Source organism: Mustela putorius, unplaced genomic scaffold, assembly GCF_011764305.1.
Source record: "Mustela putorius furo isolate JIRA1106 unplaced genomic scaffold, ASM1176430v1.1 tig00000145_pilon_pilon_pilon, whole genome shotgun sequence".
NCBI lineage: Eukaryota > Metazoa > Chordata > Mammalia > Carnivora > Mustelidae > Mustela > Mustela putorius.
Window position 1 is genome coordinate 28,796,520 of NW_025421294.1, and position 288,358 is coordinate 29,084,877.

The window sequence follows — 288,358 nt, forward strand, 5'->3', positions numbered from 1 at the left end:
TCACCTTCTTATGCATTCTTAATATAATTTAGCTTTGCCTGCTTTTAAACATTAAATGAATGGAGTGGAGCTGTTTCTAGTCTTTACCATAAATCTGTTATGAATATTATCCTGGTGCACGTGCACATATATTTATTAGAATAGATAACCCCCATCACCACCACTGCCAAGATATCCATGCCCTAATCCCTGGAACCTGTGTATTTGTTACCTTTCTTTTGCAGAGATGATTAAGGATTTTGAGATGGGAAGATTATCCTGGATTATCTGGGTAGGCTCATTGGAATCACAAGGGTTAAGAGAGGGATTCAGGAGGGTAAGATCCAGAGAAGGAGGTGGGATATTGGAAGCAGAGGTCAGAGAAAGAGAGAGGGATTTCAAAAGCCTACACCAAGAGCCTTAAAGATGGAGAAAGAAATTTCGGGCAAGGAATGCGGGAGGCTTCTAGAAGCTGGAAAATGTTGAAGAAACAGATTATTCCAGAAAGAACACAACTCTATAATACATTGATTTTAAGACTTCTCACTTTAGAAGTGTCAAATAATAAAATCCATGTAATTTTAAGCCACAAAGTTTGTGGTTATAAGTGTGTATACATACACCTAAGAGTTGGAATTGCTGGGTCTTGAAATACATTCAACTTCACCAGATAGTGATAAATAATTTCACAATGTTGTTCAATTTACATTCCCACCGGCAGTATTTGAATATTCCTGCTGCTCCACAGCCTTGCCAACATGTGATATTGTTTGAAATTGTCAGGCTTTTAAAATTTATACCAATCTGAGAGGCATAAATAACCTTTCACAGTGGTTTAAATTTGCCTTGTCTGGATTCTAATAAGGGTGAGAACCATTTCATGGTTTTTGACCTTTTGGATTCCTTGTTTTATGAAGTGCCTATTCAGCATTTTGCCCATTTTTCCCCCTGGTATTTTCTGCAATTTTCTTATTTGCAGTATTTCTTTAAATATTCTGGATACCAGTGTTTGTGGATTATACATGTTGCAAATACTGTTTCTTATCTCGTCACTCTATGGTATCTTTTGAGGAACCAAAGTTCTTTGTTTTAATATACATATCTTCCTCAACCTACAGTGGAGTTATATGGGTTTCATAAGAAGTCAAAAATACCATAAGTTGGGGTGCCTGGGTGGCTCAGTGGGTTAAAGCCTCTGCCTTCAGCTCAGGTCATGATCCCAGGGTCCTGGGATAGAGCCCCGCATTGGGCTCCCTGCTCAGCAGTGAACCTGCTTCCTCCTCTCTCTCTCTCTGCCTGCCTCTCTGCCTACCTCTGTCTGTCAAATAAATTTAAAAAAAAGAAACTATTATAAGTTTATTATAAGAAAATGCATTTTATAAACCTAACCTACTAAACGTTGTAGCTTTGCCTAGCCTACCTTAAACATGGTCAAAACACTTACGTTAGCCTACGGTTAGGCAAAATCATCTAACAAAAGGCCTATTTTATAATAAAGTATTGAATATCTCATGTAATTTATGGAATACTGTACTGAAAGTGAAAAACAAAATGGCAGTATGTATACTGGTTGTTCACCCTTGTGATGGGGTAGCTGAATGGGAGCTGCCCCCTCCCAGTGTCAGGAGAGAGTATCCTACTATACATCACTATCCCTGGAAAAGATAAGAAGTCAAAATTTGAAGTATGGTTTCTCCTAAAGGTGTATCACTTCCCACCATCAGAATGTAGAGAAAGCCTATGTCAAACTATTGTATATTGGGGACTGTCTATAGTCAGATATTTTCTTTATGGGTCGAGCTTTTTGCATTTTCTTTAAATGTTCCTCCTTTCCTACCTCAAAGCCCTGAGATTTTCTTGCATACTAGGCAAGAACTTTAACTTTTGGTTTCCACATTGTTATCTTTAACTGACCTGGGATTGCCTGAAGTAGGGCTCTGATTTGATTGTTTCCATATTAGTGCTCATTTGTCCCAGCACCGTTTTCCATTTTTTTAAGAAGAATGGCCTTTCCCTGTTGATTTGTATCACTATCTCTATCATTTTTCAAGGGAATATATATATATATATAGGTGTGGGTCTCATCTTAGGTGCTTTATTCCATTGGTCTGTTTCCTCCTGAACCAATATCACACTGTCTTAAATATTGTAACTTTATAATACATCTTGGTATCTGGTAGAGCAAGTTCTCTCCCTTGTCCTTTTCCTTAAGAGTGTCTTGGATATTCTATCCACATCAATTTTAAATTGGCTTGTCAATTCCATACCCCCCCCCACTCAGAAATGCTGGGACTTGGGGTTGCATTGATTCTATAAATCAACTTAATTAAAATGGTATCCTTAAAAATATAGAGACTTATAATCCGTGAATACAATGTACCTATTTTTTATTTCTTCACTTTCAGTAAATTTTAAAATTTTGTCAGCAGAAAACATATATAACTTTAGTTAAATTTAGTCCTAGGGGGGCGCCTGGGTGGCTCAGTGGGTTAAGCCGCTGCCTTCGGCTCAGGTCATGATCTCAGGGTCCTGGGATCGAGCCCCACATCGGGCTCTCTGCTCAGCAGGGAGCCTGCTTCCCTCTCTCTATCTCTCTGCCTGCCTCTTTGCCTACTTGTGATCTCTGTCTGTCAAATAAATAAATAAAATCTTAAAAAAAAAAATTTAGTCCTAGGAATTTGGTATTTTGGTATAGCATTAAAAATAATATCTTTTTAAAAGTTCATAATAATAAATGTCATTTTCTTGTATAGAGAAATATGATTGATTTTTATAGATTGATTTTTGTCCCTAGAAAATCTGTAAACTCTCTTATCAATATTAAAACTGCATTTATAGCTCTTGCTGGATTTTATATATATACAAGTTTATCATCTGTGAATAGGGACTTTTGTTGCTACTTTTCTTATTTTTATGCCTTTTATTTTTCTTTGTTTTCTATGCAGGCTAGGACATTCTGTACAATGTCAAATAAAAGCAGTGATAGGCATCATTGTGTTGTTACAGATATGAAAGGGAAAGATACCATCTTTCTACCATTGAGTATGTAGTTTCCTTTCAGTATACAGCAGATATCCTTATCAGATTAAGCAAGTTCCTTTGTATTCCTAGGTTTGCTGAGAGTTTTTATCATGAATGGAAGTGGATTTTATCAAATAAAATTTTCCATGTATTTTGAGATGGTCATTTGTATTTTTCTCTTTTAATCTATGTGGTGAAGCACATTAATTTACCTTCTAATTTTAAAATAATTCATATTCCAGACAAACCCAACATGGTCATCATATATTCTTACCATTTTTGTATTTTGCTAGCTTATGTATCCTTTTTTTTTTTTTTTTTTAATGATTTTTGCATCTGTGTTTAAGAGTGAGATTTACGGAAATGTATGTCCTGATTTGCCTGGGATAACTCCTGTTTATACTTGTCTTACTGGCATCATTATTAATAGTATTGCCTTTCACTCTTAAAAGTGCCCTGTTTTGGATGATAAAGGAAATAATCAGTCTGGTAAGAATGACTCTGATTCCGCCTTTTCATATTGTCTCTTTGGTTTTGGTATCACAACAGTGTTTCCTCATTTTATATTTTCTGTAAGAGATTGGAACTATGTCTTCTTTGAATGTTTGGTAGAATTCACTGCTAAAGCCATTTGGGGTCAGAGATTTCTTATGGCATCTATTATTTTATTCTTTTTTAAGATTTTTATTTATTTATTTGAGAGAGAGAGAGAGAACAAGCAGGGGGAGAGACAATGAGGGGGGGTAGGGAAGCAGACTCCCGGCTGAGTGGGGAGCTCTAAGCAGGGCTTGATCCCAGGACCTTGAGATCATGACCTGAGCCGAAGTCAGACCCTTAACCAACTGAGCCACCTGGGTGCCCTTGAATTTGTTATTTTATAGGTTATAACGGATTGTTCATATTTTCTATTTCTCTGTGTCAACTTTGAGGTTATAATTTTATACTAATTTGTCAACTTTTTCTAAGTTTTCTGGCTTTTTAAAATATGCTCTTATCTTTTTAAGGTTTGCAGCGTCAGTGGTGACGGCCCTGATATTGGTTATTAATTCTTCTCTCTTTATTATTTCACTAGATGTTTGTGAATTGTTTTAGTCCTTACAGAAAACCAGCTTTAAAATTTGTTAATCCTTCTATTATATGCTCATTTTCTATTTCATTACTGTTTGCTCTCTATTATTTTGTTTCATGCATTTTCTTCAGGTTTATTTTGCCATTCTTTGTTGAAGTTCTTGAGATGGATGCTTCAATAATTATTTTTCACTCTTTAATCTTTTCTAATATATGTACATAAGGCCCTAAACCAAAACTTTTTTTCTGTAAAAAAAACAAATAGTAAGTATAGTTGACTTGGCAGATTTCTTTCAGAACAACTCAATTCTGCCATTATAGTTCAAAAGCTGTGACAGACAATAAATAAATACATGGAAGTGACTGTGTTCCAATAAAACTTTATTTACAGTATTGGGTTTTGGGCTGGTTTTGGTTTATGGGCTGGATTTTGTCAACCCCTCCTTTAAACTTTTCTCCATATACTGCTTTAGCAACATCTCACAGATTTTGATAAGATATTTTGTTATTTAGTTCAGGTATTTTATTTATTCTGAATTCTTTGACATGTGGATTATTTTTGAAGTGTATTTCTTAATGTTCAAGTATTTAGGGATTTCTAGTTTTCTTTTTTCTCTTTCTTTTTTTGTGCTACTGATTTCCTTTTAATTGTAGTCAGAGAATATGCTCCCTAACAGTGCTGTGCAATAGAAATATAATGCAAGCCACAAATGTAATTTAAAATTTTCAGGAAATCACATTATAAGAAGTAAAAAGAAGCAATTGGAAATTAATTTTAATAAAGTGTTCTAATTAAAAAATAAAATGTTTTATTTAGCCTTATATATCCAAAATAGTATCCTTTTAACATGTAATCAATATAAAAATTATTATGCCATATTTTAGATTTTTTGTACAAAGTCTTCAAAACACAGTGTGTATTTACATGAATAGCACATCTTAATTAGGCCTGGCCATACATCAGGTGCTCAGCATTTGTCCAGTGGCTACCATAATAGGCAGTGTACCTTTGGATGATGTCATCCTTAGAAATTGGTGAAGACTTACTTTAGGGGGGCGCCTGGGTGGCTCAGTGAGTTAGAGCCTCTGCTTTCAGCTCAGGTCATGATCCCAGGGTTCTAGGATTGAGCCCCCCATTGGGCTCTCTGCTCCGCAGGGAGTCTGCTTCCTCATCCTACTCTGCCTGCCTGTCTGCCTACTTGTGATCTCTGTCAAATAAATAAATAAAATCTTTAAAAAAAAAAAAAAGACTTACTTTAGGATCTAGTATGTGGTCAGTTTTTATAAATGTTCTATGTATATTTGAAAATAATCTGTACTCTAGTTATTGGATACAGCATTTTATACAAAATGCATTTATCAAAATATCTGTCAGGTTTCTTACTGTGTTGTTCAAATCTGTATCCTTACTGAATTTTTTGAATTCTTCATACGCTATTCAGTCACAGAGTATATGTGCAGATTTTCCACCGTCTCTGTGAATCGGTCTGATTATCCTTGCAGGTCTGTCAGTTTCTCTTTACATACTTTGAGATAATGCATATAATACTTAATTCTGTCTTCTTGAACTGAATAGGCCATTTTTCTAAAATGATGAGTGTTAAAAATTATTTTGTCGCCAAAAGGATGTTTGCCTTAAAGTCTATTTTGTCTTACTTGACTTTCTTTTGGTAATTGCTTGCATGGTGTGTCTTTCTCCAGTCTTTTACTTTCAGCTTGTCTCAGGCTTTAGGAGTGTTTCTCATTCTGTTTTTAAATTCAGCCTGACAATCTTTATCTTTTGCCTGGAGTACTGTTTTTAATTTGAATGTGGTAGTACTGTTGTATTTTGGATAAACTTACTATTTTATAGAATGCCTTCTAGTTTTCCTGCCTATTCTATTTCTGTGTTGTTGTTGTTGTTTCAGATTAGTTAATTTTTTGCAACTTTTTGTTTGTTTAATAATTTTTTCCTCTTTTTCTAGTTTGGAAGACTCTAGCTAAACCCGAAAAGGTTTCTGTACTAAGGATTCTGTACTAAGAATCCTTAAGTCCTTCTGGCCAAATCCAAGGTAGGGATAGAACTTTAGCTCCCATTTTCCTAAGGATCCTCACTCTCCCCTTGGCTGATCCTACCCCAAACACACACTCCCACCTGTGAGTGAACCTTCATCGAGTTGGACAACAGGTCTGATCCTAAGTCACTTCCGGTGTCCTGAATCCCTTAAGTGTCTAGGCTTTTGAAAGCTTCCCAAACAGCCTTTTCTCTGTTTCTGATTTAACATCCCTCCCTGGAAGTCCTATATGCTTCATATTCCAGCTGGAGGAATTGGGGAAGCTTTATGAGGCAACGGAATCTGCCAGGAAAGCACAACTGGATTAGTATTTCCCAACATTCTCCTTTTATGTAATTGTCATCTGATCTTATTTCCTTGGCTTCTGGGTAATTAAGGAAAGTTGATAAGGACAGCAATGGCCCAGGGACCACAAGTGACAAGGAAGGTGGTTGAGGTCTGGGTGGTAGTTCTATTCTCTCCCCACTGTCTTCTCTCCTTCCCTGCCCCACCCCCCGCCCCCTAACCCTGGCTCCAGTGTGGGCTGCCTGAAGGGGACTTCCCTGGAGGCCTTGATCTAGTTGAAGCACATGGACATTCAGTTTTAGGGGCATCTGTCCCCAGGGTCTCAGTGCATGTGTTCAGAATCCATAGCCTGTCACAGCCACATCGCTGGTCATTAACCTCCCAGGGCCAGGCTTCCCAGTTACCCTTGAGACAACTTTTTCTAGCCATACAGCCTGTTCCTGTGCCTCTGCCTGCCCCTAAAATAGCCTTCCTTGGGCTTAGTCTTGGAACTCCACTCCTTAGACGAGGGTGGCCACCATCTCACAAGCTTCTTTACCCTCTAGCTCAGTGTTTCCCCTTGGATGCTCCACAGGAACCTGAAGCTTATCTCATTATAAGCTAGATCATTGTCCTATATCTGAGCCTTCTTTTTCCAGTGTTTCCATCTCAGGTGACTGGCCAGTATCCCCATCCACCCAGACCCCCAAGCTAGGCAGGCATCCTCACCTCCCCATGCTCCTCACCTGCACATTGCCCACTCCTGTCACTTCTATGTCCTAGCTTGCCCTTGGTCCTATAGGGGAAATTCTTCCTGCCCCTGCCCCTGCTCCTTTCCTGTGACCTCTCACCTGACATTTGCTAGCTCTGTCCTGAGAGTCCTGTCTTCCAGTCCTGCCCTGCCAACTACTCCCCCACCCAGAGACCAGGTGGTGTCTTTCTAAAATTTAAATCTAGTCATTTCAGCCTCCTGACTCCTCAAACTTGTTCAGAGTTTCTCTATGGTCTGGTGTTCAAAGCCTAGCTCCTCATTCCTGCAGCCTCATCATCAGTCACCCCCCATGCCCCTGCACCCTAGGTTCACCCAGACCCAACAGCTCAACCCTTTCTGTCCCTTCCAGGCCTCTACACAAGTTGTTCTTTCACTCTGGAATGCTGGCGTCCTCCCCTTCCACTCCCACAACCTCCTTCTCTTTCTCTGAAGGCTTCAGCTCAGACATCTTCCTGTGGAAAGCCTCTGTAGCAGTCAGACACCTGCTACGGGCTCACACAGTCCCTGTGCTGCTTCAGTGGACTGAAAACTTTCTCCTTGTCTTTTAATTGTGTTTTAATTGCTGTTCTCCCACCTTTTTCACTATACCATGAGGACTGTGTCTTATATCCTTTTATAATCTCAGCACCTAGCCCAATGCCTAGATGATAGCAGGCCCCTCATAAATGCTTGTTGAATGACTAAATGATTGAATATCGCTTTCATTTCTCTCTCTGTCCTTCCTCCCTCCCTCCCTTCCTTTCTTCTCCTGTGACTCATTCAGTCATGTCCTTTGCTCATTTTTCCATTAAGGTCTCAAGTGTTTTCCTTACAAGAGTCTTCCATACATTAAGGTTAGTAGCATTTGGTCATATTTGTGGAAAGTGTTTTCTCCAGCACATTACTTGTTATTATAATTCATGATGATTTTCTCACAGAGAAGTTTTAAATTTGAATGCTAATGAATCTACTTGACCTATTCCAGGTTACTTTTAGTGGGATAATGAATAGGAGAGGATATGAGGGAACCTTCTGGAGTACTGAAAATGTTCCAGATCCTGATCTGAGCATTCTTTACAAAATATATGCATATATAAAGAGTCATTCAATTGTACACATATTTGTGCATGTTATTGTATATAAGATATACCTATGTAAAAAGTTTTTTAAAATCCCTTTTCATTTGTCTTTTCTTTCACCAATTTTTAAAAAGTTTTCTTGAGATGTGACTGAGGTATAATAAACAGCACATTTTAAAATTGTACAATTTGATAACTTTTAACACATGTACACAAGCATAAGACCATTACCACAATCAAGATAGTGAACTTACGCATCACCGCCCAAAATTTCCTCAGACTCCTCTGCAATCACTTCCTCCCACCCCTTTCCCACTATGCTTTACATTTCCTCGAATTTCATATAAATGGAATTGTACAGTTCATACTCTTTTTTTATCTAGCTTATTTTAGTATAATAATTTTGAGATTCATCAAAATATTTTGGTGCATGTTTCAGTAGTTGATTCTTTTTATTGCTGAGTAGTATTCTATCATGTGGCTAGTCCTCAGTTGGCTTAACCATTTGTCTGTCAATGGAAATGTGGTATGTTTCCATTTTGGGGTTACTACAAGTAAATCTGTTTATTGAGTACAATTCTTTATACGGACATACACTTTGATTTCTTTCGGATAAATTCTTTCACTGATTTTTATTCTTAGAAAATCCTCTTTTATGTAATGAAAGAAAAGTGTTTAAATTTTTCTTCTTTTTTCACACTTAACTTTTAATTAGCTAGAATTAATTTTGTTGTGTAGCATGAGGCGGGACTTTAAGTTATTTTCTCCATAAATTGCCATTTAATGAATAATTGGTCCCCTCCTCATTGGTTTGTAATCCCCCTCCCCTGCTGCTGTTCTAGGAATTGGGACCATTGGGACCATTGCAGGAAATCCCCCTTATTCACAAAGACCCAGGTTCCAACAATATCCTGCAACTATTTCCAAGTACCTCCAGAGCCGTGTCCTGTGGTCACACACAATTCAAGTTGATGCCCACACAACTTACTTGGATGTTAGAATCACTCACACTTAAATACAATTGTCCACTGATAGTTGGCAGGTGATTTTGGCAGTATCTGTCCCATTCATGCAATGATCCAGGCATAAACAGAGTAGATAGCCAGGAGTCACCCACAGTGAGGAGGGCAAAGCCAACCCAGGTGCCATATTTTCAGCCAAAACCTCTTCCCACCCTATTTTATTGAATAAGCCTGGCAAGAAAGCTTAGTTGTAGACGGCAGGAGCCTTCAGTGCCAGGCCAAGGGCTATAACTTATTGATGTCTGCTCTGTATAAAATCCTACCCTGAATACTGACTATACTCAGGTCATTTAAAGGTGATTTATTTTCAGACCCTGCCCTCAAGAAGCTCACCAAAAAGTAAACAAACAACTGTTATTCGTTCATTCATGCACATACTCATTTCTTCATTGAACTAATGTTAATCCCCCACTAATTGCCAAACACTGTTCTAAGGGCTTAGGATACATAAGTGAAAAAACCCTGCAGATTGTGGGATTTTCCAGAACGTGGAGCTGGAGTGATAGCATGCTCTGCCCTGCCCTTAACAAGTGGAGGTCTGTCCAGAGCTGTCTCGTCCGTCCAGAGCCAGGTCTGTGCCTCCCCAGGACAGCAAACTGTTAAGCATGTCTTCAGATGATAAGAGCCCCCATCTTGGGAGAGCCTGGGAGTGGGGACAGGGCACCTAGCCCTGTGTCTCTGAAGCCAAGGCTAGTTTGGCAAGGCTGTCACTAAGACAGTGACTGTGGCTTTAGATCTCAGCAGGAGGCAGGAAGCTGTGGCCAAGGCCTCAGCAACAACATTTGCTCATCTAAAAGGAGAAAGGAAGTGTGTGCCAGGAAATGTGTACAGTACCCCCTCCCCAGCTTGGGCCTGAGTGGCCTCAGTCCAGCAGAGTCCTGGACCTGACCCGAGGCCCATGGTGACAGCAGTGCCCACTCTCTCCCAGATGGTATCTTCTGCCCATGAAGCTGCAGGGGTCAATGTGGTTGCTGGTGCCAGGACCTCTAGGGCCCCCCCGTCCCCACACATGTGGAATCTATGACCAAAGACCTCAGAGTGACTTGAGACCTCCCCACACACACCTCACCCCACAACTTCTCTGCTTGGGGCTTCCCATGACTGCGGCCACAGAGGTTTCTTGGGCTCTTTTTCTCTGACGCTTTTTCCATAGCGCAGCTGGGAACTGATGTGAACTACCCTCGGAAGTCCCGGTTCCTGAAAGCTTCACAGATTGTCCTCCGCACTCTCTCCTCTGCCTCTGTACCCTGCTCTGTCCAGATGCCTGACAGAGAACACTGGCTTCTACTGCCGTGGGACCGAGCATTTCATGTGAGTGAGGCTTGGCCACCTTCTGCTTCTGTGTGGTGGCCACACATATTGCTGGGATTCATGTTCTGTCCAAACACAATGAATGTTCAGTCTTAGGATCCAGCAATGAACAAGAAAGACTGGTCTGCCCTTAAGGAGCTCCCAGGAGAGGAACCAACCATAAAGATGTGAATACAAAGAGGATAATTGCAGATAGTGATAAGTGTTATTAGTAAAATAAAACAAGGAACTATGATCAAGGTTGTGTGGGCGCCATGAGACTGGGTCCTCAAACAAGGCGTCCTTGAAAGAGAGCATGAGTTCAGACATGAGGGACGAGAGACAAGCAACCATAGGAAAAATAGGGGTATAGAAGATCGGGGCCAAGTCCTATCATGGGTTTCAGGGAGTCCTTGAGGAAAAGGAGACCAGTATAGATGGGGAGGGGGCAGTGGAAGGGAATGAGTCCAAAGGGTGGGCAGGGCTAGATCACAGATAGCCTTGGACCTGGATTCTAGTCCTAAGTTGAAGGATTTTATGACAATCTAATGATAGGATCTAAGTTAGGTTTTTCAAAAATTAGTCTGGCTGCTGTGACAGAGTGGACAGCAATGGGTCAAGGTTAGGCATGAATGGGCTCCATTTACATGTTGAAAGTAGAGCCAAGTGAAGCTGAGAGACAGGATATGGGGCATGAGAGTATAAAAGGAGTCAGAGATGAGTTGACAGGTTTTGATTAAGCCACTGAATGGAATGGGCTGCCAACGAGATGGGGAAGATCACAAAAAAGCAGGTTGATGGGGTAGTGGGAATACCCACTTTTTTTGTTCTTTTATGGATCATGATTCTCCAATTGCTAAATAATAGAATGTATGAGTGAAACTGGCCTGAACATCAAGGGAAAGGTATTGACTCTGACAACTGAAAAGTCCAGAATTTAGGCCTGGTTTGATCAGAGCTTCTCCATGGGTCCTCCAATCTTACTTTGTCCTCAATCTGGCTTCCCTTGTTGGAGCAGAATGGCTGTATGGGTTTCAGGCCTATCACCCAGTAGAAAAAGCTTCTACTGCCCAACGATTAAGCAAAAGCCCTGAACTTTTGTTCAGTTTGATGGAACCAATTTAAATCACCAATCACTGTGGCAAATAGGGATGGGGTTATCCTAACTTTCTTCACCAGAGGCTACCCCTGCAGCTGCGGGTGGGAGGATCTGCTTACCAAAACGGGGATGGAATGGATGCCGGGAAGGCAGCCCTCATGTCCACACAGGTGTGGCTCCCTGGTGATGCCATTCGGACATCCAGTGGGAACTATGAGGCGGGAGGCTGGATGGAGGAGTCTGAAGCCCAGGAGAGGGACTGGGTAATGAATGTTGAGTTGTCACTAGTGACTGGTAGTACTCACAACATGAGGCCCAGAAGAGGATGCCTGAGGAGTCAGTGTAAATGGCGATCTGCAGACTCAGCCCCGGGGCCCGGCAATATTTGGAGGTAGGACTGCCCCTGAGGAGAAGCCAGCAAAGGGGGAGGCGAAGGAGCAACGAGGGGGAAGGAAAGCCTAGGGAGCGTGTTGTCATGGAAGTGAAAGAGAAAATTGTTTCCCTTCAGCTACATTGAAAACCGGTGGGTAAGAAAAGCACGATGACAACAAGGAAGTGAATCCTGGATGGGGCAACACACTGCAACTGCCTGCACCTGCCTCTGGTCTACAGCCCCAGCTGGCCCAGGGAAGGACGCAGCACGAAGAAGAGGGAGAGGCCCACTCCTTATGGGATCAGTACAGACGGGAAGTCCTGTGCACTGACCAAGTGACTGGTTGGGGAATGGGCAGCATGGGTTTGGGGCTAGACAGGAGTGGACATGAAAGATAAGAGACAGTAGAGTTCCAACAACTGGCATGGTGAAAAGAACAGCATGAGTGCCAGAAAGTTACGTGTTTGTGTGAGATGTGTGAGGATAAGGGTGATGGAAGAGGAGTCTCAGAAGTGACTGACTGGAAAGAGAGGGCTGGAACAGGGTCCCAGCAGTCCCGATCACCCTTGGAGACTGCCCTGGGGTGAGGGTAGGACCTGGCCTGGGAAAAGCCCAATAATAAGCTGGGACTGAGCCACTGTACGTGTTATGATTATATTTTGAAGGATTAACCTCCTTCTGAGCTGTCTTGTTTTCTAGCTCATGCCACGAGGAGAGAACACCCAACTCCAGCCCAGAGCTCGGTCCACAACAGTGAAAGTAACCACATGAAGGATGGTCAGCATGGAAAGACCATGTCTATAATTCCAGGGGTCAAGATCCATCCGTGACTGACTCTAAGACCTTAGGTCTCTGTGGAAGAGAGACTTGGCTTGGACTTGGCTGCACTGATTGTTGAGTGTGGGATGAGGGGATCTCTAACAACTCAGGTATGGAAAAGGATCTCAGTCACCCACTGACTGGAGGGGGCCCAAGGACAACATTTGATGAATAAAAGTGAACAAGTGATGGAATAATTAGTGATCAAATCTAAAAGCCAATTTCCAAAAAGGGAGTAGAGGTTTAAAAAAAGAAAAAGAAAGTTAGGAAGGATTGAGTCAAGGCAGTGAGCCACCTGTCTGTGTGTTCTGGCTGCTCTGGGGAAGCCTGGGCCTCAACCGTTCATAGTGATGAGAGGGTACTGACTCATGGGAAAGAAGCTGTGATCAGGATCAGTATGATTCTGTAGGAGGATATTAGAGAAAGACTTTTAAGATGTTCCTTGGCCTGGACTTTTCTTTCCTCCCACTGCTCATCCTGTGTTATCTGGATTTTACATGCATTTCTGCTGATGATGCCCTTCCCCACCACCCCTTACCTCCATACCCACCCCAGCCTATCTTCTCCATAGCCGGGGTGATGTGTTTATAACTAGTCTTTGTTTTGTTTTTTTAAAAATGTTTATTTATTTATTTGTCTGGGAGAGAGAGAGCAAGCAGGGGGAGCAGCAGAGGCAGAGGGAGAGGCAGGCTGCCCGCTGAGTAGGGAGCCCAATGTGGGACTAGATCCCAAGACCCTGGAACCATGATCTGTGCCAAAGGTAGACACTTAACAAGCTAAGCCACCTAGGTGCCCCAAATCCCTGTTTTGAAAAGCCACCTACTTCATAGGTCTCCACTTGCATTCTTTGAAAAAAAAAAAAAATGACATTTCAGTTTTGTTGTTTCTTTTTTTTTTTTTTTTTGCTACAAGTGTGATGTATGTTCATTACAAAAAGTTTGGAAAACTCAGACAAGCACCAAGAAAGAGCACAAAAACCACCCTCAGTCCCAAATTCAGAGGCAATCCCTTACTTTTGACACATGGGTCTCTGACTTTCCTGACATCCTTCCAACCACATCTTTCTGTTAATTGGAACCATACCTTATCTTCCAGTTTATAGATTTTAGAAGGGAATGAAAGCTCTATGAGAGTATGAGTTTTATCTACTTTGTTCACTGGTATATGGTAGCCATGCCATAAGTATTTGTCATTAGAATATCATAACTTGTTTTCACTTAATGCAATGTCAACATTTTCTGGCATCATTATGTATTCTCTTATGCCATTATGTTTAATGGCTGCAAAATATTTTGTGCTATGTGTATACACTAATTGTTTTATCCAACCCACCTAGATACTGACATTGTCTTGAACTTTTTATCCTATAGGTAACACCATGATAAACATCTTTGAATATTCATCTATAGCTATTTCTGTACATTATCTCCTGAAGATAAATTCCTAGGGCCAAGGAATTGTATGTATTAGAAGTGAAATTGTGGACTGAATGTGCTTTACTTCAAATTTCTATACATTTTGCCAAATTGCCCTCCCACCCAAAACAGGCTTATCCAAACCCTTGTCCTAAACTCCTTCCAGAGGAATCTATGGCCATGTTTTAAACCTTGATAATTGATTAAAAAAAAAAAAAAAAAAAAGATGTACCTGATTGCTATTGAGTTTTCTTTGATTACTTGTGGGACTAATTTTTATATTTTTAGTAGCCTTTTGTATTTTCTTTTCTTCACTACTTAGTCATCTTCTCGCCCGATTCTTTCCAACGTGTTTTTTCTCATTGATTTATATGAGCCCCTCATATAGTCAATACTTGGGGATTGTGAAATTTTTAAAATTTCATGTAATATTTTGATTTTGTATTTGATCTTTCTAGCAGTTGGTCTGATTTCTGCACTGGTGTCATGGACTTAATGTTTGTGCTGTCCATTACATTACCTATTTCGGCCTTTTAGTTTTTAGTATTACTCTCCTTTCAAAGACGACTCTTGGCCAGTATTGCATAGGTATGTTCTTTTTTTTTTTTTTTTTTTTTTAAGATTTTATTTATGTATTTGACAGAGAGAGATCACAAGTAAGCAGAGAGGCAGGCAGAGAGAGAGGGGAGGAAGCAGGCTCCCCACTGAGTAGAGAGCCGAATGTGGAGCTCTATCCCAGGACCCTGGGATTATGACCTGAGCTGAAGGCAGAAGCTTAACCCACTGGGCCACCCAGGCGCCCCTATAGGTATGTTCTTTAAATTAAATTCAAATCCATTTGTTGAGTTGAAATTGAAGCTGCATTAAACATAGACCGATCTGTGGAGTGAATTGACATTTTTGTAATCTAGTATTTTCATTCAGGAAATAAGTTTCTCTATTCACTGAAGTCTTCTTTTATGTCATTCTACAAAGTTCTATAACATCCTTCACCTATGTCCCATACATATCTTGTCCCACTATTTTAAATAGTCCCACTATTTTCTTACTTATTTATTTATTTTTAAGTTATTTATGTTTTTTTCTTTTTTATTTTATTTTTTTTTAAAGATTTTATTTATTTATTTGACAGAGATCACAAGTAGGCAGAGAGGCAGGCAGAGAGAGAGGAGGAAGCAGGCTCCCTGCTGAGCAGAGAGCCCGATGTGGGACTCGATCCCAGGACTCCGAGATCATGACCCGAGCCGAAGGCAGCGGCTTAACCCACTGAGCCACCCAGGCGCCCCAATGTTTTTTTTCTTTTTTAGAGAGAGAAGGAACACAAGTAGGGGAAGGGGCAGAGGGAGAGAATATCCAAGAGACTCCTGCTGAGCATGGAGCCCAAAGTGGGGCTCGATTCCACAACCCTATGACCCTGAGATCATGACCTGAGCTGAAACGGAGAGTCAGGCAATTAACCAACTGAGCCACCCAGGTGCCCACCCACCACCCAGTTATTTTCTGGGGTTTTTTTTGTTGCTTTTGTGAATGTACTATTTTTTTCTGTATCTTTTCTGTTATATTTTCATAACAAATATTCAGACATCTTATATAAACATTTCTATTTAGTACCACCATTTTTAGTTGCTTCTCTTGGAGTTTCTACCCTCTACACACTCACTTTCTTTCCTCTTTGAATCTTCCATCCACATATGGAGGCAGAACTCAGTTTGAAGGCCCCAAAACAGTAGTACAGATCAGCATGCCTTCCTGTCCTCAGAGTAATATGAATGATCTTCCCCAGTGAGGTCATTTGTGCTTGTGTTGGAAAGACAGTCTACTCTGGATGCATAGATATTTGGGTGCAACAAGAGAAACATGATCCTCCCAGCCAAGGAACCACGGAAACAGGTGTCTTGGGAAAAGCACAAGCCCAGTGGAACAGAGAGCATGTGGAGGGAGTTGGGGTTAATAAAGCAGGAGGTTCAGCAGAGACAGGCCTTGGGCGCTTATGGCTGGCTAGAGCCCCTGAACTATCCCCAAGGAACACAGTGATGGGAATGGTAGGACCCGAGGAAGAGGAGGAGGAGGAGGGGCTGAATGTGTGTGCATGTTGTGGGGCGGGGTCCTGGGAAGGGGTCCAGAGGGCGCAGAGGTACTTGGAAGGAGGACCTGTCTCCCCAGTGCTTTGTCTTCCTTCAGCTGCCCCCTCCCACCTGAAGAAATCCTTCCTGAGCTTTCTTAAGGGCAGAGTTTAGAGGTCCATCCTCCCTGCTACCAAAAGGCTCCAGCTGACTCAAGCACAAATCCTGCGTGGTACATTTTTTCTAATTCTCCACCAGGATGAATCCTATGGGTGTTTATATCTGCTTAATGATTTCTCTGTCATTCTAAAATTCTACAACACCAAACTGTCATTGAGTGTCTCCTGAATGCCAGAAGGCTCAGTACGGGATGAAGGCAGCCCAAGTGCTGACTGGAGGGGGTGACACCCACCTGGCTGGAGGGGGTGGCAGTGTTTCAGTCTGACTCTCCACAGGTGTTGGCAGCTGAATCCCCTACCTCACTCTTTACCCCGAGGTCTGTGGCAATTCACCTTGTGAAACTCATCTCTTCATCACATACTTGGCCCAGCAGCTCCATCTTTGGTATTTCACATCCCATAATTTTTTCCTCGTTTGGGAACTTTCAATCTATAGATTTAGATTTTTTTTTTTTTTTAGATGTAGAATGTTTTTTGAGGGGTACCTGGGTGGCTCAGTCATTAAGCAGCTGGCTTCAACTCAAGTCATGATCCCAGGGTCCTGGAATCCAGCCCTGCATCAGGCTCCCTGCTCAGCAGGAAGCCTGCTTTGTCCTCTCCCACTCCTCCTGCTTGTATTCTTCTCTCATTGTGTCTCTCTGTCATATAAAGAAATAAAGTTTATATATATATATATATATATATATATATATATATATATATATATATATAAATATATATATTTCATTTGTTTTTGAGGGGTGCCTGTGTGGCTCAGTCAGTTAAGTGTCTGCCTTCAACTCAGGTCCTGATCTCAGAGTCTGGGATTGAGCCCTGTGTTGGGCTCCCTGCTCAGCGGGTAGCCTGCTTCTCCCTCTCCCTCTTTCCCTCCCCACCGCCCACAGGGGCACACAGGTACGTGCTCTCTCTCTCAAATAAATAAATAAAATCTTTGAAATAAATAAAAAATGTGTTTTTTAAATTATTTTGGATGGAGTTGGGATTACGTGGCATATGTATGCAGGATGCCCTGGTATTTTGGGTGAATTCCCTGCTGCTGTGTCATCACTGAGAGCTCGTGGTTGGCCTTGATATTTCTACGATGCAAGGGATGTTCTCTTTCCTTCCATCTGGGGTTTGCCCACACATAAACCACATCACAGCTTTGGGGAAGAGAGCAATGCCTATGATTACTGGGGGAGCTGAGGTTAAACTTGCCATCTTTTCCCACTGAAAGATATACTGACTCCCAAATTTTAATGTCCTCTTCCTAAGAAATTAACTCTTTTTCCGCTTCTTTTACATAAAAAAAAATCCCTATTCCTAGTTTTCAGAGGTTTTATTAAGAAGAGATGTGGGGTTCTTGTGGATTCCTCTTTAAGTGACTTTTGCCAATTTCCCTGTCTGTAGGTATAATGGAAAGAACACAATTCGGGGAACTGAACAGCTCTGGATTCAGATCTCAGGCTGCCTTGGGATCTGGGTAAGTTACTTCGGCTCTCTAAGCTTTGATATCTTCAGCTGCAAAATTAGGTATTATTAGCACAAAGAACTGCAATGATCCCTGGAAAGTACCTCGCATGTTCCAAATGCAGGGATGTAGTAGGTGGGCTCACCAGATGCCCTGATGTCAGGGATGTGGGCACAGCCAGAAATGAGGGTCCCTGAAAACTCCAGTTCCTTTATAGATGGGCTGAAAATCTTGCCCTGGGATTTGTTTTGAGATGCAGCAGAGTTGGGTCTGATGGCTTTTCTGGTCTGCTGTTATATACTGACTTTCCCCACCCCTCAATGACCATGTAGAGAACCTGACCGTGAATTCCTTTCTGTTTCTCATCTCTGCTGTTCTGGGCACATTTGCTTCATTTTTCACATTCTTTGCCAATGTATGCTCTCTGCAGAAAAGGACTAAAATCCCAATCCCAAATTCCCAGGAAAGAACAACGATGGGTCCAGCTATTGGACCAGTTACCAATGACCAGGGGACAGAGTCACCCTGTGTGAACTTGGTAGCCCCTTTTGTAAAGTTGTGGATGGAACTAAAGGGGATAGTAAGAGCAGTGTTTGCTATAGAAGTTGGTGCAGAGAGAATCCTAACACCCTTGTATCTTAGGATGGGAGCAGAACTGGAGCTCACCATGCATTTGCCCCTGGTTGACGCTCCGTACGTCTGTGGGTACAACCCCTGGCTGCTTGTTCCGCATCAGCCGGGCACCCTACAGCTAGGGTCTCTTTTATTTCAGTGAAAATTCAATTTACATATTTAATCTGCCTGTTAAGATTTCATCGAGGATTTTTGTGCCTATATTTATATCTGACATTGGTTTGTCTATTTTTAGTTTTTTAAAAATTGAGTTTTGGAATTCTGTCTGTATTTACCTCCTAAATTGAATTGGATGACAAACCATGCATTCATATAGTTACAGATAATTTTTATCATAAAGGGATTACTTATGTTATCAAATTCAAAAAAAAATTCTCCCTATGGAGTAGTGGATGATACATTAGGCTGGGAGTTAGAATGTCTAAGGTCTGGTTTGATCCTTATCTCAGTTTTCTTGTGTGACCAAAATCAAGTCCCTTAGCCTCCCTGGGCCTCTAGGATTAGGGAGGACAAGACAGCTGGCCCAGATGTCCTGAGCCCCCGCCCAGCTGGCCTTTCTGGGTGATCAGCCCCGGGTACTTGGGGTTGTTTTTTTTTTGGCAGGACCCATTGTCACCTTTCTGGCACCCTCTAGCCAATTTCTAGTGGTTTTCCTCCCACCTTTGAAGTGCTCTGTGTTGTGTTCTTGGTTTTCTCCTGAACCTAAGAGAGCAGCCCCCTCTGCTGCCCCCCACCACTGCCTCGCCAAAGCAGGTTTTGTTCTCCCTGGGTCTGAGTCATGTGGTCAATGACTTAGGCATTGAATTTTTGGTTCCCTATAATGAGCTCTGAGATGGGAACATTCTGCCTGCCTCCAGGAATGCATCATCCTCTTCTGGAAATTCATATCTCCTTGGCCTTCACTGGTACCTGGCCCTTCCCTGAGATCTCCTTCCAAAGAGTCTGCCTCTGTCTGCCTCCCCTCCTTCTGTAACATCTTCCTGGGCTGACATGTGCCGCTCTAAAGGTCCTCAGGGCCACCTCCAACCCTCCTCTCCCTCCCTAGCCCCAGGTCAGTGAGGACTTCTAATGGCTGCCAGAGAAAAGGAAGCCTGGGGCAAAGAGTCTGGAAGTAAGGAGTCTTGTAGCACTGACCCTCTCCTCACACCCTGCCTTTGCTGCCATTTGGGAGGAATATCCTTCTGAATTCTCTAAAAATCTTCCCATGGCCTGCTTTCACTCTTGGATACGCCAGCCCTTTCTGAATGGAGAGAGGGTTCTGGGCAATGGCTTCTTCTCATATTAGATTTCTCCTTGTTACAAAAATGTCTATTCATTGTAGAAAATTTGGAAAATACGGTTGAATTCAAAGAAGAGAAAAGACCTTATAATCCCATCACTCAGTGATAAAAGCTATTCATCGTTTGTCCATTTTTTCCAATGAATATACAAATGATTTCAAACATAATTGGAATTGTACTGAATATACTGTTTCCATAAGCTGCATTTTTCAGCTGGCTGCCTGCCCTGAGCATCTCTCTGAGTTGTTGTGCAGTGATCTGCAACATTGTGTTTCGGGCAGAAGTGCATATACCATCTTAGAGATGCACAAAAACAAATTCAGTTTTGTGATTGAATATTTGGGCAGTTTCCAGTCTGGCCCTGTTGTAAGATATTGCAGGGGCAATCCTTGTGAACAAATACTTCTTAATGTTTCCCCTGTGTGCTCATTCCTGAGAAAACCCACTGGTAGTAGTTAAAGTTAAGAATTTTGGAGGGTTTGTGATACACCTTGCTATACTGCATTTCAAAAGGGGTTTGCAAAATGTCAGACCTTCAGATGCCAATACTTTTTCCTGATCTCTACCTTCCTTTTCTTGAGATCATCTGGTGTGGCCATTGGGCTGAGTTGCCTAGGTGGTTGCGAGGAAGAAGGGTCTGAATTCTTGTGCGATGGAAGTAGTGAAGGGGGCCAGGGAGATCCTTCCAGATGGGTGAGGTGGAGCTTTTGGAATGGTGGTCCTCTGAGTGCCCTTGTGACATATCTGGGAGAGGGGACCCCACCAGTTGTTGGTGGAAGGAGACAGGAAAAGGGATGGTGACCTTCAGGCAGTAGTTTCATTGTTCACTTCCATGGTCGGCTATACAGAGAAGGGCAGTATTTCTTCTTTCTTCAGTTCCCTGTCCATGTCCTTTGCTTATTTGTCTTTTTCTTCTTGATTTGGGTAACATGTCAAAGCCTTTTCCTGTTTTCTGTGGTGTAAATATTTTTTGCAAGTTATCTATTAGATTCTCTTAATGGTGGTTTTTAAGATGCAGACATTTAAAATTTGCATGCAGTCAGATCTTCCAATCTACCAGTGTTTTCCTTTGTGGTTACTGCCTTCATGTTGTACTTCAAGATTTTCCCTACCTCTAGATGGTATACACATTCATCTATATTTTCTTCAATTATTTTTGTTTGCTTCGTTTTTCAAAGTCTTGAAAATGCGATTTATTTCCCATCAAATCCTGACCTTGTGTGAGTGGGAGACCCAGGGGTCTCCTTGGGATCTGGTGCTGGTGGCTTGATTAACCCTAACTTCAAGGCCTGTGGACCCAGGACAAATTCCAAGGCACTCATCTTTGTCCTTCTATGACTCTGAAGAAATACCAAGAGCCTTTGAGTCATTTAATTGGCCTTTTCAAAAGTAGAGAATCTGGTAGCTTGTGTCTATCTGGTTGGCTCATCATAAAAGTTTCAATCAAAAGAAACCTTCCCAAATGCATGGGTCAGTCCATGTCTGACAATTAGGCAATGGGATTTCTATGGTGCAAACACACTGTATGTGGGCAGGGACTTTCCATTTGTTTCTTCACTGCCACATCCCCAGTACCTACACAATGCCTTGCACATAGCAGGGACTTAGCATATACTTGTTAACTGAATAAATGCATGAATGATTATCACATATCCACTTTTTAAATTTAAAGAGGTAATAACATGGAGAAAATACTTATGTGGTTAGGTTTTAAAAAAGAAGCATATGGTACTGAATAAACTGTATCCATCATTCATTCATTTAACAAATATTTATTGAACTCTTATGAACGGGGGAAAGACAGGACTGATATAAAGATTAAATGACTTAACATATTATATCAGTCTTCTAGAGATTCCATAACAAAATACCACAAACTGGGTGGCTTAAACAACAGAAATTTATTTTCTTACAGCTCTGGAGGCTGGAAGTCCAAGATTATGATGTCGGCAGGGTTGGTATCTGGTGAGACCTCTCTACTTGGCTTGCAGATGGCTGTCTTCTTACCGCATCCTCAACACAGTCTTTCTCTGTGTGTGTGCCCTCCTGGTGTCTCTTCCTCTTCTTATAAGGATGCTAGATCTATTAGATCAGGACTCCACCCTAATGACCTCATTTAACCTGAATTATCTCCTTAAAGTCCCTGTCTCCAAATACAATCACATTGGAGGTTAGGGCTTCAACATATGAATTTTTGGGGTGGGGGGAGGACATAATTCAGTCTGTAACACATATGTAAAATACTTATAAATAATGCCTGGCTAATAATGCTCATTATAAATAATGAGCCTGGCTGGCCTATTCAGTAGAACATGGGACTCTTGATCTCGGGGTTGTGAGTTTGAACCCCATTTGTGTGTAGAGATTACTTAAAAATAAAATGTTTTTAAAAAGAGAAAAAAGAAAGAATGCCTGGTACATACTAAGCACTATATGAATGTTTAATATTATGACTACTATTATTATTGTTAGAAAATATACAAAACCACATTGGTCATTATCCTTGGGGAATGAAATTACAAATGCCTGTAGTTTATTCTTTCCCATATTTTCTAACATTTCTATGTTGAACAATTGTATTAATCTGGGGGGAAAATACTACTATTCAATAAAAGACATGGGTTGACACTTGTTTGCAGATCTATACCCATTTCATCACATATTCCCAGCCTTTGCTCTGGATAGGGTTTCAGGTTCTGGCTCAGCTCTTCATATTTGTGGTTGTCAAAGTGGAGAGAAACAAAAACGGGGCTCAGCTCCCACAGGCCCACCAGCTAGAGCTTCCATTTCCTCATGGATGCAAGGCTGTGGGTGTGGGAGCGTCACGCTGTAAGGGCTAGAAAGACCTTTAACAGTGGGACAGTGAGTAAGTCAGTCTGAATTCTTCACTGCAAGCAATAAAATCCATATTGACTATTTTAAGCAGAAAAGGAGCACATTAAAGAATGTTAAGTAGCTCACAGAATTTGTGGAAAGGCTCAAGAAAAAGGGTCAGTTCTCAGCTTCTAGGAACAACTCCACAAAACATCCTTTATACATTGTTTTTGCCCCCAGCCTGTGCCAGTAAGATGGAGACCACACATATGACTTCCTCTTGCTTATTGATGGATTTTGAATCAAAGGTTTACGAGGGTGTATCTCTCACTGGCATGGTCTAAGTCACTTATCCACCCCCTTCCTGCCTAGGAGCCTATAAAAGAGACTTCTCTGGATTCTATCTAACTTCAGGAAAACCTGAGCCCAGAGTGGCTGAGCCCATCCTTGTCTGGCTTTTAGGGCCATGGTCAGGCTGGACACAGAGTGTTGGACACTGGGCCTCAAAGACCAGAGGATGGCCATCTGTGATGATAAAGAGGCAGCAGAGTCATGACCAGTTAATCCTGATGCTCAGAAACCTTGATTTAGCCCCTCCTTGTACCAATGGACACAAAGAGGGACAAAAGCTTGCCCAAGGCTGCACAGCATAGCAGAACTGTAGCCAGGACTGGGAGTGGTGCCCCACTTTGATGCCTGGCAAGTTTTAAGGCCCCACTAGAATATTTCCTCCTTCAGGATGTCTTGCCTGGGTGAGGCCAGGACCAAATGTTTGTCTTCACACTCACCACCTGAACTGTTCATTACTGCTGTTTCCTATTTGCCTTTTTCCCCTCCTTGGTTCCAATCAGGGGGCCAAAACATGTGTTAATGAACATTAGTTGAATGAGTGAATGAATGAATGAAGGGGAGTCTGCCATATGACCTAAGGCAGATGTTCTGCTCCTTAGACACTGGTCTCCTACTCTGTTGAAGAAAATAATCTCTGCATTCTCTGAACCACAGTCTGAAAACATGATCAGGATCCTACCTGCCTGCTCTCTCAGAGGTGCTGAGCTGGGAGGAGATGGATGTGAAAAGAGCTGGCCACTACTGTGGCTGACCTTGCTGATTAAGAGAGAAGTCCAAGGGCCCTCCAGCCTCGACTAAGTATCTCTGGGTCCTGGGTCTCCTCCTCCTGGGTCCCATGCAGTCTGGATGCCTCAGAGTCACAATTGTTGAGGCCCACAGAAGGTCCATAGATGGACACCCACAGAAGGGGAAAGAGACCTCTGGAACCAAGGACAGAAAATAACAAGTCCCTATAGCCAGTGGTAGGAACAGGCCTAAAGTGGAAAGCTACCTGGCCCATGATTCCACAGCTAGGCCCATAGTCTTCCAATCCCCACCCCTCAGGGAGTAGGGGGAGGCAAGCCACTCTTAAAGAAGACAGAAAAATACTCAGTTAAGCTGTAATCTGTCACTGCTCCAGCTCATCTTTTCGAATCAGATTATTCACAAGTAGCAGAGACATCTGTAGGGAGAGTAACTGGATGCGACATCCTGCAGGAGGCCAGGCTAAATGTGTCCCATGACATCACTCTGGAGAGGAGGCTGCCAGGAGCCACGGAAGGGCCTGGAGCATATCTGCACCTGACTGCTGTAGAGGAAAGCTGGACCTGAGGCTAGTAGCATGGCTTCTGGGCCCTCTGTTCCACAAAGAAATTCTTTGTTGCCCCTCCTGTCCTGTGGAGAAATTGCCTGCCCATCTCTATAGACTAATCTGATCTGGAGAGATACCTTCTTTCTACCCAGCCTTCTGGTTCCCCCGGGGTCTCCTTTGGGCACCAGTAAGTCTTCAGTTAATCTGCTGCCAGAGGGAGTTTGGTGGGGGAGGTATTCTGACAGACATGTGACACCCTTTTGGAGCCTTCCAAGCCTGGAGCATGAGAGATTCCATCAAAGTCCCTGCCAGGCTGTGCCTGGGTTCCAGCAGGAGCATTTCTCCCAGAGTCCAGATCCTGCGGTGGGAAAGAAGGTGGAAGGTCCTATTGTAAACATGGGAAGTGTCTCAGAGGCACACATCTGCACATTTACACCTACAGGGTGTATATGTTTGGGGCTGGGTACACATATGCCGTATACTAGTACTACAGGCAGAGGCTGCTGCACAAACTCACACCCTAAATGCTAAGTTGTTGAGCACATGTGCACATAGTGCAGGTGGTCACTGGTGAGTCTGAAGAGACCTCTGGCTCTTCCACTGTATGCCACTTGACCTCTAACCTCCGGTGTCCTACCCTTTTCTTACTGTGTTCTGGGTTGGGCTGCTTGAGCGCTGTCCTCGGTGCTGGATGCCTGGTAGGACAGGCATATTTGAGAACAGGCAAGAGTGTTGGGAGGAGGTGACCTTGAAATCCAGGTGTAAGTGTAGGACCCAGCAGGATATCTACATTTATTTTACACTTATTCTTTTGGAAGAATGTACAGCTGGGGTTTCTCCCTCCATCCCAGACACTGAAACAACCCCTCTGCCAATATTGTGGCCATAAGCGCCTGTGGGTGGCCATATAGACATTCACTGTAGCTATGAGGGGCTTCTTGAGGCCTCCTGTGCCACAAATAGCTATGTATGAAGACCATGATCGCCTGTGTCCTCAAGAAACACCTGTGATTCCATGTGGCTTCCTGTGACCCCATGTGGCAGGCTGTGACTACATGGAGCCTCCTGTGACCTTGATGGCCTCAGATCCAACCTTCCCAGAAGGGAAGATCTGAGGTCTCGGGGTCCCCAGGGAATCTGGGCACTAATCTGGCCTCCTAATCCCTTCGCCAGATCCTATACAGACACACCACCTCTCTCCTCACTGGCTTGCGGACTTGGCACTCAGAGGCTCCTGGTATCTGCAAACTTGGGTCCTAGGGGGCGTCCGCGTTAGCGGAAATTGGCCCACAGGTACGTGTGCCTCTTAGAACAGGTGACTGCAACCCCTCTGCCACCAGAGCCTGCCCAGCAATCACGCGGGGTAAGGGTCGCGCAGCAGTGGGGTGGGCGCGGCGTCACGGTCCCGCGCTCTTCTCCCGTGCGCCCCTCTCCTGCCCGTTTTCCCAGAACGCCTGGTCCTGACGTTGGGGGCGGGGGCGCAGAAGGCTGGTTGGCCCTGAGGCCGGCCCCTCCCCCGCCCGGTCTCGGCGGTTCCGACGCGGCTTGGAGCGCTGGAGGCGCCCCGAACTCCGCAGGCTGCGGGGCTGGCAGGGGGCTCAGGTGCGGAGCGCGCGCCTCGCCCTCCCACTCCTGCCAGGACTCCGCAGCGGCGCGGAGAGGGGGGGCGCTGCGGAGCCGGGGGGCGGGGGCTAAAAATACCCGGCGGCGGCGGCGGCGGCGCGGCGACTGCTGGGGCTGCGGGGCTGCGGGCCAGGGAGGCCGTGCGGGGCCAGGCCGGGCCCCGCTTACCGACATGCTGACCTTCTTCCTCGTCTCCGGGGGATCCCTCTGGCTGTTCGCGGGTAAGTCCCCATTCTGTCCTCTTCCCAGACCCCCATCCCCAGCGCGCTATAGGGTCTTGGCCCCGGGTGGAAGTGCGGCCCGCCCCCCCACCCCCCCACCCCCCCCCACCCCCGTCCCCGCTGCTGAGCGATCCCTTCAAGCCTCTTCCCCCCAACCCTGGCCTCCCAGCTCGTTCCCCCAACCTCCCAAATTCTGGCGGGCTCTGGCTCCGGTTTGAGAAGCTGCTAGGTGTGTGGACATGAGGGGCCTTGCTCTCAGGACCGCACAACAACATCATTCCAGTTCTAGCACCCTCTCCCCTTATAGCGAGCACCATCCGTGGTCGGACTAGGCCGAGCTCACCCGTCACCCAAGGGACAGATGCGGTGCACCCGTGTCCATCCCCTGTATCCTAGAAACCTAGGGTGTTGGTCCCCGACGTTTTACTGCAGGTGGGAGACGTAACCAGCACTGACTTGGGCTTCCTGATCCTGGGCAAGGGTCTCCTCAAGACCCCTCACTGCCCACCCTTGAGCCAGAAATCTTCGCAAGATTTCTGTAGAAGGGTGTTCACCTGACTCCTCAGTTCTGGCCAGTGCTTGTGTCCCCACTGCTCCCAGCCTTCTCCCCTCCCCCCCTTATAGGAGTCAGCTCCTCGCCCCTGCATTCTTTTAAAAGGCTGTGAGGACCCGCTCTGAATTCCTGCCCAGCACTCCTCCCTCCTCCTTCCCCACCACACACACACCTGGGGTCTCACCACAGGCCCGTTCATCCACCAGTTCTGCTGCCTGCACCAGCCAGTCCCCTCTGAGAGCCTCCTGTTCCTCCAGGGTATAATACCACTACAGGGTCTCCACTTCCGGCTGCCCATTTGCAGATTTAAGCCTGATAAGGTATGTGAAGTTTGGAACCTTAAACTGGCCTTGAAAGGGACCTAGTCCAGAGCAAATACTCTTTGAATGTTAATGTAAATAATAAATATTATTATTTCACATGCAGACTACAGCATCAGAGGAGGTAATAAGGTTCTTTTTGAGCCAAAGAAGGGGAAGCCAACCCTTTTGAAAAGCTTACCTGCAGTTTTACATGTATTATTTAAAATTCACAACAAATACTAGGAGTTTGATGGTGCCTTCCCTTTCTCACTGAGGTTCAGAGGTTAATTGACTTGCTCAATGTCACATGGGTAATATCTGGCAGAGTGGGATTTGATGTGAGGTTTCAAGTGAGCAATCGTTGCTAAATGCATGGTGATATCAGGCTTGAACCTTGAGGGTTGGGGGGCCAGGTAATCACCACCCCCCCTAACCCCATTGCCCTGAGTTGGGCCACAGGGATACTTCCCCTGAGCTGGGGAGTGAGTGAGGCCTCTCTAATCCCTTCAGCTCCCTAAGCTCCTTCTGTCTGCCAGTGTCTGAGGACAGGCTGTGCAGGGCCATTCTGGGCCTGATATGCTCATCTAGCAGGCAAGGTCTGGGCTAGAGCTGGGGTCACAGGTAAGGGAGATGGTCTCAGAGCCTTTCCCTAGTGCCAGGACCCTTTGCTCTATCCTTAGTAGGCCCTCACCCAGTGGTGGATCCAAGGGCAACTCTCTGGAACCTTGGTCTGCAAACATAGGGAGAGGTCTGGGGACCACAGAGCCACATGTGCCAGGAGTAATCAGCAACCTTTGAGAAAAAGCTTCTCATAGGATTGGGTACTTGGTCTGAAATTGGGGTTCAGCATAGTTTTGGGTACTTGGTCTGAAATTGGGGTTCAGCGGGCACTGACTCAAACTGGACTTCTGTCTGCTTCATTATGGAGCATTTCCCAAAGTGGTCACATGCCTCCTTGAATGGGAAAACTGCCTCACTGAGGGACTGTACAGAGGCCTTGGAGTGGTCAGGGAGGAAGATTCTTGGCGCAGGTGGCAGCTGCTTCTGTACAGGGCAAGCTGCTCAGTGCAAATAGGAAATTTCTCAAAGATACCACACTTGATATTAGAGTAAGAGACTGAGTAGCAGGCATTGGATGGAATACTCCCTGCACCTGTAGGGGCTCCCAGATTCTCTGTCCACCTTGCTTGGGACTTTGCCTGGACCCCAGCCTTTCTCTGGGGAGAGAGAGAACTCCTAAGCTAAGATTGACCACACATTTGGCCTTGTAATCCCCAGGGTCCCTGGGCAGCTGTCAGATACCTTTGGCGCAGCTAGACACAGGAGATGACCCTCAAGGTGATGTCACTCTTTAGTAAGGTTATGTACTTTTGCCACCCATTCTGGCCCTAAGGAGACAAGGGTTGCCTTCAGAGGACTGCAGGGAGAGGATGATGTGAAGGGTAAGAGGAAGCCCCCCTGGAGGAAGAACTGTCTGTCTAGGGGAGGCAGCCACTTGCTCTGAACCCTAGGAGAACCAGAGATGCATCTGTTGTCTTCCCCACAGAGAAGGCCATCTCTGAGTCCCAGGCCAGCCCATATCTCACCTGTGTGTTAAGCAGTAAATGAGGAAACAAATAAAATAGATCCAGCCTGAGTCAGATGCTGCACCTGGCCCCAGGAAAACATGGTTGGTCTCTGTGCGGTGAGCACTCAGAGGACTGTGGAAGCAATGGATGGGCACTTCTGCCTGGCCATATGGCACCCTTGGGCAAAGTAGAAAGAGACACCCCTCGGAGAGGTGAATTTCTGAAAGGGCATCCTTCCTTCTAGGTTGCTGCAGCCCCATGCCCTTGGACAAGGTCCATTCTGTTCAACCACATACCTGACCACTGGTGGCATCTTAATAGGCTTCTGCAGCAAACAGGGATGTTTGTCAGAGGCAGAGAGGCCAAACTGGGTAGAGAGAGTCAGGCCAGCCAAGGGGTGCAAGAAGAACTGTGGGGGAGTGGGTCTTTATGGTCTTGTGCCCAGGAGCCTTGGTTGTGGGAGGAGGGGATTCTGGAGGAAAGGTTTTTTTAGGTGGCAGAGACCAGGCTGCAGTGGCCAGGCTGAGCCAACAGGGGGAGGCTGGTAGAGCACACAGAGGCTGTTGATGTTTCAGACAAGATTAGATGGCGGCTCAGGTCACTTCTGGGCTCCTGGAAGGGGAAAGTAGGAGACCCAAGCTGTGGCCCTGGGGAATGGGGTTGGCCCAGGTGGCAGAGACAGCTGTGGCAGCCATCTGGCTGTAAGTGTCTGGGGCAGGTGCAGATGTGCACATCTTACGGAGTTCAGCCCTATCAGATCTTCACCTGATTCCAGGCTTCCATTAGGGTGGAGGAGGAGTGTGAGATCTGGAGCCATTACAGGGGTCCCAAGTAGGCACTTGGGGTCCTTACAGATTGTGGAGCTCCAGAAAGAACAGCTGAGGGTATGCCTCACAAAAGAAAATTGTGATTTGCACACAGTGCGCTGCCCTGCGGGAAAGTTCGGACCTCAGCTGGCCCAGCGTGTGGTAAGATACAAGGATCCGGCCAGTGACAGCATACTGACACCAGAGGGCGTCAGAACCTGGCCATTCTGTTCTCTGCCTGGTTTTCTGTCCCACGTGAAAGTAAGGGCTCTTAGGTTGACCTTCAGAAGCCTGACTTTAGCTTGGCTACAGGCCCAGATGGGACCCAGGGCTGTCCCATACATGTAGCAAGCAGGATAAGGAAGCAGGAGGCTCAGGCTTGTTTGCAAAAGGAGGCAATATTTATAGGCATTTGTCTAACATAGACTGCACTTTGTCATTAGCCATGTAATTAGCCTGGTATGTAGTAGGCACTCAAATATCCATTCAGTGAAGTACTGTGGGAGGAGGGTTGTTTTTATGGGGGTGGGAGGAAGTGTTGTTGCAAATGTACTGATTTGACTGCTGTTTCCCTGAGCACCTACCATGTATCAAGCACCGTGCTCTGTAATTCCCTAGCTTCTCATGTAATCTTTCCCACAGCACTGTAGTGCTGTTATCCCCATTTAACAGGTGAGTCAGTGAGACTCAGGGAGGTTCAGAGGGGAAGCAACTCCTAAGAACTGGGAGCCAGAGCATCCTCTCAGATTTGTAGTCCAGGGAGGGACCACCAGGTGTGAGCAGCCAGGACCTGAGCCCTCCAGCAGGCTCTGTGGTGGGCACAAGCAAGGGAGCCGTCCTTGGAAGGAGGAGGGTTTAAAGAGAGGACTGGCATCAACTGTCAAGAGCAGGGCCAGCACATAGAAGGGTCCCCTTAAATGTTAACTCGAGCTAGGCCTTCCTCAAAACAGGGACAGGGTTCTGACCTGCAGAGAGGGAGTTAGGGAAATAAGGCATTCCTGGCAGAAGGACCAGTATGAGGAAAGACCAGGAAGGCCATAGGAGTGAAGGAAATCTAGGGACAAACTCTCCTTGGCCAGTGAGGTCACGAGGGCTGGGGGTCTGCAGGCTCTGGGGTACCAGCCCAGGCACTGGGCTTTGTTCTGTGTATGTAGTGGCAGCGTCAGAGAAACATAGCCCAAGCTGGTCATGTGAGTGCCCACGGTGACACTACCCTGCATTTCACATGCCGTGTGCATCGCCTAGGGGCACCTGTTCCACTGACCTGCAGTCTTTGGCCTCATACATTATGATCTCCTGGAGGGCAAGGCCAGAGTGTCTCCTCTGTGAGCCCCAATCCAGGGCCAGGCAGAGCATGTACCAGTGCTGGTTACCTTAATGAAGGATAGAAAGAATTTATTGGCTGTTTTCTTACCACACATCAGTTAGCTAATAACAGAATTTGACTGTGCTCCTACTAGGTGCCAGTCTCCATGCCCACCTCGGGATGGGGGTGGGGTGATGATAGTGTAGTAGAAGCAGTGGGGGGGGGGGTGGAGCAGGTGTGAACTCACTTCAGGCAGGACAGCTCAGCCTTTCTGGGAGAACCCTTAGTGTTAACCCAGAACAGAAGGAGGTGCTCCAAAAGTATTTGTGGAAGGAAGGAAGGAAGGGAGGAAGTAGGCCGGTCGGTAGGTCAATCTAATCCCTAGCTGCAAGTGATTGGTTTGGTAGAGAATATATTCTTCTCTGAGGGCAAGGTCCTTTTGTCTCCTTAGAGCTCCAGTAGGCTGGGAGCTCTGGCCAAGCAGAGCAGAAAGCAAGCAGGCCCTAGTGCTGGCCCCATTTCCTGCCTTTGCCTGGCCAGTGTCCTCACTAGTCACCCATTAGGCCTCAGGGATACTACTTTGGGGTATCCTTCAGGATGCCCAGGCACATCTCCCACCATTGTTTCGCTGCTCTGGGAGCTCATGGTGGGTGGAGTCATTCCCAGACCTGGTTCCTTTTTACGGCTTCTGATTCATGCAGGCTTGATCTTGATCATCTGATTCTGTGACAGGCAGAAGTGGCAAGCTGGGAAATGGGTCGGTATAAATTCTGGATCAAGCTGAGTGATCAGTTCTGAGGCCCAGCCTGTAATCTCAGAACGTGAAAGACATCAAATCCCAAGAAGTCCCATGGGTGCCTACTCCCCTGCTTTGCCTGGAGACATCTTTCTTCTTCAGACAGCTAGTCCAGGCATTTGGATGTCAGTGTCCGTGGAGAACTGGGGGAAGCTCGCTTCTGATTTCCTCTCTGCCCATTCAGTCCTATGTTCTAAGACAGCTGTCTCCTGGGGACTTTAGAGCAGGAAGCCAGGCCAGGATGGTGCTAGTGAGGGAATAATCAGCATCTCCATCTTTAGAGCCTGGGAGAAGCAAATCCAGAATGAGACCTGTTGGGAGTCAGGAAGAGACCCAGCAATTGATGGCTATTAGAGGAAGGAGAGAGGGAACAGGCAGGCCCAGGTCAGAAGGGCTGCTCTGGGCCCAAGGCCACTAACCATCACCAGGAACCCTTTCCTGTTCCCAGAACACTGCACCTGCCTGGACCAATAGCTTGGCAGGTGGATCCCAAGGAACCAGGCAGAACTTAGCCCTGCTACAAAGCCCTGTGTCTCCCTCTAGTGTGCAGATTGTTGTGGGGGCTAAGTGTCTCCAGTCTGGCTCCTGACCAGCAACCCCTGGCCCAGCCTTGGCTATAGACCAAGTGACTGCAAATCATGTCAAGTAGGTAGAAGAGTCACTGGGACGGACAGTGAGGTCAGTTAGAGATTGGACAGCAAACCTGCATAGCAAGGACAATCAGAGGAGGGGGAGGGTTGTTGGAGCTGAGACTGAGTGGCAGGATGGAATAAGGGCCTGTTCAGTGAGCTTGGACAGGGAGGTTGGCCAAAGGCTGGATGGCAATCCTCCAGAGGCCAGCGAGAGGAAGGCAATTACCAGCATGGAGATGGGAGACTCACTGGGACCCATCCAGGCCTGCAGTGACCCCTGAAGTTTGGAAACTGGGGTGTGCATGAAACCACTTAAAGCCCAGGACCTTGCTTACTTCTGGCAGACTTCAGTGTTAACGGTGATATTCCCTTCCAGCAGATGTGTTGGATGTGGTTCTGTAGGGGACATCATCAACTCCCACACTTAGCCCCCCTTCCTGCCTGCAGGCTCTCTCCACAAGCCTGGCTCTGCCTGGAATGGTGGAGAGAAGGGGAGGGTGGGCCTTCTTCTGGCCAGTGGGCTGGTGGGAGATGGGGTATTTATGTCCCCAACCTTCTTGCCCAGGTCAGATATCAGGGAATATTGTGACCCGGGAAGCACCCTTTCCATCTGTATTGAAGTGTCCTTTTTTCCTCCTCCTCCTCCTCCTCCTCCTCCTCCTCCTCCTCCTCTTCCCCTGCTGCCTCCTGTCCCTCCCAGGGCTGCTCTCTGAACACTCACAGACATGCCTGGCTTCTTGGCTCTGTGGGTATACTATGTGGCCCCAGCCTCTAGAAGGAAGACCCGTGGGGCAAGCAGTAGTGGACACTCATCCAGGAAGGGCATCTTCGTTGGGCTGAGAAGCTGACCAGGGCAGTTTCCCTCAGATCGCAGGGAATCTACAGAGCGTCCTCTAGGCCTCCTCTTGGTTTCTAATCAGTTTAAGTGGTTTTGTTCTAGATTGTTCCTCGGGCTCACCCATGTGTATCTTTGAGGGCTCCCTGTGTCACTGTCTCCTGCTCATGGGAGTCTGAGGAGCACCCTCACTTAGAGTGCAAGATTTGTACTGTGGAGATAGGCTTAGGTGGCCCTTAGGGATGTCAGAAAAGTAGCATTGGCCTCTGGAAGTCTGAACAAAAGTAAAGTCTGACCTTGTCATGGGGCCTCTGTGGAGGATGGAATCCAAGCCCTGGAGTGTCCCAGAAGCTTGTGATCTTGCACACTGGGCCTTAGGTTACCAGAAGCCCTGGCCCCAGCTGGAGGGCTCCTGTGCCAGTGGCCTCGGGCGAGGCAGGCGGAGGATGCCCATGGCCTCCATTCTTAAAAAGTCCTCACTGTGCACTGCAGGGTCTTTTGTTTACTGTCATTTCTCTTTCCTTTTCTTTCTGCATGTTTAACTGTCAACACCCTGAGAAGTACCAGCATTTCCCCCTGCATAAAAGGTGGTGACCTGAGAGCCAGCCATTTCTATGTCTGCAAGGGACAAACCCCTGGGGCCTCCAAATGAACTAGTCCCACTCCTTGGTGTCACCCACCAGACCTGACACAGGGCTTTCCTCAGAGACCCCAGAGGCCTTCGGCTCCCTCTGGAACGGTGGTGGGTTTAATAGGAATCTAAGGGATGGGTGCTCTCGGTGGGTCAGTGTGAACAACGTCCAACAGCCTTCCCCCAGCCAGCCAGGGCCTCGTTTTGCTTGGGTCTGAAAGAGATTTTTGTTTTCTGGTGAGAACAGCCCCAGTCTGGCGCCAGAGCCAGCAGCAGGAATACAAACCCTTTCATGTGACAGGCCCAGAGTGGAAAGATACAGCAGCAGGCCCTCCCCTGCACTCCTGGGGAGGTGGGTATTTGCATATTCCCCATTCATCCTGGCCTTGAAAAAGAGGCCCGAGTTCTCAATGCTCCCTGCCCAGCTGAGGGCTGGGCTGCTAGAGCCTGGCATTAACCCTGAGGACGCCAAGGGCCCCTGCTGGCAGAGCAGGACCAGGCAACCGGAGGGCAGTGAGAGACCGGAGGGCAGTGAGAGACCATGCCCCTGGCCTCCAGAGGGATGGTTTGGGAGGTGACCGGGTCCCACCAGTAGGCAGAGCCTTCGGCTGAACTGAGTGGAACTCGGATTTGTTACTTTTGTGGCATTCAGAGGAGGAACATTGTCAAAGTATGGGGGAGCCAGGAAGTTAAACTATTTATCAAATTTTCCAGAAAATTTACCTCTAACTGAAGGCAAAAAAAAAAAACAACAAAAAAAAACAACTTTCTTTCTTGCTCAGTCTCTTCTGTGACAAACCCAGCGACCCTTGGAACAGCCGGGACAGAGACTGGGTAGCTCATGGCTGTGGCAGCAGCCCCTTCATGAGGGAGCTGGGGCACAGCTTGCCTGGGGGCACTTGGGCATCTTAAAACCCTGGGGCTATTAGGAGCTGTTGGGTTCTGTCAGCTCCTGGCTGTGACACCGAAGGCGAGACAGTACCACGATGTAGACAGTACCACAATGATCTTTTCTCTTCTGCAGCTACTTACTGGCCTCCCAGCCTCGGCTTCCTACCCCTTTTCTCAATGCAGCCAGACTCCTGCCTCTTTCCTGGGACCCTCCACATCTTACAGTGTCTCCCTGCGACTTACCAACCCACTTCCGTCCCTCAGTCCACTTCTCAGAACACTGCTTCCCATCTGCTCCTGAGTCCCTCCTTGCTTCCTGTCCCTGACTAAGAATGTGACCCAGGTTCCTCTTTTGTGCATTTTTTCCTGAGCTGGGTACCAGTGAGAGAATACCCCCACCTCAGCGACCACAACTTTGTCTTAGCAGGACCCTCCTGGAGAAGGTCGCATCCCGTGCCACGGCCACCGCAGGGGACTCTGAGACCCTGGCCCTGCCAGGAGCAGCCTCTGGTCCCTTGAGCTGGAACCTGCTAGGTTCTCAGTATGTCCTCAGTTTGGTCAGGTGACGGAAATGGATCACAGCTCCTGAGGCTAGGAAACAGGCAGTCCTAACGCGGACTGGCTGGGAAGGGAAAGGATCGTGTTGCAGTGACAGGATTTGGCTTCCTGCACAGTTGGGTCTGGCCAGGGGGTGTCCCTCTGGTCTTGTGGTGCTCATGGCCCTCAGTGGCATCCCTGAATTCTGCCTGCTGTCCTGGGGGGCTTGGTATGTTAGGGAGGACAGTGAGACTCGGGCTCACCCACACCGTCGGCCCCGGTTATTGTGCTCTGCAAATATTGCCAAAGGGCCTACTGCCAGTTTGAGCCTCTGATGCCCCTTTTTGCTCGGAATTTTTAGTTGGGCCCGATTCATGGTGAGGACAACATTTATCTCCCAGCTTGTGAAAGACACTCTGTTTCTCTTTGCTCCTCTGTCCTCAAGGTTGTTTGTATTTTTTAAGTTCCCGAAAGTGTCGTTTGAGCCTGGCTGCCCAGTGTTATCGTCAGGAATGTGGGCCCATGTTCCCTGACCCGGGCTTTGGGTGAGTGGGATTCTTTCGAGGTGCTGGCGTGGTGAGAGGAGAGGAGGGCAGTGAAGGCAGCTTCCTGGATGCTAAATGAATTGCTAAAGGGAGACATGACCAAGGTGAGTCGGGGCCTGTTGGCAGGGGTGGCCGGCCCCATGCTGTTCTCAGGTCCAGCCTGCCAGACGTGGGCTTTCCCACACTGAAGAGGCTTAACTGAACCTTCAGAGCTAGAATCAGGCTTCTTGGGGAAGCTTGGCAGGTGAGTCACTGCGTAACCCAGCAACCTGCGTCCCAGCCTCTCGGGGATGTGCGGCAGGTCCCCCGTCGGGGAGGCCCTGGGCCCCATCTCTGCCCCAATTGTCTGTGGTTCTGTGACTAATTAAAACCCAAGAGGAAGATGGAAATAAAGCCTCTCGCGCATGATAGAGCCAAGCATGAGTATCTGTGCGCACGGGGTGGAGAGTGGGCCAAGGGTAGGCTGCTGGGTTTGTGTGTCTGCCTGTCAGAGTCATACAGGTGTGGTGGTGAGATCCCTGCTTTTCTTACCCTAGTGGCTGGGTCACACCCTTACTGGGACAGAACTACTGCCGGGCTCTTCCTCCCCGGCACCCGGGGGCGGTGGGGGGGGGAGGGTCCATCAGCCAAGACCTGGGTTGTGGCTGCTGAATTTCCTGCTCCAGAAGCCGTCCCAGGAAGCATTAAACAGAGATTTTGTCTTATTTTTAAAACCTCCCTGAAGATGTCTAGAGGAAAGTAAGGGTCCTGCCGAGAAGGAAGAGATAGGAGCTTTGAGAGCAGAAGGTGGGTCCTCAGGCATTTGTGTATATTAAAGCTTCCTCGGGGTGGATTGGAGGAGGCTATGGCCTGGGGGCCTAGATAGGCTCCTATCAAATTCCAGGAGAGGGCAGCTGAAGCAGGAAACTCTCCTCTGGGCGGCTCCAGCTCCAGGGTGGTGGGCTGAGCCGTGAAGACCACATCAACCTCAGGGAAGTGTTGCAAGGTCTGTGGGCTCCAGACTGGTTGTGCCCGCAGTCCCTTAGGAACGAGCTCAGAGCCTTGGACCGTGGCGTGGGACCGCCCTGCTGCTGAGGAGGTAGGTCGGACTTGGATAGACAGTGGCCACATTTTGGCAGACTGGGAAGCACCAGGTGTGGGTAGGGCCTGGAGGGCGGTGAGCTAATTACTGTGGCCTCGATTTGCATTTTACTCTTAAGCAGTGGTGACCATCTTCCTCCTGTGTGTTCAGCCATGGAAGTGGGAGCCTCATCCCCACCCCTCATCCTATAGAGACAGACCTTGGAGAAGTGGGGCCCTGGGAGTCCCTGGGACCTCTGGTTCCAGTCTGTCTTCCAAGGGTGCTGAGAGAGTTCAGAGTTCACCTCTGGTTCCACCGGGCCAGGGTGTAGATTCTGGCTTGGGATGGCCGTATCTCTAAGGACAGGCATTGAGAAAGGGCTGATGTGCTGGCCTGGGGTCTTGCAGAGGACAAGCCAGTATCTTCTATCTGCTGACCCTAATCCCTATTGGAGAGCACCCAGGGCATCTCTGAGCAGATGTTTTATCTGGGACTGTGCTCAGTTTCCTTCTTCTCCCCAAGTAGACAGGTTGTGACCTTTGGGGTGGCGGGGGAGGAGAGGCAGCCCCTGGAACTCTGAGAGGGCCTGGAGGTGGAGTCTCCTGGGCTTCCAGATGTCTCACTCAGCCAGAGATCTGGCATCTGCACCCCCACGCCCGACTACTTCCTACCACTTCCGCCACTCATGCAGACAGCAAGTCTCCAGCCCCCAGCTGAAGCTCTTGCCCCTAATCAGTGTCATAGATGGGTGTGTAAAGAGCCTTTGTCCTTAAGCAACCCATTTGACCAACTCTGTCCAAAACTGAAGACAGAGTGGGGGAGAGGGCAGAAGCCGTGAGCCAAGCTCTGGCCACCCGGCAGAGTGGGGGTTAAGGCGAGTTGCTTGGCTCTAAGCTGATCTGAGCCAGTGCTGCCCAGTGTGCAGATGGGGGGGGGGGGCGGCAGCTCCTCATAGAGCTGTTCTGTGCTCAGGTCCCTGCCAGACCTGCTCCCGCGGCCGCCAGGGAGCCGCTGCCACCTCTGCTAACGCCGCCGCTGCCACCCGGCTTCTCAGAGCGGGCGGCTGTTGCCATCCGCTGTCCCCAGGAGGGCAGACTCGGGGCAGGGCCTTCGCCACTTTTGTGCTTTGCTCAAGATGTGGTAAGCTCTCTCCCTGAGCCCCACACACCCTTTATAAAGGGAGGCTGGTACTAGTGGGACCAGTTCATCCGCCTCCCCAGTGCCAGGAGCCCTCTGGAAAGGTAGGGTGTAAATGCATGTCCTTTTGCAAGTTATCTTTGAGCCCTTCTGGCTGGCAAAGAGACAGAGTAACTGCTTTAGCTAACTACTGTCTATGAGTGTTTCACTTACTCTGTGATTGGCACCACATTCTCTGACCCTGAGCTTCTTTGAGAAGAAGCCCTGAGGGGTCAAGTGACTTATCCAAGGTCATACGGCTATCAAGAGTGTGAGTCGATTTGGACCAGGTCAGTGCAGCACCAGAACTCGCCTTGGAACCTTTTCCCTGCCTTGTTTGCTGGAGACCCCGGTCCCTGGGAGAGGTTGTGATTTTCTTTTTGAAGCTTTTCATTGGGAGGTAAGGGTGTTCTTTAATAATCCGGTGGCTTGCCTTGCGCTGCCTACCATTTCCGAATTCCTCAGAGGTTTTCAGAAACTCAACCCTGCTGCAAGGGCCCTCACCCCACTCCAGTTTGATACAGAAGGAACATGGGTGATTCTAAAAGAAGGGAAGAATCTGAGGGTCAGGTTGTTCTTCAGCACTGGGCATGATGAGTTGGACTTTTATCCTAAAGTAGTAGTAGGGAGCCAAATAAGGTCTTTGAGTAGTAGCATGACATAGTCATGTCTGTGTGTCGGGAAAATACACTTGGTATCAATGTAGGCACCAGTCAGAGCAGGGACGCCTGTGAGGAGGCTGGTGTGGGAGTCTGGACTATGCTTGCTGGTGGCTGGACCAGGCCAGGAGCTGTGGGGTGAAGAGGGGTAGTCACCTTTGAGGGGTGTTGAGGAGGTGGCCCTGACAGAGCCACCTAGCCAAGTTGCCAAGGTCTAGAGTGCTGGGGCTAGGAGGCCAGTTCAGTAGAGGGTCCTTGGTGCCAAGCCATGGGACTCAGGACCATCTCTACAGGGACTGTGCCCTGAGCTCTGCCTCAACCACCTGGTCACCATGGCACCAGCATGCCTCCCACCAGGGTCTCTTTCCTCCCATCCTCTCCCTTCCTGCACAGCTCTGTCTCTTACCACCTACCTTCCCTGTGCCCCAGTGAGTGCAGGGCCTACTATGGTGGGGGTAGTCCCAGGTCCTTAACCTGTGCCAACAGCTGTATCCTGAACTGTTCTGTGCCAGAGGAGAAGAAGGCATAGGATACGCCGGAGGAGAGGAGACTGGTTTGAGCTGAGGGCGGGGTCCTCCTTCAAGGTGAATATTTACAAACACAGCAGCTCACTTGGCAACAGGGCACCACTGATTCCCTTGGGTGCTGCCCACCCCCCCATCCCTGTCCCATGCTACTGAAACCAGGAGAGGCTCCTGGGGCCTGGGAGGAGGCAGCTACTGCTAGCACCCCAGGGACCACCAAACCCTACCCTAGTCCAACGGAGAGGGAGTGAAGGTCAGAGGAGGCCAAGGCCCTGTGAAATAAGGAAAGGAGACCAGACTCCCAGACCTAGGCTCTACCCTGCCCCCATGCCAAGTGTTTGGTGGCATGGGTTGGCTCTTAGGCTCGTGTCCTCAGAAGACCTGAATTTGCAGCTCTGCCCTGCAATGGCTCCCAGTTCTCTGGGTAGATGCATACAGCCCTGACTGTCAGAGAAGGCTGACGAGCCTAGAAGCATGATAGGGTGCCCAGCTGATTGCCTTGTTGCTGCCCACCAGGCAGGGGTGCAGGCCCAACCTGAGGAGAAGTGGGGAGTCCAGCCCTTCCTCCAGTACCTCCCATTGCCCCAGGCAAGTGGGCTTCCTGGAGAGAAGTGCCCATCCTGGAGAAGCTGGTGAGAGGAAGGGCACCCATGCCTAGTGTGTGCATGGTGGAGAAACAGCCATGGGCCTGACTGGCAGCTGCCACTTCCCGGGCTCTGGCGGCCTCATGCTGCCTCCCACCCCTGTGGTCTTGGCCTGGGCTCTTCTGAGCAGGTCTGGAGCTGGTTCTGTGGGAGCTTGACACCCTTGGACATAGAAGTGTGGGTAAGGGTGGTCCAGTGCTGGCAGGGGTGGGGTGGTGATACCACATGAGGTCGTGGTTTGGGAGGCTGTAGTCTGAGGCCTGGATTGGGCTCCTCCTCTTGCTCCCTGTGTACCTGCAGACAGCAGCTACCTTCAGAGGCACCTCTGTGCTCCCATCTCAGTTGAGGGCTTCTGCTTCCCAGACACAAGCAATTCAGGAAGGTTAGACAAGTTCTGTTTTTCCCTATCCTGGGGACTCTGATACTTTGGTGACTTCTGAGAGTGCACGTACCTAGGAGGCCAGCCTCTCAGACTGGTGGCAGTGACCTTTGTACAACATTTCCAGAGCTCAGACTTAATATCCTGAGCAGGATATTCAGCTGGCTCAGTGTTCCCCACTCTGTCAGCTCCAGCCTTTGTGTGTTGGCTTCCCTCTGCTCAGGACACCCTTTCCTCTTTGTCTGTCTGTCTCAGCATCAGTACAACTCCCTGCCAGAAGCAGGTCCTGACTCCCCTGAGTCGGGCACCTTCTCTGGCTCCCTATGTCTGATCACGGCCCAGACTCTGCTGCACGGCACCGCCCCCTCCCTCATGTGTCTCTTTCATGGGACTGAGGGCAGACCCACATGTGACTTGTCCCAGGGCCCAGCCCTGAGCCAGAGGAGAGTAGGGAGGGTTTGCTCTGCGATTGGGGGTTGGTTGGGTGGATGGATGACTTGGCCATTCTGGGCTGTGCTCTGCGAAAACCCCAGCATGGCAGCAGAGACTGCAAATGCCACGTTCTCCTGCAGCTCAGCGCCCGGCAGTAACTGCCGAGGGCTAAGGACTGCTGATAGTGGGCTATCTTTGCAGGGTTCTTGCTGACATTTTTGGGACCACACAGCTGAGCTCTTGAGCTTGTCCAAGGCTTTTCAGCCCATTGACTCAGTTCAGCCCCATTAGAAGAAACATTAGGCAGCTTGGAGCCTACCCCAAGAGCTGATGAGCATATCTGGATTTTCTATATGTGGACTAAGTCACTTACCTGCTAGGCATGGCCATGACTCAGTCACCTCGTCTGCAGCTTAGGGAAACAAATGTCCTGAGGAAGCTAGCTGATCACCTGCCCAGGGTTTTCCCCAGAATGGTTTTCCTTGGTGAATTCACTGGGGTCCATAGCCAGGTCTCTCCTCTGCTGGTGTGGCACCTTCTTGTGATTGATATGCCAGGAGTGGTTTGTTCCTGTGGGATAGCCTGTTGGCTGATCTGACTTGAGGAGACTGCCAGGAAAATTGGGTTTCCAGCTCAGGAAACTCAGTGGGAATGACCATGGTGCCTGGGGGTTTACATTCTCTGCTCCCCAGGGAGCCCCCAGAGTCTGTGGGTGGCTCACGAGTGTTTCCAGGACTCAGACCGCCTGTTGTGCCATGCACAGAGCATCGGCTCCTGAGGGGCTGCAGCTGGAGTCCAGCCACCTCTGTCAGGTGCTTGGACCTGCTTGGACTGGGCAGCCTCCCTGGTCTCGCATGGCGTGCCTCTATGAGTATGTGGCTGAGTGATGCTGTCCCCATTCTAAAGATGGGCAAGAGGAGGTCCACAAAGCCGGGGTTATGTGAAACCTTGTGTGGCTTGTGAGTGAAGGAGAGGGGATTTGAAACAAGATTTGCCTGCTTTCTTGGCAATGATTTTGCACATCACTGACCTCATCTCTGGTGTGGTGATGTTACAGTTTAGTACAAATATTATTTGTCAGCATCTCAGCAGATCTCTCCTCTCTCAGGGGTCAGGCAATTCCAGCTTGGCTCATATCCTGTGGCGGTAGAGTGGCTATTGTTGGATTTCTCATTGTTTCCCAAGAAGCGAAACCATAGCCATGCTTCCAGCGGTAGAGGGCCAGCAAGGAGAGTGGCTGCAGATGGGGAAGTGGTGCCTGGAGCCTATCCAGCCCTCAGCAGGCTAGTAGACCTGTAGGTGTTTTGTGGCATTACTAGTCTAGATATTCCTAGGCAGTGACTCCAAGGAGGCCCCCATGGGGATAAGAGCATCCAGTGCCTGGTCCATCCTTGCTCCTTCTCTCAGTCCTAAGCTTAGATCCCTGAGCCCAGCTGGCCATGTCCGCTCTGCCAGCACGGTTCACTTAGGGGCCATTGGGAGGACGTGGTAGCTTCTGGGACTGCTCTCTTTGAACCGTTAGTCAGTAATGCTTCCCACAGAAATGTTTCCCCTGTCCACCCCAAGGCATCCACTCTGTCCCCAGGTAAGCTCACTCTGTCCTCTCAGGCTGGGGTGGGCAAGCATGGTACCCTGACCACCATATCACAGGAAATGCTGATTACCCCCAGGAGAACACACAGCACCTTGCTGAGCCCTTTCTCTCTGGGCTTTGCTTCCTTTCCCTTCCCACCAGTTTAACATGTGCTTCCTGGGCCACTCCCGTTTCCTTTACACATTAGCGGATGGGATATCCAGTTAATGGTGGGTCACCTGTGCCTCTTGGTGCTTGGTCAGGGGCAGTGTGGAACCCCAGCGCATAGTGGTCAGCGGTCTGGGGCCAGGGAGTGATGCCTTGACCCTTCCCTGGCTGCTCTTGGTAATGCTACTATTCCTCAGAAAGTTGGCCACAGCATCACCTCTGACCTTGGCAAGACTTTGGCTCCAAGTTTTCTTAAGGAGCACCTATGAGGGTGTGGACCTGGGGGAACCCTGCTGTGTCACTCCTTGGAACCTTGCCAGATAGAGTGATGCCCTCATGTCATGAAGGCCAGAAGTGTCTGTCCGGATGGGTCTGTGGGTTCTGCTCCCCTTGCCTTCTCTATTTCCCTCAGGGTCAGGGCCTGGGACTGGGAGCTTGGGGTAGAGTGGGAGGAGCCTGCATCAGCCCATTCATTCTGGCCATTGTGTTCCTCATACTCCAGGAGCAGAGGTAAGGACACTGGTCTGACCATACTGGTCTGTACCCAGATTTGGGGGCCCAGAAGGCTTTACTTCCAGAGCTGTCAGAGCACGTGCTGGCCTCCAGAGAATATGGAAGCATCTGTCAGTCATGGCCCAGGATCTGAGCATGTGGTTCTCAGAACTGGGCTGGATGTGCAAGTGTCAGGGGTGACTCCTCAGGGTTCTGGCCTGTCACCTAGAAAGGTCCTTCTAGAAAGCCAGCTTCTGGGATATGCAGTGTTACACCAGGCAACTACACACCCAGCTAGCCCAGGGCCCGCCATACAGTGTATTTGGCCGGGATCTGGCTGAGGTCACTGTGCCGCTTGTGACCCAAGACAGATGGAAGGACAGACCCAGGACTCCTCCCTGGCCTGCCATCCACTCTCCTCTCTCACCGCCTATTGTTTCCTGCAGAGTTCATCCTCTCGCTTCTGGAGAAGATGCAGACACAGGAGATCCTGAGGTTGCTGCGGCTTCCCGAGCTGGGGGACTTGGGCCAGTTTTTCCGCAGCCTCTCAGCTACCACCCTCGTGAGTGTGGGTGCTCTGGCTGCTGTCCTCGCCTACTGGTTCACGCACCGGCCAAAGGCCTTGCAACCACCATGCAACCTCCTGATGCAGTCAGAGGAAGTGGAGGTGAGCAGAGTGCAAGCAGCTGGTCTGTGGCAAGTAGCAGGTAGAGGCGTTTTGAAGGTAGAAGCCCCACTTGCAGCTGATTTGACCCAAAATGGTACAGAGAATCTTGTTTTCCCCTGGCAGTGAGCCAGTAAGACCCCCAGGGGCCTCGAACAGGGTCTCCGACACAATGCTCCTCTGCCTTTTCTAGGAACTGAGCATGAGCCCTGGGCAGAGCCCAACTGTGGCCTTGCACTGGATCTCTAGTTTATCTGCTTCTTGGGTGGGAAGCCTTGGCTCCCTGGTGCTTCAGTAGAAAGCCTAAGGTTCTCAAGGGGCCACCAGGTAACTTCCCTCTTGGTCTCCCCGTGTCAGCCCCTGGTCTAGAGCTGGGACTCAGAACAGCCCACCCCATGGCCCTGTCTTCCCAGGGCACATGGGCCCCCAGGAGGGCCACCAAGGAGAGGAAGGGCAGTGGTCCGGCCTGGACAAGGGTATTCCAGGCTCAATCTAAAAGGACTGGTGAGAGTTCTTTCTTTCTTAAGCTTATGAAATTTATTTTGCCTTTTAAAAAATTGTCTTTTTCCTATTTATTCATTTTGACTAGTTAACATATTCACACTTCCAAAGAGGAGAAGTTGTAGACTGAAGATCTACTTTCTTCCCCTCGCCTGCAAGTTCTTCTCCCCAAGGAACATTCCATGAGCAAATGGATAGTTATCTGCCCTCTTTTTTTTTTTTTTTAAGATTTTATTTATTTATTTTAGAAAGAGAGAGTGAGAGAGGAGAGGAGGTAGAGAAGGAGAGGGAGAGAGAATCTTGAGCAGACTCTGTGCTGAGCATGAAGCCTGGGAGGAGAGGGTGCTTAATCTCACGATCTGAACCGAAATCAAGAGTCAGATTCTTAATTAATCCTCTGAGCCACCCCAGCACCCTGCCCCTCTTTCTGAATACTAACTTGCTGCACACACAGTTCAGTGTCTTGCTGTTTTGCTCTTAAGGGTGCATCTTGGCAACCATGAGCATAGCAGAGTTTTGTGTGGTCAGAGAAGATGCAGGTCTAGATAGGACAGGGATCTTTCAGGGCACTTTTCCAGCAGGAGGCATGATGTGTGCAAAGGTGTGGATATGTGATCTTGCACCTGGTGGCTTTGGGAAATTATAATTCACATGGAATGGCTGGACAGTGGAGGGGGTAACCCTGGACTAGCAGAGTGGTGACCAGAACGGCCTCTGGTGACCCACAGCCCCAAAAGGTTGGCCATGCTTCTTACTAGCTATATGGTCCTTGGCAGTTTCTTAACTCTCTGAGCCTCAGTGTCCTCAACTGCCAAGTGGGTAATAAAAAGAATGCCCACTTCCTAAGATTGTGGTAAAGACTTGGTAAGATGACACAGAGAAAGCACTAGACTAACTGTTTTGGTAGGCTTGTAATTACAACTTGTTTGGAGAGGCCAGTAAGGACAAAGCCCGATGGTCTAGGAGCCTGGAGGCAGGCAGCATGGATTTGCTTTGGGTTTTCAGTAGTAAAGAGCCACAGGTCCAATTTGTGATGTAGAAGGATTGAGAGTCCTGGACAGGAGTGTTCCCAGGCAGGTACCTTCAGCCAGTACACAAACTAATTCATACTACTATGTGAATGATGGATGGCACCTAAATGATTCTTAACATAGGGATGCAGCAGTAGCTGGTGATGAGGACCATCCCGATGCCAGAGGATGACCTGACACCTACTGGCACTCCCCACGGAGTGACCCATAGCTGTATATGAACCGTAACTGGAATTCTGGATGTTTTGTGGGTGTTGCGTGCACCTATGGGAGACCAGCATACTGGGCCTATGTGCATGAGCCAACTGCGTTGGAGTGAGGGGGCGTACAGGTCAAGTGTGGAGGTCGTGTGTGTGCCATCCAGGTGTTCTATCTAGGCCCCATGTGTGAATGCGTACAGCATGTCACAGTCCCACCTGTGTGGCCCTGGTGGGCGTCCACGCTGTGTACAGCCTGGTGCGTCCTGGTGCCCTCTCCTGATACCTCTGCCTGCCTCAGTCAGCTTCCCTGGCCTGTGCTTGGCTCGTAGGACAGTGGTGGGGCCCGGCGATCTGTGATCGGGGATGGCCCTCAGTTGCTCACCCACTATTATGATGATGCCAGGACCATGTACCAGGTGTTCCGCCGTGGGCTCAGCATCTCAGGTAAGAGGGGGCATAGGGGTGTGCAGGAGCTGTGGTGGGAATGAGCAGGTACAAATGTGGGGAGGGGCAAGCCAGGTACTGGGGGCCTGGGAGGAGAGCGGTACTGGGGTTCAGAGGAGAAAAACCACTGTTAGCCCTTCTCCTGCCCAACTGGAGAAGTAGCTGCAGTATGTGGCCAAAGGGCTGATCTCAGCTTTGTTCTAGCACTTAGGACTTCCTGACCTTAAGCTGGCTCTTAGCCCATACTTTATACTCCCATAGGCAGCCCCTCATAAGCTTCATACTGCCAGAGCACTGGCTGGCACGGTTCAGAACCTGGGCCTCTGCGATGTCTAGGTGGGCCAGGGTAGGGGGCAAAAGGAGATGGTCCAACAGAGGCAACTTTCCATGGCTAGGTCTGCCCCATGGCTAGGTCTCTGTGTCCTCCTGGGGCTGCATCAGACAGGTCATGGTGGGAACTGGCATTGTGTCATTCCCCATTCCTGGGCCTCCCTGATCCCTGAGGACACATCATGCTGTGCACTTTAGGCCTTCTTGGGCTTCAGCAGGTTAGACAGGGAGCTAAGGGGCAGTTCGCCTGACTCCTAAATTAGCCACCCCACGGCCTGGGATGGCCATTCAGGCATCTGATGAGAAGCTGCAGGTGACAGCCCACCCTACCATCCTCCCTGGCACAAGACCCGCTTATCTCCCTGCAGGGAATGGACCCTGTCTTGGCTTCAGGAAGCCGAAGCAACCTTATCAGTGGCTGTCCTACCAGGAGGTGAGTGACAGAGGACAGGCCCCACCCTGTCAACCCATGTAGACCTGGCATTGGGGGGTACATGGGCACCCTGCAAGGTCTCAGAGGGTCATTGTTTCCTTGTCTGGCCTGTTTGCCAGACTCCTGGCAGCTACCTCACAGGGCTTCCAGCCGATCTGTGTAGGGATTTGGGAAGGTCTCAGACCTGTAAGAATCCCCACCTGGGGATCTCTCTTCCCTGATGAACATTGCTTTCCATCGCTTCCCCATGTCTGTGTGCAGGTGGCTGACAGAGCTGAATTTCTAGGGTCTGGACTTCTCCAACATAATTGTAAACCAAGTACAGATCAGTTTATTGGCGTTTTTGCTCAAAATCGGCCAGAGGTAAGCATCTGCCTTGAATGGTTTTAGAGGTATCAGTGGAGTAGGGGTTTGAGTATCATACACAGCCCTGCTCCCATCTGGGACAAGAGTTAAAATGGATATCCTTGGTGTATGCCACCTCTCAGTCTCTTGGGTTTGCCTCTAACCATGAGTGGACAACCCAGACAAGCTCGGTCTATCCACATCAGCCAGCCCCACAAATAGCTGTTCCCTGAGCCATGTGGGAAGAAGGACCCAAGGAAGAAGGCCATGCAAGCCCTTTAAGTAGACTTGGGGCTGTTTGGAGTCTCAGAATTCCCTGGGGCATGCATGATCCCGAAGGCTGTGTGTAAGTGGGCACAACCAACTGGCTTCATAGATGCCTTGCCACATGGAGAGGGCCAGAACAGAACCTTCTCAGTAGGACCCAGAACAAGTCCTCCAGTTGTCTGGGCATAAGGGCCGTATAGCCCTCCTATGTGCTCTGAGCTCCTCCAACCCCAGACCCATGTGTTTCCACAGTGGATCATCGCAGAGCTTGCCTGCTACACATATTCTATGGTGGTGGTCCCGCTCTATGACACCCTGGGCCCTGGTGCTATCCGCTACATCATCAGGACAGGTGAGCCCCTACATCCCCTTCTTGTCACTGGCAGCCAGCCCTCCAAATCCCCAACTCTCATGTTATACTACTTGTCTGACACTGATAAGCTCTTTGCTTCCATTCTCAAAGAACATTTTCCATTTTGGCCCTTGAGTTGGCTTTCCCCACTTGGACTTCACCTAAAGGCACCTTCCATGGGGCCTGGCTATCATGAAGGAACCTCTGCACCAGCCCCCACACAGGCTTCCAGTTCCCTGAGGGTTAGTATAGCTTGGGGCAGATGCCCAGGGGCAGGGGTGGGGGTGGCAAATAGTTCATGCAGACCTGAGATTATGGAGCCTGAGCCTGTAGTGAAGGAATGCTTGGAATCTGCTCTAGGAGATTCCCTGGCCTTTTGTCCTTGGCTTTTCCCTAGCTCCCTGCGTTTTCCTTTCTGTATAGCACACAGCCCCACGTGCCTATCTTTTTTTTTTTTTTTTTTAAGATTTATTTATTTATTTGACACAGAATGAGAGAGAGAGAGAGATCACAAGGCACACACAGGCAGAGAAGGGGGAAGCCGGCTCCCTGCTGAGCAGAGAGCCCGATGCAGGGCTGGATCCCAGGACCCGGAGATCATGACCTGAGCTGAAGGCAGCGGCTTAACCACTGAGCCACCCAGGCACCCCCGTGTTGTGCCTATCTTAATGCATTTATTTACACGCAAGCTCGGGCACACCCAGACTGTGGTTCTGTGGCTTGGCCCATGTACCCATGGTCACAGCCTATGCCCACACAGCATGACTTTCCCTTCAGCTGACATCAGCACCGTAGTTGTGGACAAACCTCAGAAGGCTGTGCTGCTGCTGGAACATGTGGAGAGGAAGGAGACTCCAGGGCTCAAGCTCATCATCATCATGGAACCGTTTGAGGAAGCTCTGAAAGACAGAGGGCAGGAGTGCGGGGTGGTCATTAAGTCCATGCAGGCTGTGGAGGTGAGGCTCTGCTCCTGGGCTGTTCTTGGGCCACAGCTGGCCGGCTACCCAGCCAGAGCAGCTGGTTATCTGCCCCTCTCATGCCCTGGGGTGGGTGTCTTAGGTCATAAGGACATGTCAGGGTTGAAACAGGGCAGGCTTCATGAGGGCTGATGGTGGGGGCTGGGACCAGGGTGCCTATGGGCATCCTCTAGGCAGCAGGCTCCGTTGGCTGGCACAGTTAATGACATAGGCACCAACAGGGGATGGGGGTCCCAGCCTGCCCAGAATTACTCATGTAGCCTCTGGGGCTGCCTTTTCTCCAGCCCATCTGAACCCGAGGACTATAAACAGACATTACAGGAGTCTTTGAGGTTCTTTAAATGTGCAGAGACTCCCAGCGGCCAGCGGAACTAGTTTTTCTGTGTGTGACCTTCCTCGAGGTGTTGGTTTAGTGGCAGCTTATGGCCTGCTAGCGTGACACAGGCCATTCTGGCCTCCAGGGCCTCATGCCCTGCTCAGTAGCAGCTGACCTCCACCGTACCTTCCTGGACATCAGCTCCTGGGCTCCCCCCTTCTCTTCCTGCATGCTTGTCTATTCTGGACAATGCTTGTAATAGCTGTGCACTTGTACCCTTCCATGGCTTTTGGGGGCCACATTTACACTGGCAGCCCCCATCTGCCCCTCCAGCCCTGACCCTTTATCTGGAAGTCCCAGCCACCTAGCCCCTCTGTCCTGAGCACTTGTCCAGATGGGCACCTCAAGCCATTTCCCACTGTGCATGGACACAGTGCCTCACCTTTCCCTGGGCCTCAGCCCCTTGTCTATAATGTGTGGGGTGGCCCAGGCCTGGATGCGTATTTGAGGAGAGACTGCTCAGGTGGTTTCTCCACATGGGCTACATCTGGACAGGGAATCCTGAACTCTAGACTCAGCACAAGAGCAAGGCATACTAGGCTGAGTTTGTTTTGATTTTTTGTTTCCTCGTTTGATTTGATGGATGAGAACTTTTGAGCATTTAAAAATGGTACCTTTCTCTTCCAGGAGTGTGGCCAACAGAATCATCAGGCTCCTGTGGTAAGCTCCTCTGCCAGCAGGTCTTTCTTGAGCAAGATGCTGTGCAGAGCTGATCCTCACAGACACCCCCCTCCCCAGGAGCTTGATAAGAGGTCAGAGTAGCACCCCTGTGCTGATTAACAACTACACTAAGCAGCTTGTGAAATGCATGCTCAAAGTGCCAGGACTTCTGTGGGTGAGGATTTAGAAAGTGACCTGGAACAGGAGTCAGGTGTTGAGGAAGGAGGGAAAAAGGGCAGCCAATCCTGGCCTCTCTTAGTTCTCCAGGAGGATTTTCTTTGGGACAGTGCATGGTTTTCTTTGACGGTAGTGAACTCTGTAAAGACGGGGAGAGCAGAAGCTGTCTTTCTTCATTTTTGCTTTGTGATTTTTTTTCTGTGTTGCCCTCAAGTGATACTGCCTGGGGTTGAGTCACCAGTGACAGTCACTGGCCCTGGGAGGGCCCTGTAGGGCTTCTCAGCTTGCTTACAAGGCCTCTTGCCTTCACTCCTCCCTCTAGCTTAGCCCTTCCCCTCTTCTTGCAAGGCCCTGAGTTTTCTCATACATGGGCTGGCCATCACAGGTGGCTCTGGGAGGTGCCCACCTCCCACACACAAAACACCAGCCTTAGACTGCTGTTCTCCGACCCCGTGGCATGCCCTTGCTTCTACCAGGCCAGTTCTCTCCCAGAGCCCATCCTCTGTTCCATTTGTCTGAAGGGATCTGGCTTGTCCCTCATTCTGAACTTGTGTCACGTCCTCTGCATGTGATCAGATGTGCTCAGCTCTTCTGGTGACCCCAGGACCGTGTATCCTGTGTCAAGGACAAGGGCCTGACGCAGAGCAGTCATGGTGACACATGGGTGACCCAGTGGTCACCCAGTGGGAAGCTCAGTTCCTGCGCCACATGTTCTGCTCCCAAGCCTAACCACAGACATTTGGGAGAAAGTGGGAAGGAAGGACCACTGGATCACATGCCTCAGGCCTAGATGTGGCCACTGCAGCCCAGTCCCATCTAGAATTGAACTCTGATTCAAGTCAGGGAGGCAGCAGATGCTGGTGAGAGCTTTGTGGGACAGATGGACTTCCAAGCTCCTATTAGGGTTCCTCAGCCTCTCCTCCCCTTTCCCAGGGACATGCCAGCCTGCCCTTCTGACTTCAGTGTGCAGGGCATGCGCCTGGACCCACATGGCCCCATACCCACACATGGTGGGTGGGGGCGCAAAAAAGGGCCGGCTGGTAGAGAGGCCTGGAGATCCTGGGCCCTGGTTGGCCACACTGGGTACCTTGAACTCACGCCTCTTCTCCACCCTGCAGCCCCCGAAGCCCAGCGACCTCTCCATTGTGTGTTTCACAAGCGGCACAACAGGTGAGCAGAGGTGCCCAGATCACCATCCGGGGCCACGGGCAACCTTCTCCAGCAGCCTTGGTGGGGCGGATTCAGGGCTCTCTGGTGTCCTGGGCGGCATGGGCTGAGCCTTGTCCTATGGCTGGCTCCAGACACTGGGCCCTTCCTGCCACTCCCAGTGCCCAGTAGGAGGCAGCCCAGGTGGCTGGACGTGAATGGACAGTGTAGTCTGAGAGGCGTGGGGTCGGGGCTCACCAGTACCTAAACTGGGGTCAGAGGAGGACTGGGTAGCCGAGTCACTTCATCCCTCCCTGAGAAGCAGCTCTCACCCCGCTGCTTCCTGCCCCTGGCTGGCCTTTGTGTCAGAGATGGGGAAGAAGTGTGGGGTTTGGTGTCTGAGAGCCTCAGTTTGAATCCCACTTCCCCTACTTGCTGGGGGGTCTGAGCCAGTCACGTAAACTTGCTGCCACCACTCTGCGCAGCTTCTCACCTGGGATGGGGGCTCTTGAAAGTGCCAAAGAAGAGAGGGGATATAATGTGAAAAGGTGGTGCAAAGGCTCTGTGGTGGGGTGGGGTGGGGCTGGTGTGCTGTGGGCATGGCTGTGGGGACAAGGACAAGCAGAAGTGACACCCACATGCCTGGCGCTGACAGAGGAGGGCACACAGCTGCATAGCAGGGACAGCCAAGGCAGGCTGCGTGGGGGTGGGGTCAGGATGCACACGGTCATGCGCACAGCACGTCATAGTCTGCAGTGCCCTGTGGACCCAGGGACTGAGCTGCTGGGGCTTCTGCACAGCCTGTGAGGCCAGCAGGTGTTGGGGGTTGGCCAGGGGGCCTCCACTAGCAAGTGGAGGTGGGGGACTGGGGCCCTACTCCTGTGATCCCCAGGCCAGCGCTCTTCCCCTTTGCTGCTCCATCTCATCTATGGACTTGGGAAGTTGCTTGTCTTTTCTCCGAATGGGCAACGAGTTTCTAGCCTTCTTTTTCCAGACTGAGGACTGGCCTGCCTTGGTGATAGCTCTTGGTGGGGTGGGCAGTGAATCTGGGGCTTCTGACGCTTTCCACACACACAGCCTCTAAGTCCGACCAGCCCCATGAGCAGGACTCTCCATGAAGACGGATCACCATAAACTTGGCTTTGTTGGATCAAGATGGATCTTTGCCATTAACTCGGGTTTGAGGGTTTCTACCACATTGCTAATTTTTGTCAGACAAGAAGTAATGTAGCATTTGCTCTCCAGGGGCTGACATCTAGATTCAAGCCAGAATTCAGAAACGCCCTTCAGGTTTATATTGTTCTTTGTCATGAGGTTCAGGACATAAACTTTTAGTGACCTGTCTTTCCAGCCTGGTCTGGGGAGCACGTGACCACTGTGGCCTTTAGCTTTGGATCCTTGCCCTTCAAGCGTGCAGCTAGGCTTTTCCTGAATCACTTGATGTTGCCGTGTTTCTGGAAAAGAACCTCACAACACAGAAATGTACTGTCACCTGGCTGGAAAGGGCAGGCCTCCTGTCTAGCACTTTTGCAGACCATGAAGTCACTGCAGGAAGCTAAGCTGTCCTGCCAAGGCTCTGGGTGGTGGCAGTGGGACATACAGAGCTTGGCCAACAAGTGGTGATTTAGTGCCCAAGCCTCCTACTCCCGCTAGTGCTGGGGGCAGAGCTGGAGGATGGAGCACAGCTCTCATTGCCCTGCCTGGCAGTACCTGGATTTCCTTGGCCCTCGCCTGAACTTGCTGTGCCCCAGTAGCCTTCCTGTTGTTGAGCACATCAGCAAGGTGTGTCACAGCCCCAAACAAGCTTCCCTTCCATACCAATCATCCTGGCTCCCAGCTTCATCAAGAGCCACACTGTTCTTTCAGTGGGGAAAGATAGAAAATATAATCTAAACCTGACATTTGGTGATTCTGGTGAAATCATTCTAGGAAGATTTTCTTCTTGGTATGTGATGGAAACCTGTGGAAATTTGTAGAATAAGCCGTGCTTTGGAGCCCATAGTCAGGCCAAGAGGGTGCTGGAGGCGGTGAGAGCTTGGAATTCATCCGTCCTCAGGGGTGGCTACTGGCTGGGTGTGTGGGTTGGTTGTTTATAATTCATAAAATGACTATTAGCTGGACAGGAATCTGACACCCCCTTCTCCCCAAGAAAAGAAGATTTGTGGTATAACATGGCCCAGTTTGGGAAATTGGGCCCCATGAATAATTAAGATGTATTCTATGAGGACATGTACCCTCTCCTCCCAGAGAAGAAAACATACCTTTCTTAACTGGTATGCTTTTAGCATTCTTTTCCTACTTTATGTAGATTGACTCAGCACATTTGTGGAGCACCCAGTATGCATCAGACCAGTGCTGGGGGCTGAGGTCACAGGGATGGCTAAGCCAGAGCCCTGTCTCCATGGGCTCACAGCTCATGTCACCTAGCCGTTTGGTACCATGTGGTCACTGCCCCAAGGGTCCGCATCCTAGCGTGCCTGCAGCACTCGGCCACTGCGGGACGGGAAGAGCACGACAGAAAGTTTTCCCAGAGGAAGTGCATCTGTGGAGTCCCAGAACATTGGTAACTGGAGGAGAACAGGAGGAAGGGCGTTCTCGGGAGGGGGATCAGCATGTGCTGAGGATCAGCGGCAAAGAAGAAAATGTTGCTTTGAGGGAGAGCTGAATGAAGGAATAGCAGTCTCAGGCCAGATCCTGGAAGCACTGGCAGGAAATGAGTGACAGGGGCTGGGGTTTCAAACAGAGGCTAAGCGGGTGCAGCTGGAGACGCTGGAGGAGAACAGACTCTGTCAGTGTTGTCTGGTGGCTGCGCCATACAGAGGATGCCACTGCAGAAACACTTGCTGGTGCTCTTGGCAAAGGCTAATCGTGGAGTGGAGGCTGGATGTAGACGCTGATGGTAGGGGAATGCGGAGTGAACGGGAGGTGAGGATGTCACTTCAACAGGTATGGATAATTCCTTCAAGAAGCTTGGCCACGTCACCAAAAGGCCTGCTCCAGAACATTCATGACCTCGCTGTGTGGAGAGTCAGAATCTGGAAACAAGTCCAGTGCCCATCAGTGATGGAATGGTATACCCCAGTAGAACATCCACCTCACCGTATGCTGAATGAAAGAATCCAGGCACAAAAGAGTGCATGATTTCTTTGACTTAAAGTTACAAACATAATCCACTAGTCTACGCTTTTAGAAGTCAGGCTAACGGTTGCCTTCCAGGATAAGGGGGCCCTGGATTACCGATGGTGTTCTATGTCTTGACCTGGTGCTGGTTGCACAGGTACGTTCACTTTGAGAAAAAAAAAAAAAATCTGTTGAACCATATACTGATTTGGGCACTTTACTATATATGTATGTTGTGCTGTAAGAGAGATCTGTAGGAAAAAACATACATTGGCTCTGAAGGAACAACAGAGCAAGAGTAGAGCTGGCAGAGGCTGGGAGGGGGTGGGTTCTTGTTATTTTCTTGGAAACCCCTGCAAGTGTTTCTTGGTATCGAGAAAGAGCCACTAGAGACAGAGAAAGGGAGGTGCTGCTCAGTGCAGCCGAGCCCCCGTAGCTTTGGTTTGGACTGGAGGAGAGAGGAGGCTTCCAGGTGCCACCAGGAAAGAGATGTGCCCTGCCTAGAGAAGGGAGGAAGAGTGGGTAGAGGCATCTCCTCTGTTCTAATTGGGGACACCCAGGAAAGCTCACTCATATGCAGTCCTTTAGCTGAGCATGAAGATGCCCCAAAGCCTTACGTCTGTGGCAGCTCAGAGATAGGAGCTCGGGAAAATATTCTCCTTGGCCTATTTATTTTACACCATTCAGTTCAAGACTTAGGTGACTATATGCATGAAACTACATCTCAGCACTCCTGCTCTGCAGCTTTAGGAGAATTTCTTTACCAGTCTTAAGCCCCCACTTCTTTGGATATAAATGAAGCCATTCATGGGGCGCCTGAGTGGCTCAGTTGGTTTAGCATCTACCTTCAGCTCAGGTCATGATCCCATGATGGAGCCTGAGTGGGGCTTCCTGCTCATTGGGGTGTCTGCTTCCCCATTTCCCTGCTCCTTCTCTCTCTCTCAAATGAAAAAAAAAAAAATCTTTAAAAGAAGTAAATGAGGCCATTTGATATTTGCAGCATAGACTGTTTTTAGAAATAACCGAGTTACCATGTATGAGATGCCCACCTAGCACAGTTCCCACAATGGTGGGTGTTCAGTAACTGGCTGCTATTACTACTTGTATTCCTACCAGCTCTCAAGTCTGATTGTTTACAAATAAAAAACTTTAAAAGTAGTGGGTATGGGGCTGTGAGGCTCAATCCTAAAGAAGGTGTGGGAGCCTCAAGCAGGGAGAATACTCTGCATTATAAATCTTCCCAAGCATTTCTGTTATCAGCCTCTTTTGTAACCCACCTTTGCATGAAAGCAGAAACAAGCAGCCAGAGGAACCTCTAGCTAGATGGCCCAGCACTACTCTCAATCCTGCTCCCACCCACCCCTGTAGAAGAGACCTGGAGCTCCTCCCACCCCCCCACCAACACCATAACTGCTCTCACTTGGAGCCAGTGTCCATCCAGGGCAGACCTTCAGTCAGTGAAATGCCTTTCTGCATATCAGCCATGGATGGCCAGCCAAAGAATACTGACTAAAATCCAAATGACTTTTGCAGAATCTGCAAAGAAGAGTTCTTTAACTTCAGCAGCTGGAGAGAAAATAAATGGGAGGATGGCCAGGCTGTGAGTAGAAGGTTGGAAAGGGACAGTTGGTCTCATGTTGCTGAGATGTTGGAGCCCAGGCAGCACCTCCACTGATGTTGGAACAGAAAAGGAGAGAACCAGAGCAAACACTGGTTCTTTAACTTTGCTAGAGGTCTAGTGAGGAAAGCTTCCCTGTTCCTCCATAACACATTTGAAGGAAATACTACCAGAAGCAAGCATTTGTCCTGAATCAGAGAAGCAAGCAGAACTTTCCAAAGCCTTACCTCCCACTTCCCAGCTCGGACCTTGAGTCCTGTCCCAGGATTTGTTGTCAACATGTGCTTCTCCTTCTTCCTTTGGGACCACATGGAGGCACGACTTGAAGACATGATTTGAACATCTCTGGGAATATTTTAAAACTCTGTAACTCATTAGAAGTTTATAAAACCTCACTCATATCTGCAAGAGAGTTGGAGGAGGAGGAGAAACGCCAGAGCAAGAGAGGAGAGGCAGACCACCGAGCCGGCAGCCAGCCCTAGTTGGGGAGGGAAGAAGTGGAAGTAAAGTGGTCCAATTCGCACTTTGGATAGACACCTGCAGTTCTGCATTCAGTCCATCAGTGACTTACAACACCCCTGAAACTGACCTGACAATAACCAGAAAAAGCATGAGGTGCCTGTGTTTTCATCAAGGGGCAGAAGTACAATTCCCCACCACCCCCGCTGAGTAAAGGCCTAGATGGAGCCAAAGGTTTGTTTCTAAAGGGTACAAACTTTTTCTCTCAGTGTTGGAGAGGAAAAAGGTTTGTCTAAGCAGAACTGAGTAACTGCTAACATTATGTGTGTTGTGGACTGAACCGAATGGAGGCTTCAAACAATTTTCATGAATGAAGACAACTTGCTCTTGAGATTCTCAGTCAACCACCTTGAGGTTGCATTAGGCATGGGCAGGTCAGCCAGCTTAACAGATCTAAAGTTCTATAGCATTGGATAGTATTTCGTGGGAGTTCTGAGTTCATACCTAGTATTTTGGGGGTATTCCTTAGAAAATTCCAGAACTTGGGGATCCACAGGTGAAAATTTCCCAGAATAGTCTATGGATCCAGAGATCCTGTGGGATTTGTACATAGGAGATGATTCAGGAACAGTTCCTAATATGGGCTTGGGTTTGAGGAAAGATGCTGGGATGAAAGAAAGACCACCAGATGTAAAACAGATCCCATGGGTCTTCATTTGAAAAAAAGAAAGATATTTTGGCAGCTACATATTAAAGCCCTGTAACCTTCTGCATCTCCCCACCCCCCAAAACCCTCTGTGATTTGCAGAATGGGTGTTTGTGCCAGAGCACTTGTTAAAACCCCACCCACCATGCGTCTTGGTCAGACTGAGACACTCCTGTGTCTGACAGATGGAGTGCCAGTTAAGGTGAGCACACAGACCACACAAGATAGAATTATGAGAGTAACTTGACTTTTGACTCCATCTATGCCTTTAAAGTTACTCAGTGGGAACTTTTTCTGCCGTAGGGTGAAAACAGGCACCTCTTGTGTTTTTTGGTCACTGTCATGTCAATTTCATAGGTGTCGTAAGTCACCAACGGTCTGAATTCATAACTGCAGGTGTCCATCCAAAGTGCGAATCTGATCACTTTGCTGCCATGTTTTCCCTCCCCAGCTGGGGCTGGCTGCTGGCCTGGTGGCCTGTCTCTCTCCTCTCACTCAGGTGTTTCTCCTCCTCCTCCCACTTGCTAATGAAGCTTTGGGCCCTCTCCCACCACGTGAAAATGGGGAGGGAGAAAAAGGAAGTGGGAAAGGGAAGTGGAGAGGCAGTTTGGGGCAGGCCTTTAAAACTTGCTCTTTGTATCATGACCACTTGTGGGAGTTGTCCTGATTGCTGGCAGTGTTCTCTGGGTTGTCTGCTCCCTCCTCCACTCCACCTTTGGCCTGTGGCCTACGACAGCTTCCTTCTGAGTCGGAGGAAACTGGCCAGTGGACAAGACTTCTTAACCCCCCATTCCCAGTACCCCCTAAGACTAATGTTCTTTCTGCAAACTCCATAACCAGTCCCTGGGATTTATTTGTTTGCAGACACGCTTTTTACACTTCTCACCGGGACCCTCAGCTACAGGGAACATGATCAAGTTCTGAGTTATCGTGGATTTGGGGTTGGGAAAGAAGACACCCCCCACCCCCGCATTCTTCCCTACTTTGATGGGCTATGGAACTATGTAGTTCTTTCCGAAGAAATTCTCACAGATCCATTCCTCCATTTCTCCCCCTCCTCCCTCTCCTCACCTCCACTTCCTCCTCTCTCCCTTCATTCCCCCTCCTTCTGTCCCCCTCCTCCCCCTTCCTCTTTTCCCTCTTCTTTTTCTTGTTCCTTTTCTCCTCCTTCGCCTTCTTCTCCTCTTTTTTCTTCCCCTCCTCTTCCTCCTCCTCCCATCCTCCTCCTCCTTCCCCTTGTTCTTCTTTCTTCTTCTTTCCCCTCCCCCTCCTCCTTCCCCCCTCCCCCTCTTTCCCCTCCCCCTCCCCCTCCTGGTCCTCCTCCTTCTCCCCCCCATCCTCCTCCTCCTCCTCCCTCTCCCCCCCTCCCCTCCCCTCTCTCCTCTTCCTCCCTCCTCCCTCCTCCTCCTTCCTCCTCTTCCTCTTCTTCTTCTCCTCATCTTCCTCCCCCTCCTCCTCTTCCTCCTCTCATCCCCTCACTGAAGTAAATTTCATACAGCATAAAATTAAACATTTCAGTGTGAGCAATGTGGTGGCATATACTACAATACTCTTTTTATCTCGGGTCACTTAGTCCTTTTATGACCTCTTTCTAGGTGAGGGTTGCAAATTTAACATACTGGTTTATTTAATATTTCCTGGGTAAATTCTGCCCAGGGTCTGGTCTTTCACTTTTGGAGTTTCATGGTTATTGTAACTGCTGCCATAGTGGAAACTTTTAATTTAACATTTTTTGCACAAAGATTATATTCTTAGAACTTCTGAAAGCCCTGGGAGGTGGGCATTGTCTCTGTTTTACAGGTAAGCAAACAGAGAGGAGAAATGGCTTCCCTGTGTTCTGCTGGCGGTGACAGGCAAGGCCAGGAGTCAAGAGGCTGGTTAGATGTGTGTCCTATTCACCCTGATATGAAATGGTGACTAGCTGGCCTTCCTCCCCAGCCTATGGTGCCCTGGGTCCCCACCTAGCCCCTGTCTTCTGAGTAGAATTACCAGACCTGGGTTTCACTACAAGCAGTCCTGAAAGGTCTTATCAAGACAAAGTGAGAATATCCTCCTCCTGTCCTATCTCTGCCAGCAAGGGAGGGGCTGACCCCGTGCTCTGCTCCTCTAGGCTGGCTTGAGCCTGGGGCCTTCACAAGGGCTGCATGCTTCAAGGAAGTCCTCTGTCAGCACAGTGGGCTGCTGGATTCTGGAGACAGACCCGCTCAGCCCAGAAAGGAGCACAGGGTACTGAGTGTATGTGAGGAGACTGGGGGATGACAGTTTGTGCTCCCCCATGGAGGCAGAAGGAGGAAGGCACAGGTCATAAGTCAGGCCTTAAGGCACCCTGCCTGTGGGACTGTGTCACCTGTGTTCTGGTCCCAAGCTGCTGGGAGCCTCAGGGTGAGAGTCTCCGACATAGCACCCATCAGCCTAGGACTCTGAAGTGGCTGCAGATGAAGGCCAGAGGCTCGGGTGCTGAGTGTCTGGGACTGTCACCGTCCCAGTGGCCCTTGAGCTTCTAGCTGATTTGCCTTTTTGCTTTCTCTTTTTAGGAAACCCAAAAGGTGCGATGCTCACCCATGGGAACGTGGTGGCTGATTTCTCAGGCTTTCTGAAAGTGACAGAGGTGAATAAAGTAGATTCACTACACAGGTGTCTCTTGAGGACACCCTCAAGCCTCAGAGGTTTTTTGTTTGTTTTCTTTTCTTTTTTTTCCCCCTGATGTAATCTGAGCTGCCTTTCTTATGAAAGGCAGGATTTTCTCTTGTCATTTAGAGCAATCTGATTTTTATAAACACTTTAGCTCCCAAACCCTGAAATGACCCATGCCTGATAAATAGCCAGATTGATTTCTGAGAGTGCTAAGATCCCAGAAAGAGAAACATGTAAACCTGTTTTTCATTTTTAACTGTGAAAATTGAAATATGTGTGGTTTTGCATGTACCTTTATTTAGAAAGTAATCCTTAATAACTTGTCTTTCACATAGGTCAGGGTTTAATTCAGTCATTTTGTGTTTAAGGACTGCTAGAGTCTGAGAAATAACAGCAACTGCTAATTTGTAAGACTGTACTTGGAAAGGTAAATCTAAAGTTAAAAAAAAAAAAAGAAAAAGCTTGACATCTTGGCCTGACCAAGGCATGTTAGCATTTTATAACCAACTAAGAGAAGGATGTTTTTCCACAAGTGGTGAGTATCTGTTTTTCCTGCAAGTTTCCTCAAGGAGAAAGGAATGTTCCTTTTCACGGAAGTCAGGCTTTTTCTCCACTGTGGAGAAAAACCTCTCTTCTGCATTCATGCCACGTGGCGGCATGGAGCATATGCCCCCCAGACACTGATAGATTTTAGTAGAATGGTGAGAGACTGTTGGAGGCTGAACCCATGTCAGGAGCCATAAGCCAGGCTCCCAGGGCTTGTCCAGACTGGTTCAGAAGCCAGCCCCGGGGAACGGGGAACGAAGGGCCTGTGAAAGGGTGGGGGTCAGGGCAGTCCACCGAAGGAGAGCTCCCAAGGACCTGGCCCACCCCCTGAGCACAGGCCTTGTGCAGCCCCTGTCACTGTGGTCAGTCCCATGTGCTTGTCAGGGGCAGGGGGGCAGAGCAGGGCTCCCTCTCAGCCTCCTCTACAGGCCCTGTCCCCAGGCTGTGGCATGCAGTGTCTGGTTCAGCCATCTGTCTGCCTGGGGCTTCTACCCCAGCCACAGCTGGTGCAGAGCTAGGGCGCCCCCAGGTCCCTTTTCTGGAAGGAGGACTTAGAAAGTGCCGACAAGGCAAGCCTCTCGGACTCCGCGCCCAGGTGCCGCAGGGAGATGGTGAAGGGGGCCTGGCCCCAGAGGAGACTTCCCTGCGGAGCTGGACTCTGCTGGTTTATGTGTGCTTCACTGGGCTTTTTGCTTCTGCAGATAACCTAGACCCACTGGCTGCGCCCTAACACTCCGCCTCCTACGCTGCCCTGTCTCTCTCTCCCTCTCTCCTTCCTGCGCCTTCCATCTTCCTCTCTCTCTCACACCGTTTCTCTCTCTCTCTCTCTCTCTCTCTCTCATATCTTGCCTTTCTCTCTCTCCCTCCCCCTACCACTCCATCCCTCCATTCCCCTTCCCCTCTTCCTGTTTGCCCCTCCAGGACCATTTTCTCTGTATTGTTTTATGACTCTCTCGTCGTCTTCCTGTCAGTGTTTCTTTCCTTTCTGTCTCCCATGCCCGTCACCTGCAGAAAGTGATCTTTCCGAGACAGGACGATGTGCTCATCTCCTTCCTGCCTCTGGCTCACATGTTTGAGAGAGTGATCCAGGTAAGACGCCCACCTGACTGACCGGGCCTTGCCTGGGCTCCTTCTGTTTTCTTACAGAGTCAGTGGGCTCCCACTTGTGCGGATGTGCACATTTCCTATTTGCCTTTAGCACACATGTTTGAGCGAATGGTGCAGGTAAGGCCCTGGTTCCAGAGAGGCACAGTCTGTGCCCAGAACCCAGAACCCTAGCAGAGTGTCACTTTGTCACTGGTGCCGTGAAGTAGAACTAAACTGCCCTGTCCTCAGAAGCTACCAAGGGGTCGGAGGACCTTGGCTTCCTGACTTCTCCCTCCTGGGGAGCCTCCAGTGCCTACCCCAGGCCTGCCTTGTCTTACTTGTGGTTATACCTCGGCTGAGAGAGGCCCCAGCTGTTGGCCCATGCTCAGAGAGGATCATAGCTTTGCAGAAGTATTTTGCATTCACACTCTGTACACTGTGGCTCCACGACACTTATGTACCATAACTTCCAGAACTCATGAACTCCTGGAAAGGAAAACAAGACAGTAAGGGTGGGGAATCAAACTGCCATGACCCCTTACTCCAGAGATGGGACCGGCATAATGATTAGTCCTGAGAACAGCCTTGCAGGGGTACAGAGGGAGTTGGAGGAGTCCACACAAGACTGTGGGAACAAAGAATTTTCCAGGCATGCGTCACTCAGGGAACCAGCTTGTGAATAATCTGTGTATTTTTTTTAATTAATTTACTTATTGGAGAGAGAAAGAGCACAAGCAAGGGTGGCAGAGGGAGAGGGAGAACAGACTCACCGCTGATCAGGGAGTCTGATGTGGGGCTCGATCCCAGGACCTGGGATCATGACCCGAGCTGAAGGCAGACGCTTAACCAACAGAGCCACCCAGGCTCTCCTAAGCTGTATCTACTAAGCCTCTCCCATCTTGCTTAGAGGAAAGCTGGTATTTTAGGGCATGCTTTCCAGCTTTTCAGGTCTGGATTAGAGTGCCATAGGTCATCACTATTAATTAGTTTTGTGACTCTAAGCAAATGGCTTTACCTTTCTGAGTTTTGCATTCCTCGCCTATAAAATAGAGATATAAATGCTGCCTCACTTGTAGGGTTGCAACAAGCATTAAATAAGGGAGCATGTATTAAGCCCCATGCATATTCCTAAACCCATTAAGAACCAACCAGTCCCCCTGCCCTGCCTTGGTCCCCCACACCAAACAACACCCACAGCCAACATTACTCATGGGTGCTACACACCTTTCCAGAGTTGCTGAGGTGTCCTTGGGGGAAATCCATAGACCTGGGACAGACCTGTTGATAGGGTGCAGTACAGCTCAGAGACCTGAGTCCTCAGGAAGGCCCTTGCCCAGGGCTTGGGAGTTGAGCATGAGGGAGTAGGCACCAGTGAGACTGGCTGCTCTGCCATCTCCCAAAGGCCCAGGATCCCCCTCCATCTCTTGCTGCTTCACCCCATGCCTAAGTGGGACTTAATGGGAAGGGGGGCACCTCATATGATATTCTTGAGTGTCTCATGGCAGCAGCCAGAACTGGGTTAGGGGGTCATGGATGCTCTCCATGTGGGGCAGAGCTTTGGACTGCAGTCAGGAATGACCACCCTGAGGAACTCCTCCCTTCCTGTCCTCTCCCTCCAGTCTGTTGTCTACTGCCATGGGGGACGCGTCGGCTTCTTTCAGGGAGACATCCGTCTCCTCTCAGATGACATGAAGGCTCTGCACCCCACCATTTTCCCTGTGGTTCCTAGATTGCTGAACCGGATGTATGACAAGGTAAGTCCCCTAGGGAGTCTCTGACCAGACTGAGGTGCTGTGTATCTGCTTGTCTGGACAGGGTCTGGAGCCCCCGGCGAGCTTGCCATGCTGCCTCCCTCAGGTCCTCCCTTATGCCGCCTCCCCTTTTAAATTCCTTTGCTCTCACCTTCCTTCTCCTCTTTTCTTCCAATTCTCTAACACCTTGTTTAAGGAGATTTTTTTCTTCAGGAATTTCTGTCCCCACAGTGTGACCAGGTGCTGGTTAGCCTTTAGCTGGGTGTCACATATCCACTGACCTCCTGCAGAGGCAACATGGAGCATGGCTTCTCTGTTGGTCAGGCTGGGGCAGGGGTCTGCAGTGGTGTCTGTCTAGAGGTAGTGCACACAGGCCTGACAGCTGTCTTCCAACTTCTGTTCCTCAGATCTTCAGCCAGGCAGACACACCATTAAAGCGCTGGCTCTTGGAGTTTGCAGCAAAACGTAAACAAGCTGAGGTCCGGAGCGGAATCATCAGGAATGATAGTATCTGGGACGAACTCTTCTTTAATAAGATTCAGGTAAGAAAATGAACAAGTGGCCTTAGAGTAGAATTTGACAAGCTCATTCCAGTGGCCTGTAATCTTTTATAAATAACTCATTTGCTCATGAAATCAAAACTTAAGCTACCACAGAAATATTAAAGGACTCATTTTTATTATTTGGGTGTGTGTGATATTTGCCAAAAGGCAACCAGCAAGAAGGACTCCTGGACATCAGGTCCCTTGGCCTCCACAAGCATTGGGGTGCCTTTGCCCTCAGGCGCTCCTGTGGCCTTAAGTTTCTCTTGCTCCTCCCTTTAGCCTTGGCCATGCTGGCTTTCCAGCAGCACTAGGTTCTAGCCATGAGGCCAAGAATCTTCCTTTCCCCTCCTATTTCCTAATCCTTCAACCTCTCCTAGACTGAGTGGATCATAAATTACTCACTTCTGTATTCCCACATAAATTTTCAAGCTCTGCATTACCCAAGGAATTTGTAGCTAATTAGTAGCAGTACTTTTTTTTTACTACTCTATTTTTAGCTAAGACAATTAATATTTAAACTCTCTTGGCTCAACTTACAGAAACAAAGTGCTTAAAGAATCCAGTTGTCCTCAGCTGTGCATAGTAAAATAGAGCAGCACACGGAATCAATTTATAAATGAGAGAAGACTATGCCATTACCATGGGAGTGGGAAGAAATTGTCCTAAGTAATTGTTTTGGCTGCATGCAACTGATGGGAGAGTGAGGGAAGAGTGGTGTATTTTAAGGGAAAGCCAAAAGTATGGAATAGCACACTTACCTCCAAAGACGCAGAGAAGTTGACCATATTGTGGGTCAAATTGAAAAACTGATTGGGTTGACTCATTTGAAAGGAGAAGGGACTTCTTCAGCCTTAGGCTATCTCTTTTATCCCTCCCCTATGGCCAGGTAGGGTCCAACTCTTGAGTGGTGACCCTGGATGAGACCCCCGCGGGCTAGATGCCATCTCTGGCAGCACAAACTTTGGCAGGTTCTTGTCTCTTCCCATAGGCCAGTCTTGGTGGTTGTGTGCGGATGATCGTCACTGGAGCAGCCCCCGCGTCCCCAACGGTGCTGGGATTCCTCCGGGCAGCTCTAGGGTGCCAGGTACAGCCTTTCTTTCCACCGCTTTCCCTAGAGTCAATGGGACCTGTGTCAGGGCAGAGGAGGAAACCCACTGCACTCTCTACTGGAGAGAAAAAGATCCTCGGGGCAGGATTTTAGTGGGACAAAGGCTCCCTCCTCTGAGGATGAAATAGGTTGAGAGTCAGTGAAAGCCAAGATTATCTTGTCACATTCTGCGACATCTAGGCGTACCCACTCTGGGAAGAGGGGTCCATTAAACTGTATGGGTCATCGTTGTGCTAGAGAACCCATCCCATACCTGTGCCAGCATCTCTGCATTCTCCATTCTGCAAAATATCTCCCCACCCACAAAAGGAGCACTAGAGAGGGGGATGCAAGCCCACTGCTGTTTTGTTATTTGATTCAACAGGTTTTGTCATCTCTTAAAATACTCATTCCTTCATTTATCTATTCGGTTAATATTTATTAAGTTCCTGCATCTGCAGGGCTGTGACTCATGTATTTTGTGTAAAGTAGGCACAACTGTTTCATAAATGTCCATGCTTAAGTTTTTATACTTTAGAAGCCAGTGCTCCCTTCACTATCCTGTTCTGTACCAGCATGGCCTGGGCACTCCTAGGGCAGACTATCTCACATGTTCTATTCCTGCAAACATGTGGGGCTCTGAGGGGGGAAAATATCTTACAGAGTAAAAGTAAAATGCATAGTAGGTTTTAAAGTATTTGTCTCTCATACCTATCATCCAAATGAAAAATAAAGTCAGTAGTTGAAAATAGGTCAGAAATCTTCACCCCAAATCACATAACTTTATCTCCTAAGTGTCTGCAGTATAAAAATAGCACCTCTTCTAAGCCAAGGAGCTACGCCTGTTGTTTTCACCTGGAGTAGCCTACCTCCCCTCCTACTGCCCCCAGCATGGAACAGCCAGATGTTCAGTGGGAGGTTAGCTGGCTGAAAAGGGCAATCAGTCAGCTGTAGTAACATGTAACTTACAACGTGGTTTTGTTTTTCATTTGAAGGTTTATGAAGGTTACGGCCAAACTGAGTGTACAGCTGGGTGTACCTTCACTACACCCGGGGACTGGACCTCAGGTAGGATGGAGTGGAGATGTGGGAATGATTCATGGGGTACCACTGATCTAAAACGTCTTTATGGAAAACAAATTTATGGGTCATTTAGGAAAAAGGGGACAGAAAAAGAAGAAAAACACTGATGGTGGTTATGTCTGGGTTGTAGCACAATGGATAGTGTTCTCTTTGCTACATATTTTTGTGATTTTCAAATATGTTTTGTCTTTTCCCATTTCTTTCATGGGTACCTAGAAGTCATATATATATAAAGAAGCGGTAGATCACAGACTGTAGTTCTAGGTGGAACTATCAGTAAACATCAGTAAACAACATCAGTAAATGTCAGTATGTTGGATTTTGTGGGTTAGAACCTAATATTTTAGAATGAAGGAAGCAGGGTGTGAATTAGGTATGATTTAGGAAAGAAGGGAAAGTTCATAGTGACCAGAGCACTATTTCTTAAACCATTTCTGAGACCCTTTGGGACCTGGGGTCTCCTGTGATGTTAATGTCTAGAAGGCAACAGCATCCTCCAGAAGAAGCAGCTCCTTTCCATGCCTTCATTCTGAAGAGACTCCTCTTTCAGAGCAAGGAGGGTGCAGTAGGTAGCCCATGTATTTATTGCCTACCACAGAATTTAAACCAGACACCAGAAGAATCTGAAAAACACTGAGCAAAAGAATCCTTCAGGATACCAACTTCCTATGTCAGCCAGGGGCCATTCTTTCAGTGCAGGTTTACTCAGCTACACACTAGAAAATTCAGGGTGATACACATGAAAAAGAGAGACGCACAGTAGTGCCATGCTCTTTTCAGAACACCTTGAGGCAGTCAGCTGAAACATGATAGGTGTGTTCCATATTGAAGTCATATTTGACCACATCAAGGACAGAAGCATTTTTGTCTGAGTTTTATCTCTTAAAAGTCTAGGTGAATAAAGTCTATCTTGTGTATAGATTCTTTGCTGTCTCTACCCCTGGAAAACTTACTGTAAGGACTGTTCTTCCAAAACCCTGGATCAGTAACTTTTCTCTTATTCTGTCATCATATTTACTGATCACTCACATGGATCCCCTTCTTTCTGGACACTCTCTTTCCTCCTAATGGCATCCTCTATATTTTCCTATGTAAGATTTTTGAGATTTTGCCTTTTTAAGTCGTCCTTACCACAAAAACTTGCCAAGGCTATTCAGTATAAGAGGATAGATATCTTTAGACAATATTGTAAAAGTTGGCAGCCTCTTTAAAAGAGAAACCAGACTGTTGCAACCTGTTTTCGTCTACATGGCGCACTTTTCTTTCAGGACCTTGGCCAGCACCCACTCAAACCCCCCTCCACCTTGCCAGGGTATTGTGCTAACAACCATAATTACTAGAAAAATGACTTCCATGTAATTGTGCAGTTGGAGTATATATGAGCAAGAACATTTGAAGTCTTATTTTTCAGGGAAGAATGATCTCATCCTTGTCTTCTATTCCTTTGTTACTCTAAGTGTATTATGTGGACCAGAAGCACCAGCGTCCCTTGGGTGTCCGTGAGACTTGGAGGCTTTCAGGGCTCATCAAAATCTAAATTTTAAAAACATTTCTGGATGGTTTGCGCATGAATCATAGTCTGCTGACTGGTGGAAAAGTAATGATGACAGTTCCAAAACCAGGGGTCTGACAATGGGGGGAAATGTTTAATATGGGCCCTATTGGAAAAATACTGATGGTATGGTTGATGTGGGTAGAAGGTCCCCTATAGACCCTGTGCAGGTTGGTACTGGGCCAGGTGTGCCTGTTTAGCTTTTTAAAGAATCAGATGTAAAACAAAGGCCCAGCAGAGGTTGGCCTGTTTTTTCCCCAGAATTTTTTTTGATCATCAGTGCTTACCTGTGACAAATGCCCGTTTTAAGGTGTATTGCTCTCCTGTAATTCCCCACTTCAACACTGGAGGGATTTTTATGTGGCCCAGAGCATCTTCAGTGCTGAAATTGATCTAGACACTGACAAATGCCATATTGCTTTGGTGTTCTAGGGCATGTAGGGGCACCTCTCCCCTGCAATCATATCAAGCTCATCGATGTCGAGGAACTGAACTATTGGACCTCCAAAGGAGAGGGAGAGGTAAAGTTAGGACCTTAGCCATTTATGTCTCTGCATGCCACATACTGTAAGTAAAAGAAAAACAATGGAATTGTTTTATTTTCACCCTCCCTATAAAGTCACTTTAAATTACTGATTAATTTCACTCTACTGAATTCAGCATTTCCTCTCTTGCTTATGAAGCAACCGGCCCCCAAGGTTGGGACCAGGCTGGTCTAAATCAAGACTTGAAATTCGCAAACTTGGGGTACCTGAGTGGCTCAGTGGGTTAAGCTGCTGCCTTTGGCTCAGGTCATGATCTCAGGGTCCTGGGATCGAGTCCCGCATCGGGCTCTCTGCTCAGTGGGGAGCCTGCTTCCTCCTCTCTCTTTCTCTGCCTGCCTCTGCCTACTTGTGATCTCTCTCTGTCAAATAAATAAATAAAATCTTTAAAAAAAAATCCTTCGAAATTCGCAAACTTTTGCGGCACCTGGGTAGCTCAGTCAGTTAAGCATCCAACTCCTGATTGTGGCTCAGGTCTTATTCTCAATCTGGGATTGAGCACTCAGCAGGGTGTCTGCTTGAGATTCTCTCTCTACCTCTTAATCTCCACGCCCCCCCCACTCATGCTCTCTCTCTAAAATAAATAAATCTTAAAACAAAAAATGAAATTCCTAAACTTAAAAAAAAAAATCCATTTTTTTCTTCTAACTGACATGGCCTGCTTCTATGTATGTGTCCCAGCAGAAGCCATACCCTTGCAACTAGACCAGAAGAAGGGGATAGAGCTGGCCTATACTTTTTCACTCCATGGGAGCAGATGACCCCATCATGTCACAGAGAGCTCAAATCTCCAGTGGAATCAGGCATCCCTCAGTATCTGAGGAGACCCTTTCAGTGTCACAAAGCAGCACTTACTGAAGGGAGGGAGGGCAGGAGGCCTGAGAGTAGGGTAGGGGACCAGGACAGGGAAGAAACATGGCCAGGACAGAACATACTGTTGGAGAGAAGCAGAAGACTGTTCAGTCTGCTGGTGGCCATTCCTATACTCTGTCTCCATCCCTGCTGTTTCCACAGCAAATTTCTGGAAGGATAAGATACATTCTCCTACACAAGCCTCCTGACAGCCCCACATCGGGGTTCCTCATGCTGTGGGCTGACAGAAACCTGGTGTTTGTCCCTACAGATATGCGTGAGAGGACCAAATGTGTTCAAAGGTTACTTGAAAGATCCAGACAGGACAAAGGAAGCCCTGGACAGCGATGGCTGGCTGCACACTGGGGACATTGGGAAGTGGCTGCCGGTGCGTAAGTTTCCAGTCACCACATGCTCACGGTTGGAGGGTGTATATTCCAACTCACTTCTGAAGCAAAATTCTTCTCCATATCTTCCCTGATAATTAGCCATTTAGAAACAACTGCAGGGTGGGGGGAGTGCGGGGATAAGGAGGTTCTTCCTTATCTTGCCCCCAGAGCTTTCTTGTCTGTCCATCCTTCTGATAAAGGTGATAGAGATCTTTATAGGAGGGCACAGCTGGAGTTTGAGACCACTCCCTACCTTATCTCTTTCCTGTCAGTGCTGTGGAATCTGACCTGTGGGGTACAAGGGGCCGGAAGCTCATAGCTCTGGGGGGTCTGAGAAAGGCAGGGCCTAGGGACCCACAGACATTGGCACCTGGCTAGAGGTGGCACTGAGCAGTGGGAAAAGTTGGAGCCAGGTAGAAGGGTGTCCGAGTTCCTTTGGCTCTGCCAGCAGTTGCTCTGAGATTGAAGCCCAAAGCCTCATCCCTCTCTGGGGCTCCTTGTTGACTTTCTTGTGGAGTAAGAGAAGAAAGCTATGTGATATTCTTTGGCTGCGGCCCCTGACTTTTAACCAGACCTGGTTATTGTGCCTCACTCAGTCATTTGTAAAATGGGGGCTAATATCACTGATTACCTCTATGGTGGTTTTGAGGAATAAAAGAAGTTACACCTGTAAATCGGTTGACACAATGCCTGGCACACAGGATATGCTTAGATTAAAAATTATGACCAGAAAACGGCTTTGTTGCTGGAACTGAGATCCCCTGGCCTGATACAGCCCACCTCAGGAATGTCTCCTGTGTCTTTGTGAAGTTGCTAACGTTTAGGGTAGACGCTGTAAAATGTAGTGTTTCTCAGGCATGTGAATGGTGCTGAACCGTCTGGTGGCTCTGTAGGCTGGTGAGCTGATTCACCCTGGCCTTGAATCTGTGTCCTTTCCTGAGAAGCCCTTTTCCATAGCAGACACAGATGCACCCCACAGTGTGTGCCCAGGGCCAGGGACTCTGCTCAGGAGAGAGATGCCAGTATGGTGTGTAATGTGATGGGCATAAGTGAAGGGTCACGGGAGAGGCAGGGGAGGACGGGCGCCTATGGGAGTCTCAGGATGTGAGTCCTGTTCCAAGGAGAGAGGAGAGGGTGGAGAGGATGGTCAGGGTAGGAGTGATAGCACATGCTAAGTAGAGAGACACGAGAGATGTGAGGAAGGCGGTTCTCCCTGAGGCCCCCTAGGTGTGGAGGGGAGAGGCTGGGGAAGCAACAGGACCTGCTGGCTGGCAGAGCGTGCATCGTTCCCTCTGCTGAGGAAGCCTAGGCTCAGAGCCCCTCACTTGCACAGGCACTGTCCAAGCCCCAGCACTTCATTTTATATCATTTTTCTTAAAGAGGGAGGGCCTCAAAATTGGTAAAAGCTTGAAGTTCCACAGAACCCTGATTCTAGTACTAATTCCCAGTAAGTTGGATGCAACCACCCACCTTGCAGGATGTTAGGAGAAGCAAGTAAAGTAATTCATGTGGAGACCTAGAGCCGCGTATACACTAGGAGCCCAGGACAGTGGACAGGCAGTCTGTAGGTGTCCATTTCTTTAAATTATTAATCTTTTGAAAGAGTATTACGTAGATTAAGGACAAAGTACAAACTTCTGATCCAGAAAGACCTAATTCAAATCCTGGTTCCCCTGCGTCCTAGCTGTGTGGCTTTTGAGAAATCAGCCAAATTCTCTAATCTTCATTTTCCTCACCTGTGGAATGAGGTGACGATGCCCCACTTAGGGGGTACCATGAGGGTCAAAGAAGCCAGTGTACAGAAAGCACCTAAGGTGCAGCCTGGCTTTTGAATGAAACAGGGCCTGCTCATTTTTCCTTTCTGGAGACTTTGCTCTGCTTTAGCCAATTAAACAGATGGAGGAGGGACAGAGGATATGCAGAAATCCAGTCAGGAAGGGGTTTTGATGGGTGAAGGAGGTGGGTGTGGGAGGGATTTGTGCTTGAGGACAACGAGCCTGATGGCCAGCAGTTCTAGGAGAGGCAAACAGAGAGGCCATCTCCAAGTATGGGGCTTGGAGGGAGGGACAGGCATGAGGAGGACAATGATGGGCTTCCTACTGTGTCCTGCAGGGCGAACAATCTGGTTTCTGAAGCCTCCTGAGTGTTAGGTCCTGGGTTTGGAATTCGGTGAAGAGGTTTGGCTGGACACTTAGGCGGTTGTGGGAGTGGCCAATGAAGAAACAAATGGCAGTTATTTCAAGGAGTGTTGTCAGTGAAGGTGAAGAAAGTACAACATTCAAGGGTTGAGCCAAAGGAAGGAGATACACCAGTTCCCCTGAGAAACTCAGAAAGGTCAGAGGGAGTTAGGGAAGTCTGTGGCCAGGAGCACAAGTACTCACTGCTCAAGGGGTGGCCTGCCTGCTGCCGAGGTCCTGGAGAGGTGACAACTCTGCATACCATCTGGTCTGTCAGGAAGAGTCCCCGGGGGACCTCTGCCAAGGTTTGCTGTTTGCTGAGGGACGGAGAGGCCACTTTTTGGGAGCAGAGGCAGTAGCTGGGCAGAAAGGCCTAAGCATCATTCAAGGGAGTGAATTTGAAGATGGTGGTGAGAAAAGAGGCAGCTTGGGTGAGAGGGGAAGGTAGGCAGGCCTTCTGAGGAGGAGGACACCCGTTTGCTGGGCATGAGGGTGGGGAGTGGGAGGCGGGGTAAGTGCTGAGGGGAAAGGACAGTGGGCACTCAGTGTCTTAGCAGATTTCGTTTGTGGTTTGTGTTGGCCCTCTCTAGCCACAAGGGGGCTGTGTAATGGCAGAGGCCTCAGGCGGAGGCCCAGATCCAGTGGGGTTTGCAGGGGGGGACAAGGCAGGGGTGAGGGGCTATGGCACTGATGAGTGAGGGGTTTAGATTCAAGAATGCTATCTTTTCCTGAAGCAGTTTGTCCAATTCCACAGGCAGGGACTCTTAAAGTTATTGATCGGAAGAAGCACATATTTAAACTTGCTCAGGGAGAGTATGTGGCGCCTGAGAAGATTGAGAACATCTATATCCGGAGTGAGCCTGTGGCACAAATCTATGTCCACGGGGACAGCTTAAAGGTGAGTCTCCTGTGCTTCAGCCCTCTCACGCATACTGGGCCTGCTAAAAAATCTGGAGTTATTTGGGAATAACTTCCTGAGTATTTGGTATTTGGCTGTTGTAATAAACATTGTTTTCCAATCAGACACTGGTATTCTGCATATTAGATTGTGAGAGAAAATTCCTTTTGAAGGAGAAATCTCACTTGTAGAGTTTGATAAACTGTGATTAGGTGAAAAAGTTGCTTGAAGTAGTGGTAATGAACATTCCCACTGCTTTTAACTTGGGCTCCACCTACTTCCAAGAGGGATATTGAGATAAGATGCTAAAGCCAGATTCAGGGTTTCTTCTGCTCTTTAATCTTAAAAATGCAGATGAGGTCTACAGATAAATGGATACAGTATTGCAAATAATAGTACTGTTTCTAATATAGCTCTCCCTCTCTGTATATATGGCTAATATGTTAAGATAGTTAGGATTAAATTATTAGAGAGGATTTATATTTATTCTGCTTTCAACATCATTTAGACTCAGAAAGGTTACTGTGAATGTATTTTGTGCTGTCATTGGATTCATTAGGCAAATTCTGCTTTTAACATCATTTAGACTCAGAAAGGTTACTGTGAATGTATTTTGTGCTGTCATTGGATTCATTAGGCAAATATTATTAAATTATTTTAAAGAAAATCCTTTCAAAGCTTAAAATGGAGTTCTTCATGAATGGGGGCCATATTAATAAAACAATTTCCAAATGATTTGGGAAACCTTGAGAAATATATGTGTTTGGGTTCATAGAATTGTTTGACTGACATCTTAAAGGTGTACTCATGGGATTGGCATGAGAATTAAACTTTACTGATTCTTAATATCCTTAAGTTTACCCTTTATTAATTCTTGTTAACAAAGTTAAGGAAATATGTCAGAAAATAAACAGTCAAGAATGTGTGCCATATTGGTGGAAATGTTTCATAACATAAGCATATACTTATTTTTAGAAGAAGGTGGAATCTGAGAATAACAGGAGATTATTTTTAATGCTGGACCACAAATAACCACTTGGAAAGCTTTTGTCTTGACTATGTTTTCCTTTGGTTGGGATTGCAGGCCTTTTTGGTGGGTATTGTCGTGCCTGACCCTGAAGTCATGCCCTGTTGGGCCCAGAAGAGAGGAATTGAAGGGTCATACGCAGAGCTCTGTGCAAATAAGGTCTGTACCTTGGTTGCTGGACCTTCCGATGCTACTGGGTAACAGGAAGGCAGAAACGCAGTAGACCAGTGGAATTTGAACCTATAGGGACATTTCTAACTTTATTTTATAAGTGGTAGAAATCTTAAACCAGAGGTTTGTCTTTTTGTTACTGTGGTTGGAGGAATGCAGATTTCTTCTTAGAAAGTTTGATAGACTATTGAACTATTGGAGAAAGATGTCACAGAAAGCTTGTCCAGCCCTGCTGTCCGGCAGCTCGAAGTTGGGTCTAGAGAGGGAGGGAGGTAGCTGACCCAAGGCTGCACAGCTGACACTGCTGGTTAGAGCAGTGTCAGGTGTGAGTATCGGCCTTCTGACTCACTGGCCTTGCTCTTTCCAAATGTGAAGTGGCTTGTGTATGTACTGGACTCAGACAGTCATGGAGCTGACTAAAAAAATAAATAAATAAACTCCTTTCTTCCTGCTTAGAGCTTTAGCCATTGCCATCTGCCCAAAACTTCTCAGGCACGGGTAGAGTCCTCTGGAAGAGATTGCTGTTCTGGCTCAACATCACCTCGTCCAGGCACATGGTCCATGTTCAGCAGCACCCATGGTCCCGAGCACTCCCACTGGATCCTGGGCCCTTCTGGGAGAGACAGGGTTCCTGGGACTCACCGGGCTGACCAGAGAACCACTTTAAAAAATGGAGTGGTCCCTTAGCCTGTTCCTGGTCACTCATTTGGTCATGCCTGGCACTTGCTTGCCTGATGAGAGGTGGTGACTGGGTGCCGCCTGGGAGTGTCAGCCCCAGAAGAGAGGGGCAGAGGTGGGGGTTGGTCGTACTTTGCTGAAGACTCACTGTTTCCTCTACCTCCATTTTGAAGTGTGTTTTTGCCTTGTCATTTTTTTCTCTATGGTCCAATTCAGGAGCTGAAAAAAGCCATTTTGGAAGATATGGTGAGGTTAGGAAAACAGAGTGGACTCCATTCATTCGAACAGGTAAATATTACCTTCCCCATACTTGTTACAACCCTTCATGCAATGCTGAAAATTAAACTCAGCCATGGTGACCCTGACCTAGATTCTCCACCCCCGTATGCTGCTGCCGTAAGACAGGCTGTGTACTGACAAGACCCCTGAAGTCCTGTTCCAAGCCAACTTTGTAGCAGCCTTCGTTCTGCACTAAAATAGGTCATATGTCAAGTGAGACCGTGCTTGCTGTCCTCATAATCACAGACGTTCCTAACGCTGAAATATTACCTTGCTGTCACACAGCAGAGCATGTGTGCACATGGTTGGTCTGTCTCCAGCCTGACTGCAGTACTCAAGACCAGAGTCCTCTCTTATTTTTATTTTTATGGGGACTGTCTTCTTGGCTGCAGCAGACAAGATGACTTGCTAGGACATCGGAAAGGTCATGTTCCTCGGGCCAGTGATCTCTCCGCCCCGCGTGTCTACCACAAAGAGGAAGAAACACAGAATGTGTTAGGAGATGACACAGCAAGTGGTCCTCTCAGACCCTTTCTCTTTGCAAGTTTGGGGTTCTTACTGTAACTGAGTTCAGAAGTGCCCTTGATCCTACTTATCTACACCATTTATACATCCCTTTTAGTCAAAAATTCAAAAAGAAAAATTATTCAAATAGAGAAATAGACACACTCTGATTTTTAAAAAAATTTCCTGCCTGTCTTTAACATAATCGTTTGTAATAAAATTGTGTTTCTCCAGTAGGGCTCCCAAATATAGTGTTAGTGTTAAGGATCTGCAGGGTTTATGAGAATTTTAAATTTTGTATGTTTATTTTGATGATAACCTAAAAACATTTTTAAACCAGTTTCAAATGTAAAAACTCTTATTGCAGGTACTTGTGATTAGAAACCACGTCCACAGAGTCAGACTTTAATTTCTTAAGTTTCAAACTGATGGAATCTAAACACAGTTTCAGAATTATTTTCCTTGAAATAGATCTTTATATGAATCTAGTTTGAGAAACAGGGCTTTACCCTCATCAGTCCGCATCTAAGGCAAAAAAAAAAAAAAAAAAAAAAAAAAGGCTTGGATGAATTAAATCTTCATTTTAAAAAATTTTATAAAGTCAGAGGGAGGGTGCCTGGGTGGCTCAGTGGGTTGGGCCGCTGCCTTCGGCTCAGGTCATGATCTCAGAGTCCTGGGATCGAGTCCCGCATCGGGCTCCTCGGGCTCTCTGCTCGGCGGAGAGCCTGCTTCCCTCTCTCTCTCTGCCTGCTTCTCTATCTACTTGTGATTTCTCTCTGTCAAATAAATAAATAAAATCTTAAAAAAAAAAAAAGTCAGAGGGATTCAGTCAAGTTATATTTCTCTTTCTAAATGAAAGTTCATTTCTGGCATCATTATTTAAATTTCTAAATTTGCTAGAACTGATTTCATTGCCCTTCCATTAATGGTTTCTATGTGACTGGATCACATGATGACGTAGAGCAGGGAACACAGATGGGTGGTCCAAGACCCCTTTGTTCTGGGCCTGGGTCTTCCTCTGAATGGAGAGCTACAGGGGCTCTGAGGGCATTGCTGAAGCTGATTGGTTCCTGCCACTACCTTGCGATTCCCGAGGCTGGCACGCCCCCTGCTGGGTTTGGGCAGCATAACCTGCCCCAGCACATGGAGAATCTTAGCATTTCCATGCTAAGCAAAAGACCACCCATGACCTCTAAAGATTACCCTGAAAGGGGACCTTTGGTGAAGTTTCCGGTGTTAACCATTGCTCAGATTAGACCCTTACTGCGAGGAGAGGTAGTCTTTTTTTTTTTTTTAAGATTTTATTTATTAATTTGACAGAGAGATCAGAAGTAGGCAGAGAGGCAGGCAGAGAGAGAGACGCAGCAGGCTCCCTGCTGAGCAGAGCCTGATGCAGGGATGCAGGGCTCCATTCCAGGACCCTGAGATCATGACCTGAGCCGAAGGCAGAGGCTTAACCCACCCAGGCAACCTGAGAAGAGAGATATTCTTGTCTTCCCATACCACTTAAGTAGTTTCTGTTCTTAATCTGACTTCACCATGGTAACCTCAAATACAGGGAAGTCATGTGGGGATCCCAAAGATCCCAAAGACCTGAGCTTTATCGCCAAGGGTGTCACCACTTCATTTTCTCTGTTCTCCTTTTCCTTTTTGTTGGTCTGTGCATCCTGTACCAACAAGCAGCGCATGCCCTCAGCCGACCACTGGAGAGTGAAAACCGGGCCTCCTGCCCGAGGATGGTGTGCTCCCAGTTGTGTTCCAGAGATCAATATAAATCATTTAAGTTAACCCACAGTCCACTGTCAGCTTGTCCTTTTCCCTTTTCCTCAAAAATGAGTCATCATTTAAGGTTTAATACTAGTTTTTTTTTTAAACCACACAAACACAAATAGATATACAAGCCTACAAGGCTTAAATCATTCACCAAAAGCTATAAGAGTTCAGGCTCACTGGGCAGGGTTGATCTGAATTAACATTTGAATTAGATAAAAAATTAATGTAATTTAATTTCCGGAAACAGACAATTTCTTAGAATGAGGCCAATCATTATTTCTTTTTTTTTTTTTTTTTTTTTTTTTTTTTTTTTTTAAAGATTTTATTTATTTATCAGAGAGAGAGACGGGGAGAGAGCGAGCACAGGCAGACAGAATGGCAGGCAGAGGCAGAGGGAGAAGCAGGCTCCCCGCTGAGCAAGGAGCCCGATGCGGGACTCGATCCCAGGACGCTGGGATCATGACCTGAGCCGAAGGCAGCTGCTTAACCAACTGAGCCACCCAGGCGTCCCAATCATTATTTCTTTATGGAGATCTTTGGAAGATCTATTTTAAGGAATATATAGGAAGCATTTAAAATCACTCTATCGATAATTAAAATGTTTAGGTACCCAGGAAGTTTTTGAGCATACTTAGCGATGATTTAACCATTTTCTTGACATTTATATGCTTTATTAGTTTGTGGAGACAATAACAAGTGAACTTTGACACTTGATAGATTTTTCATATTCTGATGTGAAACTCTCACCAAAATATGTTATTGTGTTTCCTGTCACTAAGTGGAATGCTTACCTAACCAATTTACCTTTAAATCAGAAATGAAAAAAAAAAAAAAAAAGAATGACATGAATAGAGCATTTGCCTAATTAGAGTGGGTTTTGTTTTTACTTTATCTCTTCAGTCCTAAATTATTCACTCTGTGTTTATTATCTCCAAGCAACATTATGGGTTTGATTCAGTAATACCATTGAAAATTTAAAATACCATGTTTCTTCAGAATTATGAAAAGTTTTGTGCTTTAGTGAGTTAGCATAAATTACACTTTTGAGGTATTTTAACTCAATACAATATATAAAAGTTACAGTATTTCTAAACTAAAAAAAAAAAAAAAAAAAACCCTTTGGAATCACTTTTCAGTGGCAAGAGTGTAGTTTCAGAAAGGAAGCTAACATTAGCATTTCCTTCCTTAACAAAAATTTTGCTTATTGGGGCGCCTGGGTGGCTCAGGCAGTTGAGCAGCTGACTCTTGATTTTGGCCCAAGTCATGATCTCAGGGTCCTGGGATCAAGCCCTGCACTCAGCAGGAGTCTGGTTGGGGTTCTCTCCCTTGCTCTGTGACCCTCCCCCCACTCATGTGTGTATGCATGCGCACACACTCTATCAAATAAATTGATAAATCTTTAAAAAATTGCTTTGCTTATTAAAAATTGGAAAATGAGTTTCACATGGTGTTAGGCCTGAAGGGAGAATAAAGATTCTCATTCCTTTTTTTTCCCCCACAAATCTATAGTTTGGTTTTATTAGAAAATACGTAATTATAGAAAATTAAAATTGGTTTTAACATTGGTTTCCTTCTTTAAAAAAAAAAAACAACTAAGTACTGGTTTGATCCATTTTTTTCCCCTACTTACTGACTGGACTTTTATTCACTCAGGCAGTTTGTATAGGTATTTTCTTTCTTTCTTTCTTTCTTTCTTTCTTTTTTTTTTTTTTTAATTAACAGATAATGTATTATTTGCTTCAGGAGTACAGGTCTGTGAATCGTCAGTCTTACACAATTCACAGCACTCATTGTAGCACATACCCTCTCCAATGTCCATCATCCAGCCACCCCATCCCTCCCCCTCTACCCCCAGCAACCCTCAGTTTGTTTCCTGAGAGTAAGAGTCTCTTATGGTTTGTCTGCCTCCCCTGTCCCATCGTGTTTCATTTTTTTCCCTCCCTGTCTCCCATGACTCCCCTGCCCTGCCTCTCAAATTCCTCATATCAGAGAGTGTATAGGTATTTTCATGGAAGAATTCAAACAGACCCAGAGCTGTAGGTCAGCCTGATACAGGGCCTGACAGACAGGCCACAAAGCCACTCTCAGCCACTCACTAAGGGAGTTAAAGGCACCCTATGCCTTGGCTTCCTGCAAGGCTGTATTTAGTGCTGCTCCCTATCTGCAAGCAGAAACTATTTTGTAGTGAGCCACACTGAACTGCTGATGCCCCAGTCAGCCCTTAGGCTTGCTGTGACATCTACCTGCTGTTTCAGTCTTTTGTTCCTAAGATCATAACATTTTCTTTTCTAGTCTACTGAGCATCTAAATAGCATTCTATAGCTCTCCCTATGAAATTCATCTTCCCTGTACTTTATCGTTTGTAGCTTCTGTGTGTCACTGCTAGATTTTTCAAAGGTGCTCACCCCAAGCCCTGCACTGAACATACACTCTAGTTCCAATTTCACTGTGTTCTCCACAGGCTGTGAGGGGCTTAGATGAGCTGAAACCCAGGCTGCAGATATTATATCTTGGCTTCTGCTTCTCCTTTTAAAATTACATTATTCATTTCATTTACAAAAAAAGTTTGGCTTTTGCACTTACCAGAAGTCTTTATGTGGTACCATTTCTATCAGAAGAGAACTTTAGGGGAAAAAAAGTTAAGGAAATTAGCACTACTTTCAGCTTTTCATTTTATGACCTTACGTAAACATGAAATAATAAATTAATTTGCAGAATCGAAGATTAAGTTTGACTCAGATTGTGTTCATGTCTTCTTCAGGCTAATTACTTTTGTTGTCTAATGGTGATTTCCAAACTTCTTTAAGCACCAGAGCTTAGATGGAATCTTTTTTTTTTTTTAAAGATTTTATTTATTTATTTGACAGAGAGAGATTACAAGTAGGCAGAGAGAGAGAGGAGGAAGCAGGCTCCCTGCTGAGCAGAGAGCCGGATGCGGGACTCGATCCCAGGACCCCGAGATCATGACCTGAGCGGAAGGCAGCGGCTTAACCCACTGAGCCACCCAGGCGCCCCGCTTAGATGGAATCTTATCTGAAAAGTCGAGCTGTACCAAACAATGGAACAGTGCTACCCTGGTGGGGTTGGGGCTGGAACCAGAACCTCTCTCCCCCTGCTCCCCAACCCAAGCACCTCACTTTATCCCTCCTCCACCCCACCTCCACACACCTCTGCTTCTCACCAACCTCACCACACCCCCACTTATCTATACCTGCCTCCCCCACCACAGCACCCCCAGCAGGGGCCTCCGCAGAACCCCAGCTTTTCAGTGCACTCTGTCTGAAAATATCACCCTTGGGACCTATTTCCAGTGAATTTTGGGTCCTCTAGAATGGTTAATGTTTAATAAAGAAAAATTTAAAAATATTCCAGAGGGTACAAAAATGGCAGCCTATTCCTTACCAAATCCTTGCTTATTTGAACATCAAGAACAGTGAGGGAGTTTCCAAGCAAGACATTTTTTACAAGAACCTTACCTAATTTTGAAACATTTGACAATACACCTTTTAGCTAAGAACCTCAGATTTCCATCTATTTATATCAGTTATCCAAGCAGAAATCCTTTGTAAAGTTGAGGCAGCTAACTATAATGCTAGCTCTGGTTTTAGCCTAATGTTCTCTCTTCACCTCTCCCCTACAAACTCGAATCCTTAAAATGCTGTTTTTTCTGTAGCAAAAGTGAATCCTTCATTTGAACAAATGTCTAAGAGACAAAGTGAATCTGATTTATTAATGTGTGCTCATTTGAAAGATTTCACATTTTTAAATTACAAGCATAGGTTTAAAATTTTTTAGAATTTTAAGAATTGGTTAGGATTTTTCCTTTTGGACTTTTAGGAAGTTGGGAATATAGTTAGCTGTTTTAGGGATCTTCTTTGTATATTGTTTTTTTTATCTGAATAATGCTGAGTTTTCAGAGCAAAGAATTCTTGGCCATCTCAAAAGGCCCACCTACCAGGACACAAGACTGTTAACATCAGAGGTTTTGAAGACAATCACTGACATGCTGGACATTTTGCAACTAATTTGCATACACTAATTTTTTTCTCATTTTTTTATTGTGGTGATATGCACATAACATAAAATTTACCATCTTAACCGTTTTTAAGTGTACAGTCTAGTAGCATTAGATGTGTTTGTGATGTTGTGCAATCATCACCACCCTCCATCTCCATAAGTCTTCTCATCTTGTAAATGTGAAACTCCATCCCCATTAAACAGTAACTCCCAGCCCCCCACCCCACCCCCAGCCTCTGGCAACCACCAGTTTACTCTCTGTCTCTATGACTGGTTACTCTAAGTACTTCATATCAGTAGAATCATGCCATATTTATCTTTTTGTGAGTGGCTTATTTCACTTAGCATAATGTCCTCAATCAAGCTTCATCCATGTTGTAGCACATGTCAGAACTTCCTTCCCTTTTATAGCGAGTAATATTCCACTGTATGTATATAAGCACATTTTGCTTATCCATCTGTCAAGTGGACATTTGATTGCTTCCATGTCTTGACTACTATGAACCATGTTGCTATGAACATGATTGTACAAGTGTCTTTTCTCCAGATCTTGCTTTCGGTTCTTTTGGCTATCAACCCAGAAGTGCAATTGTTGGGTCATGTGGTAGTTCTATTTTTAATTTTTTGAGGAACTGCTGTATTGTTTTCCACAATGACTGCACCATTGTACATTCCTGCCAACAGTGCCCAAGGGTTTAGCTTTCTCCACATCCTCACCAATGCTTGTTGTTTTCTGTTTTTTTGGATAATAGTCATCCTAAATATGTGTGAGGTGGTACAAATATTGATTTTTGAAATAAGTCATTTCCTGATTGTTTCCATTGATTTTATGAACAGTTCTTCTATGACAGTAGCATCTGACAGAGTGACCTCTCATTCTTGTCCTCCTGGTGTTTGTAACCCACACTCCAGTACCTTTCTACTCATCAAGTCACTCCTCTATCTCAAGCCCAGGCTATTGCTCTGTCCTGCATACTGATACTAATATATCCAGTAGTAACCCCTTGGTTGTCTCAGAATCATTTTGGACTTTAACACAAATACTTGATCTTCCCTCCTCCAAAGAATCTTCCTGCTCCTCCAGTTTTTCTTCTCAAACAGAAACCTAGAACCATTCTTAATATCTCTCTTTCTCTACCACTTACCCAAGCAAATTATAAGTCCTATTCTTTCTATCCCCCAGTCTATTTCTATCTCCAGAGCCAACTTTTAGAGTCCAGGTCACCCTCGGTCTTGTCTCTTGGTTGGTCTTGCCATTTCCACTTTTTTGTTTGTTTGTTTGTTTACTATTTTTTTTAAAGATTTTATTTATTTGACAGAGAGAGAGAGGGAGAGAGTGAGCACAGGCAGACGGAATGGCAGCAGGGGCAGAGGGAGAAGCAGGCTCCCTGCTGAGCAAGGAGCCCGATGTGGGACTCGATCCCAGGACGCTGGGATCATGACCTGAGCCGAAGGCAGCTGCTTAACCAACTGAGCCACCCAGGCGTCCTGCCATTTCCACTTTAACCTCACTTCAGTACATCCTTAGCACAGTGGTTTTTCCAAAGAGCCTTTCTGTCTCTCACTGCTTAAGAATTATTGAAAGAATTATGTCCAGACTCTGCTTTGGCATCTTAATCCTTTATAACTTGCTCCCAGGGTATCTCTCCAGCCCCAAATAGCTTTATTCTCCAGTGATACCATATGCTTCAGCCTACACATACAGTGATCCAAATGTGCTTTGGCACATATTACTTCTACCTAGAGCACCCTCCTCTCCTTGGGCCATCTAGCAACCACTGCTCCTTCCCCTTGCTATCTTCATTGGGCTAAAGCTGACTTATCCTTCATGGTCCACTGTAGCATCTCTTTTCAATGAACCCTCCCCAAGCCTGGGATGGGTGCTGTATCAGAACTGCATTCAGCTCTAACAGAAAAGCCACAATGTCTTAAACACTTGGATGTGTTTTGTTTTTTCTCGCATAAGAAGTGTGATGATAGGCAGTCCAAGGAAGGTACTGGTCCTCAAAGACCTAGACTCTGCCGGTCTTTCCACTCTCCATTCTTAGTATGTTGGCTTATCACAAGGTGGCCACTACAACTTTGGACATTGTCCATATTCAAAGAAGGAAAAAAGAGAGTGGGTGGAGATAGCTATGTCTGAACCATTTACTACAAAAGCAAAAACTTTTCCCTTCTCACTAGCCAAAAATAGATCTCATGACTGTCCCCTAGCTGCAGTGGCTGGGAAACCAGGAAAGGTGATTTGTCATGGTTGGCATAGAACATTTTGGCCCCAAACCAAATCAAGGTTTTATCAGTATGGAAGGAGTCAGGACTGGGTATTGTGAAAGCAACTGATTCTGCCTGAGAATGGTGACCTTCCTTGTGCTTTGTCCCTGTAGTAACAATATAATACTGTCACTACAAAGTAATATAGCAGCATCTGTCATTAGATTATAAATTGATGTGGGCAGGGACTGTGTCCTGTTATTCTTTGTATCCCTAATGCCTGACACATATCTGATACAAAGGAGTTGCTCAATAAATATCAATTACACAAAACAACAAATGAATGTATATGTGTATTTAACACACTTTGAGTTAATTTTCCAAGTGTCTGTGACAGTTGACTATTAAACAATGCAAATTTGAACTGAAGGGGTCACTTAGACGTGGCTTTTTTCCCTTCCAATAAATACAATATAGTACTGTAAATATATTTTCTCTTCCTTATGATGTTCTTTTTTTCCTTAAGATTTTCTAACATTTTCTTTTCTCTAGCTTTCTTTATTATAAGAATACAGTATATCATACGTATAACATACTAATTATGTATTAATCAACTAGCTATGTTATTAGTAAAGCTTCCAGTCAACTGTTGGCTATTGATAGTTAAGTTCTGGGGGAATCAAAATTTACGCACAAATCTTCACTTGCTCTGCACAACTCCATTGTTGTTCAAAGGTCACCTGTACATACCTAGGGAGTAGTTAGGATTTGCTGCACTTCTTACTGCTGCTACTTAGACTTTTCTGCCAGAAGATTCTGAGAAAAGGTTTGTTGTTTCAGTTTCAAAATTGCATTTTGGACTTTGGATAATATACATGTAAAGACAAATGACATTTATGTTTAGCAAATGGTATTTGTAGTCACATTGTGATTTTTATTTTTCTGTGACTTTTATTTTTCAGATGTGCAATAGAAATTGTTATTAAAATGTCTATTGCAACAATTCATATTGTTTTCTATTTAATGATCCGGGTCTATTATCTCAATAAAATCATTTAATTTAGATCCAGCTGTTAGGACACAATTTCTAGGAGGCAGTATCACTCAAGAATTAAACTCAAGCCCAGATCATAAGATTCTCAATCTTGTCAATGACCTTTTCAAATGGAGCCCCATATGGAGGAGTCTGCCCAGGCCCTCCTAGTTAATTTCTATCTCTGGTCCTCATTTCAGCATTTTGCAAAGGGACTTTGCATGAGGGAGCCTAAGATCTGTCTCATAGAAATAGGAAGTGTGTACTGCTACACCTGATCCCTTCATGCCTCCTCCAAGTAGCTCTGATAAAAGCTATGGCAGGGCCTTTTTTTTTTTTAAACAGACTCATCATGTCCCACCAAGATTTTATATTCCTCTCATGAATTGCAGTACCATCCATATATCCATCCAGATCAGAAACCCGGGAGTCCTGGAGTCTGCCCCCACTCTTTATTACCTCTTGCCCACTGAATGGTTCTTAGAACTGCTTACTGTGTCTGTCTGTGCCATTGCTCTAAGTATAGGTAGGTCCTTATCTTGTCTCCCATGGATTGGCCAGAGTCTTCCAATTGGTTTCCCTGTATCTTTTTTTTTTTTTAAGATTTTATTTATTTATTCGACAGACAGAGATCACAAATAGGCAGAGAGGCAGTCAGAGAGGAGGAAGCAGGCTCCCCGCTGAGCAGAGAGCCTGATGTGGGGCTTGATCCCAGGACACTGAGATCATGACCTGAGCTGAAGGTAGAGGCTTTAACCCACTAAGTCATCCAGGCGCCCCGGTTTCCTTCTATCTTATCGTAATGTTTTCAAAATCCGTTCTCACATTTCACATTTCTCTTGGACAGATCTTTCTAAAATGTATATCTTTCTGAAATGTCCATGTCACTGCCCTGTATAAGAACTTTCAGTGCCTTCCCACTGACTCCAGACCAAAGTTGGAGCTCCTCTGTCAATGGTCACATCACAACCACTTCAGCTCTATCCCTTACCCCCTTTCCCTCCTACTTCATGTAACTACAACCAGAAACCCCCTTGATTTCCTTTCTTACTCCCATAGCTTTGTTCTTGTGGTTGCCTCCGCCTAGAATGCCCTATACCACCCACCTCTCCCCCCTTTACTGGTTAACTTTTACTCATTCTTTAACACTCACTGAATTTGGGAAGGCTTCTCCACTGCTCCTTCTTCTCCTCTACCATAACTGTGTTCAGCATCTGTCACTCTATGCATACCTCACTGATCACTGTTCTATGCCCGCTCTGCTGGGTGCCAGTAGGCACCCCCTGTGAGCAAGGGCACTCATGACTCTTCTCTGCATACTCAGTGCCTGGCACAGAAAAAGCAGCCGGTTCATTTCTGTCAACTGGTTAAATGAAGAAATAGGAAGAGGAAAAGTTGGCTTGCAGACATGTTAAATAGGCCGAAATGTTTATTTAATGTAATTTTGACTTTTAAATGAGTACAGTGTTTCTGTATCAATATATCCTTATATGTCTTGTTTACTTTTATCATGTGTGCTATAAATGCTATGTTGTATTCCTGATAAAGACATATTCTGCATTTGGTTTTTAGGTTAAAGCCATTCACATCCACTCTGACATGTTCTCAGTTCAGAATGGCTTGCTGACACCAACACTAAAGGCTAAGAGACCTGAGCTGAGAGAGTACTTCAAAAAACAAATAGAAGAGCTTTATTCAATCTCCATGTGAAGTTCCAGGAAAGTTCTTCTCAGTATAATGGACTGTGTAGCAATACTGTAGTTACTCTTGAAAGTAATGAATCAGAATGATGCAGCTGAAAATGAATAAGCACGTGAGCTTATGATTGAGCCTTTTCCTGTCCCAAGAGGTCTTTAACAATATTTTCTCTATCATCACTGAGTACACTTTATTTTTATTAAAATGATATTGTAACAAGCTGCTAAAAAATATCACAGATGGCAATGTAAAAATCAAGACTTTTCTCAAGGACTGTGTATCACTAAAAGTAATATATTCTCAATGTTCACAGAACTATTAAACATAAAGGAAAAACATAACTGATATACTGTACTTAATTATTTGTGGAATAGTAATCAGATAGTAACCAGACACAGCGAATTTCTAACAATGTGGACTACCTCATTCAATAACTGATTGTCAAAATCACAGTTAAATCAGACTTAAAACATTAAAACTATGTGTACAGAATCATGCTAAAACAAAACATAATGCACATTCTGCATAACTTCACATGACAGTTCTTACTGATGTAATCAAGATTTCCCTCTCATTTTTACTTTTATTCATGAAAAATACAAATTCAGATATTCTTGAAACAAATGTTATATTTATATAACATTTTACAAAGATCTTTCAATACATTTTCTCATTAAGCTCATTAAAATTTCAGGAACTACCTAGAAAAAAAATGTACAAAGACTTCAAGGATAATATGTGTATATCTGTGGACTTCCTACAAGTGAATTCTAAAAGATGTCGGTTGACTGACTGCACAATGAATGGACCTTTGGGGAAGACTTGGGAAAAGAAACCCAGAATTATTTCTCAGGATAGATAGCAATTAATGTCCCTATGTTCCTTGCTGGGTTCTTCAGGCCTTCCATTCTCAATATGTCCATGCCAGGCCTGGGAAACCCATTATGGCTATGATCCTGAACAAGGGGAGGAGGGAATGTTATTTCCAAAGAAAACAGGTTTCAACAACTTAATTTTGAAGAACTTCTTCAAAATACCCGTAGAAAACTTTTAAGTCCATCATAGATGAATATCTCATAGGTCATAATTCCATTCATAAAATCCTTAAATGCTTCTAAGCTTAACCGTGGAAACCTCCTTTCTTGCATCATGTGTTTAGATACTTCTTGCACCTGAGTGCTGACATTCTCGTATAATTAAAGCCAGCATGGATAGCAGTTAAGTTCCAAGCTACAGACTGCATCTGTTCAAGGAATCATCCCTAGGCAAGTGTTTTCTTCTGTAGAGGCAGGACTTTGCAAGCAGACATGGAGGTGTAGTGCTCACAGTCCAGAAGTTCTCTCTGCTGGAGCAAATCCAAGCTGTAAATAAATGCTATTGGTTAAAAAAAAAAAAAAAGCATTATCGCACAGGCCTACTGGATCAATCTGTATCAGTGATTATAACATATTTCAGTCTTGGCAAAAGTGGATCACACCTTTATTTGATGCATTTACCCAATTTTTACATATTCCTTTGGTAGATTTTTTTTTTTGCAGACCCTTTACTTACACTTACAAACCTGACTTTTAGTATATGAGCTAGTTCAATGCATACTGACTTTTCAAAGCAGTTCTGAAAAAACAAATTCTTAAAATGTCCCAGGCTACATCCATATAGCATTAATTTTTTATATTTAATATGTTCAATTGAAAGAGAAAAATCATTACCTGAATTAGATAGTCATACTATTTAAAACAAGTTGCTTCACATCTGAAGAAAAAGAAGCTGCTTCCCATTGTCTTTCCACTCAACCAAAATTTCATAGTTGTCTTTTTGTTTCCAAAAAGATTTTTTGACAATGTAACATAAGCAAATAATTTAAAACTTATACTGATTCTATTTATATCTCACTGTAGTTAGATATGATTGATTATGGACAGCTTAAGCATTTCTTCTTTTTCTGGCGCCTTTGCTTTGTCCTCAGCCAGCCTCCTGCTCCTTCACTTCATGTATCTTCTGGTCTTCCTGATCTGTGTGAAAGGCATCACACTTGGGCCAATAAATAGGTTACAGCAGATATGCTGAGAAAAGTAAACTTTTGGCGCTAAATATACTGCAGGTACATTTATCTATACCTCTGTTTAAGTCCACTTAATTTTTTAATAAAGGAGAAATGAAACAATACATGTTAATGGAAAAAAATCCCTCTTGTTTCAGATTTCCCAACTTAATGTTGGAAAATTTTGTATTTCTCTTTAACAAATATGGGAAAAGGCTATGTACTCAGGACATTCACATTTGTAGTGGACATCAGATCGGATATAAATCTAGAGGTTTAACAGAGATCAATTATAGAAAACATGTTCCTAAACGTTTGGCCTTTTATCAAGTTTCCATTCAAATGTAAATTAGTAACGTAATTAGGAATATAAATTAGTAATTTCCACATTTTGCAAACTAATCCTGTATATATTTTAAAATAAGATATACACCAATTTTTTTTTCCTTTTGTCATGAAAGAGATCTTTATATTGCATTGTGATTCCCCTCCAGGCAGGAGAGAAATTGAGGTGTTGGTGTGGAGGCCTACTTCCATATTTAGGAATTCACAAACTCACAAGTCCAAGGAATAAACATATCATGTCTCCCTCATATGTGCAAGTCAAAATTTCATTATAAATTTAAGTAAACCTGCAAGCATGAGAAAAAAAATAGGACTTTGCATTGCAATTTTTATAGTCAGGTAATGTTTCAGTGACTTGAAGGTACCACTTAATTTGGCTGTATTACCCATCAACGAACTGATCATCTTCTATTTTTTCTGCAGTAAAGAAAAGGAATTATTCTCTATTTTCTAAATGTACAAAGCACAAAGGTGATAGTTATTTAGAATACAAAATACTATGAAATGAATGTAAACAATGGACAAATGTATTTTTTGCATGAAAACAGACTACTTACAAACTTGCTTCATATCTCAGGAAAAAAAAAAGAATGAATAATCATATATAAAATTGATAAATTATATGTTGAATTAAGTTGCTGTATTTTCTTGCCTGTTTTTATTTTAAGGAAGCATAAACATGAAAAGAAAACAAACCTGATAGTCTGAATTTTTTTTCTCAAGTATGCACACAGTCCTTTCTGTGATTCTAACTGCTATAAGAATGAGATTAGCATTCAAGCGAGGACAAAGCCCTAAAGGAGGAACTCTCGACTTAGAACAATGAATGGTCATAACCCAGAGGCAATAGATAAATACCTGGAATACAAGCATTTCTAAACCTTGTCCCAAACTGAAAAGGTTCTGTTGAGGTGACAGTGGCTTTTAGACATTCATTTGACTGATTAATTTTCCTTGTTAACTCACTGCAACAATTGCATGGGGCAGGAGGAAATGGATATTTTTTGAAGAATTGCTTATTCTACATTCAATTTTTTAAAATTGAGATTAAAAATTACTTTTTAAATATGCATAGAAGTATCTTAACTGTAATTATATTTTTAGTTGCTTTGTTATAATAGCATGCCTATCAAATATAAAATGCATTTATGAAAACTTTTGTAAAAAATAAAGATTTTTTCATTTCTCAAAGCTGCTTATAATTACTATTTTATATATTTATATAACATAATCCCTGTAGTTAGCATATTAATAGTCATTGATAACTGTAAACATTGTATAGAGCTTTATCACACTAGTCAGGATACTCTGCATTCTTTTTAAGGATCCTCAGACTTCAGATTACAGTCCCCACCCAGAGACTCTCTTCTTTGCTTTGCACATTTCCTTTTACCAAATGTGTCCTGGATTTTTATGTGTCCTGAATTTTAATAATTTTTATACTTTTAAAAGAACAAATACCTGTATTCAAATTTTCCATTGTAATATCTCTTAAACAACATTTCTACAATTTCTTTTACCCATATGCAAACTAATGGTTACAATTTCTTACTGTGTGCCTCAGTTATGCAGATTATGCCTTCTCTACAGATTTGCTATTGCCTACCCCTCCATTCTCAAAGCTGTTAGTATAGTTGGGGCCATTCTCATCTCATCTGGAATATTACTGCTCTTTCTTTCTTTCTTTTTTTTTTTTTTAAGATTTTATTTATCTGACAAAGAGATCACAAGCAGGCAGAGAGGCAGGCAGAGAGAGGAAGGGAAGCAGGCTCCCTGCTGAGCAGAGAGCCGGATGTGATGCGGGGCTCCAGGACCCTGGTGATGAAGTTCTAGAACCTAGGTGAGGTTTGGTGGGCTGAGGTCCGGAGCCGATGACCAAGAAAGAATTCTTGAGACATCTTTGGTGCAAAATGGTGGTTTATTAGAGCACGGGGACAGGGCCCGTGGGCAGGCAGAGATGCGGCCGCCCCGGGTTGTGAGGGGTGGTTGGTTATATACGCAGGAGTTGGGTAGGTGAGGACAAAGGGTTATTCAGAAGGGCTATTGGGGCAAAGAATACTATCAGGATATTGAAGGCTTAGTTACTATTAAGTAAAGACAATTGAGAGTCTCCTGGTGGAATGTTACATTCCTGCCATCAAACATCCTTGTTAATGAGATTTAGGTTTAGAAGAAATTTAACTTTATTTGCTTTTCCTTCTACCTCCGCCTCCTTCGGTTTTTATGGAGGGGAGGATGACATTAGGCTTGAGAAACGGAGTTCTGTGTCTTTGGAATTTGGGCTATTGATAAGGTAACTTCTTTGTTTGTAAATCTCAAGGATATTTGCAAACCAAGGGAGACTCCTGTCTTGTAGGATTGTGATCTCAGCAAGTTAACTATTTATCATTTTATGGCAGTCAGGGGTGCCTGAGGAATGCTACACCTATGGAGGGGAGCGGATGAAGGGGGGGGGTGCAAGGCGCCAGCTTTTGCTTTGTCCTCAGCCAGCCTCCTGTTCCCTCATCACTGGGATCATGACCTGAGCTGAAGGCAGACACTTTAACCCACTGAGCCACCCAGGCGCCCCCATTACTGCTCTTTCTTAATTAGTCTTCCGGTTTCCACCCCAGCTTCCATAAATTTCACCACCCACATTTCAGTCAGTGTGATCTTTCTAAATTGAAAATCTGGTCACGCCACTCTCCTGATTAATATTCCTTTGATGACTTCCCATAGTTTCCAGGATAAAGTTCCAACTCTGTTCCAGCACACAAGACCTCGCATCTCTTCTGTTGCCCTTCTCCCATGGAGCCTGGGCTCCAGTCATTCTAGCTAGCTACTTCATGTAGTGTCCTAAAAGCTTCATCTGAAAAATGGCTTTTCTGTGCCTCCATGTGGCACATAAGAGTCCCCTTTTCATAGAATGCCATAGCCTTTAATCCCCCTGCTAACTTCCACCATACATCTCTTAATACAGTTCAACTATTCTTTTATCTTAGAAGATTCCCTTTGCTCCACTCCCACTCCCACTGTGAGTTACTTCAAGTTGTAGCCCCAATACAGAGGTCTGGTCCATAGCGGATGCTCAAGAAATATCCATGTAGGGGCACCTGGGTGGCTCAAGTTAGTTAATTGTCTGCCTTTGGCCCTGGTCATGATCTCAGGGTCCTGGGATCAAGCCCCATGTAGGGCTCCCTACTCAGCTGGGAGTCAGCTTCTCCCTCTCCTCCCTGCTTGTACTCTCTCTTGCGATCTCTGTCTCTCTCCCTGAAATAAATAAATCTTTTTTAAAAATAAAATTTAAAAAATATCCATTTATGAAAAATCCCCTTGGTTCTTTTTCATACATTCATGCATAATGTTCATATGCATTAAGATTGCAATCCCTTGAGGATATGTTTCTTCTATCACTGTGGTTTTGTTCATTCTTGTCAAGTAAAGAAAAATAAAAATAAACTGGTTGTCAGTTGCACCTTGAAACCTATGGATAGTACCACAAACAAAACTACTCAGTGGGTCAGTCACGCCATAAAAAATACAGAAAGATTTCCTCTGAGCTTCCGGGAATCCTAAAGCCACAGACAGGCTATTTAAAAAACAAAAACAAAAACAAAAATATTTCTTTTGAAATCTCTTCAAAATTTGGAATTTGTTTTCCCATGGAAGTTTGCCACTCCACAACTGCTCCAAACCTAGTCAAACCCGTAACATAACTGAACTGAAACAGAGAGCAGAATCCTGAGTCTAGATACGGAAGGCATGCAAAGGGAAATGGGAGAAGTTCAGTTTAACACTCAAAGATGAATGCTTGCACTGGCATTTGTGTATTTGGGGTAGAATGGGGGAGACAGACAGATAATTGAATTAAGATGTGTCTGCCCTATCTCATCCTTTTGTATGGGACACATCTCCTTCCCTTTTATAGCCTGGTTCTGCGCGAAGCTTTAAAAAGACCAAGTCTGTCTGTAGTCTCTTTAATCCCCTTGCTACCCAGGGCTTCAAACTCCTTTCCTTGCTCCCTCTACCCCCTGCCCAACCATATGTTAGGAAGAATGGGGTCATGACAAACACACTAGGCAAATGCCAGCAGACTCACGCCACCTATGCCAATCATCAGTCACAACGAGCCTCTATCGGCTGTAGTTTACTCAGCTGCAGAATGAGGAGGCAACTAATTATCTCCAAGGACCTCTTTTGGCTCAAGAAATCATTCGTAAGTTTATTTCCAGTTTTGAAACCCTATGTATGAACTCCTATGACTCTTTACTTGATGGCATTTCAGTAAATGCAGACCAGTGAGTGAGACAGACCTCTATAGGGCCACCAAAGCACAGATCAGCTTTTGCTTTAAGCTGCTTTCCTTTTTCATTGTTTCTTCCATTTCTAGGTATAGGGCATGGAAGAACCCAGACCTCCCACAGGTCATTTCAGAACTCCAAGTTTTTTTCACAACAGTCCCCAAAGGGAGAGAGGAGAGCCTGGAGACCCGACTTGTAAACTAGAGACTGCCTGTCAGCATATTATGGATATAACTAAAGAAAGGAGGTTGAAATATGAGAATTGCTTTGTACTGCAAAAACACTATGAGATCCTAGACTGAAGGACACCTCTGTATCCCCAGGACCTACCACCATGTCTAACACAGACTAAGGTGCTGAGTAAGTATTGATTCAGGGACTCAAAGCACTGTATCTAATTAGGTAAGACTACCCACATTCTGTTCTTGAAAGCTAAGTTTTAATGATTACTTATATATTGAATCAACTGTCGTGACTTTCTATGAGCTTATTTTAAATTTTAAAAAATTCAGAGTGATTTCATTATGAAAATATTGTGGCTGTATGTGTGCTATAGTCACACATACACACTATTGGAGCATCACCAAAAAAGTCTGGAGTTTTTGTAATTTTATATCTACAAATGCATTTTTAATGTTGTGAAATGTCATTTTTAAAAATAGGAAGATGGTTATTGTGTGCACAATATGTTCATCAGCTGCAGCCAGATGGTTCAACCACAGTGTACGGAGAGAGGGAGGACATTCCCACGTTCCTGCAATGATGCCCAGCAAACGCGCCGAGCCCCAAGTCAGCAGGAGGTAAGAAATTCTCTACCTTGACCATAAGGCTGCCCAGATGTCCAGGATGGACAGGGGCTAAGGGATTCCACTATCCTTAAGAAGAAATATCCTGGAAACAAGATCTTCGAATGCTCAAATACCATGGCCCGGTGACTGAAGCTTATTGCTCAGGAGGCTATTCTCTACTGGTTTAATGTACTTTTGTTCCCGTCTGATCTTCCTGCACTGAGTCAGGTAACGCCCCCCCACCGCCCCTGTCCCCCTCCGCCCCCACCCCCGCTAGATTCCCTGTGTTCAGACCCCAACACTGTTATTACGAGGGCTTTAACACAATGTTACAAGGAGACAAGCTGAGCCATCCGTAGCATCACGTGACAGGCTCATCACACCAAGTAAAAAATGAAACGCAGAGGAGCAACCTCCTGGACGACGAAAAGCCTTTTCCCCGTAAGCTTCCCTTCAGGCGAGAAAGGGGTGAGTCTGTACCACCAGTTGGCAACCCTGCGGGCCCACTGCCAAATACCCCAACGCTACGCCCCCGGGCGTAGGGGAGGCGGGGCCGTCTTCAGGGGGCGGAGTCTCCTCCTCGTTACTCCGCTTCCCAGAAGCTATCGCGCGGCTTGGTCAAGATAAAAAAGGGCGGGAGGGCAGTGGGAGGCTCCAGCCAGTCAGGCGTTGGTGCTGTCGGCTTTTATCTCCTCGTCCAGCTCCTGTCGTTCTATTCCGCAGGCAGCTACGTTGCCCGGACGGTGGTTCACTCAGACTGTAGATTGTTTCCTCTGGAAGGCTGAGAGACAGGCTGTGAAGGGCCGAGGCCTTGGGAGTGGGGTGGCAATGTGGTCAATACGGGTGTATACCCGCAAGAAGCGGGTCGGCCAGAGGCTCAACCTAACCCCGACGCTGGACCTAGGCCCCACCGCGAAAGTAGAGGCCCCCCCAGGTCCAGGCAGAAGGCACTCTGCGCACCGTAAGCCCCAGCTGACAGGGCCTGTGGAGCAGGGCCCAGGGTGGGCGAGCACAAGGGCGGGGGTGACTAGTCCTCACCCCAGGGACACCCGAGGGCAGCAAGCCGGCTTCCAGGGCTTTGCCCTGAAATATGTCGTCCTCTCTTAGGCTTGAAAGGGAAAGCACATCGTTTGCAGAAGATCTCAGAGAAAGCAGAGTGCGGTGGGCAGGGAGTTAGCGGTTCTAGGCCACCGAGGTGCGTAAGCCACTAGTGCCAAACCTGTGCCCTCTGTCTCCGCAGAACTTTAGTCTCCTTTTCCGCCTCTAGGCCCTCATTCTAAGTGTCAAGGAAGAAATAACTGTAATACTATTTACTTTGGCTGCTGTTGCAACATAGACCCAGAAATTTGACTTTAGGAAGATTTTTATTTGAGAGAGAGGGAGAGAGAGCAGACAGAGACGACTCCCTGGGAAGCGAGAAGCCCCAGGAGTTTGATCTCAGGACCCAGGAGATTATGACCTCAGCCTAAATCTTCAGTGGAAGCTCAACTGACTGAGTCACCAGGTGCCCCTGGAAATACTTATTTAAGAAATTTTTTTTTAAAGAGCAGTTTTGCCAACTTACCTAAAAGCAAGTGAGATAAAACCTTCCGGAAAGCATTTGTAGCGCCAGCAAATATTGGTACAATTAACCCACTGGAGTCTTTACTTTTTCCTAATGACGTCTAAACAGCCTTTAAGATTCTGAACAGTGTGAACTGTGAACAGAGAAGGGGAGAGCCAAGTCAGACCATGCAAATTAATTGTGTTATTTGTTTGTTAGCGGTCAGTTAAGAGTTACAGGACAGAAAAGCCTGCAAGAAAATAGCACTAATGAAGAGCCCCCGGATGAGAAAGTTGCTGCATTGAGTGTATGTATATTTCTCTTACGGACCTTGGATATACTTAAAGCAGAGGCCAATGGTAACTGATGTGCCTTCAGATTAAAGTGTAGTAAGAATTTTGTTCAATAGTGACTGCATATCTTCCTAGCGTTTTTGTAAACATTGGTGTTTTCTCTTTAGACAGGCCCTTGAATTTCTAATTCTGGTTGAAGATTCATGGGCGTATCTTTTTTGTTTTTAATTTCCAATTGACACAGATTTGAGAAATGCCCATTACTCACTAATTTTCTATAAAACAGCTATCTGTAAGTTTTTCTTAGTAACTCCCTTATGTTTAGTAGCAGTTAAACCATTTTAAAGCCATTTTCATTCTCATTTGAATTTCCTTTGATGGCTAGTAAACAGTGTTCATTACCATTAGAATATATAACTTCTTGATTTACAGTATTTAATATGGATTCTGTACAATATTTTAAGGATATGTAGTAATTTGGAGAGATACAGAATTTTAAAATTGCTTGTGACTCATTTACCATTAACATTAAATAGTCATGTTCCAGAGCTTTAGCTTATATATCTCTCTAAAACATGTGTTTTGGGGGTGGGCAGTTTCAACAAATGGCACTTTTTTTTTTTTTTTAAAAACAAATGGCATTTTTTTAAAGGGCCCTTACCCTAGATTTTAAGTGTTAAGTGTTCCTTGCAGATGTTTCAGATTATGCAAAAAAAAAAGTGCTTTAAAAATTCCCTCTAATTTTTATGTATTTCCTTACATTCCTTTTTCTGTTTTTTTTTACAATCTCTTTTTTCAATTTAGAAATTGTTATCCTACTGTATATTCCTCTAACACTAAATGGCCTTCAAAAATATGATTTTCAGTGTCTAAATAGTGCTTTGTCTTAGAGATAAATATACTGTAATTTATATAACTATTTTCCGGTGGTTGGAGGATTGAGGTTTTACCATTTTAGGTATCAGTGGACGTTGTACCACGGAAGTTTTTTGTGTACCTTAAAATTGTTATCCTAAGACAAATAACTTTGCAGTGAGTCAAGGGTTGGATCATGTTTAAAGTTTGATTCATGTCGGCCACTTGGTACCATTTTACCTGATACTTAAAAAGTACATATATTTTATTGAACATGACATCTAAAACTAATGATGTACTATATGTTGGCTAATTTAATTTAATATTTTAATAAAAAGGAAAAAGGAAAAAAATGCATATATGATAGATGAAAAGTAGCATGTTATTTGATACTGCATTTCTCTGAATGCAGTATCTCTGAATGTAAAGTTTACACTTTTTCCCCCTCCTTTTATTGGCCATTTGTGTTTCTTTTTTGTGAAATGCTTATTGATATATACATTGAAGATAGTTACACTTTATACACACATAACAAATAGTTTTATATTTTTTTGTTTGCTTTTAATCATATTTCTGGTATTTTAACTTATCACTCTTTTCATTTATTTTGCTTTCATATTTAGAGAAAGAAAAGCCCTTCCAGCCTAGGGGGTCATAAAAATATTCACCTTTAATGTCTAGTTGCTGTTTTATCCAGTAGTTAGTTGACTAATATATTGCTGAGTCTGTAGATATGTCCATGTCATTATATTTTAGTATTTATTTTTAGATTTAATATTATCAGATTACATCTGTGATCAGTAGGCTGAAAGAATCAATTACATATGAAACTGATACACAATGTTGATACTAGTTTTTCATTTTCAAAGTAACCAAACTAGTGTGATATAATATTATAATATGAAAATATTCAGTCTCATAATTTGTGCTATATTTTCATTCTCATTTCCCTTAGGAATCAGTGACTGATGACCTCCAGGTTGACTGTAGTTCATCCAATAGTGAGCTAGTATCAGGTAAGATTATCAGATGTGAACTCTCTCAGCTTTGTTTCTTACACATAGAAGCATCCATTTGTATTTTTGCCTCATCTTCCCATCTCAGTGGAAGAAGTGTCTTTCTCCTAGTCCGGGTGAATCCTGCATGTACAATGGACCTCATCCTCATCCTTCAAACACACTCCAGTCAATTAAAATTGAGATCAATACTACAAAAGAGATTGACTTGAGGGTAACTAATTGAGTTTATTTAGAAAGTTTAGGGAACAGCATGTGCAAAGACCCTAATATGGCACTAAGCCTTGTGAGTTCTATGAACTGAAAGAAAGCCAGTGTGACTGTAGTACAGAGAGAAGGGGGGAATGCAGTAATAAGCCAAGGTTCAACAGAAAGAGGCCTTGCATAACATTGTAGGCTATGTCAAAGATTTTGGTGTTTGTATTTGTAGCAGCAAGAAGCCACTGAAGTCTTACTTAGGAAAATATATGATCACCTTGGCTGTGGTATGGAAATAAGCAGAATGGATGCAAATAGATCAGATAGGGGGTTATACAGTAGTTTAGAGGGAAATGATGGCACTTTGTACTAAAAGATGACATTGGAAATGGAACAAAGTGGGCATAACTCGTGACTATTTTAGGAAATGAAACTGACGGAGTTTGGCAAATGAGGAATGAAGTAGATGGACGTATCAAAGATGACATCTGTTTCTGGCTTGCATAACTGAATATAAGGTGGTGCCATTTACTGAAAAAAAAATCTTGTTTGAGGGAAGGTTCATAAATTATGTTTTTAATATAAGTTATGAGTACTTTTAAGATGATTAAGTAGAATGCCATATGGGCAGTTGGATATGGAGGGAAGCTGATAGAAAATTTGTGAGCCATCTACATATTGGTGTAATCAAAGTTATTTTAAAAAATAAGAAAGGATGCCATCAGCACACCAGAAATACTGAGGAATTCTTAAAAGCAGATGAAATCAGATTGCTGAATATTTGAAGAACAGAGAAAAACTGCTGCTGTGGTAAGAACAGCTCTAGAGACATTTGAAACAGTTGGTCAATAAATGCAAAAAAAAAAAAAGTAATAGAAAGGACTCTGAAGGAATTGTCAAGGTGATGGATTAAACACTACATTATGTAACTATGTGGCCTGGTTCTTCTTCTTCATCCCTTTCTTACATTGGAAACATTGGCAGTTACAATGCTGGCTGCCAGGATAAACCATGGAAACTCTCCTAAGCAAAGAGAACTAAGGGTTTGGATTCTAAGTGTCAATTTTGAGGCTGGAATGAGAAGCAGAAGAGAGTCTGAAGTAACTGCAGAATGCCACAAAGATCACAGAGGGATAAAAAAGTGAAAGAGATAGATTATGCTTATGCTTATTAACCCCAGGGTACAGATGTAGTATAACTCTCTGAAGTGGAATTTCTTTTTTTTTTTAAGACATTTTATGTATTTATTTTAGAGAGCAGAATGAACATGGCCATGTGAGAGAGAAGGAGCAGGAAGAGGGGCAGAAGCAGATTCCCTGCTGAGCAGGGAGCCCAGTATAGGGCTCTGTCCCAGGACTCTGGGATTATGAGCTGAGCTGATGGCAGACGCTTATCCAACTGAGCCACCCAGGCACCTCTGAAGTGGAATTTCTTTTCTTTTCTTTTTTTTAAGATTTTATTTATTTATTTGACAGACAGAGATCACAAGTAGGCAGAGAGCCAGGCAGAGAGAAGAGGAGGAAGCAGGCTCCCCACAGAGCAGAGAGCCTGATGCGGGGCTCCATCCCAGGACCCTGGGATCATGACCTGAGCGGAAGGCAGAGGCTTTAATCCACTGAGCCACCCAGGTGCCCCTGAAGTGGAATTTCTGATAATGGAACCTTGTAGTATGTACACTATCCGGACAATTAGGACAGTGCTCCATGTAACCTACAATACCCAGAAAATACAGGAGGACATCACCATGCAGAACCCAGGTTCTCAGAATGTCTTATCACTCATAAGTCTCCAGAAGTAGGCTGCTGTTTCAGAGTGTATATGCACTGCTATACAAGCAAAGATTTTCAAGTAGAGATATAAACAGACAACCAAGAGCAGCCAAAACTTTGAATAAAATCAGTGGCATGGAAGAGAGGCAACAAATTGAGCAAACAGAGTAACCTTAACAGCTGAGAAATAGCAAAAAACTTTAAATATCTCTTTGAAGACAAGAAGCTGGGGCACCTGGGTAGCTCAATGCGTTAAGCATCTGCCTTCAGCTCAGGTCATGATCCCAGCGTCCTGGGGTGGAGCTTCACATCAGGCTCCTTGATCTGTGGGGAGTCTGCTTCTCCCTCTGCCTGTCCCCCTGCTCGTGTTCCCTCTCCCTCAAATAAATAAATAAAATATTGGAAAAAAATAAAGACAAGAGACCACTGGATCCATAATATAACAATCTGTTTTAACAGAAATTATAGTCCCTAGAAACTAAAAAATCATCAAATTTTAAAGCTCAGAAAATGATCGGAATATTGAAATGAATTCAGCTCAAAATCAAATTAGCTGGCTAGAAAGTAGAATAGAGAAATATTTCCTAGAATATAGTACAAAAGAACATGGAAGGTGCTCAACAAATGCATTTCCTTCCTTCTCTTCTCTTTTTATGTTTAACTTATACTTGTTCTTCAAGGAAAAAAAAAATCAGGTGCTGTCTCTACTGGGAACTCTCTTGACCCATCTTCTCTCTTCCTACATGAGTTGTTCTTCCCTGGGAATTCTGTGGTACTCTTTGTATACTTCTTTTAGGACTCAAAACAGTAGTATTTTTGCTTTTGTTACTTTTGGCGCTAAAGCCATTGAGAATAAGCCCTACATTTTATGTTCCTATCTCGTGTTTGGGACCTTATATAATTGCAAATCCTTGTTGAATGAGTTTTATACTCTGTTTAGAGAAAATAAACTATTTAATCATAATTATTATTTTCTTAAATTGTAGTTTAAATACATAATATATGTCATTGGTTACTAGATTTATCAAGTTGATGGGTAAAAGATAGAAGGAAATAGAGACTAGACTGTCTCTAATTTGCAGACTGGTTGTATTCTAAGACATCTTTGTCAACTGATATTTGAAACCTAGAATACTTTTTCCCATAATAAAATGTAAATGGTTAGGTTTGAACAACCTACAGAATTCTATTTAATACTTAAGTAACCATTTTAATTCTGTCTTGGAATGTAGTTAATTTTGCAACATGATGAAAATTAATTCAAGACTTTATATTTAGTATAGAAGATTGAACATAGACATTTACTTCTCCCTTTCCTGAGAGAGAAGGAAAAAATAATTGAGAGCTAGCTGCCTAAAGTAAGGACAAATGAAGAAACAAACTGATCCAAGCTATAGTTTCAGGAATTAGAGGCATCACATATTCCTGAAGAAATGTGTACAGATAGTGTTGAAAATAGGAGGATTTTTAGAAATCTTTAAAAGTAATGGTTAAATGCTTTGCTCCCTTCCCTAACAGTGTGGTCAGACAATTACTCTTTTTCCTACCTTGGCAGTCCAGATACATTGAAGCACAGGATCTGGACTCAGGGATGCCCTATTGAAAAGTAGTAGGGGTACAGGGAGGAGGGAAGGGAATTAACTAAAGTTTGTATTCTTAGTGGTGTAACTTTTGGGCCCATTATCCCACCTTACCCCACTCAGGAAAATACTCCTTTTTTTTTTTTTTTTTTTTCAAAAAATACTGGAGGATTCTGCTTTTAGAATCTTCTCTGACCAGAAGGAGACCTATATTCTAGCAGTAATGACCTGGTCCCTATCTTAAGTACTCTTCTGTGAAGCCCACTACTTCCTAAATCCCACTCATGGAACTAGAATTTCCAATTAATGTTTTAGAGCATCATTCTTGCACATTCAAGAATTAAAAGGCATTTAATGAAAGCATTTCAAATAAATGGTACCAAATGAAAAGAAGCTTGAAGGATACAGTGCAAAGTAAAGAAAAATTTTAAAAGCCATGTTTTCATTATCCTCAGGAGAATGAAAATATGTATCCAAGGTAAAAGTATGGACTACCATGAAAAGGAGCAGTTGGAAAACAAAAAGTATTCTTAAAAAATAAAAATACAAAATTAAAAATAAATACATTATTTTCATACAAATACAAAACACAATCATAGTACAATTTTTTGTACAAATTTTATACAAATATTTTCACAAATTTTGTATGTTTTTTATACAAATTTATACAATATAATACAAATACAAAATTAAAAATAAAACATTCTGGGCACCTGGGTGGCTCAGTCATTAAGTGTCTGCCTTCGGCTCAGGTCATGATCCCAGGGTCCTGGGATCAAGCCCCACATCAGGCTCCTTGCTCTGCAGGAGGCCTGCTTCTTCCTCGACCACTCCCCCCTGCTTGTGTTTCCTCTCTCACTGTGTCTCTCTCTGTCAAATAAATAAATTAAATCTTAAAAAAAAAGAAGAAGGAAGAAAAAGAAAACATTCTGTGAAGGATTGGATGATAAATTTAAGGAAATACTCCAAAAGTCTCTCTCTGTCAAATAAATTAAATCTTAAAAAAAAAGAAGAAGGAAGAAAAGAAAACATTCTGTGAAGGATTGGATGATAAATTTAAGGAAATACTCCAAAAGTTAAACTAACATCAGAAGATAAAAGATAAAAATAGTGTTAGTGGTGACACAATTCTGTGAGTATACTAAAAATCACTTAATTGTATACTTTAAAAGGTGGAGATTTATGGAATATAAATTTTACCACAATAAAACTGCTATTTTAAAAAGAAATATAATGGGGCACCTGGGTGGCTCAGTGGGTTAAGCCGCTGCCTTCAGCTCAGGTCATGATCTCAGGGTCCTGGGATCGAGTCCTGCATTGGGCTCTCTGCTCAGAGGGGAGCCTGCTTCCCTCTCTCTCTCTCTCTCTGCCTGACTCTCTGCCTACTTGTGATCTCTCTCCGTCAAATGAATAAATAAAATCTTAAAAAAAAAAAGGAAAAATAATGAGAAGATGAGTTCAGACATTTTAACATCTGAATAGTAGTTCGAGATATTATAGAGTAAACAGAAAGGAAATTATGAACACATAAAGCTAGACATTTTTCTAGAATTAAGAGAGCTCATGAGTATATATAACAAAAGAGCCCACTAGCTGCCCATCACAATGAATGAAAAAAGACTCATACCAAGCACAACACAATGTAACTTAAATATCCTCAGGATAAAGAGAGAAATCCTTCAGTCTTCCAGGAAAAAAATTGTTGATTGCAAATAAGCAATGGAGAATATGAATGGCATTAAGATTCTCAAGAGCAACTCCAGAAGCTAGAACATGGTGGGGCAATGCATTTAAAATTCTGAAGCATACAGATTTAGCAGAGATAGAATAGATGCCCAGCCCAGGCAAATTTCAGTTCAGATTTCAAGGCTGATGATGCCACCTGTATAACTGAGAGGGTTAAGGAAAGGTTTGTCACTCACATAATGAGACTTTCTAGAGAGAACTGCATCTTCCAAATAGGACTGAAAATGGCTTGAGAGAACAGGGAGAAGAAACAGTAGAAGGGGTGTTAAGTGAGGCCAGGATGGAGTTTCCCAGGCATGGTTTTAACTTGAAACCATTGCCAAAAGATGGAACATCAGGACTTTCTTATCAGCTTGCCCAAATGTGGGGCAGAGATAGCACTGAGGTTTGAATTTGTCAAACATCAGAAAATGAAATCAGTCATTTTAATACACGAGTCTGGAATTCTGTACCCAGCCAAACAATTACTCAAGCATGAAGATAGTAGTATAAGCAAATTTCTAGACAGGTCTTCCATCTTTTCCCATGAGATAAAGGAGATACTCCAGCAAAACTAGAGAATAAATCAATAAAGAAGAAATCAAAGTATCCAGCAATCAGAGGCAATCTGATTGACTTTCTTAAGATTCAGAAAGAATTCCTTAGGATAATGGTAAAAGGGGAATTCCAAGAAGACACCTGTGCATCATGTCTAGAGGACAAGAGGTCTGAATTTGAGCAAGTGAATTGAGAGCTTCAATAGCAGTACTTCTTAAAAAACAGGGGGAAGGGGGAGAAAAAGAAGGAAAGAGGAGAAAGGGGGAATAAGGGTGGAAAAAAAAAGAAAAGAAAAAAGGGAAAGGAACTGATAGATAACTTGGAAATTTTTTAAAGTATTGAGAAGAGATGTATAAGTTTGTAAATACTTGGGACAGAATAGTGATCGGTACTTAGAAAACTAATTTTATTTACTATTTATTTATTTATTTATTTATTTATTTTTAAAGATTTTATTTATTTATTTGACAGAGAGAGATCACAAGTAGGCAGAGAGGCAGGCAGAGAGAGAGAGGAGGAAGCAGGCTCCCTGCGGAGCAGAGAGCCCGATGCGGAACTCTATCCCAGGACCCTGACATCATGACCTGAGCCGAAGGCAGCGGCTTAACCCACTGAGCTACCCAGGTGCCCCTAGAAAACTAATTTTAAAATTGAGTAATCAGTAATTGAAAAAAACAACTTGTAGCAAAAGGATCTGTCTATAGCTCATAGTGTATGGCTTGGGTATAAATATATTTGAGCTGGCATAATAATAGAATTGTTGAACACATTTTAATTTAGAAATATAAAGGGAGTGTTAGAAGAAACAGCTAGTAGTTAAAAATAGTTGACTCTGGAGATTAGGGAATTATGGGGTGATATGAGACAACAGATTGCTGTTTTGGTTACAAGCCTTATAGAACAAGTTGACTTAATAAAAATATATATATATATGTGTATATATACATATATATATATATATATATGGTATAAGCTGACATAAATATAACTTTAAGTGCATTTACATTTCTAACCTGTGACTCCAGAAACATCCTTCCACTGCTATAATCATGAATATTTATATATTTTTTTCTCTACCCAACTACCCAGATGGTGAGCATGGGGTTTTCCTAATTTCTAAGCCTGGCTTGAGTTCTGGGGTTTGGTGGAAGGTCTGGTTCTACTCTGTGTGTGGTGTTCATGGAATTTTGAAAACTGGAAGGCAAGAGAGATGTAACAACATGTGAGAGGGGAAGGATGAAGACAGAGTGAGAAGACTAAGAAGCGAGGACAGGGACAAGATACTCTGGGGCACTTGGAGTAAGAGAAGCAAAAGATGATCAACCTACCTATGACATCTGATGTGGCGAAGAGATTAGATTGGGTCAATCAATTTAAGTGTTGAGTGGTGGTTAGAAGAGGGGGCCAGATTAGAAATAATTGTCAACTTTAAGGATGGTATTGGAGTGGAAGAGAAAGATGTGGTAAGGTCAATGTAGGAAGGACAAAGAGTTAGTTGTCTCAGGTGGGTAATGGATGAGGAGAGATGGGCTATAAGTCAGTGCCCCACAGGAAAAATAAATTTATGAGAGTCTTGCTCCCCTTTTATCCCTAACCCTCCCAACACCCTGCCAGTTTTTATTTAGTGTTAACATCTATCTTTTCGGTTGAAAGTGTTTAATAAATGCTGACTAGAGAAGACTACGTTTTCCCTTTTTTTACTAAACCTGTTTCTTAAGTTTTGGTATTAATTTCCTTCCCTTTCATTTATGTTAAAGTTCTTCACTATAGTTTATTCTATAGGGATAACTTTAAAGACTTCTTAGTCTGGGAGATTCTCTGTTCAAATATTTTGCCCCTTATTGAAAGGTTTGTTTTCTTATTATTGAGTCTTCAAAATTATTTATATTCTGGATTCCAATCTATTTGCAGATGTTTTCTGTCAATCTGTGACTTGTCTTTTTCTTTTAACAGTCTCTTTCAAAGAGAAGTTTTAAATTTATGAAGTTTAATGATCATTGCTATAGTTATTGTTAATCTTAGTGTTATAAGAAATCTTTGCCTACCTCAGTGTCATGAAGATTTTCTGCTCTGCTTTTTTTTTCTCGAACCTTGTATTTTTAGGATTTACATTTATGTCAATGACCCATTTTTTATCTGATGGAAGATATGAATGCAAGTTTTTTGTTTTGTTTTGCTTTTGCATATAGATACGCAATTCCTTCAAGATAATTTGTTTAAAACAGTGTCTTTTCTCCACTGAATTGCCTTTGCATCTTGGTAAAAAATCAGTTGCTTGTATAAGTCATTTCTGGGCTTTCTGTTGAATTCCTTTGATCTATTTGTCTGTTTAAGCTCATTGTTTTTTATATGGAATAACTAGAGTTACTTTTCCTTCTCAGTTAGTTAGTTTACAATTATGGGTTACTTATATGTAAAACTTGCATTTTGGAATCAAAAATCACAACTTAACCTAAGGAAGGGAAGAAATAAATTATGAAACTTGGTAAAGCAATGGAAAAAGATTATAATGGTTTCTCTACATCAAAGCCAGAATTTCTAAGATTGAAATTAAAGTGGTATGCAACAGTATGCTTTTTCAGTTGTTTGTATAAGTAATTTTACATTCTCTCTATATAATTGCATTTATGTTTCTACAAATATGAATTCCTAGGATTTTGAGTCTATTTACTATTGAAACATTTTACCCTTTTCCTTTGTTTATTTTATAGGACTAAGTTTGCAGCATGGTATTTCTAGTTCTCTTCTGAGCTATTCATTCACAGACTCTTACACAGAACACAAGAGTTTTGGAGAGAGTTTAAGCAGTTTCTCATCACCTGAACTCTTCAGAGGATCAGATTCTTTAGGTAAGAAAATACTCTCAACCTTAAGCTGACCCATATAGAAATTGTTCCTTTGTTCACAAATAATATTCCTCTTGAGAAGATATGCTTGTCTTCCTCAACAAAACCTCCTTCCCCAGTCCACTACTGCATTCCATGCTCAATCACATAGGACTATTCATTAAAAGCTACCAGACAGTGCTCGCTTCGGCAGCACATATACTAAAAGCTACCAGACAAGAAAAGGAAGAAGATACTAGGGGAATGCCCCCAAAACAGGCCAGTTTGATCTGTAGTATCCCAGAGAAGCTCACAATTTGGCTTCACCAGTACTTGTAAAAAAGTATGTCTGAAATGTGAAAGATGTGGTGACTACTTTCTTACTCAAATGGAACTTAGAGATTTATTCTTTGGGGTGTTTTGAAACAGAGGAACTTTGGCCTATAGGATACTAAGCACTGCTAAAAACAAGGATCTGTGATATTTTGAAATGTTGGTCCCAAATACTTATTCCCTTGTGGTAATATTATATATCCACATTGTTGCCATATCCTTGTAGTGGGCAGAGTGTACTCTCTCCCTCGTTGGCTCTGGAAAAGCAATGGAAATATGACTTGCTTTGAGCAGTAGGATATCAGTGAATGAAACATAAGCAGATCTTTAAAATATGCCTAAATGGGTGGACTTGTCCTCTTAAACTTTTAACATTGTGAGAAGAATATATCTTAATTAGCTTCAGCTTCTCCTGTGGGGAGCCCAGAATGAGAGGTATGGAACAGAACAGTCCCAGGCAATCTGTAGATTGCAGAGAGCTGCCCCAGCATATCAGCAGAAATGTAAACTGAAGCAAACCTGGTTGAACCAATCTGTAGACATGGGAATAAAAAATAAATGCTTTCATTTTATGTCCATGAGATTTGAGGGTTATTTATTACATAGAAAAAGCCAACTGTTTCAGATACTGTACAGAATGAAGTAGAGACGAAATTAAATGAAGTGTACATTAGGAATTGTTGTACCTTCTCACCTAATACCTGTTCCCCCACCAACCCAACATTCCCTTTTTCTGTTCAGCTTCCAGAATACTAGCATCCAGACTTGAACATTTCAGGCAGGAGAATGGAAGATTCTTTCCTAACAAATCTGAACTACCCTAAAGAAAATATCTAATGATATTGACCTCAGTAGCCCTTCAGTGAAGCTGATAAGAACACCCTAAAATGAAGTTAACTTGTGACAAACCCCAACTAGGCCACAGAAATCCCAGTTAGCCTCTTACGGCCCTCTCTTAAATATGAGTAGAGAGCCAAGAATCACCAGACCTCTGAGGAAAGTTTCTAACATAAAACATAGAGATCAGAACAAAGGAAAATATGGAAATGATATCAGCAAAATGTTGGAATAAGAAGCCCTGGCTCCTCCTTCCCCCATGGACACACCAATTCAACAGTAATACATGGACTTATTCCTTTTGTGAGAAATCTAGAAGCTAGTCAAGGGACTCTTATACCCAAGGCATGTATGAGATCAGCCACATCAAAGCCAGTAGGAAAATTCAAGACACTCTCTCACCATAATTCCCACTCATAGCACATTGCCACACAATTGGCAGAAAACCACCAGGTCCCAGCTTCTCCGTGGGGAGGGAAAAAAAGGACCGAACTGTGTGTGAAATATAAATTTTCTGGGAGCTTCCCAAAGGATTGGCTACTCTTGTGACTGTTTCAGATTGCTGCCTAAGGGAATGGCTTCTGTCTCATCTGTCTCAGAGTGCTGATGGGACCTGCTATATTCTAGATGACTCTTGGCCATTAACAACAAATACATTGTGTGAGGAAAGCTTAAGACACTCAAGGAACACAATGAAACATGCAATTTATACTTCACAGGGGTCCCAGAGGGAGAAGAGATGAGGGAGGGAAAGAAAGAAGGGAGGGATAAAAGAAAGAGAAGGAAGAGGGGGAAAAAGGGAGGTGGCGGGGGGTCGGGGGAGGAGAAAGAGAATGTGGGTAGAAGGAGGAAAAGGGAGAAAGAACATGCCAGAAAATTTATTTATAGAAATAATAGCTGCAAACTTCCCAAATCTGGGGAAGGAAATGCAGACCTAGGAGGCCCAATGAATCTCAGAATAGGCAAATCAAAGAAATCCACACAGGAACTCATAATCAAATGATCAAAAGCGAAAGACAAAGAATTTTAAAAGCAGTAATACAAAAGCAAAATAGAAAACAGCTTACATTAGAAAACAGTCTACAGGGACGCCTGGGTGGCTCAGTTGGTTGGACAACTGCCTTCGGCTCAGGTCGTGATCCCGGAGTCCTGGGATCGAGTCCCGCATCCGGCTCCCAGCTCCACGGGGAGTCTGCTTCTCTCTCTGACCTTCTCCTCGCTCATGTTCTCTCTCACTGTTTCTCTCTCAAATAAATAAATAAAATCTTAAAAAAGAAAAAAAGAAAACAGTCTACATTAGACTTACATAGAAAACTAGACTTACATAGAAAACAGTCCACATTAGACTATCGATGGATTTCTCAGCAGAAACATTGGTGGCTGAACTGTACAGATACAGTTAAAGTGATCAAAGAAAAGAAACTGTCAACCAAGAATACTGTAACCAGCAACACTGTCATTTTTTTAAATGGAGTATTATTCAGCCATAAAAATAATTTTTTATTCTTTGCCATTTACAAAGACATGGGTGGAGCTAGAAAGTATACTGCTAAGTAAAATAGAGAAATACAAATAAACCATATGCTGTCACTCATATGTGGAATTTAAGAAACAAAAAGAGCAAAGGGGAAAAAGAGAGAGAAACCAAGAAAAAAATTTTAAATAAGATTTTTTTATTTGAGAGAGAGAGGGATAATGAGAGATAGAATATGAGCAGTGGGGAGAGGGAGAAGCAGGCTCCCCACTGACCAGGGAGCCTGATGAGGGATCGATTGCAGGTCCCTGAAATCATGACTTGAGCCAAAGGCAGATGCTTAACCAACTGAGCCATTCAGGTACCCCAGGAAGCAAACTTGTTTCTTTTTTTTAAAGATTTTATTTATTTATATGAGAGAGAGAGAGCACAAGGGGGGGGGATGGCTAGAGGGAAAAGCAGATTCCCCGCCCAGCAGAGAGCCTGATGTGGGACTCCATCCCAGGACTCTAGGATCATGACCTGAGCTGAAGGCAGTTGCCCAACCAACTGATCCAAGCAGGCGCTCAGGAAACAAACTCTTAATGGTAGAGAACAAACTGATGGTTACCGGGGCACAGGGACAGCAGGAGGCCTGCTTCTCCCTCTCCTACTCCCCATGCTTGTGTTCTCTCTCTCCCTGTGTCTCTCTCTGTCAAATTAATAAATAAAATCTTTAAAAAAAAAAAAGTTGGGGCACCTGGGTGGCTCAGTGGCTTAAAGCCTCTGCCTTTAGCTCAGGTCATGATCCCAGGATCCTGGGATCGAGCCCTGCATCAGGCTCTGCTCAGCGGGGAGCCTGCTTCCTCTCTCTCTGCCTGCCTCTCTGCCTACTTGTGATCTCTGCCTGTCAAATAAATAAATAAATCTTTTTAAAGAAAAAGTTAAAAGACTAAAACTATTAAAATAACTATAATAAAATATGTTAATAGATACACACTATAAAAAGGTATAAATTATAACATCAGTAACAGTGTGTATGAAGGGATAAATAAAAATATAGTTTTTTGGGGCGCCTGGGTGGCTCAGTCAGCTAAAGCATCTGCCTTCAGCTCACGTCATGATCCCAGGATCCTGGGATCAAGCCCTTTGTCAGGCTCCCTGCTCAGCAGGAAGCCTGCCTCTCCTGCTCCCTTTGCCACTACCCCTGCTTGTGCTCTCTCACTTTCTCTCTCTCTCTCAAATAAATAAATAAAATCTTAAAAAAAAATAAATATATGAAGTTTTTGTATATAATTGAAGTTGCTAGAAGCTTAAAATAGATTGTTAAAACAAAATTTTATATAAGCACTATGGTAACCATGTAGAAAATACCTATAGAAGACACTCAAAAGATTGGGATGCCTGGGTGGCACAGTTGGTTAAGCATCTGACTCTCAGGTTCAGCTCAGGTCATGATCTCAAGGTCCTGAGATCGAGCTCCACATTGGGCTCTGCACTGAGCATGGAGTCTGTTTTCTCTGCCCCTCCCCACCTCACACTCACTTTATCTTTCTCTCAAATAAATAAATAAAATTCTTTTTTAAAAAATTTATTTATTTATTTATTCGACAGAGGGAGATCACAAGTAGGCAGAGAAGCAGGCAGAGAGAGAGAGGAAGGGAAGCAGGCTCCCTGCTGAGCAGAGAGCCCAACGCGGGACTTGATCCCAGGACCCTGAGATCATGACCTGAGCCGAAGGCAGCAGCTTAACCCACTGAGCCACCCAGGCACCCCATAAATAAATATTTTTTTAAAAGAAGGTACACAAAAGAAAAATAGAATGGAATAAAAGCATATCAGTATGAAAAAACATCAATGAAACAGAAAGGAAGATGGCAAGAGAGGTAAAGGGGCAAAAGAACTAAAACACAGAAGATAAACACAAAATAGTAACAGTCTTTCCCAGTCAGTAATTATCTTAAATGTAAATGGTTTAAATTCCCCAACCAAAAGACAAAGAGTAGGAGAATGGATTAAAAAAACCAAGGTCCAACATTATGCTGTCTACTAAAGTCTCTTTTTATATTTCAGGACACTCATAGTCTTAAAGTGGAGCAATGGGAAAAGATATTCTGTGCAAATGATAACCAAAAGAGAGCAGGAGTGACTCTTCTTATATCAGCTAAAACAGACTTTACATCAAAAACTATCACTAGACACAAAGACATGATATAATGATAAAAAGGTCAATTAATCTGGAACATATTATGATAATAAATAAATAGGCACTTAGTATCAGAGTACCTAACATAATCAACTCTGATAGACCTAAAGGCATAAATGGACATTTATATGGTAATGGAGACTTCATTACTTATAGTTTAAATAATGAATAAAACATCTATACATAAATTCAACACTTTAAAAAAAAGGATTTTATTTATTTATTTGACAGACAGAGATCACAAGCAGGCAGAGAGGAAGGCAGAGAGAGAAGAGGAAGCAGACTCCTTGCCAAGCAGAGAACCCAATGTGGGGCTCAATCCCAGGACCCTGGGATCATGACCTGAGCTGAAAGCAGAGGCTTTAACCCACTGAGCCACCCAGGCACCCCTAAATTCAACACTTTTTTATTTCAAAATGTATTGCAAAACTATAGCAATTGTAAAACATGGTACTGGCGAATAGATAGACATATAGGTGAATGGAATGGAGAGCCCTGAAATGAATCCATACTTATACAGTCTTCTTGATTTTAAATGAAGAGTGACAAGAATAAACAATGGGGAAAGAATAGTCTCTTCAATAAATTATGTTGGGAACACAGGACTTCCACATATGAAAGGATGAAATCAGGCCATTACCTTACATCATGTAGAAAAACCAACTCAAAATGCACTAAAGACTTAAACATAAGACCAGAAACTATAAAACTCCTAGAAGAAAACACAAGGGTAAATCTAGATGATATTGATCTATGACACCAAAAGCACGGTCAACAAAACCTCAAATAGTCAAGTGGGACTACATAAAACTAAGAAGCTGCACAGGAAAACAACAGAACAAAAAGACAACATACAAAAAGGGAGAAATGTTTGCAAACTACGTATCTGATGAGACTGATGTCTAAATCTGTAAGAAACTCCTGCGACTCAGTAGGAAAAAAACCATAGTGGATGAAGGACTTGAATAGACATTTCCCCAAAGGGGACATACAAATGGCCAACAGGTGAAGGCTGGGTGGCTCAGTCAGTTAAGTATCTGCCCTTGGCTAGCTCATGATCCCAGGGTTCTAGAATCAAGTCCTGCACCATGCTCCTTGCTCCATGGGGAGTCTGCTTCTCCCTCTGGTTCCTTGTAATTATGTTCTTTTTCTCTGAAAAATAAATAAATAAAATCTTTTTAAAAAATGACTAAAACCAAGCAAACAGTTGCTCGGCAGGTATATGAAAAGATGCTCAGCATCACTAATTTTCAGGGGTATGCTAATTAAAGCCACAATGAGATCTCACCTTACACCTGTTGGGATGATAGTGATGATGATAATAATAATAGTAAAGCAAGTGTTGATAAGAATATGGAGAAATGAGTACTCCTGTATGATGTTGTTAGGATTGTAAATGGTGTAGCTGCTACGAAAAACAGTGTGGAGTTTCCTCAAAAAATTAAAAATAGAACTACCATATGATCTACCAACACACTTCTGGTTCTTTACTCAAAGTATATACACATGATGAAATAGTATTCAGCCTTAATAAAGGGAAAGACTTCCAAATGCAACAACATGGATAAATTTTGAGAATGTCACACTTAGTGAAATAAATCAGTCACAGAAAGATAAGTACTATATCATTCGCCTTGCATGAGATATCTAAAATAGTCATATTCATAGCAGAGAATAGAATGTTGGTTTCCAGAGCCTAGGATGAGATAGATATGGGAAGTTGCTATTCAACAGGTATTAGTGTCAATAGGTTCTAGAGATCTCCTAAACAACAACACTGTGCTATATTGTTAAAAATACTCTATTATAAACTTAAAAATTTGAGAGGGAAGATTCATGTTGAATGTTCCTACCAGAATAGAACAAAAAATTAAAAAGTAAGAAAAGGAACCATGCAGAAATAGAAACACAAGGAGAAAAAAATTTTTTTAAAATAGTCTAATTGACATAAACTGTATATTGTGTCCATTAAATAAAAGTAGGGTGCTATAAAAAGCAATATTCCAATAACAAATGCAGCAACAGGGAAAAACTTGGAAGAAGTATTAGAAGTTAGGGTTGAGGAGAGAAGAGTCAGGAGGAAAAGAAAGAAAAAAAGATTGCAGTTTAGAGAGAGGGAAAAAAAATCAGAGGAAGAGTATATAAAATCTAATATCAAATAAATGGAGTTATAGACAAAGATAATGGAAGAAACAGAGGGAAGAAAATTATAAATGTTATAATTCAAGAGCATTTCCTAGAGCAAAAGAGTATGATTTCTGTGTTAAAAGGGCCACAGTGTACCTAGCACAATAGATAAAAAACACCAAGATAAGAGCATTATGCAACTTTAGAACTAGAGAATGGGATAAAAAGAATGGGTTTATAGAATTTGAAAGAGTTTGTGATTAAATCAATGAAAAATACAGAGAAAATTAAAAAGACTTATTGACTCTGGGGTGTAGGGGGGAGAAATTGTTATGGTATACTGCAAGAGTAAATATCATTTTTATAGCAATTTATCATCATAATGTCTACACCAAATATTGATCTAACTACATATGCAATATAATGAATTGTGGGAATTGTGAGAAAGGTGAGGACAGGGACATAAGAGAGAATAACCTCATCCTTCCATAGCGGGAAATCAATGCAAAGCTTAAAATCGACATCAAGTGATACTAGTATGTTATTTAGTGATATGATATTTAATGGGACCTAGGTATAATTTACACATAAAATATTAAGAGGAGGGGCGCCTGGGTGGCTCAGTGGGTTAAGCCGCTGCCTTCGGCTCAGGTCATGATCTCAGGGTCCTGGGATCGAGTCCCGCATCGGGCTCTCTGCTCGGCAGGGAGCCTGCTTCCTTTTCTCTCTCTCTTTCTGCCTGCCCCTCAGTGTACTTGTAATTTCTCTCTGTCAAATAAATAAATAAATAAATAATCTAAAAAAAAATATATTAAGAGGAACCTCCTGTGTATGCCGTCTGTTCCTTAGGTCTATAATCTTTATGGGGCAAAAATCTATGAAAGAAATAGCACTGAAATAGGCCAAAGATTATTTATTATCCTAATGCAATCAAGGCTTGTCTTTTTTATCTGTCTTCTCAAAATATTTAATTACCACATATTTAATATTTAAATTAAATTTAAATTAAATTTATTTAATATTTAAATATTAAATAAATTTAATATTTAATTACCACAGCTTGGTATGGGGAACCTAAGCTGGTATGGGAACCTAAGTTGGGGCTCAGGGAGATAACCTACTGTTTGTACGCTGTTCAAAGTTGTGTGCCATTTCCTCCTGCTGTTTTAGATTGGGAATGTCCCAAATTGGAAGAACATACACGATGCAAAAATTCCACTCTTCTGGATACCAGTACAGCAGTAGCAATAGAGAAGGTACCACAGTTTTCAAACCTCTCTGCAATTTTAGGTAAGTTTTCACATTCTTTTTTCTCATGTCACAGGGGAAACCCCATCGTCAATGTTGGAAAAAAAGTAATTTCTAAAAACTATTTATAAGCTAAATTCATCAATTAATATTACCTTTGGCTACACATAATATCTGACTAGTAGTAGCTTAAGCACACATGGATCTTCTTTTTTATAACTTTTATTTTGAACTAACTTTAGAATGCATAAAAGGTGCAAAAATAGTACAGAGAGTTCCTATATATCTTTCACCTAGCTTTCCCTAATGCTGCCTTATATAACATTAGTACAATGATCAGAATCAGAAAATTAACAATGGCATAAAACTACAGACTTTATTCACATTTCACTAGTTTTTCCACCAGTTTCTTTTCTTGTGTTTCAGGATCCAACATTGCATCTGGTTGTTATTTCTTCTTTAATCTACTATAGTCTGTGACAGTTTCTCAGTCTTTCTTTGTCTTTCATAGTCTTGATACTTTTTGAAGATTTCTGATCAGGCATTTTGTAGAACATCCCTCAAATGGAATCTGTCTAATATCTCCTCATGATTGGAATGAATTTATTCACTTTTTAAAAGAATGCTGCAGAAATGATGTTACGCCCTTTTTAGTAAGTACATCATATGAAGTTCTTGAGGTCAGTATATTTTATTACTGGTGATACTAAACTTCGTCATTGGATGAACATAGTGTCTGTGGTTTCCTGCATGGTTAAGTTACTAGTTTACCTTTGTGTTAACAAATATATATAAAAGATAGTTTAAGACCCTTAAATTCTGTTTCTCCTCAAGTTTTCATTCACTGGCATTAGTAGTCATCAGAGGAGTTTGTGACATTTATTACTCTGGTGTTCATGTAATGATGATTTTCCATTTCACACTTTGCTGCTACATTTACTAATTGGAATCCTACTGTAAAAGAACTATCTCTTTTCTGCCACTATTTATTCAGTTGTTTATGTCAGTATGAAGTCATGAATATTTATTTTATGTGTCCAAGTCCAATACTTTCATTATTTATTTATGTATATATAGAATTCTAGTATACACATAAAGAAGTTTCAGAATTATTAACCCAGATCCCTTTGAGAAACACACTAACTAAATAGATTATAGCATTTTTGTACAGTTCTGTTTGTTATTACTATTACAAATTAAAATAATGTTTTCCGAAGCTATATATACAGGTTAGTTCTTTTCTTCCCTTCCCCTTGCAGTACAGTTGGTATTCACTTGAAATATACTTAGATTGATTTGTTAGTGTTGGATTAGTTTTTCATTCCCCATCCTATTTGTTATTTGTTTGTTTCTTTATTCAGAGAGAAGGGGCTATGTGAAGGTATGTGAAACATTGTTGTGGTTCTGAGAGTCAAAGTTGTAAGAAATATGTATATTCTCAGAAAATATCACTTCGTCCTTCCTGCTACTCTGATCCAATTCCCCTCTTCTTTTTACACCTTTCCCATCCAACCATTATAAGTAACTAGTCTCTTTAGTTTATGGTTTATCCTTCTTATATTTCTTTTGTATGTATTTTCTTACATCTTCTTCTTTCTTGCATAGAGCTTAGCATACATATAGATGTACTTTTTATTTTGTTTTTTTTTCCATCCACATAATAATAGGTACGAAAAATCACTGCAGATCTTAGAGATCTTCCTCATTTTTTTGAAAGCTACATAGTACTCCACTGTATGGATGCACTTTTGTTTGTCTAACCGCTCTTTTATGAATAGGGTGTGCCAGGGGTTTTCCCCCAATATTTTACCACTACAAATAATGTGTTAATGAATAAATTTATTATATATATCATTCATATTATTGATGGAATATCTTCAAGGTAGATTCTCAGAATTAGGATGACTGAGTCAAAAGGTAAGTGGATTTATAGTTTTGTCAAATATTGCCAAATTTTCCTCCAGAAAGATTAAACCTGTTTGCATTTCCACCAGCAAAGTATTACAGTGCTTGTTTCCTCATATCCTCACCAGCAAAATATATTGTCATATTTTAAAATTTTTAAATTTTTTTACTCTAATAGGTGAGAAATGATATCTCAGTGTTATTTTAATCTGTGTTTTATTGTCTGTGAGTTTAACATTTTCATATGTTTGAGAGCCATTTTTGCTTTGTGTGTGTGTGTGTATGTGTGTGTGTGAGTTTTCCTTTCATGCTTTTTCCCCATTTTTCATTCAGCTTTTCATCTTTACCCTCCCTCTCTAGGTTCATTAGATATTAAGTATATTAGCCTTTTCCTAAAGGCTCCAATCAAAAGACATAGGGTGACAGAATGGATTAAATGAACAAATGCTGCCTGTAAATGAACATATGCTGCCTGTAAGACTCATCTCAGACCTAAAGACACATACAGACTGAAAATGAAGGGATAGAAAAACATTTACCATGCACATGTAAATAAAAAAAGTCCAGGGCAGCAACACTTTTATCAGACAAAATAATCTTTAAAACAAAGACTGTAACAAGAGACAAAGAAAGGCATTAAATAATGATAAAGGGATAAATCCAGTGAGAGAATATAACAGTTATAAATATATACATATTGAATATTGAAGCACCTAAGTACATAAAGCATATATTAATGGACATAAAGAGAGAAACTGATAGTAGTACAATAATACTATGGGACTTTAACAACCCATTTAAATCAATGGATAGATCATCCAGACAGAAAATCAATAAGGAAATGGTGTCTTTAAATGACACACTACACCAGATGAACATAACAGATTCATACAAAACATTTCATCCAAACAAGAGAATATATGTATTCTTTTCAAGTGTTCATGGAATTTTCTTGGGAATAGATTGCATATTAGGCCAGAAAGCAAGTCTTAGTAAATTTAAGAAGGTTGAAATCATACTAGGCATCTTTCCTGACCACAACAATATAAAACTAGATATGATTCACAAGAAAAAAACTGGGAAATAAACCTCCAAAACATGTGGAAACTAGACAGTATAATATAAAACAACCAGTGAGTCAACAAAGAAATCAAATGGGAAATCAAAAATTATATAAAGACACAAGGAAATGAAAACATAACGGTTCCAAGCCTTTAAGACAAGCAGTTCTAAGAGTGAAATATAAAGTGGTAGAAGTCTACCTGGAGAAACAAGAAAAAGCTCAAATAAATTATCTAATCTTAATCCCAAAGTAACTAGAAAAAGAACAAACAAAACCCAAGATGAATAGAAAGAAGGAAAATATAAAGTTCAGAGCAGAAATAAATGTTAGAGACTAAAACAAAAACAAAAACAATAGAACAGATCAATGAATGCATATAGATCGATAGATATCTAGACATATCTAGAGATATCTAGAGATAGAAGACCCTACAGACTTTACCAAAAAACTATTAGAACTAATAAATAAACTCAATAAAGTTTAAAGATACAAAATTAATACCCAGAAATTGGTAACAGTTCTATACACTGATAGTGAAGTAGCTGAAAGAGAAATTAAGGAAACAACTCCATTTATAATTGCCCAAAAAAGAATAAAATACCTAGGAATAAACTTAACCAACGAGGTGAAAGACATGTACTCTGAAGATTATGGAACATTGATGAAAAAAATCGAAGAGAACACAAACAAATGGGAAGATATTCCATGCTCATGGATTAGAAGAATTAATATTTTTTAAATGTCCATACTTCCAAAAACAATCTAAAGAGTCAATGCAATCCCTATCAAAATACAATAGCATTTTTCATAGAACTAGAACAAATAATCCTAAAATTTGTGTGCAACTACAAAAGACCCCAACTAGCCAAGACAATATTGAGAAAGAACGAAACTGGAGGTGTTGTACTTCCAGTTTTCAAGATATACTACAAAACTGTAGTCAAAGCAGTATGGTTCTGGCACAAAAACAGACACATAGATCAATGGAACAAAAGAGAGAGCCCAGAAATAAAACCATGCTTATATGGGCAGTTAATCTGTGACAGAGGAGACAAGAATATACAATGAAGAAAATGCTTCTTCAATATATGCTGCTGGGAAAACTGGACAGCTATGTGCAAAAGAATGAAACTGGACAACTTTCTTACATCATACACAAAATAAAATCAAAATGGATTAAAAACCTACATATGAGACCTGAAACCATAAAAATCCTAGGAGAGAATACAGGCAGTACTTTCTTTTACATAAGCCATAGCACTGTTTTTCTAGATATGTCTCCTGAGGTATGGGAAACAAAAGGAAAAATAAACTATTGGGACTATATTAAAAAGCTTTTGTACAATGAAGGGAACCATCAATCAAACGAAAAAGGCAAGCTAATGAATGGGAGAGGCTATTTGCAAATGATATATCTAATAAGGGGTTAATATCCAAAATATATAAAGAACTTCTATAATTCAACACCAAAAAACCAAACAATCCAATTTTAAAAAATGGGCAGGGTGGGGCACCTGGGTGGCTCAGTGGGTTAATCCTCTGCCTTTGGCTCAGGTCACAGTCTCAGGGTCCTGGGATGGAGCCCCACATCAGGCTCTCTGCTCAGTGGGGAGCCTGCTTCCCCCTCTCTGACTGCCTCTCTGCATACTTGTGGTCTCTCTCTCTGTCAAATAAATAAATAAAATCTTAAAAAAAAAATGGCAGGGTACCTGAATAGACGTGTTTCCAAAGACATACAGATGGCCAACAGACAAATGAAAAGATGCTATCCATCACTAATCATCAGGAAAATACAAGTCAAAACCACATACCTGGCAGAATGGCTAAAATAAAAAGACAAGAAAAAACAATTGTTGGTGAGGATGTGGAGAAAAAGCAACACTTCTAAATACGAATCAAAACCACAATGAGATAACACCTCATACCAGAAAGAATGGCTAAAATTAGCAACTCAGAAAACAACAGATGTTGGTGAGGATGCAGAGAAAGGGGAACCCTCAAGATACAAACAGTGATTCAAAGGGGCACATACATCCCAATGTTTATAGCAGCAATGTCCACAAAGCCAAACTGTTCAAAGAGCCCAGATGTCCATTGACAGATGAATGATTAAGGAAATCTCTCTCTCTCTCTCTCTCTCTCTCAGACACACACACACACACACACACACACACACACACACACACAGAGGAATATTACTCAGCTATCAAAAAGAATGAAATCTTGCTATTTACAATGACATGGATGAAACTAGAGGGTATTATGCTAATCAAAATAGTCAGAGAAAGATAAATACCATATGTTTTTACTCATATGTGGAATTTAAGAAATGAAACCAAGGAATGTAGGGGAAAGGAAGGAAAAAGAAAATAAGAGGAAAATAGAGGGAGAGGCAAATCATAAGAGAATTTTAACTAAAGGAAACAAACAGAGTTGCTGGAGGGTAGATGGGTGAGAAGATAGGGTAATTGGGTGATGGGCAATAAGGAGGGGACTTGAAGTAATGAGTACTGGGTATTGTATGTAAATGATGAATCACTAAATTCTACCTTTGAAACTAAGAATACAGTATGTATTAATTATATTGAATTGAAAAACAAATTTTTTAAAAAATATCTTGAGAGAGAGAACATGTGAGGACAGCCACCAAGAAGGGGGAGAGGGAGAAGCAGGCTATCCACTGAGGAGGGATCCCAACTTGGGACTCAGTCCCAGGACCCCAGGATCATGACTGAAGCCGAAGTCAGATGCCTAATGGGCAGAGCCACCCAGGTGCCCATTAAATGCAATTTTTTTTTTTTTAAAAGAACTCTTGGGTGCCTGGGTGGCTCAGTGGGTTAAGCCGCTGCCTTCGGCTCGGGTCGTGATCTCAGAGTCCTGGGATCGAGTCCCGCATCGGGCTCTCTGCTCAGCAGGGAGCCTGCTTCCTCCTCTCTCTCTCTCTGCCTGCCTCTCTGCCTACTTGTGATCTCTCTCTGTCAAATAAATAAATAAAATCTTTAAAAAAAAAATAAAGAACTCTTATCCACTTTTGGTGGGAATGTGAATTGGTACATCCACTGTGGAAAACAGTGTGGATTTTCCTCAAAAAACAGAAGTAGCATATGATCCAATAATTCCGCTAATGGGTATTTACCCAAAGAAAACAAAACCACTAATCTGAAAAGATTATATGCTCCCCTATGTTTTGCAGCATTATTTGCAATAGCCAAGATATGGAAGCAACCCAAGTACACATCGATGAACAAATGAATAAGAAAGATATGGTGTGCACGCACACACACACACACACACACAAGAATATTATGCAGACATAAAAAAGTTTGAGCTCTTGCCTTTGCAACAACATGAATGGACCTAGCAGGTATTATGTTAAGCAAAAATAAGTGAGTCTGAGAAAGACAAATACCATATGATTTCACATGTGTGGAATCTAAAAAACAAATCAAATTAAGAAACAAAAAACAGGGGCACCTGGCTGGCTCATTTGGAAGAACATGCGACTCTTGATCTCAGAGTTGTGAGTTCAAGCACCATGTTGGGTATAGAGATTACTTAAATAAATAAAAGTTTAAAGAATTAAAAAAAAAACAAAAACAAAAAACCAGAATCAGATCTGTAAACACAGACAACAAAACTAATGGTTCCCAGAGGGAAAAGGGATGGGATATAGGCAAAATGGGAGTAGGAAAGGAAGAGGAGTAGGAAACACAGGCTTTTAGTTATGGAATGAATAAGTCAAGAATTTTATAATAGCATCCTGTGGTGACAAATGGTAGCTACACTTGTGGTGAGCATAGTATAATGTACAGAGAAGTTAAGTCCCTATGTTGTACACATAAAACTAATGTAATGTGTGTTACCTATACTCAAAAAAAAATTTCTTTTAAAGAATATTGGCCTTTTGTCTTTGGTATATATTATGAATATTTTTCCCAATTTGTCAGTTGTCTTTTTGTGTATGTTATTTTTTGTCATGCAAAAAAATGTTTATTTATATTGGATTTACTTCTCTTCCCAGGCCAGAGCTAATGTAGCAGCTCACTAATATCATTAAGATCCTATAGTCATTATATCTTTCTACCACCAAGTGTGTTGGATTGTTTCCCCATAATTGTAGAATGGTTGCTAAGCCTGTGGGTATCAGAGCAGTTCCAGGGAAAAAGAATGAGAAAAGGCTGTACTAGCCATGTACATCTCTTTTTGTCAGAAGAGTCAAAGCTTTCCAAGAAATTGCCCAGAAGACTTCTTTTAGATCTATTGGCCATGACTGAGTCATATGCCTATGACTACTTGGGAGGCTTCTTTGATAAAGTTTATGAAACAAAACAAAACAAAACAAAAATCAAGTTTTTCATTCTCTTATTCTCTATATTGGTATAAAGCAAGGAGAAATGGAAAAGAATGGAGAGGAGGAATGGGAATGGATGATGTCAGTTCACCTCTCAGGGCCTGCCAAAAAGCAGGTATAGGGGCGCCTAGGTGGCTCGGTGAGTTAGAGCCTCTGCCTTTGGCTCAGGTCATGATCCCAGGGTCCTGGGATTAAGCCCCGAATTGGGCTCTCTGCTCAGCAGGGAGCCTGCTTCCCCCTCTGACTCTCTGCCTACTTGTGATCTGTCTGTCAAATATATAAATAAAATCTTTTAAAAATAAAAAAAACAGGGATAAATAATATCAAAGAATTAAGCATTGATTATAGGGTCCCTTAAAGGAGAGTTGATAGCTGTCTGGATGGCAATATTTCAAACGGTTCAAAAACCTTGTCTTCTATGTTATGTTTAGTTTGGCAACTCCTTTGCTGATATAAAGTGCACAAAGAAGCAGCCTATCTCTTTAGTGAGTGTTTCAGTTAGGTTTTTTGTCCACTGCAGGTGACCAAAAAAAAAAAAAAAAAAAAAAAAGTAAGTAAGTAAGAAAAAGGAAAGAAAAAGAAAAGAAAATTTCACCTCAAATAATTTATCATGTTAAAAAAGGAAGTTATTACCTGAAAAATCCAGCAGTAAATTATATGCAAATACAACTTGATCCAGAATTTCAAATGACAGCAATAGGAACCAATTCCTTTCCATCTCTAAGTTCATCATCCCTCTGTGCCAGTTAAGTTCTTAGCTAAGCTCCCCCTTCATATAGCAACTCTTTTTAGGTCCAGGCTTATATACTCACAGCCTCGAATCCAGTGAACAAAGTGCTTCTCTTTACCAATGATTTGAATAAAAGTCCTGATGTTACACATTGGCTAAAATTATTTCATATGTCTATCCTTGAACAGTCAATTTGGGCAGGAAGATGCAGGGCTCCTGTTACATTGAATCACAGGCCTTGTCTAGCTCATCAAAGGAAAAGCAAGAGACTATTATCAGCAAAAGCAGAGAGTAGTGCACTGTAGTCTTTTATATTTTAGGAACCTCCATTTCAGGGAAATGCTTCTCAGTGATTATTAGATACCATTCACTTCACTTTTACTTAACTGTAACATTCTAATTAAATATAAGCAGACTTCTGCAGCTGATTAGGGTCATAAGTTCTTCAGAAGACTACTCTCATGATTCTTTATGTTCCTAAGTACTAGCATAGTGGATCTGGACTGTAAAATGTTGACTGGTAGGCATTCTTGGCTAATCAGTCTAATATGTATATCTATATGCTTGGTACTAGATTAAGAACCATGAGATCTGAGTTTAAGTTCCAGGTATGCAGCTGTTAATTTTATAACTTGACAAGTTATTTTTTTTATATATGTAGCATAGGAATAGTAAATTGTTACATTTGCCTCACAGGACTATTATAAGAATCAAGAAAGATAAAAGATTGAAAAGGACTTCAAAAATTATAAGTATCCAAATATAGGCTGATAGATTCCTGCATCTCATAAAATTTCCCAGCAATTTTGTTGGGTTTATTTTGGTATTTTGGAAATACTTCTACCTAATTTAAGTGGCAGACATAAAAACAATATGAAAAAATAAAGTTATAAAAATAAACTATACTATCACCATATACTTTAGAAAGAATATTTCTTTTTACTTAATTTTTGCCTCTGGTCTCTATTTGAATTATATTTCTAATAGATTGGTTTTTTTCCCCTTTCTTAGGTATGTCTTCAGAAGACTATCAGAAATGCCAGAGAGAAATGTAAGAACTAACATTTTAAAGTTGTGCTTTTGAAAACCCTGTGTTCTGGGGCGCCTGGGTGGCTCAGTGGGTTAAGCCGCTGCCTTCGGCTCAGGTCATGATCTCAGGGACCTGGAATTCAGCCTCGCATCGGGCTCTCTGCTCAGCAGGGAGCCTGCTTCCTCCTCTCTCTCTCTGCCTGCCTCTCTGCCTACTTGTGATCTCTCTCTGTCAAATAAATAAATAAAATCTTTAAAAAAAAAAAAAAAAGAAAGAAAGAAAACCCTGTGTTCTAATAGTTACATACCTGGAGTGATTATTAGCCCGCAAATTCAGGTGTTCATTTATTCATGGTTGGTTGAGGAATCATTATGTGCCCAAAGTATGCTAATTGCTAGAGATATATTGTAATGAATGAAATTGATTAAAAACAAAATTCTTGCCTTCATCAAGTCCACATTTTAGTTGGAAGAGGTAGACAATAAATAAGTAAGTAAATTTATACTATTCTATGTGGTAATGAATCCTATAGAGAAAAAGTAAAATGGGGATGAGAGAGCATTGGAATGGAGGTTCACTATTTTAAGTAGTGTTGTCAGAGAAGTCATAACTGAAATTTGAGCAGAAACCTAAAGAAGACAGAGCAAGATGTGTGACTCATAGGAGAGAAGAGTAATAGTTGGAGCATGAACCCACGGCAAGAAGGCCTGGGTGCTAGGAGTGGAATGTGGGAAGACGAGAAAGGAAGTGAAAAAAGCAGCAGACATCATATCACATAAGACAATGTAAGTGAATATAAGTGGATTGGAAAGCCTTTGAAAGGTTTAGAAGGGTGACATGATATAACTTCGGTTTTAGGGGCGCCTGGGTGGCTCAGTGGGTTAAAGCCTCTGCCTTCTGCTCAGGTCATGATCCCGGGGTCATGGGATCAAGCCCTGCACTGGGCTCTCTGCTCAGTGGGGAGCCTACTTCCTCCTTCTCTCTGCCTGCCTCTCTGCCTACTTGTGATCTCTGTCTGTCAAATAAATAAATAAATAATCTTAAAAAAAAAATAACTTAGGTTTTAAAAGAATCACCCTGGCTGTTGTGTTGAGAATAGATTATGAAGAGACAAGGAATTAGGGAGATTATAGTTAGGAGACTGTTGTCATAATCTAAGCAAGAGATATTGGACTAGAGTGGTGAGAGTAAAGGTAGAGAGGTCAGATTTTGCATATATTTTGAAAGCAGAACTAACAGGATAGACTGTTACTTGTTGATGTTCTGAATGGTAGAGTCTGAAAATAGTGAAGACTGACTCCACGGTTTTGGCTTTAGCAACTAGAAGGATGGTGTTGCCATTTATTAAAATGGGAGAGACTAAAGAAAAGCATTGCTGAGCAAAGATCAAGGATTTGGTTTGGGGCTTGTAGACTAAGGAGTAAGGCATATGTGAGAGAGACGGTACCTAAACTGAAGGAGGTAATCATAATCTGGATCATGAATGGCCTTAGGGACTGGGATTTTTATTTTCTCTTGAATGTGATGGGAGTCTCTGAAAGATTTTCAGTAAACCTATAAAATTTAACAAAAATTTTAAACACTTTAATTTACAAAGTTTGAAGGAACTTGAAAAAATTCATACAAGTTTAAAAACAAATCCAGGAGACACCATATAAAGAAAATGACAAGACAGTCTGTAGGATGGAATAAAATATTTGCAGATTATATATCTGATAAGGGACTTGTATCTGTAATATATAAAGAATTCTTGGAGTGCCTGGGTGGCTCAGTTAAGCGTCTACCTTTGGCTGGGGTCATGATCTCAGGGTCCTGGGATCAAGCCCCACGTTGGGCTCCCTGATCATCAGGCAGGCTGCTTCTCCCTCTCCTTTACAGTCGTGCTCTCTCTCTCACTATCTCTGGTTCTCTCTCTCTCTCTAATGAACAAATAACACCTTAAAAAATGTTTTTAAAAAGGGGCACCTGGGTGGCTCAGTGGGTTAAGCCTCTGCCTTCAGCTCAGGTCATGATCCCAGCGTCCTGGGATCGAGCCCCGCATCGGGCTCTCTGCTCAGCAGGGAGCCTGCTTCCTCCTCTCTCTGCCTGCTTCTCTGCCTACTTGTGATCTCTGTCTGTCCAATGAATAAATAAAATATTTTAAAAAATGTTTTTAAAAAGAATTCTTAACAACTCACAATAAAAGGAAAAAATAACTCAATTTAAAAATGAGCAAAGGATCCAAACAGGCATTTCTCCATAGAAGATACATAAATGGTTGAGTTTCATTCTTCTACATATAGCTGTCCAATTTTCCCAGCACCATTTATTGAAGAGACTCTCTTTTTTCCACTGTATATTTTTTCCTGCTTTGTCGAAGATTATTTGACCATAGAGTTGACCATAGAGACCATCTGGGCTCTCTACTCTGTTCCACTGGTCTATGTGTCTGTTTTTATGCCAGTACCATGCTGTCTTGGTGATCACAGCTTTGTAGTAAAGCTTGAAATCAGATAACGTGATGCCGCCAGTTTTATTTTTGTTTTTCAACATTTCCTTAGCAATATGGGGTCTCTTCTGATTCCATACAAATTTTAGGATTATTTGCTCTACCTCTTTGAAAAATACCGGTGGAATTTTGATCAGAATGGCATTAAAAGTATAGATTGCTCTAGGCAGTATAGACATTTTAACGATGTTTATTCTTCCAATCCAAGAGCATGGAATGGTCTTCCATCTTTTTGTGTCTTCTTCAATTTCCTTCATGAGTGTTTTGTAGTTCCTCAAGTACAGATCCTTTACCCCTTTGGTTAGGTTTATTCCCAGGTATCTTATGGTTCTTGGTGCTATAGTAAGTGGAATAGATTCTCTAATTTCCCTTTCTGTATTTTCATTGTTAGTGTATAAGAAAGCCACTGATTTCTGTACATTGACTTTGTATCCTGCCACGTTACTGAATTGCTGTATGAGTTCTAGTAGTTTGGGGTGGAGTCTTTTGGGTTTTCCATATAAAGTATCATGGCATCTGCGAAGAGAGAGAGTTTGACTTCTTCATTGACAATTTGGATACCTTTTATTTCTCTTTGAAACTCGACCATTCTCTTACACCGTACACAAAGAAAAACTCGAAATGGATGAAAGACCTCAACGTGAGACAGGAATCCATCAGAATTCTAGAGGAGGGGGCACCTGGGTGGCTCAGTGGGTTGAGCCGCTGCCTTCAGCTCAGGTCATGATCTCAGGGTCCTGGTATCAAGCCCCACATAAGGCTCTCTGCTCAGCAGGGAGCCTGCTTCCCCCCTCTCTCTCTCTGTCTGCCTCTCCGTCTACTTGTGATTTCTCTCTGTCAAATAAATAAATAAAATCTTTAAAAAAAAAAAAGAATTCTAGAGGAGAACATAGGCAGTAACCTTTTCGATATCAGCCACAGCAACTTCTTTCAAGATATGTCCCCAAAGGCAAAGGAAACAAAAGCGAAAATGAACTTTTGGGACCTCATCAAGATCAAAACCTTCTGCACAGCAAAGGAAATAGTCAACAAAACAAAGAGGCAGCCCACGGAATGGGACAATATATTTGCAAATGACAGTACAGACAAAAGATTGATATCCAGGATCTATAAAGAACTCCTCAAACTCAACACACACAAGACAAATAATCATATCAAAAAATGGGCAGAAGATATGAAGAGACACTTCTCCAATGAAGACATACAAAAGGCTATCAGACACATGAAAAAATGTTTATCATCACTAGCCATCAGGGAGATTCAAATTAAAACCACATTGAGATACCACCTTACACCAGTTAAAATGGCCAAAATTAGCAATACAGGAAACAATGTGTGTTGGAGAGGATGTGAAGAAAGGGGAACCCTCTTACACTGTTGGTGGGAATGCAAGTTGGTGCAGCCACTTTGGAGAACAGTGTGGAGATTCCTTAAGAAATTAAAAATAGAGCTTCCCTATGACCCTGCAATTGCACTCCTGGGTATTTATCCCAAAGATACAAATGTAGTGAAAAGAAGGGCCATCTGTACCCCAATGTTTATAGCAGCAATGGCCACGTTCGCCAAACTGTGGAAAGAACCAAGATGCCCTTCAACGGACAAATGGATAAGGAAGATGTGGTCCATATATACTATGGAGTATTATGCCTCCATCAGAAAGGATGAATACCCAACTTTTGTATCAACATGGACAGGACTGGAAGAGATTATGCTGAGTGAAATAAGTCAAGCAGAGAGAGTCAATTATCATATGGTTTCACTTATTTGTGGAGCATAACAAATAGCATAGAGGACAAGGGGAGATAGAGAGGAGAAGGGAGTTGAGGGAAATTGGAAGGGGAGGTGAACCATGAGAGACTATGGACTCTGCAAAACAATCTGAGGGTTTTGAAGGGGTGGGGGTTGGGAGGTTGGGGGAGCCAGGTGGTGGGTATTAAGAAGGGAACTTATTGCATGGAGCACTGGGTGTGGTGCAAAAAACAATGAATTCTGTTACGCTGAAAAGAAACTAAAGAAAAAAAGAAGATACATAAATGGCAAAAAAATACATGAAAAGATGCTCAGTGTCATTATCTATTAGGGAAATGCGAGTCAACTTGAATGAGAATCACTTCATACTCACTAGGATGGCTATAATTAAAAATACTGATAATAACTATTATATTGTATATGGAAAAATTGGTACTCTCATACATTGCTGGTGGGAATTTAAAATGGTGAAGGTGCTTTGGAAAATAGTTTGGTAGTCCCTCAAAAGGTTACATGTGACCCAGCAATCCTCTCCTAAGTATGCATAACTGAGAAAAATGGAAACACATGTCCACATAAAACCTTGTCATGAATGTTTACAGAAACTTTATTCATAATAGCCAAAAAAGTAGAAACAGTCCAAATGTCTATCTGCTAATGAATGCACAAATAAAATATGGTATAGACATAATAAAATAATAAAAAATGAAATTCTGATATATACTACAATGTGGATGAACCCCAGACATACTCTAAGTGAAAGAAGCCAGTCATATAAGAGCACATACTTTATGGTTGCAATCATATGAGGTATCCAGAATAGACAAATCTGTATAGACAGAAAGATTAGTGATTGCTTAAGTCTAGAGTGTTTGGGAAGAAATAGGGAATGGCTGCTTCATGGGTATAGGGATTCTTTTTGGGGTGATGAAAATGTTCTAAAATTAAATGTATGACAGTTGCACAACTCTATAAATATATTAAAAGCCATTGAATATATACTTTATATGGGTGAATTATATGATATGTGAATTGCATCAATAAAACTTTTAAAAAAGCTAAGACTTAGGAAACCAAGGAAATATCATTTTTAATAGAAAATACAGGTAGTAAAGATAATAGACCAAAAATAAATAAGCTATAAGAGTTAAGAGTCAGATGATTTAATTGAACCACATTTTGGCTCTCAGCTTTTTGAGATACAAGGAAAAGTCCTAGAGCTACTTGATAGATTTTGTGTCTGTCAAATAATGTTACAACTCTTACTATCTTATAAGTTGATTTTTTAAATTAGAATGAAATAGTAGATGGTACAATGTTATCTTCCTTGGTGGGTCTTTATGATTTAGGTATTCTGTGCTGATGAGTTTATGGGGGTGAGGACTGCTATACTTTTATAGGGCAGATCTCTGTAGAACTTTACATTACTCAGTCAAAGTTCTTGCCTGTTATCCCACCACATGCCTATCCCACAGACATATGCATGATAATATTTCTGTCTTAGAATAATCACTTTTGCAACAAAGAAGAAGGATTAGAAAAAGTGATTAGATTGAAGGAATGTCTTTTGTAGCATTTCAAGTGAGGGTAATTAGGACCTGAACTTTATCAGCAAGAACAGCAAAAAGGGAAAACTTCAGAACAATTCAGAAGGGATAATCTGTAATTTTTAATGTTTGGTTGGTTAAGGGAGGAAGATGGAGGTCCGACATGGTTTCTAGCCCTCTGACTTAAGAAACTGGGTAAATGATGACTAATTCATTGGATGAAGGAACACAAACAGAAAAGCAAGAGTGAGTTGGCATGACAGATAATTTTAGTGTGGAAAATACTGAAGCACCTAGAACACTTTGAGGTGGTTTTAATGGGCAAGTAGTTAAATATTCCAGCCTGGTTAGCAAGGGAATGATTCTGGGCTGAAGGGACCATTGTCACCCTAGGAAATTGTGTGGAGTGAGAAAAGAATAGTGTTAGTGTGAAAGCCTCCTTACAAATATGCTCGTATCTAGGTGGTAAAAAAATTTCTGAAGAAAAGGGAATATTTTACAGGCATACCTCATTTTATTTGTACTTCTTATTGTGCTTCACAGATTTTACATTTTTTACAAATTGAAGGTGAGAACAATGAAAATTCTGAAGATAAATGATTAACGTCACCAGAGAGAAATAATGATATATAATTTTAAATCCCTTCCACAATTTACAATGCAATATATTTTTAGGAAGAAAGGAGAGTTTGGATAGTAATAGTAATTATACGACTTTTGACTATTAGTTATTTTTGACATTCTCTTTAATTAAGTACACATTCACAAAATTAAAATCCTACAACTTTGACATAGTACCTAATAAAGTAAGGGAGTTTTGTTTATATTGATGAAAGATATGTATATACTCAGTTCAATGAGTGTTGCCTATATATCGCATGGAGCAAATGTAATACAGTGCTTGATTATGTGTATCTGATCTTATTTTCTGTCCCCCCTAAATGTTGCCCTATTTTTAAAAAATAAAATGTACCACATGGTTATATAGAGAAAATAGAGCTTTCATCTCTTTTCTCTTCCCTTCCTTTCTCTCTTTCCTTTCCTTTCCTTTGCTTCCTCCCTTTCTCCTTGCCTCCCTTCCTTCCTTCCTTCCTTCCTTAAGTTTGTATGTATGTATCTATTTATTTGCTTCTCTATTTTTAAAGGTTTATTTATTTAAGAGAGAGAGAGTTCAAGCTAGGAAATGAGTAGGGGGAAAGGAAATAAGCAGACTGCCCACTCAGCAGGGAGCCTGATGTGGGGGCTCAATCCCAGGACCTTGAGATCATGACCTGAACCAAGACCTGACCTGAATCAAGAGTAGGACGCTTAATGGACTGAGCCACCCAGGCACTCTTAAAATTTTTATTTAAATTCCAGTTAGTGAACATGAAGTAGAATATTAGTTTCATATGTAGTTTATTTATTTTTTAAATTTCTCATAGGCTCTCCTATCCCTTCTCTCCTTTTTAGCTTGGAAATTATGAGTTAAACTTATTAGTGCCATCCATTTACTTCCAGTTAAAAGTCTCTTTTGGGTGAATGCTGAATCTTACAGATTTTTTCCCTTATTACATATTCCTGAGTATGGCATATAGTTAGATTATCATACCTCTTGATTTGCCTGGGACTGTCCTAGTATGTGTCTACTGTTCTGACATAAATTTTAGTAGAACTCCCTTTTACTCTTGGAAAGGTGCCAGTTTGAATAAATGGTCACCCTAAATATAGGTTCCTTATAGGTACAGGAACAAGCCAGAGCTGGGGGAGGGGTAAAGTTGGGGCTTTGAGGTTGTTTGGGATCCACATGTTGTCTCTGGACTTATATTAATTTATGGTAGAGGTTTTAAGACTGGTTCTGTACCTGGACTAGACTCTGCTGATAACATTTTTGGTGACCTTACTTCCTTATTTAGGGCCTGAGATCCTCCATTGCTGATTTCATTCTCAACTTACCTTTTGTTGCTACCCAAAACTCCTTGGATGTCTTTGAAGTCCTCCAACTATATTTTAATTTGATTGCCTTTCTGTAACCTTTGTGGTAGAGTAGTGGTAGTGGCCCAAGTCAAGTATTTTGGTTCTAATTTGAGTACCTTCTGCACTGCCCTTGGTATTTGGAACCTTGAGAACTCATTCACAATCTACAGGAATTAAGGGACTCTCAAGGGGGGCTAACTGAGGTCTCCTGAACACTGAATAGTTCAAACTCTTATTTTGATGTTGAATTTCTGCCCTTTGTGGATATCTTCACCTAGAGTGAATTTGGCACATGCCCCCTCTGCTTTTGGCTTACTCTTCACCTCTTCTAATGTCATCTTTGTAGCTATTACTCCCGCTTCCAGATTTAGGGCTTGATGTAGAGAAGTCAGTTCCCACTGTCAAACTGCTTGTTTCCCAAGACGCTGTCCCCTTTTTCTTAGCAGTAGTCCTTTAGGCGGAAGGCATGGAGCAGGAATCTATCTTTGGTCACATCCTGAATTTTTTTCTACACTCTGTAGCAAATAGTAAAACTCTGTGGTTTTCACCTACATATGTTAAGAGGAACTTGAGGAACGTACCAGGATATTAAATGTGGTTTTCAAGTAGTCTTAGAACTTGAACAGGGACCTCAATAGATGAAAACAAAATAAATTGACAGGTACCCCCATTCCCATTTTTATTACCCCCAAATGACTGTTTTATTATATAAGAGAATATCATAAAAACAATGGGATACACCTAAAAGTTCATTCAGGGGCAAGAAAGCACTATTTTTGACAGGATTTTTTAAAAATGAAAATAGGATAGAAGGACGCCTGGGTGGCTCAGTTGGTTAAGCGGCTGCCTTCGGCTCAGGTCATGATCCCAGTGTCCTGGGATCAAGTCCCACATTAGGCTCCTAGCTTGGCGGGAAGCCTGCTTCTCCCTCTGCCTCTGCCTGCCGCTCTGTCTGCCTGTGCTCGCTCGCGCTGTCTCTCTCTCTCTCTCTCTGACAAATAGATAGATAAAATCTTTAAAAAAAAAATAAAATAGGATAGAATAAAATTGGGTTTTTTCTTCATTTTTTTAAATTAACATAATGTATTATTTAGGTTTCAGGGGTACAGGCTTGTGATTCATCACTCTTATATAATACCCAGTGCTTATTACAACACACACCCTCCCTAATGTCCATCACCCAGAGTTACATAATCCCTACACTCCTCTTCCCTCTAACAACCCTCAGTTATTTTCCTTTGATTAGGAGTCTCTTACGGTTTGTCTCCCTCTCTGGTTTCATCTTGTTTCATTTTTTCCTCTCTTCCCCTATGATCCTCTGCCTCATTTCTTACATTCCACATATTAGTGAGATCATAGGATAATTATCTTTCTCTGATTGAATTATTTCACTTGGCATAATGTCCTCTGGTTCCATCCACATTGTTGCAAATGGCAAGATTTCATTTTCTGATGGGTGCGTAATACTGTGTTGTGTGTGTTTATGTATATATACCACAACTTTATCCATTCATCTGTCAATGGACATCTGGGCTTTTTTCACAGTTTGGCTATTGTGGACATTGCTGCTATGAACATTGGGGTGCAGGCGCCCCTTTGGATCACTACATTTACATCTTTGGGGTAAATACCCAGTAGTGCAATTGCTGAGCTGTAGGGTAGTTCTGTTTTCAACTTTCAACTCCGTACTCCAGAGAAGCTGCACCAGCTCGCATTCCCACTTGGGTTCCACTTTCTCCACATCCTCACCAACATCTGTCATTTCCTAACTTGTTAATTTCAGCCATTCTGACTGGTGTGAGGTGGTATCTCATTGTGGTTGACTTATGCTTCCCTGATGCTAAGTGATGTGGTGGATTTGTTCATGTGTCTGTTGGCCATTTGGATGTCTTCTTTGCAGAAATGTCTGTTCATGTCCTCTGTCCATTTCTCAATTGGAATATGTGTTCTTTGGGTGTTGAGTTTGATAAGTTCCTTAGAGATTTTGGATACTAGCCCTTTATCTGATATATTGTTTGCAAATATCTTCTCCCATTCTGTCAGTTGTCTTTTGGTTTTGTCAATTATTTCCTTTGCTGTACAAAAGCTTTTTATCTTGATGAAGCCCCAGTAGTTCATTTTTGCCTTTGTTTCCATTTCCAAATTTTTTTTTTGCTTACTGAATTCAATTGTTCAATAAGCCGACAATAGGAATTTAGAAAATTATCTTCTCACATTTGGTTTTCAACTCCATTGTCTTCTGTCCATTTCTCAATTCATGTCCTCTGTCCATTTCTCAATTGGAATATGTGTTCTTTGGGTGTTGAGTTTGATAAGTTCCTTAGAGATTTTGGATACTAGCCCTTTATCTGATATATTGTTTGCAAATATCTTCTCCCATTCTGTCAGTTGTCTTTTGGTTTTGTCAATTATTTCCTTTGCTGTACAAAAGCTTTTTATCTTGATGAAGCCCCAGTAGTTCATTTTTGCCTTTGTTTCCATTTCCAAATTTTTTTTTTGCTTACTGAATTCAATTGTTCAATAAGCCGACAATAGGAATTTAGAAAATTATCTTCTCACATTTGGTTTTCAACTCCATTGTCTTGCCAGGAATTCAGAAATCCCATTTTGGCGGTCAAAGGCTGAGCTTTGATCCTTTGGTATTCCTCTTGTAATTCTTTCATACACATTTCAATAGAATTGGATGGTATAATTTGTAAAAGACAAAAGGATAGGGGTGCCTGGGTGGCTAAGTCAGTTAAGCAGTTAAAGTTAGTTCATGATCCCAGTGTCCTGGGATTGAGCCATGCATTGGGCTCCCTGCTCAGTAGAGAGTCTGCTTCTCCCTCTCCCTTTTCCTCTGCCCCTACCCCCCACTGATGCTCACGTTCTCTCAAACAAATAAATAAATAAATAAAATCTTTAATAAAAAGAGAGAAAAAAGGATATTAATTTTTTAAAAGTATTATATTTAATGTTACTTGAGATTGTTACCACAAGAATCCTAGGAAACAAGATTGCCTTTTTTTTTTTTAAATAAATGAAGGAAACAAGAGTCAAGACAATTAAGTAAATTTCCAAGACCACTGAAGTGTGAGTAGCAGAACTGGGCTTTAACCCTAGGTCTGTCTGATTCTGAACACTATACCTTTTCCTCTATTTGTATCGTCTCACACTGAAAAATGTATAAATATATTGCTTTTTACTATTAAACTACTTTTTCATATAGATACAGGAACATTTTTAACCAGTTATATTTTTTCTAGGACATTTGATATAAATATAAATGTTATTATTTTAAGTATTACTTGAGGATTCTCAAAAGTTACTGAAAGATTAAGAGAATAACCATTAATTTGTTCTTATTATAGAGTGATGACATTAACAGACCAAAATATTACTTCAAAACCAAAGAGTACTTCACATTCAGAATCAGGTAATAAATACTAAAACTAATCATCTTCATAATTCTGTATTTCTTTATTTTTGTGACAGTACAGCATATTTTGATAAAATTGGTAGCCCAGGAAACTGAGTGCTTTTTAGCTTGGTTGTATTTTAAGAAATGAAGATATGTGATATTAGAATGAGGGTCTTAACTATCCCTGTAACACCCTTCATTAAGTCATTTCATAAACATTTTCTGAATATGTACTCTGTGTTAGGTGTTGCTATATTTACAGCAGTGAGGAGTGATATAAAGTCCTTGCCTCCTGAGTTTCAGTCATGGGAAAGGAACATAATCGATAAACAGATATATTGGAATTATGTGTGATGATTGAAAATAAAAATCAACATAGTACCTTGCATAATAGACACTAAACAATTTAGTTTATTATTAGGATGAACTTAACTAAACATTTCCAACCTTTTTAATTTATGCTATCAGATTGCTATTTTCATTTCCTGAATCAAGTTTTATAGCATCTGTTTTGGGGTAAACTTGAAGAATTGCTGATTTGGCTCTTAATAGGTATGTTTATATAAAGAATAAAGTTTTTTTTACATAATTGTCACTTTAAGAAATTCTCTTAATCAATATTTTCTTCCTTTTTTTTTTTAAAGGTTTTTTTTTTTTAATTTTTATTTATTTCACAGACAGAGATCACAAGTAGGCAGAGAGGCAGGCAGAGAAAGAGGGGGGAAGCAGCTCCCTGCTGAGCAGAGAGCCTTATGTGGGGCTTGATACCAGGACCCTAAGATCACAACCAGAGCCGAAGGCAGAGGCTTTAGCCCACTGAGCCACGCAGGTGCCCCAACTTAATCAGTATTTTCTACATGCCAGGTTTTATGTTAGGAATTCGGAGTATAAAAATGATTAAAATAGTTGCTGTTCTTTTTTTAAAAGATTTTATTATTTATTTGACAGAGAGGGAGAGAGAGAACACAAACAGGCAGAGCAACAGGCGGAAGGAGAGGGAGAGGCAGGCTCTCCACCAAGCAGGGAGCCCGATATGGGGCTCCATCCCAGGACCCTGAGATTATAACCTGAACCGAAGGCAGATGCTTAACTAACTGAGCCACCCAGGTGCCCCAATAGTGACTGTTCTGAAGGAAATTAATCAAGTGATATAAACTAAACTTGTAAAAACACACATCTTTTAAAGGAGTAGCTGTCTATTACCCTAGAGGGTGAACATTAGAAGGGGGATTTGTTTTATAAACCTAAGAGGGAATTTGTGAACAAGAGAAGAGAGATTATGAAAGGGAAAGTGGTAAGCATACCAAAAACAATCATGATTTTATTTAGGTCTTGCCCAATAAAATATTTTGCTTTGGTGGTAGAAAATGTTTTTGTAAGGCCTAGTAGTAAGGGAAAATAGTGATTCTGAAATTATGTATGCTTTTGTATTCTTTTATGTGATTGATTAACTTGAAATTTAAAATTAAGTCGTATCTTGCTCAAGAGGTATTTTTTACTTCCTTAATTCAACAAACCTATCTTTTTTCCAATTTTATGTCAGGTTCTTTATTAAATGTTAGAAAATAGTCTAATCATAGAGACAAATAAACAATAAATTATTTCTCAGGTAATTCCTGCTTATTTGCAATCTTATCTACCACTATTAATGATTAAATATGGGAGTTCCTCAAGGTTAGTTCATAGATTTTAATCTTTTTGAAATTAACCCTTGATATGTATAGGTGTCCTATAAAAAGAAGGGCTTCTGAGTTTTCTCTCATTAAAGATTATCCTCTGAGGCTAAGACCTTTATATGCAGGTGCCTTCTAAACATCTCCCCTTGGATGTTTCAGAGATACCTCATCACACTATTTATTAATTCCATTCATTCAACAAATATTTATTAATCACTTACAGTATGACACAAAGTATTTTAGTTGCTGGGGAACATGACGGAGACCTTGCCCTAACAGAGCTATGTTATAGTAGAGGAAGAAAGACAATAAACAGTTAAATAAATATACAACAATGTCAGGAATAAGAGTACTGAAGGGAAATAAAGCAGGTAAAAACAGAGTGTGACTAGGGATGCTATTTTAAACACGGTAATAGGATAGGACTCTCTGAGGAGATTACATTTGTACAGAGCTTGAATGAAGTGAGAGAGTGGGTCATGTGAAAATCTGTGACAAAGCATGCTAGGCAAAGGAAAACAACAACAACAACCAAAAAAAAAACAAAAAACAAACAAACAAACAAACAAAAAAACAAGAGAAAAGACCAGGAGATGGAAATGAGGTCTGCATGTTTGATGAATAGAAAGGAGGTTAAAATGACTGGAGCAAAATCAGTTTAAAAAAAAAGAATGACGTCAGTTGTGTTCAGGGAGAAATAGAATGGTATAATGTAGAGTCTCCTATGCCATCATAAGAAGCAGGGATTTTATTCTAAATGTGCCTAGAAACACATTTTAGGGCAAAGGGATGACATGATTAGATATATTTTGAATGATCACTCTGGCTACCATGTGGAGAATTGTCTAAGATGGCAAATGAAAGCAAAGAGACCCTGTTAAATTATTGTGGTGGTCAGATAGTGGTATATGAGACCAAAGTGGGAGCAGTGGTCTGATTCAGAATCTATCTTAAAGCAGATGTGCCAGGATTTTCTGATGTGGCTGGATGTTGCATGAGAGAGGAAAATAGAAGTTAAGGATGAGTCTAAAATTATTGGTTTTAGCAGGTGGAGGAATGATGGTATCATTTCTTGAAATGGGAGCACTGGAAGACAGAGCAAGTTGGGAGACTGATTAAGAGAATTTGGTTTCAACATTAAATTTGATCTGTCTACTCATGTACTTAATATTTCACAAAATAACACAGACACAAATATGTATGTATTGTGTAATTCTGTACATATGAAGTTCAATAACAGGCAAGAGTGTTTTATGTAGTAGAAGCAAGAATAGTGATAATCTTTGGAAAGGGAGTCCTGACTGGGAAAAAAAACATATAGGAAACTTCTGGGGTGTTAGAAATATTTTATATCTTGATTTGGCCAGTGACTATATAGGTGAATACATAGAAATTTAAGATTTGTGCCCATTACTGTGTATGTGAAGTGCTTCAGTAAAATATTAAAACATTTGGAGGGTTATTAGCCTTCAGATAGAGATGTCATGAAAGCAGTTTGTGACACAGGAGTCTGGAATTTAGGGCAGAGACAAGCTGTATCTAGATAAGATCTAGAGTCAAGAATATAGATGAGATTGGGGCACCTGGGTGGCTCAGTGGGTTAAGCCTCTGCCTTCGGCTTGGGTCGTGATCCCAGGGTCCTGGGATCGAGCCCCACATCGGGCTCTCTGCTCTGCGGGGAGCCTGCTTCCTCCTCTCTCTCTGCCTGCCTCTCTGCATACTTGTGATCTCTGTCAGATAAATAAAGAAAAAAAAAATCTTTAAAAAAAAAAAAAAAGAATATAGATGAGATTACCTAGGAAGTGGAATAGAAAACAAACATGCAAAAAGAATGTAAATGGAAGACTCCAACATTTAGAACTAACTGAACATAAGTTAGCAAGAGATTAAATAAAATGAGCATTGAAAACTGAGAACTGTCACGACCAAGACCAAACCTGGTCTTCCAGTGTCCTCCATCTTAGTTACTAAATGTAGCTTAGCAGACCAGAAGCATGAGATCGTCCTTGACACCCTCATCTTTGTCACTTCCTTTGCTTAATGTATTACCAAATTTTGGTACCAATTTCATCTCTTACTAAACTCTCAAAACTACTACTTTTCTCTACCTTAGGAGATGAAGATGAGTGGAGTAAGTAGTCTTAAGGATTGCCAGATTTAGCAAATAAAGATACAGTATGCTCAGTTAAATATGAATTCAGGTAAACAGTGAATAATTTTTTTAATATGGTATCCACTTTATTTATTTTTTAATTAACATAAATTGTATTATTAGCCCCAGGGATATAGGTAAACAGTGAATAATTTTAATATAATTTTGTCATAAATATTACACATGCTATACTATTACACAGCAAACACTTACACTAAAAAATTATTTGTTTATCTGAAATTCAAATTTAAGTGGGTATCCTGTATTATATCTAGCAATCTTTTCACCTTTGCAGTGAGGCTGGGAATATAGAAGTATACAGGCAGTGTTCATAAAAACCAGGATTTTGTATGCTGAGTTAAGAAGTTTGAGTTGTAACTTGAATACAATGGAAAGCCTTGGAAGAATTTTTTTTTAAGTAGAAAAATCCCAATTAAAATAGCAAAAAACAAACAAACAAACAAAAAAAAACAAGAGAGAGAGAGAGAGAGGAGCCTTGGAAGAATTTTGAGCAGATGATATTAAACTTGTGTTTTAGGTTTATAATGTAGGCAGTGGACTGCAGAGGGAGCTGAAATGAAAAGCTATTGAAATAATTTGAAGAGAAATCTTGCGTTGACTTAAAACAAGGTATTAGTGTTAAGAATAAAGAAAACCAAATTTGCAATACTCATAGCAGTAACTTTGACACATAACAGACTAGATATTTGTTGCCTTGGATTGAGCCTGGAGATTGAAAAAAGGAGAAAAGTCAGAAATAAAGAAGAGCCATAAAAGGGGCCAGAGGGAAAATGTTCATATTTGTTGTACTGATGTCCAGTAAGATAGGACAGAAAAGGTTTCTGTTCATAAAGGTGGGACCTGAAACTAGATTGCTGTGGGTTTGGGAGTAAACAGGAGGAGAAGAAGTTATGTTAGTATATGTGGACAGCTCTTTGAAGAAACATGCCCACGGAGAAAAGGAGAGAAAGGATGTAACAGGAAGGAGTATGGGGTACAGATAAAGTTTTTGGTAAGATGAAAGAGTCCTGACTGTATTTTAAATACTAATAGAAAATTTGCAGTAAAAAGGGAGAGCCTGAAAATACAGGAGAATGGAAATGGAAGGATAGTTATTGAAGAATTCTAATCATATGCAACCTTCTGTACCAAATGAAAAGTAAATATTTTACATAGAGCTTATTTACTTGTGTGAAACCTAGAGCTCTTAAAAATAAAGCCCTTTGTGTAGTAAGTCAGGTTATTCAACATATATTAAGCCTTTCTTCTAAACCTATTTCAAAGACGCAGTCATTAAAATCAGGGTGTTTTGTTTTTGTTTTTTTCCAAATTTGAGTTCTACTTTCTTTTTTTTTTTTTTAAGATTTTATTTATTTATTTGACAGAGAGAAATCACAAGTAGATGGAGAGGCAGGCAGAGAGAGAGAGAGGGAAGCAGGCTCCCCGCTGAGCAGGGAGCCCCATGTGGGACTCGATCTCAGGACTCTGAGATCATGACCTGAGCCGAAGGCAGCGGCTTAACCCACTGAGCCACCCAGGCGCCCTGAGTTCTACTTTCTATACTTAGAGTTAATAAGAGATTAAATGATTAAAATATATTTTTTTAAGATTTTATTTATTTATCAGAGAGAGAGGGAGAGAGCGAGCACAGGCAGACAGAATGGGAGGCAGAGGGAGAAGCAGGCTCCCTGCAGAGCAAGGAGCCCAATGTGGGACTCGATCCTAGGACGCTGGGATCATGACCTGAGCCGAAGGCAGCTGCTTAACCAACTGAGCCACCCAGGCGTCCCTAAATGATTAAAATATTGAAGCATCTTTTTCTTTACAGATAATGCAGCTTGTGAAGTTTTACTTGCTGAGAAAACTTACCCTTCAGCCCCTGAGAAAACAAAGAAAAAAGTAAGTGTTGAAACAGAAAAACTGTATAAATCATAAATTTCATTGATGTAGGACATATTCTTAACTAACGGTTTTATAGGAGTTATTTTTCAGCTATTTAAGTCAATAATTTCAAACAGGTTTTGAACTTAGGAATTCGATTACATTACTGTTACATGAATATATACTGTAAATTAGTTTAACGAAAGAGAAAGTTTACAGTTTTTCCAAATTCCTTTTAGATAATTGGATGTCTATTAAATATTAATTTAAGGTAAAAATAAGACATTCGCTATATAGCTAGAGCAGTGTTTTCTGCTGAGGAGAATTTGTGATATAATATGTTAGGTCTAGAATCTAGAGGTCTTTGGGGGAAATATAAACTTTATTTTGTATGTAACAGGAGCTACTCTTTGAGTGACTATTCAGTGCTAGGCATTATTCTAAGCACTTTTTATAAATCATATCTTTTTCTTTTTTTTTTTTTTAAGATTTTATTTATTTATTTGACAGACAGAGATCACAAGTAGGCAGAGAGGCAGGCAGAGAGAGAGAGGAGGAAGCAGGCTCCCTGCCGAGCAGAGAGCCCGATGCGGGACTCGATCCCAGGACCCTGAGATCATGACCCGAGCCGAAGGCAGCGGCTCAACCCACTGAGCCACCCAGGCGCCCCATATCTTTTTCTTATAACATTCCTACCTATGAGGTTTTTGTTTGTTTGTTTTGCTTTGTTTTCACGTATTTTATAGCTAAGAAAAATGAGGTTTAGATATTATTTAGTGTATTTGAGGAGTTTGTGGCAGGTTTTTCTGGATCTTACATCTGTATTCTTTCCACTATACTTTACTGTCATTGTATACATTGGGTAAAAAAAATTGAAAAAGGGCAAGAGTCTCAGTAGGAAGATTCCTTAGTATGAAGTTATAGTTATTTTAGGTACAAGATTGTGGTGGCTTGACAAGGATATTTTGTAGGAGAGATGGGAAATATGCATGGATTCAAGATAATTTTGCCTGTAGAGATCATGAATTGGAGATAGAAGATGAAGGAGTGAAGTGCCAAAAAAGACTTCTAGGTTTCTGTCTTCAGCAGCTTTGTTGGATAAAGGTACTATTTAGTGTGATAGGAGAGGCAGGGGGTCTGAGGGTACATGAAAATGAAAATGTTGTAAGGACCACTGGCTATAAATCTGCAGGTCAGGAAAATGGAAGATAAGTATACAGTGTTGCAGATATTTTTAAGTTTATACAAATAGATGACAGCACCTGAGAAAGAATGAGTTTCTACAGAGTGAAGAAGAGAAAAGAGTCCAGGATCATTCCTTGGAAAATTCAATAGTCAAGTAGAAAAAAGTGGACAGAAGAAAAGAGGAAAATGAACAGAATGTGATATCATAGGAGAAGAGACAAGAATATTTATTCCTAAAAGGGGGAGTGGTTAATAATACTGAATGTTGCTTGGAATCCCAGGTTATAAAGAACTTTGCAAATTTGGAGGACTTCCAGTTTCTGGTCTAGCACGTAAGGAACTTAGAAGTCTCCACTTTGGCCTAGCAAGTAAAAACCTGAACAAAGGGGCACCTGGGTGGTGCAGTCAGTTGAGTGCCTGACTTTTTGTTTCTGCTTGGGTGGTGATCTTGGGATCTTGGGATTGGGCCCTGTTTAGCTCTGGGCTCTCTGTGGAGTCTGATCGAGACTCTCTCCCTCTATCCCCAACCCCTGTACTTGTTCTATCTCTCAGTCTCTCTCTCTTAAATAAGTGAATAAACCTTAAAAAAAAAAAAACCTGAACAAAGTTAAAAATCAATAAGTCTTTTTAGATATGTCAGAAAAATTATGTCATAGGCCAAAGTACTGCACTAATACTTGGAAAGACAGGTGGATACAGAGACTCATGAATTACTGGAGCAAAAACACTTGAACAGAAACCTCTCTGAGAACCATTGCTGGGATGGGAAATCAGTGTTGGTGTGGTTGATGAGTTGCTAGAGGCTCAGTGAGGACAATGATGAGAGTTAAAAACTCAAAGATTATATCTTTAGGAAGGACCTTTATCAGATCCTCACAGTCAATATCTGAGAAAAATCCCTTCATGCTTTTGGTAATGGGAAGAGGAAAAGAACCATCTTGAAATATACTGGAATATTCTGTTCTTAACAAAGCCTTCCCTCAGAAGAATGTATTTCACCAGAGTCTAACTTGTTGGGGTTTTAGTAGAGCCTGACCTACCTTGGGGAAAGGAAATACCCAACTTCAGCCAGCTCTGCTTTTACAAATGAGGAAAGGAAATATTCCAATTCCAGCTCTCTCTAGCCTTCCACATGGAGGAATGGAAATATCCAGATACAGGTGTCTCTACATGTCCTGTCCAACCTAAGAAGATATGGGGACTAAGAAGTACTGGCAAATTTTACCCTCCAGGTGTAAAGGCTCAACAAAAAAGACCTAATCATAGCACTATGACTTACACCTTGCCACTACATTACTAAAGGCCTATCTACCAATGTTCCCATCACTTAGTACATCTTGTCTACCTTTTAGCAAAAAAATTACAAGGCTTATTAAAAGGCAAAAACAAACAAACAAACAAACAAACAAAAAACACAGTTTGAAGAGACTGAATAGACATCCCCAGAGTCAGATAAAGCAGTAGTATTAGAATGATCAGACCAGAATTTTAAATAGCTATGATTAATATGCTAAGGGCATTATAGAAAAAAGTAGACAATGTGCAAAAACAGGTGAATAATATGAACAGAGAGATGTAAATTCTTTTTTTTTTAAATATTTTGCTTATTTATTTGAGAGAGAACAAGTAAGAGAGAGTATGAGAGGGGAGAAGATCAGAGAGAGAAGCAGACTCCCTGTGGAGCTGGGAGCTTGATGCAGGACTCAATTCTGGAAATCTGGGATCATGACCTGAGCCAAAGGCAGTCACTTAACCAACTGAGCCACCCATGCACCTAAGAGGTGGAAATTCTAAGAAAGATCGAAACAGAAATGCTAGAGATCAAAAATACTATAGCAAGAATGAAGAATGCTTTTGATGGACTTGTTAGTAGACTGGGCATAGTGAAGAAAGAATACTTGAGTTTGAGGATATGATAGTAAAATCTTTCAAAACTGAAAAACAAAGAGAAAAAAGACTGGAAAAAAAAAAGAACAGAATATTCAAGAACTGTGAGACAACTACAAAAGGTGTGACGTACACATAATTGGAATTCCAGAAAGAGAAGACACAGGAAAGGTACAGAAACAATATTTGAAGCAATAATGACTGAGAATTTCCTAAAATTAATGTCAGATACAAAATTATAGATTCAGGAAGGTCAAAGAACACTCAGCAGGATAAGTACCCTCAAATCTACAACTCGAACTATCATATTCAAACATCTTGAAAGAAAGAAAAATATCTTGAAAGAAGCCAGAAGGAACAAAACACCATGCCTATAGAAGAATAAAGGTAAGAATTACAGAGCTCTCTCTAGAAACTACCATGCAAGAAAAGAGGGAAGTGAAATACTTAATTCCTGAGAGGAAAAACACCCACCAACTTAGAAATCTATATCTCATGAAATTACCCTTCAAAAATGAAGGAGAGGGCGCCTGGGTGGCTCAGTGGGTTAAGCCGCTGCCTTCGGCTCAGGTCATGATCTCAGGGTCCTGGGATTGAGTCCTGCATCGGGCTCTCTGCTCAGCAGGGAGCCTGCTTCCCTCTCTCTCTCTCTCTCTCTGCCAGCCTCTCTGTCTACTTGTGATCTCTGTCTGTCAAATAAACAAATAAAAAATCTTTTAAAAAAAAAATGAAGGAGAGCTAAAGACTTTCTTAGACAAACAAAAATTACAATTTGTCACCAGTAGGCCTGCTTTGTAAGAAATGTTAAAGGAAATTCTCAGGGAAGAGAATGATGTGTCAGTATAGGTTTAACTCTCCTAATAAATGTAAGACTATGATGGAGTATGTTAAATAGTATGTATATATAGGGTCAAAGGCTATATGGGAACTCTGTATATTCTGCTCAATTGTGCTGTGAACCTCCAATTTTTCTTTAAAAATTTGTTAATTTTGGGGGCACCTTGGTGGCCCAGTGGGTTAAGCCTCTGCCTTTGGCCTGGGCCATGATCTCAGGGTCCTGGGATCGAGCCCCATATTGGGCTCTCTGCTCAGCAGGGAGCCTGCTTTCCCCTCTCTCTCTGCCTGCTGCTCTACCTACTTGTGATCTCTCTCTGTCTCTGTCAAATAAATAAATAAAATCTTTAAAAAAAATTTAAAAAGTAAAATAAAAATTTATTAATTTTTAAAAACTCAATTGCATTCAGAATCAAGAAGGAAACTGATGACTTAAGCAAAAATAATTTTAGTAGACTGATGAGAGGCAAGCCAGACTGGAAGAGGTTGAAAAGTTATAGAAAAGAAGGAAATATAAAATATAAACAGAAGTAAATTGTGACCCCAACAACATGAAACATATGTGGGGGTGAAGAATAAATGTGTAGAACATCCTTATGCAGTTGAAGTTATCAGCTTAAAATGAACTATTGTAACTATTTTGAAAGCCCTATGACAATCCAGGCACAAGTCTTTAAGAGACACACAAAATGTAAAGAGAAAAAAATCAAAGCATATCCTTATTTAAAAAAAAAATCAATTCACAAAGAAAGACAGCAAGGGAGGAAGATAAGAACAAAGGAAGTACAGAACTGTCAGAAAGCAATTAACAAAATGATGATAGTCCTTACTATTAATAAGTTCTTACCTATCAAGAATTACTTTAAATGTAAATTATTTAAATTTGCCATTTAAAAGACATAAAGTCTCTCCCTCTTTTCTAACTTTCTTTCTTTCTTTCTTTCTTTCTTTCTCTCTTTCATGTAGGAGGCTTGAAACTCATGATCCTGAGATCAAGAGTCAGCCACTTAACCAACTGAGCCACTGAGGTTCCCCATAGATTTGCTTAAGGTTTAAAGGCAATTAGGCTGAAAGTGAAAGGATGTAAAAATTTTTTCCATGGAAGTGTAAACTAGAAGAGATCAGGAGTAGTTATATCAGACAAAATAGATTTTAAGTTGAAAGCTATAATAAGAGACAATGTTATTACATAAAAATAAGGGGCCAGTTCATCAAGAGGATATAACATTTGTAAATATATAAACATCCAACATTGAAGGACCTAAATATGTTAATATTTAACAGGTCTGAAGGCAGAAATAGACAACAATGCAATAGTAATAGCATACTTCAATATCCTACTATCCAACAATGAATAGATCATCCAGACAGAAAATCATTGAGAGAATAATGGATTTAAACAACACTTTAGACCAAATAGATCTAATAGACTTATACAAAACATTTCATTCAACAATAGTAGAATCCACATTCTTGTCAGTGCACATGGAACATACTCCAGGATAGATCACATATTGCATCACAAAACAAGTTTTAACAAATGTTAAGAAGATTGAAATTATATCAAGTATCTCTTCTGACATACTGGCATGACATTAGAAATGTATAACATAAGGAAAAGGGAAAATTCACAAATATGTGAAAACTAAATAACACATTTTTGAATAACTAATGAGTCAAAGAAGAAATCAAGGGATGTCAAAAAAAAAAATCTTAAGACAAATAAAAATAGAAACACAACATACCAAAACTTATGGGATGCTGCAAAAGTAACCCTAAGATAGAATTTTATTATGATAAATACCTACATTATGAAAAAATTAAGATCTCAAACATGCAACTTAACCTTATACTACAAGGAACTAGAAAAAGAACAAAGTCCAAAGCAGTATGAAGGAAATAAAAAGAAGAAATAAATGAAATAGAGATTAGAAAGTCAATAAGAATCATTAACAAAACTAAGAGCCAGTTTTATTAAAAGATAAACAATGGAAAAACTTTAGTCTAAGAAAAAAGAGAAATGACTCATTGATAAAATTATCAATGAAAGATAAGACATTACGGTGCATACCACAGAAATACAAAAGAACATAACAGTCTACTATGAATAATTATATACCAAAAAATTAGATAACTTAGGAGATATGGATAAATTCCTAGAAACAGAAACTTACCAAGACTGAATCATGAAATAACAGAAAATCTGAAGAGACATAAAAAACAAGGAAATGGAATCAGTAATAAAAAGATCTCCAGCAAATAAAAGGGACCAGATAACTTCACTGGTGAATTCTACCAAATGTTTAAAGAAGAATTAATACCAGTCCTTCTTAAACTTTTCTAAAAAATTGAAGAGGAAGGAACACTTCCAAACTCATTTTAGGAAGCTGGAATTACTGTGATATCAAATCCAGGCAAGAACACTGAAAGAAAAGAAACTTACAGGCCAATATCCCTGATGAACATAGATTTAAAAATCCTCAAGAAAATACTAGCGAACCATATTTAAGAGCACAATGAGAAGATCATATACCATGATCAAGTAGGATTTATCCTTGAGATGCAAGGATAATTCAACATAAGAAAAGCAATTAATGTGATAACCCACATTAACAGAATGAAGGATAAAAATTATATGATCATCTCAAAAGATGTAGAAAAGCACTGGACAAAATTCAACATCCTCTCATGATAAAAACATACAACAAATTAGGTGTAGAAGGAATATACCTCAACATAATAAAGGCTATATATAACAAGCCCACAGCTAATGTCATACTCAATGGTGAAAAGTTAAAAGTTATTTTTCTATATCAGGAATAAGAAAAGATGTTCACTCTTGCTATGTCTTTCCAACATAGTACTGCAAGTTTAGCCAGAGCAATTAGGTAACAAAAAGAACAAAAAATCATCCATATAAGAAAGGAGGAAATGAAATTATCCTTTGTAAATGGCATGATTTTATATATTGAAAACCCTAAAGGCTCCACTGAAAAACTGTTAGGAGGTAAATAAAATCAGTAAAGTTACAGAATACAAAATCAATATACAAAGATCTGTTGTGTTTCTATACACTAGCATCAAACTCTTTGTAAGTGAAATTAAAAAGCAATTCTCTGAGATAAGAGAAAAAATATATGAATATATATAAGAAAAAATATATATATAAGAGAAAAAAATATATAAAATGTATATTGGTTTCTGCCCCCATTTCCTGGCACAGAGCTCCTAAACACTTGTAATTTCCTAAGTGATGAAGAAAACCAGGAGCATCTCTTGTTTTAATATTTTGGTTTTTTACTTCATCCCTCACAGAGGGCTCCTAAAACCTTTGTAATTCCTAGTTGATAAGAATACTAGAGGATCTTTTTGGAGTGCCTGGGTGGTGCACTTGGTTTAGCACCCACTCTTGGTTTTGGCTCAGGTCTTGATCTCAGGGTTGTGAAACTGAGTCCCACATCAGGCTCCATGCTCAGTGTAGAGTCTTCTTAGGACTCTCTACCCCTCTCCCTACTGTCTTTCTCTCTCTCTAATACATAAATAAATCTTAAAAAAAAAAAAAAGAATACTAAAGTATGTTTTGTTCATGACAACTCTGAGTGGCCTCTTACATGGCTCCTGGAAGGGGGTTGGTCATCAGAAAGACCAAGCCATAATTAGAAGCTTAAAATTTTCAATCCAGTTACCCCCTTCTCCAAAGAGGATAAAGGTCTTGAATTAAGTTAGTAACTGATTATGCCTATGTGAGAAGGCCTCCATAAAAATTCAAATGGTAGGGGATTTGGAGATCTTGTAGGTCAGTGAACACAGCCACACCAGGAAGGTGACAGAGCAGAACTCCATGGTGGTAGATGTTTCTACACTTGGGACCCTCCTAGACCTTGCTCTGTGTTCGTATGTATCCTTTATCATAACCTTTAATAAATTAGTAAATGTAAGTAAGTGTTTCCCTGAGTTATATGAGCTGCTCTAGCAAACTAATTGAACCTGATCATGGGGTGATAGAGGCTTTCAGTTTGTAGGCAAATAGTACAGAAGTTGAGGATAACCCGGGCACCTAGTACTTGTGATTGGCATCTGAAGTAGGGTAGGAGCAGTCTTGTGGGACTGAGCCCTAAACCCATGGGATCTGACCCATCTCCAGGGAGACAGTATTAGGATTGAGTTGAATTGTAGGACACCTAGCTGGTGTTGCAGAGAATTTCCTGTTATGGTAAAAACCCCAAACACATTTAGTGACTAGAGGTATCAGAAGTATAAGTACTTAAGGACACTCATAAGAGAAAGATTCACTGGGAGAGAAGAACTGTGGTTTTCCTTCAAAAGTTCCATTCATAATCTCATCAAAAACAATAAAATACTTAGAGATAAATTTAACCAAGGAGATAAAGGACCTGTACACTACCAACTCTAAGACATTGATGAAAGTAATTGAAGAACACACAAATAAATGGAAAGATATCCTATGTTTTTAGACATGAAGAATTTATATTATGAAATTGTCCATCCTAATCAAAGCAATCTACAGAGCCAGTGTAATCCCATTTAAAGTTCCAGTCATGTTTTTCTCAGAAATAGAAAAACTCTACTTAAATTTGTTTGGAACCACATAAGACCCCAAATAACCAAAGCAATCTTGAGAAAGACCAAGCTGGAGACATCACATTCTTGATTTTAATATATATTACAAAGCTATAGAAATGGAAACATTATGGCTCTGGCATAAAAAGAAGCACTTATACCAGTAGAACAGAATAGAGATACCAGAAATAAAACCACATTTCTACAGCCAATTGATTTTTGACAAGGGTGCCAAGACCACAAATTGGAGAAAGTATAGTCTTGTCAATAAATGGTAATGGGAAAGGTGGACATTTACATGCAAAAGAATGAGATGGGAACTCCTATCTTATACCTCTCACAAAAAGTTAAGTCAAAATGGATTAAGTACTTAAATATAAGACCTGAAATCTTAAAACTCCTAGAAGAAAACATAGGGCAAAACCTCCTTGACAGTGATCCTGGCAATGATTTCTTTATAAGACACCAAAAGAACATTTGAAAAAATACTAAAGTAAAAGGTAGTGAGACTACATTAAACTAAAGAGCTTTTACACTGCAAAGGAGTTAATCAGTAAGTTGAAAATGCAAGCCACAGAATGGGAGAAAATATTTGCAAATCATGTATCTTATAAGGGGTTAATATTCAAAATATTTAAAAACCTTGTACAACTCAATGCAAAAAACCCAAAAAATCCAATTTTAGAACAGGCAAAATACCTGAATAGATGTTCTCCCAAAGAAGACATAGATGCTGCCAAAAGGTACATGAAGAAGTGCTGAATATCACTAATAATCAGAGAAATGCAAATGCAAACCACAAATGACACCTGATAGGATGGCTATTATCAGAAACACAAGAGATAACAAATGTTGGCAAAGATGTGCAGAAAAGGGAATCCTTAAATACTGTTAGTGGAACTGTAAATGAATACAAGTATTATGGAGAACCATATGGTGGTTCTTCAAAAAAATAAAAAGAACTACGATGTGATCCTGCCATTCTACTTCTGGATATATATATCCAAAGGAGAAAGAAAATGAAATGGGTATCGCAAGGGAGAGATATCTGCATTCTCCTGTTCACTGCAGCATTATTCACAGTAACCAAGATATGAAAAGAGCCTAAAAGTCCTTCAATGGATGAATGGATAAAGAAAGTATGGTATAGATATAGATATAGATATAGATATAGATAATGGAATATTATTAAGTCATAAAAAGAAGAAAATCTTGCAATTACAATCACATACATGAAACTGAAAGGCATTATGTTAAATGAAATAAACCAGAGGAAGATAAATACTGCATAGTATCACTTATATGTGGAATCCTAAAAAATAAAAAACAAACAAAGCCAATTTCATAGAAACAGAGAATAGAAAATATAATGGTAGTTGCCGGGGTCTAGGCCTCTGGGGAAATGGGGAGATGTAGGTCAAAAGGTACAAACTTTCATTTATAAGTTCTGAGAATCTAATGTACAGCATGGTGATAATTATAATACAATATTATTTAGTTGAAAGTTACTGAGAGTAGATCTTAAGCTTTCTCACCACACACACACACACAATTTATATGTTAGGTGGTGGATATGTTAATGATCTTGATCATTTGGCAATGTTTATGTGTATCAAATCATTAAAATCACTTAAAATATTTACAACTATATTTGTCAGTTTTTCCTCATTAAAGGTTGGGGTAGGGGAGGAAGTGGGGAAGTAATGATTATGTATGGAACTTGACTCTAAGGGGAAATTAAGAAAAACACAGTAACTAGAAGGAGAGGCAGGGTCAGAGGAAACATGTTTTGTTGTGTTTCCTAAATCATTTTTGAGGGCTCATGGGAATGATGGAAATGAGGAAGAGGGGTTAGCTGAATGTAACCCAGTGGGCAACTGGAGCCTCTATGACCTAGTGATCTAGTTGAAGTTGGCCTGAATTTCACTTCTTTAGCCTAAAACAATAAAACATCTTCCCTATACTTTCTGTTTACTTTTCCACGCTTCTTCACTTCCTCGAAGTTGCATTTCCCTTTCTGGCTTACGTGCAAACTGTCTCAATTTCATACTCTATCAATTCACATACACAGATACATACACACGTGTATACAAATCAAGGATCTTATAATTTAAATGTGTCACATCTTGATTAAATGCCATTTCTTATGCTCTTGTATGATCTGTTCCTTCTCAAAACTGTGCTCCTAATAGGTGGTTCCTGACTATAGTTTTATCATCCTTGGGATGCTGGTGTATAAGAACTTTCCTATGGTTCTCAAATCAAGATATACAAATGGCCAATAAACACATGAAAAGATGCTCTTATGATTAGTCAGAGAAATGCAAATCAAAACCACAAACAGAGATTACTTAATACCCCTTATGATGACTATAATTGATAAGATAGCCAATGAAAAATTGTAATAATAATAACTGGAAGAAATGGACAAATTCCTAGAAACATGTAAACTACCAAAACTGAAACCACAAGAAATAGAAAACCTGAACAGACCTATAACCAGCAAAGAAATTGATTCAGTAATCAAAAATCTCCTAACAAACAAAAGTCCAGGGCTGGATGGATTCCCAGGGGATTTCTGACAGACATTTAAAGGAGAGTTAATACCTATTCTCCTCAAACTGTTCCAAAAAAATAGAAATGGAAGGAAAACTTCCAAATTCATTCTATGAAGTTAACATTACCTTGATTCCAAAACCAGTCAAAGACCCCACTGAAACGGAGAATTATAGCCCAATATCCCTGATGAACATGGATGCAAAATTCTCAAAAAAGTACTAGCAAATTGAATTCAACAGTACATTAAAAGCATTATTGACCATGATCAAATGGGATTTATTCCTGGGCTGTAAGGGTGGTTCAACATTTCACAGATCAGTCAGCATGATACAACATGTTAAGAAAAGAAGGGGGGGCACCTGGGTGGCTCAGTTGGTTAAGCAACAGCCTTCGACTCAGGTCATGATCCTGGAGTCCTGGGATCAAGTCCCGCATCCATCTCCGTGCTCATCAGGGAGTCTGCCCCTCCCTCTGACCCTCTCCCCTCTCATGCTCTCTCTCTCAAGTAAATAAATAAAATCTTTAAAAAAAAAAAAGAAAAGAGGGACGCCTGGGTGGCTCAGTTGGTTGGGCAGCTGCCTTCGGCTCAGGTCATGATCCCGGCGTCCTGGGATCGAGTCCCACATCGGGCTCCTTGCTTGGCAGGGAGCCTGCCTCTCCCTCTGTCTCTGCCTGCCATTCTGTCTGCCTGTGCTTGCTCTCTCTCCCTCTCTCTCTGACAAATAAATAAATAAAATATTAAAAAAAAAAAAAAGAAAAGAAAAATCTTTTAAAAAAAGAAAAGAAAAATCTTTTTAAAAAAAGAAAAGAAAAGAAGGATAAGAACCAAATGATTCTCTGTGTAGATGCAGAAAAATCTTTTGACAAAATACAGTATTCTTTCTTGATAAAAACCCTCAACAAAATAGGGATAGATGGAACATACCTCAGCATCATAAAGACCACATACAAAAGACCCACAGCTAATATCATCCTAAATGGGGACAAACAGAGCCTTTCCCTTAGGTTCAGGAGCAAGACAAGGATGTCCACTCTCACAATTTCTATTTAATATAGGATTAGAAGTCTTAGCCTAGCAATCAGACAAGAAAAAGAAGTAGAAGGTATCTAAATTGGCAAGGAAGAAGTCAAGCATTCACTATTTGCAGATGACATGAAAATCTATGTAAGAAAACAAAAAACCCCACCAAAAAAGTTGCTAATACTAATACATGAATTTACAGGCACCTGGGTGGCCCAATGGGGTAAGCCTCTGCCTTCAGCTCAGGTCATTATCCCAGGGTTCTGGGATTGAGCCCTGCATCTCGCTCTCTCTCAGCAGGGGGCCTGCTTCCCCTTCCACCTCTGTCTGCCTCTCTGCCTACTTGTGATCTCTCTCCTTCTCTCTCTCTGTGTCAAATAAATAAAATCTTAAAAAAAAAAAAAAGAAAAGAAAACTGTAGAACACTTATGAAAGAAATTGAAGAAGACACAGAGAAATGGAAAAGTATTCCATGCTCATGGATTGGAATAAGAAACATTATTAAAATGTGTATATTACCCAAAGCAATCAACACATTTAATGCAATCCCTATAAAAATACCACCAGCATTTTTCACAGAGCTAGAACAAACAATCCTAAGATTTGTATGGAACTACAAAAGACCTTGAATAGTCAAAGCAATTGTGAAAAAGAAAAACAAAACTGGGGGCATCATGATTTCGTATTTTAAGCTATATTATAAAGCTGTAGTCATCAAGACTACTAGTATGGTACTGGCACAAAAACAGATACATTGGTCACTGGAACAGAATAGAGAACCCAGAAATGGACCCACAACTCTATGATCAACTAATTTTCAACAAAGCGGCAAAGAATAAAAGACAGTCTCTTCAATAAATGTTGTTGGGGAAGCTGGACAGTGACATGCAGAGGAATGAAATTGGACCACTTTTTTACACCAACACAAAAATAAATTCAAAATGGATGAAAGACTTAAATTGAGACAGAAAACCACCAATATCCTAGAGGAGAACACAGGCAGAAACCTCTTTTACTTCGGCTGTATCAACTTCTTACTAGATACGTCACTGGAGGCAGGGGAAACAAAAGCAAAAATGAACTATTGAGACTTCATCAAGATCAAAAGCTTCTGCACAGCACAGGTAATAATCTATAATACTAAAAGTCAGTTTCCAGAATGGGAAAAGATATTTGCAAATGACATATCTTATAAAGGGTATCTAAAATCTATAAAGAACGTATCAAACTCAACACCCAAAAACCAAATAATCAAGTTAAGAAATGGCAGAAGACACGAATAGACACTTTTCCAAAGAAGACATCCTGATGGCTTACAGATACATGAAAAGATATTCAACATCACTCATCATCAGGGAAATACAAATCAAAACCATGATGAGATATTAACTCACACCTGTCAGAATGACTAAAATTAACAACACAAGAAACAACAGGTGTTGGCGAGGATGCAGAGAAAGGAGAATCCTTGTGCACTGTTAGTGGGAATGCAAACTGTGCAGCCGCTCTGGAGAACAGTTTGGAGGTTCCTCAAAAAGTTAAAAATAGCACTACCATATGATCCAGCAATTGCACTGCTAGGCATTTATCCAAAGGATACAAAAATACAGATTTAAGGGGTACATGCACCCCGATATTTATAGCAGTGTTATGAACAATAGTCAAATTATGGAAAGAGCCCAAATGGCTGTCGACTGATGAGTGGATACAGAAAATATCAACACACACACACACACACACACACACACACACACAGGAATATTCATCAACCATCAAAAAGGATGAAATCTTGCCATTTGCAACTGCATGGATGGAACTAGAATGTATTATGCTCAGTGAAATAAGTCAGTCAGAGGAAGAGAAATACTATATGATCTCACTCATATGTGGAATTTAAGTAAGAAATAAGATGAATATATGGGAAGGAGAAAAAGAAAAAAAAGGAGAGAGGGAAACAAGCTAGCAGTGACTCTTAACAATAGAGAACAAGGCGAGGGTTGTTGGATGGGTGAACTCAGTGAGTAATGGGTATTAAAGAGGGCATTTCTTATGATGAGCACTGGTTTGTTGGTTTGTTTGTTTTTCTAAAATTTTATTTATTTATTTGACAGAGAGCATAGTAGGCAGAGAGGCAAGCAGAGAGAGAGGAGGAGGAAGCAGGCTCCCCACTGAGCAGAGAGCCTGATGTGGGGCTCCATCTCAGGACCCTGGGATCATGACCTGAGCCGAAGGCAGAGGCTTCAACTCATGAGCCATCCATGTGCACCTAGCACCAGTTTTATGAAGTGATAAATCACTGAATTCTACTCCAGAAATCAATATTGCGCTCTATGTTAACTAAAATTTAAATCTAAAAAATAAATAAAAATTAAAAATCAATATACTGAAAACCATTGAATTTTACTCTTAAAATGGGTGAGTTTTATGGTATGTGAATTGTATCTCAATAAAGCTGTTTCAGAAAACCTCAACAAATTCCATGTACTATTAAGTGGAAGAGGGAAGTCTTTGAAAAGATGAGGAAAGACAGGATCCAGAATACAAGTGGAGGAACTGGCCTTTGAAAGAGGAAAAATATTAAAAAAAAAAAAAAAGAGGAGGGATATTACCATTGTGCTATATTTGTAAAAGTAGTGGTGAAGTGGTAGCAGCATGGGCTTTGTGCTTAGAAGGATCTCACATTTCATTTAATTCTCTGCTGTTACCCTGACATTTTTAATAGTTTTCTTAAACAAGAGGCCCCACATTTTTAGTTTGTACCAGGTCCCCCAAATTGAGTCCCGAGGGGTTACGTATTTTGATTTCTTCTATTGTTTTTGGGCAATGTTGTTGGGTAATGTTGGGTAATGTCAGCTGAGAATGGAAAGGATTATTTCACTCTCATCTCAGAATCCAGATAAATGTGGAAACATTTCCAGCCTGTGGTTTTTCCTTTTGAGTTTGTGGTGACTTTGATATGTCCAGCGCTTAGTTGTAGTGGAGGTACAGAAGATGTTGATGTCAGGAGTCATCTAGGGTTGGGGGTTTGTCAGACCTCTGTGATAGAAGAAGAAAGGGTTAATGACAATGATGGAAGGTGATAGATGAGGAAGGAATGACAGGAGACGGATAATGTATGAAGATAAGTGGTAGGATCAGTAAGTTGGAGATTTCATTGAGGGAGGAGTTTATATCACGAAGATAATTGAACGTGGGTTGGAAGGATATAAGAAACTATTCAAATTGGCAATTCTGTAATTTCTGTTGATGGTAAGAGCTGTGTTTTATTTATGTAGTGACTAAAATGCCATGAGGGGAAAAGGTTATTGAGAATGCAGAGGTCAAGCAACTGGGAGGCCAGTTGGTTAGATGGATTATCAATTTGTGTAATGAAATTGCTGAGAATAATGACAGGAGTCAGAGAAAAAGCTGTATGTAAGGCATATATGAGGGAAATGGGTCAGTAGATGCCGGTAAATACCTTGCTCTTTGCTGCGTACCCTTGTTCTTTTCTTTGCTTAGAATGAACCTCATAGCTCCTTGGCTTCCTTCCTTCCTTTCCCTTCCCTCCCTCTACCTTCTCTTTATCCTCTCAGCCACAACTCAAAATACTGTCATTCTTTCCAGACTCAACTCAAATTGTACCTCCTCAGTTATGTTGAATATATGTAAACTGGGAAGACTATTATAAATACATCTCAGAAGCACTGGACTAGTTACATAGGACAAGCAGTTACTCAGCAGTCTGCAGTTTTAGTCAGGGATTAATTGGTAAAGCAACACACTTTTTTGTAGTTGCAGCTTCCTGATGTCTTAATACTTTTGGTTTTTTAAATGAAGATTATTACATAATAAATACATTATAAATATATTTGATGTTTTCTCTAAAATTTAGTTTTAACCATTGGCAGATGGACAGATCTCATTACATATATTTTTACTGAACACTGTTTGGGAGATGTTACCTTAAATGTGGTAGGGAAATTTTTTGAGTTGTATGTATTTTAAGCTGTTTTGTCTTTTAATAGATTTTATTTTTTAATACATAGAAAAGTTTACTTTTTTCTAATGAAAGAATCTTTAACTAGAAAACGTTTTCAAGTTGAGAGAATAACAATAGAATTATCTATCTATATATAAATTTATATGTATATACGATTGATATATATACCCTATTTTAATCATAATAATTACAACATGTTTCTATCACAATAAAATATCTGAGAAGTGCAAATGTTTTTATAGTACTATGAAGTGTATTTCATGAATATGAATTTGTTTCAGCCAGAAAAAGATCCTGAACCTAGAAATACATATTTTCAAACAAAGTTAAGGTCTCATCATATAAAAATCAAGGTTCCTTCAAATAGATCAATTACCAAAGTTCCATTGTCTCAGCCCCTGGAACCTGAATTGGTAAGCTCTGACCTTCTATTAAATAATTCTTGAAAAGCCTATACCAAGGAAATGTACTTATTGGAAAGATTTAGATATGCCTAACTTCTTAACAAATCTACGGAAAAAATGCAGAGAGCTTTATGTTTACAACTATACGCAGATTAAAAAAATAGATTGTCAGTTAATAATTGTGTGTCTTGGGACCACTGGGAAGCAGATATTCAAGGAGAATTGAGTTCAAATGGTGTACTGAAAGGGGTAATACCTGAGGAAGGAGCAGGGAGAAAGCAGCATTGGGCAGGAATAGTCTCAGCCCTCAATATACATCTGCCAAAGCTCTCCCATTTCAAGGTCTGGAGCAAAGATTATCCATTACAGGATTCTTACGTTGCTTCCTATGCTCAAACCTTGGCTGAGGGTTGCCTGAGAAGATGATGGGCTCAACCTCAAAGCTGAAGCAGATTCTAGAGAAGTTGCAATGGGCCAGGGGTTGGCTGTCACCTAACTGCACTCCTTGCAGTGGAACAGCAGTTTCTTTGTTCAAGGAGATCTGCCCAGAACACCTCCATGGCAGCCACAATGATAAATAATAACTGTCACTGATTATCTCCTACTCTACAGGCTCTCTTTACATGTATTCTTTGTAACTGTTGTACAGCAATCCTTAGGAGTAGAATAATCCCTGTTGTTCAGATGAAGAGAAGATAAAATAGCTAATGAATTAGAGAACTGACATGTTCAGTGTGCCAGGAAAATATACCCATAAAATTTTTTTGATAGAAAATTTCCTAGTAAATGATCCCATATTACATCTTGAACAAACAACTAGTTTAAGAAATGTTAAGCCAGAAAGGAAAGGAAGAATGAAAAAAAAATGAGGAAAGAAAGAAGAAAGAAACCTAACATAAACTTTCCTGTGTTGTTCAATTTCCAACTATGGGTTTGTGTTCCAAAGTTGGCAGCATATAATAAACACCAGTTCAAAGAGATTTATCAGAGGGACTGATTGTTTCATGGAATCCAAAAGTTGAAAAGATAGCTGATTGCTAGAAATAAAGTTATCTATCTTCTCTCTTTTTGAATAACTGTGTCACTCTGTTTTGCTGCTCTCCTCCTCTGACTTTTTCCCTGGTTTTTGCATCTTTGACTCCAGCTCTTTATTCTTTCTGTCTCTGTTTTGATCTCTCTCCATCTGCCTTTCTCTCTCTCTGACTCTGTTTCTCTGTCATTTTTCTTTCTGTTCATAGTCTGTTGGTCTCCATCTTCTCCATCTTTCTTCTCCCTCCCTCTCTCTTCTTAGTGTTCCTCTCTTTTGTCTCTCATCCTCCCTCTCCTCCTTTCTTTTTCCCTCGCCCACTTCATCTCTCCTCCTTTTCCCTCTCCCATCCCTCCCTTTCTCTCTTTAACTTTTAGAACTCTCATCCTGTCTTTCTCTTGCTCTCTCACTCTTTCTTGATTTGTCCACCTGTCCACCATCTGTCTGCCTCTTTGCATATTCAGGAATTAGAAAATGAGTCTTTATAATTTCTCTAACTTTGATATTAAATAAATGGAAATGTGTATATATATTTAAATGTGTGTATTTTAAACAAATTACCCTTATTACATATATGTTTAACAGCTTCACAATTGTAATCCCTTTCCATGAAAAGTACAAAATATACTAGCAATTAAACAAATGCTAAAGGTAAAATAATTTTCTTAGCAGTAAAAAAGATAATTAAACACCATTTCCCAGTTCAAAACTTTAATTAGCTTTTCTTCCTAAATTAAGAATACCCCAAGTATTCTTGTAGTATTCTTGTGCCATGCAGAACTCTCAGGAGTTCCTTGACCTGGCTTAAGCCAGAAAATTCTTTAGTTACTTGTCTAGTGGTTTAAATTTAATTGGCACATTAACGTTTTATTAGTATGACACTTTATGATCTAGTCTACTAATTTGATATTGTTTTTACTGTATTAAATTAGTTTATTTATTTATACTATTCAATCTCCTATTTCACAAAACACTGATAGAGAACAAATTCTAGTATTCCTGATAAGAAAAGCAGAGGCCTCTTAACAAGTACACCATCTTCGCAAACTGCTGATTTAGTGGTAAGTATTAACATTTGTCACTTTTAGTATCTATGTTTTGGTTCCCCCTCCTCCCTATTATTCTGTTTCTGTCACACCAGGGAAATATTCTACTTAGGGAATAATGTCTATTTTTCTGTTGTATATAGACTTGCTTTCGCTGGATGTATTCTATACACTGCTCTACATAAAAGAAAAATTAGAGGGGCACCTGGGTGGCTCAGTGGATTAAAGCCTCTGCCTTTGGCTCGGGTTGTGATCCCAGGGTCCTGGGATTGAGCCCTGTATCGGGCTCTCTGCTCCTCGGGGAGCTGCTTCCTCCTCCTCCTCCTCTCTCTCTCTCTCTGCCTGTCTCTCTGCCTGTTTGTGATCTCTGTCTGTCAAGTAAATAAATTTAAAAAATTAGAATACTACAGCATCAACCAGGGTTTTCTTTTTTTTTTTTTTTAATTGTGGCACAATGTAACATAAAGTTTAACATTTTTAACAATGTTGGGGTTTTTTTGAGAGAGAGACAGAGAACATACAAGCAGGGTGTGGGAGGGACAGAGAGCAAGGGAGAAAGAGAATCTTAAGCAGGCTCCACTCCCAGTGCAAAGCCAAACTTGGAGCTCTATTTCACAACCCTGAGATCATGACCTGAGCCAAAATCAAGAGTGCGACACTTAACTGACTGAGCTACCCAGTTCTAAAATTTACCATTTTAACCCTTTTTAATTGTATAGTTCAAGTACTTTCACAGGTTGTGCAACCATTACTTTTTTAATGCAGATTTTCTTGCAAAGTTTTTCTTCTTGCAAAACTGAAACTCCATTCATTAAACACTAAGTACCCATTTCTCCATCCCTCACTCCTTCTCAATCACGATTCTACCTTCCCCCTCTGAATTTGACTGCCCTATATACTTCATATAAGTGGAATCATACAGTATTTGTCCTTTTGTGACAGATTTCATTTAACATAGTGTTTCATCCATGTTGTAGCATATGTCAACTTTTTTCCTTTCTATAGGCTGAATATATTCCATTGTATGTATATACCACATTTTGTTTATCTTTTCATCTGTCTGTGGACATTTGGGTTACTTCCACCTTTTGGCTAGTGTGAATAATGCTGCTTTGAACATGAATGTTCAAATATTTCTGTCTCTGTTTTCAGTTCTTTTGGTATACACTTTAAAGTGGAATTGCTGGGTCAAATGGTAATTCTCATTTTTAACTTTTTGACGAACTGACATACTGTTTTCCATAGGAGCTGCTCTATTTTACAGTCCCAGTAACAATGCACAATGATTCCAATTTCTCTACATCCTTGCCAACACTTGTTATTTTCTATGTGTTTTTCAAAATAATCGCCATCCTCATGGGTGTGAGATGATATCTCATTGTGGTTTTAATTTGTATTTCCCTTATGGCTAGTGATGTTGAGCTTCTTTTCACATGCTTATTGGCCCTTTTATCTTCTTCTAAGAGATGTCTGTTCAAGCCCATTTCTTAATCAGCTTATTTATTTGTTGTTGAATTATAGGAGTTTGTTTTATTTTTTTTTTCCATGTATTCTCTATTTTAACCCCTTGTCAGATATATGGTTGGCAAATATTTTCTTTCATTCTATGGGCTACCTTTTCATTCTGTTGATAGTATTCTTTGAAGCACAAAAGCTTTAATTTTTATCTAGTCCAATTTATCTGGTTTTTTTTCCTTTTCCTGTGCTTTTGGTGTCATAGCTGAGAAATTATTGCAAAATTCAATGTTATTAAATTTTACCCCTCTGTTTTCTTCTAAGAGTCTTATAATTTGGCTCTCATCCAACCAGAGTTCTTCTTAGGTTCAACTAAACAATAGAAATACAACTCACAAGCAGGGCAGAAATAGGTGTTCCCTTCAGTAGGATCAGTCTTCACAGAAGTCTATGAAGCAGTTGACTTAGCAGTTTGGGTACAGCTCCGACACAAGTAGATGAGATCCAGTATCTTTTGTAATACCACACAGACATACCTTCCAGTGTCCCCACAAGAGACATGCCAAATTACAAGAGTCAGGGAAATCCAAACTATGGTGCTTTTCATAGGGTTTATTTACATATAGTGCATTTGTCATTTATTCATAGTGCAGTTCTAGTTCTTCTTAGTCCAGATGCAGTTTATCAATCAGAATTCATTATTACCATTAGCAATGTTGGCATTGTTACTTTATCAGGTTCCATTAGGAACTGAGCATGAGAATTAAGCGAAGATCAGTTTTTCAAGCTGGGATGAAGGGTCCTTTATAGGTTTACTTATTCTGGCTATTTCATTTAAATGGAATCATATAATATGTGGCCTTTCGTGTCTGGCTTCTTTCACTTAACATAATGTTTTCTAAGTTCATCCATTTTATAACATACACTTTGTTCCTTACTTATGACTGAATGATATCCCATGGTAAGGATATACTATATTTTGTTTACTAATTTGTCAGTTTGGGGACATTTGAAAAATAATATTGCTATGAACGTTCATGTACAAGTTTTTATGTGAATATGTGCTTTCAGTTGTATTTTGTATATGCTTAGAAGAGGAGGTAGAACTGCTGAGTCACATGGTAACTTATGTTTAACACTTCTTTTGTAGTGGGCTTTTTAAAACCGCTTTATTGAGGTATAATCAACATACCATACAGTTCACCTATTTAGAATGTGAAATGCAGTGTTTTTTTAGTACATTCACAGGTATGTGTAATCATCACCACAGTCAATTTTAGAATCTTTTTATCACCTCAGAAAGAAACTCCATACTTTTTCCCAAGGAAATGCTTCTAATGAGATAAAATTTCACCTTTAATTATGTAAAAAGAATTGTTTCTGCCACATTTGACATCTGTAAGAGTAATATATATTTTTTTATAGATTGATTTGTCCTCAGTGCAAAAAACATCTTTTGAAGAACTATTTCCAAATGTCAGCAATTATGTTAATTCAAATGAAATTGTTCCTGTGTCAGATTTACAAGAATGCTCTTCAAATGAGGTTAGTATTTTCCATTTTTTCTTCAATTATTGAAATTAATACTGTTATATTGGATACTTTGTATATGAGATACTTTAAGAAATCTGTAACTCATTTGAAGCTAACATCATCCACATGAGGAGGCAGCTATCAGTTACAATTCTAAATAAAGAATGTTAGGCTGCTAGGGCCAGAACTCTACATTGTCAGGGCCTGAGGCTATTAAATTCTGAACTAGAGGAAACACTGTTAGCCTGCTTTGATCCAAAGCTCTGTTTTCATCTGTACATATAAATTAATAATCAATTTCATTTTGTTAGGATGAATACAAGGAAGTACTATGCTCCTTTGAAAAAGAAGGCATAAAATTCATAAAACTAAGTGCCATGGATGTGGGAATAGAGCTAGAGGATGAGCAGAAAAAGAGAGTACAGAAAGTGGGGTGGGGAGAAAGAAAGAACCAGAAAGAAGGGATGTGGGAGCCGACGGAGAGACAGAAGGACAGAGTGGGAGAAAGAGGTGGAGAGAAAAAGACATAAAAAGGCAAAACTCAGGGGATATGTAGTGCTTCACTGTAGCTAGGCCTTTTCAGTGTGACTCTGTGATGAAGGTGGGAATCTGGATGGTAAGAGAAAGCTGGAGATGAGACTGTAAAGATAAACAAGGGCCAAGATCTCAAAGGGTCTTTAATCCATATTAAGTAATTTGGATCTTTTCCCTAAGAGGAGCCAATAAAGAATTCTGAACAAGGGATGATATCATATGTCTTTCTGGCTCCAGAGGTGGAGAACAGATTATAAAAAGCTGAGACTAGAGATAGTTAGAGGGATAATTTCCTGGGAGAGAAAGAAAGAAAATGTAGGTAAGAGGTTGAAGGGAAGTAAAAATAGATTGAAGTAAGGACTTGGAATGGAAGAAGTTGAGAAACACAAGATTATAGCCCATTATTGAGAGGCCAGGTGAAACTGGAAACTATTACCTCTCTTAAAAAGCATCTTTATTGAGGAATAATTTATATGCAATAAATTGCACATATTTAAAGTGTATAATTTGAAAATTTTCACCTATGTATGCAACTGTGAAACCACCAACACAGTCTAGATCATGAAAATATCTGTCAACCCAAAAGTTTCTTCCTCCTGTTTTATATTTTTTTTTCCTTCCTGCCCCTGCCACCCAAGCAACTACTGATCTAGTTACTGTAATTATACATTGGTTTACATTTTCTAGAGTTTTGGGGTCATTCAAGTGAGAGAGAGAGAATTTTTGGTCTGGTGTCTTTAATTCCACGTAGTTATTTTTGAGATTCATTCATGTTGCTGAGTATATCAATACTTTGGTCCTTTTTACTGCTAAGTAGTATTCCATTTATGGTACACAAAAGTTTATCCTTTCACCCATTTATGGACATTTGATCATTTAGCTATTAGGAACATTCATGTACAAGTATTTGTATTACAAAGATTCTCTCTTTGATTGAACTTTAGTTAGGCTCTTCTGAGCCCTCTTCTCAACTAGGCCTTGTTTAGTTCTAGCAAGAATTTTCTCCCACCCTTGATATCTGATTTCCCACCCTTGATCTGATCTGATTTGATCTGGCCTGCCTTTGACACTCTGACCTCTTAGGTCTAATTGGGTTCCTGGATCTAGTTTCAAAGTGTGTGTATGTGTGTGTATAGGAGAGTTGCCCACACCTCCAACAGGCAATACTTCTGACATCAGCTGGGTGTCCTAGAATTCAATCCAATTTTGCACTATCTACCTGAAGATAGCTTTAGATTCCACAGGTAAAGGGCTTAGTTCCACAAAACCACACTCTACTTGAGATGCCACTTGCCAGTCTAAGTTGTTACTTGTGCTTCTGACCAACTACCTATAAATCAGAGGTTCCCATGACCCCCTCCTTGGATTTTACTAACTTACTGGAGAAGCTTATGAAAGTCAAAGAAACATTTTACTTACTAGATTCTGGTATATTGTAAAAGAATATAACTCAGGAATAGCCACGTGGAAGAAATGCATAGGGCAAGGTATGAGGAAAGGGCAAGGAGCTATACATGAATCGTACATACATATATACACTGTATGTTGTGCAAATGAAGCTGGTGCTCCTCCTTGGGCAGAGATTTTAGTATTATGATGTGGTAGAGGTAACTGTCTGTCATTATGTGGGTCATCCCATAGTTTATCTGTATAGGCATGAATCAGGGGAGAGGGAGATGCTCAAACTGGTCTGGGGGTCTGAGCCTTGGGAGCTTTTCCTTCAGGTAGTCATGATTTCTTGAGAGGTAGTTTTGGTTCCCATCGCAGGATGTGAGGTCTTTGCCTGGGTTAAGAGATAAACTGGAATTGCTAAAGGGAAAATGTGGGACAAAGGTTGATGGCTACAAGCAGGTGAGCAGTGAAGGTAAGGTCTTGGAATATAGCCAGTAACAGCTTCATTACATAGGTATGTTTGATTAAATCATTGGCCATTGGCAACCGAGTAAACCTCTATCTCTTCTCCCCTACCTGGAGGTTATGGCGCAGGCCTGATCCAACCCTGTGATCCAGAATTAGTTCCCCTGGCAAGGAGCTCCCTTCCTTAGGTGCTTTCCTTAAATTTTATCACATTAACAAAAACACTCTTATGGTTCTTATCACTTAGGAAATTCCAAGGGTTTTAGGAGCCTCGTGCTAACAATGGGGATGAAAAACAAATAGATACTTATTGAAAATCTCAATATCAGGGCACCTGGGTGGCTTAGTCAGTTGACTGGTTGGCTCTCGATTTCAGCTTGGATTCATGATCTCAGAGTCCTGAGATCAAGCCCTGCATTGGGCTGTTGCTCAGCCAGGAGTCTGCTGGAAATTTTCTCTTTCTCTCCCTCTACTTCTGCCCCTCCCCTGGCTCATGTTCTCTCTCTCTCTCTCTCAAACAAATATAGATGAATAAATCTTTTTAAAAAATTACTATATCACAAGGTCAATTTAACAAGAATCTCTTTGCGCTCGATGTTTCCTCCTGTAATTTTTCAATAACTGACACCCATTCTGCTGATCAGCTGTGCATCCCTGGCTGTATTTGCTATATTTGGATTTCAGCCAAATTTCTCTCCTCTATTTCAATACCTTATCATGTGTCTTTGTGTGTGTGTGTGAATAAAGAAAGGTTTCTTTTTTTTAAATTTAACATTTAAAATTCAATTAGCCAACATATAGTATATCTTTTTTTTAAAGTATGGTTGATATACAATGTTACATTAGTTTCATCTGTACAATATGTGAGTAAACCCTCTTACAATAATCTTGAATAAAAATCTTACTGTAATACTAATTATCAGAATAATTTCTTCTTTAACTGGAAGGTTATATATTTCCTTTCTGTTGGGTAATTACCTAAGAAATCTTCAAACTGTTTTCCAAAGTGGTGGTTCCATTTTAAATTTCCACCAACAATGTTTGAGACTTGGAGTTTCTCTACATCTACATTTCATCTTCATTTAGTCCCATCACACTTATAATCTTAACCTTTAGTTAATTTAATCTTAACCATTAGTACAGTCTTTCAATCTTAACCTTCCCAATTAGTATCTGGTTTTAATTTTCATTTCCCTAATGACCAATAATGTTGATCACATTTTCATGTGTTTATTTGCCATCTATATATTTATTTTGGTGACATACCTGTTCATATCTTTTGCACATTAAGAAAATTGTTTATTTTCTTATTGTAGAATTTTAAGAGCTCTTTATATATTCTTGATGCAAATCCTTTATCAAATATATATATTTTGAAAGATATTATCCCGGTCCATAACTTGTTTTTTTATCCACTCCACTGCCTTTTTTAAAACATGAAAAAAATACTTTATTTTACATATCATAAAATTCACCCATTTCAAGTTTACAATTCTGTAATTCTTAGTAAGTTTATGGAATAGTACAGTAATTACCTATATCAGTTTTAGAACATTTTCCAAATCCTTCACACTTGTTTACAGTTAAGCCCCGTTCTCATGCCCAGCCCCAGGCAAATACTAGTCTACTTTCTGTCTCTAGAGTAACTTTTTCTGGACATTTGTTATAAATGGAATCATAAAGTCTGTAGTTTCTTACAAAATGGTGTCACTTAAAGAACATACATTTTTAATTTTGATGAAGTCCAACTTGTCAGTTTTTTGTTTATTTTTTTCATGGGTATACTTTTGTTGTCATATCTAAGAAATCTTTGCCTAACCCAGGGTCACAAAGATTTTCTCGTTTTCTTCCAGAAGTTTTAAAATTTTACACTAATAACTGTGAGTTAATTTTTTACTTTTGGTGTGAAGTATGGATTGCAGTGTATTTGTTTATTTCCATATAGACATTCAATTATTCTAGCAACATTTGTTGAGGATTATTCTTTCTCCACTCTATTGCTTTTCCACCTTTGTTGAAAAAAGGTAATCCATGTATTTGTACAAGCTTGTATAAGGTTTTACTGTTGTCTGTATTTGTGTAGGTATCACACTGTATTGAATAATGAAGCACTATAATAATTCTTTAAATTAGTTAGGGTTAGCCTCTAACTTTGTTTTTCTTTTTCATTTGTTTTGGTTATTCTAGGTCCTTTGCATTTCTATATGAATTTTAGAAGCAGCTTGTTGATTTCTACCAAAAAAAATCCTGATGGAATTTTGATTAGGATTGCATTGTATCTACAGCTTAATTTGGGAATAATTGATATCATGACAATACTGAGTCTTCCAACCCAAACACTATGTATAGCTATCCATTTTTTGGCACTTCTTTAATTTCTGTACAAATTATTCTATAGTTTTCACTGTTTGGGTCATTATTCCTACTTGATATCATTATTTCCCTCCTGATAATAGTGTTTCATATTATTGATACTATATATAAGTGGTATTCTCAATTTCAATATCTGAGTAGAGAAACACTTGTGTGTGTGTGTGTGTGTGTGTGTGTGTGTGTGTGTATTGACCATTATATTAGTCTCTTTGGTTTTCCACAATAAAATATGATAGACTGGTTGGCTTACATAACAAAAATTTATTTTCTCATAGTCCTGGAGGCTAGAAAGTCCAAGACCAAGGTGTTAACCTACTCAGGTCCCAGAAGAGCTCTCTTCTTGCTATGACTTCATATGGCCTTTTCTCTCTTTGCATGAAGTATTAAAGTCCTCTGGTGTTTCTTCCTCCTCTTAAAAGGGCACTAGCACTTTCAGATTAGGACCTTGCCCTTATTAAGTCAGTTAACCTTTTATCACCCTCTCACAGAGCCTATTTCCTCTCACAGAGCCTATCTCTGTGTATTTATTCTTTGATCCATGGCCTTTTTAGAAGTATGCAATTTCTTGTCCACATATTTGGAAATTTTTCAGAGATCTTTCTGTTACTAATTTCTAATATAATCCCATTGTGATCTACATCCATTCTTTATATGCCTTGTATGTGTGCCTTTATTGAGACATGTTTTATAATTCATTTGGTTTATTTTGGTAAATGTTCTGTGTATACTTGAGAATGATGCATATTTTCCTTTTTTTTAGTAGAATGGTCTATAGTATCAGTCATGTCAGGTTGGTTGGTGGTAATGTTCAAGTCAATTATATCTTTGCTGATTTTTGCCTATTTAGTCTATCAATTATTAAGAGGTATTAAAATACAGACTGTAAGGGTGGGTTTGTCCATTTCTCCTTTAATTTCTTTTTTACTTTATCTTACTTATTTATTTGAGAGAGGGAGAGCATGAGCTGGGGGAGGAGCAGAAGGAGAAGCAGATTCCATGCTGAGCTCGACATGGGGCTCAATCCCAGAACCCTACGATCATGACTTGAGCCAAAGTCAGATGCTTAACTGACTGAGTCACCCCTCTCTCATTTCATTTCTATCCTTTTTGTTTTATATATATATTGAGGCTCTGTTACTAGGTGTGTAAACAGTTAATATTGTTTAGGATTGTTAAGTGTGTGTGTGTTTTTTTTAATTAATTCAAGATCCTTCATTATGAAGGATCTTCTTTATTCCTGGTAATGTTCTTTGCACAGAAATCTCCTTTTTCTGGTATTAATATAGCTACTCTTGCTTTCTTTTAACTGTTGTTAACATGGTATGTATTTTTGTATACTTTTACTTTCTTAAAAATGCATTTTCTTAATTTTTAGAGAAATTTTAGATTTACAGCAAAATAGAGAGAGAGATGCAGAGATTTCTTATAGCCCACTGCTTCAGTACATGCATAGCCACCACCATCACTGATATCATTCACCAAGGAGCACTTTTTTTTTTTTTAAACCAAGGATAAACCTGCATTGGCACCTTACAATCACCCCACACATTCCACAGTTTAACTTAGGGTCCACTCTTGGTATTGTGCATTCTGTGGGTTTGGATAAAGGTTTATTGTTGTCAGTAGTTTAGATATTGGCCATTCTAATAGGTATGTAGCAGTATCCAATTGTTGTTTTATGAAGATTTTATTTATTTATTTGACAGAGAGAGATCACAAGTAGGCAGAGAGGCAGGCAGAGAGAGAGAGGAGGAAGCAGGCTTCCCCCTGAGCAGAGAGCCTGATGCAGGGCTCGATCCTAGGACCCTGGGATCATGACCTGAGTTGAAGGCAGAGGCTTTAACCCACTGAGCCACCAAGGAGCCCCTCCAATTGTTGTTTTAATTTACATCTCACTGATTAGGAAATAAGATGTGAAGGGTTGTTTAATATGCTTACTTGGCATCTGTATATCTTTGGTGAGGAGTTTGGTAAGGTCTTTGGCCCATTTTTAAATTATGTTGTTTTCTCATTGTTGAGGTGTAAGGAGACCTTTGTAAGTGTTATGACCCCTTGGAGTATCCTGCCTAATAAGAGTGTCTTTGTAGGGGCCTCTGGGTGGCTCAGTGGGTTAAGCCTCTGCCTTCGGCTCAGGTCATGATCTCAGGGTCCTGGGATCAAGTCCCAGGGATCAAGTCCCACATCGGGCTCTCTGGTTGGCAGGGAGCCTGCTTCTCTCTCTCTCTCTGCCTGACTCTCAGCCTACTTGTGATCTCTCTCTCTGTGTCAAATAAATAAATAAAATCTTAAAAAAAGAAAAGAGTGTCTTTGTATGTCCTGTGCTATACCAGATAGCTTATGCTAAATGTGATTTATGCTAAATACCTGTTTTTCATACTTAAGGCTTTTGGCAACCTTTGTATCAGTTTGAACTCTAGGATATGGGTCTGAATCAAGGTTTACTGGGCTCTTCATGTTGGCAACACTTTGCACATGGGAAAACTAAATGTTATCCATGTGACTCAAATAGGAGAAGACAACTGGAAGCTTATTATCCTACATGGAGTTCTGTATACTTTTTCTCCTGGACTCCCACCTATGTGCCTTTTCCCTTTGCTGATTTTTGTCTGTATCTTATTGTGTAATAAGCCTTGACTGTGAGTATACCAGCTTTTCTGAATCTTGTGAGTCCTTTGGCAAATCATTGAGTCTGAGGTGGTCTTAGGGACTGAAATACCTTTTTTTTTTCTGGATTTTTTAAAGTTCTTATTGTGGGTATGCTATAATTTCATTGGAGTGCATACATAAAGAGATTAATATTTTATTTGTTGTTGGCTTTTTGTTCTTTACTTTTTATTTTTATTTATTTATTTTTAAGATTATACTTATTTTTGAGAGAGAGGGAGAAAGAGAACAAGCAGGGGAGGTGGGGAGAGGGAGAAGCAGACTCCTCACTGAGTAGGGAACCTGATATGGATCTCAATCCCAGTCCCCTAGGATCATGACCTGACCTAAAGGCAGACACTTAACCCACTGAGCCACCTAGGTTCCCCTGTTCTTTATTTTTTAAAGATTTATTTATTTATTTTGGATAGAAAGAGAAAGTACAGGGGGAGGGCCGGAGGGAGAGGGAGAGAGAAAGGCGGGGAAATCCCTGCTGAACACAGAACCAAACGTGGGGTTTGATCTCAAGACCCTGAGATCATGACCAGAGCCAAAAATCAAGAGTTGGATATTTAACTGACTGAGCCACTAGACACCCCTGTTGGTTTTTCATTGTAATGTTGTTTGGGATATTAGTCTTTCTGAATGTGTGCACTCATGTTTCTCATCAGTTTGGGAAATTTCTCAGCTATTACCTGTTTTATTCTCTCTGGGATGATAATTAACATATGTTAGACATGTTTCTATCCTCTGTATCTTTCAAACTCTCTTTAATATTTTTCATTTATTTGTTGTATTTGGGGTAATATCATCAGTAATTCTTTAGTTGTGCCCACTTTGCTCCTTAAGGCTTCCATTGAATTTTGTATTCAACAATTTTATTTTTCATTTCAAGGTATTCTAGTTGTTTCTTTTTCACATCTGCTTTTCATTCCAGATAGTTTCTTGTTTGCTCATCCATGAGATTTCAATTGTTATTTCTTTAATCATTTCATACATTGTTATTCTATTCTGATTTGGCATTCTGATATTGGATGTTCTGGGGGCTTAACTCCCCTCTTTGATATTCCTGTACAGTCTTACACATGGTAGCTTGATTTCTTATGAATTTGTTACTTCCTTTATTGTTGTTATAATAACATGAGAGGATGAAGTGAACTGTATTTTGCCCATTATTTCTTTTTTTAATTAAATTTATTTATTTTCAGCATAACAGTATTCATTATTTTTTCACCACACCCATTATTTCTGCTTCGAACGGTTCTGAGCTGAATTTTGAAGACCAACTCTGATTCTGACCCTGATCATTTATTTCCTTGCTCCTACTTGATAAGAATCCTATGTGCCTGTAATGGGGATCCCATCCTTGTAAGAGGATATGTATTTGTTTCTACTACAAAAGCTATAGCTAGGGTTGGGTATCACTCTCAGACCGCTTTTGCTCCCTTAAGGATTTTGGTTTAGTATCAGAATCTCAAGTTGAGAATTTCCTTCTTTCTCCTGACCCATTTAAAATGTTCTTGTCTGAGCTGGTCACTGTTCCCCGGGCACATAGCATATAGTGATTGGCTGTGCTGGGTTTTAAGGCCTCTTGGTGCTCAGAAGTATTGTCAGCTCCACCTGAATCATAAGAAAGGAATGGTCTGCAGGCTGGGAGAAAGTGTAGATTCTCCCAAGAAAACTCTGGTATTGTTACATACTGGAAGAATAGAAATGATGCTGGGCAGAAAAATATCAGATGCCCATCACAGAAGATGATATGAGTTTTAAAGTGGAAGTTGTTTCTATATAGGCTTTACTTACAGTGGGAGGAGCCCTCGGTAAATACATATGTCTATTTGAGTTCTAAGAAACAAGATATGTGACTTTTGGAAGATACTGTATTTCTTTATTCTGAAGTCTGTCTGTTTGATTGTTGTCAAAATTCATTGAGTTGGGAAACCAAGGAAATCTAGTATATGGCTCAGAATTAAAATAAGTTTATATTTTAATTCAGTAAATCATGTAAACTTGTTCTTGCACTTTGGAGTGCTTGAATCTCAACTCTTATCATTATGCTCTCTATGTTCTTAAATAAGATATCCAAATTCTCTGAACATAATTTTCCTCATTTTACAAATGGGGATGATATAATCTTCCCTGTCTGGTTCTTCTGTGTATTAAATAAGCAAATGTTTAAAAACCATTTCATTAGTGTCTAGAGTGGAGTAAGCATTTCATAAATGCTTTCCATCATTAGTATGTATGAAATATGGATGTTGAAATGATATGCCTTTGAAATAAAACAGCATACAAATACAGTATCTGGAAGAATTATGTGCTGTCTGCTTTTTTTTTCTTTTTCAGATTCCTTCAGATACATCAGAAATATGTTGTATTATTAGAGCAACACCAGGAACTAGACAAATGAAAAGTGAAAGTAATGTTATTGTAAAGAAGAAATATTCCCCACCCAAAGATATTCCTCAAGGTACTATAATGTGAATCCAGAGCCTACTTTTTGGATGATACAAAATATTTTTTTTATTATAAATTCCTTGTGCACACAGGAAGTCCACTTACAAATTGTATTCTAGGAATTCTTATACAATTACAAAAAGTTTGGTTAAGTTTTAGAGCCTGAGTAAAATATTTTTTGAATGTCATATATTTAATCTTTCAAAAAGTTAGCTTATGCCATTGATCTAAATGTATTTATCTTGGATACCTTTTCTTACAACTGTTTGAAATTTATTGTTGTTGGGTTTCATTTTTAGTAGAATTCTTTGTGAAAATATTCTTCATATATTTTTGCATTCCCTTATTGTTGGTTGAGTACTTGCTCTGTAAAAGGTACCGAGCCAAATATCTTATTTTATCTCATTTATTTCTCACTACGACTTTATAATAGGCAGATATGTTCTATTATCCTCATTTTATATGTGAAGAATCTGGAGCTCAAAGTAGTATGCAATTTGTCCAAGATTCTACTGCTAGTAGTAGAGAGGAATTCTATCTTTCGGGCTTTTACACTCCAAATTTAGGTTTTTCTATTCTCCTGATTATATATCAGACAGAATGTCTGATTAGTCACTGGAGCCTGGGAACCTTTTATGAGTAAGCAGGCAGTGAAGCAGTTGAAATTTAATAGGTTATGTACAACTTCAATCCACCTAAACTGTCTGCTTTTCATCCTTGTCCCCATTTCTGACACAGAGCCTACCCTGAGCACTCCCTAAGTCCACAAAAGTTGTCTTTTTTCCTAAGTTCCTTAAGTACTTAATTCAGTGCTACTCATTTGACATTTACTAAGATATTACTACTTCACATAATTCATAATACTGATTTATCATATTCTTCAGGTTAGGAAATTTTCAAAGACAGGGACCACATAATAGACTTTTTTCTATCTCTTATCTCTAGTGACATTAGCATGGTGGTAGGGAATAGTAGATGCTGTATCAAGGTTTTCCTAAAAAAGCAGAACCAGAGGGTTATTTCAAAGCATTGACTTAGGCAGCTGTAGAGTCTGGCTGAAAACTGTAGGGCAGGCTGTAAACTCTTGAGCAGAAGTTAATGATGCAGTCCTTAGGAGGAATTTCCTTTTTCTCTGAGAAACTTCGGTTTTGTTCTTAAGGCCTTTTAACTGATTGGATGAGGTCCACCTACATTATCAAGGATAATTTCCTTTGCTTAAAGTCTATTATTATAGATGTTAACCTTATCTACAAATAACCTTCACAGCAACACCAAAATTAGTATTTAATTTAATTGGTTAATATAGCCTAATCAAGGTGACATATACAACTAACCATCCCAGGCTACTTCATGTCAACTATGTATTCATACACATGCCCTTAAACCACAATTAATCTGTAAATAAAGAAAGTAACAAAGTTATACTTCTAACATAATACAGCTGTCCTATCCTATATACAACCCAAAATGTGCTAATTCCTTCCCCAGAAGAGGATGCAAAATCCTTGGGTGGTATTTATTCCTTTTCTTGATATCTTGTGACTCAAGTACTATGATAGAGAGTAATTATTAATACATTTTATGTTAGTTGTTATAGGAATAAGAGAGGGAAGCAAACAGGTATTTGCTTAAACTAGTTAGGTAGAAATAACTGGTATTTATAACTACCTTCCTCCATTTCATATTCCCTCTTCCTTCAGCAAGAACCTCAGCTGGTCATAGTTCTTAAGCTAGTAGGGTACTATCAACCTCATTTCAGTAGGGTCTGGGCCATTAGTCCTGGTTGGATTGGGTTGTTGCAATTTTCCATTGACCTTAATTTCAGGGCATAATAACACTAAGGGATGTCCTAAGGAATCTCCTATATTCCAGACATTACTCTTCCTTGCCTCCATTGCAGGGAAAATTTCACTTGAGTGGTCAGGATCAGTCATCCTGGCCCGCATAGTAATTCCCTTCTTTGCTTGTTATTCAGAGACCTGAGGAGCCCAAAGCAGCCAGGTGGCAATCTTACCTTCCAGTTATTGGAATCATTGTTGTCTCTCTGTGGAAGCATTGTCCCTTTGGAACTAAGACCTCTAGGCTAGCAGAGCAAGGCCTGTCATGGAAACAGGAAGCAAAAAAGTTTTTCTAGTAGATTACTAGAGATGATATTGAATGATCTCACTTCCATCTCCACTTCTTGATTCCTGGACCTGTGAATCTAGGCTGTAGGAGAAATAGCACCATATATTAAATACTGATTCAGGACATATACAAGATTCTGAGAAGCTTGTTTCAGCCCTGCAAGGTATTGCTGCCTACAGGGTGCTTTAACTGAGTCTTCAAAAGGCCATTCCACTATTCTGCCAAGTCAGCTGCTTCAAGATGGTGGGGAACATAGAAAGACCAGTGAATTCCATGAGCTTGGGCCTCTTGTCACCTTCTTTCGTGCCCTAACTATCCAGCCAAACTATTGGCCACAGTCAGTGAATCAATATATAATCATGTATCTGGCCACTTCTAACAGAGTGAACAGTGGGATGTTTTTCTTGAAGTTCTACCCACTGGGAGGATATACCTTCACCAGTTTCTTTCAGGGATGTCACAGAAAGGAGCAAGTGTTGCATATCATGTAGAACCATCTGTGAAACAAGTCTGAGCCCCCCCCCCAATCAGCTGATTGTGGAGAACTCCCCATAATGCCAAAGGTGCAGGCTGGGAAAGAGAAGATAGTGTAGCAGCAGTATGGACAATGGACATATGGACCACATCCTCATCTAACTTACTCTTGCCTTTGGGGCTCAAGCTCAATTCCATACATATCATTTCTATCTGAAAATGCAGCGCTGTTCTGCACAGCCAACTCTGTGGCTTGGTGCATCAGATTGTGTATAATTCATGGTTGGGAGCTCAGGTCTCATTGTAACTTGGGATACCATGGTTAAATATTCAGTCTCTATGAAGACCCAGTAGCAGACCAAAAACTATTTCTCAAAAAGAGTAGTTATTCACAGAAAATGCTAAAGATTTGCTCCAAAATCCTAAGGACCTGTACTGTGATCCACCTACAGGATCCAAACAACATATATATCTCTCAATGACACTTAAAGCATCATTCAATTTACTAGATATTATGGTACAAGTGGCAGAGCATCTTGCATAGTACCCTGGACCTATTGTAGAACCTTCTCTCATTCTGAGGCTCCCTCAAAACCAGTAGCCTTTAGGCACTGAGTAAATGGGTTGGAGTAGTGAACTCAAATGAAAAATGTTGACTCCCAAATCTAAAGAGGTCCACTAGGCATTGTGTGTCTTTTTTGGTTGTAGGAAGAGCCTGATGCAACAACTTATTCTTTTCTTTAGGAAGTATATCTCTCATATCACTGGGCCCCTAGACGTTTCACTGAGGTTGAAAGAGACCCAGCAATTCCATTTCCCTGGACCATGGAGACCCAGCAATTCCACTTCCAAGAGTATATCCAACTGTAGTGTGTACATATGTTCATCAAAAGATGTTTGCTAGAATGTTTATAGCAGCATTTGGATAATAACCCCAAATAGGAAATAATCCAAATGCCCATCAACAGTGGAATGGATTAATAAATAGGGGCACATTCATTTATTGGAGTGCTATATAGCAGTGAGAATCAACAATGTGCAGTTACATGCAACAGTATTTATAAATCTCACATAAGGACTCAGACACAATAGAGTACATTTAACATTACTTATATTTAATACAAAACTAGGCAAAACTAATCTATGATGAAAATCACCATAGTGGATGTACTAATTAGGGAGGGGCTATTAACTAGAAAGCATTATGAGAGGAAGTTATCTAGGTACTAGATACTAGTACTAGGTACTAGTGGTATTTGTTCTGTTTCATTATTTGAATGCTGGTTAGATGGGTATAGTAAGTCTGTGAAACCCATCAAACTTTACAGTACATATATGCAAACTTCTCTGTGTGTATGCTGTATTTCGGTAAAAAGTTCTAAAATAGAAAAACTCTTAATTTGATCTTTATGACAAGTCATATTAATCTATGACATGTAGCATCACAGTTCTGGGTATAAGTATGCAACAAATCAAAACTAAAATGTGTCTGGGAAGTTCTGAATATTTAGACTAAAATTTTTCATATAATTCAGAGACCCCTTGATGTATGTTGAACTGATTATGCCATCTCCTGGCTTCTTTGTAGGTTCTCACCTCATTTGGCAGCCTCTTCACTTAAGTAATTCCCCCTTCAACTTCTGGCCACTTGCCTCTGCCTTTCCTTTAGTAAAAATAGCAAAACCCCAAGCTAACTAGTGATCATGTTTTTTTAAACATGTAACAGCCTATTTTTAGTCCTGACATTTAACATTTAGCTAGTTTGCCAGTTATCTAATCAGGACGGTAAGATGAAGCTTACTTTTGATGGTCTAGGACCCATGTTTGTTATGATACTTGTTCATTAATAATGCTGATTAGAGAAAAAATGTGGTGAAAGTAAACCACTAGAGAAGTCCAAAGGAGATGTGATAGATGAGGTGGTGTGGGTAAATAGAAGTTTGAGAATGGTGACAGCCTAAAGAAAGAGGCCTTAGAAGATATCCAGTCCAAGATTTCTCAAAATGTAGTCCTCTAACCACGTACACCAGAATTACTGCGGACCTGGCAAATTTTGTATTCTCTAGAGATACAGCACCAGGATCTACAATTTGAAGAATTCTCAGAGTGATTCCAAGAAGCACTAACATTTGAGAGGCATTTAATGATATAGTCTATTTTGCTCACTTTACGTATAATAAAAATGACCTACTCAGATCAATAAGTGATTTGTCTGAATACACCAGCTAATTAGTGGTAGAATCAGAATTAGAACTTAACTTTCATAATTTGCAATAGTTTGGGTAGCTGTCAAATAAGGCATTGGGAGGGGTAGAGTAGATAGGGCTCTGAGTTTCTCAGTTCCTCCATACAGAAACATTTTGCTTCTCTTTGTTTTATATTTCTCTTTCTCTTTGTACTGACTTCTGTATTCTACTTAAAAAGGTTTTTTTTTCCCCTCAAGAATATGCTTGGAAAATCATTGCTATTTGCTATAGCAATAGATGTCTAATATTACTTTAATTTGGCTAATAAGCATGTATTGCACACTGCAGTATTAGCTGGGGATAAGAGTACAGCCTTAGCCCTCTAGTGCTTACAGACTAGTGATGAGACAGATCACATAGTCTTCTCTATAACATGATAAAATTGGAATAAGGCACTGCAGGAATCGAAGAGGGGATATTTTAGCTTTGCTTTGGAAGACTTCCTAGCTAACAATACATTTTGGAAAATCAGACAAAACTTGAAGCTATCCTTATAGTAAGGTTTTACAATTTCTCTTCAATTTTGATCTTTAGAAGACATGATAAATGATGTTATAGATTCATATCTTATACTTATAGTACAATAAAAGCCTTTAACTAGATATGTATACATCTTTATTGAGAAGCTTGAGTTTTTAGATAAGAGCATGCAGATGTATCACATGGAAATATGACAAATGAGATGGAAAAGGACTTGAGTATCCTAGAGATGGTAGTAGAAATCACTTAAGAATAAGACATCCCTAAGTTTGGGGCACCTGGGTGGCTCAGTGGGTTAAGCCTCTGCCTTTGGCTCTGGTCATGATCTCAGGGTCCTGGGATTGAGCCCGCATGGCATCAGGCTCTCTTCTCAGCAGGGAGCCTGCTTCCCCCGCTCTCTCTCTGACTGCCTCTCTGCCTACTTCTGATCTCTGTCAAATAAATAAATAAAATCTTAAAAAAAGAAAAAAGACCTCCCTAAGTTCAAAACCTAGTTCTGTCACATGAGTAAATTTCTTAAATCCTCTGACTTTTAACCTCTTATCTGTAAAATTGGCATAATGATAGTACTTAGCTCAGAGAGTTATTGCAAGGATTAGACATAATTTATGTAAAGTATCTGAAATATAATAATCACTCATTATGCAATAAGTATTACTTATTTCTGTAGAGTAGGTTAATTCCTCTAGACTATATTTTTCTTTTTCCCTTTGGAAATTATTCCTTTGTTTGTACTAAATTGCAAAAGCCTAAAATATATTGTATGGTTGTTGTATTTGATGATAAATTTGGTTGTGCCCTCTCACATAAAGAATATAGCAGTTAGGGGTGCCTGGGTGGCTCAGTGGGTTAAAGCCTCTGCCTTCGGCTCAGGTCATGATCCCAGGGTCCTGGGATCCAGCCCTGCATCAGGCTCTCTGCTCAGCAGGGAGCCTGCTTCCCCCTCTCTCTATGCCTGCCTCTCTGCCTGCTTGTGATCTCTCTGTCAAATAAATAAAATCTTTAAAAAAAAAAAGAACATAGCAGATAATTGTGTGTAGCTTTTGACGCAGACACGCCAATCTAATACAAATATAGAGGTGCCATACCATATCTTGGGGAAAAAGAAATCAAACTAATTTGACATAATGGAGATTTTTAAGCTTGTTGATTTGATGTAAAAAAAGATGAAGTTCTGCCGTTGACTGGTTCATTTACCCAGCAAATATTTATTGAATCTGGATGTTATATTTAGATGAAGTTAGTTAATAGTAATATTGAAATAAAGACATAGTTGTCTTTATGAAATTTGTAATCTCATAGAGGAAGTCGATAAGGTAATACAAGTCCAGTGGAGACATAGGTGCTTTCATAGAGGTGTATGTGGGACTGTGTTGGGGTACATAGGGAGATGATTTGAAGGATGTTTCGAAGCCCTCAGAAGCATTCTGAGCATAGTCTTTCTAGGCAGAGGCCACATAAATTGAAGCACAGAGGCTTAATGTATCCTTGGGTAGTTAACCAACTGAAAGTAGTTATGTTTGGCTGGAGTGCAAAGTGGACTCTGAGAACTAAGTCTTGAATAGTAATCAGAGGACAAATTGTGGAAAGCCTCCTATGTCACACTGACTTTTTACTTTCATGGTCAAATTGCTTTTTTTTTTTTTTTTTTTTTTTTTTTTTAATTTTTTATTTTTGATAAACATATATTTTTATCCCCAGGGGTACAGGTCTGTGAATCAACAGGTTTACACACTTCACAGCACTCACCAAATCACATACCCTCCCCAATGTCCATAATCCCACCCCCTTCTCCCAAACCCCCTGCCCCCGGCAACCCTCAGTTTGTTTTGTGAGATTAAGAGTCACTTATGGTTTGTCTCCCTCCCAATCCCATCTTGTTTCATTAATTCTTCTTCTACCCACTTAAGCCTCCATGTTGTATCACCATTTCCTCATATCAGGGAGATCATATGATAGTTGTCTTTCTCTGCTTGACTTATTTCGCTAAGCATGATACGCTCTAGTTCCATCCATGTTGTCGCAAATGGCAAGATTTCATTTCTTTTGATGGCTGCATAGTATTCCATTGTGTATATATACCACATCTTCTTGATCCATTCATCTGTTGATGGACATCTAGGTTCTTTCCATAGTTTGGCTATTGTGGACATTGCTGCTATAAACATTCGGGTGCATGTGCCCCTTTGGATCACTACATTTGTATCTTTAGGGTAAATACCCAATAGTGCAATTGCTGGGTCATAGGGCAGTTCTATTTTCAACATTTTGAGGAACCGCCATGCTGTTTTCCAGAGTGGCTGCACCAGCTTGCATTCCCACCAACAGTGTAGGAGGGTTCCCCTTTCTCCGCATCCTCGCCAGCATCTGTCATTTCCTGACTTGTTGATTTTAGCCATTCTGACTGGTGTGAGGTGATATCGCATTGTGGTTTTGATTTGTATTTCCCTGATGCCGAGTGATATGGAGCACTTTTTCATGTGTCTGTTCGCCATCTGGATGTCTTCTTTGCAGAAATGTCTGTTCATGTCCTCTGCCCATTTCTTGATTGGATTATTTGTTCTTTGGGTGTTGAGTTTGCTAAGTTCTTTATAGATTCTGGACACTAGTCCTTTATCTGATATGTCGTTTGCAAATATCTTCTCCCATTCTGTCAGTTGTCTTTTGATTTTGTTAACTGTTTCCTTTGCTGTGCAAAAGCTTTTGATCTTGATGAAATCCCAGTAGTTCATTTTTTCCCTTGCTTCCCTTGCCTTTGGCGTTGTTCCTAGGAAGATGTTGCTGCGGCAGAGGTCGAAGAGGTTGCTGCCCGTGTTCTCAAGGATTTTGATGGATTCCTTTCGTACATTGAGGTCCTTCATCCATTTTGAGTCTATTTTTGTGTGTGGTGTAAGGAAATGGTCCAATTTCATTTTTCTGCATGTGGCTGTCCAATTTTCCCAGCACCATTTATTGAAAAGGCTGTCTTTTTTCCATTGGACATTCTTTCCTGCTTTGTCGAAGATTAGTTGACCATAGATTTGAGGGTCTATTTCTGGGCTCTCTATTCTGTTCCATTGATCTATGTGTCTGTTTTTGTGCCAGTACCATGCTGTCTTGATGATGACAGCTTTGTAATAGAGCTTGAAGTCCGGAATTGTGATGCCACCAACGTTGGCTTTCTTTTTCAATATCCCTTTGGCTATTCGAGGTCTTTTCTGGTTCCATATAAATTTTAGAATTATTTGTTCCATTTCTTTGAAAAAGATGGATGGTACTTTGATAGGAATTGCATTAAATGTGTAGATTGCTTTAGGTAGCATAGACATTTTCACAATATTTATTCTTCCAATCCAGGAGCATGGAACGTTTTTCCATTTCTTTGTGTCTTCCTCAATTTCTTTCATGAGTACTTTATAGTTTTCTGAGTATAGATTCTGTGTCTCTTTGGTTAGGTTTATTCCTAGGTATCTTATGGTTTTGGATGCAATTGTAAATGGGATTGACTCCTTAATATCTCTTTCTTCTGTCTTGCTGTTGGTGTAGAGAAATGCAACTGATTTCTGTGCATTGATTTTATATCCTGACACTTTACTGAATTCCTGTATAAGTTCTAGCAGTTTTGGAGTGGAGTCTTTTGGTCAAATTGCTTTTTAATTAGTTCAGTCTTGTGGGAATGACTTGGAAAAAAAGTGAGCTGGGAAGTAGAAGGATCGGGTGGGAGTTTTACAAAAGTCCTGAAGAACAGAGTTGAGAAAATGAGGATCTGAGCCAGTATATCTCAAAATGTGGTGCTCAGAGGCACCTAAATAATTTATAAATAATTTATAAATAATGCATATTCCCAGGTCATTGGTTTAGCGATCTGATTCAGTACTACTGGGGTTTGAGAAACAGTCTAAACTAAAAATGTGTGCTGGCATAATTGCCAGGACTTAGTGACTGATTAGGTACTGGTACAGGTTGCTGAGAGAAAAGGACAGTTAGGATGACTCCCAGGTATCCAGTATTGTAAAGTTTCAGAGATGATGTGTTATAGGTGCTGTCTGCCCTTGGAAATGTATGAAGCCTGGTTAAAGGTAGGTAAAACTAGGTAGTGGGTGTGCTGATTACCCACTTGGGAAGTTACTACAAATTGGTATGGCCTTGATTACTGTGGCCCAGTTTTCAAAGCATTTAATAAATGAGCAGATAGTGTCTGAGGTCAGTAAAGAAAACAACAGGGAGGAGTAGAGGGTAGAACAGGCAGTGCTTTGCACATTTTAATGTACTGGCGAATTGCTTGTAGATCTTGTTAAAGTAGAGATTTTGATTTATTAGATCTGGAATGGAGCCCAAGATTTTACTTTTTTTTTTTTTTTAAAGATTTTATTTATTTGTTAGAGAGAGCATACAAGCAGGGGGAACAGCAGGCAGAGGAAGAAGCAGGCTCCTCACTGGTCACAGAGCCCAACGTGGGGACTCAATCCCAGAATGCTGGGATCATGACCCGAGCTGAAGTCAGATGCTTAATCCACTGAGCCACCCAGGCATCTCAAGATTCTATATTTCTGGGGCGCCTGGGTGGCTCAGTGGGTTAAGGCCTCTGCTTACGGCTCAGGTCATGATCCCAGGGTCCTGGGATCGAGCCCCACATCGGGTTCTCTGCTCAGCAGGGAGCCTGCTTCCTCCTCTCTCTCTATCTCTCTGGCTACTTGTGATATGTCTGTCAAATAAATAAATCTTTAAAAAAAAAAAGATTCTATATTTCTTTTCTTTTTTTTTTAATTTTTTTTTTAAGATTTTATTTATTTATTTGCCAGAGACAGAGGGAGAGAGAGCGAGTGAGCACAGGCAGACAAAGAGGCAGGCAGAGGCAGAGGGAGAAGCAGGCTCCCCGCCGAGCAAGGAGCCTGATGTGGGACTCGATCCCAGGACCCTGGGATCATGACCTGAGCCGAAGGCAGCTGCTCAACCAACTGAGCCACCCAGGCGTCCCGAGATTCTATATTTCTAATGAACTTTTACATGAGGATGAAATTACTGGTCTATGAGGATGAAATTACTGGTCTATGGACCACAGTTTGAACAGTGAAGATAGAGGTCTCTGGTGTTCAAACTTATCTACATATCATACTTTCCTGGATATTTGAATCCCTTGTCCTGAGATTCTAATCTAATTGGTATGAAATGTGGCCTGTATGTAGGTACAACAGAATTTGAGAATCACTGATAAAGGTCAGGGCTAATGTATATCATAGTGTGAAAGTGGCAGTGAGAATAGGTAAAACTGGCTCCATTCGGGATCTCCTGGTATCAGATGTAGAAGGAAAATCCCCAGAATCCTGTACTGGAAAGAACCTGGATTTAGCTACAGCAAAGAGTAGTAGAAGGAAGGGTGGGTAGGAAAATGTGAGGGGCTTCTTCATGGGTGTTGGATGCGGATGAGGATGAGAAGCACAACTGGATCAACTGGATCAACTGGATCAACTCCTCCAGTTTACACAGCTAGAGTTAGAGGCCATCTTTGCTGGGCTTCCCATTGGAATATTATTGAGCAGGTCTTTTTCTGTCTCCAAAGAGGTATCCTCAGCCTGTCCAGGAAGGAATGAGCCAGCTATTCCTTTTTAAAATTATTTTTTATAGCTTCTGGATTTATTTCCTAAGACTTGACAGGATGAAACTAGATTGGCTGGGTGTCAAGAGTTTTTTTTTTTTTTAGTTTTTTTTTAAATTTATTTTTTATTTTCAGCATAACAGTATTCATTATTTTTGCACCACACCCAGTGCTCCATGCAATCCGTGCCCTCTATAATACCCACCACCTGGTACCCAGACCTCCCACCCCCCACCCCTTCAAAACCCTCAGATTGTTTTGCAGAGTCCATAGTCTCTCATGGTTCACCTCCCCTTCCAATTTCCCCCAACTCCCTTCTCCTCTCTAGCTCCCCATGTCTTCCATGCTATTTGTTATGCTCCACAAATAAGTGAAACCATATGATAATTGACTCTCTCTGCTTGACTTATTTCACTCAGCATAATCTCTTCCAGTCCCATCCATGTTGCTACAAAAGTTGGGTATTTTTTAAAAAAAACTGATTCTTGTCTTTCTTTCTTTCTTTTTTTTTAAAGATTTTATTTATTTATTTGACAGAGATCACAAGTAGGCAGAGAGGCAGGCAGATAGAGAGAGAGGTGGAAGCAGGCTCCCTGCTGAGCAGAGAGCCCGATGTGGGGCTTGATCCCAGAGTCCTGGTATCATGACCTGAGCCAAAGGCAGAAGCTTTAACCCACTGAGCCACCCAGGTGCCCTGTGTCAAGAGTTTTTGCCCCCAAGAATTGGTTATTAATAATTATTGGTCACATTCTTATGATGTATATGAAATAATCGATTGTTTTATATTTTTCTCCAGATATTATAATAAAAACAAATGGCAGAATGTAGCAGCCATGGCTAAATTGTCACCACTTTGAAGATATACATGAATGTGAAGTCAAAGTCCATAAAGCAGAATGTCTGTCTGAAATTATATATAATTCAAAAATCAAAATTCTCTAATTATATGTGATATATCCTAGTGATGAAATTCTACTGAGATTCTTATAATTTACTTTTAATCAGTAAAGAAACACTCTTATATATGTCTCTTAAATATATGTATTTGTATTGTAAAATAAGAACAAATAGCTTATATTAAAAGACTGTACACTAAACAAATGATTTCAGTTATTTATAAAGAGCAAAGTACCAGGCTACTGTGTAACTCCCTTTGTTTTTTTCCCCCAGAGTTTGTCCTCTATAAGGATTAAAAGTAGTAAAGTTGAAGTACTAAAAATGAAAATGCTTATATTACGAGCTATTTTTGACAGAACTTAATTGAAACCACATGAGTGAGAGACCTAATTCCAGGTCTGACTGAAAGAAACTCTATACTCAACTTTGCTGAAGCAGGGAATTTATAATATGTACAATCAATCATACACTAAGTTTTTGATGTATTACCTCATTCTCAAACCTTCTTTAGCTAATACTGTCTGTAAGATTTTATGTGTTTATTCATGTAAGATATTATTTGTGGTGGTGTCTCTACACTGCTCTTCCTAAAAAACAGCAGTCCTGTTGTCAGTGAACATAGTACAATTATATAACTCTTATAATTTTGAAATTTTAACTCTTGATGGTTTACTAATGTTATTATACATAAAAGTAAGAGTCAGATTTTCAAAGCTGCTCAGTAAGAAAGAAAATTCTAAAATCAATGAATTAATTTGAGATTTTGTAAAATATAGCATTCATTTTTAAAAAGGAGTTCCATGAAGATACTCTTTTTTTTTTTTTTAAGATTTTTAAAAATTTATTTGACAGACAGAGATCACAAGAGGCAGGCAGGGGTCGGGGGGCTGGGGGAGTGGAGAAGGCTCCCTGCTGAGCAGAGAGCCCGGTGGTGGTGGTGGTGGTGTGGTGGTGGTGGTGGTGGTGGTGGTGGTGGTGGTGGTGTGGTGGTACTGCTGCTGCTGCTGCTGCTGCTGGTGGTGGTGATGGTGCTGCTGGTGGTGGTGATAATGATGATGATGATGATGATGATGATGATGATGATGCCGATGCCGGGCTTGATCCCAGGAGCCTGGGATCATGACCTGAGCTGAAGGCAGAGGCTTCAGGCACCCCTGAAGATATTCTTATGAATTATTTGACAAGGCCTTAAGCCACTAACAAAGCTATTTGTGATTTCTATTTCACACTCTCATCTGGAGGAGAAATACAGGAAAGTTGTTAGGAAATGTAGAAGAGACCATGAAAGATGGAGGCTAAAACCCAATTTAGATCTGGATTTTAAATCCGTACTCAACCAATAAAGCAACTCTTGGGATGGTTATAAAAGCAGAAATGTGACAAGCAATGTGGGGAAGAAGAAATGAAATAGAAGGCCTACTCCCTACTTTCAAGGAGTTTATCATCCAAGTGGAAAGCAAGAGGACAAATTACTTGGTAGTTTCTAATCAGGTGGTTGGGTTCCTGTGAGAAAGAATGACACCTGATTCCTAGGGTGGGCCTAGTGGGGCTGGAGGAAATAAACACTTATTTCATAATGCTGATACGGAAAATAGAGCTAGCTCAGAAAGAGTTATATACTTAGATGAGGCTGACATGATTTGGAAAGTGACAGAGCCTGGATTTGTAGGCAAAAGTATTTTAAGCCCAGTTTTTTTGTTTTATCAGCTAGAGCATAGGGAAAAATGGGAGGGGAAAAGGATTTACAACTGGCATTCAAGAGCCTTAGTGGGGGAGGGTATGACTTCTATTATGATTAAAAGGAAGGAAAGTAGAATAAACTTGATGGTTATCTAGAAGGCAGGAGTGGTCCAAAGAGGATTACTGTTAGCAAATCCCACAAGAAGGTTATACACTTAACTTCTTGTCTGTCGGTAGGCCTCAAAATTCTTTCAGTCAATCTCCCTAGAAGAGCATCAGAAACAGTTCTTCCCTTCTGGAGAGAGGGTGTCCATAGTTTTTAATCACATTTTCAAAGTTGTCTGTGATCTAAAACTAGTTAACAATAGGACTTGGTCTCTTTACTTCAATATATAACTGATTAATAATAATTTTTAAGCATTTAAAATTTTCAAATTATACTTCATGAAAAAAAAAAAAACAACTCAGGTCATAAGTACCCAAATACAGTTGAAAATGCATGAAGGGGCAGATGTAATGTCATTTACAATAAAAAAATTTTTTTTTAATTAATTTATTTATTTGTCAGAGAGAGAGAGAGAGAGCACAAGCAGGCAGAGTGGGAGGCAGAGGCAGAGAGAGAAGCAGGATCCCCGCTGAGCAAGGAGCCCAATGTGGGACTTGATCCCAGGACCCTGGGATCATGACCTGACCTGAAGGCAGCACAGCTTGATTGACTGAGCCACCCAGGTATCCCATATTTAAAAAATTTTAACTGGAGTGTTTTTTCACCTCTCCAAGGTATAATTTATCATGGTTTGTTCAGTTGTGAATAGCCTCTTCATCTTATATTGTGTTTATATGAAAGGCATAAAACCCAGACTTTCCAGATAAGTTATCTATAACCTTTTCTAATATAATATTGCTTTCTAAACTGTATTTTAAAATATTGACCCATCTTACATCTTAAATCCTTCCTTGACTCCATATGTTCTTCTATATACCCATGCTTCACCCTTTTACACCCAGATTTCCTAAAAAGAATGCTGTCTACTTTTGCACCAGTCCCTCACTCCTCAACCCTTCCTCCTCTTCCCCCTGAGCCCGACACACACAGAGTCTGGGTTCAGCTCTGGTTCTCCACTGACACTGCACCCCTCAAAGTTACTAGCAACCTCCCTGATGCTAATCTAAGGGATATTTTTCAGTTTGAATCTTACCCAACCTCTCTCTCCCAGCTAATGATAGTGCTCTATTCTTGAAAGCCTCTAGTAAGGAATGATCTCTTAGAAACATTACTCTCCAGGCTTTCATCCAATCTCCAGCTCTTTCTCTTCCATTTCTTCTGAAGGCTCATTTTCCTTTGTCCAGCCTTTAATTTTGGTGTTTCCTGGGGTTCTCTTCTAGGGCTTCTTCTCATGTTACCTCATCTCCTCGGGTAATCTCATCTAACTCTGATTTCAAGTACCATCTCTGTGCAGTTGACCCCAAATCTTTATAACTGCCATGGATACATGTAAGTGGACATATGTAGTGATTATCTCTGCATCTGTCTCCCAAAGGATTAGTTGTCTTTCCTTGTATTCCCACAACATTCTGTACTTGCCCACATCATAGCATTTTCATAGTATTTATCATAATGGTAATCATAATAATTACAATAATAGTTAATTTCCAGTCAAATTCTGTTTTTTTCTTCCTAGACTGTAAGGTTCTTGAGTGAAAGAACTACACTTGTTCATTATTGTGTTTCATTTCCCCTCTACCGCCATCCTGACCGGGTTTTGAATTTCAAGCATATGGCTTAGATGGGATTGATCCCATCCTTAGTTCCAGGGGTGGGCCATTAATGGTTTACATAGATTAGCATAGCTCTCCCAACTCTGGCACAATGATTGGATCACTAGGTGGGGGACCAAGGCCTAACAATTCTACTGGTATTAAAATCAAGAGTTGTTTGTTTGTTTTTTCCCCCCTGGGACTGCTGGGATATAGATATTTTCTTTATTCTCTTGGATTTTTACCTGAATGGATTTTACCTGAAAGGAAAACTGCTGGCAGCCACCTGTGTCCACAAATGGAGGCCTGGGAATGGAGTTCACACAGAGAGATTAGAGCTTTGATAGAGAAACTGGATTCTTGAGATCATTGTTGCTGTCCCTGGATGCATCTGTACCTGAACTTTCCATCTACGTTAGGTCTGGTTCTGATAATTAGTTTCTTTTTAAAACTATGCTAGTTTAGTTTGGTTTTTCTATCATGTGTAACATAGAGCATCCTGACTGGTCAACTCAACTAAGACCTGCCCAGACTTCTTGATCTCTATATCCAAATGCTTGTTAGTCATTACACCATGGATTCTTATGGTATCCTATATTCAGCATATCCCAACCTGAAGTTATTTTCTCCCTTTAAGCCATTCTATTTTCTGTTTCAGTGTTAGATATCTTAATTCATCCATGTAAGTTGAGCCAGAAATTTGGATATCATCCATGACTCCTCCCTTTCTCTTCTTTTCTCACAGGCAGTCATTCATGAACTTAGTCCTGAATCCTAAATAGCCCTTAGTATTTTCTATTCCCCTCCATTCCTATGGCCTTTCTCTGAGTTCATGCCAGCATTATCTTGGTTTTGTGTACCAGTCTTACCACTAGATTCTCAACCTTTATTTTGGTACCCTATAGTTAATTTTCCACAATGCATCCAGAAGGCACTTTCTAAAATGTTCATCTGATCATGTTTTCTGCTAAAAAATCCCTCAGTAGCTTTCCAAAGTGTTCTGAATAAAGTATGATCTTTTACATTTATTTTACATATTTTTCTTAATCTAGTTCAGTATTACCACTAGATTACATTATAGGTCACTGAATTTTTATATTTTATCATGCCTCTAGCCTTGCACGTGCTCTTCCATCTGCCCAAAACACAACTCTCCTGCCCACATCCTCCTTTCTTTAGCTTCTCCTATTTTTATTTTTAATCCCTATTCATTCCTTTCTTCAGAAAATTCTTCTTAATTCCTCCAGAAGGCTAATTGTCTTTCTTTGTATCCCCATGGCAGCTGCACTTGGCCACTTCATAGCATTTGTCACAGTGAACTAAAATTGCCTGTCAAATTCTTTTTTTTCCTACTACACTGTAAGTTCTTCAAGTATAATAATTATATCTTGTTTATTAGTGTATTTCCAGGTTCTAGCACAGTTGCTAGACACATTAAATATATTAAGTATCTGAAAAGTATTTGTTGAAAAAATGTTTGTCATAGAAATGTGTCATTATATAAAGGAACTTCTTTTGTATACGTCTAATAGAATTCTGAAAATTTCAAACCAATTTATTTTATACTGAAGGTAAAAGTTTGATTCCTTAAAAGCATTTATCACAATATGCAATAACTCTTTGTTTACTTGTTGGTTTCTTTTTTTTTTTTTTTTTTTTACTTGTTGGTTTCTTAAGGGCAAGAACTCTACCTGTCTTGTTATTGTACTCTGAGCACCTAGAACATAGTAGGTGCTTGATGTCACCATCTCTCTCTTTTTTAAAAGATTTAAAAAAATAATTAATTAATTTGTTTTAGAGAGACAGAGCACAAGTAGGGGGAGCAACAGAGGGGGAGAGAGAAGGAGGGGGAAAAAATCTTAAGCAGACTCCTTGCTGAGCATGGACCCCCACATGGAGCTTGATCTCACAACTCTGAGATTATGAGCTGAGCTGAAATCAAGAGTTGACACTCGGGGTGCCTGGGTGGCTCAGTGGGTTAAGCCACTGCCTTCGGCTCAGGTCATGATCTCAGGGTCCTGGGATCAAGTCCCACATCGGGCTCTCTGCTCAGCGGGGAGCCTGCTTCCCCCTCTCTCTCTGCCTGCCTCTCTGCCTACTTGTGATCTCTGTCAAATAAATAAATAAAATCTTAAAAAAAAAAAAGTTGACACTTAATCCACCGAGCCACTGAGGTGCCCCATTATCTCCTTTTGATTGTTTCCATTAGAATACAAAATTCTCTAATATCTTCTGTTTTGAAAAAAGAAAAACAATATTCCTTCTCCCTATCTCCTCTCACTCCTCATTTCTCTGCTCCCTATCTCAGTAAAACAGAGGAATGGCTTATATTTGCTTTACCACTTCCTTTCTACTCTTTATTTTTTTGAACACACTCCATTCAGGTTTTTGCTCACATGAGTCCACTGAAATTACTCTTGTCAAGATGTCCCTGCTGAGAAATCTAATGGACACTTAAATTTTCAGTGACATCCAACACAGTTGATCCTTTCCTCCTTTTGGACATATTTTCTTTTCTCCTTATTCTTTGCTGGATCCTTTTCTTCAAGACCTATAAGTGTTGTCCTCATTGAATCTTAGTCCTGGACCCCCTTCTCCACATATACATTCTCCCTAGGTGAACTCCTCCATTCCATTATTTTAAAATTTTATTTATGTATTTGACAGACAGAGATCACAAGCAGGCACAGAGACAGGCGGGGGTGGGGGAAGCAGGCTCCCTGCTAAGCAGAGAGCCCAATGCGGGGCTCGATCCCATTGACCATGATTCCAGGATCATGACCTGAGCTGAAGACAGAGGCTTTAACCCACTGAGCCACCCAGGTGCCCCTCCATTCCATTATTTTAAATGCCTCCAAAATTTATCTTTCCAATCCTGTCTTCTCCCCATATATTCTACTCAGAATCTCTACATGGATATCTAAAAGACAATTCAAACTCAATATATCCAAACTTATTACACTTGATTTTCTTTTTCAAACCTGTGCTTTTCCTAGTCATTCTATTGGAAAATGACTTCCATTTAGTTGCTTAAGGGAAAAATCTAGAAACTAATCCTTTGTTTTTCTTTCCCTCACTTCTGTCAGAAGTCCTGTTGGCTATATCTCCAGAATACTCATTAGTCATCTTCCACTTTCACTGAAAACGCACAGTAGCCTCCTATACACTTTCTCTGCTTTCATTCTCAATCTTTTATAATACGTTCTCCTCAAAGCAGCCAGAGTAATCTTCTAGAGTCATTAATTGGAGCATGTCCTTTTCCTGTTTTAAAATCTTGCAATAGCTCCCATCACATTTAATCTAACCTCTTTGCCATGATTTATAAGGTACCTACATAATGTGGTACATAATACTCTCTATGTCTTTGTAACCGCCTCTCAAACATCTTCATCTTCCCAGAGTATACTCAGCTCTTCTGGCCTCTTTTTTCTTCTTCAAACAAGTCAAACCCATTCCTGCCTCAGAGCCTGTGTAATTTCTTCTCTTTGCCAGAATGTTCTTTGTCACCTTCTTCCCACTGCCGGTTCCTTTTCATTGTTTAGACCTTAATTTAAATCCCACACCTTTTGAGAAGGCTGTCCTGACCACCCTGTGTAAATCTGGCCTTCACCAGATGCTTGATATCAACTATTTTGTTCCTAGCTCCTAGCACAGCTTGCAAACATCTTGTTTATTTTGCCTGTTCCCACTGAGAACTAAGTTCTCAAGAGTAGGGACTTCTGTGTTTAGCACAATGTCCTCAGTTCCTACAGCAGACCTTAGAGACCTCAAGAAATATTTGGTTGAATAAATGAATGTTTTGGTTTTCTGGTGTCTCTAACAACTGCCATTCCTTTATCATATAGCAGTAAACCATCAATTGGTTTAAGAGTTTTTAAAACTGAGATACTGGAGTGCCTGGGTGGCTCAGTTGGTTAAGTGTCTGCCTTCAACTCAGGTCATGATCTCAGTATCCCCAGAACAAGTTCCACATCAGGCTCTATGCTCAGCAGGGAGTCTGCTTCTCCCTCTCCGTCTGCCCCTCCCCCTGCTCATGCACAAACTCTTTCTCTCTCTCTAACAAATAAATTAAAAATCTTAAACGAAACAAAACAATAGCAACAAAAAACCAATGAGGTACCCTGAGTCCTTCAGGCAGTGATCTAGATTCTGAATGTCTTGTTCTGTGACAGTGAAAACTTAACTTGTTTTAGGAAAATTTAACACAATTGAGGCATGCTTATTAGCATATGTTTGAGAGAGCAATATTCCAATTTTATTGCCACCTTTCCCTGTATCTGTAACCAGAAGAGAGTGCCCTTGTCTTTTATATTATTGGAAATTATTTTCAATGTAGTCTGCATAATTAAGTAACTTGTCTTCTTTTATAACAAACTTGTATCATATTAGTGCTTTCTTATTCTGTAATTTGAATATTACCCTGCCACATAAAGGAAATATGATGAATGAAAGCTAGTTTTTCTGTACCTTTCAAACATAAGGCTAAATGAAACTATAGAAATGAAATTATTATATGATTAGAGAATAGTAAAACGAAGTATCTCTTATGCAAGCAGTAATGTTCTTTCCCTTACTATTAATATCTATAATTATCCCATGAAGTAACTTTTTCCCAAGATGAAAGCATACAAGGTTATTGTTTTTAGAAACTTACTTCTGAGGGAACAAGGAAACACTCTTCTCTGTGCCAGCCATGAACAAGCCATGAATTCTCAGTGTCAAGGGTTCTGTATATACAGGCTTGAGATTGTTTCCACTTGAAATCATTTAGTGTAACTTGCTAGTATAAGGGCAAAATAAAACATTCCCAAATGATTAATTGATTTATAGGATGTGCATATTCTCACTTTAAAAATTGCATTGACTTCATTTTTTGTTAACAAAAATTTTATTTCATGTTCACATCTTTTGGGGGTAGGTGGGTGGGAAATAGTTTGAACTGTGTAGATTCTATGTAGATTTTTACAGCTTGTTACTATAAATGTATTTCCGTTATGATTTTATTATTTTCTTTTCACTAGCTTACTTTGTCATAAGAAAACATTATGTAATACATGCTTATATAATACATGCTTTGTGTTAACTGTTTATGTTATCAATAAGGCTTCTGGTCAACTGTAGGCTTTAAGTAGTTAAATTTTGGGGGAGTCTAAGTTATACTTGGGTTTTTGAGTTGCAGGGGTTGGGGCTCCTTGCCCCCACCTTGTCCAAAGGTTAACTGTATACATAATTCATTTTGCCTTATTAAAAATCTTTCCTTGTTTGGTGTCAGAATCAGAGGATTATCTTTACACAGAGCATATTCCTGCGGTTTTGAATCTGTATTGCCCAGTAAGTTTTGGAGCTTGGGCAATGTGCCACTAGTGAAGTTATGAATGAATCTTAACCTGAGAACCTCAAATGTCACCTTCTCACAGAGACCTTCCCCACTCCCTCATTTCATTGCTTAGCTCTCATTACCTTGTTTAGTTATTTATTATCTCCTTATATAGAAAGTTAGCTTTGACTTTGTGTTTACTTTGGATCCCCAGTACCTGGACCAAGGGCACTTAAGCATTTGTGGAATTAATAAATTAATTTCTTAAGGCATGTGGGTGGCTCAGGTCCTGATCTCAGGGTCCTAGGATTAAGCCTCATTGGGCTCCCAGCTCAGCAGGGAGTCTGCTTCTCCCTCTCCCTTTGCCCTTCCTACCTACTGGTGCTCTTTCTCCTCTCAAATAAATAAATAAATAAATACATATATATGGCCACTTATTTTATAGTTTAAACTCTAGCTGCAAATTAGTGGAAGTTGGTAGCCACTCAAGGAAAATACATTGTTTGTCTGCTTAATTAAATGAAATATTCGAAAAGTTTTTTTTTTAAATCTATCCTTAAAACCACATACCAGTTATTTCTTGACATCCATATTTACCAGAGAATTTTATCCTACAGTATGAAACTCCAATTCTGGAGGGGAGTGGGTTAATAAATGGTGCTGAAAATTTGCAAGACCACTTTGATCTGAATCCTGATAAAATTTGGCGTCCCGGGTTTAAAAAGAGTGTAAGGTCATTTTTGAGCAATGTTCTCCCCCCCCCCCCCTTGTAATGCGCTTTTTCTCATATCGAATCCATTTGTTTATATTTCCACCGTGGAATTCCCCTCTCCCTACCTACCTAGGCGTTCAGATAGAGCTTAAATCCTATCGTTAGGGTAGTGAGAAACGCTGAAGGCGGCTGCCCGCCCGAAGATCCTGGCCGAGGCCTTTCCTGCTGGAGGTCAAAGCTGTGGCGAGTGTTTGGGCAGGGCTCTCCACCAGCCGCGCGCCGCCAAACTCTGAGCCCACACCCCTCGCGGCCCTGCACTGGCAGGCCAGTGGCCCCCGCACGCAAAGTCCAGACTAGGTCGCGCGCCTTTTCTGCTCAGGGGTCCGCTGGACCGGCCAGAAGCGCGACGGAGGTGCGAAACCTCGGAGGCTGAGGAAAGGATGGCAGGCGAGGGTCGGCAGCCTTGGAGCTCTAAGCATCTCGGTCGTGGCTGCCGGAAGAGGAAGCTTTCTGCATTCCAAAGTACCGGGCGTTGTTCCCGCACCACCCCACCGTAGCCTCAGAGAGCAGCAGACAACGTCACGCACAACAACCCCGAGCTGAGCGCGTTCCCCCTCTTCTTCCCCAGGCAGCTCTACTCCCCGCCCCTCCCCTCCTTTCCTTGCACACCACGCCCCGTGAGCTGCCACGTGAGAGAATCCACTAGTCAGCCTATGGGGGCGAACTCCGCCCTACGCCTCCGCCTTACCCCCCGCTCCCCGCTCGGTGCGGCGCCACGTGATGCGGCTCACCGCCAGCCAATGAACGCCGGCCTTGCCTCGCGCCCCGCCCCGCGCGCCGTGGCCGTTTGAAGTGACTAATTTCTGTCATATGACTGAGGCGCTCATGGGGGTGGCGGGGCGGCTCTAGGAGCGGGGGCCTAGCGAGCGCCCTAAGGAGCGACCCTGGTTTGGCCGTGGTCAGCATGGCTCCAACACTGTTCCAGAAGCTCTTCAGCAAGAGGAGCGGGCTAGGCGCGCCCGGTCGGGACGCGCGGGACCCAGATTGCGCGTTCAGGTAGGGCGCTGCGGGGTGTGGGGGAGCCGAGCCGGTGGCCTTGTGGGCTCCGGGCTCCAGATGTGCAGGGGCCTTCGGCATTCCTGCCCCCGCGGCCGCGCCGCGCCGGGATTGGGACCTGGGCCCGGCTGGGGAGCGGCTGGGCAGCTGCGGACCTGAGCTGGGGATTGGAGGGAGGTCCTCTTCGGCCCACCACCCCCAGCCCAGCTCTTGCCCCTTCCCCCTCCTCCTGGCCGGTTTGTTTACGTCCTGCCCCGCTGCCACACGCGGCTGTGCCTTCCCCACCGAGCACCGCGGCCTGAGCGTAGGGTCCACACTCCTTTCTGGCAGCGAGTAGAGTTGGGAGCGGGCTGGGCTGGACCTCAGCCGCAGTCCTCGGGGCCCAGAAGTTATCCCCTCCTACCCGAGGCCAGTCGCTCTGTGGGTGCTTCATTCCAGCCTGCTTGCTGTTGTGGGGGAGAGCTGCCCGTTTTGTGCAACCTTCTAAGGGTAGAGGGCTGGAGGAACGAGTAGGCAAGGTGCCGTTCTTTCTAGTTTCTTGGAAACTAATATTGGAGGTGTGCAGTTACCGGAACGAGCGGTCTTAATTGTTATCGAAGGAGAAAGGTGAAACCTAAGAGGTTATGGTTACTACTGACTAGACTGGAGCAGGAACGAATCAGAGGAAGCACGGCGTTAGAACTGACCATGGAATCATCCTCTTACAACTGTTACCAGAAAGAGGTCTTTAAAAATTGAAAACGATAGCGAAGTATTTTGTGGTAGTAAAGGCTTTATTAATTTTTGGTTGCAGTACCTGTTGCTGGTAGAAAAACTTAACTGGAATTGTAAGACAATGTAGTAGAATCATGAATTCAAGGTAAAATTGAATTCATGTGGTTTCGCCAAACCACGTTTGAAGTAGAGATGATGTCTTTCACATAGCCTTCATACTTCATACTTGCTGCGGTGTGGAAACTTGTTAAGTATAACTAGGCTAAATGTCACATATCACTCAAACCTGGTAGGACAGCAAAGAGCCCAGTTGTTCAGTAGTAGTAGGAAAAAATGAGAGTCTGTTAAAATTGCAACAGGCCAAAGTTTGAAATGACTGTACCACACTGGTAACAGGTTTTCATATCCTTAAAATTATTCACCCTCTCTTGGTAATGGAGGTCACATTACTAAACACTCAGTAAGTTATACGTGTAGAATTGTAATACTAAATGGAAAGAACTAACTTTTAGAGGAAAAATCACGATGTGAACATCTTGGAAAAATGTTTAATAAAACAGTTTTCTAGATTTGGGTCTTTTCCACTGGGAAATAAATGTCAGGCCATACTCATCAAATGAATTTTTAAAAACACTTCTTTACTGATTTTCTCTTGAAAAACGAAAGTGTAGTCTGGATAATACTGCGTTGAGACATTCAGTAAATCAGGAGTCAGTACAAAGCAGGTTGAGGATATTAAAAAGGTGACACTTGATTAGGCTTTCTATTTCTGGGCAAAGATTGACTTTAGGGTACTCAAGTTTCCAAGGGTCTGAAGTCATACATATGAAAAAAATTTTTCATGTCTATTTTTAAAAAACGTAAAGCCTACTATATAGTTGTGTAACACTACTTTAGAGTTGCCTAAGCACTTTCTTATTAGTTATCTCATGTGATATTTCACAACAACCTTGTGAGAGAAAGTGTAGATAACTATATGATCCTTTTTCCAGTGGAAATAAGAATTATGTATAAGCCCAGTAAGTGCAGTATGATTTAGAAGTGATTGCTTTAAAAAAATAAAATGTGCGCAAGTGGACGTGTGAGAAAATGAAAACTAGTTAGCATCACACAGGTGGTAACTTGAAGATCTAGGTAACCCAGGTCATTTTTTTCTTTTTTTAAGATTTTATTTGTTAGAGAGAGAGAGAGAGAGAACACAAGCAGGGGGAGTGGCAGGCAGAGGGAGAAGCAGGCTTCCTGCTGTACAAGCAGCCCAGTCCAGGACTAGATCCCAGGACCGTGGGATCATGACCCGAGCTGAAGGCAGGTATTTAATGAATTGAGCCACCTAGGCATCCTTGTAATTTTTTTAAACAACTTCATTGAGCTATAATTAACATACAGTAAAATTAAGCCATTCTAAGTGCACAGTTCTTTGAATTTTGTTACATGTTTACAGTTTCGTACACCACCCCAGTGAAGTTTTAGAACACCTCCATCCCCCCAGAAGTTCCCTCATGACCCTCTGTAGTCAGTTCTTAACCCATCCTCATTCAGGGCAGTCAGTGATCTGCTCTAATGAGTGAAGTTTTGACTTTTCTAGAATTTCCTATAAATGTGATCATGTTTATAGTCTTTTCTGTCTGGCTTATTTTAACTCATCATCATCAGTGATGATTTTGGGGATTTATTTCAGTTGCACTTATCAGTTTCTTCAGTTTTATTGCTGAGTAGTATTCCATTGTATGGGTATAATACAATTTCTTTATCCATTTACTACCTATTGACAGATCTTTGGGTTGTTCTCAGATTTGGGCTGTGAAGAACAATGCTGCTGTGAACATTTGTATGCAGATCTTTATGCAGACATATGCTTTCATTTCTCTTGGATGGTTACCGAGGAGTGGGATTACTGGGTCATATGCAAAGTATATACTTCCAAAAAAATTGCCCAACTTTTCTGAAGTAGTTGTATCATGAGCAGTGTGTGAAGGTTATGATTGTTCCATGTCTTCCCCAATACCTGGTATCCGTTAGTCTATTTTTTTTATTAAGATTTTTTTGTATTGTGAAAAACACCTAATAATGTTTACCACGTTGACCATTTTTGAGACTTCTTGATTATAGCCATTCTCGTGGATGTTGTGGAATCTTGTTGATCTTGTGTGTGTGTTTTTAAGATTTATTTATTTATTTTGGAGGGAAAGAGCATGCACAACTGGGAGGGGCAGACAGAGAGGGAGAGAGAATCCCAGGCAGATTCCTTCCTGAGTGCAGAGCCCAATATGGGGCTTGATCTCATGACACCCAAGATCTGGACCCAAGCCAAAACCAAGAGTCCATTGCTTAACCCACTGAGCTACCCAGGCACACCCCTTATTGTGGTTTTAATTTGCATTTCCCTAATAACAAATGATGTAACTCAGGTTTTAGAGTAGATTAAAATTTCATTCCAGTATACCATGCTTTCCTTTCTAGAAACTTTTTTGGGTTTTGTTTTGGTATACTTAGTTTAAGTTGTTGAATCTGACTTGGACACAGCCTTTGGCAATTAACCTATAGCTCAGCATCCAAGAGTCTGTTCCTAGAGTTAGCAACATACAAGGCCCAGTGGTAATAAGTCACAGTAGGGCTCTGAGATAGGAGAGACTTTTGATATGAATGAAGCTTTAGCCTTGAAATAGTCTTTCATGGTCACCCCATTGGAAAAGGTGGTCTGGGTTCACTCCTTTCCCTTCAGTTTTCACTTTTATAAAAGGTCATTACTGTATTGATTTCTGTGTGTTTGTCTTATCTAAGCTTCTTGAGCTGACAGGCGTGTGAAGGATATCACAGGGATGTTATTTCAGTAATTTATAGAATTAAAACAGTAACTTGCTTTCATATTTTTGAGGATTTGGGAAGGAAGGTGGTTTCTAGGAGAACATACTGTTTGACGTTTTTTCCATCAGGCCACTTTGTAGTGAAAGAAAGAATTAACTGTAAGTCCAGTAAATACATATAAAATGTACATACAAAATGATTGCTTCAAAAATAAAATTCTTTGAAAAATGTCCAATTGGTGAAGAAGTTTGTTTCAGAATTAAATGTCTGTAGGACATAATTCATGTTTTGTTAAAAAATTGCTGTATTTTTGTTCTATTCGTAATGCATGAGCATTTGCTTTTACCAGGAATTCTTATATTGTTGTAACAATCTCTTAATTGTTCTTTTTTCCATCACTCTTGTCATGCTCCAAAGTATTCTGAACACTTTATCCTTTAAAGAATGCAAATTCTGATTATGATCAGCCTGCAAAATGGTATAGAATTTAATATCTGCATTACAGAGTTATTTTAAGGATTCAAAGAGATAAGTCATGTTAAGTACTTAATGCAGTGCTTAGCACATGACATTCAGGAACCAGAAGTTGTAAATATGATGATTCTATGCTTATGTGTAAAACCATTCAGTTTAGGCCCAAACTCCTTAAAGTGGCCCGTATTGTGTGACTTTTGCAGTCTGTAGCCTTGATTTTTTTCCCCCTAATTAACGTAAGGTTTAAAAAAAAAAAAAAAAAAAAACAAAAAACTGAGCCATCATTCTATTATTATGCTTAACAAAAATTCCCTTAATATGATCTATTCTTAGATTATATTAATATTTTCTCAGTTGTTTCAAGATCTCTTTTTATAGTGGATTTGTTTGACTTAGAATCTTTTTTGGGGGGGGTGGAGAGGGAGGTCGGGGAGGAGGGAAGGGGAAAGGAGCAGAGGGAGAGAGAGAATCTTAAGCAGGCTCCATGCCCGGCATGGAGCCCTATAGGGTCTCCATCTCATGACCCTGAGATATGACCTGAGTTGAAATCAAGACTCAGATGCTTAACCCCATCAACTATCCATAGGCGCCCCTGTTAATTCAAGAATCTTTAGAGTCTGCATATTACATTTGCAGTTATGTTGCTTAAGTAATTTTTTTCTATAACAGCCTCCCCCACCTTTTAAAATATGATTTCTTATTGAAACTGGGTTATTTTTCTTATAAGGTTTCTCACATTCTTTATATGGCTCTTTGCTTCCTTATGGTTTACTCTAATTCAGTGCACCCAGCATTCTGTGTTTTAATAAGCCTCCTTTAGGTTATTCTGATGCTAAAGTTTGAGAACCACTGCTATAACTTACCTCTATATCTAGAAAGCTGGTAGATATTTTATTAGATTCAGGTTTTTTTTTTTTTTTAAATAAAAATATCTCATAGATGTTTGTTGTGAATTTCCTACCCATTAGAGTTACATGGTGTCTGGTTGGTTTCCCTTTAGTGATGCTAAGTTTGGTGAATAGTGTTGTCAGCCTTGTTCTTACATTTTAAGATTTCCCTTTCCCTAATTGTTTTAGCATCTTTTGTTGATTATTTTCTGAATCCATTATCTTATCAGGGGTTATAAAATGGTGATACCCTGATTGTTTAATTCCTCCTGCATTTATTTCCTAGAAGAAATTTCTCTTACCACCTGTTTTGGTGAAATTTCTCTTACCACCTGTACAGGAAAGGTAGCATGTAAGTTTGATAGTTTACCTTTGTAATGTGTCAGAATAATTTATAATGAGTTGTTTAGTGAAGGTTTTCACTTTGTCATTTTTTGGTATCATCACAAGCTTGTGTTTTAATCTATTATAGTCAAATTGTCCCATATTTGGCCAGTAGGAGACTTTTAAAGTTGATTTCTGTGCCCTTGTGACATGATCTCTTTAATCTTTGGTAACTTGTGCTTTCTTTTGGCCTTGTATTAATCCCTTCTCCCTGTTATGGCCCTGAACATGTTTTAGATTCAGTGATGTTCCATGCTGTGCTGTTCCCTCTTCTTGGCATAGTCTTCTGTTCTTTTTTTGTTTGGCTTTTTGTAGTGATCATCTGGAGTTAACCTAGGTATCCTTCCTCCAGGAAACCTTTTCTTATTTCTCCCAGAGTGAGTTAGGTTTCACTGATATTTTCTTCCATAGTTTTGTATTTCCTTCTGTGACATCTATTGCAGTTGTCATTATTTGTCCATATCTCTCTTCTTTGCTTGAGTTCTCGTCAACTTCAAGGTAGATTTTGAAGTTAGAACCCAGTAGATTGACCTCTTGGATTGTTTATGGGGAACAGATACCTAGGTTTTGGACTGGAACCCCTAAATAGATGCGATTTTCTGAGGGAGAGAATATAAGACTGTGGAAGTATGACTTGACTAGCCTATCACAAGTAGCAGCCTTCTTCTCTATTCTTTATCACACACATTTTGTACTCTTCATAGCTTATTTTATAACTTACCATCTGTCTTACCCAAGTACACATTGTTGTGCCAGTATACAGCACAGTGCTTGAACATATGCTCAGTAAATATTTATAGAATGGACGTATGAAATAATTTCAAGGGCAGAGGGAGAGAGTCAAAAGTTCTCTTTTGGACATTTGTTTTAGTTTTACTTGCTAGAGAGAGATACCTGCTTAGAGATTGACAGTAATAAAGTAAATGTGGAGTTCACACCAGAGGTTGATTCACAGGAGAATTGGGACCGGAGATAGAATATGGTCACTATTAAGACTAAGGGAATGGATGAGATCATCTAGATCTGTAGCTAGATGTATTGGAAAGAGCAGGTCTTTGCTCTGAGGAAATTTAAAATGTACAGGTGTAGGAGAGGAAAGTCTACAGAGAAGAAAATGGCAAGAGAAACATTGGGAAAGCCAGGGTTGTGTGGTGGTAGGACAGCTCCAAAGGGAAAGTGTTTAAAAAATGATAATGTGATGTACTGTTTTCTGTATGCTGATTGCTGACAGGTCTTATGAGATGACAAACAGAAAAAAGTATCTATTGATCTGTGGAGTTGGAGATAACTGGTGACCTTTTTTTTTTTTTTGAGATGGGCATGTTTGGGGGAGAAAGTGAGAAAGATGAAGATAGATGTGGAGTAAATGAGAGGTGAGAAATGGCTTCACTGCTATAGCTTTTTTTTCTAGGAGAAAGTCTTTAGTACTGTGTTATTTTTTCACTTTCAGTATCTGATTTTATGTCACATTTTAAGCAAGCTTCTGAAGTTTTTTTTTTTTTTTTTTTTTTAAGATTTATTTATTTGAGTGAGAACATACACAAGTGGGGGAGCAGCAGGCAGAGGAATAGGGAGAAACAGGTTTCCCACTGAGCTAGGAACCCTCCATGTGGCTTGATCCCAGGACCCTGGGATCATGACCTGAGCTCAAGGCAGACCCTTAACTGACTGAGCCACCTAAGTGCCCCTGAAGTTCTTTTCTTTCTTAAAGAGTTTATCTGTTTACTTTGAGAGTGAGTGAGAGGGAGAAAGCGCTAAGTGCAGGTTGGGAGAGGGGCAGAGGCAGCGGGGGGGAGAGACAGTCCCAACCACACTCCAGGTTGAGCCTAGAGCCCATTGTGGGTCTCAGTCCCCTGACCCTGAGATCGTGACTTGTACTGAAATCAAGTCAGATGCTTAACCAACTGGACCACCCAGGGGCCCCAAGCTTCTGAAGTTCTTAAGCTGGCTTTTTACTATTGTCAATATTTGTAAGAACTGTATTTCAGAAATTTTGCTTTATCAATGTCATTTTTAAAGATTTGCTGCATTTACAAGGTCTTTTGTTACTTAAAAAAAAACCACCTTTCCATAAATTGTATCTTTTAATGCTGTATTAGAAATGGTAAGCTTTTAATAAAGCTTTAAGCTTTTATTTATTTATTTGTCAGAGCACAAGCAGGCAGGTGGCAGGGAGAGTGAGAAGCAGGCTCCCTGCTGAGCAAGAAGCTCCATGTGGGGCTCAGTCCCAGGACCCTGGGATCATGAGCTGAAGGCAGATCTTTAACCGACTGAGCCATCTAGGTGCCCTGAAAGTTTTAGTATTCTTTACAGAGAATCCTGTGGGATCATATCTTTCTTATTAATGTGGGAAGCTGAGAATTGTAAGTAATTACATATTAATCCTCTTTGGTAGCAGTGTTTGGTCCTTAAGAGTCTAACTTTCCATTAAGAAATGCAAATATATTTTATTGTTAATATGTTTGTTTTTCTTTGTCTAAGCGGTAGTATTAGATTTGTTTTTCAGAGCCGTGTTTATTGAAAGAAAACAGGTAACTGAAAAATACAGCTTCAGTTTATAAAACTTGTACCTCAAAGTGACAGTTTAAGATAGAGGTATAGGAAGATCCTGAACTTGCCTCTTCTCATGGACACAACACATCTGCAGCTACATTTGGAATAATTTCCTCTGAAAAAGATCTGAAAACTACATGAACAGTGCCTCCTCAGCAAAGGATAAAAGGACCATGCCGAGATGAGGAGAGGCAGGGCTACACTCTTGCCAAAAACTGCATTCTCTGTGCGGTGACCCCAAATCAGGAGGGATCTTAATCTTTTCCTTGAGGAGCAAGGAGGAGCAATCTTTTCCCCGAGTAGGGATCTTTCCCTTGTGCCAACCCTTGGATCCTGCACCATCGAAACAAGCCCCCAAAATGTAAGACCAGTGGGGATTATGTCTAGGAGAACTGAAGAATGAACTATAAGGAATGGAGAAGGAGAACCCTTCTCTTAAAGGGCTTGTGTGCACAGACCACTTGCCCCAGGACCCAGCAAAAATGAGCATACTGAAAAGCGCGTAGACTATTATATGAAGGAGAAAGTTTTAATCTTTAATCTTAAAAGGACTGCCAGAAAGGCAGGAACCTGTTCGGACTCTCTCTGGGAACAGAATTGCTGGTAGGTACTACTTTTGTCATCTCATTCCCCCTTGCTCATGCTAGCTTTGGTAGGCCCCATTTTGGCAATCTCCTTTTTAACCTGCTAGCGTGGGTGGGTGCACCCCACCCCCATGTGCCATGTTATAGCCAACCTGCAAGCATCTCATACACCTTTGAGCTCCAGTTGCACTACAGCTGATTGGGCAAGTTCCCTGCCTCTCTATGCCATAGTCAGCTGGGCAAGTGTACCTCAGTCGCCACACTGCAGCTTCATAGCTGATTGTTGTGCTCAGTCCACATGGGGGATGCCCTTTGAATGCCAAGTTCTGATTTCTGGGTGGGACGGAGATTGCAGTTTTTGGCCCCACAGGTTATTTCCTGCAAAAGACCACTCTTGCAAGACTGTGAGAGGTAGCTGTTACACTGAATACAAAGAATAAACGGAGAGAACCAGGTAAAATGATTAGACAGAGAAATATGTTCTAATCAAAGAACAAGACAGAACTTCAGAAAACGACTTCACTGGGCTCCATTGCTGTGCATGGTGCCTACTTAAAAAAAAAAAAAAAAGAAAAGACTTCACTGAAATGTAGGTAAGCAAACTACCTGATAAAGGATTCAAAGTAATAGTTCTAAATATGTTTACTGAATTTAGGAGGGAAATGGATGAACACCGTGAGAACTTTAAAAAATGTAGGATATATAAGAAAGTAGCATACAGAAGTCACAGAGTTGAAAAATACAGTAACTGCACTGGAAAATATATTAGGATTTCAACAGCAGACTGGATGAAGCAGAAGAATGGATTACTGAACTGGAAGACGAAGCAATGAGACTCACCCAGACAGCTGCAAAAAAGAATTTTAAAAAGTAAAGATACCTTAAGGGACCTTTGTGTCATTATAAAGGTCCTAGAAAGAGAGGGCGAGAAAGGGGCAAAAAATTTATTTGAAGAAATAATGGTGAAAACTTCCTCTGTATGGGGAGGTAAATAAGCACGCAGGTCCAGGAATCCTAGAGAGTTCCAAATAAGATAAAGAGATCTACCAGGATCTCAAATAAGATAAAGAGAATACACCATTTTAATTATAATTAAAATGTCAAAAGTTAAAGAGATACTTAAAACCATCAAGAGAAAACAGTACTTTATATACAAGGGAAACCCCATAATACTATTAGCAGATTTTTCAGCAGAAACTTTCCAGGTCATAAGAGAGTGGTATGATATATTCAAAGTAATAAAAGGAAAAATTTGCAACCAAGAATACTGTACCTGGAAAGGTTATCTTTTAGAGTAGTAATTTTTCAGTTATGCAAAAGCTAATGGAGTTCATCACAACTAAATCAGCTTTACAAGACATATTGAAGGAATTTCTTTAAGCTCACAGTAAATGGCACTAATTAATGGTAAAAAAAAGAGTAAAATAAAAATCTTACTGGAAAAGGTAAATATACAATAAAGGTGATGGTTTAATCACTTATAAAACTAGTGTGAAGGTCAAGAGACAAAACTAAAACTATAATAACTTACTAAGGGATATATAAAGTAAAAATATGTTAACTATAGTGTCAAAAACATAAAACATTGTGGAGTGAATAAAGATGTACAGTTTTGGAATATATTCAAGTGTGAGTTGCTGTCAACTTAAAATAGACTTATAGTCAGAGGTTGTTATATGTGAACTTCATGGTAACCACAAAGCAAAAACTTATGGTAAATATATGAAAGAAAATGAAAAAAAAAAATCTAAACATGACACTGAGAAAGTTATATGAAGAATGTTAACACAAGTGAAGAAAAAAAGAAAGGAACAGAGAGGAACTACAAAACCAACCAGAAAACAATGAATAAAATGGCAATAAGCACACACCTATCAGTAATTTTTTTAAAGTAAATGAACTGATTCTCCAGTCAGAACACATAGAGTGGCTGAATGGATTAAAAAAAAAAAAGACTTAACCTGTATGCTGGCTATAAGAGACTCACTTCAGAATAAGGACACACGGGGCACTTGGGTGGCTAAGTGGGTTAAGCCACTGCCTTCAGCTCAGGTCATGATCTCAGGGTCCTGGGATCAAGTCCCGCATCTGGCTCTCTGCTCGGCAGGGAGCCTGTTTCCCTTCCTCTCTCTCTGCCTGCCTCTCTGCCTACTTGTGATCTCTCTCTGTCAAATAAATAAATAAAATCTTTAAAAAAAAAAAAAGAATAAGGACACACACAGACCGAGAGTAGAGGGTTGGAAAAAGATATTCCATGCAAATGGAAATGAAAAGAAAGTTGGTGTAGCTCTACTCCTATCAGACACAAAATGGACTTTGAAACAAGAATGTAATGAAAGATGGAGAAGGGCAATACACAATAAAGTGGTCAATTTATGAAGAAGATAGAGCATTTATAATATATATGCACTCAGCTTAGAAGTACTAAAATATATAAAGCAAATATTGAGAGACCTAATGAGAAAATTTAGCAGCACATTAACAGTAGGGGATGTTGGGATGCCTGGGTGGCTCTGTTGGGCAGCTGCCTTCGGCTCAGGTCATGATCCCAGCATCCTGGGATCGAGTCCCACATCGGGCTTCTTGCTCGGCAGGGAGTCTGCTTCTCCCTCTGCCTCTGCCTGCCATTCTGTCTGCCTGTGCTCGCTCTCTCTCCCTCTCTCTCTCTGATAAATAAATAAAATCTTAAAAAACAAACAAACAGTAGGGGATATTAATACTCCACTCTTATCAGTGGATAGATTAGACAGAATTGGTAAGGAAACATTGGTCTTGAATGATACATTAGACAGATGGACTTAATATATATGTATACATATATACATATATATATATCTATATATAATATATATAGATATTTAGAGAACATGTCATCCAAAAGTAGCAGAATACATGTTCTTCTCAAGTCTACACGAAACATTATCCAGGATAGATTACAATATGTCACAAAACACCTTTCAGTAAGTTCAAGAAGATCGAAAACATATCAAGCATTTTTTCAACCATAGTGATATAAAACCAGAAATCATTTATAAGAAGAAAAATGGAAAAACCACAAAATTGTGGAGGTTAGAGAACATGCCGCTGAACAGCCAGTTGGTCATTGAGGACATCAAAGAAGAAATAAAAGTATATCTAGAAACAAATGAAAACAGAAATGTGACATAACCACATATAGGTCATACCAAAATGTTTGGGATGTAGCAAAAGTGGTTATAGAAGGGAAGTTCATAGTAATATAGGCCTACCTCAAGAATCATGAAAAATTTCATAAACATCTAACTTTATGCCTAAATAAAGTAGGGAAAAAAGAATAGGGGGTACCCAGGTTAGTGGAAGGAAGGAAATAATATAGATCTGAGTGGAAATCAGTGAAATAGAGGCAAAAAGACAAAAAAAAATCAGTGATACTAAGAGCTGGTTCTTTGGAAAGATAAAAATGAGAAGAAACCTTTAGCTAGACTAACTAAGAAAAAGAGAGGGCTCACATGAAAGAAATCAGAAATGAAAGAAGTTACAACTGATAACTATAAAAAATCACAAAAGACTACTATGAACAGTTATATACCAATAAATCAAACAACCTACAAGTAGATAAATTCCTAAAAGTGTACAATATTCCAAGACTGATTCAAGAAGAAATAGAAAATCTGAATAAAGTAGTAAGGACATTGAGTCAGTTATCAAAAACCTCCCAACAGACAAAAGTCTGGGAACAGATGCTTTCAATGTTGAATTCTACCCATCATTTTAAGTTTTAACATCTATCCTTCTCAAATGATTCCAAAAACATTGAAGTGGAGGGAATGCTTCCAAACTTGTTTAATGAAGTAGCATCACTGTTACACCAAACCAGTGTTGGTGAGGATGTGGAGAAAAGGGAAGCCTTGTACATTGTTGGTGGGAATGTAAATTGGTACAACCACTAAGGAAAACAGTATGGAGGTTTCTCAAAAGATTAAAAACAGAGCTGCCAGTAGATCCAGCAGTTTCATTTCTGGGTATCTGAAGAAAATAAAAATAATTTGAAAATATTTGTGCACCCCTGTTTAAAATTTGCAGCACTATTTGTAACAGTGAAGGTGTGGAAACAACTTAAGTAGTGTCTATAAGTGTTTATCTAGATGAATAGATAAAGAAATGGGTATGAATAGATAAAGAAATGGGTATGTGTGTGTGCGTGCATGTGTGGCATGCACATGCATATTCATGTCCAGTGGACTATTCAGCCATAAAAAATAATGCAGTCTTGCTATTTGTAGGAACACTGATGGACCTGGAGGGTATACTGCTAAGTGAAATAAGTCAGATAGGGAAAGACAAATACTGCATGGTTTCATTTGTAAGTGGAATCTAAAAACAAGCATGAACCAAACCAAACCAAACTCAGACTCATAGATACAGCGAACAGAGTGGTGGTTGCAAGGGAAAGGGGTTGGGAGGGCCGGGCAAAATGTGTGAAGAGAGTCAAGAGGTATAAACTTCCTGTTGTAAAATAAGTAATGGGTATGTTATGTACAGTGTGGGAAATAAAACCAGTAATAATATATTCACTTTGTATGGTGATAGATGGTAACATCTTACGGTGGCAGTCAGCTTGCAGTGTGTACAAATGTGAAGTTACTGTGTTGTGCACAGGAAACTAATGTTGCATGTCAGTTTTACTTCCAGAATAAAAAAACATGATTGAACTGTGGGACAAAGTCAGGTAACCTAAGAGATATGTAAATGAGGTCTGATAAGGAAATAGGGGGAGGATCTTTGAAAAAATAATGGTCAGAAATTTTTCAGATTTGATTAAAAGGATAAACAAGAACAAACATTCAAGAATTTGAACAAACATAAACATGAGAAACATGAAGAAAATTACATGAAGGTACATGATAATAAAATTATTTAAAGTTAGTGAAAAAGAGAGGTGCCTGGGTGGCTCAGTTGGTTAAGCAGCTACCTTTGGCTCAAGTCATGATCTCAGGATCCTGGGATTGAACCCTGCATTGGCCTCCCTGCTCAGTGGGGAGTCTACTTCTCCCACTCCCTCTGCCTACCACTTGTGATCTCTCTTTCTCTTGTCAAATAAAATCTTAAAAAAAAAAAAAGGTTATTGAATTTCTTTTCTTTTCTTTTTTTAAAAGATTTTATTTATTTATTTGACAGAGAGAGATCACAAGTAGGCAGAGAGGAAGGCGGGGGTGGAGGGGGAGCAGGCTCCATAAGCAGGGAGATCAATGTGAGCTCAATCCCAGGACCCTGAGATCATGACCTGAACTGAAGGCAGAGGCTTAATGAGCCACCCAGGTGCCCCATTTTTTTTTTTTTTTAATGTAATAGCTTCACTGATATAAAATTCACATACCATACAGTTCAGCCATTTAAAGTATAAAATTCAGTTCTTGTTAGTTTTTTCACAAAGTTTCATGACCAATACCACAGTCAGTTTTAGAACATTATCATCATCCAAAAAGAAACCCTGTACCATTAGAGTAACTGTCAGTTACCTCACCCTCTACCACCCACCCACCCTCTCCCAGCCTTAGACAACCATTAATATACTTTTTGTTTCTATAGATTTGCCTCTTCTGGACATTTCATTTAAATGGAATCATATAGTATATGGTCTCTTGTGACTGTCTTCTTTCACTTAGCATTATGTTTTCAAAGTTCATTCATGTTACAGCATGAATAATTCCCTTTTATTGATGAATAATATTTCATTGTATGGATGTACCACAGCTTATCTGTTCATCAGTTAATGGTTATTTGGGTTGTTTCCACTTTTTAGCTGGCTGTTATGAGTAATGTTCCTGTGAACTTCTGTGTGTAAGTTTTTGTGTGAACACATTTTTATTCTTCTTGGGTATATGTTAGGAATGGAGTTGTTGGGTCATATGGTAACTCCATGTTTAAAAATTTAAATTTTTCTATGTTTTCCATAGAACCCAATGATACATCTTTGTGGTGCTGTGAGGCAGAATAACTTCCAACATAAAACCGATACCTAGTAAAACTTGTTTGAGATTCAAGGCAAAATACATGCATTCTGTAGACAAAAAAGTGAGAGGATATCACTAATAGAAGAATGTTTTCTTTTTTTTTTTTTAAAGATTTTATTTATTTATTCGACAGAGAGAACTCACAAGTAGATGGAGAGGCAGGCAGAGAGAGAGAGAGAGGGAAGCAGGCTCCCCGCCGAGCAGAGAGCCCGATGCAGGACTCAATCCCAGGACCCCGAGATCATGACCTGAGCCGAAGGCAGCGGCTTAACCCACTGAGCCACCCAGGCGCCCCAAAGAAGAATGTTTTCAATACAAGAAATATGGAGTAAGAAATGAACAGCAACATAAAATGGTATACCTGGGTAAATCGGCACAGTTATTGGCTGTATAAAAACAACAAACATGTCAAACATAGAGCTGAAAGACTGGAAAATAGTGCCATGAGTGAAGGGTTTTTTGGTTGAGGTGGGGAGAATGAAGTAGAATTAAAATATTCTAAAGTTCTGGGGCGCTTGGGTGGCTCAGTGGGTTAGGCCGCTGCCTTCGGCTCAGGTCATGATCTCGGGTCCTGGGATCGAGTCCCGCATCCGGCTCTCTGCTCAGCAGGGAGCCTGCTTCCCTCTCTCTCTCTCTCTGCCTGCCTCTCTGTCTACTTGTGATCTCTCTTTGTCAAATAAATAAATAAAATCTTTAAATAAAAAAAAATTCTAAAGTTTTTATCTTTTTTATGTATATGTAAAATACCATTTATATGAAATTTGAGAAAATGGAAACTAGTCCCAAGTGACAAGAAGCAGAACAGCTGCCTGGGAATGGGGTGTGGGGTGAGTGTGAAGTGGGGAGGGAGGGGGAGAGAGAGAAGGATTATAAATGGAAATGAGGAAACATTTGGGCCTGATTGTGGTGATGATTTCACAGTTATATATATAAATCAAAACCTACCAGATTTCATACTTTAAATAGGTATAGTTTAGTATACATCAGTTATACTTCAATAAAGCTTTTTTTTTTAAATCTTCAAGGCAAAAAAAAAATCCTATTATTCTTGGAATAATTTTCTGGTCACATGGTTTTCAGCAGTCTAAGTTTTTAATTCCAGTTAGTTAACATAAAGTGTTAATAGTTTCATGTGTACACATAGTAATTTAACAGTTCCATATGTCGCCCTGTGTTCATGGCCGGTACACTCCTTAATCCCCATCACCTGTTTAACCCATCCCACCAAGCCCCTCCCCTCTGGTAGCTGTCAGTTTGTTCTCTGTGTTCTCTATAAGAAACGGTTTCTTGTTTTGGCTCTCTCATTTTCTCCTCCTTGGTTTTGTTTCCTGAAATTCCACGTGAGTGAAATCATACGGTATTTGTCTTTGACTTATTTTGCTTAGCATTATGCCCTCTAGCTCCATCCACGTTGTTGCAAATGGCCAGATTTCATTCTTTTTTATGGCTGAGTGATAATTCCATTGTTTATATATACACTACATCTTTATCCATTAATTTATCAGTGGGCACTTGGGCTGCTTCCATATCTTGACTATTGTAAGTAATGCTGTTATAAACGTAGGGGTACCTATATCTCTTTGAATGAGGTTTTTGTATTCTTTGGGTAAATACCCAGTAGTGCAATTCTGGATCATAAGGTAGTTCTGTTTTTGTTTATTTATTTTTATTTTAGAAAGAGAGAAAGCGTGAGTGAGGTTAGGGGGAGAATTAAAGGGGGGCAGAGAGAATCTTAAGTGCTGTGTGCCCAGTACAGAGCCCAACATGGGGCTCTTACACCCTAAGATCATGACCTGAGCTGAAATCAAGAATTGGATGCTTAACTGACTAAGTCACCCAGGTGCTTCTCTATTTTTAACTTTTTGAGGGACCTCCGTACTGTTCCTGAGTGGCTGCACCAATTTTAGTTCACACCAGTAGTGCAAAAGGGTTCCCCTTTAAATCTCCACATCCCGGCCAATACCTTTTGTTTCTTGTACTGTTGATTTTAGTCATTCTCACAGGTGTGAGGTGATATCTCATTGTGACTTTGATTTGTATTTCTCTGATGATAACTGATGTTGAGCATCTTTTCATGTGTCTGTTGGCCATCAGATGCCTTTTTTGGAACAATACCTATTCATATGTTTTGCCCATTTTTTTTTTTTTTAATTTATTGACACACACAGAGAGATCACAAGTAGGCAGAGAGAGAGGCAGGCAGAGAGAAGAGGAAGCAGGCTCCCTGCCGAGCAGAGAGCCCGATGCGGGGCTTGATCCCAGGACCCTGAGATCATGACCCTTGCCAAAGACAGAGGCTTGTCCTGCTAGCCACCCAGGCGCCCCTGTTTTGCCCATTTTTAAGTTGGATTATTCATCTTTGGGGTGTTGAGTTTTGTAAGTTCTTTGTATATTTTGAATGTTAAACTTTCATTGGATTTGTCATTTACATGTATCTTCTCCCATTCTGTAGGTTGTCTTTTAGTTTTGTTGATCGTTTACTTCACTCTGCAGAAGATTTTTATTTTGATGTAATCACAATGGCTTATTTTCGCTTTTCTTTCCCTTGTCTCAGGAGACATATCTAGAAAGAAGTTGGTAAGACTGATGTCAAAGAATATGTTGCCTGCATTCTCTTCTAGGGCTTTTATGGTTTCACGTCTCCCATTTAGGTCTTTAATCCATTTTGAGTTTATTTTTTGTGTATGAGGTAAGAAAGTGGTCCAGTTTCATTTTTGCATGTTGCCGTCCAGTTTTCCCAACATCATTTGTTGAAGAGACTGTCTTTTTCCCACTGTACATTGTTTCCTGTTTTGTTCAAGATTAATTGACTGTATAATCATGGATTTATTTCTGGGCTCTATTCCATTGATGGATGAGTCTGTTTCTGTGCCAGTACCATATTGTTTTGATTATTACCACTTTATAATATAACTTGAGATCTGGAATTATTGATGCTTCCAGCTTTGCTTTTCTTTTTCAAGAATGCGGTAGCTATTTGTGGTCTTCTGTGGTTCCAAATTTTAGGATTGTTTGTTCTAGGTCTGTGAAAAATGCTGTTGGTATTTTGATAGGGATTGCATTAAATCTATAGATTGCTTTGGGTAATACAGACATTTTAACAATATTTGTTCTTTCAGGCCATGAGCATGGAATGTCTTTCCATTTCTTTGTGTCATCTTGGATTTCTTTCATCAGTTTTTTACAGTTTTTATAGTACAGGTCTTTCACCTCTTTAGTTAGGTTTATTACTAGGTATCGTATTTCGAGTGCTGTTATAAATGGGATTATTTTCCCAACTTTTCTTAATGCTGCTTCATTATTGATGAACAGAAATATAACAGATTTCTGTATATTGATTTTATATACTGTGCCTTTACTGAATTCCTTTATCAGTTCTAGCAGTTTTTGGTGGAGTGTTTTTAGGGTTTCCTATATATATAGTATCATGTCATCTGCAGATAGCATAAGTTTTACTTCTTCCTTAACAATTTGGATTACTTTTCTTTTTGTTGTCTGATTGGTGTAGCTGGGACTACGAGTACTGTGTTAAATAAAAGTGGTGAGAGTGGACATCCTTGTCTTGTTCCTGACCTTGAGGAAAAGCTCTCAGTTTTTCTGCATTAAGGATGATATTAGCTGTGGGCTTTTCGTACCATGGCCTTTATTATGTTGAGGTATGTTCTAAACCTATTTTATTGAGGGTTTTTATCATGAATGGATGTTGTACTTTGTCTAATGCTTTTTCTGCATCTGTTAAAATGATCACGTGGTTTTTATTCTTTCTGCTGCTGCTGTGATATATCGCACCAATTGATGTGCAAATACTGAACCACCCTTGCAACCCAGAAATAAATCCCCCTGATTGTGGTGATTTTTTAAATGTATTGTTGAATTTGGTTTGCTAGTATTTTATTGAGAATTTTTGTGTCCATGTTCTTCAGGGATATTAGCCTGTAGTTGTCTTTTTTGGTGATGTCTTTATCTGGTTTTGGTATCAGGGTAATTCTGACCTCATTGAATGGAGTTGGAAGTTTTTCTTCCTCTTTTATATTTTGGAATAGTTTAAGAAGAATAGGTATTAACTCTTTCTTATCGCCATTTGGTCATGAACTTCTGTTTTTTGGGACTTTCTATTTTACTGACTCATTTGTTTCCTGGTCATTAGTCTGTTCACATTTTCTGTTTCCTTTTTCAGTTTTGGTAGTTTATATGTTGCTAGAATTTATCCATTTCTTCTAGGTTGTCCTGTTGTTTGGCATATTGCTTTTTATAATATTCTCTTATGATTATTTATATTTTGGTAGTGTTGATTGTTATTTTTTCCTCTGTCATTTGTGGATTTCTTTATTTGACTCCTTTTTCTTTTTTTCTTGATATGTCTGGCCAGAGGTTTGATTTTTTTTTTCCTTCTTTTTCCTTCAAAGAACCAGCTTCTTGTTTCATTGATCTGTTTTGTTATACTGATTTCTGTATCATTTATTTCTGCCTTCATCTTTATTATTTCTTTCCTTCTGCTTTTAGGTTTTGTTTTGTTTTGAAGATTTTATTTATTTGAGAGAGCAAGAGAGAGTATGAGTGGAGAGTTAGGGGTGAGGCAGAGGAAGAGAAAGAAGCAGACTCCTCACTGAGCAGCAAATCCACTGTGGGGCTGAAGCAGTGAGGGCACTAAGCAGTGAGCCCAATGTGAGGTTGGATCCCAGAACCCTGGAATCATGACCTGAGGCAAAGGCAGATACTGAGCCACCCAGGTGCCCTGGTTTTAGGTTTTGTTTGTTATTTTTGTGTCTCCTTTAGGTGTAAGAATAAGTTGTTTGAGATTATTCTTGCTCCTTGAGGTAGGCTTGGATTGCTATAAAATTCCCTCTTAGAACCACTTTTGGTGCATTCTAGAGGTTTTGGAAGTGTTGTGTTTTCATTTTCATTTTTTTCCATGTATTTTTTAAATTTCTTCTTTGATTTCTTTGTTGACTCACTTGTTGTTTAGTAGCATGTTATTTAACCTCCATGTATTTTTATTTTTTAATCTTTTCTAGATATTTTCTTGTGGTTGACTTCTAGTTTCATAGCATTGTGGTCAGAAAATATGGATGGTACGATTTCAGTCTTGAATATGTTGAGGTTTGTTTTGTGGGCTAATATGTGATCTATTCTGGAGAATGTTCCATGTGCCCTTTGAAAAGAATGTTTATTCTGTTTTAGGTTGGAAGGTTCTGAATGTATTTGTTAAATCCATCTGTTCCAGTGTGTCATTCAAAGCCATTGTTTTCCTTGTTGATGTTTCATTTAGATGATCTTTCTCTTGATGTAAGGGATGTGTTAAAGTCCTTCTAACTATTATTTTATTATCATTTAGTTCCTTTATTTTTGTTATGAACTGTTTTACGTACTCCTGTGTTTGGTGCATAAATTAAAATTGTTCTTTGTTGGATTGTCTCAATTATTATTACATAGTGTTATTCTTTGTTTCTTGTTGCAGTTTTTTGTTTTGTTTTGTTTTGTTTTCTTTTGTTTGAGAGGGAGGAAGAGGAGAGAGAATCTTAAGCAGGCTCCACACACAGCATGGAACCCACTGCGGGGCTTAATCTCACAACCCTAAGATCATGACCTGAGCTGAAATCAAGAGTCTGACATAACCAACTGAGCCACCTGGGTGCCCCACAGTCTTTGTTTTAAAGCTTACTTTGTTTGATATAATTATTGCTACTCCAATTTTCTTTTGACATCCATTTCCATGATAGAGGGTTCTCCATTCCCTTACTTTTAGTCTCAGTCCCCTCACTTTCAATCTGCAGTTTAGGTGTGAGATGCATCTCTTGTAGGCAGCATATAGATGGTCTTTTTATAAATTCACTGTATTACCTGTATCTTTTGATGGGAGCATATAGTCCTTTTACATTTAAAGTAATTATTGCTAGGTGTACATTTATTGCATTTTATTACTTGTTTAGTGGTTGTTTCTGTAGATCTCTGATCCTTTCTTGTCTTTCTCTCATGGTTTGCTTATTTTCTTTAGTGGTATATTTTGATTCCTTTCTCTTTATTCTTTGCGTATTTATTAGTGGTTTTTGGTAATACGGCTTCCATTAGGTTTTTATATCTTTTTTTGCTATATATAGCAGTCTAAATTAAGTTAGTGATCCTTTAAGTTTTAACCCATTCTTTTCTTTTCTTTTCCCTGTTTTAGGTATATGTTATTATATTTTAGATTCATTTTTTTGTTAAGTTCTTGACTGGTGTTTTACAGAAATAGTCTTTTTTAGGGGCGCCTGGGTGGCTCAGTGGGTTGGGCCACTGCCTTCGGCTCGGGTCATGATCTCAGAGTCCTGGGATCGAGCCCTGCATCAGGCTCTCTGCTCAGCGGGGAGCCTGCTTCCTCCTCTCTCTATGCTTGCCTCTCTGCCTGCTTGTGATCTCTCTCTGTCAAATAAATAAATAAAAAATCTTAAAAAAAAAAAGAAATAGTCTTTTTAAAAAAGATTTATTTACTTGAGAGAGAGAAAGCATGTACATGCACAGGGGGGAGGGGCAGAGGGATATGGAGAGAGAGTCTTAAGCGGACTCCACATGGGGCATGGAGCTCAAGCCAGGGCTCAATCTCAGGACTCTTGAGATCATGACCTGGGCTGAAACCAAGAGTCAGACACTTAAGCTACTGTACCACCCAGACATCCCTAAAAATAGTAATTTTTAATGTGTTTTTAGACAATATAGAGTTTTCCTACCTCTCTTTTGTCACTTTTGGTCTCTTCCCTTTGAAGGTCCCTATTAATATATTCTTGCAGAGCTGGTTTGGTGGTCATGAACTCCTCTAGTTGTGTATTTAGGAAACTCTTTGTTTCTTGTGTGATAGCCTTGCTGAATAGAGTATTCTTGGCTGCAGATTTTTCCCATTTGGCACATATAAATATATCCTTTCAGTTCCTTCTTGCTTGCCAAGTTTCTGTTGAAAAATCTCCTGCTAGCCTTATGGAGTTTCCCTTATAAGTTAAGGATTTCTTTTGTTTTGCTGCTTTAAAAATTTTTTCTTTATTAGTCTCTTTTGCACATTTAATTACAATATGTCTTGGTGTGGCTCTTCTTTTTTTGATTCTGTTGGTGGTTCTCTGTGCCTCCTGGATCTGGTTATCTGTTTCCTTATCCAGATTAGGGAAGTTTTCAACTTTTATCTCTTCAAATAAATTTTCTTCCTCCCTTTCTTTTCTTCTTCTGGGACTTATATGACTGCTGTTATATTTGATGCCATCACTAAGTTTCCTTAGTCTGTTCTCATTTTGCAAAGTTCTTTTCTATCTGTTCAGCTTGATTACTTTCCATTACCATGTCTTTTAGGTCACTAATTTGTTGTCCTCCTTTAATCCTGCTGTTCATTCCATCAAGTGTGTTTCTCATTTCATTTATTGTGCCCCCATCTCTACTATGTTACTCCTTATTTCTTTATTAAGGTTCTTACTCATGTCTTCCATTTTTTTCTCAAGTCCAGTGGGTATCCTTATGATTATTGTTACAAATTCTTTATCAGGCATGTTACTTGTATCTGTTTCATATAGCTCTCTCACTGTGGCCTTGTTCTGTTCTTTCATTTGGGTTAAATGTCTGTCTCCCCATTTTGTCTGTCTCTCTGTGTCTGTTTCTTTCTTTCTTTAAGATTTTATTTATTTGTCAAATTGAGAGAGAGAGAGAGATAGAGAGAGCATAAGCAGGCAGAGTGGCAGGCAGAGGCAGAGAGAGAAGCAGGCTCCCCACCAAGCAAGGAGCCTGATGTGGGACTTGATCCCAGGATTCTGGGATCATGACCTGAGCTGAAGGCAGTGGCTCAACCAACTGAGCCACCCAGGTGTCCCTCTGTGTCTATTTCTCTGTGTTAAAAAAGTCAGCTGTGATTTCTGCTCTTGAAAGTAGTGATTTTATGATGAAGAGCTCCTGGAATACCCAGCAGTGCAGTGTCCCCTGTTTAACAGAAGCCAGCTCTTTAGGGGAGAATCCTTTTTTTGCTTATTCTCTGCTGTTGTGTTCAAGTCACTTTTCCTTTCATTGCAGTCATTTGCACGGACTCTCTGGCTGTTTTGTTTATGCTTGCTTTCTGTGGTGATAGTGGCATGTAGGCAGGTCAGCTTTGGTATTGCATGCCCACCAGGGAATTTGGGAGCAGGGTGAGAGTGTTAGCAAAATTTGCATTGGTCTATAGTCCTATCCTTGAAGTACTCCAATGTGCCAGGATGGCCAGGGACATTTGGCTGGGCAAGACACAGGATGGTGGCTGGGTGTGCACAGCTGGGTGCAGCTGGGGACTGTACCCCAGGCTGGCTGGATGGAGCACCCCTGTGGCTTTAGTAGAGTTTGCCCTGAACCAGGGCTGAGGCCACCAGGCTTGGAGTTGGTGAGTCCTCCAGGGAACTCCTGAGTGTGCTGCATTGGTAGCAGGTTAGGTAGCAAGTGCCTATGTAGCCCTGCCTCCTGCATATGTCTCTGTGCTTATTCTATAGGCCAGGGGAGGAAAATGGCACTTGCCACTCCCACATTTTCAGAGAAGTCCCCCAGCACGCTCAGAAATCAGCGTGAACAGATCCATCTTCTGTTTGTCCCTGGTGTTGTGTAAACTGCCATTTTTATGTTGTCTCTCTGCATAGGTTGCTTTCACTTTAAGGGCAATTCCCCGGGCCATCATTTGCTCTCCCAGGTGGCCCTGTGCTGAATCAGTTGACCTCCAAAGCTATAGGTTCCAAGCCCCACTGCTTTTTTTTTTTTTTAATTTTTTATTTTTTATAAACATATATTTTTATCCCCAGGGGTACAGGTCTGTGAATCACCAGGTTTACACACTTCACAGCACTCAGCAAATCACATACCCTCCCCAATGTCCATAATCCCACCCCCTTCTCCCAAACCCCCTCCCCCCGGCAACCCTCAGTTTGTTTTGTGAGATTAAGAGTCACTTATGGTTTGTCTCCCTCCCAATCCCATCTTGTTTCATTTATTCTTCTTCTACCCACTTAAGCCTCCATGTTGCATCACCACTTCCTCATATCAGGGAGATCATATGATAGTTGTCTTTCTCTGCTTGACTTATTTCGCTAAGCATGATACGCTCTAGTTCCATCCATGTTGTTGCAAATGGCAAGATTTCATTTCTTTTGATGGCTGCATAGTATTCCATTGTGTATATATACCACATCTTCTTGATCCATTCATCTGTTGATGGACATCTAGGTTCTTTCCATAGTTTGGCTATTGTGGACATTGCTGCTATAAACATTCGGGTGCATGTGCCCCTTTGGATCACTACATTTGTATCTTTAGGGTAAATACCCAATAGTGCAATTGCTGGGTCATAGGGCAGTTCTATTTTCAACATTTTGAGGAACCTCCATGCTGTTTTCCAGAGTGGCTGCACCAGCTTGCATTCCCACCAACAGTGTAGGAGGGTTCCCCTTTCTCCGCATCCTCGCCAGCATCTGTCATTTCCTGACTTGTTGATTTTAGCCATTCTGACTGGTGTGAGGTGATATCTCATTGTGGTTTTGATTTGTATTTCCTTGATGCCGAGTGATATGGAGTACTTTTTCATGTGTCTGTTCGCCATCTGGATGTCTTCTTTGCAGAAATGTCTGTTCATGTCCTCTGCCCATTTCTTGATTGGATTATTTGTTCTTTGGGTGTTGAGTTTGCTAAGTTCTTTATAGATTCTGGACACTAGTCCTTTATCTGATATGTCGTTTGCAAATATCTTCTCCCATTCTGTCAGTTGTCTTTTGATTTTGTTAACTGTTTCCTTTGCTGTGCAAAAGCTTTTGATCTTGATGAAATCCTAGTAGTTCATTTTTTCCCTTGCTTCCCTTGCCTTTTGCGTTGTTCCTAGGAAGATGTTGCTGCGGCTGAGGTCGAAGAGGTTGCTGCCCGTGTTCTCCTCAAGGATTTTGATGGATTCCTTTCGTACATTGAGGTCCTTCATCCATTTTGAGTCTATTTTTGTGTGTGGTATAAGGAAATGGTCTAATTTCATTTTTCTGCATGTGGCTGTCCAATTTTCCCAGCACCATTTATTGAAGAGGCTGTCTTTTTTCCATTGGACATTCTTTCCTGCTTTGTCGAAGATTAGTTGACCATAGATTTAAGGGTCTATTTCTGGGCTCTCTATTCTGTTCCATTGATCTATGTGTCTGTTTTTGTGCCAGTACCATGCTGTCTTGATGATGACAGCTTTGTAATAGAGCTTGAAGTCCGGAATTGTGATGCCACCAACGTTGGCTTTCTTTTTCAATATCCCTTTGGCTATTCGAGGTCTTTTCTGGTTCCATATAAATTTTAGCATTATTTGTTCCATTTCTTTGAAAAAGATGGATGGTACTTTGATAGGAATTGCATTAAATGTGTAGATTGCTTTAGGTAGCATAGACATTTTCACAATATTTATTCTTCCAATCCAGGAGCATGGAACATTTTTCCATTTCTTTGTGTCTTCCTCAATTTCTTTCATGAGTACTTTATAGTTTTCTGAGTATAGATTCTGTGTCTCTTTGGTTAGGTTTATTCCTAGGTATCTTATGGTTTTGGGTGCAATTGTAAATGGGATTGACTCCTTAATATCTCTTTCTTTCTTCTGTCTTGCTGTTGGTGTAGAGAAATGCAACTGATTTCTGTGCATTGATTTTATATCCTGACACTTTACTGAATTCCTGTATAAGTTCTAGCAGTTTTGGAGTGGAGTCTTTTGGGTTTTCCACATATAGTATCATATCATCTGCGAAGAGTGATAATTTGACTTCTTCTTTGCCGATTTGGATGCCTTTAATTTCCTTTTGTTGTCTGATTGCTGAGGCTAGGACCTCTAGTACTATGTTGAATAGCAGTGGTGATAATGGACATCCCTGCCGTGTTTCCTGACCTTAGCGGAAAAGCTTTCAGTTTTTCTCCATTGAGAATGATATTTGCGGTGGGTTTTTCATAGATGGCTTTGATGATATTGAGGTATGTGCCCTCTATGCCTACACTTTGAAGAGTTTTGATCAGGAAGGGATGTTGTACTTTGTCAAATGCTTTTTCAGCATCTATTGAGAGTATCATATGGTTCTTGTTCTTTCTTTTATTGATGTGTTGTATCACATTGACTGATTTGCGGATGTTGAACCAACCTTGCAGCCCTGGAATAAATCCCACTTGGTCGTGTTGAATAATCTTTTTAATGTACTGTTGAATCCTATTGGCTAGTATTTTGTTGAGTATTTTCGCATCTGTGTTCATCAAGGATATTGGTCTATAGCTCTCTTTTTTGGTGGGATCCTTGCCTGGTTTTGGGATCAAGGTGATGCTGGCCTCATAAAATGAGTTTGGAAGTTTTCCTTCCATTTCTATTTTTTGGAACAGTTTCAGGAGAATAGGAATTAGTTCTTCTTTAAATGTTTGGTAGAATTCCCCCGGGAAGCCGTCTGGCCCTGGGCTTTTGTTTGTTTGGAGATTTTTAATGACTGTTTCAATCTCCTTACTGGTTATGGGTCTGTTCAGGCTTTCTATTTCTTCCTGGTTCAGTTGTGGTAGTTTATATGTTTCTAGGAATGCATCCATTTCTTCCAGATTGTCAAATTTATTGCCGTAGAGTTGCTCATAGTATGTTCTTATAATAGTTTGTATTTCTTTGGTGTTAGTTGTGATCTCTCCTCTTTCATTCATGATTTTATTTATTTGGGTCCTTTCTCTTTTCTTTTTGATAAGTCGAGCCAGGCAAGCCCCACTGCTTTTAAACTCAAAGAATTCAGCTCCTCTGGTTGTTGTTGTTTTTAAGATTTTATTTATTTATTTGACAGAGATCACAAGTAGGCAGAGAGGCAGGGAGAAAGAGAGGTGGGGGCGGGGAGCAGGCCCCCTGCCGAGCAGAGAGCCTGATGCACTGCTCAATCCCAGGACCCTGAGATCATGACCTGAACTGAAGGCAGAGGCTTTAACCCACTGAGCCACCCAGGCGCCCCAGCTCCTCTGGTTTTTAAAGCCAAACATTATGGGGATTAATTTTTCCTCTGTGAGCTCCCTGGTGTGAGGGCCTATTTCTTGGCCCTCTTTACTCCTGCAGCTCCCTGCCTCTTGTGGGCAGCCTTCCTCTGCCTTTCTGACCTTCATAACCTTTCCGATGGAGCTTCTTCTCTATATTTAGTTGTGGAGTTTGTTCTGCCAGTCTTCAGATTGCTCTCTGGTTTATGGACTTGGATGTGGATGATATCTAGTTGAAAACGTTGGAGGGGGTGAGCTCAGGGTCTTGCTGTTCCACCATCTTCTCAGGTCCCATTTCTAAGGTTCTTTTATCTTTTGAGAGTGAAGATGTTAACTTAAAGTATGAAGTGTGCATGTTAAAATTTCAAGGCTATATATCTAGATGAATAGAAGTAGAATATATAATTTCCAAATTATTAGAAAATGGAATATACAAAGAAAATTAAAAATAATGTAAGAAAGGGTAGGAAAAGAAGTTACAGAACAAGCACAAAGCAAAAGAATAATGTAGCAGAAATAGATTCCAACATATTATAAAGACCACATTTAGTGAAAGGAGACTAAATAATGTGGAGAAGACAAAAATGTGTTGGACTGGAAAAAGATCAAATAAAATTTAGCTGTATGCTGCTGTTTAATAAACATATACCCCAAGTATACAAATATAGAAAGATGGAAAGATGGATAACCAAAAGAAAACTGGTAGTTGCAGTCATATCAGATAAAATAAACACAAAAACTACTAATGATAAATATAATGATAAAAGTTAACTCACCCAGAAGATACATATTTTTGAAAATATGTGAAGCAGAAATGTCAAGGAAAAATGGACACATCTCTTCTGGTAGGTGATTTTTACTTTTTAAATTTTTTTAAAAAATTTTATTTATTTGAGAGCGAGAAAATACGAAAGTGGCATGAGGAGCAAAGGGACACTCAGACTCCCTGCTGAGCATGGAGCCCGATATGGGACTCATTCCCTGGACTCCAGGATCACAACCTAAGCCAAAGGCAGATGCTTCACTTAGGTGCCCTATAGTGGGAGATTTTTATCTTTATTTTTATTTTTATTTAAAGATTTTATTTGACAGAGATCACAAGTAGGCAGAGAGGCAGGCAAAGAGAGGGGGAAGCAGGCTCCTCGATGAGCAGAGAGCCCAGTGCGGAGCTCGATCCCAAGACCCCGGGATCATGACCCCAGGATCATGACCTGAGCTGAAGGCAGAGGCTTTAACCCACTGGACCACCCAGGCGCCCCCCAGTGGGTGTTTTTTTTTTTTTTTTTTTAAATTTGACTGATAGAGATCACAAGTAGGCAGAGAGGCAAGCAGAGAGAGAGGGAGGAGGAAGCAGGCTCCCTGCGGAGCAGAGAGCCCGATGCGGAGGGGGGTGGGGGGGGGGACGGCGCGCGATGCGGGGGCCCGATCCCAGGACCCTGGGATCATGACCTGAGCCGAAGGCAGAGGCTTTAACCCACTAAGCCAACCACTAAGCCACCCAGGCGCCCCCCTAGTGGGTGATTTTTAAACATACCTCTTGTAGTTACTGAAGGTCAGATAGCAAAAAAAAAAAAAAAAAAAAAAAGAATAAAGAAGATGGTGGTGGTGCCTGACTAGGTCAGTTGGTGGAGCGTGCAACTCTTGATCTTGGGTTTGGGAGTTTGAGACCCACGTTGGGTGCAGAGATTACTTAAAATCTTAAAGAAAAAAAAAAGATTTTGAAAACAAAATCAACATGAAACTAGCAATTACAGGAAGCATATTTTCCCCCTAACATTTGTAGAACAGTTATGGAAACAAGTCATGAGTCAGGGAAAAGAAATCCTAAATGGAACTTAAAAATAATTAGAACTGAATGATTATAAATACCATATTACAAAACTTGGATGTAGTTAAGGCCTTACAGTAAATTTGTAATGTTTACATAAGAAAAGAAGGAAAGGATCAAAATGTTAGTTGAGTGTTCTATCTAAGGAGTTAGAAAGGGAAAAGCAGAATAAGTTTGAGAAAGAAATAATAAAGAGCCCAAATTAATGAAATAGAAAACAAGTGTGCAAAAAAAGAAAACAAATGTGCAATGACAAAAAGTCTCAAAGTCTTTTTTTAAATGGGCAAAACCTGCTAAAATTAATAAAAAAAAAGAAATGAGGTCTAGATAAATAATACTAAGAATAAGAAGTGGAACCCATTTATAGAAAAATGGAGATGAAAATGTAAGAGAATATTACCAATTTTTAGAGCAAAGAATTTACATAGTGCTTTATGAGGTTCCAGGCAGTATTTTAAGGACTTTGGATGTATTACTTCATTTTATTGTCAAAATAGCTCTATGAGGTAGGTAGCATTATTCTTCTTTCATAGATGAGAAAATGGAAACAGCAGGCACTTAGATTACTTAGCCAAAACCTAATAGTTGACAAGAGAATTAAGAACCCACACTGTATAACCCGATTGGTCTTTGTTGTTTGGTGTTGAGACCTGGAACAAGTAATTAAATTTGTGTCTAACTTCCATTATCTGTTAAATGTAACTAATACTTCACTAGTTCATTGGAAGGGAAGATTTTATATATATATATGTATATATGTATATATATGTATATATATATATACATATATACACATATATATATATATATATGTGTATATATATATATACATATATATACACACACACAATAATATATATAAAATACATATAAAAGTAATTTTAACACTGTCTACACTTTGAATTATATGTTGTTTTAATTATTAAAGGAGAAAGACCACCAAATGCAAGCAGATTGACATTAGTTTGGCAATGGCCAAGAAGTTGGAAAGTACCAAATATTAATAAGAATCTGGAACAGTGGGGTGCCTGGGTGGCTCAGTGGTTTGGGCTGCTGCCTTCGGCTCGGGTCATGATCTCAGGGTCCTGGGATCGAGCCCCACATCGGGCTCTCTGCTCCGCAGGAAGCCTGCTTCCCTCTCTCTCTCTCTCTCTCTCTCTCTCTCTCTGCCTGCCTCTCTGCCTACTTGTGATCTCTGTCTGTCAAATAAATAAATAAAATCTTTAAAAAAAAAAAGAATCTGGAACAGTAAGCATCCCTGAGTAGTCTTCATAGCAGTATAAATTGGTACAATAACTTTGGAAACCAATCTGGCATTATTTAGTAAAGTAGAAATACTCACGCCATGGCTCAGCAGTTCTATTCTATGGCAGATTTGTTTACTTCTCACAAAATTTTCATATACCCTTCCGTATTTCATAGTGCTTGTAAGCAGATAGGGCCATGAGACTGTTGTGGCCAATTTGGTGTAAATAGTATTTACTTGTGTCCTTTCTGGCCTGAAGGTTGAAGGATGGTTTGAGTTCATGCTGTCATCTGCCATGGAAATGAACAGCACATAACCCTAATTCTACCTGTTGGAAGGAAGCTTCTGTAGAGAGCAAGTCAGCTCACAGTAGATGTTAAGCCAGAAAGAAACTTATTCATATGTTATATTTGTATGCACAAGTGACCAGGGGATGGGTGTATATAGGAATGTTAATAGGAACTGGAATGATAAAATTTCTGGGATGTAGTGTGGATGCTGCAGAGTAGAAGAGTCCTTGTTTCTAGTCATTGGCCAGTCAAGTGGCTGTGATAATGATTTTGGCAGGTAAGCAGTTTCTTCTTTTCAGATTAATTTCCTGGGAGTCTGTCTTTTAAAATTTGAATTTATATTTACTTTTCTGCTTTGGTAATTAAGTAGAAATTTAATTTTTAATTTTATGACCTATAGTTTTTTGTTTGTTTGTTTTGTTTTACTTTTATATTGGATTTGTGGGAGCCAGTATGCTTTACAAAAATGTAGAGAAGGTACACAAAGCAATATAATACTGTATCAGTAGTTTTCCACTATGAATATTTTTATTTTCTGTACTTTTATTTCTGTACTTTGCCTTGATATGCTTGCATTAACATACCTTGTATTTAAGTGGTGTTCAAATTCAATTTGATCTATAGTAGGAAAATTTCAACTTTAGCTATTCATTAAAACCATCAAGGAAGTTTTAAAACGTTCTGATGTCAAGGACCTCGACTGCTTGTGATCTTTGTCAAATAAATAAAATCTTTTTTTAAAAAAAAGTATGCATGTTTTTGAAATGTGGAGACACTGTGAGATTTTATTCTAATAATCAGCTGAAACACAATGTCCTGTACACAGTATGCTTACTAGATGAGAATGTTTGTTTTGGAACTTAGCCTTAGTTGCACATAAAAACTGAAATTATTTTATTTAGGTAATCTGGGCAGTCTACGGGGTGAATAGCAATAGACCACTGCTTTCAGTAGAATCTCCAATCCTGCAGAATTTAGTATCCAGGAGCGGAGATTCTGTATATATCTAAAAAGATAATATATATTTGCTAATATTCGAGAAAGAGAACAACTTATATTTTCTTATTTGGCAGTGGTTATCGTTCTGGGTTGTGTATCAGAATCACCTGTGGACCTCTAAAAATCCTTCGTGTTGCCCAACCTGAAATTAATTCTCTATCTTGTAGGGTAGGTTTCTGGGCAAGTGATTGTTTCAGTTTATTTTGAAGCTCTCCATCATGATTTTGTTGTAGAGCCTTGATTACCAGTGACTGATTATACTCTCTTATTTTCTCATCTGACTGCTCACTTTTGTACATGAGGAAGATAAAAATGATTAAATATCTTCCTTCACACGTGATTTAAACAAAATCCACAGAAGTCATTTTTAAGTGGCTTTTAAACATTTGAATAATGTTTAATCTCAATAACTGAAAAATAGAAATAAAGATAACATCATGTCTAATTTACTAAGCTGTCAGTCTGATAGTACTGGAAATAATAATATCTTAATATGGCAAAAGAATGGTAAAGCAAGCCCAATTTATTTGAGAGTATATATGGGTACAACTATTTTCTTAAGCAACAGTTGTGCAAATGTAATCACATAAGCATATTCTGTTGTTCACTGAAGAGATATTTGAAATTTCCATTTTAAGTTGTTTATGGTGTCCATAATTAGCATGATTAAATAAAACACAGTGTATACATTGGAACACTGTGTAGCTATTAAATAGAATATGGTAATTCTGTATTTCCTGTAGAGATTTCCATATACATTAAGTTAATAAATTGTGGAATAGTATGCAGTATGATTTTGCTTTTATAAACATATGCTAGTTAACTCTATTAAGATGTTTATTTGTACATGTATAGGAAAAATCTAGAAGGAAATACAAAACTGTTGAAAATGGCTAAGTCTGGAGGAAAAGATTGGTGGAAGAGTTTTATACTTGTTTTTTGTGTTCCTTTGGTAGTAAAGTCTGTTGCCTCTATATTTTTGAAAAGATATGAATATGAAAAATATAACTTGCTCAAGATCAATACAACTGGTAAGTGGCAGTGCTAGCACTTGGGATTATCAGACTTAAGGGAAGAAATTTTTCAGGAATATATTTATCAATATGATAAGAATTTTAACTGATTTACAGAAGAAAAACATTTAAAGTTTTTCTTTTTAGAATTTACATACAGTAAAATCGCCTTTTGTGCTATATAGTCCTATGATATTTTTAAAAAATAAAAATTTTATTGAAGAATAGTATACTTAAGAGAAGTTACGTATATGTATTAACTCTTCAGCTGAATGAATTTACACATAGTGCTTGATAACTAGTACCCGGCTCAAGAAATAGAACATTGTTTGTGTTCCTGAAATGTACCCCTAGTGACTTTTTCAACCTCTACTATCCTGACTTCTAACATCAGTGATTAATTTTGTGAGATTTTGAACTTTTGTATAAATGGAGTCATACATATGTGTACTTGAAGTCATACATATGACTTCTGTATTGGTCAATATTATGTTTAAATTTATCCCATATAGTTTGTGTTGTATCTTTCATTCTCAGTGGTTATAGGCTAGAATTTCTCAATCTCCATTCTCTTGGCATTTTGGATGGCATAATTCTTTGTTATAGGGGCTCTCTTGTGCATTGAAGGATGTTTACCATCATCCTTCATCTCTAACCCTTTAGATGCTGGTGGCACCCCCCATTTGTGACAACCTAAAATATTTCCAAATGTGTTACCAAATATCCCTGGGGAGGGTAGTTAGGAGGGGGGCAGGATCATCCCTGGTTGAGAACTACTGCAGTATAGTATTCTGTTGTGTGAAAATACTACAGTTTATTATCTAGACTATTGTGTTGATAGATATTTGGATCATTTCCAGGTTGAGATTGTAATGAATAACATTGCCTTGAACAATTTTATACAGGTTTTTTGAGGAAAATACCACCACATTTTGTATGAATATGTACCTTAGATTGAACTGATAGGACACAAGATATGTATATTTCCAGCTCTTTTAGATTTTTCCTCAATTTTTTTCGAAGTGTTTGTGCTGCTTTTCATTGCATCATTCATTTGTGAGAATTCCATTTGCCCCACATTCTAGTGAGCCTTGAATTTGAACTATAGATTTTTGAAATTTTAAGATGTACCCACTGGTTATCACAGTAAAAGGCACAGAGAAGATGCCATTTGCTGAGGGAATAAAGTCATGAATTTGGGCCTTCTGCTTTAATGTTCTCTGACTTATTGCTGAAGTCTGGCAATTGGGAAGCAGTTAGTTACCCATCTTGGGCTGCGTTTTCCTATGTCCAGATTTCTCTCCCACCGCCAGTGGCAGCTTATGGGCTCCATAGTTGGGGTCGTGTTTTCACCTTGTTGTTGAGTTTCAGGTACTAACAAAACTATCAAAGCCAATGTCAGACACTGAAACTGTTTTTAAGATTTGTTGTTTAAACAACACTTGCCAGTCAAAGGAGAATCTGGTTTTTCCTTTTATGCTGTTGTTACTCTATTTTTACAAAGGGATGTTACATTTTTTAAAATAATAGGTTTAATCGTTCTGTTTGTTCTGCATACTCTGTAAATGTTAAGCATGTTGAAGGCAGACACTATGCACTTCTGGTTTTTTAAAGCATATATTACCACTGAGTCATCGTCATCATCATCATCACCATTGTTATCACCGTCTTGCTTCGTGTGTATAAAGCTTCATATATATGTATTTATGTGTGTAATTTATTGAGGTGAAATTCATATAAAATTAATCATTTTAAAGTGAGCAGTTCACTGGCGTTTAGTATATTCCTATGGTTGTCCATCCACCACCGTTACCTATTTATAACTAGTTCTAAAACATTCCCATGAGTTCAAAGTAAACTGCTTATCCTGTAAGTAGTTTCTCCTTCCTCTCCCCCTTAGTCCCTGGCAACCTCCAATCTGTATTGGTCTCCATGTTTTTATTTCTTTTGGATATTTCATATAAATAGAATCATATAAATTATGACATTTAATGTCTGGCATCTTTCACTTAGCATAATGTTTTCAAGTTTCATCCATGTTGTATGTTTCTGTATTCCAGAAACATATTTATGTTTATGGCTGAATAATATTTTTTCATTATATGCTGTGATTTGTTTATCCATTTACCCATTGATGGACATTTGGACTATTCCACTTATCAACCACAGTAAATATATCTTGCTGCTGAGAACATGCAAATACATGTACTTATTTGCATTCCTAACACATGTGACCAGATTATTACAGCCACCACCACTGATACTGTACAGTTTTAGTGCCTCTAGAATTCCCTCATGCTACCCCTCTGTAGTCAGACCCTTTTCTTCCTCCTAACTGCTAGCAACCATTGATCACTTCTCTGGCTTTATAGCAGTGAGACATTTAAGTAGTATCTCCACTATGTAGTCCAGCTTTCTTAAAGTATAGAATGGATTTTTCATGAGTTAAATTTTTAGAATTAGAGAAAGTGTTTTAGAAGCTAGGGACTAACAATATTTTATATGTATTTCCTAAATTCAGTTTTCTCCAACTTGCTAAGTATGATAAGAACTAAATTAAAATTACTGGTAAATAATTCTGTATTTACCTATACAGCACAGATAATTGTCAAAAATATTATCTTTTGATATTTTATAAATTGAACATGCAATTATTTGATAGATTTTTTTAAAGTAATTTTTTCACTGTTTTGTGTACAAAAGATAAGTAGGGACTTTACATTTTTTTCCTGCCAAAATCTTCAGTGAATTAGATACTGATATGTTTGCATGTTAGTTTTAAAAGCTCAGAGGAAGATCATTCAGCTTCTGAAAACATAGCATGCACAATAAAATAACTGTTTGCCAAGGGGGAAAAAAAGCCCTGTGTCTTCTAGTACCAGTTGGTATTACGTAGGTTTGTTTTGTGTCTCATATCTTATTTATAGTAGCTTGAAACTAGAAACTAAACAAACACTGATGTTTCAGCTGTAGCTTAGCTGTGCATTAAAGTCTTTCTTTGATCATATATATTGTTTTTTGCTTGTGTGTATATTTCTCTGAAACTCAGAACTTCTGATAAACTGGCAACTTGCTTGAGTCCAGTTCATTTCTATATAAAGACAGAAATAATATATAATACATTTAAATGTACTCATTTGCTTAGATGATACTTATAAAAGCTTTATAATATTAATAAGTTAATAAGTTATAAGTTAATTAGAGGTATTTAATGATTATTGCTAGTTACGGAGAGAGAGCATGAAGAAACATTTATTAGTATTGTTTGTTGGCTGTAGAAGTTTCCCAGACTCCTTCTCTCAAGAAAAGGGCTTTTGACTTTGGAAAACAGTGTGGAGATTCCTCAAGAAATTAAAAATAGAGCTTCCCTATGACCCTGCAATTGCACTAATGGGTATTTACCCTAAAGATACAGATGTAGTGAAAAGAAGGGCCATCTGTACCCCAATGTTTATAGCAGCAATGGCCACAGTCGCCAAACTGTGGAAAGAACCAAGATGTCCTTCAATGGACGAATGGATAAGGAAGATGTGGTCCATATACACTATGGAGTATTATGCCTCCATCAGAAAGGATGAATACCCAACTTTTGTATCAACATGGCCAGGACTGGAAGAGATTATGCTGAGTGAAGTAAGTCAAGCAGAGAGTCAGTTATCATATGGTTTCACTTATTTGTGGAGCATAACAAATAGCATAGAGGACAAGGGGAGATAGAGAGGAGAAGGGAGTTGGGGGAAATTGGAAGGGGAGGTGAACCATGAGAGAGAGAGACTATGGACTCTGAAAAACAACCTGAGGGTCTTGAAGGGGTGGGGAGTGGGAGGTTGGGGGAGCCTGGTGGTGGGTACTAGAGAGGGCACTTATTGCATGGAGCACTGGGTGTGGTACAAAAACAATGAATACTACTGAAAAGAAATTAAAAAAAAAAAAAAAAGAAGGCTTTTGTTGGGAGGAATTTCAAATCTGATGACTATGTTTCTTAAAATACTTTAGATATATTCTAAATATTCTTAGGGCTCTAAGAAGTTACAAGTGTTTATAAATCATATTACTAGATAATTTTAATTGTGTGTTTATTCTTTTCTGGTATTGTTGTCTAACCTTACTTGCCTCCAATATGCAGACCTGTGCTTTGGGATGGCTTTGTTTTATACTGGGAGACCTTTAGTGGTTGGCTTGATTATCCCTTCATAATAGCAAAGAGTTTTTGTAAGTGAATTTTCCAGAATCTCACAGAACATATTGGAAAAGTATGAAATGAAAAAAAAAATACACCAGTTTTGTGCCTTTCAAGCATTGATTTTAGGATGTTAGGGCAATGTGGTTGTGACATCTGTTACCACAGTGATCACCAGGTTTGATTTGGCTGATCTGGCTGGCAAGGTGGTGTCCCCTTCTTCCCTCAAGTCTGCTCCATGTGTTTCTCTACCGAAGCTTCTTGGTTGGTCGAAGAGGATGACCTTTCTGGATAGAGGAGATTGTTCTTTGGTCAAGAGTGTACCAGTTCTCCCCTGCTAGAACTCCAAATAAGCTCTTAAAAGTTAATCTTAAAGTTAGAGCTCTTAAAAATCCATCATGCATGGGTTTCTTGGGTGGCTTAGTTGGTTAAGATCTGACTCTTAATTTTGGTTCAGGTCATGATTTTAGGGTTGTGAGATCAAGCCCCATGTGGGGCTCTGTGCTGGGGTGTGGAGCCTGCTTAAAACATTCTCTCTCCCTCTGCTCCACCCATCCTTGGATGTGCATGTGCACTTGCTCTCTTTCAAAAAAAAAAAAAAAAAAAATCCATCACCCAAGACTAGCCCAGTGTTACTTTTTAGTGGTGACTTAAGATCTATATCTGATACATTGCCTTTATACTATTTAGAAAGAAAAGGCTATGACTATGTTTTAAAAATGCAAAGGAGTTAAAATAATTGGCTTCAAACGTATATTGGTTCATTCATTTAGTAAGCACATTTTGGGTTTTCTTGTTGCTGTTTCTTTCATGCCGGGTACTTGCTAGGCCTTTAGAATAGTTGCACCCTGTGGGGCATCCTGAACCTTTTGTAGCCTTGTAAAGCTTGAAGACCTGTTCTCAGAAAAGTGTTTATGAACACTTAAAATTCATAGGATTACAAAGGAAACTCTTACCTTGAAATAGTTGTCAGAATGCTAAATTTGCAATATGGTGGTGTGTAATATGTGTTAACTCATTAAATATTAAGAGTTAGCAGTGAATCTGATAAGTATTATAATTTTGAAGTAATGATTAGCATGAGCTGTTTTCTAGATTATCTGTATCAACTATATAGTCTGATGAAACTATGATTCCTAACATTAGTCAAGAATTATAGGTATTGCTAATACTGTTGAGGTTTGTTGCTTATGTTTTAACTGAAGGAAATGCTAAACTGTGGTTAGAGGTTGGTGAAAGTGAATATATCATTTTTGTTCGTCTTCCAAGATCATTTTCCACACTGAGCCGTAGACCCCCTGTTTGTCCATAGACTTGACCATAAGTAAGCTCTTTTTTAGGAGCTGTGAGATTGGCAATTAAATAGTTGGTTATAGTTGAAGTCTGAGCAGGGATGTCATCTCTTTCATATAATTCTACGATGCCTGGTAAACATTAAGCAGATGAGATTCATTTATGTCATTGTTTTTATCAGTAGTCTTTGTTGCTATGTAGTATTCCATTGCATATGTGGAGGCTCTTAAAAATACATGTATCTGGGCTCCAAACCCTGAATTCAGAAAGATAATCAGGAAATGGTAGTGTGTTGGAAACTGAATATGATGAGGGCGTCACTGAAGAAAGTGCAAGGTTGTGACAGTGTCATTTGTTGTGCACAGGGTGATTGAGGCATTAAAAAGCTGTGTTAGGTAACTTTTTCAAGTTTGGTTTAGAAAGGAGAGAGATGTGCCAAGAGCCTGGATGTTTTTAGAGATAAATGGGAGAAACAAACAAATTGGAGTTATAAGAAATGGGCAAGATCGAACAAGAAACCAGAAAGGATGAAATCAGCTTCAAAATTTGGAGATGGAGAGGAGCACCTTTCCCTTTAAGGTAAAATGGGGTATGCGTGTGATAGGATTGCACTCTCTAAGAGGTAAATCTGAGGATGATGGAGGAATGGTTATCTTAGAAAATTTGTGAGTATTGATGTGAAAGGAAATGAGGAGTCATTGATGGTTTTGTAGTAGTGGGATGGTCTGATGAAGCATTATATTCCTAGAAGGTGAGTATGGAATTAATTGGAATGGGAGAATCTTTTTTTTTTTTTTTAAGATTTTATTTATTTATTGGACAGACAGAGATCAGAATTAGGCAGAGAGAGAGGAGGAAGCAGGCTCCCTGCTGAGCAGAGAGCCCCATGCAGGGCTAGATCCCAGGATCCTGGGATCATGACCTGAGCAGAAGGCAGAGGCTTTAACCTGCTGAGCCACCCAGGTGCCACTGGAATGGGAGAATCTTAAATTGAAAATCTTAAATTGGTTATATTTACTTAATGTTGATTTGAGGGCTTGGACTTTAGGATTGTCATGAGAAATGAAGTGATACATACTAGAAATTAATTTGTGTGGTTTTTTTTGGTTCAGAGGTCATTTTTGGAATTGTTAGCAATTTAAAGTATTAGCTAAAATTATATTTAAAAGATTGAATAATGGAATTGGTGTTAATGGGATGATGTTTAACTTCCCAAGGTTTTGCTTTTACTGTATATGTCTATAGAATCTGAATTAATGTATTTTTAGTTCTTATTTGTGAAGTTTTCTCTGAATAGCCTATTATATAGATGCCTCTAATACATATTTCTGCATTTTAGACAACATCCCAATTTTCAGGTATTTATTTAGGCTGATAGAGAAGAAACCTTATAATTTTTCCTTTTTGGGGATTCAGAATACTTTAATAGGATGACTCCACAATGTTTGCTTTCTTACAGATAACTTCTTGATTCTCGTAATTCCAGAACCATTTGTGAATTCAGAGATAATTTTCAGAACAGTGGCCTTCAGGTTGATACAGAAATATAAAATACTAGAAGGCTGGTTATAGAACTTTTTTTTTTTTTTTTTTTTTGTAACTTAGAAGTTAAACTTCTTGGTAAGGCTCTAGCTTAAAAAAGGGGACATTTGTAAGCTATCTGCATATTTTGTTCAGTTTTTCATATCCTCAAGAAAGCTGAGATTATTTTCACCTTAAAAATAGGTTAATTTATTAATGTGGAGAGCATTTCAGTAAGGAAAAAAATATTTAACTCTAGAAGCTGTCAGTTCTCTGCTGCTGATTTTCAAAAAAGTCTTCCTGACTTTTCAGCAGACACATACATTTTAACTTTCTTTGGGGATTATCTTTTTGACATCCCTCCAGTGCCTTAGGATAATTACAAAATGAAATATTTTAGGCTTATTTCTACTCTAGGTTATTTTGAGGAATAGTTTGCTCTGCCCTAGTACCATATTTAATTACTTACTAAATCTTTTTTATTTTTGCTTTTTTAAATCCTTTTACTGCCATTGCCGTTTTCATCATCCTAGGCCCAGTATTGGTTCATCCTAGGCCCTAGTCAGTACCAACTCTGGTTCTCTTTGTTTCATTTTTAATATCACCTAAATTGTGTTATTCCTTTGCTAAAGAATGTGTGGTATTCCTGGGTTTCATGTTTTTTGTTTTTGGGGATTTTTTTGTTTTGTTTTGTTCTGTTTTTTGTTTTTGTTTATCTCTGAAAGCTTTAGAATTCTTAAATGTGATAATTTTAGTGGGTGAATTTTACCTTTTTTTCTGAATCTTACACAACCCTTGGGTTTAGTAAACCTGTGAACCTGCTGCTTATATTTTACTCTCATTGTATAAGTTCTAGTCAGTGCCATGCCTGTCTCCTCATATCACACTTGCCCCTCAAGTATATGAATTTTTTTTAAGATTTTATTTTATTATTATTTTTAAAGATTTTATTTATTTAATTATGGTCTGGAAGCTTTGATACAGTGATATAATCAAAAGGTGGTGAGATTTCCATGGAATGTGTGAATATGCAACACTTCATCTACTATAAAGATGAGCGTCTCCCACTAGCTTTAAGATTTTTTTTTTTTTAATTTACTAGGCAGATCTATGGGTGATAGTAAAGTGTTCTTTAAAATTACTTAAATAGCCAATCTATTTACCTGGATTAAAATATGAGGTTGAGCTATCATAAAACCACAGCAAGAAGACTTTCAGAGAAACACAGGGAAGCAAGAACTGGTCTTCTGTCATTCACTGAGCAAGGTATGGTGCTTCTGTCCCACCCGAACTTGGAAGATAAGCTATGAAGCCTTTAGGCTCCATTTATCAAATTTTCCCATGTCAGTCTTCTTGGAAAACATATATTGTACCATTAAGCAGCTATTTTAGTTCCTCATGCCCTTACCTTTATAGAACAATGTATTTGGGAAGAAGGACAGCAAATCCAGTTCCCTCTCCTCCCCAACTCCACTCCGAATCCCCAATGTTCTAACATGCAGAAAATCTCAGAAGAAGCAATGCTGTTCCTACAGAGAGCTTGAGAAATGTACAGAGCTTAGTCATTTAGCAGAAAGAGGAACCCAAGAGTTTCTCGCAGGGAAGAATTTTTTCAGGCCCCACATTGCCTTTGAATGGCCACCAAGCTAAACCTTCATAAATACAGACTGGCTATTCTTTAGTACACAGTAATACTAAAAGTTTTCCCAAGAACTTACATGAAAATATGAGTAATTCAACAAAAGTTCAACATAGAGAGGGAAGCATAAGGGGAATAAAGGTGCTGACTTGAAATTATTGAATCATTTACTTGATACTCTGTCCTGTAGCCAACGTATAATTTAAATATTAATTTATTTTTGACAGAGATACAGCGAGAGAGAGAACACAAGCAGGGGAATAAGATAGGGAGAAACAGGCTTCCCACAGAGCAGGAAGCCTGATGCGGGGCTCCATCCTAGGACCCTGAGATCATGACCTGAGCCTAAGGCAGAGTCTTAACCCACTGAGCCATCCAGGTGCCCCAAGATTTTATTTTTATTTAGGAGAGAGACAGAGCACAAGTAGGGAGGAGGAGGAGGGGGAAGCAGACTCCTTGCTGACTGGGAAGCCCGATGCAGAGCTCAATACTGGGATCATGACCTGAGCCAAGGCAGATGCTTATCCAACTGAGCCACCCAGGCCCCTCTCAAGTATATGAATTTCTAAATGATTTGACTATATCTTATAATGTAAACTCCATCATGTAAACCATTGATATTTTGGTACATACCCAGTTTTCTTAATTAGATTATAGACCCTTCCAAGGCTGAGATGTTTGTTTCTACCACTACAAAAGACTTTTATTTCACTTTTATTTATAATAATGTATTTGCAGTGTTAATATTTCCTAGTATAGAATAAATATATGTATTTTTCTATCATATGCTTAGTGTTGTGCCTAGTACAAAATAGGTCTCTAATATAGGTGTTTTCAATGAGTAAAATGCAGTTTAGCTGTTAATAATAGCTTCCTTTTATTGTATATTTATAGTACCTCAGGAATTGTGCCAAATGCTTTATATGAAATTAAGCTCCTCTAAACCCTTACAGTTGTATGAAATAAGTATTGTTATTTACATTGATAGTTGTAGTATTTACCAATTCAGCAATAAATAAATGACAGAACTGGAATTTTGTACTTTGGTCTCTGCTTTTAAAATCACTTAATTGCTATACTCCTTCCCATGAAGTATATTTATTTCAATTTATGTTTTAAGATTTCTAAATTTATATTAAATGCCCTAAATCTTATCTCATTTTTAATGTGTGGTTATGAATATGAAGCTTACTGTGTAAATTTATGCTCCTGAAATATAATGTAGTTGTATATCCTGTGCATTGCACTCTTATTAAAAATTCTGGTTTGACAAAAGTCAAAAAGGCAGGGTATACCAGTGATAAATTCCGGGTTGAAGGTGGTCTTCTATGGACTTTGACCTCAGAAGGGGAAAATTTGCCTAAGAAGTGAGACTCAAACCCAGACCATTGTAGCTATGTATTGGGTACAAGCTTTGCAATAAGGGACTGCAATAAGCTTTGCAATAGGGACTGGAAGATACAGTAAAATAAGATGAAGCTTTTTCTCTCTTATATTAAAAGTTGGGGGCGCCTGGGTGGCTCAGTGGTTGGGCCGCTGCCTTCGGCTCAGGTCATGATCTCGGGGTCCTGGGATCGAGTCCCGCGTCGGGCTCTCTGCTCAGCGGGGAGCCTGCTTCCTCCTCTCTCTCTCTCTCTGCCTGCCTCTCTGCCTACTTGTGATTTCTCTCTGTCAAATAAATAAATAAAATCTTTAAAAAAAAAAAAAAAAAAGTTGGTAGGAGTTCTTGGCAGGTAGACAGTGTAGCTTCATGAGGTCATCTAGTGTTCCAAGCTGGTAGGTCAGCTAGGACAGCTCTGCCATCCAGAAATTGAGACAGTAAATAGGTAATTACAACAGTAGTCTGTTAAATACCAGGATAGGTGATCTTCATTGGTAGTTTAGGGCTTTTTATTGAGAGGAAGAGAGAGAAATATACGGTGGGGATTTTCCCTCTTTGGCTACATCGTAGAGAGTAAATTGGAGGGGAGCAGAAGGAGAGGTTGGAGACTAATTTAAGTAGTTAAATATGGTAGCCCACGCTACAGTGATGGCAGTGTGGCCATGCTGGTGGTCTGACACAAGACATTTTGGTGGTAGAATAAATGGGACTTGGTGACTTCTAGATTTTTGGTTTAAGCATCTGGGTGAAAATACTTTAGTAGGTTGACCTTAGAGAAATAAGCTTATTAGTTAATTCATCTACTGGCTTTCCTTTTTTGGAACAGTACCTTTTCCCTCCATTTTTTTCTTAACTTTGTAGCACTTTGTTGGTTTTTGAGCTAGTGGCTAACAAACTTTTCCCTGGCTGGTTCTTCAGTGGAAAAATGGATCATGTCCTGCTGTAGGATTATGATGCTTATGAAGGTATTTTGTATTCCTCGGACTCTGAGAGGGAATCCAAAATCTGGAGAGTCAAAGAAATGCTTATGAATATAAAGTTTTGGTACCAGACTAGAGGTAAGGAATGTAATTGGAAAGTGTCTGTTTCCTTTTTCCAGTTCTACTTTTATTTCCTAGGGGTCACTTCTTAGAACATTATTTGTGTATCTTTGTATTAAGTCTCTTATTAATCTTACTTGAAAATCGTACTTTAGGGGCACCTGGGTGGTTCAGTGGATTAAGCCTCTGCCTTCGGCTTAGGTCATGATCTCAGGGTCCTGGGATCGAGCCCCCACATTGGACTCTCTGCTCAGCAGGGAGCCTGCTTCCCCTTCTCTCTGCCTGCCTCTCTACCTATTTGTGATCTCTCTCTCTGTCAAATAAATAAATACAATCTTAAAAAAAAAAGAAAAACTTACTTTATCTTACTTGATATTTTATGTATGTATGAGAATATTATGGTATTCACTCTGATGGTGTATGTACTGTTTTGAACCTTATCTTTCTTTTTTTTAGGATTTTATTTATTTATTTGAGAGAGAGAGAGAGAATGAGAGGGGAGAGGTGAGAGGAAGACGCAGACTCCTTGCCTAGCAGGGAGTGCATTGTGAGTCTCAATTCCCGGGCTCCAGGATCATGACTTGAGCCGAAGGTGCCCCTGAACCTTGTTTTTCTTCATGTAGTAATTACCTTGGAGATCTTTGTATACAGCTCTGTCTTCTAGTTTTCTCCCCTTTAAGACAGTTAATGCTGAAGTAAACAGCTTCTATTATATGTGATTATAGTAAACCCAGATTTGCATCAGAGGCCTGTCATGAGTGAGCTCTGAAAGCTTAGATCTGTCAGACCTTGTGAAATCATTCAACTTACTTTTGTGTCTGTATGCAGGCTTTCTAACTTAATAAAAAAATGGGTTATTTATTGATTTATTTATTTTAAATTTTATTTATTTATTTGTCAGAGAGAGAGAGAGAGGAGTCAGAGTGAGCACAGGCACAGTGGCAGGCAGAGGCAGAGGGAGAAGCAGGCTCCCTGCCGAGCAAGGAGCCTGATGTGGGACTCGATCCCAGGACGCTGGGATCATGACCCGAGCCGAAGGGTTGGTTAACCAACTGAGCAGTCCCTTAACCAACTGAGCCATCCAGGTGTCCCGGGTTATTTATTTTTTATTAAATTTTTTTTTTTTTCATTTGAGTGTAGTTGATAAAATGTTCTATTAGTTTCAGGTGTACAACATGGTGATTTGACAACTTTTTTTTTTTTTTTTTAAAGTAGGATCCATGCCCAGTGTGGAGCCTAATAGGGCTTGAACTCATTACTCTGAGATCAAGTTCTAAGCTAAGATCGAGTCAGATGCTTAACTGAGCCACCCAGGAACCCCTCAGTATCTTTATATGTTATTCTACGTTTTAGGTTCCCCCCAAAATTGAGCAGAAGGTGTAGAGATTACACATAGAGCCCATGCCCCCACAGATGAAAGATTTTAAAAGTTTCTGCCCAATGACTTGTGGAGAAATTGCTAGTGTGGCAGATATTTTTATATCTCAGAAAGTACCAGGATTATTAGAATTAATTATTAAGTATGACAAAGAAAAGTTACAGTTTTTCAAACTGGGACAAGACGACAGTGTTACTTGTAAGAGACAGGTAATCGCAGCAGCATGTCAGTAATTCACCAAATGTTTATTGAACTATAGATATTTGTGACACACTGTTTTAAGTGTTAAAGAGATAAAACACAATGCTTATACTAGTGATAGAGATAGTCCTGTCTTACAGATGAGAAATCTGGGGACCAGAGAAGTTAAGGCATTTTTCTTAGATCACATTCAGTCTGTATGTGGCAGAGTTGAAATTTAAATCTAAGTTAGGCTGATTTAGAGCCCATTCTTTGTTTCTGTCCTTTTGGATGTAGGGAATGATTCTTGGTCTTGGCATATTGTCCATTAGGTTGTGGATAATAGCCCATTGTATTAAGGCATTTCTGTTACTGCAGTAGTCGTTATCAGCATAATACCCAGATGCACTATGCCTTTTCTGGAAGAACATGCTGATAAGTGTTAAAATACAAACCTAGTGAAAGACTGGGTTTTTTAAGCAAGCTGAAATGTCTGTTTCAGAACCAACCAAGTAATGTGACATGGTAGTTTTGTTAAAGTATGTAAATAAATAAATTTTTATTTTTATATTAATTTATGTAATATAAATATAAACTTTATAGGTTCAAAAGTTGTATATTGTTCTAGACTTGTATTTTTGAGTTCAACAGAGTTCAGATTAGTGAGCCAGTTTTACTTATGACCACTGTGGGTCCTGGGATCATCAGGGCTTGCTTTTCCAGTTGCTTGTCATCTGGGTAAAATACAAGCTTGCTGTGGCTTCCAAGAATGTGTGTGTGTACATGTCTGAAATGGCAGAGTTGGGACAGAGTGAAGTTGAGAAAGGAGCACTTCTGTTTGTTTGCTTATTAGATGAGCCTAAGTTCCTTATAGATGGGAATTGTTGAATTGCTGGAATGTAGCCATGGTTGCCTCTGTGCAGACCAGCCATCATTGAGTTAAATCTCCCTTAAAAAATTGGCATTCCTAGTCTGCAGCAGCTATCAAGTTTACAGAATACTTAGGTTGACTTTCTTTAATCATATATTTATAGTAGAAGAGATAAAGGAATTGAAATGTAGTCATAATTTGCTTCTGTAGAAATTCCAGAGTCTTCAGTGAAACAAAAGAATAGGATTCTACCCGTAAAATGGTAGGACTGAATAGACAGAACCTTTTGCAAAAACACGTTTTGTCATGGGCAGTAATTTCCCAAAGGCTCCTAGTCTCCCATGGTTCCGTTGCTAGGATTAAGCCTTTTTTCATTGCAGCATGGAGAAGCTTTTATTTGAGTTAAATTCAGACCTCTTGGTATGTCACCTGACAGTCTTGTGGTTTCAGATGAATATGGTTCATTGCTATTATTAACCTGAGTTGGCAGTTGTGCGTAACTGGAGTTTTTAGGGATTTTGAAAAGTGGAACTGCGTAAGAGAAATAGAGATGCTGTTAATATACAGTTTGTTGCTATGCTTCTTGCAGGAGCATAAGATTTGTATTGTTTCCCAGTGTTAGTTTTCATCACCTTCATGCTTCCATTTCAGTGAGATGACATTGATGGATAAGGCTTAAGAAGAAACAACTAGTATAGTAGCAGGTACATAGTGTAGGCATTGCATGCAAATAATTATTGAATAAATGAACTTAAAATCTTCGTATTTGGTAAGATGTTATCTCAGGCCGTTTGATGCTAAGTAGAAGTGAAAATGTCTAGATAACTTGAAAGTAGGAGTAGAGGAAGAGAAATGACTTGTTGGTGTTTATCTACAAGTCAATGAAATTCAGCTGCTGAGGCACAAAAAATTGGTCAAATAGAAAAAAAAAAGGTGAATTATTTAGGTATTACCTTTAAGTGTGATAGTCCTTTAGTGTGTGGACATACAAACTAGCATTTAGCCTGGCACTTCTCAACTTTTTTTTTTTTTTTTAACATTTTCGTACCCCTAAGGAGGCTTTTTTAGACATCTTTCTCCCTAATTGCCACCCCATCCAATGAAATTTTAATATCATAGATATACTTGTTATTTGCTTATGTAGTGGTCCTCTATAGGGCCATACCCATTGTAATATCTAATACTGTTTTGTCTACTTTGCCTTAACCCTCTTTGGAAGCCATCTTGCTGTCATTGAGAATGCATGATTTAGCCCTAATTTAACAGCCAGTAATGTGTTACAGGAATTTACATGGTCTTCTGAGTTGCAGTGTCAGTGTATTGAGGGAAGTATCTTTTCTAGCATGTTTAGTTTCTATTAGCATTCTTTGAAGGTGTCAGATAAAAAAACATGCAGAGCAGATAAGCTGACATAAACTATAAATAACATCTGTGTAGAGTTTTAAAATAGTTCTGGTTCTTCACTGAATAGTTTTCTTACTAATGTTTAATAAGCTGAACACAGTAGCTTAATATTAAGGGAAGATTTGCTGTAGTATATAGATAATTTTTGTGAATGGTGATGGTGTGCTTACCACTGTTAATGATTTGGCTTAGTTATGTTTTCAGTTAAATTTTGACAAAAAGAGGCAACCCGATGAAGTAGAAAGCCTGATGGATTAGATATCAGAAGATGAGGTTTTGGTATAATAAAGGATTATGCCATACTGTTTGAGTGATAAGTGGCCGTGAATACCAGTAGAAGATAGAGATGAGTGAAAGGAAGGGGAACGACCAGCCAGCCTAAGCAGAACAGTGACTTTTGGCAGGTCATTTTTCTGTTTTTTTTTTTTTTTTTCACTTCTTTCATTTGAAAAATGAATAAATTGAAGGTTACTATTGCCATTTTAAATTGTTTGCCTGTTAAAGGAGTCACTTTGGGGTTATTTTTGTTGTTTAATATCATTTTCTCCTGGTATATTTCTCCCTCCTCTTTTTTTTAAGGTTTTATTTATTTGAGAGAGAGAGAGACAGACAGAGACAACAAAAGCAGGGGAAGGGGTAGAGGGAGCAGGACAAGCAGACTTCCTGCTGTGGTGGATCCCAGGACCCCAACATAATTACCTGAGCCCAAAGCTTAAAAGGCCAAAAGCCACCCAGGCATGCCTCCTAGTATATTTCAAACAGAGTTAATTTGTCAGGCAACTTTTTGGTAACATCTCTTTAGTCAGTTTCAATTTAACATTTCTCTAAATTTCAGGGTTCACAACTCTTTTCCATAAAATAAAGGCAATCAAAACCCCCTCCATTTCAGGGACATACTCTTCAGGACAGATCTCTTCCCAGAAAACTTTTTTGACCAGCTTTTTTCCTTCTTTCCTTCCCTCCCCACCCTCCCTCCCTCCCTTTTCCTTTCCCTTCCCTTCCCTAGTTCCCTTCCTAAACAGTGACTGACTGTAAGGATTTCTCTTGTCAAACCAAATCAACTTCACTCTTTCTATTTAAATATAAAACTATGTTATTTCTGTCTCTGTTCTTATTAAGGCATATCCCACAGTCTGAGGCCTGCAGGTCTTGAGCCTTCTTCATGTCTCCAATTTTGCCTCCCTCATCTAAAAATGTCTGTGCTGCTTTTTCTGTGCACCATTCAGAATTCCTTCCTTATGTTATCACTTTCTCCACAATTTCTCCACCTTTTTGCCTTCACAGGTCATAATTCCTTCTTTTGCCCTTCCAGGACAGGATGCTTTTTTCACGCACTTTGCAACACTGGCTGTAGAAAGTTGGCCCTTACTGTTGCTTGGAAACTGTTCTTGTCCTCTTATGAAAACCTCTTCTGAGGCCTTTCCACAGAACGACACTTTGCTCTATTTTGTTGTTGGCATCCACTGCTGACCTTCTACCAGATGGCTCCCTAGTGTTCTTCAAGAACTTTGACACTTAGGTGATAGTGTTTCCTTCCAGATTACTTGTACCATCCTCTTGTGCAACCCACACATCTAACCTTCTGGCTTCACAGTACATTCTCTTGCTCTCTACCTTGATCTGTTCTTGACTAGACCTTGAGCCTAACTATGAGCTGACTCTCTCCTCTTTCTGGGAGCCTCCTGTTTTGACCACAACTTCATATCCTTTGATCTTTCATATAAGCTTACTCTCTAGCCTCATTAAGACTATTGTTTGTTTGTTTTTTCCCTTCCTTTTTTCCTGTCACCTCCATCCTGACCATGTGTCCTGTGCTAATATGTCCAGACCTCCTTTCTGTGTTTCACTCTTAATACCCTTGCCCCTGTTTTTCCATTGCAGCTACTTAGAAAATATAAATACACTGTCTACTTTTGCCTCTTCTATGCCTACGCTCCCTTGTGATAGGATAGAAAATTAGTCCTATCACAGATTTATGAGTTTCAGCTTAGCTGGCTTGAGAGTACTTTAGCTTATGCTTTCCTTAGGTTAGCACTTTTCCACATTTTCTTCAATGACTTTATCAGAACTTTATCTCTCACAACCTATACCTGAGGTCAGGCCACACATTTCATATATTCTTAGGTACATGCATGATTTCTAGTTTTCACAAAAAACACAAATGATCAAGTGTAAATGCTGTTTCTTCTCTCCAACCTGAGAACCTGCAGTAGTAGAGAAAATTTGCAGTAGTTTTCATTTGTAGATCCTCTTTTTCCTGCCTCAGCAAGTGCATTTCATAGTTCATTAGCCTTACCCAGAGTACTGTGTCCCAACTTGTCTGGGATCTTAGTCCAACAATTGTCTCTGGTTGCTTTTAGACAGTTTCTCTGATACTTTCCCATCAGTTTAGAAATACATACATTTAAGTAACCTTTTGGGGTTGATAGGTAGATAAAATGAAAGAATATATATATAAATATGTGTGAAGATGTATCTGTATATTTCTGTCTGTATATGTTTTTCTTTTTTCTTGAAGAAAATGCCTCTTGTAGCTTCTTCTACCTGTCTGGAGTGACCATAGACCTTGGTTGCCCAAGAAAATCTCAGTTTACTCCTGTGTGTTTAAGGTCCCCCTTTACTTGCAGAACTCTGCAATTTAATTGGTGAATTATATGGTCACATTATCCCTTTATCTCCCCTTTCACAGGTAAACCTTTCCAAATAGCACTACTTTACTCTCTCAGCTTTTTTCCCTTCATGCCTTTGCCATTGCTATGTGACTACCCCCACCCTACCTCTCTCCTGAAATGGTTCTTGCAAGAGTACCAAGGTTCCCTAGATTGCCAGATCCCCTGGACACTTTTAGTCTTTATAAATTTTGGCCTTTGACACTGCACACAGTATTCCTTTCTTCAGCATTTTTTTTTTTTAATCTTCCTTAACTTTTGAAATAACATTTTACCAAGGGTTTTCTCTTTTCTTTCTACTGGTCTGTCTTTACTTACCCTCCCTGGTTTCTCTGCTTCTTTTCTCTCTGTCCTTAAAATATTGCTGTGTCCTAAAATTCTAGTTTATTGGCCTTTCACTTTCTTTTCACTCTTCAATTAATATGTTCTCCCTAAATGATATCTCTGCCAACTATGTGTCAATAACTGTGTCTATAACTCTACTCTCAGTTTTTTCCCCTATCCTCCAGAACATTTTTTCATCAGTCTTTTTCACCTTTTCTGAAGCTGTGTTTCAGGCCCCTTCAACTCAGTCTGTTAATGCCCTTATCTCAAATTTGCTTTCCCCCTGTATTCTCCACATTAGTTAATGGTATTTATTTTCATGAGATTGGAAATGTGAGAGTCAGCCATTGTCTTCCCTCATTCCCCATCTATAGTCTCTCAGGTCCTATCTCTGTCTCCTAAATAATACCTTGCTCTGTCACTTTCTTTCTGTCTTTACTGCTGTTCTTTGGTTCAGTTTATTTTATTTTTAAAGATTTTATTTATGTATGTGACAGGGAGAGAGATAGCAAGAGAAGGAACACAAGCAGGGGGAGTGGAAGAAGGAGAAGCAGGCTCCCCGCAGAGCAGGGGGAGTGCATGCAGGACTCAAACCCAGGACCCTGGGATCATGACCTGAGCCAAAGGCAGAGGCTTTAACCCACTGAGCCACCCACGTGCCCCCGTATCATTTATTATTACTCTTTATTTTATTTATTTATTTTTAAAGATTTTATTTATTTATTTGACAGACAGAGATCACAAGTAGACAGAGAGGCAGGCAGAGAGAGAGGAGGTAGCAGGCTTCCAGCTGAGCAGAGAGCCCGATGTGGGACTCGATCCCAGGACCCTGAGATCATGACCTAAGCCGAAGGCAGAGGCTTAACCCACTGAGCCACCTAGGCGCTCCTTATTATTACTCTTTAGTGAGTCCTCACCGAACTCCCTGTGCAAACCTCCTGTCTAGATTGTAAGTGTGCCTTGGTGGTCATAGACAATATCACATTAGTAAATTGATTATTTTTCTTTTGGATTCAGTCTTCTCATTGTAGTCTTGTTTTCATGCTGAATAAATGCTTTTTTTTTTTTTAAGACTTTATTTATTTATTTGAGAGACACAGCGAGAGAGGGAACATAAGTAGGGGGAGTGGGAGAGGGAGAAGCAGGCTTCCCGCCAAGCAGGGAGCCTGACGTGGGGCTCGATTCCAGGACCCTGGGATTATGACCTGAGTTGAAGGCAAATGCTTAACAACTGAGCCGCCCAAGCATCCCTGAATAAATGCTTTGAAGTCAGCAAAAGAATATATAGATAAAGAATGTGATAACAGAAATATTCCCAGCAGCTGGCATTGTGCTTTGAATGTGGTAAATGTTTAATATATCTGTTTAAATGAGATGTCTGTAATGTAAATACATAGTTTGGTTACATATAGTGTTATTTTTTTTCCTATAGTCTTCTCCTTTTTAATTTTTAAATTTATTTGTATTATTTTTAAATTCTCTCCTTTTTAAAAGTTGAACAATTCACATAAAATGCACAACCCTAAGTGTACAATTTGTTGAATTTTGAAAAATATATACATATACCTGTTTCACTGGAACCTCAATGAAGATCTAGAATATTTCATTTACCCCACAAAGTTCCTTCATATATACTTTTTTTTTTTTTTTTTTTTTTAAAGATTTTATTTATTTATCAGAGAGAGAGAGGGGGATAGAGCGAGCACAGGCAGGCAGAATGGCAGGCAGAAGCAGAGGGAGAAGCAGGCTCCCTGCCGAGCAAGGAGCCCGATGTGGGACTCGATCCCAGGACGCTGGGATCATGACCTGAGCCGAAGGCAGCTGCTTAACCAACTGAGCCACCCAGGCGTCCCTTCATATACTTTTCTAATCCATTCCCCTCATCCTCCACATCTGGCCAACCACTGTTTTGATTTCTATCAGCCTGCATGAATTTTACCTGTTCTAGAACTACATATACATGAAATTACCAATATGTATGCTTTTGTGTGAGGATTTTCTCACTCAACAGTATTTTATAGTTCATCTTTGTTACTATGTTTTTAGTGGTTCATTCCTTGTTATTTTTGAGGTGTATTTCATTGTAGGAGTGTATATAGTATTGTTTATCCATTCTCCCATTAATGGTCATTTAAGCTCATCCCATTTTTTTTTTTTCTATTATGAATAAAGCTGGAGAGGACATTTCTGTGAATATATATTTTTATTTCTGTTATGAAATGCCTTATGAGAATAATTTCTGGGCCATAGCTGCCAGATAATTTTACAGTATGGTTATATTCCTTTCAAACTCCTACCAACAATGTATGAGAATTCCAAGAGCTTCATATTTTTACCATCAACTGGTGTTATTCTTTTATTTTTATTTATTTTTTAAATTTTTAAAAAAGATTTTATTTATTCAACAGAGAGAGAGAGCACAAGTACGCAGAGAGGCAGGCAGAGAGAGAGGAGGAAGCAGGTTCCCCACTGTGCAGAGAGCCCGATGTGGGGCTCGATCCCAGGACCCTGAGATCATGACCTGAGCAGAGGCTTAACCCACTGAGCCACCCAGGCACCCGGTGTATTCTTTTAATTTTAGTTATTTTAGTGGTTGCAGGAGCGTTTTAATTTGCATTTCTCTAATGACTCATAGTGATAGCATCTTTCCATGTGCTTTCATTCATTCATCATTCATCATTCACATATATCCTTATGTGGAATGCTGCAGTCTTTTAATCCCATTTTAAAATTGTATTATTTTATTGCCTTGTGGGAGTTCTCTGTACAGGCTGTTTACAAATCCTCTTGTCAGTTACCCACATTTCAAATAATTTCTTCTAGTTTATGGCTGGCCTTTTTTTTTTTTTTTTTACTATCTCTTTTGATATTCAGGTTTTAAATCTTGATGTAGTCAAATGTATCAGTTTTTTCTTTCATACTTGGTAACTTGGGTCTTGTTTAAGAAATCTTTGTGTACCACAAGGTTGCAGAGATTTCTACATTAATTTGTAGAAGCTTTATAGTTTAGCATTTACATATAGTCTTATTTTGAATCAACAGAGAATACTTGTAAGTTTGGGAGAAAAGTGTCCTAACTTTTTTATTATTGTTGAGATGTATTTCCCCTACTATAAAATTCACCCTTTTAAAGTGTGCAATTTAGCGGTTTTTCAGTATAGTCACAAAATTGTATAACCATCACCACAACTTAATTTCAGAGCATTTTATGACCCCTAAAAGAAACCCCATTAATATTGCTGTAAATGCTCTCTCTACTCCCCTTCCCCTCTTGAGCAGCCACTATTTTACTTTCTGTTACAGTGATTTTGTTAATTCTGGATAGATCATATAAATGGGGTCATATGGTAATGTGGTCTTTTGTGTCTGGCTTTTTTCACTTAGTGTTATGTTGTCAGGGTTCATCCATACTGTAGTTTATATCCTTCTCATCATAGTCATATAATATTTTATGGCTTTATGACATTTTTATACCACTTCTTAAAATTTATTCTTCAGTTGATGGACATGCCTTTTTAGCTGTTTTTTCCCCCCAGATTGTGGACTATGATAATTCAATTTATGTACTCATAAAATAATTTATTTCATTCCTGTAGTGTTAACCTTTACTTGGGCTTATGTATTTTTACTTATTTAATGTGCTCAGATCCAGGAATTCAAAGATGAGTGAACTTTGGCTATAGGGAGCTTTTCTTTCTAGTGGAGGAAACTGTGTAAACAGATAAAGTACAGTGTGAAAATTACTATTAGATTTATAACCTAAAGTAAGTGTAATCTCAGAAGTCAGCAACTAACTGCTGGAAGAATTAGTAAAGCCTTCCATGGAGATGAGATTTAAAACAGATCTTTAAAAAATGAATGGGAGAGGGGCGCCTGAGTGGCTCAGTGGGTTAAAGCCTTTGCCTTCGGGCTCAGGTCATGATCCCAGGGTCCTCGGATCGAGCCCCACATCAGGCTTTCTGCTCAGCAGGGAGCCTGCTTCCTCCCCTCTCTCTTTCTCTCTGTCTGCCTCTCTGCCTACTTGTGATCTCTGACTGTCATATAAATAAATAAAATCTTTAAAAAAAAAATGAATGGGAGTTTTGCCAAGGTGATTGAGGGTATTTCAGGTAGAAGTAGTAGCTTGCACAAGGGCGTGGAACCTTTGAGGAGATGACTATGTTGATATTACGGGTAATGTGAAGTAAGCCTGGGAGATTACGAATATTTCTGCATCTGTACAAAGGAATTTAGCTGTTACTCTTTGTGTGTCGTGGAGATCCCAGGGGGTTGGATAAATGAGATGGTGGCCACTACTTATTCAAGGTCTTTTGGAATACCTCACATCCAGCAAAGCCTAAGTTTTCCTTTTTTTCAGAAAATTTTGCCTGTATAGTCACTTACAAAAATGAGTATACCTTGCTGATTCACACACCGTCCTCTTAACTACCACATCTGTCACAGCTTATTGATTCTCTATTTCGGTTTCTTTAGTTCATCAGCTGCTTACCTGAAATTATCATGTCTGTCTATTTCTTTACTTTAGTACTACTGTTTCTTGCTTCCAAAGCAGGTTTTTACTTACCTCGCCCTAACCAGTACTTCCTACATGGTAGGCACTATCTTTATTGAATGAATGAAAGAGGGAACTCTTCTGCTTCTAAATAAAATCTTACTTCTCTGCCTTCCCACTATAGCTCTTGATGTTATTTCAGCACTTTGACCCCCCCATTGTCTTCCCATCTGTTAGCTTCCCCCTCCACACTTATTTGAATAGTGTAGATTCTCCTGTCCTTTGTTCCACCTATATTTTTGTCTTTTGCTCTATTTCCAAGGCTCCCCTTTGCTTTTGTCTTATTTCCCTATCAAACTCCTTACATTGGCTCTGTCTCTTCCAAATTGAAGAGGAGTGTTTGCTAGAGAAAATGACCCAACTGTGTTGTTTTGGCTGGTACATATTCATAGTCTTAAACATGTAGACTTCCAGCATTGCCAAGAAACCTTATGTTTCCTTGTCAGTGTATATTTTCCCATTATCACTGTTCTCATTTTCCCTCTCTGCTTTCCCACATTTCACAGCCTTTCCTTTATTTCTCTTCATCTACTTTCCAAAGAAAATAGAGCTCTTAGCATGAATTTTCTTAGCATTTTACCTTAATATCTACAGTTCTTTCTGTATCCGTGTCCTTCTTTGCCTCTTTCTAGCCTAGTGCAGGAATTATCCTTTCTTCTCTTTGAAATTAATCCTTTCACCTGTACTTTATACCTATCCAATTCCACTTCTTCAGAGCCTGTGCTTTGTCAGTCACCATCTCCCTTCCCCTTCATAATCTTTGTCATCGTTATGTAAATATGTTCAGATGGTCCTTTTTAATAGCAAAATAGCTGTCACTCCATGATTCCTTTTCTTTCTTTCTTTCCTTGACGCTTGTCTCAAATTCACTATTTCTCTCTTCTTTTCTCTGCAGTCTGACCTGTTGTACTTTTTATTCCTTAGAAGTGTCCTTGCCATGGTCACCAGTGATTTCTTTGAAATCATAGAAGCTAGTGGATGCTTTCAGTGACTGCCATGGCATTTCTTCCTCTCTAAAATGCTCTTCTTTCTAGTTTCCTGAAGACCTCTTTGATTTTCATTTTCTGTTGGTGTGTTCTTTTATAGTTTCCTTCACACAACAGCTAGCTACAGTTTAGTAAATCACTTCCTGACACAGACATTTACTAAGGATTAGACAGGAGAAAACTAATATTCTAATTACTCTCAAGAATTTGGAATGGAGATGTTTTATGTTGCGAATTAGGGTCACTTATGATGAAGTGATGAAGTTAAGGTTAAGATTCTCTTAAGGAGAGGCGTCTGGTTGGTTCAGTGGGTTAAGCCTCAGGTCATTGTCTCAGGGTCCCGGGATCGAGCCCCACATCAGGCTCTCTGCTCCGTGGGGAGTCTGCTTTCCTCTCTCTCTCTGCCTACTTATGATCTCTCTCTCTCTCTCTGTCAAATAAATAAATAAAATCTTAAAAAAAAAAAGATTCTCTTAAGTAGGTGAAGGAACCCAATCAAGAGTTGTAACTGATGGATTGTGAGTAATTGACCATTTAGCCTGACATAACTAACAGCAAAGAGCTCCTGGAATGGCTGTTCTCCTGTTACATCAGTTGTAGTGTGCTCAGCTCACTAGGTTAGTGTCTTCACCATACAGTTCTTTGTTTTCTCTTTCTCTCCCTGATCGTAGTCACTTCATTAATTTTTTTTATTGTGACAAAGAATGCCTATGTAAAAATACGTAAAACAAATTCAGTGGCTTGTTTTGACTTCTGAAGTGAGTATTGAGGTTAAGCATTGTCCAGGCTAAAAATAGAACATAGTCAGAGCCCTGGTCTACCTCTTGTGTTCCTTCTTGATTTTGCCGTCATCATTCCCAACATTATCCCAAGAGGTAACCACTCTTCAGACTTTTGAAACCATTTTTTGTTCCTTTGTTTTCCTTATAGCTTTAAAAACTAAATATATATCTCAGCCTTAAACGTTACCTGATTTAAACCTTTGTATAAGTGGAAAAATATAGTAACTCTGGGTGCATATGTGTCTTGTGTATGTGAGAGTATGTCGTTGTCAGATTTCTTTTGGTCAGGGTCAGTCTGTATTTTTGTGTATAGTTGAAGTTCATTTATTGTATTTGTTACGTCTGAATATATATATTTGTAGTCTGAATATACCATAACATGTTTATCCATTCTACTGTTGATGAACCATTTGTATTGTGTCTGTAACAGTACTTCTGTGAAGATTCTGATACAATGGAATGGAATGGATAACTTAAAAAATATATTAAAATATATTTTAAAATATTAATATATATAATTAAATATATTAAAAATACAACTTAAAAATCAGTTATATTAGATTTTGTCTATTTATTATATAGATTTAAAAAACTATTCTCTAAGAAGAGTGAGCCAGTTTTTACTCACACCAGCTTTATGTGAGAATTTCCACTGCATTTAGTCATTCATCACTTTTTTCTTTTACTTGTTTTTGTTTTATAAATACTTTAGCTGCTATAATTTAAACTGAAAGCTGTTTCTTTTTTATGTTTCTATATAAAGAATTAAAACTGTCTAAAAATATGGATTAATATTATTCCATCTGGGTTCATGCCATGAAGCAATGTGTATTTTCATTGTATTAACTATAGTCACATATTTTTATTAGGTTAACCATTTTTAGATTCAAATGGGTTGACTATATTGTGTATACTTGCTACAACTTTTATTTTTACTTTTTAACTTGTCAATGCTATATGAATTTTTAGTCCTAAATGGTGATATTTTATAAAAAGTACTTTCTTTAGCAGTAATACAACTTAGGGTTTTATTTTATTAGGTTTTATTTCTAGGAATTTATGTAGAATATTTACTAGAGTAACTAATGGGCCTTTATTTTTCTTTAAAGTTGGCCTTTGCCAGAGTTTGATCCAAGTCAAATTCGACTGATTGTATATCAAGACTGTGAAAGACGGGGAAGAAATGTCTTGTTTGACTCCAGTGTTAAGAGAAAAAACGAGGACATATCAGTATCGGTGAGCATCATTATTGACTGGTTGAAATTTAATGTCAGATATTTTAATGCAAGAAAGTATGAGTAAAATTTCAATTATGGCACTTTTGTTCAGTACAAAACATCTTTATCATGTTTGTAAAATTTAGAGCCTTGATTTTGAATATTTCTTAAAGGAAAAATACTTGTTTTATTTGTTATCTTTCTAGCACCAGGGAGCATTTTAGTTTCATATTTATTTTCCCACATAATTGTATTGTGAGATATTACTGGGAGTTCAGGAATTCTTATAGAGGATATGGTCCAAACCTCTCATCTCACAGTTCTACAAAGTGTGACCCGGAGAGATGAAATTATTTGTCTGAAGGAGCAAAGCAAGTTAAATCTTTTGCCCTTAGTCCCCCTGCTCTACAGTGTAAAAAGAGCCTCTATTTTGTTAACTCTCAGTGTCATATTTTGAAATATATTATGACTAGTTTAGCAGTAGTACATGGACATTAACTTGGTTGTCCAAGGAAATGTTAAACCTTAAAAATAGACATGCCAGTTATTTTGCCAGCCAATGATGGGTTTATTTGGGAATTAAAAAACATATAGTCCTGGACAGATAAAGTAAGGCAAAACAAAATCATACACAAGTCAGAAAGAAAGAGCAAAGGAGAGATGTGCTTTTTTTAAGGAGAAAAAGGGTAAGTTGGGTAGGCTGGTAGGAACTAAAAGTTCATTGGGGTAAACTGAGGAGTTTGAAGTGTCTTGGCTTCTCATTGGTAGAGCTCCTGAAGGCAAGAGTACATGGGGGAATAAAAAAGCATCTGTTCCTCAGCCAAACTAGTAGAGTAGTATCTACATGCAAGGTCAAGTCCTTGTAAGGTCAAGTCTGTCTCTTCCTGTTGGGTCTGCTATTAGCTGCAAGTGGTAGGGCATGAGAGCTAACTCCTGCAGAACCTCCAGACTCTATTTTAGTTAGGTTTCCCTTTACTAACTTTCACAAAAACCCATGTGACTGTCATTATCTTTGCTGCTGCTACTTATTAAATTTTCTGGCATAAAGACTTATTTCCCTAGATCTCTAATCTGGAAATTGAAGCTTGGAATAGTGATTTCTCCCTTTCACTGAATTAATAATTTTCACTAACATTTTGGTAAACAACTGAAAACAGAATACTTTGGGAGAGCTGTTCCCACCAATAGAATTGTCTGTTAAAGCCAACAAGTATTTATTTTTTGAGACTTTAGGAGTCTATATTTGAGGTTTTGTGTTCTTAAACAATTTTGATATATTGGGCATAGACTGTTGTTTGTAACTGCATCCTCAGCATCCACTACAGTGGTATATAATAGGAACTTGACTAATTTTTGAGTTAATTTGATTGCCAAGTTTTATAATGTTCCTTCTGATTACTAACACATTGCTCGGTTTTCTGGAGATGGTACTTTGTTTAGATTTCTTAGCCATTCTTTGGATATTTTTTTTCACTCTTTTATCAAAAAGCAGAATGTTCTTGGGGCGCCTGGGTGGCTCAGTGGGTTAAAGCCTCTGCCTTTGGCTCGGATCATGATCCCGGGTTCCTGGGATCGAGTCCCACATGGGGCTCTCTGCTCACCAGGGAGTCTGCTTCCCTTCCTCTCTCTCTCTGCCTGCCTCTCTGCCTACTTGTAATCTCTGTCAAATAAATAAATAAATAAAATCTTAAAAAAAAAAAAAGGGCAGAATGTTCTTAAAGTGTTGTTACAAGGCACTTGGAGATTTAGCTGTCTCTGTCCTCTTGGTGCCTACAATAGGGTACTCTTCTAGGGGAGTTAGACATTGAACAAAAAAGTACACCAATAAATAATACCAAATTATGATTACATGCTATGAATGAAGCACACAGAATGCTTATGAGAGTCCATAGGAAGGAGCCCAGTTTTCTTCAGTTTGGATGAAGGGATATTAAGGAAGTTTTCATTTAGGAAGTGAAATTCAAGCTGAGCTCTGAAGAAGCAGAAAGAATGGAATAGGGGATGAGTATTCCTGGTAGCAGAACCTGCATATGTAGTCTTCAAAGTGACTTAGAAGCTTGGTGAACTGAAACAACTAGAAGAACACCAGTCTGATGGACTGATAGTAAGTAGTATAAAAGTAGCTAGAGATGCAGTTGGAGAGAGAGAGAGCGAGCAGGAGTCAGAATTAGAGCCTTATCGGTCTCTGGGTTAAAAGTTTAGATTATATCCTAAATACAGAAGGAAATTACTGAAGGGATCTTTTTATATTTCAAAAAATCAGTTTGGTAGAGAGCCCAGGAATAAACCCATGCATATATGATCAGTTATTCTATATAATGGAGAAAGGATAGTCTCTTCCAACAAATGTTGGGAAAACTGGACAGTCACATATAAAAGAATGAAATTAGACCACTGTCTTAACACCATACACAAAAACTGACTCTAAATTAATTAAAGACTTGAGCATAAGACCTGAAAGCATAAAATTCCTAGAAGAAAACATGGTTTGTAACTATTCGTGGGAGAAAGTATTTACTAAGCACACATCCAATAAGGGTTTAATATCCAAAAAATATAAAGAACTCAGTAGGAGCAGTGCTTGGGTGGCTCAGTTGGTTAAGCCGCTGCCTTTGGCTCAGGTAATGATCCCAGGGTCCCTGCTCAGTAGGGGTCTGCTTCTCCCTCTGCCTCTGCCCCTGTGCATGGTCTCTCTCATTTTCTCTTTCTCTCAAATAAATAAATAAATAAATAAATATTTTTAAAAACTCAATAGCAAAACAAAACAAAAAAGTGCAATTAAAAAATGGACAGAACAGGGGCTCCTAGGTGGCTCAGTGGGTTAAGCCTCTGTCTTCAGCTCAGGTCATGATCCCAGGGTCCTAGGGTCGAGCCCCACATCAGGCTCTCTGCTCAGCGGGGAGCTTGCTTCCTCTGCTCTCTCTGCCTGCCTCTCTGCCTACTTGTAATCTCTGTCTGTTAAATAAATAAATAAAATCTTAAAAAAAAATGGACAGAAGATTTGTATAGACATTTTTCCAAAAAAGACATACGAGTAGCCAATAGTACATGAAAAAATGCTCAACATCACTAGTCATCAGGGAAATGCCAATCAAAACCACAATGAGATATCACCACACACCTGCCAGAATGGCTATTATTAAAAAGACAAGAAATAACAAGTGTTGTTGAGGGTGTAGTGAAAAGGAATCCTTGTGCCTGGTGTTTGGGAATATAAATTTATGCAGTCACTATGGAAAACAGTATGGGGGATCTTCAAAAATTAAAAACAGAACTACCGTGTGATCCAGCAGTTCCATTTTTAGATATTTATCCGCAGAAAATGAAAACACTTGAAAAGATAAATGCACCCCCCATGTTTATTGCAGCATTATTTACAATAGTCAAGACATGAAAGCAACCAGTTCCATCAGTGGATGAATGGATAAAGAAAATGTGTGTGTGTATACAATCAAGTAGTCTTCAGCCATAAAAAGGAAGGAACTCTTGCCATTTGTAACAACATGGATAAAACTTGAAGGCATTAGGCTAACTGAAATAACTCATAGAAAGATGAATACTTAATGATCTGACTTATATGTGGAATCCAAAAACAGTTAAAGTCATAGCTATGGCTGATAGGTGGTGGTTGCCAGAGGGAGAGGCTAGGAAGTGAGCAAAATAGGTGAAATGTGTCAAAAGGTGCAAACTCTCAGTTTTAAAATAAGTCATGGGGATGTAATGTACAGAATGGTGATTATAATTTAAAATGCTATATTGTATATTTGAAAGTTGCTGAAAGAGTAAAAGTTATCACAAGAAAAAATATGTAACTGTATAGTGATAGATGTTAACTAGATTTATTATGGAGGTCATTTTGCAGCATATAAAAACATCAAATCAGGGGTGTCTGGGTGGCTCAGTTGGTTACGCGACTGCCTTCGGCTCAGGTCATGGTCCTGGAGTCCCCAGATCGAGTCCCACATCGGGCTCCCAGCTCCATGGGGAGTCTGCTTGTCCCTCTGACCTCCGCTCTCATGCTCTCTCTCTCTCAAATAAATAAATAAAAATCTTTAAAAAAACAAAAACATCAAATCATTATGTTGTAATCCTGAAACTAATATATATCTCAGTTTTAAAGATACAGGGGGGAAAACCACTTTTGCTGCTATATGAAGAATGGCTGGATTTGGGGGATAAGGGGGAAGGAAGTGTTTGCTGAATACAGCACTTAACTTTGATTAGCTGAATGATGAGGTAGCCACACAATCACAGAATTGTGGATGGTTAAGTAGACAGTTGAAATCTAAGGTTACAAATGTAATGAGCATATCTTCTTTGCATTTAGACTGATGATAGCTCAGCAGAACTACACTGAAGCTGAGGTTGATATTGATTGATAAATACTGCTTTTTTTTGAAATATTTATCGAGGTTTTTCTTTGGTTGGCAATGTTCCATTGAATTGCAGCATGTGACCTTTCCTTTCCAGGTGCCCCTCAGCATTCTTACTTTTTATTTTAAACAACCTTGTGAGTCTTGACTCATACTATTTCTTGAACCCTTCCTCCCCACCTTTTCTGGAATGATGCTTCATTAGTCACATTGGTCTTCCCTCTTGCTGATGTCTTCCTTTTTCCCTTTCAGGTAGCTTTTTTTTTCTTTGTCTATAGACCTCCACACAGCCTCTTTTCCCAACACCAATGAAGTGATTATACTTTTACTTTCTCTTTCTTATATGTGTTCTTTTGTCTTTTTCTGTCTCTGACTCTGTTCTTCTCACTCTTCCTTCTCAGCATCTGTTTTTATCTTTCGGTCTGTCTGCTTCACTATCTCTCAGGCTATCTGACTGTTCTGTCTCTTGTTCTCTCCTTAATGTCTCTGCTTGGTCTTCTCCATTTCTCTTAGTCTTTTCTCTGACTCTCTGTGTTTCAGCATTAATCTGTCTTCTGGCTCTAATCTCGTATCACCCACTCATTCCTCAGTCCTCTGAAATTTTCCTGTAAGTCTACTACTTTTTTTAAAAGAATTGTTCTGTAGGGGCACCTAGGTGGCTCAGTCATTAAGCGTCTGCCTTCAGCTTGGGAATCATGATTCTGGGGCCCTAGGATCAAGCCACATGTCAGGCTCCCTGCTCCACAAGAAGCCTGTTCTCCCTCTCCCACTCCCCCTGCTTTTGTTCCCTCTCTCGCTGTGTCTCTCTCTGACAAAAAAATAAAATAAATAAAATCTTAAAACAAAAAATGTTCTCTAGATTCATTGGTAACTAGAAATCAAACAGTGTTGAATACCTCCAGTCTTTTTTATATGTCCTCATCCTTGTGTGCCATCTCCCTAGATGAAGATTTATTTGCTTTCAAGGTTTGTTTTATCAGAATTTTAGGAATCTTTTTTGATTCTTCTATTCCTTTTCTCCTGTATCAGAATTCTCATAATCCTTGGTTCATAGTCTTTCATAGACTTCCATAGCATAGCTGTTTTTTATGTGCTTTCATTACTAGATTGGAAAAAAAGACAAAGTAAAAAATTTGTCTGTTACTCACCTTAGTTTTCTAAACTCCACAGTGCCTCAGCATGTGGCACTGTGCAGTTCAGAAAACTAAGGTGGACATACTTTCATCAGTTTCAGTTAGGAAGGGTATTATCAAAATCCTGTAAATACTTCTATGAAGACGTCATATATTCCTTTTGAACACAGTGAATCACATTGAAATACTCATGTTTCTTCCAAATTGCAAGCTGTTTGAATCTGTAAGTGATTTTTAAAAAATCTCCTTTACTATTACAATAATCTTGGAAAATCAGATCATGTGGGTTCTGTATAGGCAAAGAAGGACCGTGTGATGTAAATGATAATTTTTTTACTTTTTACACAATATTTTGAGTTTGTGCATAATAAGATAGTTTAGACTTAGCAGTTTATTGGATAAAGGTAAATCATTTCACCTTTGTCTTTGCAGAGCAACATTCTATTTTGATGTGATAAATATTGAAGTCATTTTTGTGTCCTTGCTCTTAGTTTAAAATAATCTTACCAGAGAAAATAAGGATTATAAATATGAATTTGGCCATGTATTTCACCAAAAATTTTATTGAGAAATGTTTTATCCTAAAGTTGAGAAAGTAATATCATAAATTATAAATGGAGAACTAAGGTTTATAATAAGTCATAGCAGATGGCTTCACTCTGTTCCTCTTATCAAAAAGAAATTAACATTTTCTAATTTGAAAACAGCTGTAAGTTTCTTAGGCAGTTTAATAGTAGCCTGAATCTGAATTTTAGGAATATGTTCGAAAACAATTTTTATTTGAAAGTATATTTCATTTCAGGGTACATCAGCGTTAAGAAATGACTATTGTAAAAATACTTAATGAGATCTATTTAAATAAGACAGATGAAAGATAATTTTCTTTATAAAGATGATAGATGATAATAATTCACTTTATTGAGTATTTTAAAATCTGGGATGGGAGGGGGAAGGTTGGTAGTATTTTCACCGTGGCACACTGATTCATAATCTGGGTTCTGTTGAACCAAAGAATTCTCTACGAAGAGCATGATAGTACCTTATAAGGATAAAGAGATCCTTTCTGTATTTCCTTGCAAGGAAAATACTGTATATTTAGAGTATATTTAATGGGTTTGGGGACGAAATGAGGAGCTCTGTGTTTTACATTTTAACTTCTACGACGGTGAATTACATGAATGCTTAGATTTTGTGTCAGAAATTACTGGGTATTATGTACAACTAATGAATCACTGAACACTACATCAATAACTAATAATGTACTGTATGTTGGCTAATTGAACTTAAGAAGAAAGGAAGTACTTTGCGTGCCTAAATATTGTCCTATAATGCTAAAATAAAATTATATTGATAACTGTATAGCTTTTCAGAGCATGTATATTCCAGCTCTATTATATTAATGAAAAATGACTGCTGAACTGTAAAACCTGATTAAATTGAATACATTCAGTGATTTTAATAAAGTAACTTCCCCTGTTTGTAAAAATGTATTTTTTTATTTTTTTACATTCAATCCTGAGACCTTATTCATTTTATAGCTGAAATGTAAAAATTACTGAGATGTCGTTTCTTTGAAGAATGATGTTAGTCAAATGTGTACTGTGTGATTCGATCACCTGATAGTATCCTTATCTTGGGCATTGTTTTTGTTTTCATGATAATGTAATGCTATTTCATGGGCTCTCAGTGAAGCTATATGGTCATTTTCATGCTTCAGCCTTCATTCATTACACACAAGTACAAACTTGTTTATCAGTTGTATGTAGAATTTTGTACACTATGAAGCATTGTACAAGTGCTAATTGTTGAGTCTTAATTATGATATCAAATTTGGAACATTGGATTTTAGGTAATTGGACCTGTGTTTAAGTTAATATACAGGAATCAGTAAGCTCCATATATACTTATAGCTTCCAATTAGACAATATGAAGAAAGCTAGGACTCCATTGGAAACAGCAATTTGAAAAAGTGCTTCTGCAGACCCTTTAAAAAAACTATGCTTTCAGAACTTTAAAAGTCTCCAAAAGTACCTATTTCTTTTTTTTTTTTTTTTCAAAAGTACATAAAATCTTACTTGCACAAAAGGAAAGGCAAATATATTCTTGGGTAATATTCCCTGTCCTAATGTCCCTTCTTTCAAAGTTGCTCTGTAAAATAATATAATCCCAATACAAATTGGCACTCTTATTATTTTGTTTTTGGTAAAGGGCAGTATGTAGAACTAGATAGCAGAATCTGGAGTTCAGATGGAAGAAAGTGAACAGTAAGTGGTTGAAAAACTGAAAAAGGACAGTGGGGACGAAGCTAGCCCTACCAGATTTGCAAAAATACTGTGAAATTTCAATAATTAAAACAGTGTGTTACTCGCACATAAAAAGAAAAGGGGAGTAAAATAAAGAATCAAAAGATCTACATCCACACAGGAATTTATGTATGATCAAGATACAAAGACTAGTAAATGGTGCTGAGTCATTAGACAATTATTTAAAGACAAATTTGCATTTATATCTCAAGTATATTAGACATATTAATGTAAAAAACTAAAGCTACAACTTTACATAAGAAAACATGAATGAGTTCCTTTATATTTGTGGAGAAGATCTTTCTAGTTACGATTTAAAATCCAAGAGCCAGGGGCGCCTGGGTGGCTCAGTGGGTTAAAGCCTCTGCCTTCGGCTTGGATCATGATCCCAGGGTTCTGGGATCGAGCCCCGCATCGGGCTCTCTGCTCGGCAGGGAGCCTGCTTCCTCCTCTCTCTCTCTCTGCCTGCTTCTCTGCCTACTTGTGATCTCTGTCTGTCAAATAAATAAAATCTTAAAAAAAAAAAAAAATCCAAGAGCCAAAAAGTAAATTTGACAGTCAAACCAAACAAAAATCCAACATAAAACCCCTAACAAACTCTTGTGGTAAACATAATAAAAACAAAGGAACAAGGAAACAAAAACACCACCATAAGGAATGTTTAAAATAATACCCTGGAGGAGTGCGGGGAGGCGGGGGAAGGCGGCGGGGGCCTGCGCTCGTTCTCTGTCTAGCTGTGACCGGCTGAGGCGGCCCGGCGGCGGCACGGAGACGGCGGATTCGCGGGGCTACTGCAACACTAGGGTGTCAGTTGGTCCCGCCCAGAACTTCAGTTCTGCTCTGCAAGGATATATAATACCTGATTGGTGTGTCTATTTAATACAAGAAAATGGAAACTGAACAGCCAAAGGAAACCTTCCCCAACACCGAAACCAATGGTGAATTTGGTAAACGCCCTGCAGAAGATATGGAAGAGGAACAAGCTTTTAAAAGATCTAGAAACACTGATGAGATGGTTGAATTGCGCATTTTGCTTCAGAGCAAGAATGCTGGGGCAGTGATTGGAAAAGGAGGCAAGAATATTAAGGCTCTCCGTACAGACTACAATGCCAGTGTTTCAGTCCCAGACAGCAGTGGCCCCGAGCGCATATTGAGTATCAGTGCTGATATTGAAACAATTGGAGAAATTCTGAAGAAAATCATCCCTACCTTGGAAGAGGGCCTGCAGTTGCCATCACCCACTGCAACCAGCCAGCTCCCGCTCGAATCTGATGCTGTGGAATGCTTAAATTACCAACACTGTAAAGGAAGTGACTTTGACTGCGAGTTGAGACTGCTGATTCATCAGAGCCTGGCAGGAGGAATTATTGGGGTCAAAGGTGCTAAAATCAAAGAACTTCGAGAGAACACACAGACAACAATCAAGCTTTTCCAGGAATGCTGTCCTCATTCCACTGACAGAGTCGTGCTTATTGGAGGAAAACCTGATAGGGTTGTAGAGTGCATCAAGATCATCCTTGATCTTATATCAGAGTCTCCCATCAAAGGACGTGCACAGCCTTATGATCCCAATTTTTACGATGAAACCTACGATTATGGTGGTTTTACAATGATGTTTGATGACCGCCGTGGGCGCCCTGTTTGATTTCCCATGCGGGGAAGAGGTGGTTTTGACAGAATGCCTCCTGGCCGGGGTGGGCGTCCTATGCCTCCATCTAGAAGAGATTATGACCTCCACCACCTCCTCCTGGACGAGGTGGCCGGGGTGGTAGCAGAGCTCGGAATCTTCCTCTTCCTCCACCACCACCACCTAGAGGAGGAGATCTAATGGCCTATGACAGAAGAGGAAGACCCGGAGACCGCTACGACGGCATGGTTGGTTTCAGTGCGGATGAAACTTGGGACTCTGCAATAGATACATGGAGCCCATCAGAATGGCAGATGGCTTATGAACCACAGGGTGGCTCTGGATATGATTATTCCTATGCAGGGGGTCGTGGCTCATATGGTGATCTTGGTGGACCTATTATTACTACACAAGTAACTATTCCCAAAGATTTGGCTGGATCTATTATTGGCAAAGGTGGTCAGCGGATTAAACAAATCCGTCATGAGTCAGGAGCTTCGATCAAAATTGATGAACCTCTAGAAGGGTCTGAAGATCGGATCATTACCATTACAGGAACACAGGACCAGATACAGAATGCACAGTATTTGCTGCAGAACAGTGTGAAGCAGTATTCTGGAAAGTTTTTCTAAGACTAGTGAAGAACTGAAGGAGTCCTGCATCTTTTTTTTTTATCTGCTTCTGTTTAAAAAGCCAACATTCCTCTGCTTCATAGGTGTTCTGCATTTGAGGTGTAGTGAAATCTTTGCTGTTCACCAGATGTAATGTTTTAGTTCCTTAAAAACAGGGTGGGGGGGGGAAGGGCGTGCAAAAACTAACATTGAAATTTTGAAATGGCAGCAGAGTGAGTGAATTTTAATTTTTGTTCATTGTTGGTGGTTTAAAAGAAAAAATTCCCCCCATGTAATTATTGTGAACACTTTGCTTTGTGGTCACTGTAACATTTTGGGGGGTGGGACAGGGAGGAAAAGTAACAATAGTCCATTTGTCCCTGGCATCTATTCAGAGCAGTGTGCAGAATGTAATGCTCTTTTGTAAGAAACGTTTTATGATTTTTAAAATAAATTTAGTGAACCTATTTTTGGTGGTCTTTTTTTTTTTTTTAAGACGGTCATTTTTCAAATGGCTGGATCCTCAACCCACCCCAAACTAAACACTAAGTTTGATTTTCAGCTCCTCTGTTGGATATAAATAAATGTATCTCTTGGAAATAGGCATAATATCTTGGCTAATTCCATTCTGGTGATTTCTTGATTTGAAAGTCCATTGCTTGGGAAGAAATTCCGTCATACACATTTATGCTTATAATAAGCTGGGGATTTTTTGTTTGTTTGTTTGTTTGCAAATGCTTGCCCCTACTCTGCAGCAGTTTTCTATGTTAGTAATTATAAAGGAGAACCAAGGTGGGGAGCAATACTATAAATTGAGTAATGGTATAAGTATATGCCAGAAGCCTAATGGCAGCAAGTTTTATTAATCAGAATTATACTTGGTTATGGAAGTGACTGATGCTAAATAAATTCTTATTATTTTTTATTAGATGATTTCTCACCTATAGACAAACTGTCAGCCTGCTAGTGTCTATTAGTTAAACTTTGTAATATATATATATATATTCTTGTTTTTTTCCATTGTATGCAATTTGAAGGAAAAAGATGTACCATTTCTCTGTTGTATATTGGATTATGTAGGAAATGTTTGTGAACAATTCAAAAAACGATGAAAAAAAGTTCCTGTGGATGTTTTGTGTAGTATTTTGGCATTTGTATTGATAGTTAAAAGTTCACTTCCAAATAAATAAAACTCCCATAATGCTAAAAAAAAATAAAAATAAAAATAATACCCTGGAAAAATGTTTTTACAGTGTATAAGCCCCAAGTGGTAATCTTCTATATAAAGAGTTCTTAGAATCTAGATAGAAGAACCACTTAGAAAACTGGGTGAAGGACAGGGCAGAGAGTTCACATACAGAAGGCCATTACACATTTAATAGGATTCATATTCTCATTTTTAATAAAGGAAATGAAAATGAAAACTATACTGAGATTTTAGTTCTTTCCTTTTAGACTGGCAAAAATTCAAATTTTAATGGTAGTAGTAATGCTTGTAGTATCCATGGAGGTTAATTTGCAATGACTACCAAAATTGTATCTATTTTTGTGGTTTTTGTTTGTTGTTTTACTTACATCTGATTTATTCCCTACTACCCACAAAGGATTTAAATTGCCTTACAAAACCTATAAAATATAAGAAGAGTAAATTTTAAATAGGTGAGAAAAGGAAGTCGAAGAGTACTTGAGATGAACCTTAGTTGTTTTATTTTTGAGTTTATTTATTTTAGAGAGTGTGCATGCACACGAGAGAGTACAGGTTGGGGGGCAGTGCAGAGTGAGAGGAAGAGAATCCCAGGCCGACTCCCCCCAAATGCAGTGCTCACTGAGGGGCTCTATCTCACAACCTGTAAGATCATGACCTGAGCTGAAACCAAGAGTCAGATGCTAAATTGACTGAATCACCCAGTCCCCTTACTGTTTTTGTGTTATCATGATAACATTAGATAATTAATGTTTATGGTAGGAGAAACTCAGTGATTGAAAGAGGATGAAGAAACAGTTCCTAAAACAGTAATCTCTTTTTTATGAAGATAAGATACTGTACAATAGTCCCAACTTTTTCCCCCCAGCATTACTGAAATACAGTAGACCTATAACACTGTGTGAATGAATTTAAGGTATACAGTGTAGTTATTTTACCTATGTATATATGAAAAAAGGACTACCATAATAAGGTTAGTGATCACATCTGTCACATCACAAAGTTAATTTTTCTGTGTGTGTGTGATGAGAACCTTTATTTATTTTAGAGAGACAGAGATTTAGAGAGCAGGGAGGGGTGGTGGGCAGGAGAGGGAGAAAGAGAATCTGGGGAGGCTGACTCAGGACTTGATCCCACAACCCATAAGATCATGACCTGAGCTGAAATCAAGGGTCCAGTGCTTAACCACCTGAGCTACCCAGGTACCCCTGTGATGAGAACATTTAAGATCTAGCCTCTTGACAGCTTTTGTGCTGTTAACTAGTCACCATGCTAAACATTACATCCTTCGAACTTACTCCTCCTACAGTTAGAAAGTTGGTACAGAGTTCCAACTTCGAATCTATGCATACTTTGGTGATAATAATACTGGCCGTAAAGGATTATTGTGCAGGAAAAGAAGGCAATGTGTGTAGACCTTAATGTAGCACCAGCCAAATTTTAGGTTCTTAGGCAGTATTATTGCCTTTATTTTAAAATTTAGTTCTGTTCACAGAAAAATAAAGCTAACTAAAATTCTCAGGTCATGAGCATGAATAGTTTCAGAGTTGAAAGAAATCCTAACAGTGGTCCCATCCAATGAATCTTCTTTGTTATGACAGAGACCTGGGGCACTTGTTAAAAATATGATTCTGGATCTCTCTCCTTAGAGGTTCTTTTTTTAAAATTTTATTTTAATTCCAATATAGTTAACATACAGTGTTGTATTAGTTTCAAGTGTACAAAATAGTTACTCAACAATTTTACACATTACTCAGTCCTCATCGTGATAAATATACTTTTAATCCCCTTTATCTGTTTCATCCAAACCCCCTGAATTCCCTTCTGGTGACCCTCAGTTCTATAGTTTAGAGTCTGGTTTTGGTTTGTCTTTTTTTTTTATTTTCTTTTTTTCTGTATTCTTTTTTTTTTCCTTAATTTCCCCACATCAGTGAAATCATAAGGTATTTTATCTTTATCTGATTTATTTCACTTAGCATTATACTCTGTAGATCCATCTATGTTGTTGCAAATGGCAAGATTTCATTCTTTTTTATGGCCGAGTAATACTGCATCTCTCTCTCTCTCTCTCTCTCTCTCACACACACACACACACACACACACACACACACACATCTTTATCCATTCATTGATCAGTGGGCCTTTAGACCCTTGGGCTGCTTCCATAGTTTGACAGTAGTACTGCAATCAATATAGCGATGCATATATTGCGTATATCTTTTCGTATTGCTGTTTTTGTGTGTTTTTTTTTTTTTTTATTAAATACTCGTAGTGGAGTTACTAGATCAAATGATAATTCTGATTTTAACTTTGGGGAACATCTGTACTATTTTCCACAGTGAATGTACCAGTTGGCATTCTCACCAACAGTGCACAAAGGTTCCCTTTCTTGACATCCTCATCATCATTTTTTTCTTGTGTTTTTGATTTTAGCCATTTTGACATGTGTAAAAGAGATCTCATTATGTCTTTAATTTGCATTTCCCTGATGATTAGTGATGTGGAACATCTTTTTAGGTGTCTTTGGCTGTCTGTATGTCTACTTAGGAGAAATGTGTTTATGTCTTCTGCCAATTTTTAATTGAATAATTTGGGGTTTTGGTGTTGAGTTGTAGAAGTTCTTTTTATATTTTGAGTGCTAGCCCTTTGTGAGATACATCATTTGCAAGTATCTTTTCCCACTCAATAGGTTGTTTTTTAATTTTGTTGATTGTTCCTTTGCGTACCAGATATTTTTAGATTGATGTAGTCACAGTAATTTATTTCTGCTTTTCTTCCCCTTGCCTTAGGAGACATACCTAGAAAAATGTTATGGCTAGTGTCAGAGAGATTTCTGCCTTGCTCTGTTCTATGATTTTTATGGTTTCAAGTCTTATATTTGGGTCTTTAATTCATTTTGAGTTTATTTTTGTGTGTTGTGTAAGAAAGTGGTCCACTTTTATTCCTTTGCCGGTGTCTGTTTTTGTGCCAGTACCATACTGTTCTGAATACTATGGCTTTGGAGCAGATGTTAAAATCTGGGATTGTGATACCTTCAGTTTTGTTTATCTTTTTCAAGATTGCTTTGGATATTTGGGGTCTTTGTTTGTTCCATACAAATTTTAGGATCTTTGTTTTAGTTCTGTGAAAAACGCTGTTGGTATTTTGATAGGGTTTGTGTTAACTCTGCAGATTGCTTTGGGTGGTATGGGTATTTTAACAGTATTTTTTCTTAACAATCGATGAGCATGGAATTATCTTTCCATTTAGAGAACATGTCTTTGACCTTCTTGGCAAAGTTTATTCCTAGGTATTTTATTCTTTATGGTGCAGTTTTAAATGGGATTATTTCTTAATTTCTCTTTTGGCTGCTTCATTATAAGCTTATAGAAATGCAACTGATTTCTGTATATTGATTTTGTATCCCACAACTTTACTGAAGTTATTTACTGTTTTAGTAGTTTTTTGGTGGACTCTTTAGGGTTTTTTATATATAGTATCATCTCACCTTAGTTAGTGAAATTTTTATTTCTTTCTTTCCTACATGGATGCCATTCCTTTCTCTTTGTTGTCTAATTGCTGTGGCTAGGACTTCCAGTACTATGTTGAATGAAAGTGAGAGTGGGCATCTCTGTCTTTTTCCTGATCTTAGGGAAAAATCTCTCAGTTTTTCATCATGAAGTGTGATATTAGTTGTGGGTTTTCATATATGGCTTTTGTTATTTTGGGATGTGTTTCCATTAAACATACTTTTTTGAGGGTTTTTATCATGAATGGATGTTATACTTTATCAGATGCTTTTTCTGAATCTACTGAAATAGTCATAAGGTTTTTATCATTTCTCTTGCTAATGTGCTATGTCATGTTGATTGATTTGCTGCAAATATTGAACCACCTTTGCAACCCAAGAATAAATCCCAGTTGATTGTGGCGAATGATCTTTTTAATGTTTTTAGTTTGGTTTGCTAGTATTTTATTGAGAATTTTTGCATCTGTGTTCATCAGGGATATTGGTCAGTATTTATTTCTCTTTTTTAGTGCTGTCTTTATCTGGTTTTGGTATCAGGGTGATGCTGACCTCATAGAATGAATTTGGAAATTTTCCTTCCTCTTCAGTGTTTTGCAATAATAGTTTGAGAAAAATAGGTATTACCTCTTCTTTAAATATTTGGTGGAATTCTCCTGTGAAGCCATCTCATCCTGGACTTCTGTTTTTTGGGGGGTTTTTGATTACTGATTCAATTTTGCTGCTGGTATCAGTTTGTTCAAATTTTTTATTTCTTATTTAGTTCTGGGAGTTACATATATCTAGGGATTTTTCCATTTCTTCTAGGTTGTCTAGTTTTTTGGTATATAATTTTTCATAATCTCTTACAATGGTGTATATTTCTGTCATGTTGGTTTGTTATTTGTTATTCTTTTTCCTTAATGATTTTGAGTTCTCTCTCTCTCTCTCTCTCTCTTTTTTTTTATGAGTCTGGCTAAGGTGTACAAGTTTTTTGATTTATCAATTTGTTGATCTTTTCAAGGAAGCAGCTCCTGGTCTCACTGATGTGTTCTATTGTTTTTTTAGTTTCTACTTTATTTCTTCTCTAATCTTTGTTATTTCCTTTCTCCTACTTATTTGGGTTTTGTTTGTTCTTTTTCTAGCTCCTTTAGGTGTGAAGTCTGATTGTTTTTTGACTTTTTTTTTTTTCCTTCTTGAGGTAGGCCTGTATTTTTATAAATCTCCCTCTTAGAACATCTTCTGCTGCATCCCAAAGGTTTAGACAATTGTGTTTTCATTTTCATTTGTCTCCATGTATTTTTTCATTTTCTCTTTAATTTCTCAGTTGACCCATTCACTGTTTAGTAGTATGTTATTTAACCTCCATGTATTTGTGTTTTTTTCCAGATTTTTTTCTTGTGGTTGATTTCTAGTTTCATAGCATTGTGGTCAGAAAAAATGCATGGTATGACTTTGATCTTTTTAAATGTGTTGATCCTTGTTTTGTAGCCTAATATATGATCTATTCTGGAGAATGTTCGTTTTTAGTGGAGAAAAATGTGTTTTCTGCTATTTTAGAATGGATGTTCTAAATATCTATTTTAAATTTCTCTGGGGTACTGTGTCATTCAAAGCCCTGTTTCCTTGCTGATTTTCTGTCTGTTTGATCTGTCCATTGATATAATTGGGGAGTCCTCTACTGTTACTGTATTACTATCCATTACTTTCATTATGCCTGTTATTAGCTGTTATGTACTTGGGTACTCCCATAATGGGTGCATGCATAATTATAATTATATCATTTTGTTGGGTTGTCCTCTTTTTAAAATTTTTTTTAAAAGATTTTTATTTATTTATTTGAGCGAGCACAAGTAGGAGGAGAGGCAGGTAGAGGGAGAGGGGGAAGCAGGCTCTCCGCCGTGCTGGGAGCACGATGCGGGGCTCAATCCTAGGACTCTGGGATCATGACCAGAGCCAAAGGCAGCCGCTTAACTAACTGAGCCACTCAGGCGCCCCTGGATTATCCTCTTTATTAATTATATAATATCTTTGTTTCTTGTTACAGTCTTTGTTTTAATGTTTTACATCTATTTTGTCTGATGTAAGTATTGTTAAACCAGGTTTCTTTACACTTTAATTTGCGTGGGAAATGCTTTTCCATTCCATCACTTTCACTCTGCATGACTCTAGGTCTGAAATGAGTCTCTCTCTTTTTTTTTTTTTTTTTAAGATTTTGTTTATTTATTTGACAGAGATCACAAGTAGGCAGAGAGGCAGGCAGAGAGAGAGAGGGGGAAGCAGGTTCCCTGCTGAGTAGAGAGCCCGATGTAGGGCTTGATCCCAGGACCCTGGGATTGTGATATGAGCCAAAGGCAGAGGCTTTAACCTACTGAGCCACCCAGGCGCCCCGAATTGAGTCTCTTATAGGCATCATATAGGTGGGTCTTGTATATGCTAGTTCTAGATGCTGTATAGGGCACTTAATATATTTGTATATAAGTACATAATGAGATACATACACACACACCCCTCTCTCTTATGTGTCACAAATACTCTACTGATTAGGTGGGTTTTCTCTCCATTAAATAGATAAGCTCAGAGAGGTCAAGTAACTTGCCAAGGAGCAGGATTTAAATTCATGTCTATTTAGTTTTAAAGTCCTTATTCTTTTTAGTTTTAATTGATCATGCTCTTTACATTTTTGGTTAGAGATGGTTTTGAAATTAACATGTGTTTTCTTTTACAATGCCTTTGGTGATGTTGGCAACTGGTAAAATAATTGGTCTTCAAAAATGGTGATTTCAGTCAGATTACTTCTTCTGAAAACCTACCTGAAGTCTTTTACATGGAAGAGTGACATATTGGTAACTGTGACAAATACTTTTAGGAGTATTAAAGTCCTTGGTGGATTACAACTTTGGTACTTGTGAGCAGTGAAAGCTCTAGAACCTGTTGGGAAATTAGGAGGAAAGCAAGACCATAGAGAAAAATAGAAATACTTGGTTCTTTCATACTACACTACACCACTGTATAGCCTTCTGGTTCTAAACTCAGCTGTTATTAAAAACTTCGCTACAGGGCGCCTGGATGGCTCAGTGGGTTGAGCCGCTGCCTTCGGCTCAGGTCATGATCTCAGGGTCCTGGGATCGAGTCCCGCATCGGGCTCTCTGCTCAGCAGGGAGCCTGCTTCCTCCTCTCTCTCTGCCTGCCTCTCTGCCTACTTGTGATCTCTCTCTGTCAAATAAATAAATAAAATCTTAAAAAAAAAAAACTTCGCTACATGAATGCATTCTCATTTCAGAATAATAAACATATGTTCATATATGTAGAGACACACACATTTAGTAAAATATAAAAGCTCCATTTGCATTTCTCCTCCTATCCCTACATCTCTCTATAGAAGCCTTTTGCTCATAAAAATATGTTAATTATAGGGCACCTGGGTGGCTCATTTGGTTAAGTGTCTGCCTTCAGCTCAGGTCATCTCCAGGTCCTGGGATTGAGCCTCATATCGGGATCCCTTACTCGGTGGGGAGTCTGTTTCTCCCTGTCCATCTGCTGCTCTCTCATTTGCACACACACTCTCTCTCTCAAATAAATGAATAAAATCTTTTAAAAACTATGTTAATGTCACTTAATGAAAAAAGGGTTTTTTTCATATAAATATGTTACATAATATTAACCTATAATGTGTATTGTTATATTTAAGTGAATTAGTATTTTAAATTTTCTCAGTTTTAATTTCTTATATGGGAGAAAATTGATATAATTCACACAAAAGGTGTAAAAGGAGGTTTGAGATCCAGTTATTCAAAAACTGGTGTAATACATTACATCACTAGTAATGAACATTGTTGTAGACCATAATAATATAGAAAAACTCCATGATTTGATAATCTTGGTGAGAAAAGCATAATACAGACTCTACAAGAACAGAAAACAGTACTGGAGAAAATGCAGTAAAATGCAGATCATTATACCAAGGTTATATTATTTTGAATTATTTCATACTTGGTTTTTTCAAAGGTTTTTATATTATAATTAAACTTGCATATGATGAAAAGTCTTTTATAATATGAATGGGCATAATATCTCTATTTCAGAAACTCTGTAGTGATGCTCAAGTAAAAGTCTTTGGGAAATGCTGCCAACTGAAACCTGGAGGAGACAGTTCTTCCTCACTGGATAGTTCTGTGACTTCATCTTCTGATGTAAAAGACCAGTGTCCTAAGTACCAAGTAAGGTCATTGATATCATTTATTTATTCATTCACTCATTTTCAAATACTTTTGAGCACCTTCAATGTGTTATGCACCATCCTAGGGATCAGGGGTATACCAGGAACTAGTCCTTACTCTTCTGGGGAGACAGATAATTAAATAAGTTTTTGCATTTTGATAAATCTTAGGAGAAGTTCAGAAAATGATGTGCATAGATAGTAGGGGTAATTTCTCCCTTTTATTTCCCAATTCAGATTTTTTGGCTATCAGAATAATTTATTTTAGATACTTTTAAATTATTGAAATATGAATGCAAATATAGCCTATATTATACAGCCTATATATACAGTTTGGCTGTAGTATGAAATTAAAGTATGATTGGAAGTATATACATGCAAAAATGGACATTTATGTTTTTCAGAAATAATCTGTTTTAAAATACAAAGTTAAACAAATTAGTACCTAGTGGGAACTTCTGTATAAACTTGTTATATTTTACATATAACTTTAAGTGTTTGGTTTCATATGAAGTCATGTCATCTGTGTGAATTTATTTGTGTCATCCAAGCTTACATGAATGTATCACAAGTATTTCATATTTAGCAATATCAACATGGAATTTTGGGTCTTTAAATTATTTGTAGTTAGGTAATTGTGTTTGGATGGGAAGTGACCCTTCTCTCCAGTCATGTGTACAGTGTATGTGAAAGAGCTCTGAGGTATTTAGAATCCAGGTACTAGGAAGTACTATATAGTTGGCCCTGTCTTCCTCTGTTTCTCCTCCAGCTTAAGCATGACAAATTAGTAAATTCCTAATAGTGTTATGCTATGTGACATCATCATACTTTTTACCAGGTTGAATGTTTGCTGATTGAGTTGTGTAAATTTGCATTTCTTCCTACTGTAATGCAGTTAAAAATGAATATTAGCACATGGATTCAGATTGTAGAAGTGCTGAAGCATTGAGTGATTGCACCCTCATGTTGCATCAAGATCCGTAGAGATTTACTTTTTAAAGTTCAGATTCCCAGGCTTTGTGCCTAGATATTCTTATATAGGCTCAGTATGGTCCTGGAAATCTGCTTTTTTAGCAAGAGATATTGAATTATCGTAGCATATAGTTCACAACACTTGATAAAATGTGATTTCGGGTAACCAGGACATTATCTTTGATCTACACAGATTATTACAGATTAATAGTTTCCAGCAATTGGTACTTTAAAAAATTGACCTTTTAAGTAAGGGCCTTATTTAAAAAAAAAAAAATGAAAGCTAACAGTACTTTTTAAATTACAAACTTTATTATAGATTATGTAACATAAAAATACATAACATGACATTCATGATAACTATTTGATATGTATTAGAGCAGGTAAGGAGAACCTTTACTGGAAAACTCTGGTCTAGTACAATTTGAAGACAAATTTATTTTTACTATATTTGCTTTTTGAGGACTCTTTTCTGGTTTTATTAGTAAAATCTATAAATGCTTTGATAGTTGAATTCATAATAGTTTTGAAGATTGGCATTGATCTTTAAAAAAAACCAAAAACCTTTGCACTTGATCATTAGAAGAATTATTCAGCTCTCTTTCCAAAATGTTGTTCTTAGTACCCAAACATTCGTGTTTTGAAATAAAAATATTTTCTCAATCAGATCCCTAGATGAGTTATTTTAGTAACTAGGTATATCAGAAGTGTTTTTTTTCTTAAACATTAGCTTTGTGTCTTTATTAAAACAAAATTAAGACTATAGTACCTAAGAGAGAAAGAATAATATGTAAATGAATATGTATAAAAACTAATACAAAAGTTATATAGAATGAGATAGATTGCTATTTGAAGATTTTTTTAAGAAAGCTAGCTAATGCAAATAAATACATAGATTTTTTTTTAAAAAAACCCAGATAGGCATTAAGTAAACAAAGGAGTCACATAAAAATAGTATGCAGATGTGTTCCCTGTCCTTCACATGTAAAATGGGGGTCTTCAACACTTTGTTATCAGAAGAGTCTTTTAAATATTAAAAAAAAAATCCTACCAATTTTTTATTTTTTATGTGGAACGGCTTAGTGAAATTTATAAATAATACTCAACTAACTATGTAATAGTTATTTAGGTCCTCTTCCTTATCACTTGTTTTATTACATAACTGTGTAAATTAGGAATTGGATTATACCTAGGGATTATTTTGTTCATATGACAAGAAGTCTGAAAGGCTGTCTAGGTATGATACATGGGTTTCAAGATGGCTTTAAAAAACCAAGGCATCCTTATCTTAGCCGGAGTTCATGTGTAATTGTTGCCTTGTGGTCCTAATATGGCATCTCCATCTCCAGTGACTTCCATTTATATCATTGACCAGGCCTTATAAATGTGTAAGTTCTGAAAGATGCTACTCCAACCAATAATTTTAACCTTTTGGATGTAGAAGCCAACTCTCAATTGTCTACAAGGAAGACTGTGAAATGCATTAAAAAAAAAAAATTTTTTTTTTAAATTTTTGGTTGGGCACATTGCTGCCCTGAAACAAATTAGACTTCAAAAAATTAAGAATAAGCTATTATTTGGGTAGTTAGTGATGTTTGCCACAGTATCTAATTAGTAACCAAATAGATGAGTTCAATGTTACCTTTTTTTCTGACTCCTGTGATGACAAAGACATTTGAAGAAAAATGGAAAGGAGTAACTTTTAATTTGACTTCTTTGAGAATAAGACATTCTAATATTTTAAATAAGTTCTTTTAAAAACTACAAAATAGATATACGTTACCCTGTTTATAGATACCTCTTTTGCACAGTAGGAACGGTAAAAACTGTTCTTTGTGTTCAATGAATTCTATTTCTTATTTTCTGTCCTGGAGAAACATTGCATATGCACAAGATGCAGTTAACAGTGTTTATTTAAGCATTAAGCATTATTACAATAGCAAAAACCAGGAAATAACCTGAATGCCTATCAGTAAGAGCAGCTGTGGTATTTTCATACAGTAGAATACTATGTATTTAATAGGAGTATTTGTATAACAACTTTGTTAGATCTGTAACATATTGTGAAATAAAGAAAATTAAGCTATAGAACAATGTATACAATGTAGAGTCACTTTTTAAAAAATATGTAGAGTTATGTAGAATAACTGCAGCAGAGGAATTTTCAGTAAAATTCAATATTTGAAATAAGCTTTAAATTTTGCAGTTTTATTAATGTTCTGGTTATTTTTTTTAGGGTTCTCGGTGCTCTTCTGATGCCAATATGCTTGGAGAGATGATGTTTGGCTCAGTAGCAATGAGCTATAAAGGGTCGACCTTAAAAATTCATCAGATCCGGTGAGGGCTTTTCTGATTTTTCATAATCCATTTTAGAACATGTAATTTTTGAAGATGAGAGAATTTCCTGTAGTCTTCACACAGATGGAGCTTGTCAGATTTATGGTGTTTTATGGGTTTCATGCTACTTCATGACTGTTGTAACCATGCAGTGAAATTTTTGTGATTTGTACGTTTTTTGGGAAGGGGGAGTGGAAAAGGGTGTGGGGGAGAGAGAATCTTAAGCAGTCTCCATGCCCAGTGTGCAGCCTGACATGGGCTTAATCTCACAACCCTGAAACCATGACCTGAGCCAAAATCAATAGTCTGACACTTTAACCAACTAAGCCACCCAGATGCCCAGGTACATTTTTATTTGTAATAAATTGAGGAGGTTTTTATGTTTTAGTTTTGATCTCTCTGTGTCCCTTTCCTTTTCTTCATAGTTCCCCTCCACAGCTTATGCTCAGCAAAGTTTTTACTGCACGGACTGGCAGCAGTATCTGTGGAAGTCTCAATACGTAAGTGTGATTATGAATGCTGGGAGAAATGAATTATTTAGGATGTGCAAAGTGTGAAAACTAACAGACTACCCAAGGTTGAAGTTTAAATTGAGATTTTCTTTCATCCTTTAAGTTTGGAAATTTATGGAGGCCAGACTTTTTCTCTAGCTTTATTGAGATATAATTGACATCTAACATTGTGTAAATTTAATGTGTACAACACATTTATTTGATACATTTTTATATTGCAGAATGATTACCATCATAGCATTAGCTAACTAACGCCACCATTCTGTCAAAACTACCATTTCTTTTTTGCAGTGAGAACCATTAAGATTTACTCTTTGAGCAACTTTCAAGTGTATAAAATAACTGTATTATTAGCTATAGTCAGCATGTTATACATTAGATCTTAGAACTTATTAATCCTGTAACTGATGTTTGTACCCTTTGTCTGTTATCTCCCCATTTCCCCCACTCTCAACCCGTGGTAACCACCACCCTGCTTTCTTTTTCTCTTTGTTCAGTTTTTTAATATTACACATGTAAGTGATACTATATAGTGTTTGTCTCTCTGTCTGACTTATTTCACTTAGCATAATGCCCTTAAGGTTCATTCAGATTGTCACAAATGGCAGGATTCCCTTTTCACAAAGTCAGATAATATTCCTGCGTGTGTGTGTGTGCGCGTGCGCACGTGTGTCTGTATGGCATTTTATCCATTCATCTGTTGGTAGACTCTTAGTTTCTCTCCATTTATTGACAGTTGTCACTAATACCACAGTGAACATCTGAATGCAGACATCTCTCTGAGATCCTCATTTGAGTTCCTTTGGATATATATCCAAAAGTGAGATTTTGGGATCACATGGTAGTTCTATTTTTAATGTTTTGAAGATCCTTCACACTCCTTTCTCAGTGGCTGCGTCAGTTTTATTCTCACCAACAGTGCACAGGGTTCCCTTTTCTGGATACCCTGTCCACCACTTGATAATCTCTTGTCTTTTTGTTGTTCACAATTAAAAAAGGTGTGGGGTGATACCTTGTTATGGTTTGGTTTGCATTTCGCTGATGATTAGTGATGTCGAGCATTTCTTTCATGTACCTCTTAACCATTTGCATGTCTTCTTTGGAAAATTGTTCAGTTCTTTTGAATATTTAGAGGAGGTATTAATTTTTTAGTCAGGTTGTTTTTTGCTCTTAATTTGTATGAATTATTTATGTATTTTGGATAGTAACCCTTCATCTGGTGAAGGATTTGCAAATATTTTTTACCATTCCATAGATTGCCTTTTCATTTTGTCAGTTGTTTATTTGCTATGTAGAGGCTTTTTAATGCGATCTAATTATTTAATTATTTATTTATTTAGTGTGATTTATTTATTTTTGCTTTTGTTGCTTGTGCTGTTTGTGTCATATCTAGGAAATTGCTGCTATGACCAATGGCAAGCAGCTTTTGCCCTATGGTTTCTTGTAGGGGATTTGCAGTGTTGGGGTCTTTTGTTTATAACTTTAATCAATTTTGAGTTAATTTTTGTGAGTGGTTATCCAGTTTTCCCATCATCATTTATTGAAGGCACTATCCTTTCCCAGTTAAATGTTCTTGGGTCCCTTATCAAATATTAGTTGACTGAATATCCAGGGTTTTTTTCTGAGCTCTTAAATTCTGTTCCATTGTTTTGCGTGTTTGTTTTTATGCTAGTACTACAATGTTTTGATTGTGTTAGCTTTGCAGTATAGTTTTTCTCAGGATTGCTTTGCTATTCAGGGTCTTTTGTAGCACCATACAAATTTTAGGATTGTTTTATTATTTCTATGAAAAATCCCATTGGAATTTTGATAAGACTTGCATTGAATCTATAAATGACTTTGGGTAATATGGACATTTTAACAATATTTGTTCTTCCAACCTACTTTTTTGAGTTTTTTTTTCATGGAAAGACGTATTTTGTCATATGCTTGCTTTCTTTCCCCCCCTTTGCTCCTCCTTCCTTCCTTGTTTAAGTTATTTATTTATTTATTTATTTATTTATTTGAGAGAGACAGAGATAGTGACAGCATGAGCTGGGAGGAGAGGGAGAAGCAGGTTCCCCACAGAGCAGGGAACCCGATGCTGGGCTCTGTCCTAGGACCCTGGGATCATGACCCGAGCCAGAGGCAGACACTTAACTGACTGAGCCAGCCAGGTGCCCTGGTCATATGCTTTTTCTGCATTTGTTGACCTACTCATATGATTTTTATCTTCCATTCTTTTAAAGTGGTAATTCTCACTTATTGTTTTGTGTATACTGAAGCATCCTTGCAGCCCAATGATAAATCCTACTTGATCACATTGAATGATCCTTTTAATGTCCTGTTGAATTTGGTTTGCTAATATTTTGTGGAGAATTTTTGCATTTATAATAGTCAAGAGAAGTGATCTGTAATTTTATTTTCTTAGAATGTTCTTAAATGGCCTTGGTGTCAGGGTAACACTGGCCTTGTAAGATGAGTTTGGGAGTGTTCCTTCTTTAATTTTTTGAACAGTTTGAGTAGAATCGGCATTAATTCTACTTTATACGTTTGGTAGAATTTACCAAGGAAATCATCTGGTCTCCTTGGCTTTTCTTGTGTTGGAAGATTTTTGATGAATGATTCATTTTCCTTACTCATTATTGGTCTGTTCACATTTTTTATTTCTTCATGATTCATTCTTGGTGTGTTGTATGTTTCTAGGAATTTATCCATTTTTTATAGGTTATTCATTTTGTTGTATAACTATAGCAGTCTCATGATCCTTTTTATTTGTATGGTATCAGATGTAGTATCTCATTTTATTTCATTTATTCGAGTCTTCTTTTTTCCTGGATTAGCTAAAGGTTTGATGATTTTGTCTCTTCAGAAAACCAGCTCTTAGTTTAATCAATCTTCAATGTTATTTTACCTTTTTCTATTTCATTCTGTTGGCCTTTATTTCCTTCCTAACTAATTGTGGACTTTTTTTTTTCTCAGTTTTTGAGGTATAATTCAAGATCATTTATTTGAGATCTTTTGGGCTTCTTACTGTAAACATTTATTGCTCTCACTTCCCTCTTTGAACTGCTTTTGTAATATCTCACAGGTTTTGATAAGCTGTGCTTCCATTTTTATTTGTTTCAAGGTATTTCTTGATTTGCCCTTTGATTTCTTCTTTGACTCATTGGTTGTTCAGAAGCATGTTGTTTAATCTCTACATATTTGTGAACTGCCCAGCTTTCCTTTTGTTACTGATTTTTAGTATTACACCATTCTGGTCAGAAAAGATATGTGGTTTCATTTCAGCCTTCTTAAATTTGCTAAAACCTGTTTTGTGACATATCATGTGATCAGTATTAGAAAATATTCCATGTCCACTTGAGAAGAATGGTATTCTGCTATTCTTGGATATATCTGTATATGTATATATCTCTTAGCTCCATTTGGCTTAAGATATGGTTCAAGTCCAACATTTCCTTGCTGACGACTTTCTGTCTGGATGATATATTAATTGTTGAAAGAAGAATGTTAAAGTCTTTTACTAGCTATTGTATTGTTGTCTATAAATGCTAGTATTTGCTTAATATATTTAGGTGTCTCTGATGTTGAGTGCATCTGTATTTGTGATTGTTACTTGCTATGTCTTCATGATGAATTGCTCTTCTTATTATATGACTATTTTTAAAGTTTCTCGTTCCTGTTTTTGGCTTGAAGTTCGTTTTTTTTTCTGATATAAGTATAGCTATCTCTGTTCTTTTTTTATTTCCATTTACATGGATTATCTTTTTCTGTTCCTTCACATTGAGCTTATATATATCCTCAAAGCTGAACTAAATCTCTTGTAGGCAGCATAATGTTGGATATTATTTTTTTTTATTCAATAAGCTGTTCTCTCTATGGAATTCAGATTATGTCTCACTTGAGTTTAGTGGAAGAATAGGAAATGTGCTTTCTCTTTCTCTAATTTGCTTCTGGAAGCTGTCTGGAAGTAAAATGTTGACAACATTCCCATGTTAGGATGAGATATGAATTTACCATTTTGTAGTCACATGCCGAGTTAGCATCTGTATATTGTGCTTTTCAGTTTTCAGATTGTAGAATTAACTCTGCAATCAGGAGAGGCACAGGTCACCCATGGTGGGGCACAAGATTACCACAGGGTGTTAATGCTAAGATTAGAAAAGTGAGGCTGAAATAAAGGCAGGCCTGATACTAGAGTCATGGGCTACATGCCAGAACTCGGTAAATGAAGGACTAGGGCTAGAGTGAGATGTTAGTGGATTCCATTGATGGCCTGCAGGGTCCAGGTCAGAACACTGGCTAGCCAGAATCTGTGGGGTTACCCAAAGTGGAAAGGTAGCAGGGAAGCTACTCAAACCTTGAAAAATTCTCAAAAGGTTCCATTAATTGAAAATGCTCCAAAAAGACCTTTCAGGGGTTTCATTTGCTAAGGTTCTAATACAGCTCTTTATTAACTTTTCTTTTAGGAAGAAAGGAAAGGAAAAGAGATTTTTTTGCAGTATTATGGATGCTTAAAAAATAGTGATGTTATAAGTGCTAATTTTCAGGAATTTAATACTAAAGTAGAAATTAGAGATCCTACATTGGAATCACTGGTTCTAGCTCTGATCCTCTCAGTTTCTTCATCTTTTCTAATTTTTTATTGGTGGTTTTAAAAATCCCTAGGAAGGATACTTTGTACTAAAAGCATAAAGTAGTTTTATTTTTGTTACTTTGAAAGATTTACTAGCAGAAATGATACAGTTAATTTATAATGTGTGAACTAATGATACCTTGATTTTTGTTCTTGTTTGTCTTTTTTTTATTTCTGCCAGAAGTTTAGGAAATAATTTCAGGTCCAAAATACAAGGGAAAGCTTTACAATTTAAATTGGGGTCAGTAACCTTTTTCTGTAAAGTTCTAAGTAGTGAATAATTTTGGCTTTGTGGGCTCTCAGTATGTCTGGTTTCTCAGCTCTACCATTATAGCATTAAAGCAGCCATACACAGTACATACATGGCTGTATACATAGCATGGCTATGTTCCAGTAAAACTTTATTTATAAGAACAGGCAGCAGGGTGGATTTAGCTCTTAAGGTGTAGTTTGCCAACCCCTGATTTAGTGCTGTAAACTAGTAAGAATACTTAAAACTTAAAAAAAAAAAAAAACCAAAACAGTTTTATACTTAAAATTTCATTGGGATATGCAAAGAATTGCTATAAAGAACATAAAATGAATTTGCAATTTATTGTTTCTTTTTCCCTTTAGGCTACAGGACAGTCTTGAATTCATCAATCAGGACAACAGTACATTAAAGGCTGATAATAACACAGTTATTAATGGACTGCTTGGAAATATAGGTAAATGGTTCCTTTGGTTTTACAAGTTTTAAATAGGTTAACAGTAAAACAAGGATTTGCAGTTCGTTTTTAATAATGTAGACCTTTTAATAAGATCGCAGAGTTTGACATACTGGAAGTGGAAAAGGAATTTAAATTGGCAGTATATATAACATTTGTATTATTTGAAAAACATAATTTTTGTATATTTGAACAATACTTTTTTTGTACCTGAAAAAGAACTGCTGAAGATATATCTGGTTTGTTTTTTGTTTTTAACTTTGATGCATCTTTGAAAGGCACTGTCAGTCATATAAGAAGTCCTTACCAGCTTTTTTGAATATTTTAGCTGAAGAATACTGGTATTATTCTCCACTCTGTCTTCCCAAACCGTAAAAGTAATTTTGAAATGGTGCTCATTTTTGTGACCTGAATTCACATAGATGAGCAGATATTCAAATTTTATGTTCCCTTAAAGATTTATTAAAATAACAGCTTCTTTAGTGATTTGGATAGTTGACTGTTATTATTTAAGTTCAACATTCTGAAGTGACAAACTGTTCCTAAAATTTCTAGTCATTTGTTTTACCCTACAAAGCTCAACTAAATTGATGCTGGTCATATTCCTGGTACGCGAATAACTAACATGCCAGAACGTGGACAGCAATTAGACAAGGATAAATATTTCTCTATTTAGCGAGAATTTTTATTTCAAATTGATTTAAAAAAATATTAGTTACATATATAAATAGGAAAGAGTTTTTCTTCCGACTTGAACCATATTGTAATCTATTATTTTTTATAATTCATGTTAATTCAAATGAGCAACCATTTATACAGCAAATAGTATGGGCTAGTTACAGTGTCAGGCATGTACTTTAGAAAGCTTGCATATTTTGGGGAGCCTGGGTGGTTAAGCATCCAACTCTTGATTTTGGTTCAGGTCAGGATCTCAGGGTTGTGAGGTCAAGCCCCATGTTGGGGTCTGTGCTCGGTGAATCTGCTTGAGATTTTCTCTCTCTTTCTGCCCCTCCTCCTGTTTGCATGCTCTTTTTCTCTCTCAAAATAGATAAGTCTTTTAAAAAAAGAAACTTTGCACATTTTTTAGAAAAATAGAGGAGTACTGCTTTTTCATAACTCAAATGATCAGTTTTCATTGGTTTTAATAAAGTAAAAATGTGACAAGAGAGCTGCATCTTTTTTCTTTATAATTTGTCACTTTTCAAAGCTCAAGAGGTTAATTAAAACCTATTTTAAGAATTCAAATCCACTGTTACTTAATACAGTAAATTACCTTATGGATGCTAGGTATACTCATCTTCTGTGTTTTAATACAGGATAGGAAATTCATTTAACAAAGTACAGACTTTAAATAATGAGTGTCTTTTACTTGCACGTTTGTAATTGTGAATCAAGGATATCTGAGTACCATTTCTTATTTTTTTTTACATTTCCAGTTAATTAGCAAATACTTATTGAGCACCTGTTCTATGCTTAAGCACTCTGCTAGGCCCTGAGGGTACAGTGGTGAACCAGACACACTCCCTGCCTCAACAGATTTATAGTTAGTGCGAATCACACAAGAAATACAACAACTATAGTAGAGTGCAATTAATTCTTGGACATGTTAGAGAGCATGTGATAGAAATGAGGAAGAGTACCTAATCCAGTCCTGGAGAGTCCGAGACTTTCTTGAAGATATGAAGCCTAACCTTGAAGGATTAGCCCTTTGTTTGCGGACAGAAACATTCTAGGAAGATGCAGGAGGAGCAAGAGATGATAGCATGGGGAAAGAATATGAATAAAGTAGTGTTGATGGAGCAAAGAATAGGAATAAATAAAAGAAATTTTTAAAAAAAGTGAATAGGAGGTTGATGATAAAAGGCACTTTGGGCTGTAGTGAGGATTTGAACTTAAGTGTTAAGCAGTTGGGTAGTAGTGAGGGTATGTTAGTTTTGGTCCTCTGCCTGTTTTTTAACACGTGCCACGGCATGATTAAACATGCAAGGTTAATATTAGGAGAAATGACTGTGAGAAGAAATGAGGCAGGGATCTGGTAAAGGTCAAGAAAACCATCATATTGTGATCCAAGACTGACTCCAAATGAAGAGAGAAATAGAAGATTGAATGGAAGTGTCCTATCCTGCCATGCAATGCATGGAAGTTTTGGTAAGGCCACTGACAAGTCTTTAAGTCAAAGTTTGTTGTCATATGTGTTCCAAAATGTGCCTGCCTTACTGTTTCTGCTGTGATGAGTTACTGGCTAACAGTAACCTATAGGGTATGTGGCCTTGCACAGACATCACAGTAGATGTCAGAACGCATCATCTTGGGGGTAGTCAGTTATACTCCTTTTAGCTAGAGATCTTTGTGGTGCGTTCTGAAGGTGACCACAGAGGAGTTGTCAGACTAAAGAAACATGATCAGATTAGCTTTATATCTTCAAAAGAGTATTCTAATTGCAGTGGGAAAGGATTTAAGTGAACTGATGGGATTGAGGAAAAGATTTATATTAGGTGGTCCTTCGGATAATCCCAAGTGTCAGATAATGGAGACCTAGAGTAAGACTGTCAGTGAGGACAGAGCCTTGTTGAGTGGTTCCTTATGGGATAGAGAGTGGACAGGACTTGGTAAATAGAGGAAGAAGGGAGGAGAAAGGAGAACTCAAGTGTGGCACTTTGCTGTATGGTTGTATAATTGCTTGGATATTGATGCCATTTATTGGAAGGAACAGAAGAAATTAGGAATTGGTAATTTTAGGTTTATGTATGTTGGAATAGAAGTATTGGTTGGTTATTCGAGTAAAAATATCCATTATAGTTCTTTAGTAGGTGTAGCGGTAGGTGCTATAACATAAAGATTAGTGAACATAAAATAATTTAAAAGCAGTGAAGTTTTTTTTTGGGGGTTTTGGTTTTTGTTTCCAGTCATGTGAAATTCAAAGGAGTGTTCCTCATTGATTAACAGTTTTTCTCTTTCTGGGAGTTCTGCCTTCTTCATCATGTAGTTTCCAAGGTTGTGCTCAGCTGGAAGCTGAGTGGAAAGCCAGTGGAAAGGAATTGAGTGTGGCACATCTGTTTCATAACCAACCTCAGCCTGAACGTGACATATATCAGTTTTGTTCAGGTTCCATTAGTGGTAATTAATCACATGGCTTCACCTATATATAAGATTTGAGAAATAAGATCCCTAGCTGGGTAGCTTCCCAGAAACTACTTGATAAAATAGAAGGGAGAACATAGTTCTTTATTAGACAGCTGTATCTCCCGTGGATTTGTGAAACATTAGCTTGTAAATGATAAATAAAAGTGTAAGAATGAATGAGGTGACCTAGGAAATGTTAAAGAATGAGAAGGAAGTCTTGAGGCTAAAATCCTGGGGAATGTTGGCTTAAAGAAAGAATAAGTTAAAAGAAGCACATAAAGAGGATTAAGAAAAGAAACCTACTTTGTAATCACTGACCTGTGGGGAAAAGTTCAAAGTGTAATTTAGTCAGCATCAAATATATAATAAGGTAACATAAGAGTATGAACTGCATTAGTCAATGGGAAGGCTTTTGGTGGCCTACGTGAACAGTTTCAGTGGGGAGAATAGAATAGAAGCCAGAGTTGAGGAGAGACTCAGAGGTCATTTTTTTCCCCGAGATTTAAGTGGTGATTCTTTTTGGTCTCAGGATCCCTTTATACACTTAGAAATTACTGAGGAACACAGAGAGCTTTTGGTTTATGTGGGTTACCTTTTTTGATGATGTTTTAAAAATTAAAACAAAATTTAAAAACAATTTATTAAAAAAACACAACTTTTTACATGTTAATATAAATAACATGAAATGACTATTTTCCATGAAAAAAACTAAATGAGGAGAGTGGCATTGTTTAGATTTTTGCAAGACTCCTTCATTTCTGGCTTAATAGGATACAACTTAATCCTCATATCTGCTTCTGTATTCATTTTCTTGTAATATGTTGTTTTGGTTGAAGTGTATTAAGAAAATACAGTTTTATACAGACCCCTAAAGAAGTCTTCAGACCACATTTTAAGAACTACTGAATTATATAGTATTAGATATATGGAGAGAATAGTTTTGACTGCTTTGTTTAATAATTTTTTTTTTTTTTTTTTTGCTTTATTTTTTTGAGACGAGAGGAGGGGCAGGGAGAGAGACACCCTTGAGAGGCTCCATGCTCAGTGTGGAGCCTGACACAGGGCTAGATCTGCCAACCCTGAAATCATGACCTGAGCTGAAATCAGGAGTCAGAGGCTTAAATTGACTGAGCCACCTAGGCGCCACTGGTTTTGACTATGTTTAAATGTTGGTGGAATAGGAGGCTATAAGGAGGTTAAAGTTAAAGATAGAAGTAGTAAAGTGAGATTTTTTGAAGGTCCTAGCTGACATAGAATTGGCTTTGAAAGGGAGGGAGAAGTGGGTTCCTAGCTCTAGCAAGAAGGGGCAGGTGGGGCAGAATTTGATTAAGTTTGAAGACAAGGTGGAAAGAAACAGGAGAGTTCCTTCTGGTGAATTCTGTTTGCATACACACATGCATATGTGGGAGACAGTCATATCCTGAAAGTAAGGAAGGAGGTATGTAGAGAAGGAGTTTAAAGAGAGTAGATAAGTTGAAGTAGCTAGAGAGAATTGAAGAAAGAGCTGAACAGTTAAAACATGGAAGGATTGCTGCAAATGCACTATAATTTTAGAAGTTCTTGTTATAGAAAAATATCCATCAGCAATTTGAAAAATATACTTGTCACTTGTTAAAACTGAATCCCCCCCCCTATTCTATCCTAGGTAACCTCCTAGGTGGCTCTTTAGGCTGTCTTGATTAAGCATAGCAGGCAGCCCAACTGCTTGCTTCCAGGTTCTAATGTTGCCCTTTTGGGTCTTCAGATTCTGTTATTTGATCCAGTGTGTGGCAGCCATGTTTCCTGGATAGCTGGGAGTTGATGGAGTTGTGTTGGTGTTCCTGCTTTCTTTGTGGCTGACCATTAGTTTAGGAACTTTGGTTTCTTCCAAAGTTAGTTGTTTTGTAACTTCACCAGGTTAGAAAAAAGAAGTCTCATACATATTTGTCAGTAGATCCTTTTTCTGCTTTTTGTTATATGTTGTGTTCTCTTTTCTCAGCCAAGCACTTAGGTGGTTTTCTCTTTACTGCAGGGGCAGGAGAATGCTGTAATTTAAAAACTGACTTTTTGGGGCACCTGGGTGATTCAGTCAGTTAAGTGTCTGCCTTCAGTTAAGGTCATAGTCTCAGAGTCCTGGGATTGACCCCTGCTGTGGGCTCCCTGCTTAGTGGGGAGTCTGCTTTTCTCTCTCCCTCTTCCTCTGCTCCCCCTAAACCCAGTTAATGCTTTCTCTCTTCTCTCTCTCTCTGTCGTGCTCTCTTGCACACAGGCTCTCAAATAAATAAATAAAATCTCAAAAAAAAAAAAAAACAAAAAAAACCCTGACTTTTTAAAAGATAAATCTAGGGGCACCTGGGTGGCTCAGCGGGTTAAAGCCTCTGCCTTCGGCCCGGGTCATGATCCCAGGACCCTGGGATCGAGCCCCGCATCGGGCTCTCTGCTAGGTGCAGAGCCTGCTTCTCTCTCTCTCTCTCTGCCTGCCTCTCTGCCTACTTGTGTTCTCTATCAAATAAATAAATAAAATATTAAAAAAAAAATAAGAAAAAAAAAATAAAAGATAAATCTATTTGGCAAATGTCAAATTATTTAGATAATAACACTGTGCTTTTTTGAATCTTTAAAATCATTGTTTTAGGTTAGAAAGGATTGAACATTTAAAATAACTTTTACGTTGTGTAGTAGAAGGTCATTTTTATTATTATATACAGGTTTATTAGTAAGTAGGCATGAGTGTTGTTTGACATAAGCTATGACCAGAGAGAAACAGTCCTGTTTCAAGGAGGGGAAGCCAGCTTGAATTATTCTTACTTAATTTAAAAGCTTCCATCCATATCTGTGGGTCTGCATTTGTGCTGCCTAAGCTCACCCTTTATTCCAGACGCTTTGTGGCTTCTCTGACAGCCCTCTTTCATATGTATTTTACGTTTTCGCCATGTAGGTCTTTCACAGTTCTGCAGCCCCAGGCGGGCATTCTCTGAGCAGGGTCCGCTCCGCCTGATCAGGAGCGCCTCTTTCTTTGCAGGTTTGCCATGTGCTGTGTGGGTAGACTAGCTGGTGTGCTCCAGTGGCTAGAATCTGTAGTTAAGCTGTGGAAACAAGAGAGTAGATAAATGCATTTGAAGAGGGTGTGGTTAAGAAAACATTGTTTATCAAGTGTAAGAACTTAATTTCCTTTCTACTGAGTATGTTCTTAAAACTTTCCAGAAATTTCAGTTATCAGTAGAATTGACATTTTCATGTAATTTGTTTATTTCATATCTCATTATAAAATAATGATTTTAACTTTAGAATCCTAACCAAATTTTAGTATGAACATTATTTCTTAACAATACCAGTTAGAATTTCTCATGTGACATGCTCTTGTTTCCATGGCTGAGTAGCTTTTGTGTACTCATAGTTCACCAATTGCAGAAAATGTTCTCAGTCACTATTTTAAAATTTCTGATCTGTTATTCCATAAGAACGATTTCTCTTGGAGCTAAGATTTAGATGAACAAGCACCATTATATCAACCTGTAAAAGGCATATGTGAGTGTATTTGTTTATATCATTAAATTGATGATTGTAGAGTGTTTTTATGCCTTGTGTCCAGGGAGTTGTATCTAACTTCTTGTTTTAATTAATATTCACTTTCCTTGCAAATATGAGATAGGAATAATACATATTTATTACAGAAAATTTGAAAAATATGAGAAATGGGCAAAAAAATATATATTAGCCATTGTGTCAGCTAGAATTAACCTTTCTGAAAAAAACACCATAATTTAATTTGGATCATACCATTCAAATGGTCTTCTTAAAATTTCTATTTTGAGGAATTTTTAAACATACATTAATATTGGCAGAATAGTAAAGTGAACCACCACATACCCATTATTTACCTCCAGGAATCATTCTTATTAAGTTCAAAAGCATGCTTTTTGGTCATTTAGTAGCCTATTGTGAGTATTTTCCTTTTAACATCCCTTGCTTCTTTAGATAATATATCATATTTTCATATTATATGTCAGTCTTCACCTAGATCTCAAAGCTTGTTCAACTGAGTGATAGCTCTTGGTGTTGGGTTTGTGCCATGCTATTGAAAAAAAAAAATAAAGGAATGCAATGAGATGAGCATGATTTCATTTGCTACATAAAAGCAGCAACACTACCCTGGATAGCATTATATGCTCTGACAATTTTGTCTTAATTCACAGTTCACAGCAACCCAATGGACATGCCTGGAAGAGAGCTGAATGAGGACAGAGACAGTGGCATAGCACGTTCTGGTAATGCCAAGTTCATGTGTTAATCTAGTTTTCTTATGAGATCACTGTTATCCAACAATGATTTTTATTTTTTCCTTTACCATCCAATTTCATGTACAGTTTGTTAGTATTGATATTAGCCTTGTAAGAGAATTGTAATGACAGAGAGAAGTATTTTAAAATTAAAATTTTCATGTTTACTGTTACATATGCCTGGTGGAATATGGCCTAGATGAGTGGACATTGGCTTAGACTTACACAATATAAGAAAAAGTATTGCTCAAGAGATGGCTTAAATAGTAGAAAAGACACATTTGGTTATAGCTGCTTACTCTTAACTGGAGTTTTAAGTTGTCAAAGTATCTTTTGCCCAGAAAAGCTTAGGCATTTTGGATCAATGCTATATATATATAGCTTTCAAGTATGGGCTCCTGAAATACAGACTAACAAATCTTTATTGAAACATGGAAGAGATTAAAAGAAAAAAAAAAAAAAGGTAAACCTTGCATTCTACCTTTAAGAAGCACAGAGTTTACAGAGAGAACAGTTAGGAAAATTGTCCTCCATTGTATCATGTGTTCTGATAGACCTGTGCAGAGAGGTTTAGGGAAAGGAAAACTGACTTAGCCTGGGCTAGGGACAGGGTGCCAGTAATGCTTTATAGAGGGATAATACTTGAGGCTTTGCCATTGCTAAGGTCCTTTTTCCCTTCTTAGCAAGGTATTAACATTAAGGTAGTTGGGAGATTCCTAAAGAATGTCATATATGTCCCATGCAGGAGTGGGGGTAGGGGAAGGTTGCAGTGTCAGCTTTTGCTTTGTCCTCAGCCAGCCTTCTGTTCCCTCATCAGATTGATCTGTAAGGCTTTTTCAAGCCATAACTTCACATACACCTTTTAATTTAATTGTGTATTTTCTTCTTTTTCCAGTAGGGTTATTTTTAATACCAGACTCTGATAATACATAGTTTTTTTCCAAATTTAGTTTAGCATTTGATTTTTCACTGAAGCATCCCCAGGTTAGTTATACATATCCAGTCTTAGACTTTGACAACACTTACTTATAATACTAATAAAAATGTGGTCTTTTCAAGGAAGTAGTTTAGAATTAATTCATTGATGATCCACATAGTTGTATGGCACATAAAGCTCTTTCTTTATTGTTGGATTTGTTGGCGAGAATTGAAATGAACAGTTCTTCATAGTGAGTCTGTTAGTTTTCACTCCTGATATCCAAAAGTAATATACCATCTGATGTGCTTCCCTGTTTTTGATTACCTCACAAATTTTCAGTATGTGATTGTAATTATGAAAATGGGAATTTAAAATATAGCCAAAGAAAAGCAGACCCTTAATGTCTTTCGCTTTCTAGATCCAGCACAGAGAAGGAGAGGATTCCTAGTCTAATGAAAAACAAAGGGTTGTAGCTTTTGACATTCCAGGCAAGAAAGAGTTTCTGGAGAAGGGGTATTTGGGAAGAGCATAATCCTCACAGTTAAGGGATTACAGCAGTTATAATCATAATGGGTTCTATTGGAATATGTCTGTCACCGCTTATTCTCTGGAGCAATCTAATCTATTTTTGGAACTTAGTACATATAGTCATGACTATTATTGAAAGGGGCTAAACATTCACAGGCTTGACTACCTGTGTAGAAGCAGTTCATCAGTAGAGTTAATTCTTGAATAATGTGTTGGTAAGGGGTGCAAACTTCCTCTCCCCCTGCGCAGTAAAAAAATCTGTACGTAACGTTTGACTTCCTAAAAACTCAACTACTAATAGCCTACTATTGACTGGAAGCCTTACTGATAATATGAACAGTCAATTAACATATATTTTATATGTTATATGTATTGGATAATGTATTTTTACAATAACATAGAGAAAAATGTGGTTAAGAAAATCATAAAGAGGGGAACTTGGGTGGCTCAGTGGGTTAAGCCGCTGCCTTCGGCTCAGGTCATGATCTCAGGGTCCTGGGATTGAGTCCCACATCAGGCTCTCTGCTCGGCGGGGAGCCTGCTCCTCTCTCTCTCTCTCTGCCAGCCTCTCTACCTACCTGTAATCTCTCTTTGTCAGATAAATAAATAAAATCTTTAAAAAAAAAAAAAGAAAATCATAAGGAAGGGCCCTTTGTGGCTCAGTGGGTTAAAGACTCTGCCTTCGGCTCAGGTCCTGGTCTCAGGATCCTGGGATTGAGCCCTGCCTGCATCGGACTCTCCACTCAGCAGGGAGCCTGCTTCCTCCTCTCTCTGCCTGCCTCTCTGCCTACTTGTGATCTCTGTCTGTCAAATAAATAAATAAAATCTTAAAAAGAAAAAATCGTAAAGAAAATAGATTTGTAATTCTATACTGTATTTATCGAAAAAACCCCCAAAAACTCAAACATATGTTAAATAGCTCTGCACATTTCAAACCCATGTTCAAGTGTCAGTGATACTTTTATTCTTTTTATTGAAGTATAGTTGTAAATACAGTTGTGACACACTGTGTTACATCAGTTTTAGATGTACAACATAGGATTTGACAACTTTGTGTGTTATGGTATGCTTACCACAATGTAGCTCCCATCTTCATTTTTATTACAACAATATTAGAGTACCACTGACTCATCCCTAACCTGTCCTTTTTATCCCTGTGACTTATTCATTTCATTACTGGAAGCTTGTATCTCTCACTCCCCCTCACGCATTTTTCCCTTCCCATCTAACCCCCTTCTCTCTGGCAACCATCAATTTGTTCTCTGTGTTAATGGGTCTCTTTCTGCTTTTTGTTTGTTTATTCTGTTTTTTAGATTCCACATACAAGTGATAGCATATGGTATTTGTGTTTCTCTGACTTACTGCACTTAGCTTTATACCCTCTGGGTCCATCCATGTTGTCTCAGATGGCAGTATCTCATTCTATTTTATGATTGGGTAATATGTATATACATCTTCTTTATTGCTTCATCTATCAGTGGACACTTAGATTGCTTAGATTATCTTAGCTCTTGTAAATAATGCTGCAGTAAACTTAGGAGGGCATGTATCTTTTTAGATTACTGTTTTTGTTTTCTTTGTGTAAATACCCAGTAGTGAAATTACTGAATCATATGGTATTTCTCTTTATAGTTTTTTGAGGAATC

The 288,358-nt window shown here is 40.0% G+C and overlaps 4 protein-coding genes and 1 long non-coding RNA gene across 14 annotated transcripts in view; all 5 read left to right on the forward strand.

The window, feature by feature from the left end:
- Positions 1-8,223: 8,223 nt before the first annotated feature.
- LOC123390790 lies at positions 8,224-14,817 on the forward strand. Its single transcript, XR_006605372.1, has 3 exons — positions 8,224-12,018; positions 12,136-12,929; positions 14,190-14,817. It is a non-coding gene; the product is annotated as an uncharacterized LOC123390790 (long non-coding RNA).
- Positions 14,818-25,384: 10,567 nt separating this feature from the next.
- Positions 25,385-87,965, forward strand: ACSL6 (acyl-CoA synthetase long chain family member 6). Of its 8 annotated transcripts, XM_045075538.1 has the most exons (23): positions 26,068-26,139; positions 26,882-27,012; positions 35,442-35,645; positions 43,095-43,315; positions 45,374-45,488; positions 46,187-46,251; positions 46,513-46,614; positions 47,116-47,215; positions 47,993-48,171; positions 49,196-49,228; positions 50,524-50,575; positions 58,989-59,062; positions 60,646-60,723; positions 62,340-62,474; positions 62,879-63,013; positions 64,005-64,100; positions 65,099-65,171; positions 67,171-67,259; positions 68,404-68,520; positions 71,453-71,596; positions 72,681-72,782; positions 73,689-73,760; positions 84,862-87,965. In XM_045075538.1, the coding sequence occupies exons 4-23, from the start codon at positions 43,121-43,123 to the stop codon at positions 84,997-84,999; spliced, it is 2,094 nt and encodes a 697-aa protein (XP_044931473.1). In that variant the 5' UTR covers positions 26,068-26,139; positions 26,882-27,012; positions 35,442-35,645; positions 43,095-43,120; the 3' UTR covers positions 85,000-87,965. The 8 variants fall into 8 exon arrangements, with proteins under 8 accessions (XP_044931474.1, XP_044931470.1, XP_044931469.1 ...); XM_045075539.1 differs by lacking the exons at positions 26,882-27,012; positions 35,442-35,645 and adding an exon at positions 60,781-60,858 and having other exon boundaries at positions 25,385-26,139; XM_045075536.1 differs by lacking the exon at positions 35,442-35,645 and having other exon boundaries at positions 26,051-26,139; positions 26,899-27,012.
- A 3,759-nt stretch (positions 87,966-91,724) lies between these two features.
- MEIKIN (meiotic kinetochore factor) lies at positions 91,725-182,872 on the forward strand. The gene is made up of 15 exons (XM_045075540.1): positions 91,725-92,013; positions 92,316-93,402; positions 93,549-93,636; positions 94,204-94,291; positions 96,088-96,148; positions 104,690-104,827; positions 112,930-113,049; positions 122,068-122,107; positions 133,177-133,241; positions 138,883-138,953; positions 155,266-155,397; positions 157,396-157,476; positions 160,342-160,461; positions 170,203-170,326; positions 182,012-182,872. Exons 2-15 carry the CDS (start codon positions 93,270-93,272, stop codon positions 182,041-182,043), a joined length of 1,293 nt encoding a protein of 430 aa, XP_044931475.1. The 5' UTR covers positions 91,725-92,013; positions 92,316-93,269; the 3' UTR covers positions 182,044-182,872.
- A 9,559-nt stretch (positions 182,873-192,431) lies between these two features.
- FNIP1 (folliculin interacting protein 1) overlaps positions 192,432-288,358 on the forward strand; it is a 155,333-nt gene continuing 59,406 nt past the window's right edge. For 2 of the 3 annotated variants that reach the window (XM_045075544.1, XM_045075546.1), the window contains exons 1-8: positions 192,432-192,635; positions 249,676-249,802; positions 268,604-268,738; positions 271,946-272,046; positions 272,472-272,546; positions 277,792-277,883; positions 283,924-284,007; positions 285,182-285,253. In XM_045075544.1, coding sequence (XP_044931479.1) covers positions 192,544-192,635; positions 249,676-249,802; positions 268,604-268,738; positions 271,946-272,046; positions 272,472-272,546; positions 277,792-277,883; positions 283,924-284,007; positions 285,182-285,253 — 778 coding nt within the window. In that variant the 5' untranslated portion in view covers positions 192,432-192,543. The remainder of the gene's footprint in view (positions 192,636-249,675; positions 249,803-268,603; positions 268,739-271,945; positions 272,047-272,471; positions 272,547-277,791; positions 277,884-283,923; positions 284,008-285,181; positions 285,254-288,358) is intronic. The other variant, XM_045075545.1, reaches the window with a different exon arrangement.
- Positions 258,302-260,297, forward strand: LOC101673410 (heterogeneous nuclear ribonucleoprotein K-like). The gene is given in 2 exon segments (XM_045075547.1): positions 258,302-259,319; positions 259,322-260,297. Coding segments are annotated over 2 exon segments (1,368 nt in total). The 5' UTR covers positions 258,302-258,481; the 3' UTR covers positions 259,852-260,297.

What these genes read in the sequence shown, in the direction of transcription:
- MEIKIN (XM_045075540.1), top strand. Translation starts at nt 93,270, where the DNA reads ATGTGGTCAATACGGGTGTATACCCGCAAGAAGCGGGTCGGCCAGAGG. An exon ending in CAGAAATGCCAGAGAGAAAT is followed by an intron (nt 122,108 to 133,176) that starts GTAAGAACTAAC and finishes TTCTTATTATAG; the next exon opens with AGTGATGACATTAACAGACC. An exon ending in ACCCAAAGATATTCCTCAAG is followed by an intron (nt 170,327 to 182,011) that starts GTACTATAATGT and finishes ATTTTTCTCCAG; the next exon opens with ATATTATAATAAAAACAAAT.
- ACSL6 (XM_045075539.1), top strand. Translation starts at nt 26,091, where the DNA reads ATGCTGACCTTCTTCCTCGTCTCCGGGGGATCCCTCTGGCTGTTCGCG. An exon ending in TTTCACAAGCGGCACAACAG is followed by an intron (nt 50,576 to 58,988) that starts GTGAGCAGAGGT and finishes TTCTCTTTTTAG; the next exon opens with GAAACCCAAAAGGTGCGATG. An exon ending in CAGAGCTCTGTGCAAATAAG is followed by an intron (nt 72,783 to 73,688) that starts GTCTGTACCTTG and finishes GGTCCAATTCAG; the next exon opens with GAGCTGAAAAAAGCCATTTT.